The 281,796-nt window shown below is 40.0% G+C and overlaps 1 protein-coding gene, 1 non-coding gene and 1 pseudogene across 4 annotated transcripts; all 3 read left to right on the top strand.

The window, feature by feature from the left end:
* Positions 1 to 39,770: 39,770 nt before the first annotated feature.
* LOC136397216 (GTP-binding nuclear protein Ran-like) lies at positions 39,771 to 40,759 on the top strand (annotated as a pseudogene).
* An 8,367-nt stretch (positions 40,760 to 49,126) lies between these two features.
* On the top strand, positions 49,127 to 167,097 carry AKAP7 (A-kinase anchoring protein 7). Of its 3 annotated transcripts, XR_010750048.1 has the most exons (9): positions 49,127 to 49,523; positions 56,534 to 56,668; positions 65,103 to 65,242; positions 72,200 to 72,336; positions 75,823 to 75,983; positions 87,668 to 87,780; positions 113,693 to 113,840; positions 165,112 to 165,798; positions 165,959 to 166,108. XR_010750048.1 is itself a non-coding variant. In XM_066373242.1 (8 exons), exons 1-8 carry the CDS (start codon positions 49,505 to 49,507, stop codon positions 166,162 to 166,164), a joined length of 1,059 nt encoding a protein of 352 aa, XP_066229339.1. In that variant the 5' UTR covers positions 49,127 to 49,504; the 3' UTR covers positions 166,165 to 167,097. The 3 variants fall into 3 exon arrangements, 2 of the variants coding, with proteins under 2 accessions (XP_066229339.1, XP_066229340.1); XM_066373242.1 differs by lacking the exon at positions 165,112 to 165,798 and having other exon boundaries at positions 165,959 to 167,097; XM_066373243.1 differs by having other exon boundaries at positions 165,112 to 166,108.
* Positions 167,098 to 269,833: 102,736 nt separating this feature from the next.
* Positions 269,834 to 269,940, top strand: LOC136401947 (U6 spliceosomal RNA). The gene has a single exon (XR_010750869.1). It is a non-coding gene; the product is annotated as a U6 spliceosomal RNA (small nuclear RNA).
* Positions 269,941 to 281,796: the final 11,856 nt, after the last annotated feature.

Raw genomic sequence — 281,796 nt, 5'->3', positions numbered from 1 at the left:
TCTAAAAACTGGTGTGTCTTCTACAGTGGTTGTAGTTTTATTACTTGCATTTCTTGCATTTTTGCACTTGTTTATACGCCTGTTGAAGGCAATGATTCGTCATCAGACACAGATGAGGACAGCTAATGGATGAGAGTTTTGGGAGTTTTGACAGTGATGAGGAATTGTATGAATTTTATGACGAATAAAACTCGAGTTCAATAACTTTATGTAATACATTTTTTTTCCAAATATCGAACCCCAAAATTAAGGCGCGTCTTATACATGGGAGTGTCTTATACATGGGGACATATGGTATCTCTGGTAGTTTTAGGGCTTTGACTTTATTAGACCACACTAGTGGAAAGAAGGCAGTTGGATTGAAAAGCAATATACCCTTGGAAAGTAAATTAGACAAAAAAAATCTTCTCTACAGAAAGAACTTCGCACTAATTCTCGGAGAAGGAGGAAAAGAGAAAACATCTCCCTGAGAATTTCTAATACTGCTTTACTGCCAACCAGTACTCAGAATATATGCTATTTCTGTGGCCTGAGAAACTCCAACACAAAAATTTAGCAGATTAATTCTCAAAAATACTCTCACACTTAAAATTTCAGGGAATAGAAATTCTCAATCAAAATCATAAGATACACATATATAAGCCATCCATCATAAGCAAGAATCAGTAAAATTAACAATGAACAGCTTCAAAACCTCGATGATTATAGTTATAGAAATTATCAATCACAGAATATAAAACAAGTATGTTTAAATATTTGAAGAATTTTGAAATAATCAGTCATTAGTAATTAACAGTATGGTAAGGAAATAACATACATTTTAAAACTGATCACTTGGTGCCTGACCAAGCAGTGACACAGTGGATAAAGCATCGGGCTGGGACACAGAGGACCCAGGTTCAAAACCCCGAGGTAGCCAGCTTGAGCACTGGTTCATCTGGCTTGAGGGTGGGCTCACCAGTTTTAGTGAGGGATCACTGGCTTAAGTGTGGGATCATAGACCCGACCCAATGGTTGCTGGCTTGGGCCCAAGGTTGCTGGCTTGAGCAAGGAGTCACTCACTCTGCTGTAGCCCCCCCTCCACACTAGTCAAGGCACAGATGAGAAAGCAATCAATGAACAACTAAGGAGTCACAATAAAGAATTGATGATTCTCGGTCCTGGCCGCCTGGCTGCTTGGTAGAGTGCCGGCCCGCATGCAGAAGTCCCGGGTTCAATTCCTGGTCAGGGCACACAGGAGAAGCGCCCATCTGCTTCTCCACCCCTCCCCCTCTCCTTCCTCTCTGTCTCTCTCTTCCCCTCCCGCAGCTGAGGCTCCATTGGAGAAAAGATGGCCCAGGCGCTGAGGACAACTCCATGGTCTCTGCCTCAGGCACTAGAATGGCTCCGGCCACAACGGATTGTCCTCCCAGATGGACAGAGTATCGCCCCCGGTGGGTATGCCAGGTGGATCCCGGTTGGGCACACACGGGAGTCTGTCTGACTGTCTCCCCTCTTCTAACTTCAGAAAAATACAGAAAATACAAATAAAAAATTATTTTAAAAAAGAATTGATGCTTCTCATCTCTCTCCCTTCCTGTCTGTCTCTCCCTATTTGTCCCTCTGTCACAAAAAATAAACAAAAAACTGATCACCTGGCATTCTCCACATTATTCTTTAGGAATTGAGAAGTCAGGGTAAAAATAATAAAATAGAAGTAAAAAGTAAGATGGTAGAATTTAGTTCAATTATAACACAAACTTTAATCAATGTAACTGGATCATATGCTTAGTTAAGAGGTAAAACTTCACAGACCTCAGTTTCACAAACCCAGCTATATGCAGTTTATGGAAAGCACACCTAAAATCGTAAACGACTATGGTAAGATTGAAGAGATAAGCCAAGCAAACATTAATTAAAAGAAAGCTGATGTTTCTATATTAATAGTAGATAAAATAGATTTTTCAAAGTACAATTTCCATCTTATTTTTTTCCAGACTACTTTTTCTTCAGTCCTTAAGGACTGAGCTCCTTAAATAGGTTTGGTGGAGGTTGCGGGCAGCACCCACAGATCTAAACCAGGGTGGGGATGTTTGATTGTTCTAGGCTTCACGAGAACAATTCCTGACTACCTTGCTGTGAATGGTACAACTCATACAGTGATGTAGTTTCACATACAGCTTGGGAAGCACAAGGCGTTGAAGACACCTGCTTCAGAAATGTCCCTAACAGCTGTGGCCTCTACTATGTTTTGAATGATGAACTTCTTAATGGCCCTGTCCTTGGGTACGCATCAGGCGCAGCTTGTGCGGCAAATAGGCTGCACATGGCCACATCCCTTTTTAGCAAGACCATTGTTCTTTCTTTTCTTGGTTATCCCGGAAGCAAGGACCCAAGAGAGGTAGATAAAATAGACTTTTAAGGTATAAAGCAATACTAGGGGTAAGGTGGATCAATTATTATTTTTAAAAAATTCACCAGGAAGTTATAAAAATTTTAAACTTGTATACATGCACCTTAAAGCTTCAAAATGTAGAAAGCAAATATGAATAAAATTCCTGGTGAAAGTTAACAAACTGTTATCAATAAGGAAGATTAAGATAACTCTGTCAGTATCTGACAGACCATGTAGACAGAATCAGTATGGACATATAAGCATTAAAAAATACAATTAACAATTCTGATATAATTAACATATGTAGAAAATTGCACCCAACTACAGAATATGCATTCTTCTCAAGCATGGAAGGACTATTTATGAAAATTGCATACTAGGACATAAAATAGGTCTCAACTTTCAAATTTTATATTCAAGTCTCAAATTTCACATAACTGATATCATATACCATATGGTCTGATTTCATAGCTATTTGGTAACACATAAATAGGAACTAAATAACTTAAAACCCTTTATATCTGGGAGGGTACTTTTTAATGACTCAAGGGGAAAGGAGAAAATATAATAGAAGTTATGAAATATTTAAAATAATTATGACATGATTAGAATAATTGCAGAATTCAGCTGAAATGGTGCTTAAAAAGAATCATAGCCTTAAATATATGTACTGAGAAGAGGGAAGGCTGAAATTAATAAGCATCCAACATAAAAGTTAGTTTTAAAAAAAGAGAATATTCCCTAACAGAGTAATAAATATCAAAGCAGAAAATAAAGATCTAAAAAGCATTCAGAATAAAAGATCAACATAGTCAACATTTGTATAAAATATTTTAAAATTAATAATCTCTGGTAAAACCAATCTATAGAAAATGAGATGGTATTAGCAAACAATAGTAGGAATAGTAAAAGGGAAGCAGATGAAGCTTTTATTCAGTTAAAAATATTTCTTTTCATTCAAAATCTGGGAGTGTTTTACAGTATTTGATATAAAGACTTATTATAAGGTTTACAGAATGTTGCTACAAGGACAGACAAATGGAGCACTGAAACATGATGGAATGTCCCAACACACACCCACAAATATATGGTCACTTGATTTATGAGACAGGTACCACTGCAGGGAAATGGAGAAAGGATGATCATGTCAGTAAATGATACTGAGTCCATTGGATAACCATATAAGAAAAGAAATGCGTCTTGAACCATATTTCCTTTCATTCTTAAACACCAGTTGTACCCGTGTTCAGGTAGCTCAATTAGTTAGAACATCATCCCGATATGTCAAGGTTGCGGATTCAATCCCAGGTCAGGGCACACATAAGAATCAACCAATGAATGCATGAATAAGTGGAACAACAAATCAATGTTTCTAGTTCTTTCTCTCTCTCTAAAAATAAATAAATAAAAATTAAAAAATAAAACAATTGTAGCTGAATTACCATACTCATAGAATGGAGCTACCACATAACTCAGCAATCTCTCTACTGAGTATCTACTCAAAACACTCAAAAACATTTATTTGCAAAGATATATGCACTCCTATGTTTATTGCAGCATTAGTCATGGCAGACAAGACACGGCAATGATCAAAGTGTCTTTCAATAGAGGATTGGATAAAGAAGATGTGGTACACACACACACACACACACACACACACACACACACACACACTATGGCATACTACTCAGCCATAAGAAAATATAAAATTCTGCCATTTGCAACAACATGGATGGACCTTGAGAATATTATGCTAAGAGAAATAAGTCAGTTAGAAAAAGCTAAGAATGATATGATTTTACTAATATATATGATATAAAACTGAAATTCATAGACACATGCAACAGTATGGTGGTTACCAAAGAGAATGGGGGTAGGGAGGTTAAAGGGGACAAATGCATAGTGACAGAAGATAGTTTGACTTTGGGCAGTGGGCATACAATACGATATACAGATCATGTATCATAGAAATGTACAATTGAAACCTATATGATCCTATTATCCAATGTCACCCCAATTAATTTAATAAAAATAATACCTTACTGTAAAGATATATATTATAAATAAGTTATTAAAATGCTATTAAAAATAGCATTTATCCTAAGATAGGAAACATCTGAGCTCTTACTTCCTAGCATATATCATTAGTTTAGCTCAATTTAACTCTTATAAAACAGTTTTTTGATAAACCAAGGTAGGTATTCAAATGTACATAGCATTTATCATAATAGCTCATATAACAAGACTATACACAAACAACATAGTTATGATATATTTATACAATCAGTTATACTACAACAACAAAACAATGAATTATAGCTACAAGCAAACTTGGATGTATCTCAGAAATATAATGCTAAATGAAAAAAGGCGGACACAAAAATCAAGGAGTACAATTCTATTTATTTATTTATTTATTTATTTATTTATTTATTTTCTGAAGCTGGAAACGGGGAGAGACAGCCAGACAGACTCCCGCATGCGCCCGACGGGGATCCATCCGACACGCCCACCAGGGGCGAAGCTCTGCCCACCAGGGGGCGATGCTCTGCCCCTCCGGGGGGTCGCTCTGCCGGGACCAGAGCCACTCTAGCGCCTGGGGCAGAGGCCAAGGAGCCATCCCCAGCGCCCGGGCCATCTTTGCTCCAATGGAGCCTTGGCTGCGGGAGGGGAAGAGAGAGACAGAGAGGAAGGGGGGGGGGGTGGAGAAGCAAATGGGCGCCTCTCCTGTGTTCCCTGGCCGGGAATCAAACCCGGGTCCCCTGCACGCCAGGCTGACGCTCTACCGCTGAGCCAAACCGGCCAGGGCCAAGAGTACAATTCTATTTATATCAAGTTCAAAAATGGGCAATCAAGGATGATGGTTAATTTTGCCGGTAAGGTCTGACAATGATCTATTTCCTAATATGGTGTTTGGTTACACAAGTGTGTTAACATTGCAAAAGTTCAATGAGTGGAAAACTTATGATTTATGCACTTTTCTGTATGTTATACTCAAATAAAAAGTCAAATGTTTAAAAATGCTGAGAAAAAATATGTGCCTATTTGATCTCTAAGTGGTAGTGTCTCTGTTTTTCTCTTAGATCTTCTTAGCAGAAAGAATTAACCCCTCTGTGAATATTTTTCAAATGGTCTTAAAATATTAAAACAAGTTTAAAAATAGATAAATAATACCCTTAACATTTGGTTCATTCAGATTGGTCTCCTTAACCTGTTAATTACTGCTAAGTAAATAAACCAGTTTTTATTTTTGAAAAAAAATATTGAAAGGAGCATGGTTGTCAAACTTAAATATGCCTTTGTCTCTCAAAATTATTCTTTTAGGTTACTTGAATAAATATATTTATTGTATTTCCCAACTCCAGTTTTGCTTTGTTTTCAGGAAGATCAATTATTGACATTAAAATAAGTATGTGATAGAAATGTATTTCTATTTATATGCCCTTAATTGCCAAGATAAATATTTTAAAAAATTTTAAACAACATGACAAGTGAAGTAAATGTGATTATTCTTGTGAGTAATCAAGAAATAAGGACAATAGCATAATTATGTTTGTGTGCCTGTGCACATCTGAAGAAATATATCCCTACCACATATGAGTTCTAACTGGGAAGTTTTTTTTTTTTTTTGTAATCATGAAATATGGGATACATAGCTTGTGGCAGAACTTATCTAGGCAAAGGAAGGCATGTCCTATTATATTCTCCCTATTATCCATTTAAAAAAAAAAGAATAGAAGAAAAATAAAGAAAAAAGTTAATTACCTAAGAAAAGTAAACATTTATTTTTTCCAGTTAGTAGCATTGGCCCCTTTGTTGGAGCACAGAACAATTTTAGCATAGTGAATTCTCAGGGGAAAAGATGAGAAACAAGACCCAGAAAACAATGTAATAAAAACAACTGAAAACTACTTCTAAATAAATATTTAACCAATTGTTTGAAATACAATGGAATTAATTCTAAACAGGTAGAATTTTCTACTCTAATAATATTTACATTACATGCTTCCTTTAAAGTTCTTTAAGCTACATTCTAAAAGCCAGTTTGCTAGAAGAAGATTGAAGTCTTAGTTTTCAACCATTCTTACTAATTTAGTGCTATCCTCTAAGTCCTTCAGTTAAAAACAAAAGTGTGTTTTTGTACTCCCACCGATTCAGATGGAAATGAAGGTGGTGATGTTCAATAGAACAAGCAGTGCCCTAGAGCTTCCATCCACAAGTGTGGTAATAGTCCAAGTTCACCACACACCCATAGGACAATGACTACATGTAACATTCTCTACTATGTTATTAGTTATTTAAATTTCACTTTTTTTTGTTGCTGTTATTTTCTGAAACCTTAAGATATTGTCTATCTTTAAACAAAGATATCAAATTTAAAACAAAATTCTCTCTCACCTTCAGTCACAATCCTTTTTAATCCAATTTTGTTTGTTTTTATACCAAACCCCTTTCTCTAATCCTTAGACTCTTCAGGATTTGGAGAATAACCATTGTATCTGAGCAACTCATCAATATTTCTCCATCCTTTTCTCAACTGATTCCTCACCTTACTCTTTGCTTTTCATCTCTCCAACCTACAGATCTAGAATTTTTACTTTCCACTGCACAAATTCACATTATCTCAAGGTCATTTAAATTGTTTAACGCTATTGCCAGCAGTCTGTCAGTTGACAAGTCACTACACTTGACCTTTTGCACTAGAGAAAGTATTCTTTGATGTCAGTAAGACTTTTCAACATATCAAGTTTGTTGACCAATTGGTAAACATTTAAAATACAAACATGCGAAGTCATTTTGTCATTATTTGTTTCATTTCCTTTATAATCTTACAGAAAAGTGTATAATCCTGTATTTGTTATGAGACTATAACTATGTAAACTACTTTGAAGTTATGACTTCAAAAAAAGTTTTCAACATCATAAGGTCTAACAGGGCAGAGAAGACTTACTTTATTATGTCTTATTTAATCAGCAAAGAACTTTGATAATTTACAAAGTTTCTAAACAAAATTATCTAAACATCTGGAAGCTATTAAAGTACTGAGGAAGTTATGCCACAGTTACATTTAGAAAGGTATTTTTATTATAAATTCCTTAAAAGTAAGCCTGTGAAAAACAAAACTAAATTACCATTACCATTTTATTCAGATTTCTCATATTAATTAGGCTTAAACATTTAAATATGTTGTGATTTAAATATAAGATTATTTCTTGAGAGAACAATGACTTAGTACTTACCTTATGATAAGTATATAAAGGCTGAATTTAATAATGTAAAATTCTATTTATTTGTTTACTTTTTATTTATTATTATTATTTTTTTTTCTATTTTTCTGAAGTTGGAAACAGGGAGGCAGTCAGACTCCCACATGCACCTGACCAGGATCCACCCGGCATGCCCACCAGGGGGCAATGCTCTGCTCATCTGGGGTGTCGCTCTGTTGCAACCAGAGCCATTCAAGCTCCTGAGGAAGAGGTCACAGAGCCATCCTCAGAGCTCGGGCCAACTTTGCTCCAATGGAGCCTTGGCTGCAGGAGGGGAAGAGAGAGACAGAGAGGAAGGAGATGGGGAGGGGTGGAGAAGCAGATGGCGCTTCTCCTGTGTGCCCTGGCCAGGAATCGAACCCGGGTCTCCTGCACGCTAGGCAGACGCTCTACCACTGAGCCAACTGGCCAGGGCTATTTATTATTTTTAACGAGAGAGATAGAGAGGGTAACAGATAGGGATAGACAGGAAGGGAGAGATGAGAAGCATCAATTTGTTGCGGCACCTTAGTTGTTCATTGATTGCTTTCTCATATGTGCCTTGACTGGGGGCTCTAGCCAAGCCAGTGACTTTGGGCTCAAGCCAGCAACTATGGGGTCATATCTATGATACCACACTCAAGCCAGCGATCTGGGCTCAAGCTGGTGAGCCCGTGCTCAAGCCAGTGACCTTGGGGTTTCAAACCTGGGTCCTCAGTGTCCTAGACTGATGGTCTATCTGCTGTGCCACCACTTGGTCAGGCTGTAAAATACTATCTATATACATTTTGTTATGTGTTAAACATATGAAAATATTACGGACAAGAAGACACAGTTAGCTTTAAATACCAGTTCCACCACTTCCTACTTGCATGAACTTAGGTAAGATCCATCAGCTCAGCATCACAGTGTTCTCCCCTACCTACAACAGCGATATCTTCACCACAGAAGATGATTAAGTGGTGTAATGCTTGGAAGTGCCAAGCACACACCTAGCATAGAGTATATACTTAATAAACGTTTTCTTCCTTCTTTTTCTTCTCTTCCATTTAGCCTCCTCCTTTTCACTACTGGTGTTACTATGTTACAATGGCTTTCCATTTCAGGGTCTAAATGGATGGTAAATAAAAGTTTTATTTTTTTTTAAGATTTTATTTATTCATTTTGAGAGGAGAGAAAGAGAAGGGAGAGGGACAGGAAGCACCAGCTCCTATATGTGCCTTGACCAGGCAAGCCCAGGGTTTCAAACCGGTAACCTCAGCATTCCAGGTCGACGCTTTATCCACTGCACCACCACAGGTCAGGCCAATAAAAGTTTAAAAAACTTCCTATACACTTTATGTTTTTCCATTATTACCAACTGTTTAAAACAGGAGAAATCCTGAAAAGGACTGTTTATTTATTGCATGGTCTGGTCTCACAGGGGGATAGCTATGAGAGTATATTTCCTTTGGCAGCAGGTCATAGGTGATGGAAGAAAATTCATCTATTGAGCCCTATTCTGAGCCATATAATACATTAGATTTATGACATTTGCTCATTTTTATCCTAATAGTAGTCAGACCTGTCTGACTCTAGAGTACATGTTCTTTTGCTTAAAATGTTGTCACCTGCATGTCTAAACCTGAGATTTTGTACAGTGCACATAGGAAAATGCACATTGTGTTTTAAACCACTGACTTACAAATAGAGGGAGAAGGCCAGAACAGAACCAGGGATGGCGGGGCGGAGGGGGGAGTGTTTATTTAATAACAAAAACTTAAACGGAAGGAGCCAAGGTATATAAATAAACCAACAGCAGTGTTGCTGGAGAAACTGTTTACTGATTCCCTGAACTGTGGAATTGGTAAGGATAAGAGCAGAGCCTGGGACCAGGACTACCAAAATAGTAGGCAGACTGGATCCCTTCAGGCTGAGCTGTAAATGGAGGATGTATTGAGAAGAGGTTGACAGTTTATCAAAGAACAAGGTGGGGAGTGGATGAAGCCAGGTGACACAGGAAACAGTGTTGCCTTTCCAAAAGACTATCAGTCAGGCTGGACGAATTGGGCTAAAAGGAAGAGACTCTCCTACTGAACAATCATAACCCAGCCAGGCCTGACCAGGCGGTAGCGCAGTGGATATAGAGTGTCGGACTGGGATGCGGAGGACCCAGGTTCGAGACCCCGTGGTCGCCAGCTTGAGCGCGGGCTCATCTGGTTTGAGCAAAAGCTCACCAGCTTGAGCCCCAGGTCACTGGCTCAAGCAAGGGGTTACTCGGTCTGCTGAAGGCCCGCGGTCAAGGCACATATGAGAAAGCAATCAATGAACAACTAAGGTGTTGCAATGCGCAACGAAAAACTAATATTGATGCTTCTCATTTCTTCGTTCCTGTCTGTCTGTCCCTGTCTATCCCTCTCTCTTACTCTCTCTCTCTGTCTCTGTAAAAAAATAAAATAAAATAAAAAAATAAAAAATAAAAATAACCCAGCCAGGTCGATTTTCTTTAAGGAGTGTTTCTGGTCTTGTAAGCTGTATATATCACACTTTATTTTGTACTGGTTTGATGAGCAACAATAGGAACTTAGAATAAACAGATTTTGTAACTCCACTTGTAGGTCTTTTTCTCTTGGGTTTATCTTTATAATGATTCCTGCTGCATAAACATTCTTAAGGTAATTATATCTCAATAAACCTTGGAAAGTTTTTTGGGTAGGTAGAAAAGTTAAACTAAAATATTGGTCTTGCTTTAATCTAAAAAGTGTGTTGCTAAATAGTGATGATTAAAATTATAGATTCTGATCAGATAGATCCAGATTTAAGCCTTGGTTCCTTCCCTTACAAACTTTAAGCAAATTACTTAATTTCACCTGAATAACTAACCTTGTCTGACCAGTGGTGGTGCAGTGGATGAAGCGCTGACCTGGAACATTGAGGTTGCCAGTTGGAAACCTTGGACTTGCCCAGTCAAGGCTCATACGGGAAGTAACTACTACGAGTTGATGTGGGAGAGAGATGAGGAAGGAAATCTCATCACAGGAGGACAGCAGGAATCCAAAACATTTTGTATAAGTTTTTATAAGCCTGGATGTTTTAGACCATTTCTTTCTCTTCTCTTTATTCATTCATTCAAGTCTAAAATTTTTATATAGCATAAAAGCTCATCTGCAGGGAGTGGTTGGCAAACAGCCTGGAGAAGAACTTTCCAATGTCTCAACTGTTTACCTACACGCCACTGCTGTATTCCACGGATCTGAAACTGAAGAGCTGTTTGTTTGCAAAGAAAACATTGAAATCATGAATGACTTTTTTTCTCATGTGCATTCATTATACTTTTTGAAAAAATGTTGTCATGAAAAAATATTTCTTGTGAGAGAGCCACAGAAGTAGAGAGAGAGAGAGAGAGAGATGGGGAGGCACGAGCAAGAGACTAATCAGGTTAATAGCAAGCAAAGAAAGAGAGGCATTGTCCAAATTTGAAAAAGTAAAACTTTGGGTGAGTTGACAGGAAAAATAAAAGAAGCTGGTGAGAGTTAATCTACAGAAAGTTCTTTTGCCCTAGGATTATCTCACTACATACACTGCTTACTGCCACTAAAATAACTAATTATGTGATTTTCTTCATTTTGAACAAATCGTTTTTTTATACTGTATTTTATGGCAAACTATAGCCTGAGTCAGAAATTCCAAGGCTCTGGCTATTGGCTCAGTTGTAGAGCATCAGCCCAGTGTATGGATATCTCAAGTTCGAATCCTGGTCAGGGCACACAGGAGAAGTGAGCATCTGCTTCTCCACCCTGCTCCTCCCTCATTCTTCCCCTCCCACAGCCATGGCTCGATTGGTTCCAGCAAGTTCGCCTTGGGTGCTGAGGATGGCTCCATGGCCTCCATCTCAGGCACTAAAAAATGGCTCAGTTGCTGAGGAACGGAGCAACAGCCTTAGATGGGCAGAGCATTGTCTCAAGTAGGTTTGCTAGGTGGATCCCAGTTGGGGTGCATATGGGAGTCTTTCTGTCTCCTCTCCTCTCAATAAATAAATAAATAAATAAATAAATAAATAAAATAAGAAAAAGAAATTCCAAGAGCATGATAATCTCCATCCTTTAAAGCACCTACTCCAACATTATGCCAATGATAGGTTAATAATCTTTACAGCTGAGAACTACTTTTATATCTAAAACATCTACAGTTATATTACCAAAATAAATTGATGATATTATCAATACTTTATTTTCAATTGTTAATTTGATTCTAAATTTTCAGAAAAATAAATTCCAAACAGAGAAGCATTGATTTTCCTTTAAAAGGTCTGAACGTGCTTACTGATATTCAAAAAACTGTAAAATGGGCCCTGGCCGGTTGGCTCAGCGGTAGAGCGTCGGCCTGGCGTGCGGGGGACCCATGTTCAATTCCCGGCCAGGGCACATAGGAGAAGCACCCATTTGCTTCTCCACCCCCCTCCTCCTTCCTCTCTGTCTCTCTCTTCCCCTCCCGCAGCCGAGGCTCCATTGGAGCAAAGATGGCCCGGGCGCTGGGGATGGCTCCTTGGCCTCTGCCCCAGGCGCTAGAGTGGCTCTGGTAGCAGCAGAGCGACGCCCTGAAGGGGCGGAGCATCGCCCCCTGGTGGGCAGAGCGTCACCCCTGGTGGGTGTGCCGGGTGGATCCTGGTTGGACGCATGCAGGAGTCTGTCTGACTGTCTCTCCCTGTTTCCAACTTCAGAAAAATACAAAAAAAAAAAAAAAAACAACAAAAAAAAACCTGTAAAGTGTTCAGTAAAGAGATCACTTTAGCCTGACCAGGCAGTGGTACAGTGGATCGAGCATTGGCCTATGAAACTGAAGATCGAGGTTTGAAACCCCAAGGCTGCCAGCTTGAGCATGAGCCCACCAGTCTGAGTACAGGGTTGCTGGCTTGAACATGGAAACATAGACATGACCCTATGGAAGCCCAAGGTTGCTGGCTTGAGCAAGGAGTCACTGGCTTGGCTGGAGCCACCACCACTCCCCCACCATCAAGGCATATATGAGAAAACAATCAATGAACAACTAAGGTGCCACAACTACGAGTTGATGCTTCTCATCTCTCTCCCTTCCTATCTGTCTGTTCCTGTCACTCTCTCTTAAAAAACAAACAAACCAAAAAAAAATCCAAAAAAACATCACTTTATAGTGACTCCAGGCTGGTGGACAGTCTAAAAACCATCGTTAAATGGGATTTCTTTCTTTTTTTTTTTTTTTTTTTTTTTTAAGCTGGAAACAGGGAGAGACAGTCAGACAGACTCCCGCATGCGCCCGACCGGGATCCACCCGGCACGCCCACCAGGGGCGATGCTCTGCCCACCAGGGGGCGATGCTCTGCCCATCCTGGGCGTCGCCATGTTGCGACCAGAGCCACTCTAGCGCCTGAGGCAGAGGCCACAGAGCCATCCCCAGCACCCGGGCCATCTTTGCTCCAATGGAGCCTTGGCTGCGGGAGGGGAAGAGAGAGACAGAGAGGAAAGCGCGGCGGAGGGGTGGAGAAGCAAATGGGCGCTTCTCCTGTGTGTCCTGGCCGGGAATCGAACCCGGGTCCTCCGCACGCTAGGCCGACGCTCTACCGCTGAGCCAACCGGCCAGGGCTCTTTCTTTTTTTTTTTTTAATTTATTTATTAAATTTAATGCAGTGACATTGATAAATCAGGGTACATATGTTGAAAGAAAACATCTCTAGATTATTTTGACATTTGATTGTGCTGTGTACCCCTCCCCCAAAGTTAAATTGTCTTCTGTCACCTTCTATCTGGTTTTCTTGTGCCCCTCCCCTCCCCTAACCCCTCTCCCCCACCCCTGTTGCCATCCCATTCTTGTTCATGTCTCTGAGTCTCATTTTTATGTCCCTTCTATGTATTGATTCATATAGTTCTTAGTTTTTTTCTGATTTACTTATTTCACTCCGTATAATGTTATCAAGGTCCTTCCATGTTATTGTAAATGATCCGATGTCATCATTTCTTATGGCTGAGTAGTATTCCATAGTATATATGTACCAAAGCTTTTTAATCCACTCATCCTCTGACGGACACTTTGGCTGTTTCCAGATCTTTGCTATTGTGAACAATGCTGCCACAAACATGGCGGTGCATTTCTCCTTTTGGAGCCGTTCTATGGTGTCCTTGGGGTATATTCCTAAAAGTAGGATAGCTGGGTCAAAAGGCAGTTTGATTTTCAGTTTTTTGAGAAATCTCCATACTGTTTTCCACAATGGCTGCACCAGTCTGCATTCCCACCAGCAGTGCAGGAGGGTTCCCTTTTCTCCACATCCTCGCCAGCACTTATTCTGTGTTGTTTTGTTGATGAGCGCCATTCTGGCTGGTGTGAGGTGATATCTCATTGTGGTTTTAATTTGCATTTCTCTAATGATTAGTGATGTTGAGCATTTTTTCATATGCCTATTGGCTATCTGTATGTCCTCTTTGGAGAAGTGTCTATTCATCTCTTTTGCCCATTTTTGGATTGGATTGTTTGTCTTCCTGGTGTTGAGATTTACAAATTCTTTATAAATTTTGGTTATTAACCCCTTATCAGACGTACTGTCAAATATGTTCTCCCATTGTGTAGTTTGTCTTTTTATTCTGTTCTTGTTGTCTTTAGCTGTGCAAAAGCTTTTTAGTTTGATATAGTCCCATTTGTTTATCCTGTCTTTTATTTCACTTCCCTGTGGAGATAAATCAGCAAATATATTGCTCCGAGAGATGTCGGATAGCTTACTGCCTATGTTTTCTTCTAAGATGTTTATGGTTTCACGGCCTACATTTAAGTCTTTTATCCATTTTGAGTTTATTTTTGTGAGTGGTGTAAGCTGGTGATCTAGTTTCATTTTTTTGCAGGTAGCTGTCCAATTTTCCCAACACCATTTGTTAAAGAGGCTGTCTTTACTCCATTGTATTTCCTTACCTCCTTTGTCAAATATCAGTTGTCCATAGAACTGTGGGTTTATTTCTGGGTTCTCTGTTCTGTTCCATTGATCTATATGCCTGTTCTTATGCCAGTACCAGGCTGTTTTGAGTACAATGCCTTGTAGTATAACTTGATATCAGGAAGTGTGATACCTCCCACTTATTTCTTCCTTTTCAAGATTGCTGGGGCTATTTATGTTCTCTTTTGGTTCCATATAAATTTTTGGAATATGTGTTCTATATCTTTGAAGTATGTCATTGGTATTTTAATTGGTCTTGCATTGAATTTATAGATTGCTTTGGGTAAAATAGCCATTTTAATGATGTTTATTCTTCCTAACCATGAGCACGGTATATGCTTCCATTTGTTTGTATCTTCCTTGATTTCTTTTATCAATGCTTTGTAATTTTCCGAGTACAAGTCTTTAGTCTCCTTGGTTAAGTTTACTCCTAGGTACTTTATTTTTTTGGTTGTAATTGTAAAGGGGATTGTTTCCTTAATTTCTCCCTCTGACTGTTCATTGTTGGTGTACAAAAATGCCTCTGATTTCTGAGCATTGACCCTACATCCTGCCACCTTGCTGAATTCATTTATCAGGTCCAGTAGCTTCTTGACTGAGACTTTAGGGTTTTCTATATACAATACCATATCATCCGCAAATAATGATATTTTTACTTCTTCCTTTCCAACTTGAATGCCTTTTATTTCTTCTTCTTGTCTGATTGCTGTGGCTAGGACTTCCAGGACTATGTTAAATAAGAGTGGTGAAGGGGGCACCCCTGCCCTGTTCCTGATCTCAAGGGTATTGCTCTTAATTTTTGCCCATTGAGTATGATGTTGGCCGTGGGCTTCTCATAGATGGCTTTTATCATGTTGAGGCATGCTCCCTGTATTCCCACTTTGCTGAGAGTTTTGATCACGAATGGGCACTGGACTTTATCAAATGCTCCTTCTGCATCTATTGAAATTATCATATGGTTTTTCTCCTTCTTTCTGTTTATGTGATGAATCACATTGATTGATTTACAAATATTGTACCATCCTTGCCTCCCCAGAATAAATCCCACTTGATCATGGTGTATGATTTTTTCCATATATTGTTGGATCCAGTTTGCTAATATTTTGTTGAGGATTTTAGCATCTATATTCATCAGAGATATTGGCCTATAATTTTCTTTCTTTGTGTTGTCTGCCTGGTTTTGGAATCAGAATTATGCTCACCTCATAAAAGGAGCTTGGAAGTCTTCCTTCCTCTTGAATTTTTTGAAATAGTTTGAGAAGGATAGGAGTTAGTTCTTCTTTGAATATTTGGTAGAATTCCGTTGTGAAGCCATCGGGCCCTGGACTTTTCTTTGTTGGGAGTTTTTTGATAACTGTTTCGATCTCATTTGTTGTAATCGGTCTGTTTAGGTTTTCTGATTCTTCCAGATTGATTTTTTGGAAGATTGTATGCTTCAAGGAATTTGTCCATTTCATCTAGGTTGTCTAGTTTTTTGGCATACAGTTCTTCAAAGTATTTTCTTACAATATTTTGTATTTCTGTTGTGTCAGTTGTTATTTCTCCTCTCTCATTTCTAATTTTATTTATTTGAGTCCTCTCTCTCTTTTTCTTGGTGAGTCTAGTTAAAGGTTCATCAATCTTGTTTACCTTTTTAAAGAACCAGCTCCTAGTTTCATTGATCCTCTGTATTGTTTCTTTAGCCTCTATGTCATTTATTTCTGCTCTGACCTTTATTATTTCCTTCCTTCTACTACATTTGGGCTTTACTTGCTGTTCTTTTTCTAATTCTTTTAGATGCAGGGTTAAGTTGTTTATTTGAGCTTTTTCTAGCTTCTGAAGGTGTGCCTGTAGTGCTATGAACTTCCCTCTCAGTACTGCTTTTGCTGTGTCCCATAAATTTTGAGTTGTTGTATGCTCATTGGCATTCGTTTCTAGGAATTTTTTTATTTCTTCTTTGATCTCATTCTTAATCCATTCATTATTTAACAACCTGCTATTTAGTTTCCATGTGTTTGAGAATTTTTGAGCTTTTCTGTTGTGGTTCATTTCTAGTTTCATGCCATTGTGATCAAAGAAAGTGCTTTATATGATTTCAGTCTTCTTAAATTTGTTGAGAGCACTTTTGTGCCCTAACATGTGGTCTATCCTAGAGAATGTACCATGAGCACTTGAAAAGAATGTATATTCTGCTGCTTTAGGGTGAAAGGTTCTGAAGATATCTATTAAATCGAGTTGATCTAGTGTTTCCAATAAGTCTGCTGTTTCTTTGTTAATTTTCTTTCTTGAGGATCTATCTAGTGATGTTAGTGGGGTATTGAAATCCCCTACTATTATAGTATTGCTGTTGATCTCACCCTTTAAATCCATCAAAGTCTGCTTTATATATTTAGGTGCTCCTATATTAGGTGCATAGATATTTATAATAATTATATCTTCCTGTTGGATTACTCCCTTTATCATTATGTAGTGTCTTTCTTTATCTCTTACTATATCCTTTCTTTTAAAGTCCAATTTGTCTGATATAAGTATTGCTACCCCAGCTTTTTTTTCATTTCCATTTGCATGAAATGTTTTTTTCCATCCTTTTACCTTCAATCTATATGTATCTTTTGTTCTAAGGTGTGTCTCTTGCAGACAGCATATGTATGGGTTCTGTTTTCTTATCCACGCAGCTACCCTATGTCTTTTGATTGGATCATTTAATCCATTTACGTTTAAGGTTATTATTGATATGAAGTTGTTTATTGCCATTTTCTTCTTTAAAGTTGTATTCCTTTTTTGCTATATTCTTTTCCCATTTTGATCTGTTTACAACAGGCCCCTTAACATTTCCTGCAGCATTGGTTTGGTTGTAATGAATTCCTTGAGTTGTTTTTTGTCTGGGAAGCTTTTTATTTCTCCTTCGATTTTAAACGATAGCCTTGCTGGATAAAGTAGTCTTGCTTGTAGGTTCTTGTTCTGCATTACTTTGAATATTTCTTGCCATTCCCTTCTGGCCTCAAGTGTTTCTGTTGAGAAGTCAGATGTCATCCTTATGGGGGCTCCTTTGTAGGTGATAACTTTTTTTTCTCTTGCAGCTTTTAATATTTTCTCTTTATCGCTTAGCTTTGGTATTTTAATTATGATGTGTCTTGGTGTAAGTTTCTTTGGCTTTTTCTTTAATGGAGTCCTCTATGCTTCTTGGACTTGTGAGAGTTTCTCTTGCATTAATTTAGGGAAGTTTTCAGTTATGATATGATTGAACAAAGTCTCTATCCCTTGTTCTTTTTCTTCTTCTTCAGGAACCCCTATGATGCGGATGTTATTTCTCTTCATGTTGTCACAGAGCTCTCTAAGGGTTTCCTCTGACTTTTTGAGTCTCTTTTCTCTTTTCTTCTCTGCTTTCATGCCTTCATTCCAGTTGTCCTCCAACTCGCTGATTCAATCCTCAGCTCTATCTATCCTGTTTTTAATTCCTTCCATTGTGGTCTTTATTTCTGATATTGTATTTGTCATCTCTGACTGATTCTTTTTTATACTTGCTATTTCTTTATTTAGGTGTTCATAATGACCATCCATTCTTGTTCTAAGATCCCTAAGCATCCTTACAATCATTATTTTGAACTCCGCATCTGGAAGTTTGATTATTTCCATATCACTCAGTTCATCTTTTGAAGGTGTCTCTTGTGGTTTCATTTGGATTGTACTTCTTTGTTTTCTCATTGTCTGTTTTTGGTTTTTTTATTTGTAGAGTTGGTTGAGTCTAGGCTTGGTGTTGTCTGCCTCCAGTTTTCAGTTATTTCTAGGTCTTCTTGGGTTGGTAACAGCTGTTATCTGTAATCCACTTTCGGATTTGGGCAGCTTTGATGTCTTGATTTGTTTGTTTTCTTAACAGGTGATAGTCTTTTTACTGATCTCAGCAGGAGACTTCCTTGAAACTGTATCCAGGAATGTGGTGGGTGCAACCTTGAGACTCTGAAGGCCTCTTTAGCCAATTAATCTCTCTGGGGGCAGGGTGTTTTTCTCAGTTTCAGTAAGGGGAGGTGTATCTCAGATCTCCATGGAGACCTGAGTTACTGCCCCTCCTCCCCACTTCTTGTTTTCAGCTGTGTCTTGTTGCGCTGATTGGAGCTGGATAGATGCCCGGAGATCTCTGATCCGGAAGCAATTCAGCTCTGTTTTGTGAAAGGTTCAGTCCCTCCCCCAGCTATGGCTGCTTCCAGCACAGAGGAGTCAGCTTTTCTAGTTCGTCTCCTGCATTCCTTAGCCCCTCACAGTCTGTCCCTCTCCCTGTCCTTTCCACTTGGGAGATAAGCTGGTCTTTTCAACACACCTCGCTCTCTGGTCGCCAGGCAAGTGGCTGTGAGCAGTAGTTTCTGCCCTTTTCCCTTGTGTGAGATCCTCTCTGGGCGCTCAGCCTAACCCCCCCCCCCTCCGTTCCTGTAAGCAGGGGAGATTCAGGCACTCTCTACCAGGTTTGTTGTGGCTTCTTCTTTGCTCCTTGGTTTTTGAGAGCTGTTCTTGTAGTTCAGAGTTGGTTTTTTATGCTGATTTTTCCTAACTTGATTTGTATTCCAGTTTGGTGGTGAGAGCTGGGCGTCTGTGCGTCTGCCTACTCTGCTGCCATCTTTTCAGTCCAAATGGGATTTATTTTTCACCTTTGCCAATCTACTCATTTCTTCCTGGTAGAATGGTAGCTCTTACAACTACAGAGAAGCTTAAATCTTCATTCAGAAGCATTCAGCTATAAAGAGGAGATTTTGTTTTGCTTTGCTTTATTGTGGTAAATATACATCACATAAAGTTAACCATTTTAACCATTTTAAAGCACACAATTCAGTGGCATTAAGTACATTCACTATGTTGTGCAACCATCAACCACCATCTGTTTCCAGAACTTTTCCATCATCTCTCACATAAACATTGTACCCATTAAGTACCAATTCTCCATTCCCCACCTCCCACCAGTTCCTGCTAACCTCTAATCTACTTTCTGTCCATACGAATTTGCCTATCCTGGGTATCCCACAAAAGTGGAATCATACAATAGGTAGTCTTTTATAAACTGTCTTTCACTTAACATAATGTTTACAGGATTCATCCATATTATAGATGTAGTAGAATTACATTCTTTTTTAAGGCTAAATAATATTCTACTGTATATATATACCACAATTTGTTTATCTATTCATTTGTTGATAGACATTTGGCCAGTCTCCACCTTTTGGCTATTATGGAAAATGCTGTGAACATTGATGTACAATTTTTTTTTTTACTTTGATGGATGGTGTTTATTACCTCCTGAGTAGTTCAAAGAGCTTTTCAAATTAACTGCTGCTATGCCTATTGGGAAATACAGGCTCACATTAAACCTTCAGTTAAGATTATTTAGTAAATCTGTGTTTGTCAAGTGTCAAAGCTCACAGTGACAACAGGCAATTTTGAAGGGGCTCACATAGGGCCTTGGCCTGTACCTCTGAGGCTGCACATTAGAATTAAAAATACTGAAGCTTCAATCCCTGCACCAGAACAGCCAAACTAAGCTCTGGAGAGGCCATGTGAGGACATAGCAAGAAGGTGACCATCTACAAGCCAAGAAGAGAGCTCACACCAGGAACTGACCCTACTAGACTTTGATCTGGGACTTCAGACCTTAAGAAAATAAATTCTGTTGTTTAAACCACTCAGTCTATGGTATTTTTCAGTCACCAGCCCCCACTCCGCCCCCAGTGTTCCTATAGTTCTATTGTGCATCCAAGGTTGAGAACCTCTGATCTAGGGCGATCCAGTATCAATCCTCAAAGCTGCCAGTCTAAACTAGGTTCTCATGGCACTCTCAGAAAACTCAAAGGGAATCTTATTATGCAGCCAATGTCTTCTAGAAAAATATCAGTCAGATCCTACAAAGGTGTCAAGAAATGGAATCATTTCACTAATTATGTACCAGTATCAGGCTTGGACCAGAGCACTAGTGAATGAATAGTGGCCTCTGAGGCCGGGATAGTTGTGCCATCAAAAATGAGACAGCAATTCACCAAAGGGAATGTGAATGTCTTGCCCTGTGTTATAGACTGAATGTCTGTGTCCTCCTTAAATTCCTATATTGAAATCCAGCCTACTGGTATTTGATGATGGGCCTTTGGGAGATAATTAGGATTATATGAAATTATGAGGATGAGACCGTAGTGGGAAAAGGTTAATGCTCTTTTAAAAGGTAGCCAAAAGCTTGCTCTCCCTCTCTGAACACATGCTGAGGAGAGGCCATGTGAGGACATAGCAAGAAGGTGACCATCTACAAGCCAAGAAGAGAGCTCACACCAGGAACTGACCCTACTAGACTTTGATCTGGGACTTCAGACCTTAAGAAAATAAATTCTGTTGTTTAAACCACTCAGTCTATGATATTTTGTTATGGTAGCCCAAACAGAATAAGACTCTAAACACCCTACTCTCCATCAAAGCAGGGCCTGAGTAAAATATAATGGAGAGAAAGCCAATAAAAGCACATTATCTTGCCAAGACTTTCCAAGGAGTCTGAGTTGCCCATTAAGGGAAGGAAGAGGGGAGCATTTTATAGCCTGGCTCCTGTCCCACACCAGCCAAGGCTGTCCCATGAGACCAATGCCTTCACAGTATGCACTTCCTGGAATGCCAGGTAGGACCCCAGCAGACATGCCACCCCGTGCCATCTGGGAAACCTCAGGGTAAAAAATGAGTATTAAATAATGCAATTGAGGCAAGATCCTGTTGGGTTAGATAAGTGGGAAAGCTATCTCTACAGCAGATGGAGTGAAGAATGAACACAATGATGTGAACCAGGGACTAAGAGATGTTCAGCGCAAGGGATTTCTGGAGACCATTTGCCTGTGGTTCCAGCTCCCACCTCAAGGTCCAGTCACAGTCTAAACTTGAAGATCCTCTCTCCAGTCCAACCCTTGGGTGGTTAGAATTTGATTTTATTAAAAGACCCAATAAGTGTTCTTACAATATACCATTTATTTACTTCGTATCTCACTAGCCACAAGTGACACATAATTTTGGAAATACTGATGGGATGGTTAATTTCATGTGTCAAGTTGACAAGGCCACAGGGTGCCCAGATATTTGGTTAAACATTTCTGGGTATGCCCATGGGGTGTTACTGAATGAGATTAGCATTTGAATTGGAAGGCTGAATGAAGCAGACTGCCCTTCCCAAAGCCCGTGGGCATCATATAATTCCGTTAAGGGCCTAGACAGAATAAAAAGGCAAAGAAAAAAAGAATTTGCTTTTCCTGCCTGACTGTTGAGCTGGGACATGGGTTGGGTTACTCTCTTCTTCTCAGATTGAGGCTCCTATCACTGGCACTCATATCTTTAAACATGGACCAAAACCATACCATTAGCTCTCCTGAGTCTCCGCTTGCTGACTGCAGAACATGGGACTTGTCAGTCTCCAGAACTTGTCAGCTAATTCCTTATTAAAAAAACCTCACATACATAATATATATCTTATTCTATTTTTCCAAATAACCCTGACTAATGCACAAGGTCAATTATTTAAGAAACAGAAAACAAAAATAGGAGCCAAGTTCAGAGAGTTGCATGGGAAGCAATTCAACATCCAGACAATGTAAGGCTAAGAACTGTGACAAATCTAAAAGTAGCAAATCTTTATTTTTCATTTTTTAGAATACAATCATTCATATGCCTTTTCTACCAGTTGCTAAAATTACTCATCCAAGGAGAGCTAGGCCTGACCTGTCCATATAACTCTTTGCCATCTTTCCAACTCTTAGTATGGAAAATATTTTATATATTTTACTTAGTTTTACATTTATTTTAATATTTTAGTGTCTTCCCTGAATCCTTCATAGTCATCTATATTTATATTTTCTTTCATAAATGGTCATTTCATTGATCAAGGACTAATAAATTATGGTCTACCACCTATTTTTGTATGGCATGTACGCTAAGAATGGTTTTTACATTTTAAATGAGTTTTAACAAATCAAAAGATTATTATTTTGTGACACATAAAAATTATATGAAATTCAAATGTCAGTGTCCATGAATAAAATTTTATTGGAATGCAGCCATGTCCATTCATTTCTGCATTATCCATGGCAAGACGATAGAGAATTAAGTAGCTGCAACAAAGAGCATACGGCCCTACGAAGCTTAAATATTCACAACAACCATATGGCCCCGCAAAGCCTAAAATATTTACAGTCTGGCTGTTTACAGGAAACATGTGCTGACCTTTGTCCTCAATGGCAAAAGGATGCTTGCTTAGTTTCCTTTGTGTATTATCTAGCTTTTCTAATGAAGATAATTTATATGTGCCACTAGCATTGTTTTTTGACTAAGCTAGTCAAAATCTATTAGATAAAAAAGTTTTTACTAACTTATTGTTTTGGGGTTTTTGACAGAGATAGAGAGTCAGAGAGAGGGACAGACAAGAAGGGAGAGACATAAGAAGCATCAATTCTTTGTTGCGGCACCTTAGTTGTTCATTGATTGCTTTCTCATATATGCCTTGATGTGGGGGGGGGGGAGCTACAGCAGAGTGAGTGACCCCTTGCTCAAGCCAGCAACCTTGGGCTCAAGCCAGCAAACTTGGCTCAAGCCAGCGACCATGAGGTCATGTCTATGATCTCACACTCTGGCCAGCAATCCTGCACTCAAGCTGGTGAGCCCATGCTCTCAAGTCGGCAACCTCAGGGTTTGGAACCTGGGTTCTTTGCTTCCCATTCCGACCCTGTATTCACTGCACCACCATCTGGTCAGGGTTTACTAATTTGTTTTATATTCTTCACAGTCTTATACATAGGGTGAATATATATAATAAATGTTTATCAGATAAATTAGTAAGTGAATAAATCTGGTGAATCTGATGGCATGTAGCATTTGCAAGAAGCCAAAAACATACCTATTCCTGGTCCTGATGTGTGCAGAGCTTGATCACACATACCTCAGAAAACATATCCATATCTGATAGTATAAACTCTTCTCCAACAGATTTATAGGATGCTAAAGTGTGTGGATGAGGAACACCCTGACACTAGAGATAGTATCATAGAATAATAGAACCAGAAGGGAAACATTTCCTACAGCTGCTAACTTTGAAGACTGTATGTGAATCATTCTCAAAAGATGTTTGCTCTTTATTAATAATTATCCATAGATACTTTATATATTCCTGTAGTTATATATTTTAGAATGTCACAGTAATATAAATATAAACATATAAGCTATCCACTCAATAACTTTATAAGCAGTATTTACCTTGAAGTTTTGTAGTTGTGTTTCCTTTCTCCTCGTGTAATCTTATTTGTAGTAGACTACAAGTGGCAAAAAGCCTTTGTAGATTCGCGGCTTAGCAAAAAGTTAAGTTCTCCCTTTCACCACCACCTCCATATTGGCTATGAAGCTGAGTATTTGCACCCACTTCACTTGCTTGCTTAAGTTGCTGGAAGCAATTTACATGCCCTTCCTCTCACTCTTTGTTTGTTTAGATGTTGGTTGATTTCACTTATGCATGGTGGGGGGATTCCTGTTTATACCTTGGGAGAGTTCCTGTTTTTGCCTCAGATATGTAACTTTGTATCAAGGACTTCCTTGTTTGCATATGGCTATATAATAAAGCAAACTGGGGCTATGGGGCCCTCGGATATTGCCATCAGCATTGAAGAGGCCTCCCAATCCCATCCTTTATTCTCAATGAGTCTGTGTTCTTAATTCCACACCGTTCTCCCTCAAGACCCAGAATTACTGAGCCATGCTGGTTCATGGCACTTCTTCTCAGTTTGGGGACAGTGCTTGTTATATTTTTATGTGTTTAAAAGTTACCACCATCATCAGTGCCATCCCAGTACTCACTGTGTTGAGGGTTAAAACTTGTGATAGTAGGAATATTCGACTTGGAGTCTACAAACCAAAGTGTGAGTTCTAGTTCTGGCTTAAGATGGTACCTGTAATATAGTGGATGCTTGGTGAATCTTCTCTTTGGTCCTTTTCTCTATGAAGCTAAATGTCTACTGACTTTCTCTGTGCCTCAGTTTCCTTATCTATGAATGTAAAAAGAAAATACTTTCTGGGTTGATATGGAGATCAAATGAGATTTTTTTTTTTTTTTGTATTTTTCTGAAGCTGGAAATGGGGAGAGACAGTCAGACAGACTCCCATATGCGCCCGACCGGGATCCACCCGGCACGCCCACCAGGGGCGACGCTCTGCCCACCAGGGCGCGATGCTCTGCCCCTCCGGGGCATCGCTCCGCAGTGACCAGAGCCACTCTAGTGCCTGGGGCAGAGGCCAAGGAGCCATCCCCAGCACCCGGGCCATCTCCGCCCCAATGGAGCCCTGGCTGCGGGACGGGAAGGGAGAGACAGAGAGGAAGGAGGGGGGGGGGGTGGAGAAGCAAATGGGCGCCTCTCCTATGTGCCCTGGCCGGGAATCGAACCCGGGTCCCCCGCACACCAGGCCGACACTCTACCGCTGAGCCAACCGGCCAGGGCCTCAAATGAGATTTTTAAAAAAGATTTTATTATTGATTTTAAAGAGAGAGAGAGAAAGGGGAACGAGGAGTAGGAGCATCAACTTGTGGTAGTTGCTTCCCATATGTGCCTTGACCGGGCAAGTCCAGAGTTTCAAACTGGCAACCTCAGCATTCCAGGTCTATGCTTTGTCTACTGCGCCACCACAGGTCAGGCCCAAATGAAATCTTTTTGAAAACATTTACTAATCCTATGAAAGGTTCTATAATTTAAGAGTATAAGAAAAACTTATGCAAGTGGCAGTATAAATTAAAAGGTCATAGAATCAATATTTACTATTGTGTTCTCCTCACCCACCACGGGATTTTGGAGCAAAAGTGTTGATTTTATTTGATAAACACAGACCTCTGGGTCTATACTATAGGCCAATCTTTTCATTCAGGTCGATTGCACTTGAGCAAGTGACTCCAAATGAATTTCAAATGAGGACCCTGACTTGTGCTGAAATTTGCATTGAAGTTTTTTAAGAAAAGGTAAACAGCCTGACCGGGTGGTGGCGCAGTGGATAGAGCATCGGACTGGGATGCAGAAGACCCAGGTTCAAGACCCTGAGGTCGCCAGCTTGAGCACAGGCTCATCTGGTTTGAGCAAAAGCTCACCAGCTTGAGCCAAGGTCTCTGGCTCCAGCAAGGTGTTACTCAGTCTGCTGAAGGCCTGTGGTCAAGGCACATATAAGAAAGCAATTAATGAACAATTAAGGTGTTTAATGCACAACGAAAAACTAATGATTGATGCTTCTCATCTCTCCGTTCCTGTCTGTCTGTCCTTGTCTATCCCTCTCTCTGTCTCTGTAAAAAATAAATAAATAAATAAATGAACAAAGTTTATTTTTTTAATGTGCTTCTTTAGAAATAATAACAGATTATTAATTAAATATAGCAAATTACTTTGCCCTTTAGTATATTTAGAATACATATAAATTTTTCTAAACCGGTTTTTATTTTCCTTTTAAATCAGAGGTTAAGAGAGCAGCATAGATAGCTCTGGTTATTTTATACTACAACAAGAAAACTGAGAGGGAAAATTTCACTTACATAGGTACTGTTTCTGTTAAGTCTCAGAAAAAAGTATTTGGTTTTAACTGTTATAAATATATTTTAGTGTTTACTTTCATTAAAAGGCGGTGGTTTTGTTTTGGAAATAAATTTAAAACTTTTATTTTTATTTTTCTTCAGTTTGAGGGCAATATTTTGGCTGGTTAGTAAGATCTTTGTTCCAAATAATCGATTTGTAGTTATAATGTGGAAACAGCCATAGACAATAAGTAAATGAATGGTCATGCCTATGATTCCAAAAAATCTATGTATTTAAAACAAATGGCCAGCTTACAATATCTAGTATTCTTGTTCTATAGTAATAACTAAAGACCACCAGAAACGGCTTACGTTTTCCCCAGGAAAGTAAGCGGTACACAGGAGTCCTGTCCCAGGGCTATATCAGATCTCCAACTCTCTGTCATAATTTAATCCACATAAAATCTGATATTCTTGCCATCCATAGGACTTCACACTTGTCCATTATGTCACAAATTATGTGACATTATGATGACTGGACCAAATGAGAAAAGTTCACAAATACTCTTTATGTTTCTTAAGACATGTGCCAGAGGGTAGGAGATAAATTTCCAACAAACTTCAGGGCCTGCCAACTTGGTGAAGTGCCTAGGAGTCCAATATTCAAGAGATGTCAAGTTACTGTTAGATTCAGGGAGTACTGATATACTGGGGCTGCCAAAGAGTGTAACTATTAAAGGAACAGGGAGTACTGATATGGCCTGTGAGGCTGAGAACAAAGAAGGTCAGAGACTCTTATCAGAAGTTTATGTTTGAAATTCGCCACTAAGCTAAAACTGGCCCCTGTTGCTGCGTGAGACCTCCCTAGCCAATAGCTAAACCGCCCCATTTGCTTCTGTATTATGCTTGCTCACTTAGGATATATAAGGACCTGGCTGTAAGCGCCAGGCGCGGCTTCCGTTTGCAGCTCCTCGTGAGCACGGTGTCTCTGGACATCTTGGGAGTTCGCCCCTGTGCAGGTTAAACTGGCCAATAAAGTAACATCTAAACTCCTGAAAGTCTCCGTTTGTTCTCGTACCCGGTGGATGCTACAGTTACCTGAGCGAAAGATTAAATTTCTGCAATTTGCATCCCCTGGCACTAAGAAACAATCCTTAACCCATACTATGTACATCTCAGAAATCTACCTTACCACCCTTGAGAGTAATGAGTCATATATTATTTGTTGGTCTTAGCACCATTTTCGTTCCCTTTAATATTCTTCACTTCATTGCAGGGGCTGGATGAATGAGAACTACATTTTTCCATTGTCTTTTGCGAGAAGGTTCCAAATACAGTTTTGATTCTGCCAATGAGAGGTACATATGCATGAATTAGAAAGCAAAAGAGAGGAAGTCATTTCTCTTCCTCCAGCAGCGGTTGTGGCCAGAGAACCTGAGATGTAACTTTGTGTGAGTTGACCAGAGTTACACACTAGCTGGCAGGAGTGTGGTGCACTCTCTACTCCTGCTTTAGTAGAACAGACCTTCTACTAGGGTAAGTGTCTCACAAGAGAAAAAGCCTAATTTTTTTAAATTTATTTTTATTTTTTTATTTTTCTGAAGCTGGAAACAGGGAGAGACAGTCAGACAGACTCCCGCATGCGCCCGACTGGGATCCACCCGGCACGCCCGCCAGGGGCACGCTCTGCTCACCAGGGGGCAATGCTCTGCCCCTCCGGGGCTTCGCTCTGCCGAGACCAGAGCCACTCTAGCACCTGGGGCAGAGGCCAAGGAGCCATCCCCAGCGCCTGGGCCATCTTTGCTCCAATGGAGCCTTGGCTGCGGGAGGGGAAGAGAGAGACAGAGAGGAAGGAGGGGGGCTGGTGGAGAAGCAAATGGGCGCTTCTCCTATGTGCCCTGGCCGGGAATCGAACCCGGGTCCCCCGCACGCCAGGCCGACGCTCTACCGCTGAGCCAAACGGCCAGGGCCGAAAAAGCCTAATTTTATTTTTAGTTTTACCTCTCATGTTTTTAATAGAAATAACATGTCTATAACAGTAAATTCAATTTTAAGATACTGAAAGACACTTTGGACATGTTGAACTAATGTCATGATGTCCGCAAATAGCAGTGTTCTGGTCTATCCTAGAATGCCAGGTGGCGGGCCAGTACTGCAGGAAGGTGCAGGGTTACTCTGAGGGGCCTCCAAGTCTACTGTGGAGGGCCAAACTGTGATTAACCCCACAGGAAAGAGATCTTGATCAAGAACACTTTGGCTGAATCAGGAGAGGAGCCCTCAGTTATCTTTGAGAATATTTAGAATCTCCAGGACTATCCAAGTGGTGGGAGAACTTCCTGACCTAGACCAAGAGACAGACAGCTTCACTGGCACAAGCAATGCATCTAAGGCAGAAAAACGAACTGTTCCTTGAGGTTGCCTTAAAGATGGTACTAGAGACTGTTTTATGAGGAACACATAATGCTCTTCTGGGGGGGGGTAAGATTTCTTTTTTTATATATATACTTTTACATTTTATTTAGAAAATTAACTTCAACAGGGTGATATTGATCAATAAGAGTACATAGGTATCAGGTAAACATTTCTATAGCATTTGAAACTGTTGATTATGTTATATACCCCTCACCCAAAGTCAAATCATTTTTCATCACCTTATATTTTGTCCCTCTTTACACCCTTTACCCCACCCCCTCCCCCACATCCCTTTTCCCCTGGTAACCACTTCACTTTTAAGATTTCTTTTTTTTAAATCCAAGGATTAAAGTGCTGTTGGGAAGTATTCTTTATAAAGCTTCTAATGGTAGAATTTACATTGCAGTAATTTGCTTACTACAGAGGAAAAAAAAAAAGAGAAAGATTTGACTTTGTTCAGTAACTTCCACATTCCCCTGTCAACCTTTCACCCCAGGGCTGCAGGGCAACCATGATTATTGATTTATGTCTCTTCTTCTTCCTGACTTCTGCATTGAAAAAAGAGTTTCAGATTCAGTTTTAGTGAATTTGAAAACTGATGGCAGCTTCCCTGCTTTCACTACTTAAGCCCTTTCAAACGTTTTTAAGTACCCACTTCTGTGTATTAAATGCTTTTAGCTTTATTTTTTTATTTTTATTTTATTTTTTTGTGGGACAGACAGAGAGAGAGGGACAGATAAACAGGAAGGGAGAGAGATGAGAAATATCAAGTCTTCGTTGTGGTTCTTTAGTTGTTCATTGACTGATTTCTCGTATGTGCCTTGACGGGGGGTGGGGGCTATAGCAGACCTAGTGGCCCCTTGCTTGAGCCAGCGACCTTGGGCTCAAGCTGGTGAGCTTTGCTCAAACCAGATCAGCTTGCGCTTAAGCTGGCGACCTCAGGGTCTCAAACCTGGGTCCTCTACATCCCAGTCCGATGCTCTATCCACTGTGCCGCTGCCTGGTCAGGCGAATGCTTTTAGCTTTAAATATTTAAATTACTTTCTATTTTCTTGATTGAGCCTTGACTGCATTCAGAAACAAGGTCTAATTTGTTTTTGCATTTTTCTGTAATACTCAACAAACATTTATTAATGGAGTGCAGCAGAATGACTGACTAGATCTTTGTATACCATATTCTAATCATTTTATTTGTCATGAAGCTCTTGGTGGCATTGTTATATTTCTTATAATGGGGAAGATTATTGTTGTCTGTGTCTAAACCTCAAGCAAACTAGTCTTCCTAAGGGATTAATACAGAGTATTATCACTCACTGCCATCTGGCTGATGGAAAGAAAGAAAATAGTCCTTGCTCTTTTAACATTGTACACAATTTGACCATATGTTTTGGGGCCACTTGAGTATCATCTCTCAGTAAATAACCTCAAGAGATAAATAATAGTAAAATGTTGTAAAAGAATTAGTGACATGTTCTGAATATTTGTCTTATTTTATTAATAGCTCATTGAGATACAATTCACATACCAGACAGTTTACCTATTTAAAGTATACAATTCAATGGTTTTCAGTGTATTTATAGATTTGTGCAACCATAACCCACAATGTAATTTTAGAACATTTTGATCATTCAAAAAAGAAACCTTGTAACCATTAGCAGTCAATCCACCCTCATGACCCCCACTAACCCCACTGTCCCCAGGTCACCCAGCTGTAGGCAACCATTCATCTATTTTATCTATGTTTATGCTATTCTTGGCATTTCTAATTTCTCCATGGCCTCATCAACATTTGTTATAGGCTGTTTTTCTTATTATAGCCATCTTTGTGAGTGTAAAGTGGTATTTCATTGTGGTTTTGATTTGCATTTCTTTAATGACTAATGCTGTTGAGGAAATTTTTATTTACCATTTATATATGTTTTTTGGTAAAATGTATCTATTCAAATAATTTATCCATCCTTTAATTGGGTTATTATTAATTTTATTGAGTATGAGAGTTAACATAATCTAGATACAAGTTCCTAACCAAATATATGGATTACGAATATTTTGTCATATTGTGTGGGTTGCATTTTCACTCTCTTAGTAATGTCATTTGAAGAATGAAACTTTCAATATTTGATGCAGTTTATTTTTTTTTCTTTTGTATTTTTGGTATCATATTTAAGAAACCCTTGTCTAAACCAAAGCACAAAAATTGACTCCTATGTGTTTCTCTCTTTTAATAGCTTTACACTTATCATTGTTTCAAATATACTATTTAATTATGTTTCTATAATTTAATTTTTGTAAATAGCTGGACTTAATCACCAGCTCTCAAAATTCCTGAAGTTTAACAATTGGCTTTTACATCTGGTATGAGTCAGCTCCTGAATACCATTGGTACTAAGAGTATCAGTGCTGAAAGGGTCTAGAAGAGGGAAGGCAAGCTAAAATTCTGATGCTGGGGGTGATAGGGTGGAGAAAGAAGCTGCTGATCACTCACCCAGGAAGGCAGAGGTGTTCAGGGGGACTTAGCCCTGCTTTGAAAACTGGTCTTCCTAAAGGCAACTAGAAAACTAATCTAAGGCTAATCCCATAAGAAATCTCAGGTGTAGTTTCAGAAACTGAGTATAGACATATTCGTAAGAATGGTATTCCTGTGGACTAACTTAGAAGACAAGTTAGGGTGATGATGGTGGCAGCATTTAATTGTCCTATATTTGATAAAACTCCTCAAGAGATAAGAACACTGGGTAGCGGATTCTAGTCTCAGAGAGAGTACTGGTAGGAAACAAATGTGATAGTGGGCCCAAGTCATTAAATAAAGCTCAAAGCAAGGTACCCTGCTCTGTCACTAATCAGATAACCAGTCTTTGCAGAGTATGAAAGCAATGTCAAATGATACTAACTGGCCCTGGCCAGCTGGCTCAGTGGTAGAGCATCGGCCAGTGTGTGAAGTTCTGGGTTCAATTCCCAGTCAGGGCACACAGGAGAAGCAACCACATGCTTCTCTACCCCTCCCCCTCCCCCTCCCTCTTCTCTCTCTCTCTCTCTCTCTCTCTCTCTCTCACTCACTCTCTCTCTCTTCTCTTTCTGCAGCCTTGGCTTGAATGGTTCAAGCAAGTTGATCTTGGGCACTGAGAATGGCTCCATAGCCTCACATCAGGCACTGAAATAGCTTGGTTGCTGAGCAATAGGCAGCAGCCCCAGATGGGCAGAGCATCACCCTTGCCAGGGGGATCCCTATTGGGGGCGCATGCAGGAGTCGTCTCTTTGCCTCTCTGCCTCCCTACTTCTCACTTAATTAAAAAAAATGATACTAACTACTCTGAACTAGACCCATGACATGGTAAGAAATATTAAAACTTGAAGGAGATACCACAAAGAATACTAGATATCAGAATTAGCAGAAACAAAGGATTGAAGGATATCAGGGTCTGATAGAATACCATTTGATATATTCTGAATCACTAAGCCTTCTCAACACATTTTCTCTGACCTCATGCTTCCAAAAACAGCTGGAAATACTGGATAAACAATGCAAAAACATTTTAAATTTATTTTTTTATTTTAGTGAAAGTAGGAGAGGCAGAGAGACAGACTCCTGCATATGTCCCCACTGGGATCCACCTGGCAAGCCCACTAGGGGGCAATGCTCTGCCCATCTGGGGCTCTTGCTCTGTTGCAATCGGAGTAAGTTTTTAGCATCTGATGGAGCCATCATCAGCGCCTGGGGCCAACTCTCGCCAATCAAGCCATGGCTGCTGCAGGAGGGGAGGAGAAAAGAGAGAGAGATAGAGAGAGAAGCAAGAGGGGCTAAGGTGAAGAAACAGAAGGGTGTTTCACTTGTGTGCGCTAGCCAGGAATCAAACCCGGACATCTACACACCAGGGTGACGTTCTACCACTGAGCCAACTGGCCAGGGCCTGAAAAAACATTTTAAATGCTTTATAGAACAGGCAAAAATGTAAGTGATCTGTAAGAAAAACAACAAAGAAGAAGGAAAAGAAAATACTCCTGAAAGGTATGAACTGAATAAGGGGGGTCTTAGGGAAAGTAGCCCACAGAGTGATCTGAGCATAAGTTTCTAACTGAGCAGGTGATGGTGGGTAGTCATAGCTCAGGCATATTACTTCTTTTTTTTTTTTTTTGCATTTTTTTTTTTTTGCATTTTTCTGAAGTTGGAAACTGGGAGGCAGTCAGACAGACTCCCGCATGCACATGACCAGATCCACCCGGCACACCCACGGGGGCGATGCTCTGCCCATCTGGGGTGTCGCTTTGTTGCAACCAGAGCCATTCTAGCACCTGAGGCAGAGGCCACAGAACCATCCTCAGAGCCCCGGCTAACTTTGCTCCAATGGAGCCTCGGCTGCGGGAGGGGAAGAGAGACAGAGAGGAAGCAGAGGGGGAGGGGTGGAGAAGCAGATGGGCACTTCTCCTGTGTGCCCTGGTCGGGAATCAAACCCGGGACTCCTGCACACCAGGCCGACGCTCTACCACTGACCCAACCGGCCAGGGCATATTACTTCTTTTTTGCATTTTTCTGAAGCTGGAAACAGGGAGAGACAGTCAGACAGACTCCCGTATGCGCCCGACCGGGATCCACCCGGCACGCCCACCATAGGGCGACGCTCTGCCCACCAGGGGGCGATACTCTGCCCATCCTGGGCGTCGCCATGTTGCGACCATCCTGGGCGTCGCCATGTTGCGACCAGAGCCACTCTAGCGCCTGGGGCAGAGGCCACAGAGCCATCCCCAGCGCCCGGGCCATCTTTGCTCCAATGGAGCCTTGGCTGCGGGAGGGGAAGAGAGAGACAGAGAGGAAGGCGCGGCGGAGGGGTGGAGAAGCAAATGGGCGCTTCTCCTATGTGCCCTGGCTGGGAATCGAACCCGGGTCCTCCGCACGCTAGGCCGACGCTCTACCGCTGAGCCAACTGGCCAGGGCCATATTACTTCTTTAGTAAAAGGTTGATATTGTGTACAGTAAGTATTGTCTATTGCTTCTAGGTTAACACACCTCTGAAATGCTCCCTTTCAGACCCCTCCTCAGGTAACGACCCCTGCCTTGCTTTTTCTCACCTTCATAGAATCTTCCTTATGTCCTCTTCTTAATTTCAAATGCATATAAAAACTGTAAAAATTATTTTCAGGAGCATTTGAGATCTTGCTCTCAGATGAATATCATCAGTTTGGCTCAAATAAACTCTTATAAAAATTCTCTACGGGCCCTGGCTGGTTGGCTCAGCGGTAGAGTGTTGACCTGGTGTGCGGAAGTCCCGGGTTCGATTCCCAGCCAGGGCACACAGGAGAAGCGCCCATCTGCTTCTCCACCCCTCCCTCTCTCCTTCTTCTCTGTCTCTCTCTTCCCCTCCCGCAGCTGAGGTTCCATTGGAGCAAAAGATGGCCCGGGCGCTGGGGATGGCTCTTTGGCCTCTGCCCCAGGCGCTAGAGTGGCTCTGGTCGCGACAGATCGACGCCCCGAATGGGCAGAGCATTGCCCCCTGGTGGGCGTGCCGGGTGGATCCTGGTTGGGCGCATGTGGGAGTCTGTCTGACTGCCTCCTTGTTTCCAGCTTCAGAAAAATACAAAAAAAAAAATCTCTACAGGTTTGGGCCCTGGCCGGTTGGCTCAGTGGTAGAGCGTCGGCCTGGCGTGCAGGAGTCCCAGGTTCGATTCCTGGCCAGGGCACACAGAAGAGGCGCCCATCTGCTTTTCCACCCCTCCCCCTCTCCTTCCTCTCTGTCTCTCTCTTTCCCTCCTGCAGCAGAGGCTCCATTGGAGCAAAGTTGGCCCAGGCACTGAGGATGGCTCTGTGGCCTCTGCCTCAGGTGCTAGAATGGCCCTGGTTGCAACAGAGCAACGCCCCAGATGGGCAGAGCATCGCCCCCTGGTGGGCATGCCGGGTGGATCCCAGTTGGGCGCATGCGGGAGTCTGTCTGACTGCCTCCCCATTTCCAACTTCAGAAAAATACAAAAAAAAAATAATTCTCTACAGGTTTGGACATTTCTTACATCAACCAAGGTTAATAATCTGTGGAGCTGATTTTCATCATAAGGGTCAAGCTAAGCTATCTGAAGTTTATATTTTGAAAAACACCTGTTGTGCAGATAATAGATGATAAAGCTAAGGATTTATGTGAATTCACTGCGTAGATCTGAAATTCTAATGAGCAACACTCTCAGTATAAGAGTGAGCAAGAAATATATTTTTATTTATTGATTGCAGGGAGAGAGGAAGGGGGAGAGAGAGAGAGAGAGAGAGAGAGAGAGGGAAAGAGATACATGGATGTTTCTGTATGTGCCTTGAGCGGGGATAGAACTGGCAACTTTGTGCCTCGGGACAATGCTCTAACCAACCAAACTATTCAGCCAGGGCAATAGTGAACAAGAAAAAAACCTGCCGTAAAGAAGATGATGTTACCCTGGGAGAATGGTGGAAAAATTCCCTGAGACTTCATAACCTTAAGCAAACACTTATGTGGTTTAAAGCCCAATTCAAGCTATGTGTAAGGTTGCCAGATTTAGCAAATAAAAATAGAGAATGCCTTGTTAAACTTAAATAACAATCTGTCCAGGCTGTGTTGCAGTGGATAGAGCATCGCCTGGGATGCCGAGGACCCAGGTTCAAAGCTCCAAGGTCACCAGCCTGAGTGTTGGCTTATCTGGCTTGAGTGTGGGATCATAGACATGACTCTACAGTCTCTGGCTTGAGCCCAAAGGTCGCTGGCTTGAAGCCCAGGGTTGTTAGCTTGAGTCCAAGGTTGCTGGCTTAAACAAGGGGTCACTGGCTTTGCTGGAGCCCCCAGGTCAAGGCACATATGAGAAAAGAATCAATGAACAACTAAGATGCCACAACAAAGAATTGATGGTTTTCATCTCCCTTCTAGCTTAGCTGTCCTTATATGTCCTCTTTCTCGCAAAAAAAAGAACCCCAACCCCCCCCAAAAAACAAAAAAATAAAACAAACCTAAAAAACAACAAAACAACAATAAACAAAACCTTAAATAACATTTTGGTATATGTCCTAAATGTTGCACTACAATTACCCACTTTGCGGAGGTCTCATGTTCAATCCTTCCTCAAGGCACATATGAGAAGCAACTAATGAGTGCACAACTAAATGGAACTAAATGAAACAATGAGTTGATGTTTCTCTCTCTCCTTTTCTCTCTTTTCCCTTTCAACCCCGCTCTCTCAAATCAATGGAAAAATTAAAAATAAATAAATAAGTAAAATTTAACTGGGTGTCCTGTACTTTATTTGACAACCCTACCTATAAAGTATAAAACATTAAGTAGGGAATTTAATTAAAAATTTCCGTGTTAATAGTGCCCCCTAGTGACACAGAAACAAGACTGTCTTTTTTGGAGGAATGTAACTTCAAACCAGGCTTCAAAGAATTTCCAATACAAGCTTACAATAAGAAAAGTCAAAAAAAATATATAAGAAATAAAATAAATATAAGTAGAAACCTGGAAAAAAACCCAGAAAGTATAATCAAATCCACAAAGACTTTAGCTATTAGCATTATCAGATATGGAATATAAAATAACATGGTTAATGTGTTTGAAAAAAAACAAAACAAAACACAAGCAATAGTCTAGAGGAAAATACAAGATGTGAAAAAGAACCAAATAGAGGCCCATGAATGAATAAAAATATTATATAATACCTAAAATTCAAAACTCAGTAGCTAAGTAAACAACATATTAGATAAAGCTGAAAGAAGGATTAGTGAACTGGATAAAATATTTGAAGAACTTACACAAAATGAAGCGCAGAGAGACCAAGCAATAAAGAATATAGAGAGGCCCTGGCCGGTTGGCTCAGCGGTAGAGCGTCGGCCTAGCGTGCAGAGGACCCGGGTTCGATTCCTGGCCAGGGCACACAGGAGAAGCGCCCATTTGCTTCTCCACCCCTCCGCCGCGCTTTCCTCTCTGTCTCTCTCTTCCCCTCCCGCAGCCAAGGCTCCATTGGATCAAAGATGGCCCGGGCGCTGGGGATGGCTCTGTGGCCTCTGCCTCAGGCGCTAGAGTGGCTCTGGTCGCAACATGGCGACGCCCAGGATGGGCAGAGCATCGCCCCCTGGTGGGCAGAGCGTCGCCCCTGGTGGGCGTGCCGGGTGGATCCCGGTCGGGCGCATGCGGGAGTCTGTCTGACTGTCTCTCCCTGTTTCCAGCTTCAGAAAAATGGAAAAGAAAAAAAAAAGAATATAGAGAGGTCAAAAAGAATTGAGAACAAAGTAAGGATTTCTAATGTAATTCAATTAGAGTTCTAGAAGAGAAAAAAAACCAGATTCTAAATATAGCCCAAACAAACAATAGTTGAGTATTTTCTTGAATTTTTGAGAGATACCAATTCTCAGATTCAGGAAACCAAATATTTTGTAGCAGGTAAGTAAAATAAATCCATGCCTAGATTCATAAAGGTAAAACTGTATTGTTCCAAAGACAATGAGATGATTTAAAAAAATTGTCAGAGAGAAGAGAGATGATTTGACAATAATAGCATATAATAGTTTAAGTTAAAACTTTCTACGTCTCTTTGTTCTCTAGGAAAGGGTAAAGATACTAACTTTATATTTTCATAAGTATTCCTGTTAACTATTTAGGAGAACCCCTTAAAACTCAGCATAGAGAATGTCATTTCCATACTACTAGAGGAGCAAAAAGTGGAATGGAGAGGTTATAGTGGGTCTCAATCAATCAAAAAGCAAGTCAATTGGAGAGGGTTAACAAAAAACATGAGTCCAGCTATAGAGGACCAGGGCTGAAAAAGATAAAACTCTAAGCCTTTCCAGACAGTGAAATAAACCTACTGAGAAATTTCTTACCTCTGTCAGGATTAGCTCAAGGTTTTGGGATCAAATACATTGAGATACAATCTTGGATTATGAAAATCAAATGTCTACATAAAAATAGGACAAAGATTGAATTTAAAAAACTATAGTCGGCCCTGGCCGGTTGGTTCAGTGGTAGAGTGTTGGCCTGGCGTGCAGGAGTCCCAGGTTCGATTCCCGGTCAGGGCACACAGGAGAGGCGCCCATCTGCTTCTCCACCCCTCCCCCTCTCCTTCCTCTCTGTCTCTCTCTTCCCCTCCTGCAGCCAAGGCTCCATTGGAGCAAAGTTGGCCCAGGTGCTGAGGATGGCTCCATGGCCTCTGTCTCAGGCACTAGAATGGCTCTGGTTGCAGCGGAGCAATGCCTCAGATGGGCAGAGCATCGCCCCCTGGTGAGCATGCCGGGTGGATCCCAGTCGGGCGCATGTGGGAGTCTGTCTGACTGCCTCCCCATTTCCAGCTTCGGAAAAATACAAAAAAAAAAAAAAAAAGTATAGTCACTCAAAGGCTTTGATCAAGAAATTGCTAGATCTTGCCCTGGCCGGTTGGCTCAGTGGTAGAGCGTTGGCCTGGCGTGCGGGATTCCTGGGTTTGATTCCCAGCCAAGGAACACAGGAGAAGCGCCCATTTGCTTCTCCACCCCTCCCCCTCTCCTTCTTCTCTGTCTCTCTCTTCCCCTCCCGCAGCCAAGGCTCCATTGGAGCAGTGTTTGCCCGGGCGCTGAGGATGGCTCTGTGCCTCTGCCTCAGGTGCTGGAATGGCTTTGACTGTGGCAGAGCGACGCCCCAATATGGGCAGAGCATCACCCCCTGGTGGGCATGCAGGAGTCTGTCTGACTGCCTCCCCGTTTTCAACTTCAGAGAAATACAAAAAAAAAAAAAAAAAAAAAAAAAAAAAAAGAAATTGCTAGATCTTCAACTCAAAAATATTATTTAAAAGTGTTCGAAAGACTCCTAGATTTCCCATTTAACTTACATATCATATGAGATGAGACCTTGGTTCGTAGGCGTGGATCAGTCAACTCATCATTTATTTCAGAAAAAAAAAAAAAGTCAAGTACTAAGTACTAAACAGAATGCTGGCTCCCTTAATGTATTAACTATTCAACAAGAGGATTACCTATAATAAAAGGTAAAATATTTTAAGTACCCCAACAGAGATAAAAATAAAGCACAGGAGAATTTCAGAGTATAGAATATTCTCATTTGAGAAAATCAGATAACAAAGACACATGAGATGAATATTAAAGATAGAATGGAATTTTTTTTCTACTGGGAATGAAGAAGACATTTTAGGTGAAGTGAACATCATGCATTAGAATATAATTGCTGGAAGTCTTCAACGATGCTTTGGGAATAGCAAATTATTAGTTTGCTTAATGTATTTGAAAAGTGTTAGGGAATAATAACAATCTACCCTCCAAAAAAGAGCATATAGCGCAGGGGTCGGGAATCTTTTTGGCTGACAGAGCCATGAATGCCACATATTTTAAAATGTAATTCCGTGAGAGCCATACAACGGCCTGTGTACGTTATGCATTATCCAATAAAAATTTGATGTTGTCCTGGAGGACAGCTGTGATTGGCTCCAGCCACCCTCAACCATGAATATGATCGGTAGGAAATGAATGGATTGTAATACATGAGAATGTTTTATATTTTTAACATTATTATTATTATTTTTTTTTTTTATTTTTCTGAAGCTGGAAACGGGGAGGCAGTCAGACAGACTCCCGCATGCGCCCGACCGGGATCCACCCGGCATGCCCACCAGGGGGCGATGCTCTGCCCCTCTGGGGCGTCGCTCTATTGCATCCAGAGCTATCGTAGCGCCCGAGGCAGAGGCCAGAGAGCCATCCTCAGAGTTCGGGTCATCTTTGCTCCAATGGAGCCTCTGCTGCGGGAGGGGAAGAGAGAGAGAGAGAGGAAGGAAAAGGGGGAGGGGTGGAGAAGCAGATGGGCGCTTCTCCTGTGTGCCCTGGCCGGAATCAAACCCGGGACTCCTGCACGCCAGGCCGATGCTCTACCACTGAGCCAACCGGCCAGGGCCATTATTTTTTTTTATTAAAGATTTGTCTGCGAGCCAGATGCAGCCATCCAAAGAGCCACATCTGACTTGCGAGCCATAGGTTCCCAACCCCTGGTGTAGAGATAGATATGTTTGGGGGCGGCCTTGACTTCATAGCTGAAGAACTCATACTTGATTTGGTAGGCAATTGTAATCGCCAGCCTCAAACGCTTATTACAGATGGCAATCTGGCTTTCCGAGTCCATGCTCTTCAGCACTCCACTGTGCTGCCTATGGACAAAGATGCTTATTTATAAGACCCAGTGAGTTATCGCCAATATATTAAGTACTTGATACACACTTGACCATTAGAAACACTTCAGCACTCCTGATGATTTAAGAACTATAGAGATCTCATCTCAGTCAGATGGGCCCAGAGATGCTTCTGAAAGTAATATGACAATGGCTGCCCAAGGAGAACCCCAAGTTCAGTTCAAACTTGTATTGGTTGGTGATGGTGGGACTGGAAAAACAACATTCATTAAATGTCATCTGACTAGTGAATTTGAGAAGTATGCAGTTACCTTGGACGTTGAGGTCCACCCCCTCATGTCCCACACCAACAGAGGACCTGTTAAGTTTGATGTATGAAATACAGCTGGTCAGGAGACATTTTGTGGACTGGGAGATGGTTATAAGCCCAGTGTGGCATTTTAATGTTTGATGTTACTAGAGTTATTTACAAGAATGTGCTTAATTGGCATAGAGATCTGGCATGAGTGCGAAAAAACTTCCCCATCGTGTTGTGTGGCAACAAAGTGGATATTAAGGACAGGAAAGTTAAAGTCATTGTGTTCCACAGAAAGAAGAATCTTCAGTATTACGGCATTTCTGCCACAAGTAACTACAACTTTGAAAAGCCCTTCCCCCGGCATGCTGGAAAACTAACTGAAGATCCTCACTTGGAGTTTGATGCCATGCCGGTTCTTGCCCCACCTGAGGTTGTCACAGATCCAGCTTTGGCAACACAATATGAACACGATCTAGCGCAGTGGTAGTCAACCTGGTCCCTACCCCCCACTGGTGGGCATTCCAGCTTTCATGGTGGGCGGTAGTGGAGCAACAAAGTATAAATAAAAAGATAAATTTAACTATAGTAAGTTGTTTTATAAAGACTTATTCTGCCAAACAACGAAAATCCGACCTAAAGTACTTGGTAAGTAATTATTATTATATGCTTTAATCTGCTGTAACTCTGCTTTGTAAATTTTATAAAGTAAAGTTACTTCCCTACTTTATAAATCACCATTACTGTGGAACCGGTGGGCGGTTAGAAAATTTTACTACTTACAGAGATACAAAAGTGGGCGGTAGGTATAAAAAGGTTGACTACCCCTGATCTAGCGGATGCTCAGACCACCACTCTCCCAGATGAGGATGGTGACCTGTGAGCAAGGGAAGCTGGAGCCCAGCGTCAGGCTGCAGCACGTTCACCATTCTGTTATCAAGCTAAGCGGAACATGTGCTTGATTTTGGGGATGCTGAAGAAGACGAATGGGCTTTGGGGTAAATATGGCGGTTAAAAATATACCTTCTTCTTTTTTTTTTTTTTACAGAGACAGGGAGTGAGTCAGAGAGAGGGATAGACAGGGACAGACAGACAGGAATGGAGAGAGATGAGAAGCATCAATCATTAGTTATCCATTGCACGTTGCAATACCTTAGTTGTTCATTGATTGCTTTCTCATATGTGCCTTGACCGTGGGCCTTCAGCAGACCAAGTAACCCCTTGCTGGAGCCAGTGACCTTGGTTGGGTTCAAGCTGGTGGGTTCTTGCTCAAACCAGATGAGCCTGTGCTCAAGCTCGTGACCTCGGGGTCTCAAACCTGGGTCCTCTGCATCCCAGTCCGACGCTCTATCCACTGCGCCACCGCCTGGTCAGGCTATACCTTCATATTTTGAACTCCATATTCAGTTGTTTTGGAACACAGTTGTTTCCTTACTAAGTTTCAAATACAAGACTGCTACAGTCACATCACAATATTCAGTGGTAAAACCTTATTTGTTACTGTCATTCCCATTCCTTTTCATTTAGAATCAGAATTGAGTTATATTTAAAATATCTAAAAAATTCCCACAAATAAGTACAACCATAAACAATTAGGAAGTACCAGGTGAAAAACAAATCCAATGTAGAGAGGGTATTTGGGGAGCAGAAGCCTTTTATACTGTATTTTTTTTTCTGTAGATCAATCTGATATACTAATAAAAAAAAGACATAATATCAAACAAGTTTCTCTTACCTTGGTGAATTTACTTTTGATATTTGTATAAAAAATAGTATAAAAAATCCAAGGCTATTTGAAAGTATTGAATATTTTCCACTGAAAAGCCAAACATAACCAAAATGATCAAGATTTAGGGACTGCTTAGACAACGATGGTATGATAAAACAAAACATGAAGGCCCTGGCTGGTTAGCTCAGTCAGTTAGAACGGCATGCATCATCCTGAAACACCAAGGTTGTAGGTTTGATCCTTGGTCAGGGCACATAGAGAAAGCAACCAGTCAATGCATAAATAAGTGGAACAAAAAAATGAATGCTTTTCTCTTTCTCTTTCTCCCTTCCTCTGTCTTTCTAAATCAATAGCAGCTTCCTGTTTCTCTCCCTCCCTCTCTCGCTAAAAATCAATAAAAAATGATAATATAGTGTAAATTATACTATATAAAAATAACTATTTGAAATAGTTATTTAGAAAATATTAAATAAAAAAGTGGCATAAACTATTATGTGCTGTTTATATGTAGAAAGTATGTCTATAAAATATACTAGGTTTCCATAAAGTGATAAAGATTGAAAGAGTCAAAGGATCTGAGACAGTTGATACTTTATGGTGATGAGATTTTTGCAGTTTTGGATATTATAATTATTTTGCATTTTTTTCCATTATATAGCTAAATCAATAGACAATGAAAAATATTCTTTGAATTGAAAGTACACATTATTTAGGCAAAGAGCTCTTAGGTAGTGAATGTATTCAAATAGATGACTATCAGTAAGGAAATCCTTTGCTGTGTAAGGGAGAATAGACCCAAGTTTCCTTCCATTCTGATTCTATTCCCTTCTGGAACTTCTAAACTTGTTCTAATTATTTCCCATTTCTTTTACTGTCAAAGAAAAGCTCATGATATAGTAATCGTCAGTTATACTCCTGTTGGCATATAAATAAGGTAAGTCTTGCCAATAAAGTCTTATATGGTATTGTTTGCAGTATCAATTACACAACTAAAAAAATTAACCCAAATATGCAATAAAATGACTCAATTTGAAAATATGAAATCTACTAACCCAGACATTAATACCTGATTAATATAATCTATGTTAATATCTCCCCCCAAAAAGAATTATAACATATTTAAAATGTACAATAAGAAGCTTAAAGATTACCTGTATCAATACTTTCTAGCACATCAAAAAGACAACGAAACTAACAAATAATATACAGCCCCAATTACCCAGAAACTGGAATTTGACCTCACTCTTATACTTTCCTTTCAGTACTCAGAAAATCTTATCAGAGAGGAACAACAAAACAACAACAAATCATTAATGTAGAATGGTCTATTACAAAGTATATTGATGGTATACATGATATATGATACAAAAAATAACCAAGAAAACATACAGTTTAAGCTTAGAAATCTTGTAAGATAAACTCTCAAATGAGAAACTAATCCCCTGCACTAATCAAATTCAGGAAGCCTAATTAGAGCTGGTAAGCCTAATCTTCCAATATGGCATTTGCCTAAAATGTAGTCAAGAGCACTAACTACTTTAGTGTATAAGAACAGAGATTATCCAGAAACAATATAAGGACATCATTATCTTCTGAATAATAATACAAACTAGCATATACCTCATAAGAAGTTAATAACCCCCCCTTTTTTTTGAAGAAAATGAATCATGTTGTTGATGAAAATGTTCTTTTAGTGATTATTTCTTATTCTTACCCAGAATGAAAGAAAGTTAATAAGAATGTATTAGTTTGAGCAACTGATAAAATGTATCAACAAAAATTCAGATTTTAATCACAAAGATGGTGGAAGCCTTCCATTCAGAGTTGCCTAATTTTCTACCTTCAACATTATCCCTGGGTGACTTCATCCAAATGCATAATTTTAGTGACCATATGTTCATCAATAAAACTTCTAAATTACCAAGATCATGACTTGACCACCTATTTTCATCAAGAAAACTGACACCTTTAGAAAATAGCTCCTTTAACCAAGACCCCATGCAAATACTTATCAGGATCCATCTATTCTAACTTGTTTCTTTCCTATCTCTCCTAAGATCATGCCTTCATCTTGTTCTGACCTCCAATATTACTCAATCAGTTTTCCTCTTTTACTGTCTCTCTCTCTCTTGCTAGTTTCTTTCCATTGGCATTTAAGTGGAATCCAGTTGATTGCTGCTCCTCTCCCTCAATATCTAGCAAAACTGGCTCAAATTCTGTGTGAGAGTCTAGGCCTTCTCCCTAGTATTTCTGCAAATCCTTACATGTTTATAATCATAGGTCCCTCCCAGTCCTTGTGTGCTCTCCTGTCTTTGGTTTTCACAACAAAATCATTCACACTTCAGACTATTGAATTATTGATGCATTTGAGAGATCAGGGAAGGGTCCTATTACCTAGCACACAATTTCTGGTTCCTTGCTCTCTCAACACGAATCTGTTTCTCCATCTTCTCATTTCTCATCCTCTTCATTCTGGATTGTTCAAGGATCCCTTAACACAGTGGTCCCCAACCCCCGGGCTGCAGACTGATACTGGTCCGTGGGCCATTTGGTACCTGTTGGGCAGATAAAATGTATTATGCTCACTTTGTAAAAGATGACGCTGCCCACGTGGAGGCCGTTGCCCAGGTCATATTAATGTGTGTTGGGGGCAGGCAGGATCGTTGTAGCCTGGGGCTTGGTTTTGGGATTAAGCCTTTCCCACCCTTTTTGGTGTGGGGTGGTACAATCCCATCTTGACTCAGATAGGTGACTTTGTATTAGAGACTTCCCTATTGTGTATATTGGTTTGGATTTCTACACTATAAAATAGGGGCAGAATAGGAGCTTGCTCTCTTGGTTCCTGAGATTAGCACTAGAGAGCAGGGAGCAGAGAAAGGCCACGTGGAAGAGGCCAGGAGAAGCAGCCAAGATGGCCGAGTGTTGAGTGAGAAGCCAGTTTGTGCAGTTTGTGCAGGGAGAAGGAAGGAGATGGGGAACAGAGGTGAATAAGTCTGGTGAGCTAGAAACCTTTGATTCTAGGAAACTCGGATAAGTCAGTAGCTTTGTGAGCACTGAATGTGAGTGGGCTTTGGAGCCCAGTGTGTGTTTTTTACTTGCCTGCTGGGTGCAAGCTAGGATTAAAGAAGATGGCCCATCAGTTTTTGTCTTCGTTGTTTCTTTACCGACTGTCCGAATCCAATGCGAACCTGCATGGGCCGGGCTGCTGTGTTGCTAGCCCCGGCTCCTGGTTATACAGTACCAGTCTACAGAGAAAGAATAAATAACTTACATTATTTCTGTTTCATTTATATTTAAGTCTGAACGATGTTTTATTTTTAAAAAATGACCAGATTCCCTCTGTTACATTCATCTAAGACTCACTCTTGACTCTTGTCTCAGTCACGTGATACATTTATCCGCCCCACCCTAAAGGCTGGTCCGTGAAAATATTTTCGGACATTAAACCGGTCCGTGGCCCAAAAAAGGTTGGGGACCACTGCCTTAATACACTTTACTTCTAGTGTCTTGGTGCCAGCCAACCCATTTTCTTCTTCTACATATTATCAATTGTTAAGTCTCACCAACTATTGTCTTGAAATCACTTAAATCTACCACTTTTTATCTTATTTCTAGGCCAACACATTAGTTTAAGTATCTGCCCCTCACACTTGGATGACTGCAGTACCGTGAACTAACTAGACGCAGGCCTTTGACTCTCTGCCCTCTTCGATAAATCCTGCAGAGACCTGAAAGATGTGTCTTGACCGTGTCAGCTCCAAGGTCAGAATTCTTTAACAAATCTTAATTCTTATGGAATAAAGTCCCAATTGCTTAGCCTGACATTTAAGACCTTCTATAATCTGGTCCCAACCTAATTTGCCAGTCCTCTGACATCAGAACCAGTCAGACTTGTAGACCCACTCTCTTTTGCATCTATTTGCACGGTCTCCCCTCCTCTGGAATGTGTTATCCCCCATGTTCCAGCTCTCATAATCCACTCGTTTTCACATCTGATCTCAAATATTATTACCCAGTCTTTCAAGCCTTTCCTAGCTCTCTAAGCCCACAGAAATCTTTATCCTTTGGACACAGTATCTCATTTCTCTTTATTCATATTAGGATGATAATCGTCTCTACTTGCCAGGGACTGAAGGGGTTTCCTGGAGCATAGGACTTTCAGTGCTAAAACGGAATGATCCCAGTTAAACTAGGACAGCTGGTCACCTTACCTGTAATATATGTGGTGAAGGTTCTGGGGAAGGAATGGAAGGTGGTAATTTTTGTGGATGGCTCCTGTTGTGCAACTTCAGATGCTCACCAAAAACTCCATGGAGGGGAAAGAAAGGTGAGTGAGGACACACGGTGGACCTAGTGACAGGCCTGAGGCTGAGACCTTCTGATGAACACGTAGCTAAAAGGAGCACATTTCTGCAGTTACCTACATTTTCCTATTATTTTATTTCTCAAGGAATTAAGAAAAGCAAAGACAATTAAAAAAAAAATCAGGTAAGGGGACTAAGTGTGTGGGAAAATTAAAAATCTTAGAACCAGGAGGAAAATCTAGACAGGTAAACAACCTTTTTCTTTTATTGTTACCTTGGAAACAATCAGAATCAGAGCTATTTACTAGGAGAATTAAATGAAACCCACAAGTTCAGGTCAAACTTTCTGGAGGTTTTCTGATGCCAAGTTGAAATCCAAGGTAAATTATAAAGGTTTAGTAAAATGGCAGCAGATAAACCATTCAGAGAATTGTGTGAGATTTGTAACATCCTGAGTCACCTTGAGTTACTATGGGTCCCTCTTGGCTTTCTACTGATATTTGACCATGTCCTATAGAACTGCATGACTTCATTTCCCTTAATAACCATTTATAGCTGTAGTTCATTGGGAGGATCAAAGAATCTCTGATAAAGTTAATTTGTATATTAAAATGGAGGACATACCAGTAACCCAGCCCGTCATAAATCTAAAGCTAAGTTAGCCATCACTCCTGGGAAATGGTTCACTGTCAAGGAAACGTAACTCCAATCACAGTCTGCCAACTTGGTTTTAGACAGTTTACCTAATTTTAGAGAATAGGACCTACTAGCTTTATAAGGAAATCCCTGATGTCCAGCAAACCATGTCCTGTTTCTGTGTTGCCTCTTCTAAAGTTCTATAAAACTTGCTCTTGCCCAAAGTTCCCCAGGAAGCATTCTCTTCTGCTTTTGAGGCGCTGTACTTCTCCAATCCATAGATTGTTCTCCCTTGAATGAAGGACATCAAACTCTTTACTAAAGTGTTTTAGCTTTGTCGTTTGACACTGCCTAGACCAAAAATTAAAATAGCCTCAACTGTTTGGTAGAAATGCATGGGGACAGAACCATATCACAAGCTAGAAATGAGGGACTTGAGAGAACTCACCATAGAGAAAGAAGTCTGGCAAGATTAGCAATAGGCCCTGAAGGTCAGAGAGGGTTCATGGAACTAAAGAAGTTTGGTAGCTTGAACCTGACTCCTTCTGTTAAAAAAAAGACAACAGGCCCAAAGTGAAGTTGCTTATGCTAAGTACTAAGTCACCAAACTGAGACTTGATTACAGTTTCAGCTCTCTCTGACGTGGAATCTTAAACCAGTCAATCAGGAATAGGTTACCCCAACACTATCAGGTAATCTGCCCGATAGACCCCTTCCACCTCCTAAAGAAAAATGATCTTGCCATAACCATTCTGCTCCCTAGTACAACTTCTTTGTTCCTGCTCCTTTCTGCCTATAAAGGTCTTTTATTTTGTATCATTTCCTTGGAGCTCCTTTTTCTTTCTTTCTTTCCTTTCTTTTCTTTTCTCTCTCTCTCTCTCTTAATTGAGAGGCGAGGATTCAGAAAGACAGACTTCCGCATGTACCCCTGCTGGGATCCACCTGGCAAGCCCCCTACAGGGCAATGCTCTGCTCATCTGGACTGCTGCTCTGTTGCTCGGCAACCAAGCTATTTTAGCCCCTGAGGCAAAGTCATGGAGCCATGCTCAGCACCCAAGGCCAACTCGAAACATTTGAGCCATGGCTGTGGCAAAGGAAAAGAGAGAGATGGGGGGGGGGTGGAGAAGCAGATGGTCACTTCTCCTGTGTGCCCTGACCAGGAATTGAACCCAGGACTTGACATGCCAGGCTGATGTTCTACCACTGAACTGATTAGGGCCTACTTGGAGCTCCTTTCAATAAGATCTTTAAAATTTCCTCAGTTGGATTTTGTTTTTTAAAATTTCCAATCCAGTGATCTTGGCAGTGCACATTGACCTCTGGTGAGAAAAAGTGCTGTAGTGTATAAAGGAGCATGCTATCTATCTCAGTGAGCTTCAGAGTCCAAATAATCTGTGGCATCATCCATCCTGCTCTATCCCTTAAGCAGAGTGTGATCTATAAGGGAGGAATTGGTCTTCTAATTGGCAAGAGAACATCACCCTGAGGACTGAGATTATCCACCATGGCAAGGTAAATCACCAGTCAGCTGATGTCTGGAGAGGGCAGAGGACTTTCTGGGGAAAAAACAACAATAAACCAACCAGGGGAGCTCAGTGGGGCAAGGGCTGGGGCTAGGTGCCAACCTGGAATGTTAAGCAGTGATGTCAGGCAGTGTTTGGAATCCCAGAAGTAGCATGTTTGGGGGTGGAATATTCTGATCCTTTTCCATATTAACATGAATTAACCTCTTAACTTACTACTTATTGCAGTTACTCATGTTTTTTTTTAATAGGTAGGTGATCAACTCCTTAAGAAAAAGACCTGTCTTATTCACCTATTTAACCTCAGGAGGGAGCTCAGGTATTAAACATTAGGGGAATCTATTGTATCTTTCTAACTAGCCTATAATCGCTATGAGTAGGTGAACCAAATACTCAACTTGCTAGAATTATTTTAATGAGAGTAAAGCTTTATGACTTATTTTGTATGACCTATTGTTGTGCTGAGGTCTTCCCTTCCTTTCCCATTCTAGGATGCATTCAAATACAAGACAAGTGTTACTCAAAAAAGAGGCTAGATTAACTTATTGAGAGATGCATCCATCTAATTTTCTTAGTACATGGTTTCTTTCTACTAACCAGAAAAATTCAGTAGAATTCTGTACCAAGGTCAAAAAAAATTTTTTTTAATAATTAAATTGCTTTTTATTCCACTTTACTCACACCAGTGCTTTAACCTTCCATAACTTGTAGCTATTTCCCATTTATTTTGTAGGCTTAAGCCATTGTTAAAAATTTGAGACTTTGCCATAATTTCGCTTTTAAAGAAAGCAAAATAAAATATCTAACTATGCAGATAGCCAAGCAGTCGTTCCTGTTCAACTTGCTCTTTCCAATATTTTGTAATCAGAGCTCTGTGTTTTGAAAGCTCTTTGCAAATCTAAACACAAGCATCCTCAGGAGACCCCAGGGCAGGAAATGCTTTCAGCTGGGTCCCAATGTCACCCCTCAAAGCGTGGGACGGGACAGGACCGGCCCGGGGAAGCGTTCGAGGGCAGCCAAGAGCCGCAGGGGCGGGGCCGCCCCGGGGAGGGCGGGGACTGGCCCTCGCGGGGCTGAAGGGGCCCCGCTCACTGCGCTCGGGTCGCGGCTCTCCGCCCCTCCCACCCCGCGCAGCCCGAATCCGGGTACCGCCGGCGCGTCGGGCGGCCCCTTCCGCTTCTTCCGGGCGCCCGGCCTGGGCATGCAGCTCCTGCGGAGCCTGCGGCTCCCGGGGCTCGGCGCCTACGCAGGCCCGCTCGCCGCGGCCCGAGCCCCGGCCGCCCGCCGCGGCCCCCGCCCCGTCGCGCCGCCCACTGGGGCCCCGCCCCGCCTCCGCCTCCGCCTCCGCTCCTGCCTCGCGCCGGGCCCGGGGCCGTGGGGGCCCGGCCGCCGCCGCTGCTGCCTGCGGAGACGCGGGGCCCGCTGGCGCCGCCACCATGGAGCGCCCCGAAGCGGGTGAGCCGGGGCTGCCCAGCGGGCCGAGGGGGGCGACCGGAGCCTGGGACCGGGGGCCCCGCGCTGCGCTCGGCCTCGGGAGGGGCCCGGCCTCGGCCCCGGCCCGCGACCCTCGGCCACGCCGCGCGGAGGCTCTGCGCTCCCGCCGAGCAGGGGTGTGCGCAGCACGGAGGAGCCCGGTCAGCCGCGCGTGATCTGTGCTGCTCGAAACCCATCCCGTCCTGGTGCGCGCGGTGTTGTGCACGCAGTGTGGTGCGGCGGGCGAGGCGTGGGAACCCTCCCCACGTTCCCGTTTTGTTTACCCCTGTCTGATACTGTCCCAGACTTAGCCAGACTCCATGCCACCCCTTCGAAATACGAGGTCAACAACACCGGGAGAATCTCGACTTTTATCCCGTATCACAAACATGGAAGACCTGACCCATCACAGTGTGTCGTTGAGATTTTATTCTAGGCGTTTGAAAAGGACCTTTTTTAAACTGGCGCCAAATCTGGAGTAGGGTCGAGAATTTATTTCCAGCTTTAGTTAGCGTTTACTGTGAAACTGAGCTTGGTGCCTAGAGCGAGTTAGGGGTGGGCTTTGGGTGAAAGGGACCGAAAGCCAATTAGATATAAATTGCTGGTGTTCTTCTGCGATCTCTTTGTCGTGTAAACGCTTCTAAAGACACAGCATTAAAATGTTAATTGTATTATAAAATCGCTGTTAACTAGTGTAAACGTGTTTACATTTGTTATGGAAAGGAAATGATTAAGGCCTGTGGCTGTGTTTGAGGATTTGATTTTTTTGAGATAGCATATCTGGGACTTTTCTGTACTCACATGAACAAGTTGAAGATGTTTTTGGAGGTTACTCTTCCCTGCATTCCTTTATTCCTTTTCAGATATTATCTTATGTGTCCATTTTTCTTTAGCAATTGGATTGCACTTTAAAATTTTTTATTAATTTAAAAATTATTGACTTTAAGAAGAGGGAGAGAGAGAGAGAGGGAGAGAGAGAGAGAGAGAAACATCATTTATTGTTCTACTTACTTATGCACCCATTGGTTGATTCTTGTATGTGCCCTGAGGGGGAGAGGGGGTGGGGATCGAACCTGCAATTTTGGCATATTGGAACTGTGCTCTAACCAACTGAGCTACTGGGCCAGGACGTTGGTTTTTTTTATCATGAGGAAACCAAAGTATGAAGGTAAAGTGACTTGATTATTACAACTCTCAGCATTTATCCAGTTGTAAGATGCTACCATTTTTAGTAGCTAAGCCAGGAGTAGTATGAATGGCATGTACCCTTTTTATTGGTTTTTGGGCAATATACCAAATATATATACCTAGTACAGTAAATAGAAAGTCTTGCTTAATGAAGTCACACTTTATTATTCAAATAGAAAGCTTGCATTTTGTGTGACAAAGGGCAAATGCCCCCCCCCCATCCATCTATGATGAACTCATTTGCTAGAGTGCACATGCATTTGACTAATAGTGTATACTTAATGTATGGATTTAGAATATATTTTAAATGTATTCATTGTTTTGTTACAAAAGTAATATTCTGTTTAAAACATTGAATAGCAGGAAGTGGGGAAATGTAAATTATTAAAGACAGCTAGGTCAGCATTTATATATATATATAAATATATATATCCTTTAGCTTTTTCCTACCTAATTGTAATCATAGTATTATATTTGCTTTTTAAAAAGTCAGTATTTCAGCCTGGGCTGTGGTGGCACAGTGGATAAAGTGTCAACCTGGAATGCTGAGGTCGCCGGTTTCAAACCCTGTCCTTGCCTGGTCAAGACACGTACAACAATCAGTGAACAACTGAAGTGAAGCAACTATGGGTTGATACTTCTTGTTATCCCCTCCTCCCTCTGTAAAATCAATAAATAAAATCTTTTTTAAAAAGTCAATATTTGTTATAAACTTTTTTTGGTTGTTGCAGTCTTCATAGGTATTATTCTTCGTTGTCATTAGAGTGAGTATGCTTTGTGTAGCCATATCCCTGTTAAGCATTTAAGCTGTTCCACTTTTTCTTTTTTATTTAAACAGAGCTGTGGTGAGTCTATGTCAGCATACAGGAGTGGGCAAAAGTAGATTTATGGTTGTATGGAAAAGAATACAATAATTAATAAGTAATCCAGAAATAAAGTGTGTTTCGCATACTCACAACTGTAAACCTACTTTTGCCCGGCTCTGTATATGATAGATACCCAGATATATCAGTAAGAACGTTTTCATGGCTCCTGATCTTTTGCCAGACTGCTTTCTGAAAGGATTATCTCAATTTACAGTACTATAAACTGTGTATGTTAAGAGGCAGTAGGACATGTTGCTGGAAGGGGCAAGTTTGGCAGCAGAGTGATTGAACTTAAATTCCAGCCCCAACACCTACCTACCTGTAACCTTGGGTAAGTTACATAATTGGCTAGTCTGTAAAATCAATAAAATAATCATACTTCCATGATAGCATGGTTGTGTGGTGAAAGTTTACTAGCTGTGCTTGGCATCTAGTACAGTCTCATGTTAGCTGTTTGTAGTAGTGGTTTGCCAGTTTCACCTTTATGTTACTAGTGCTCTTAGAAGCATTGCTCTTATTTGGATTTGTACAACAGATAGAATTTTAACTATGGTTAGACCAAATTTTAAGTACTCAAAACAATCACTTTATAGGTGAAGTGCTTTATTTAAGGTCAGTTATTATAAGACAGTTTTCCAAAAGCAAAATATTTATACTGTCTGTCAAAGAAAGTGTAGTTATGATGGATGTGTTTAATTCACGTCTGTCAGCCTTTGCCTAACACTGAAGCTTAGAGAACTGGAGGAAGGTTTAGATTTGAACCCTGTTGAGGAACATTGCTCTGTAGAATGACCAGCAGTTCTTTCAAGAGTTATTTGGAAGTGGTATTCTCTTTTTACTGAGTTAATAATTTGTATCTACAAAAATGATTTCAAGTATTCTGTGGTTTATAGGACAAAGTTTATATTTCACATTCTAGACTCTTGATTTTAGAATAGCATTGCATTGAAGAGTTTATATATGCTTTATTTAAAAAGATGGAGAACGATGTTGAGCAAGTCATGCTATGCTTCAATATTTATTTTTATGTCATATGGGATGATATTACCTTTCCTTCATTCATCCTGTGAAAATGAGAATCTGTGATGTGCTGAAGTTGCCTTTAAACACCAGGGGTTGTTTTTTCTTGAGCATTGAGATAGCTATACTGCAGTGTAGCTTGAGTAATTTATTAATCACTTATTAATCACTCCCAGTGTGTACTTTGTTCAGTCATTTAGTACAAATGATCACCTACTGTGAACAGAACATTGTTCTACCAGGCGTCCCCAAACTATGGCCTGTGGGCCACATGCGGCCCCCAGAGGCCATTTATCCGGCCCCCTGCCGCACTTCCGGAAGGGGCACCTCTTTCATTGGTGGTCAGTGAGAGGAGCACTGAATGTGGCGGCCCTCCAACGGTCTGAGGGACAGTGAACTGGCCCCCTGTGTAAAAAGTTTGGGGGCATTGAGGAATCAAAGGAGAACAAGACACAGCACTTCAAGAATTTAGAGTCAGGTGAGCATACTTACTGAGAGGGGTGTAATTATGAAAAGCACCCTCTTCCACTTTCAAAAGTGTTCCGGTTTCGGCGGTAAACTATGTGGTCCCTTTAGCTTAGAGTTTAAGGGGAAAGACAGACTTGGGGGCATATATAACCTGATGTATTTGTGCTGTGATGGGAGGAAGCACTAGGTGCCTGGAAGGAGACGAGACTAACTCAGACCTGAGCTGAAGATCAGGAAGGTTTTTTCTGATAGCCAGTCTGATTTGAGTTTTTACCTTTAAATTGATTGTTCTCAACTGTTAACACAATCTCTGAGTCTGGTGTAGAAACAAAGTATAGAAGAGGTGGAAGGGGACTTTCTGGGGCGATGTTTTTCAAACTTTCATAGCACATTAGAGAATCACCCTGTGAGGCTTTATTTATTTTATTTTATTTTTTTTACAGAGACAGAGAGAGAGTCAGAGAGAGGGACAGATAGGGACAGACAGACGGGAACGGAGAGATGAGAAGCATCAATCATCAGTTTTTCGTTGTGACACCTTAGTTGTTCATTGATTGCTTTCTCATATGTGCCTTGACCACGGGCCTTCAGCAGACCGAGTAACCCCTTGCTCGAGCCAGCGACCTTGGGTCCAAGCTGGTGAGCTTTGCTCAAACCAGATGAGCCCGCGCTCAAGCTGGTGACCTCCGAGTCTTGAACCCGGGTCCTCCACATCCCAGTCCGACGCTTCACCCACTGCGCCACCGCCTGGCTAGGCTACCCGGTGAGGCTTTAAAAAAAGAAATTTATTGATTGATTTTTAGACATAGGGGGAGAGAGGAGAGAAACTGATCTGTTATTCCACTTACTTATACATTCATTGGTTGATTCCTGTATATGCGCTAACCAGATACTGAACCTATAACCTTGACATATTGGGACAATGCTCCAACCAACTGAGCTACCTGGCCAGCGTGCTGTGAGGCTTTAAAGAAATACTGGAGACCTGCCTGATCCCCAGAGATTGTGATTTAGTTGGCCTGGGGTGGGACCAGATGCAGTTTTCTTATTTATTTATTTATTTATTTTATTTATTTATTTTGTTGAGTGGGAGGGAGAGAGAGACAGGAACATTGATCTCCTGTATGTGCCCTGACCGGGGATTGAACTGGTAACTTCTGTATTTTGGAGCGATGCTCTAACCAATCGAGCTTTCTGGCCCGGTCAGATGCTGGTAATTTTAAAAACCTCACTAGATGATTCTAATGGGCAGGCAGGATTTAGAATTTTTCAACTAGGACAACCTTGTCATCTAAGAAGTGAGGTAACTACTGGGACCTAAGAGTTCACATGACTTGCCCAGGATCACACAACTAGGGGAAGCCAGGGCCGGCGCTAGACTATATGTCTCCTGGTTTTTAGTCCCAACCCTTTCCGTCACAGCAGATCCAGTATATTTCCAAATGGCACTGTTAAATGAGCCAATTTCATATTACTAAGCTCTTTTCCTCCCTAGTTTATTGAGGTATAATTGACAGATAAAATTGTATCAATTTAAAGTGTACAGCCTGATGATCTGATATAAGCATACACTGTGAGATGATTGCCACAATCAAGTTATCAAAACATCCATCACCCCACAGAGCTTTTCTTGTGTGTGTGAGAATACAGTATTAACTCTAGTCAGTACGCTATACATTAGATTCTTAAAACTTATTACTAATTACTTAGATTAAGAATAAAATAGAGAAAAACAAATGCTGGGTTTATTTCATTTTGTTTTCATTCAGCCTTGTTCATATTTAGTTGCACAAATACTACTCTTTGTTGCTAGCTTTTCAGTTGTAAGCTACACGGTCAGTGATGATCCTTTCTGTGTAGCTGCATGTGCCCAAAGGTAAAAGAAAAAGTTTATCACAACTTTTGTACTGCTCTATTAAAATTTTTGTTTATGAGCCCTGGCCGGTTGGCTCAGTGGTAGAGCGTCGGCCTGGTGTGCAGGAGTCCTGGGTTCGATTCCCGGCCAGGGCACACAGGAGAAGTGCCCATCTGCTTCTCCACCCCTCCCCCTCTCCTTCCTCTCTGTCTCTCTCTTCCCCTCCCGCAGCCAAGGTTCCATTGGAGCAAAGATGACCCGGGTGCTGAGGATGGCTCTATGGCCTCTGCCTCAGGCGCTAGAATGGCTCTGGTTGCAACAGAGCAATGCCCCGGATGGGCGGAGCATCGCCCCCTGGTGGGCGTGCCAGGTGGATCCCAGTCGGGCGCATGCAGGAGTCTGACTGCCTCCCCGTTTCCAACTTCAGAAAAATACAAAAGAAATAAAAATAAATAAATAAAAATTTTGTTTATGTACTGCAGTTTTCTATGTAAGCATAAAACGAGAAAGGAAAGGAAACCGTTTCTTGTTTTTACATATTTCAAATAGTTGTGAGTTTATGATTAGATTCACAGTAAACTGTAAGATCTTTTGCTTTTTTTTTTTTTTTAAGACTATTGATTTTTGCATAAGTGGTGGGGGGTCAGGAAAGGAGTAGTAGTTGCTTCATTCTAGCTGTTCATTGGTTCCTTGTCCTATGTGCCTTGACCCAGCAAGCCCAGGGTTTTGAACTGGCGACCTTAGTGTTCCAGGTTGACGTTCTATCCAGTGCACCCTCACAGGTCAGGCAGATCTTTTGCTTTTTTTTTTTTACAATTTATTTATTTTTTACATTTTATTTATTCATTTTTTTAGAGAGAGGAGACACAGAGAGAGAAAGAGACAGAGAGAGGAAAGAGATAGAAAGAGCAGAGGGAGAAGCAGGAAGCATCAACTCCCACATGTGCCTTGACCAGGCATGCCTGGGGTCCCAAACGAGTGACTTCAGTGTTCCAGGTCAATACTTTTATCCACTGCGCCACCACAGGTCAGGCAGATCTTTTGCTTTTTAATCATTGGCTTTCCAGACAAGCATATTTGGAGCCATGTATTTTTGACTGAATTTCCAATGTTACTGTAATGATGGAGAGAAAAGATTTAAAGGTCTTTATTGAAGAATAAAATAAAGGTCAGAACTTATACAAATGAGAATACATAGTGATAGCATTCAAAAATAAACATGAAAAAGACCAACAAAAACTTGTTGGTTTGTTTTTAAAAGGTATGTGAAAAAAATACAGGTTTTGAATTAAGAAAATATAGCTATAAAAGGTCTTGAGGATTATTGATTAACTTAGTCTTCATATAGCCCTGATTTGAGTACAATGTTTCAGAAAACTATTAAAGTTGTTTAGTATAAAATGCACTTATAAAAATGTAGCTATGATATACATAATATTAACATAAGTAGCTTTATAATATATTTGAATACAAGTATTATAGTATTATTTCTTAACATGTTAATTTATATTGAATTCAGTTCGTTGAGTTGTTTTAGCATAGGATATGTTAATTAAGTTAAATAATAATTTTTTTCTTTTTTGTGATATATTAAGGAATAAATTTCAATGAGTGTGAAAATATGTTAAGAAAAAAGGCATTCTCCCAAGAATTTGAAGCCAATACTATGGATTCTCCAGTGGATATGCCATTTGCTACTATAGATATTAAAGATGATTGTGAAAGTAAAAGTAAGTACTTTATTAAATAAATATGAATAGCAAATTTAGTGACATATATACTTTTTCTTAATAAATTCATCTTAAATTTTGTTATGTTTTTGAGTTTGGATTAATTAGTGGTTATCTGTTGATACTCTATTGTCAAAACTATCACAGATAATATTAAGACATGTCTCACGAAATTTTGGGCCAGATCATTCTGTAGTTTATAAGGAACTTTAGAAAAGAATGGGGCAGGACGTTAGATGGTTTATAGGCTCCTCTTCCGTTATTCTGGAGCCAGTGCTGATTTCAGCAGTACCCATTCATCTAACAAATGTTACTGGTCCTTTGATTCAAGCCAGGCACTTTGCTGCGCATTTGGAGGGTCACCACAGAACAAGGCAGATATTATCCCTGCTTTCACGGAGCTTAACAGGCTAGTGTTGAAAACACTTAAACTTTTAATCAGTTATGCATTTATTAGATTGATTAGTCCTTAAGTGCTCTGTCCACAGACTCTGGAGAACCAATATTTACTTGATTAAAATACTGCTAGAACTACATAACTTTCCAAATCTGAATTCTTGTCATTGTAAAAACAATACATGGTATTTGGGGCTACCCCCCTAGAAATATGACAGATTTACCTATTATCCAGGTTACTTGTGAGTAGGAAGAACCACCAATGTATTCCACAAATATTTGACTACAAACTCTGTACCACTCATTGTTTGTAACCTTACTTAGAACCTTGCTATGATTTGGTATAGTTTTATCTTGACTGGGTGGGTCTATAATGGGGGAGGTACTCCATAAGAAATTATCTAGTTTATTCTCTTCAATTTTGAGAAGAGAAAATGAGACCCAGAGAGGGTAAGTAAATTAACTAAAATCACACAGTTGAAAAGAACTAGTATGGAATCTGTGATTTCTGATGCATTAGTCATTTTTTTGATGAACATTTAGTGGATGCCTGACAAATGCCAGATATTTGCACCAGATATTGGGAATGTGGAAGCACGTAACAATATTGAGACATATCACCATCATGAAACTCATAGCTTCCATGGGCAGCCAATACAATAACAACTCTAATTCCGTAAGATGAATGCCATAAAGCGGGAATACATGGGGTGAGGATGTGTGTGGGGAAGCATATAACCTGGATGTTGGGTAAAAGGTGTCATGGAAAGCTTCCCAGAGATTTGGAAACAGTAGAGGAGGCTTGGAAGATATGTATGAGCTATCCAGGGTTCTTTCCTCTATGCTAACTGGCCTTGACCTTAACTGATCATCAGAATTTTCTGTGTAGTGATATAAAATTACAGATTCCTCTTTTCCACTATTATGTCAGGTGGAACCATTCTGTTTTATTATTTTTTTTACACATCCCGTATGATTTTGATGCTCAGCCAGTCTCAGAAACCACATTGTTCTCTATCATACTGTCTTTTGATATAAGAATCTCGTTTACATTTTTGGGACATATAAGGAGAGAGGGATGCTTAAAATGTATGAAATCTCTGGTACCTTATTAGTCAGTTTTTCCTATTCCATAATCCAAGGAATATGGAAGAAAAGGATGAAGAGGTGTTTGTTCAGTCAGGGCACGGGTTTTCTGTCTTTTCATTTACAGCCGGCCTATGGAGAATAGCTTTTGTGTTTTTCACGACTGTTAGCAAAACCTTCATTGGAGAATTAGTGTGCCAGTTAAGTAGGAGAAGATATTCTTTGGAAATGAGAGGCAAAAATAGCAATGCTTTAATCATGGTTTCCTCTACTTCCCTACTTTTTGAGCAAATAAAATGAATATCTCTAAAAAATACAATCACTTCTTTCGATTTCATTACTCTCTCTAATTTGGTTATAAAATAAAGGAGAAAGCTCCTCAATAATCATGTCTACAAGCCCATGGTGGGCACCTCCCATCCATTCTTCTTCCCTCTCATCCCCGTTGCAGTCCCTGAATCACTCCCACCAGAATGCTCTCAAGTTAGACTGGAATAGAGAAGTGAAACGTGTTCACCATTCCAGCTATTGGTACTTCTGACTTACACATATTTAATATATCTGAAACAAACTGTTTCTACTAGGGTTTGAGAGTGATAACCTCCAGAATCCCAGAAAGCAACTAGTATTTTGTAGCTACTCTATTCTTTTGTTTGTTTGTTTTTGTGTAGCTACTCTATTCTTATATCTCCACTGGTGAGAAACAGTGGCCATTGGGACCAGAAAGAAGGAAAGGGAATGGACCAGAAAGCAGTCCATTTCTGCTCTGAAAGGTACAGCTGCTTTTTTCAAGGATGGGCATTGTGAGGACTGGCCAATCCTTCACGCAAATAGGGATCTTTTCTCTGCAGTAGATGGTGTATTTTTTACCAAAGAAATGATCTTATCCATGTAAGTTAGGGGCTTGCTCACCTACACAAATCCATTTTTAGGCATGTATATAGTATTGGACCACTTTTTGATAGTTCAGACTTTCTGAATTAGAGGTCTTTGTGGCTTAGTCTAGACTCCAAACCACCATGTGTGATATTACCTTTGTGGGAAGATCGATTTCAAATACCAAGTTCCAGCTCACACAGTCAGTGTGGTATGATGAAACAGAAAACATACTTTAAGTTTTGGTTATTTCATTTCTATTTTGTGACCTTGGACACTTAAACTGTGTGAGCTGGGCTTCTTCAACTGTGAAATGTGGATAATATCCTCCTGTTTACCTCACATGGTGCTGCTATACAGATCAAAGGAGGTAAAGTGTGGAAAAGGCAATAATAACTGATGTTTAAAAGAATGTACTACTTATTAAACCTTTGAAACATAAGCGTTAATTATTTGGGAACAACTTGTTCTCTCATTTTTATAATAGCATTTACTAAAATGCTAAGGAACAAATAGTAAAATTTTTTGCGAACCAGAAACTGCTAACTAGTTTTTGTGAAGAGATTTGTATAGAAATATACAGGCCCTGGCTAGTTGGTTCAGTGGTTGAGTGTGGGCCTAGTGTGTTGATGTCCTGGGTTCGATTCCCTGTCAGGGCACATAGGAGAAGTGACCACCTGCTTTTCCCCCCTCCCCCCTCCCTGCTCTCTTTCTATCTCTCTTCCTCTTGGTTGGAGCACGTTGGCCATGGGCACTGAGGATGGTTCCATGGCCTTGCCCCAGGTGCTAAAATGGCTCAGTTGCTGAGCAACAGAGCAAGGGCTTCAGATGGGCAGAGCATTGCCCCATAGGGGGCTTGCAGGGTAGATCCTGGTCCGGATGCATGTGGGAGTCTATCTCTCTCTCTCCCCACTTATCACTTAAGAAAAAAATAAATATACAAAAAAAAAGGATTTTTGTTGTCAACCCTTAAACCTTGAGATAAATATAGTGATGGTGTTTGTGTCCAAAACACAGGACAATTAGTTGGTAGCTTGAATAGATTTGGGGCTTTCTCTTACATTTAGTAACATGGAAATTTAATCAGTTGAATGGCTCCGTGGTAGACAACAACCTTAAAATTCTCAAGTGGCTGGTTGCCTTTGGTTCTTTCAGTTTCCTTTGGTGGGTGGAAATTGTGAGGTAACTGCCAAGAAATTCTTGCTGATTGAAACCCTGGCAGAGCGATGGGGAAAGTAGTGCTAACAAGAACACCGTGGGAAGGGGAATCCTTGCCAGTAGGAAAACTCCCTGAATGTTTGCTTCTGAGAGCCTGCGCTGTCCACTGTGTTACCATCAGTGTGGGAGCAGGATCATTAGATATCATGCACTCTAGTTGGCTGAAATGAGTCCTTACATTTTCTTTTTGTTTGTTTTTTTGAGAAGAGACTATTTTATTAGAATTATATGTTAGGATATAAAATGTATCAGTGTGTTAGAATGAAATGTAAAATATATTAGTTATACATATTAGAATATAAATATATATTAGAAATAAAATATTCAAATGTATATACAAAAGAAAATCTTTTAGAAATATTGAAGAAGCCATACACCTTGAGCCATACCTCTGGCTTTATAGAAAATCCTGTATTACTGAGTTGTTGGTCCGGAACTGGATGAGTCTGTTCTTTTCTTTTCTTTCTTTTCTTTTCTTTCCTCCCTCCCTCCCTCCCTTCCTCCCTCCCTCCCTTCCTTTCTTTCTTTCTTTTAAACAGGGACAGAGAGAGAGTCAGAGAGAGGGATAGATAGGGACAGACAGACAGGAACGGAGAGAGATGAGAAGCATCAATCATCAGTTTTTTGTTGCAACACCTTAGTTGTTCATTGATTGCTTTCTCATATGTGCCTTGACCGTGGGCTTTCAGCAGTCCGAGTAACCCCTTGCTGGAGCCAGCAACCTTGGGTCCAGGCTGGTAAGCTTTTTGTTCAAGCCAGATGAGCCCATGCTCAAGCTGGCGACCTTGGGGTCTTGACCCTGGGTCCTCCTCATCCTAGTCCGACGCTTTATCCACTGTGCCACCACCTGGTCAGGCTCTGTTCTCTTTCTTTACATAGGGTGGAGTCATTGATCAATAGGGTAGAAACTCAGTAAACCAGCCAGAAAATGGGGTTGCTGTTAGTTGTCTCTGAAAGTTGAATGGGAGTGTGCAAGGAAAAGTCATTTTATTGCTGATACGAATAGCTCAGTGTGTTTCCCATAAAGTATAAATTTGTGGAGAGTTTTCATTTATTTGACTTTAAATTTTCTTTAAAAAAATCACATCCTTTAACTATCAAGCCATATTTAGTCAAGATTCAAAATAAAATATTTGAGTTATTTATTTATTTATTTATTTGGCAACATGTCTTTCCTAAGTGTGGAATTCAGTTCTTCTCATTTTGAAATTATAATCCTTCCTTTACCTCATACAGAATTCTAACCTTGTAGTTATTGGAGATTTCAGAGATGTGGGAAATTATCATTTTATTACTTATTTATTATCTAATACTATTAAGTTATATTTAAAACAAGTACTTCAACTCTTAAGTATTGTAAAATATCAAAATTGTTCAAGATATCACTGCCCCAGCTTCCTGTGCTGTTTTGCACTAGCCTTGTGTCCTGATTTGGACAATGAGACATAAGGGGATGAATGCTGGGAACTTATTTGAAATTTGTTTATAATTTTACTTTAAAAAATGGGTAATTTGCTTTAAATTTTTTTCAATATTATATTTAATTTGCAAAAAAACTGTTCAAGACCACTTTTAATTTTCCAAGTGGTCTGGATGATGAAAAACATTGGCTAGTTTATAAAGCATCTCAGTTTCTTTTTGGAGTCTCTCAAATGATCTTAGCAGATACAGATTTATCTTCCTAATTATGTTTAGTTCTGGGGAATATCTAATAATGATAATAACGAATAATAACGCTGATTTTGCACCAGGAAGCAGTCTCAAAGCTTTCATGTAGTAACTCACTTAATCCTCAAAATGATCCTGTTATTATTATCCTCAAATTATACGGTAGGAAACTGAGGTAAAGAGAGTTCGTGTGACTGATTTAAGATCACACTAATAAGTGGGGGGGGTCCTGGATTCCCACCCAGACACTCTGGGTGTAGACTATATTAAGATTGGTTTCCATTTTCAGAGTACCAGTTTACTAAAAGCAGATGGAGTTGGGCTAGAAATGTATTTAGAAATGGATCAATACTGTATGTATTGCTTCATTAGCATATTTTGTGGCATCTGTTTAAAATTTGTGTATTTAGTTTATGTTACTCCAATCAGATGTGGGTCCTTTTCTTGGATATCTAAAATTATAAGTACCTCATCAACATATTGATTTTCCATATTAAAAAAAATTACATGGAATTAAAACCCAGTGGCATCATATGAGGCAATGCAGATCATGTTTATAATACAGATGAGAATGTTGCAAACTATTCCTTTTTTTTTTTTTTTTGTATTTTTCTGAAGCTGGAAACGGGGAGAGACAGTCAGACAGACACCCCCATGCGCCCGACCGGGATCCACCCGGCATGCCCACCAGGGGCAACGCTCTGCCCACCAGGGGGCGATGCTCTGCCCCTCCGGGGCGTCACTCTGCTGCGACCAGAGCCACTCTAGCGCCTGGGGTAGAGGCCAAGAAGCCATCCCCAGTGCCCAGGCCATCTTTGCTCCAATGGAGCCTTGGCTGCGGGAGGGGAAGAGAGAGACAGAGAGGAAGGAGGCGGGGGGGGGGTGGAGAAGCAAATGGGCGCTTCTCCTATGTGCCCTGGCCGGAAATTGAACCCGGGTCCACTGCACGCCAGGCCGATGCTCTACCGCTGAGCTAACCGGCCAGGGCCTGCAAACTATTTCTTAGCAATAGAATTTTTAAAGTTCCGACAAGCTTATAGGTATAAAAGAAGCTAATAATAATTTATATTACAAATATGTGTTCTTTGTGAAGATATATCATTTTAACCATATTAATCACTAGGCAAATTGATATCATTTTAACCATATTAATCACTAGGCATATTGTTGAGAAATGTAGTTGTGAAATGGATATGCAAACATGCTAGGTAATTTTGCCTTTATTCAAAATGATACAGTTAGACCTATCACTCAGGTCACCTTGCTCTTATTTACCCCTATCTCTCTCTCTCTCTTTTTTTTTTTTTTGTATTTTTCTGAAGTTGGAAACGGGGAGGCAGTCAGACAGACTCCCGCATGCGCCCGACTGGGATCCACCCGATACGCCCACCGAGGGGCAATGCTCTGCCCATCTGGGGTGTCACTCTGTTGCAACCAGAGCCATTCTAGCACCTGAGGTAGAGGCCACAGAGCCATCCTCACTGCCCAGGCCAACTTTGCTCTAATGGAGCCTTGGCTGCGGGAGGGGAAGAGAGAGACAGAGAAGAAGGAGGGGGGAGGGGTGGAGAAGCAGTTGGGCGCTTCTCCTGTGTGCCCTGGCCGGGAATCGAATCTTGGACTCCTGCACGCCAGGCCGACGCTCTACCACTGAGCCAACCAGCCAGGGCCTTATTTACTCCTATCTCTAGGTCTTACATATATGTTAGTCCTAGAAAGAAAGAACTATTTCCACGAAACCTTAGTTTAAAAATTTTAAGCATACTCTATTATTTTTCTTAGAAGTTACTATTAAAATACTATTTGTGACATTCATTTAAAATTGTTTACTGTTACTATTTCAAAGAGCAGCATAATAAGGACAATCATTTCTCTTTGATTTTGTGTGTAACATTACACAGACAGAACTGTAATAGAAAAGTAGTTTGATCCAGTAGAAACTGTATTAGGAGAATTGAGGTCTAAGTACCAGACTCAACTCTGTGATACCAAACAGTTTAAAAAAGTTTCTCTGCTCTTCTGTTTCATCACATGTAAAATAAGAGGCTCAGTAAGGTCAGGGTGGCATATGCACATAGGCATCAGCTCAGACTTTTGCCACAGTCTCAAGGCATTGGGGGCAGGTGGTCACTGTGGTTGATTAGACTTGATCCAAAGATGAAACTAACCTATGGGATTAAATGTAAGGTAAGGTGGTCCCTCCCTCCCACCGCTGTCCAAAGTCATACCTTAGAAAATATATTTGTATTTCTACATAGTCTTTATGAGGCATTCCCATTTTGAACAGTAAGCTACTGTTCAAGAAGACACAGCCTAAAAACTCAATTAACAATAGTCTTGCATGTATATGGACCCTGATAGAAGCTGTAAAAAAGCAGACAATTCACACGGATTTGGTGGTTATTTCTGGGAGCATAGCTTCATAATTAGAATTGTTGGGTATTATAAATGAGTCTTTACAACTTTAAAAAGAAGTACGCTCAGTGCTTCTCAAATTATCTGTGGTCAAGGACTAGTTTTGTTTTTGGAAAATTTTCTATTTGTTGCCAACTGAAACTTTTGTAAAAGAAAATAAAAAGTGAATTATTAGAAAGATGTTTTTAAAATGACCAAGAGAATAGAAACCAAAATTCAATACTCAAAATTGCTTTGCCTAATTGCCATGAAAATTTCTGAAGCGGCCTCTTAATTTTTACAACAAATAGTTTGTAGCGTGACATTGGCCACCAACCAAACTTTGAGTGGCACTGCTGTAAGTGGTTATATTGTAGGAGTCACAGATATACATATGCAGAATGGGTGAAAAAACAATATTTCTCAGTGTCATGAAAATGCTTAGTGGCATGGAGTTGAGAGTGGTTGTTTGTCATGGGCTAGCTCAGAGGTTAGTAAACGATGGCCCACTGGCTATCTGCTTTGTACAAGTTTTACTAGGACACAGATATCCCTAGTTATCTGTGTTTTGTCTACAACAGACTTGGGTAGTTTTGACTGAGACCATAGGAGATATGCAACGTCTAAAATATATATTTAGTATGAGGTCCTTTGCAAAAGAGTTTGCCAATACCTGCTTTAGATTTGAAAATGACACTTGTGAATGATTGTGACTGATATAGTGTTTCCTTTTTTTCTGACTATATTATCTTTGTTTTAATGCATTAGCTATATTATTGTTTGACGTTTTTTCTTCTAGTCACTGATGTACTTCAGATGAATTTGGAGAGAAGTGAAGAAAATAAATGGATCAGTAAAGATCAAATAAAGAAGAGGAAGAAAAAACACAAAGACTATCAACCCAACTATTTCCTCTCCATTCCAATCACCAACAAAGAGGTGCTATTTTCTAAAAAACTATTTTTATTATAAAGTTCTAAACTATATTTAAAGTACACTAAATACTTACTTGTAAACCCCTTTGCTCTTTGCTTTTAAGAGTCCTTGGTGGCATGTTAGCTTGCCCGTGCAAGGAATATTCCTATTTAAATGGAATTTATTTTTAAAATAATTTTATTTCATTTATTTATTTTTTCAATAAAAATAAATTTATTAATTTTAATGGGGTGACATTGATAAATCAGGGTACATATGTTCAGAGAAAACAATTAAAATTAAATAATTAAAAAATATTATTTAAATAATTGTATTTAAACAGTGCTACAAAAGCCACTTGTAAAAGCATTGCCAGATGGCATGTCAAGGTCCCTCCTAAGCATTTGTCATGAGTGGAAATGTTTAGAAGCTGAGAGCAGGCCCAGGTAGGAAGAGAGGATTCTGATGTCTTTGCTGGGAAAGTAAACTGGGACTTCTTGCTGCTTAATCCTGTTTATGGTAATGATGATTGCACCATAGTTTCTTTTAAAAATACTCATGGTCATATCAACTTGATATTATATGATAGACATGGTAGGAAACTATTACAAATCTGAAAAATTAGTGTGGTATGAATAATAGGAAATCAAATCATCCAAATAGCCCACAGTAAAAAACCCTCATGTGTGTCTGAGAAAGAAAACTGCAGTATCTAAAGAGGTAGGAATTGAAATGCCTTACAGAAGAGCGCCTCACGTGGAGACTGACTGCTCCTACCTCTTGGCCCAGGTTCAGAGCCAGATCTGAATTTCTGTGTGATTGGGGGTCCTAATCTAGGCACATTTTCAGGTTGCTTCTCTCCTTATTTAATGAAAATGTTTCTAGGGAATGCTAATGAATTTTTAAAAATCAAAGAAAACGGGAAAGATGACCCTTCATGCCTGCCCCAGCCCCCACCAGGCGAGTTCTGGTGTCTCACCAGATGTGGTGGGGAAAGGCGGGTGGGGAAGGGGACTGGGAGGCAAGCGGGTAGATAAATGCTTTCCTTCCCCCACTTAGTTCAGGGTCTGGGCCACAAAGTGAAGGGAGGAAGGGGGATGGGAGAACTGTCTGCAAGTCATGGTTTTCCCCAAGCAGCCTTTGTTTCTGCTTGTCCACTTCTGGGAAGTTGTATAGAAAGTGGCAGGAATGTAAGCTTTGGAGTCGGACAGGCCTTGTTGGAATAGCAGCTGGTCATAAACTACTGTGGATACAGGTCGGGTTACTAAATTTCTGTAGTTTCAGTTTATTTCGTTATAAAATGGAGGTGACAATGATTCTATGTTCTGAACCCAAATCTGGACATGCCACCTCCCTGCCTCTACAGTTCAGCATTTTCCCATTGACATTAGGATCAAGACAAAGTCTTGATGGTATTCTGTAGGGTTCTGACCTCCACTTCAGCCTTCCTTCCTCGTGCTCGAGCTTCCTCCGGCTCTCCTTGAACTTGCCAGGTCCCTTGGCCCCAGAGGAAGTCTCCTCTGCCTGGACTTGCCTTTCCTCTCTTGGTCTTGTTAATACCAAAATCTTACCTTAGGCCTCTCAGCTGTGGCCACCCTGACTAGGTCAATCTTCCCCTTCCCCAAAAGACTTTCATAGCTTTCCTTTTGTCATTTGTCATCCTTGCAGTTTGACACTTGTTAGTCTTCCTCACAAAGTTTTTCAGCTCATTCCCAGCACCTAGAATAATGCTTGGCCAAGAGTAAACACAAAATAATGCCATTTCAAGGGAAAAAGATATGTTTTTGGCATACTAAATTAGGACAGAACATTATAAATAATAAATACAGTGTTACAGATGCTGGTTTGATAACATAGGCTCAACAGTAGTTATCTTTGAAGGGCTAGGGTAACTTGTCATAGTGAGGAATACAGGTTTCAAGTGACCTCAAAACCAGATAATTTAATGTTTCTCTCTCAAGGGACTTATTGGTAGTCAACAGAAAGTTTACATATAAATATGGAGTTGAGAGGTAAGAATGAGACTTTAGGAAATACATTTTATATCTTTTGCATGAGCACCTTTTTTGTTTGTTGTTTTCAAGTATCTAACGTTAATTTTCTTTTTAAACTACTTATGAGCTTTTGTGGGAAGGCCTGGGAAAAGGAGCAGCATTTATAACATTGTTTCAATGGGAGACTGTATTCCAAATTACAATGAAGTGACCTGCAAACAAACTTTTGGAAGCTAGCACATTCACAATGAGTTGCTCTACTTTTGGCCTCTACTTGTTGGCATCTAGTTTTAAAGAAAAAAGTGTTCAGACTTACATGGATCTTTGATTTTTAAACATGTTCTGAGACGTTTCAAATTCTTTATTAATGGAAAACTATGATTTCACATTTTTAAAAAATGAATTGGAAAATGAATTAGAAGGACAGCATAAAAATACCCTAATTTCAAATATACAAATGTATGAGTTTCTCTATTACCTGCTGTTTCACATTAGTTCAAATATAAAAATAAGCAAAAAATTTAATGGAGTTACAATAAATCTTCAATATTTCTTATTTGACTAGATTTTTATATGCTCTCTTATGAGAAGTAATAGTATAGGGTAAGTCAACATTGAATAATGTAAGGGAACAATCAGAAGGTGATTGAAATTAGGAGTGTATTATTTTTTGTAAGATAATTTTTTATATTAATGAAAAATATGGTTTTCTTTAGAAGTTTAAAAAAGGTATTTGTTACATGTAGTTCTATATTTCCTCATTTTGTAATGGGAAAATTGCTAGTCCTAGGAAAATATGAACGCAGATTTATACATTCAGTTTCTTTATTGGAAATGTAATTGTGAAAGTATTTGATACCATCATGTATGTTAAGCACTTTGTAGATACAGAAAATTCTTCTATTTGAGGATAATTTTTTACTTTACTTCAGTTATTACTGTCTCATCAAATTTTTAACATCTTTTCATGGTTGTAGTCAAGCAAGAAAATGAGAATATTCAGCTTTGAAGAACAGATAGGCTATAAAATGTTGAAAGATGATATCAGACATTCTGTTGTGTGGTAGAATAGAACACACCATACTCCCTCATGCACACTAACTTTAAGGCATTTTCTTTAAACTCATATATGCTTTGACTCAATTAGAAAGCTTAAAAGATAATAAAAATGAACCTTATTGCATTGTTTTTAGACATGTAGAGTATGGCTTAGTGGTGAGATTTAGCAGATGGATGTCTGCTTTATTTTCTAAACAGAAATTAGTGAATGAAATATTTAAGAATTTAATCAAGACTTTTAAGAAGTTTCTTTCAATGTCATAATTTAGTATGGCTGTATAGGATTAGATTTTTAAAATGTGCGTTGTGCAATACTGCCAGTGGCCGAGGGCTGTGGTGGAAGATGCGCATTAATGTATTTAAAGAATTTTAAACAGTGATATAAAAATTAGTTTCCTTTGGCCTTTAATGACATTGATATGTATATTTTTAAATGGCATACAAACAAAACTGAAGTATTTTTTTTCTTTTTATCTTTTAAGACTGTAATTAGGAATAAAATACATTTAAAATGTTAAAATGATATTAAGGAATATATGTTTATCTGGCCCATTAATGCATGATTAGATATACCTTATTTGATTAGATTAACTTTAGATCTTTTCCTAGGTTTGAGGTTGATCCTGTGTTATAAGTACTGTGTGGCTTCAGAGAAATAGTCTTCAAGTATTTTACAGTTTTTAACTAGCAGTTTTACAAGCTGCTGGTTAATTCACAGATATGAATGGTATAAAACCATTTTACTGTGTAGGACATTGCACTAAAATGTTGAATATACAAATGAATGGATTTTTTTGAGTGTTGTCCTGAACTTATTTATAATTGGTATTTGAGCTTAGAATGAAAACAAAGTTTTTAAAACCTAAGAAAATGCAAATACTGTACCTACCAGATGCAGGTAGCAAACCTTGTCACAGTTTGTGACAACCAAACTGTGGCCAGACATTACTGAATGTCCCCTGGCAGACAAAATTGCCCAAGGTAGAAAACAACTGATTTAAATAATATTGGCAAGGCCCTGGCCAGTTAGCTCAGTGGTAGAGCGCTGGCCTGGTGTGCAAGAGTCCTGGGTTCGATTCCTGGCCAGGGCACACAGGAGAAGCGCCCATCTGCTTATCTACCCCTCCCCCTCTCCTTTCTCTCTGTCTCTCTCTTCCCCTCCCACAGCCAAGGCTCCATTGGAGCAAAGTTGACCCTGGTGCTGAGGATGGCTCCATGGCCTCTGCCTCAGGTGCTAGAATGGCCCTGGTTGCAACAGAGCAACGCCCCAGATGGGCAGAGCATCGCCCCCTGGTGGGCATGCTGGGTGGATCCCGGTCGGGCGCATATTGGAGTCTGTCTGACTGCCTCCCCGTTTCCAACTTCAGAAAAAAAAATTGGCAATGTTGCATATCTTATATTAGGCAAATGGGATAGAGTTTACAAAGTAGGTCTTCTACTGTGATCTTTAACATAACTTTATAAGTTTGGCAATGCACATTTTATTATTCCTATTTTGCAATGGGAGAAACCAAGACTCAGGGAGACTTGATGGCATTGGATGGGATCACACCTGTGGCAGACTGGCATTAAAATCCAGGATTTCTGAGGCGGCTCCAGCACCCTTCATTGGCATCACTGTATTAGATAACAAAGTTCTCATCCTAAGCCACTTTTTCATTATCAGGCAAACCAGAAGGACCATTTATACCAGCTAGGCTTAGAAGACGTGAATATATTGTTCTGAGGTCTGACATCTTTGAGCACCTATTTTGGCCCTTTCCATATGGACCTGGACCTTCTTGAGCTGCTTGTTAGTCCTGAAAGCCAGTTTCAGTTCTTCACTGCACTGGAAAAAATTCTCAAAACTCAAATTTAAAGTTGAATATAGACTAACACTAATAGGCTTTTTATTTTTTTGAGAGGGACAATGGGTTCCATTACACAGCATCCAGTAAGATTTCCTAAAAATCTCCTTTAAATGTCTTGTCTCCTTAACTCTTACTCCATTGCTGTCTATCCTTCTCCTCCTCACCCCTGCTGGGTCTTTTCCGCTTAGTGCCTCCTTCCTCCTTCCTCCCTCCTCCCTCCTCCCTCCTCCCTCCTCCCTCTTCCCTCCTCCCTCCTCAGGCACTGCAATTATCCTTTTCCAGAGTTCCTTTGCTGCTTTGGGTATATGATCTTAAAGGGACTTTTTAATCTTCTGTGTATCAACTTATGTTAATAGAGATAATACCAGTATCTGCCTCATAGGATCATAGAGGGCTTCAGTGGACTGTTATGTGTAAAAAGCTCCGTGTAGTGCCTAGAACCCAGTGGCCCCACAATACAGGTTAGTTCCTGCTGTGGTTGGTTAAGTATTGTTCTTCTTATTACCAGGCACTGTGGTAAGGTGTCAGGGTAGAAGACAGAGATATTGCCCTTGAGGAGTTTATAATTTTGTTTTATCCATATAGAGTAGAGGACACTGGCTCATAAGAACTCTGTGTACTATTACGTTATGTACATTTTATTAATTGGACCATCAATATTCTTTTATCAGGTGTCACAGAAGTGACATCTTGCTTAGGAGGATATTATGTGAGGTGTTACTGTGTGAATTCCTACCAGGAAAAAGCTGTATCCCGTGTTACTGTCTTCCAGATTGCAGGGAGTAGAGAAACGTTGAGGTTCTTTTGGGCGTCGTGGGCTTATTGTGAAGATGCACGGGCAGTCAGATCCTAGGACAGCGTCCCAGGATTTTTCCAATTGCATTCCGCAGATAATGGGAGCATTGTTCAGGATAAAACCGCTACTCTAGTATCAGAAGAGTCTGCTGCGCTCATGACTCAGTTTTTCCTTATCGCTGCTGACTTTTTACTGGCCCCTACTGCCTGCCCCCTCTCCCCTCCTCCTGGCTCCCTGACCGGCTCTGCTGCCTCCGGGCTTCTGAGTGCTCTCCTTTCTCACAGTGTGGCTCAGAGTGCAGTTTCAGAGCTAAACTGTTTTCCAGGACATTCACACTCAGCAGTTGACTAGAATTGGACCTAACTGGAAATGAGGGAAGAGACCTCATTCCTTTCCTTGTTTCCGAGTAGGTAGTGGGAGGGGAAGGCTGAAAAGGGACCTGAAGTTCCCCTGGGTGCAGATTGTAATGGCTTGTCTGACATGTGCGTTTGGACTTCTTCGCCATTCTCCCTTCTCGTGTCTGGAAAAATGACAGTAGTTGTTCCTGTTGAAATTATTGCTGTTTAAAAAAAAATCATCAAGTCCGTAACGAATGGGTTTCTTAGACACATTCACTAGGGGACAAATAAATATGACTTCCAACAGAAATGGACAGTTGTCTGCTGGTTTGACCTTTTTGTGGCAAGAATAAAACTTTTTTTTAGAAGATATCATAATTATAGTAAGCCTTACAGTAAGTCATACTGTATATTCAAGGAAGATGCACAGCCATTGAAAGAGTTCTGCTCAACTCGTGATGCAATTTATAAAATTAGGGTGTTAGGCTCGATGTTCTTAATGTGGACAAGCATTATATGATTTTGTTCAATTTACACATCTTGTTACACTTTCTAAGTCATCTATTAAGATATTTGAAAACAAGTAGACCAGTGGTTCTCAACCTTTCTAATGCCTTGACCCCGCAATACAGTTCCTCATGTTGCGGTGACCCCAAACCAAAAAATAATTTTGGTGGCTACTTCATAACTGTAATTTTTCTACAATTATGATTTGGAATGTAAATACCTGATATGCATTATGTATTTTCCGATGGCTTTAGGCGACCCCACCGGGGTCGCAACCCACAGGTTGAGAACCGCTAAAGTAGACAATTAAATATTGTTTGGTTGAAGAATTTTGACATTTCTAGTTTTAGTTTTGCCTGATTTTCTTCTTGATTTACATTTTGCCATAAGGAAATTTTCTTTACCTGACCTCTCATTTGTGTGTATGTGTGGATTAGATTACAGAAGGAATTAAGATCGTGCAAAATGCAATAATAGAACAAGATAAACGACTGGCCAGAGCAATGTCCAGTGATGGTTCCTTTCATATTACCCTGCTAGTGATGCAGTTGCTAAATGAAGATGAAGTAAACACGTGAGTAATACATCTTTCTTGAATATTGTTTTTCAGATTATTACTTTAATATGAATAAACATAGCAGAACTCAAAAGTCATTTAAATTTTAAAGAAGTATTTATTATAATTTATTCCAATGAATAGTCAATGTACAAAATTAGCTGTGTAAATATTTTTTCTAGTCTAGACTGTTAAGCTGTTTTTGTTATAAAAGGTAGCCCGTGATTATGCAGTTGTTTTGCCCATGTTATTATTTATGTAAGCACTCTGAAGTCTGACCATTTAGGTTAGGATCTAGGCGAAGACTCTAGAACACACCATGGCTCTACCACCTAGATGCCTAATTTTTGGAAAAAATTATTTACTTTTTAAGGAAATGAAGAAAATAATAGTACCAATACATGTACAAGTGTTTAGTATAGGGCCTGGCATGTGGTAGGCATTCGATGATATTATGTATTGGAGCTGTTGTTCTACTAGGTCAGTGTACAATTTCAGTTTTACCTCACTCATTCTTAGAGTACCTGTCCTTCCCCCACCCCCAGGTCCAGAGTTCTATCATAAAGGTTGAGTATAACTCACTGACTGTTGCTATCCAACTGGGGTGGTGAAACCTTTCTCTTCCCCCAGTGATTCTCTGGGATACTCTATCTATACGTATGATCACCCCTTTCCTGTTACCTCAGGAATAAGCTCAGACTTAAACTCTGTGGAAGACCAAAGCCAGAATAGATTAAAGTTTACTTTTGTTTTCTACTCTGACATGTAGACTCCTGAGGGAATGAAGAACAAAGCTTGAATTAGGAAGAAAGTGGGGGAAAGAACAAATAAAACAGAGAAAACAACAAATTAATAACTGAAAATAAACAGCCATATTCTAATTCTTGCAGTTATATCTTTTAAACAGTACAATCTCAAGTGTTTAGAGATCAGTCTTCTGATCTACCCCAACCTGATCTACCCAAGAGCAACTCTTGAGTATCTTTTTTTTTTTTTTTTTTTGCATTTTTCTGAAGCTGGAAACAGGTAGAGACAGTCAGACAGACTCCCGCATGCGCCCGACCGGGCTCCACCCGGCACGCCCACCAGGGGCGATGCTCTGCCCACCAGGGGGCGATGCTCTGCCCATCCTGGGCGTCGTCATATTGCGACCAGAGCCACTCTAGCGCCTGAGGCAAAGGCCACAGAGCCATCCCCAGCGCCCGGGCCATCTTTGCTCCAATGGAGCCTTGGCTGCAGGAGGGGAAGAGAGAGACAGAGAGGAAGGTGCGGCGGAGGGGTGGAGAAGCAAATGGGCGCTTCTCCTGTGTGCCCTGGCCGGGAATCGAACCCGGGTCCTCCGCACGCTAGGCCGACGCTCTACCGCTGAGCCAACCGGCCAGGGCCAACTCTTGAGTATCTTGCAATGACAGAGAGGACTAGAAGGTTTCACTTGACTCAGTTTAGCTGTTTACTTTGCCAGTTAGAAAAAAATAAAAATAAATACTCTGACGTGCTTAAAAGGAAAGAAGTCAAAGAAGATGGTGTCACAAGCTGCAAGCCCATGAGAAAGAGTACCACCCTGTGTGTGTTAGAATGGCATATCAGTCAGGGTTCTGCAGAGGAACAGAGCCAATGGGATGGATATCTATATGGAGATCTAGATATATTGGTATCTATCTGTATCTATAGCTACATCTATTTATATGCCTATATCTAGATTTATTTTAAGGAATTAGCTCATGTAACTGTGGCAGCTGGCAAGTCGAAAACCTGCAGGGCAGTGTGACAGGCTGGAGACCCAGGGAAGAGTTGATGTTGCGGTCTCAAGTTTGCAGGCAGGCTGGAGGCAGAATTCCTTTTTCCTTGGACAATGGCTGTTCAGTTTTAACTTCATATACAATCTGTGGGTCCTGAACTCCACTTTCAGAATTCTGTGTCCTATATGTGTATACTTTTTACTAATGTTACCATACAGAAGTTTTTCTCATAAACTGCTCTTTAAAAGATATTTTATTTAAGAGAATTTGAAAGTTAGTAATACTTACCATAGATACTATAATGCCTTCTCACTCTGTAATTAATGACATCTCATTATGTCAGATTTATTGATTTGTTCAACTAGAGAACTGAAAAATTGGACTGAGTTTATCATCTATATTTCTTTAAAGAAAAACGGAGTATAGAATTCACTGTCTCCGAAAAGCCCTAACCTTTAGCATGGCTTGCTTTAGTATATAGTTGCATTTAAAATGAGTATCCTGAATAACCCCTCTACCAGAAGTGATACTCTAAACCAAAAGTGATGCTCTATTAAATTACATGCTTCAGTTCATAGCACACATGGGGGACAGTACTGCAGTAGAAATGTGTGCACTGTTTCCTTTTTTTCTTTAGATGAACATAAATACTTAGGAAAGATTGGATGTAGAATGTGGGTTTAGAGGTATAATAAGAAATGTTGACATTTCCAGGGCTGTTTTAAGTAGTGTACATATGTTATGACAGAAACGAGTCATAGTATGGAAGCTATAGATGATGATCAGTTAAAAACTAAATGAAAACCAGTTTGGAAATATGGAAGATCTGGAAAAATACCTACATTTCTTTGTATATATTTAACATGTAATTAATGTAAACAAATCACTGGTCAAGATAATTTAAGCTAATGGTTAACACCAGAAGGGTGTTTTAAGGTTCTCTTCATAATAGAATATACTTACTTCTTTTTTGAGTAATTGCTGCCCTCTAGTGAGATTTTATTTTTTTTCTCATAATAAAGTACTTCTACCAAAATTTTCTTCAAGATGGACATAATTGATCCTAATTTATAAAATATTCTAAACCTAATAATGTCTAATTTATCCATGTAGTAAATAGATGTTCTTTTATTTTATTTAGAAAATTAAATTTAATTGGATGACATTAATTGTAAATAGCTGTTTTTATAAAGAAAAATTGAGGACTTGAAATAGCATAGACTGCAATGACATAGGCAAAACAGATACAACAAACTCATGTGGTTGGTTGTATTTGGCAAATATAAACATGTTTTTCTTTTTAACCCAAGTTTAGTAGAGTGCCTTGCAAATAGGAAATAGTGTATTGAAGTACTTTAAACAGGAATCTAGAACTTTCTCCACAATCTAATGTAAGCTCTTGTAGGTGTTAGGATTCTTGCAATATATTATCAGCAATTTTTTTCTAAAAGATGCATGTGGTACCTCGGTTAAAAAATTCTTAGTGAACTGTAAAATAATATTTTCCTTCATGTCTTTAATATAATGTAAATTATAATTAGGTAAAGATTTAATTTACTTCTTCCATAGTTTTTGTTTAAAAATTAACATTAGTTTTATTTTAATTATATAGATTAGATTTTGAAGGTATTTTTGTGCTTTAAAATAATTGATACAGATATCAAATTTTAATTCTTTTTTTTTAAACCTATTATTTTGTTTCTGGTTTGGTTTTGTATATCTTATCACTTACTATGTTACTGCAAAATATATTCTCTCTTGCCAGTGGTATTGATGCTCTTTTGGCATTAAAACCGTTCATAGAAGAAATCCTTCAAGGCAAACGTTTGAATCTGCCTTTCCAAGGGATTGACACTTTTGGAAATCAGGTGGGATTTGTGAAGCTGGCGGAAGGAGATCACATAAACACACTGTTGGAAATTGCAGGTAAAACAAACAGCAACACACTCATAAGAAGTTTCATCTGTTGAAGAGCAATTTCGCCCCCTGCCCCCAATTCTGGTGATAGGGATTTGATATCCTTTAATTTTGGGAAGCCAGTACAACCATACCTGCTAAGTGAGCTGCTTCAGCCATTTTCTTACGTGGGTAAGAAGCTAAATAAAAGGCCTGAAAAGTCATCTTGATTCTTTGACCTGAGGAATATGTTGGTTCTGGGGCTGTCTGGAAGGGAATGGAATGGATTCAAATATTAGGAGTGTCCTAATCCTAAATGTGAAGGATCTCAGGTATAACATTGGCACTTGACATGTAGTTGGCATTTAATAAGTGTTGAATGAATAAGTAAGAATCACCAGTTGCCCATTCAGAGGCTTTTGGGGATTGCCATCCCTAGTCCACAGAGTGAGTAGACGAATCAGTAGCATTTTCCTCTGTGCTACTCCCCCGCCCCTTACCTGCGTAGATACTACCCCTGAGCAGGTCCATTGGTGATTGGTCACCTGCATTAGAGAACGTGCTACTTTGTATAGCACAGTTGAAAATTGTTAGGGAAGTAGAGGCAGAAAATGACAGAACGTGGATGCGTGACTTTTGAGTTGATCCAGAGATCGTAGGTTAGGTGTTAGTTTACAAACTGTAAGCCATTTTTATTTTCCTTTCCTTTCATATCAAGTCATTTCATTTTATCTTATTTCAGGTTTAGTCATCCTCTCATTATTGGTCTATGCTTTGTTTGCTTTTATCTGTTTGTTTATCTATCTATCTATCTATCTATCTATCTATCTATCTATCTATCTAAATACCATAATCACCTGGGAACCCACAACCCAAAACGAAAGCTGTGTAATCTACGATATTGTCCTTGATAGTAATCTAACCTTTTTGTTCTTTTCATTAATCCATTCTTTAGCCTTCTTTCATGTAAGCTGTCATCCCAAAATCAGTGTTTATTTTCTAATATTCTCCAGAAATATGTTTTTAATTTATTTTAATCTTTTTTTTTTTTCCAGAGACAGAGAGAGTCAGAGAGAGGGATAGATAGGGACAGACAGACAGGAACGGAGAGAGATGAGAAACATCAATCATCAGTTTTTCGTTACGACACCTTAGTTGTTCATTGATTGCTTTCTCATATGTGCCTTGACCGCGGGCCTTCAGCAGACCAAGTAACCCCTTGCTCGAGCCAGCGACCTTGGGTCCAAGCTAGTGAGTTTTTTGCTCAAGTCAGATGAGCCCACGCTCAAGCTGGCGACCTCAGTGTCTTGAACCTGGGTTCTCCACATCCCAGTTCAACGCTCTATTCATTGTGCCACCACCTGGTTAGGCTGATTTTTTTTTTTTTTTTGTATTTTTCTGAAGTTGGAAACGGGGAGGCAGTCAGATAGACTCCCGCATGCACCCGACTGAGATCCACCCGGCATGCCCACCAAGGGGCGATGCTCTGCCCATCTGGGGCATTGCTCTGTTGCAACCAGAGCCATTCTAGCGCCTGAGGCAGAGGCCATAGAGCTGTCCTCAGCGCCCGGGCCAACTTTGCTCCAATGGAGCCTTGGCTGAGGGAGGGGAAGAGAGAGACAGAGAGGAAGGAGAGGGGGAGGGGTGGAGAAGCAGATGGGTAATTCTCCTGTGCACCCTGGCCAGGAATCGAACCCGGGACTCCTGCACGCCAGGCCAATGCTCTACCACTGAGCCAACCGGCCAGGGCCTGGGTAGGCTGATTTTAATCTTAAAAAGGGTATCATGTGTTATCTTTTGCAATGTATTTTTTTACTTACTATTATATTGTATTTTTATTTATTTATTAATTTTTATTATGTTGTATATATAGTTGTCTGTTCAAAAGTGCACCTCTTTTTGGGGTGAAGTGAACATGAAGATTAGATTTTATTTCATTATTGATTAATTTCTTCTTTTGTGGAGCAAAGTATTATAAATATATAAACAAACAAACATGCAACCAATTAAATGATATTTATGAGTCAGGTAGGACTTAACATCATTAGTTGGCCAAGGAGGAGGCAGGTCTAACAGATTTGATGGCAGAGCATTTGAGCATGCATGTCCCCAGTTAGCAAACTCAATCTGCTCTTCCTGACTGTGCTGGAGAAATTTAAATATCTCTGAATTCAAGAAAAATTTTTATTTAGTCATTAATTTTTTGTACTTTTAAATAATTAAATGACTGCTTGCAACATTGAGAATTCCATGCATTCTTAGCAAATTTTCTCACAAAGGCAGTATTGGTAGAAGATCCATTGTGTGCTGAGGAATGTGAAATTTCTCCAGCTTTAGTATGACTATGAACCCAAGAGTGTTTGGCTTGTCATTTTAGGAAAGGCTACTTACTGCTCCTATAATTTCTTTCTTGATGCTAGAGATTGTTGCTTCAAGATATATATACTTTTCCATAAATTTAAACAAAATATTACTAAAAAATGGAAAATGGAGAATAGCATTCTGTCCCCCTCATGTAATCACTATTATATACTTGCTTGTAATCTTTTATATGTATATTGTACTGTTGCTTTTATGAACTTTTATAAGAAATATAAATATTTGAATATGTATTATGCAAAGTTTTCATTGAAGTCTAGTTGGAGCCTCTGTTTATACAGTGTTGAGCTAGCCAGAATGTTCAGTACATGGACTTTTTGTCAATATTTTACTTCATTAGGTTTATTTTTAAAAGAATACCTCAGGTTTAGTATTGCTTTAGTTCAAAAGTATCAGTAAAATAGTGTAGTTTTGTTTTTGCATCATATCTTATAAACTGTTCAAATGATATAGTCCAACTTTTCGAAGAATATATCCATTGACCATGGTACAAGACTTTGTAATAAACTATATATATGCATATGCCTATAGGAATATTAAAATCTTATTTGTTCAAAGTAATCGAGGCAGAGCTAGTTTGACTTGATGGAAAGCAAAATAAGTTCCAAAGAAAATAAATTTAATTATTAAAGTATTGATAACTTAAGTTTAAGTACATACTTTTATTATGAAGTGAAACTAACTTGAAAAGTAGTTGAAAATTATAATTCATGAATAATCTTATTTGCCTAATTTTTAGTTTTAAAATTTACAAGTTAAAAAAAAGCAAATTCTTAAAATATGACATATTGTTTTAAAAAAAGGACTAAATTTTAGATGCTCTTTGCACTCAGTACTGAAAATTTGCAAGTTAATGAGAATTTAGAAATTTTAATGTGTAAAATTGAAGAAAATTATTATGCATTTTGAACTGATAGAGTCTGAATTGATGAACTTTTACATCAATACTTGGGTTATGCAACCAGATAGGCTGCAAATAACTGATTTTGGGGGATGCTGGCAGGAAGAGACCAAGGTCGTCTTTGTATACCACGTGCATGTAGGTTTATGGTGGGAGCTGCTTGAGGGAGCTGGGAAGGTCGATGGCGTCAGAGGCTCTGTGTCTCAGCTTCCTCCTTTGATGTTTTTCCAGAATAAAACAGCACCTTCTTCTTTATAGCATTACACAGTAGCTTATAGAGCTAAGAAGATACTGAAAATTATACATTTATATGGCATTTCTCCACATTTTACAATGGTGAAATTGCAGTAGAAAGCTTTTTGCATAGAAATGAATATGTGATTTCATTCACTTTTTTCAGTAAACAGTAATTTTGTTAAGATGTATATTAGATTGAGAGATTGCCAGAAATTTCGCCTACTGGAATTATAATAGTCCTTGCAAATTTTTTAAAAAATGAGAAACGTGTGCGTGGTTAGCATGACAAAAGATTACAAGTACATTTATTTCACAAAAGGAAAATTTAGGATATTCATTTGAACATTACACTTTCTTTTATGTTGACTGTCATTTTCCTCAAGAAGATGGCAAGAATATGCACTATGTTTTCTACTCTTCGTGGGAAATCGATTTGGTTGCTGGGTATCTTAGGGCCTTTCTAGGTTGCTCTGTAATTAAATAAAAAATATTTGAATGCATTTTATTAGCTTAATAATTATGAGTCTTACAGTAAATGGTCCATTTGAAAACATTCAGAATTTACAGTATCACTTATTTCAATGTAGCATATTTCTTTTTTTTAAATTTTATTTGTGACAGAGACTGAGAGAGACAGAGGGAGGGACAGATAGGGACAGACAGACAGGAAATTGTGTCACTTTCAGTTGTTCATTGATTGCTTTCTCACATGTGCCTTGATGGGGGTCTCCAACCGAGCCAGTGACCCATTGCTTAAGACAGTGGCCTTGGGCTTCAAGCCAGCGATCTTTTGGCTTAAGCTAGTGACCATGGGGTTATGTCTATGATCCCATACTCAAGCTGGCGACTCGCTGCTCAATCCAGATGAACCTGTGCTCAAGCTGGTGACTTCGAGGTCTCAAACTTGTGTCTTCTGTGTCCCATACCGATGCTCTACCCACTGTGCCACTGCCAGGTCAGGCAATATGTATTTTTTAACAGATATATAAACCAATGAAAAAAAATTAGGTATAAACATAAAAGTAATTGAAAGAACATTTAGCTTTAGATAGTCTCTTTTCCCTCATTGACAGTTATGTCTAAATCTTGGCATGAGAATAAAATCCAGTCCTGGTAACTCTGGTTGTTAGGATAAGAAGGGACCTCGTCATTTTTATTGTCAAGTTTAAATGAACTGTCCAAGAGCACATGTTGAATAATAGGAGAATTGGGCCAATGTTATTAGAATGCTCAATCTGGTTTTATTTTTTTTGGTCAACAGTGGTGGAATGAAGATGATTCCTCTGCCATCAAAGTATAATTTTAAAGACTTGCTTTGAATGTTTTAAAGTTCTATTTGATAGTTTTACATAGCAATTGATTGGAAATATCTACTTAAAATGATGAGTATAAAAATTTTAAATTGAAGTTGATTTCAACATTATGTCAGCCTTTATGTGGAAACATATAGTTCAAATGAGTTACTAAAACCATTTAAAATGAAACTGTTTAAGCAGCATATGGAAATAAGAATCCTTTAAATAGTAATAAAATAGAAACGACATGAACAGTTGTAGGATTCTAATTTCTTTAAAGTTTTAGAAGGCTAAAATGTGATTCTAAAATTTTATTGAGATTTTTAACATTACACGTGACATAATTTTACTATATCTTACAATGATATTAGAAAGTATCTCCCAGTTGGAATAGATGGAAAGGACTTACTACCTTCCATTGTATGGGGTTTTGCTTAAGCACAGATCAGTTTTTTTTAAAAACTAAAATCTAACTTGTTACATCTGTTGGCTCCACATACTGAAATACAGTCCTGTATATAGTTAAGAATGTATTAGGACCACCTAATTTACATTAGCATTCTAGACTATTCTTATTAATAAAACTCTTTGTATACCTCAATAAAAAAGAAAAGTCTTTGTGATTATTCTTAAATTATGGATCATGCCATATATAAACCAATTTTAGAAAAGGTAAGAAAATGGCAAAAGGGGGAAAAAGGAGAAAAAATATTTGCTTTGTGAGGCATAGATAATTCTTTATTTTTTTAAGCTAGAGAGAGAGAGAGAGACAGAGAAAGACAGAGATAGAGGGATAGGCAGGGACAGACAGACAGGAAGGGAGAGAGATGAGAAGCATCAACTTGTGTTTCAGCACTTTAGTTGTTCATTGACTGACTTCTTATATGTGCCTTGACCAGGGGCTTCAGCTGAGCCAGTGACACTTTGCTCAAGCCAGCAACCCTTCGCACAAGCCAGTGACCTTGGGCTTCAAGCCAGTGGCCTTTGGGCTCAAACCAGAGACCATAGAATCACTTCTGTGATCTCATGCTCATGTTTGTGAGCCATCAAGCCAGATGAACGCAAGGAGTATATAATTAAAAATATATGATTTCCTTAAAATTAGTATGTTATAGTTTACTTTGAGACAACTTTTAGCAACTTCTTTACATTTTAGGTATAAATTTATTGTTGTTACATATTTGAAAGAGTTCCTCTGAAGAAATTTTCTATATAAAAATATATATCTTGGCCCTGGCCAGTTGGCTCAGTGGTAGAGTGTTGGCCCGATGTGTGGATGTCCTGGGTTTGATTTCCGGCCAGGGCACACAGGAGAAGTGCTCATCTGCTTTTCCACCCTTCCCACTTTGTTTTCTCTCTCATCTCTTTCTTCTCCTCCCACAGCCAAGGCTCCATTGGAGCAAAATTGGCCCAGGTGCTGAGGATGGCTCCATGCCCTCTGCCTCAAGTGCTAGAATGGCTTTGGTTGCAACGAAGCAACACCCCAGATGGGCGGAACATCGCTCCCTAGTAAGCATGCGGGGTGGATCCCAGTCAGGCACATGGGGTTGTCAGTCTTTCTGCCTCCCCACTTCTCACTTCAGAAAAATACAAAAAAAATAAAAATAAAATAAAATAAAAATATCTTAAAAAAAGAGGAGACTTCTCAATACTTGGCATGTTCAATAAATATTTGTTGAATAGATGGAAAAAAACAACAACATAAAAACTCCTCAGATAAAACTGTATTTGTTAAGATAACAAAAGTGGCCCTGGCTGGTTGGCTCAGTGGTAGAGTGTCAGCCTGGCGTGCAGAAGTCCCGGGTTCGATTCCTGGCCAGGGCACACAGGAGAAGCGCCCATCTGCCTCTCCACCCCTCCCCCTCTCCTTCCTCTCTGTCTCTCTCTTCCCCTTCCTCAGTGAGGCTCCATTGGAGCAAAGATGGCCCGGGCGCTGGGGATGGCTCCTTGGCCTCTGCCCCAGGCGCTAGAGTGGCTCTGGTTGCAACAGAGCGACGCCCCGGAAGGGCAGAGCATTGCCCCCTGGTGGGCAGAGCATCGCCCCCTGGTGGGCAGAGCGTCGCCCCCTGGTGGGCATGCCGGGTGGATCCCGGTTGGGCGCATGCGGGAGTCTGTCTGACTGTCTCTCCCCGTTTCCAGCTTCAGAAAAATAAAAAAAAATAACAAAAGTATTGTTTCTTTACAAAATTATTCATTTCAGTGTTCTTTATATAGCAAAGTCAACTACTGTTAAAATATATTTTAAGAAATTGTTCTTCAGACAATTTTCGTCTTTAGCTATCTATCAGGTAAATTATACTATTTAGGAAGCAATCTTAGCTGACTTACAAAGGATATATGATGTATTTGCTGTGTGATTTTCTATTTAGTGCTTGAAGGAATGTCTGCGGTACTAGAAGGAATTGAACAATCTCTTAAATATTCATAGCTTCTCTTTCAGAATATAAGTTAACATAGATGAAGAATGACTTGTGGTTTTCACATTAGCAAAAACTCTTCTTATCTCAAGAATTATATTTTTACAACTGTTACCCAGTACTCTGCCTAAGCAATAGATTATATTGTTTTCAGGAATATAAAATCAATGCTAAGAAGTACTTTTCAAAAAAGAAGGCAGCATTTTCATTTTTCCTATTCCTGTGTACCTAGTGAATGTACTGTACTGGAAACATACATTAATAAAAATTAAATGTACTTTGTGACAAATATTATTTAAAACAGTATTGTGGTATCTGTTATCAGTGAGAGAACTCTTGGGTCTAAATTTGACCAATAAATTGAAAAATGTTGTTTGTTTAGAATCAAATAATATGTAAAAACTAACATAGATAGTAATGAATAATAAATATATATATATGCTTACTATACTGATATTTTAGTTTCTGTTAACAAGCCTCCTGTCATTATATCTCTTATATGTTTTGATAATCTTATTGGTTTTTTTTTGTATTTTTATGAAGTGAGAAGCAGGAGGAGAGGCAGACAGACTCCTGCATGCGCCCAACCGATATCCACCTGGCATGCCCACCAGGGGGCGATGCTCTGCCCATCTGGGGCTTTACTCCCGCTGCAATTGGAGCCATTCTAGCGCCTGAGGCTGAGGCCATGAAGCCGTTCTCAGCGCCTGGGCCAACTTTGCTCCAATGGAGCCTTGGCTGCAGGAGGGGAAGAGAGAGACAGAGAGGAAGGAGAGGGGGAGGAGTGGAGAAGCAGATGGGCGCTTCTCCTGTGTGCCCTGGCTGGGAATTGAACCTGGGACTTCCACACGCCAGGCTGACACTCTACCGCTGAGCCAACCGTGTTTTGATAATTTTGAACATTTTTTAGGCCTTCTCTTTATTGGGTTAAAATCTGTCCCATGAGACTATAAGCTCCATGAAAGTGGGGATATGTTTGCTGTTTTTAGCAGGTGGTGTGCCTGGCCCATACGGGAAGAGCTCAGTACCTAACTGAACAAATAAATTTTTGCTTATGTACCTTCATGCTATTTCTGTTTTCTGGGCCGGTATAAACATATTGGTAAGTTTATATCAGAAGCTTGCCTATGTGATAATTCCACAAATACCTGAAAACAGAATATACAACCAGATATTAGAAATGTAATAAGTTAATTTACCACCATAAATAATATGCCATCAGGCATTGCCAATGTTTGAATGTTGTTGACTCATAAAAATGACAGTTTTGTATGAATAAACCTAATATTTTTACTCTAGATCTATTTAAAACAGTTGAGAATATGCCAAAATAGGGTCAAAGCTGGCTTATGATAGGGTAGTTGAGAAAAGATGTACCTATTTGTAGTTTAGATGAGCAAAAAGTGATAAGTTAATTATAATAGTACTTGTTACAAATATACTCTTCCTGTTTTAAAACACGTGCATGCTTGACTATTACATTTTAAAAAATACGAATTTATTTGAGCCAAACTGATGTCAATTGCTGGAAAGAAAAATCTCAATGGATTGAGAAATGCTATGGAAAAGGCAGTTTCACCACTTATTTTATACATCAGAATCAAAGGGGAAGACAGAAGTGGGTCACATGAAAACCACTGGATATAGATAAGATGGGTGGGAGAAAGCAAAGTGGGGATATCTTTTGGGAATGGATAAAAAGTAACAGACACTTACTTCTTTTCCATACTGGCTGTCCAACGTCTAAACTCTCCCCATCCTCTCCCATGTCAGGTGCATTCTTTCTCAGATCCCTTTGGTGCTAGGAACACGATGGTGCTTTGGCCCAGATTTTGAATCAGAAGCTGGTAACTTGAACAAAAAGACTGTGCAGAGTCCATTCTTGGGGTGGTTTGTATCATCAGTGGTAGCTGTCATCAGTGTAAGGCCATGGCAGCATTCTAGCCCTTTGCTGTGCACGCTCAGTGGTGCCAGCTGAAGACCTTCGGGTGTCATTGAACCTGTTCTCCTCCGGAACTTTGGGCATCTGGGTTTCATAGCCCTTCAGCCTAGTACTCAAGTCCCTCTCATGTTCTTTCTTCCTTCCCTTCCCCTTCCCCTTCCCCTTCCCCTTCCCCTTCCCCTTCCCCTTCCCCTTCCCCTTCCCCTTCCCCTTCCCCTTCCCCTTCCCCTTCCCCTTCCCCTCCCTTCTTTCTTTCTTTTCTTTCTTTCTTTCTTTTCTTTCTTTCGTATTTTTCTGAAATGAGAAGTGGGGAGGCAGACAGACAAACTCCCGCATGTGCCCGACTGGGATCCACCCAGCATGTCCACCCGAGGGCAATGCTCTGCCTATCTGGGGTATTGCTCTGTTGCAGCTGAAGCCATTCTAGCGCCTGAGATGGAGGCCATGGAGCCATCCTCAACGCCCAGGCTAACTTTGCTCCAATGGAGCCTTGGCTGCTGGAGGGGAAGAGAGAGATAAAGAGAAAGGAGAGGGGGAAAAGTGGAGAAGCAGATGGGCACTTCTTCTGTATGCCCTGGCTGGGAATTGAACCCAGGACTTTCACATGCCAGGCCGATGCTCTACCACTGAGCCAGCTGGCCAGGGCCCCATGTTCTTCTATAAATTCTTTTCCTGCTTAATTCAGCCGAAGTTGTCATCTGTTGCCTGCAGCTGAGACTAGTGTTTTTTCTTGACATTTTAATGGTTTATTGCTTAACCTTTATTGCCATAGAAGAGAGAAGAAAATCATTTGGAGGCAGTGACTTACAGTGAAGAGTATTTTAACACAGGTCCCATGGGCTGCTCTATGCTCAACTGAATACTCAAGGGCAGCCGTCCCCAAACTATGGCCCACGGGCTGCATGCGGCCCCCTGAGGCCATTTATCTGGCCCCTGCCGCACTTCCGGAAGGGGCACCTCTTTCATTGGTGGTCAGTGAGAGGAGCACTGTATGTGGCGGCCCTCCAACGGTCTGAGGGACAGTGAACTGGCCCCTGTGTAAAAAGTTTGGGGACCCCTGCTCAAGGGGGACCCTTTGTAGATCCCTGGAGTTTTTGCTGTGCGCAGGGCTCGCCTCTCCAGTACTCTGTCCTGCAAGCTCCAGGTGTCTTGGTCTTTCCTACTCTCAACTCTTCTTCCTGAACGCAGTGAGCTGTCTGGGCTCCATCTGGGTTTCTCCTTGCACAGGGGCCTAGACACTCAAGGATGTAAGCTGGGCAATCAAAAGGCTTATCTTGGCTCTGGCCGGTTGGCTCAGCGGTAGAGTGTCTGCCTGGTGTGCGGGGGACCCAGGTTCGATTCCTGGCCGGGGCACATAGGAGAAGTGCCCATTTGCCCCCTCCTTCCTCTCTGTCTCTCTCTTCCCCTCCCACAGCCGAGGCTCCATTGGAGCAAAGATGGCCCGGGCGCTGGGGATGGCTCCTTGGCCCCTGCCCCAGGTGCTAGAGCAGTTCTGGTCACGGCAGAGTGACCCCCCGGAGGGGCATAGCATCGCCCCCTGGTGGGCGTGCCGGGTGGGTCCCGGTCGGGCGCATGCGGGAGTCTGTCTGACTGTCTCTCCCCGTTTCCAGCTTCAGAAAAATACAAAAAAAAAAAAAAAAAAAAAAAAGGCTTATCTTGTTTGCATCTCATCTCGTAGGGATCACTGGCCTTCATTACTTGGTGTGTACAGTGTCTTGAAAACCATTGTTTCATATACTTTGTCCTTTTATTGGTTGTTTCAAATAGGAGGGCAGATCTGATTCCTATTTTTCCATTTTGATCAGAAGCAGAAGTTTTAGATATGAAAGGTTATAGATTAGCTAGTCTATTTTTATACATAGGGACACCCCTGGTATAATCAGTGAAAGTCAGCATCTTATCAAACAGTTATTTTATTAAATGTTTCTCTTTCAAATTGCTGCTTTTGTGTGCTTACCCAAAATTTGAAATCACTGAGATTTAACTGTCATAAATGTTTATTATGCATATTGTTGCTCTCTCTCTCTGTCTTTTTTTTTTTTTTCCAAAGTTAGAAGTAGGGAGGTAGACAAACTCCCACATGCGCCTGACTGGGATCCACCTGGCATGCCCACTAGGGGGCGATGCTCTGCCCCTCTGGGGCATTGCTCCATTGCAACCGGAGCCATTCTGGCACCTGAGGTGGAGGCCATATGAAGCCATCCTCAGTGCCCGGGCCACTTTGCTGCAGTGGAGCCTTGGCTGCAGGAGGGGAAGGGAGAGACAGAGAGAAAGGAGAGGGGGAGGGGTGGAGAAGCAGATGGGTGCTTCTCCTGTGTGCCCTGACCAGGAATCGAACCTGGGACTTCTACATACCGGGGCTGATGCTCTACTGCTGAGCCAACCAGCCAGGGTTGTTATTCTGTCTTTTTTTTTTAAAAACTTTCAAACAGGTATATAAAATAATCTTCATTATAAGATAACTCATTATTTTTTGAATTGCTCTTTTTATAAAGACAACCATGTTGCAGTAATATTTTTGTGTTTCTTTTTATTTACTTCAGAGGTTGCAAAAAGGACTTTTCAAGAAAAAGGCCTCTTGGCAGGAGAAAGCAGACGTTTTCAGCCTCATTTGACCTTCATGAAATTGCACAAAGTACCATGGCTCCGGAAGATGGTAAGTGGATATTTTTATTGCAAGCCTTGCTTTACCAGCTACGCACCAGCCTTAAGCATGGTTGGGAGCATGAGTGACATATGTAGTAGGTTTTAACACCCTACTTACTATTGCTTCTGGGTCCAATTCCCAAGGATGCTGAGTTAGCCCACGAGTGTCCATGGAGGTTGTTCCACCTGTTCCCTCCTTTGTCCCTGTGGCTGTTAGTTGTGTACTCTGACCAGTACTCACTGCTCCTTCATCTATTGTCAATCTGCTTTGTTCCTCAAAGAGCCCTGAGGGGGCACCAGGGTTTTCTTTCCTGCTTTCTTTGGTGATGGTGGTTTGCAGCCTGCTGCTATCAGAGCTTCCTCCACTGCCCTGCATACATTGGTGCTGCTCACTGCAGCTGGGTCACACACGGTGGGACGAGCTTTCACCCCTCTTTTTTTTTTTTAAATTCTGAAGCTGGAAACGGGGAGGCAGTCAGACAGACTCCCGCATGCGCCCTACAGGGATCCACCCAGCACGCCCACCAGGGGGCGATGCTCTGCCCATCTGGGGCGTTGCTCTGTTGTGACCAGAGTCACTCTAGTGCTTGAGGCAGAGGCGATGGAGCCATCCCCAGTGCCCGGGCCATCTTTACTCCAATGGAGCCTTGGCTGCGGGAGGGGAAGAGAGAGACAGAGAGGAAGGAGAGGGGGAGGGGTGGAGAAGCAGATGGGCGCTTCTCCTATGTGCCCTGGCTGGGAATCGAACCCGGGACTTCCGCACGCCAGGCCGACGCTCTACCACTGAGCCAAACGGCCAGGGCCTCACCCCTCTTTACGTAGCTCTTCCAAGGTGTCCAAAGGACTGCTTGCTCCTCCAGAGCTTGTCTCCATGGCGGGCTGGGAGCAAGTGTTCCTGGGACTGGGTGAGCGAGGGAACCCTTGCACTTAAAAGTACTTTTCCCTGAGGATGGTCAGCAGTGACACAAGCCAAGTGACATGTCTCCTGACTTCCCATATCTCAGGGTGACTGCCTTAAGAGTAATTCCTCTCCTTCAGAGGCTGGGATAATCTTTGACTTTCTCCTGGATCCCTGAGCATTGCTCCTGGAATCTTCAGAGCACCCTCCATTGTTTTCCCCTTTCAGCCTAGAGAGTTCTCAGGCAAGGTAGGCCCCCTGCTGACCTGCTCTGATACACCCGGCTTTCGGAGGCGGCCATGCAGAGGAGTACTCGCTCCTGCTCTCCGTGAGCTGGGGCTGCAGTTAAGACCTATTTGCAGCAATAAACATGAAGGTCATGTTTATTAGCAAGTAGATATTTTTTCTAAATTAGGCATAATTTGTATTTATTGTCTCTGTGCTCAGAGAGTCTTTTTGGTCCTTTAAAACATGTTTTAGTGATTGACCATCCTGTGGTTATGAAATATCTATGAACTATTGTAAAATTCTTCTCAAAAAAAGATATTGCTCCTTTTTTGTTTTTTTTTTGCTAACTACATCCCACATTCGATAATAACTATATTAGATGCCATTCTAGAATATTTAGGTAAAAATAATTTGTGTAAATAATAGATTTTGCAATTTGGAATGATAACAACTGATACAATCTGTAGACTGAGAGTTTATTTTTTGACTCATTATCTTTCTTATTTTGCTTTCAAATGGATTGCCCTCTTGCAAATGGTTTCACTTAATCAGAGAATGACAAATCAGTGGTGAAGGTAATAATCCACTTTATCTTTACAATATTCACTTTTTATTTTGTTTTATTTTATTTTTTTATATTTTTCTGAAGTTAGAAGTGGGGAGGCAGACAGACAAGACTCCCACATGTGCCCAAACGGGATCCACCTGACATGTCTACCAGGAGGTGATGCTCTGCCCATCTGGGGCGTTGCTCTGTTGCAACCAGAGCCATTTTAGCACCTGAGGTGGAGGCAATGGAGCCATCCTCAGCATCCAGGCCAACTTTTGCTCCAGTGGAGCCTTGGCTGCAGGAGGGGAAGAGAGAGATAGAGAAGAAGGAGAGGGGGAGGGGTGGAGAAGCAGAGGGGCGCTTCTCCTGTGTACCCTGGCCGGGAATCAAACCCGGGACTTACACATGCTGGGCCAATGCTCTACCAGTGAGCCAACCGGCCAGGGCCATACAACATTAACTTTTTGAAATGATAGCACCCAAGGACATTTATCAAAGGAATATTCAGACTCCTCTAGAATCTCAATTTCAGGGTTTCAGACTGAAGTGAACGGGTTCGTTGGCAGTTCATTTCACAGCCTGCTCCCTTGCTTTACAGAAAGGGTATGAGACGTAGAAAGGATATGTGGCAGAAACGAGAGCCCATTCTCCTCAGCTGCAGAGCCCTGTGTAGAATCCATCGTACCCCATTCTCAGTCTCATATTCTCCCCTCCCACTGGCCCTGCCCAGTTTATCCAGATTAATTTCTATTTGTGAGGAGCAATCTGGTTCAGATCATATTAACTTAACAAATCTTTATCAAGTACCTAGTATGCGCCAGATCCTGGGTGCTGGGCCTAGAGTTATGATCAAATAGAAGTGGCCCCTGCCTGTGTGGTACATAAACTCTAAGTCAGTTTGGATTTTGTTTAGGTTAGAATGCTTTCATCTTTAGAAAATAAATTATGACCATACTGATTTGCTGAAAGCCAGATAAAGTTTTTTCCTATTAATTTATGGAATGATTCTGTTTCTGTTTACTTCTATGATATTCAGTGTTTCTGAATGCTTAAGAAAGTGTATATTATATTTTGGGATTCATGAGTCACCTGGAGTGCTCGGTGAAGCTACACATTTCCACCCTCTAAATCTAGAGTTAGATATACCTAAAGATCTTGGCTTTTGATGTTTATTAAGTGCCATAGGTGATTCTGACCCAAATGGTCTGCAGAGTAAGTCCCCACTTCTTGTGGTCAGCAGGTTCCTGGACCTTCAGCCAAAGGAAGTATAATGAATCCAATGCAACCTAACTGGTAAAAGCAAGAGTTAAGTTCCTGGGGTATCTCATCAACATTTTAGCAAAATGTTGTCACTGAGGGCCTGCTGTACACTCTGAGACCTGCCGGCTTAAGTAAATAGCCAGCATTTCCTTTATGCAGCAGATCATTGGCTCCCTGTAAAAGTTAAAAGCAATATGAAAAGGTGGCATACATAAATGTAGGTTTATATTATGCATTGTCATTTAGAATACAAAGTATTGGAAAATATGAGGCTCTTTGGTCTTTCTCCTTACCGTTTTTACATTTCCCACTGTCTGTTCTCCTCTCTGAGCACTGTACCTCCTCTGCTTTCAGTCTGGTCCACTCATGTACAAGAGAGTGGCCATTGATTAAGTCAGTTATAGAATGTATTGCTGGCATTCAGTGTTGTTTAGATTTATAATGAAATAAAAGAAGAGAGAGAAAGAAGTGTGTGAAGTAATTGATATCTTTTCACTCAAATGTTAAGAAGTTTGTTTCATTTCAAGTACTTTGTTACTATAAAAGTTATTTTAGTTATAAAAGATTAGGTGAATATATGCTCACTGTAAACAATCCAAATACATGCAAACCAACAGAGTGAAAGGTACAATGTTTTCCTCATCACCACCGCCATCCGCTTTCTCCCAATATCATCTCTCTCTCTAGGTTACCACTACTGGTATATCCTCCTGACCTTCCCCTATATACTGCAAATATGCATATATAGGTGCATATACATGCATATCGTTTATTTAAAACAGAAATTAATATATAGTTGACCCCTGAACAACACGGGTGTGAACTGTGTGGGTAGATTTATACAGAGATTTTTCCCCCCAATAATTACTATAAATGTATTTTTTCTTTCTTACAATTTTCTTAATAACATTTTCTTTTCTCTAGTTTACTTCATTGTAAAAATACAGTATATAATACATATAACATACAAAACGTGTTAATCAGCGGTTTCTGTTATCAGCAAGGTTGTCAAAAGTAGATTATTATTCGTTGTTAAATTTTGGGGATTCCAAAGTTATATGCAGATTTTGGCTGTGTGGTGATGGGTCAGCACTCCTAGCTCCTATGTTGTTCAAGGGTCAACTGTATATTATTTTGATACAGTATATCAATTTATCTTCCATTTGATGAATAATTATATTGATTTTTGTTTCTTTGCTACCATAAAGGATACTGAAGTGAATATTCTTGTCAATTTTTCTTTGAGTAGCTATGCCAGTATTTCAGAGAAGCAAATTCTTCAAGTGGCATTGCAGGATCAAAGGGCAGTATATATTTTAACTTTCAAAACATTACAAATTGCTTTTTAAATCAATGGTGCAGGTTATACTTTGAACCACAGTGTATGGGGGGGGGACATTTGTGAGGATAAACTTGAGGTAGAACAACTATCAAAGGTTATGGTGGCCTGACCAGGTGGTGGTGCAGTGGATAGAGCGTTGGACTGGGATGCAGAGGACCCAGGTTCAAGACCCCAAGGTCGCCAGCTTGAGCGCAAGCTCATCTGGTTTGAGCAAAGCTCACCAGCTTGGACCAAGGTTGCTGGCTCGAGCAAGGGGTTACTCGGTCTGCTGAAGGTGCATGGTCAAGGCACATATGAGAAAGCAAACAATGTACAACTAAGGTGTCACAACGAAAAACTGATGATTGATGCTTCTCATCTCTCTCCTTCTTATCGGTCTGTCCTTATCTATCCCTCTCTCTGTCTGTCTCTGTAAAAAAAAAAAAGGTTATAGTGGTGGCTTATAATTGGTATGGTCCTTTGAGCTGTAATTAAACAGTTCCCTTAAAAAAAAAAACACATGAAAATACAAAGTACTTATTTTTTTTAATTTTAATTTTTTTTAGTTTTATTTAGACAATTAATTTTAACGGGGTGACATTGATCAATTAGAGTACATAGATTCAGAGAAAACATCTCCAGATAATTTTGACATTTGATTATGTTGTATACCCATCACCCAAAGTCAGATTGTCTTCCGTCACCTTCTATTTGGTTTTCTTTGGCTGAGTAGTATTCCATAGTATATATGTACCACATCTTCTTTATCCAATCATTTACTGAAGAGCTTTTTGGTTGTTTTCATGCCTTGACCACTGTGAACAGTGCTGCGATGAACATGGGGCTGCATGTGTCTTTACGTACCAAAGCTTTTGAGTTTTTGGGGTATATACCCAGTAGAGGGATTGCTGGGTCATATGGTAGTTCTAGAAAATACTTATTTTTTAACTAAGAAGTTCATGCTGCTGAAATTATCTCATGAAATAATTTTCAAATGAGGTATAATTGACATATAACATTATATAATTTTAAGGCATGCAGTATAATAATTTAATATATGTCTGTATTGTAAAATGATCGCCTCAATAAATACAGTGTGTCTGAAAAGTCATGGTGTGCTTTTGACCGGTCACAGGAAAGCAACAAAAGACGATAGAAATGTGAAATCTGCACCAAATAAAAGGAAAATCCTCCCAGTTTCTGTAGGATGATGTGGCAGCATGTGCTCATGCGCAGATGATGACGTAACACCATGTGTACAGCGGAGCAGCCCACGGCCATGCCAGTCGAGATGTGGACGGTACAGAGGAAAGTTCAGTGTGTTCTGTGGCTCACTAAATTCGAATCCATGACCAAAGTGCAATGTGAATATCGGCGTATTTATAACGAAGCACCGCCACATAGGAATAACATTACCCAATGGGCTAAGCAGTTGAAGGAAACCGGCAGTTTGGTGGAGAAACCCCGTTCTGGTAGGGCATCAGTCAGTGACAAGTCTGTAGAGGCTATATGGGATAGCTACCTAAGGAGCTCTAAAAAATCTGTGCATGAGTCCAAATCGAACTGTACTGAATAGGTATGAAACTGGGAGAGTTTTCCTTTTATTTGGTGCAGATTTCACATTTCTATCATCTTTTGTTGCTTTCCTATGACCGGTCAAAAGTGCACCATGACTTTACAGACACACTGTATAGTTAACACATCCATCTCCTCACATAACTTCCATTTTTTTTATAGTGAGAGGTTTTTTTTGTTTTGTTTTGTTGTTTTTTTTTTTGTATTTTTCTGAAGTGAGAAGCAGGGAGGCAGACAGACATACTCCTGCATGCGCCCGACCGGGGATCCGCCTGACATGCCCACCAGGGGGTGATGTTCGGCCCCTCTGGGGCACTGCTCCGCTGCAATAGGAGCAATTCTAGCTCCTGAGGCAGAGGCTATGGAGCCATCCTCAGTGTCCAGTCCAGCTTTGCTCCAGTGGAGCGTTGGCTGCGGGAGGGGAAGAGAGAAATAGAGAGAAGGAGAGGAGGGATGGGTGGAGAAGCAGAAGGATGCTTCTCCTGTGTGCCCTGGCCCAGAATCAAACCTGGGACATCTACACACCAGGCCGAAGCTCTACCACTGAGGCAACTGGCCAGGGCTATAGTGAGAACTTTTAAGATTGACTCTCTTTGAAACTCTTAAATATATAATACAGTATTTTGAACTATAGTAATTATATTGTACATTAGACCCCAAGGACTTATTTATAACTAAGATATAATTTAAAAGAAGACATTTTTTATGTATAAAGATGTTTAGTGAAACATGATCTATAATAGAGAAAGATTAGAGAACTTTTATAACAATAGGGGAATGTTTAAGACAATTATAGTAAATCACATTGATTAAGAAGCTATTAAAATGTATTTTAATCTACTTATAAAAACTGTATAATAGTATAAAAAGGTAAATAAAATGTAGAATTATACTTTCTTTCATTTCTTTATTTATTTATTTATTTATTTATTTATTTATTTATTTATTTATATATTTATTGTCAAGTGAGAAGCAGGGAGGTGGAGAGACAGACTCCCACATGTGCCCCAACCGGAACCAGAATCCACCTGGCAACCCTGTCTGGGGCTGATGTTTTGCTCTTTTTAGGTTGCTGCTCTGTTGCTTGGCAACCAAGCTATTCTAGTGCCTAAGGTGAGGCTATGGAGCCATCCTCAGCACCTGGGGCCAACTTGCTCATTTGAGCCATGGCTGTGGCAGGAGAAGAGAGAGAGAGAGAGAGAGAAGTGGGAGGGGAGGGGAAGCAGATGGTTGCTTCTCCTATGTGCCCTGACCAAAATCGAACCTGGGACTTCTACATGCCAGGCTGATGTTCTACCTCTGGGCCAACCAGCCAAGGCTCATACTATATTTAAAGTTGTATAAACTAGTTTCCTTGGGTTTGCCTTGAGCACATCTTGATGTGCTTTCATGCATTTCGGAGATAAAAAGTGGGGTCCCACAATTACTCTTTAAGTTCATGAATTTTCCAGTTGATGAGTGAATAGAGCTGACCTTAATGTCACCTGGAGTATATATAGTATATCCTTTTTACATATTCAGGATTCCTGTCTTGGTTGGTTGGGGTTTGCTAGGGTCCTGAGGAAGAGTGGAGCCTTAGTGGGCTGAGCATAGAAGGAAGTGGTGATGGGCAAATTCAGTGTCCCATGACAATTCAGGGTAAGGGTTAGCCACTAGATGCAGAAAACTTGAAAGTTTTCCATTATCTTTGACTTGTGTTCCTTCAGTTTCTGGTATAGATGAGGGTGGTACATAGTGAGAGTGTCTAGAAAAGCACTAATGATATCTGCCCACTAAGACACTCTGATTTGAAGGTTGATGCCAGTTGGTATACTTTTTTGTATTTGATTTGCCCTGCTAGAAGGTCATCTCAAAATCATTTTGTGTAGAAAGTTGTCTTGGTACACTCCCAGGACACTGGTGGTGGTACTACTGTCAGCGTAGACATGGTATAAAGGGGTGTTCTAGGTAGTGAAGTGCTCTAGATCATTAGAAGCAGATTTTGAGATTGTAAGATAGATGATCCATTCATTATTATCTATAGGAGGTATAATCAATTAGTCTGTAATAGTACTTCAGTTGGTCTTTTTCACCATATAATGTGTCATTTTTTAATGACCTTAAAAGCTGGTACCCATACTGATATAACAAAAAAAGGATTCAAAGTGGGAGCTATAATTGGTTTGTTCCTGACAGTAAAACATCTCATTGACATAAAAGATGTGGATAGATGTTTGGTACAAAGGACGAGTGTTCGCCACCATTGGGATGGTCATAAAGATTATTATGAAAATTTCCCAGTTGTGTTCAGTATTGGCTGCAGATTCCCAGGGCTTCTGGGGAACCATCCACTTGTAGGAATCTGTTTTCAGGTAATAATACCATTCAGTAGAAGTAATCCAAAGCCCATTAGGCTAACCGAAAGTCCTATAGATTGTGTTCAGAATTTTGAAAATATAGAAACTCTACTTTAGATTTCCTGAGTGGTTACTTCTTCTGTTACACATGATATTTTGATTCCCAAGCCAGAGCAATGAGTATAAGACTTTTCTTGGCAATTAAATAATTTTTGAATGTCAGGAGGCATTTTAGTCAATGTGTTGGTTTGCATATTCTTAGTTTCATAAAATGCTAATGAGTATATCATATAAGAGAGTATTTAAAGTAGTTGTGTATTTTAAAGCTATTTTGATTACCACTGATTTTTCAGTTATAGTTTTTTCATCTAATTAATGACAACTCAGAAAATCTTATTAAATTACTGTGTCTCTGACATAGTAATCAAAATTGAAGTCATTGGCATAGTTTCCTCAGAAATTAGTCTGCTACTTGTTCAGCCCCATGCTTTTTTATAGTGCATTCTATTGTACTTATTTTTCTCAGTGAGTGGCCTTGTATTTCTCTGATTTAAGCATTGCAGACACTGGCAGGAGAGAATTGTTGCTAACACTTGGTGGCAGAAGAAGAACAGTTTCAAATGAAACAAGCATCTTAATGCAGATCTAGATTCCTCAAGAAATAAATGTGATCTTTTCAAGAATAAATCAGTTGTTTTAAAGCATAAATTATTTTCTGAGCTTCTTAGATATCTTTTCTGATTTATGACTCTTTCAAATAATAAATGTAGTGCTTAAACTATCAAAGTGATAGTTCATGAATTGGCAGTTCCTTGTAGTATCTTTTTTTTGTGTGTGTGGCAGAGACAAGAGAGTCAGAGAGAGGGACAGATAGGGACAGACGGACAGGAAGGGAGAGAGAAACATCAATTCTTCATTGCAGTTCCTTAGTTGTTCATTGATTGATTTCTCATATGTACCTTGACTGGGGGCTACAGCTGACCGAGTGACCCCTTGCTCGAGCCAGTGACCTTGGGCTCAAGCTGGAGAGCCTTGCTCAAACCAGATGAGCCCGCACTCAAGCTGGCGACCTCTGGGTCTTGAACTTGGGTCCTCCACATCCCAGTCCGACACTCTGTCTACTGTGCCACCACCTGGTCAGGCTCCTTGTAGCATCTTTTCATAGAGCCAGACAATTAGAGAACTTCAGAATGAAAGAAATGATTTTTTGGGGGGGAGGGGGACTACCACCATTAGCTGCTATTGTCACTTGGAGTGGTTTGTTTTGAGTGCAGAATTTGATATGCACAAAGTAAGGGTGGAGGGGTGGCTATTGGACCATATGATGAGAGGAAGAAGAGATCATAGGTCAGTCATCATTAGGAATAGCAGTGGGGAGTGGAACAGGACATCGTATGGATGAAAATTCTGTTTTGAAGCTACAATTAAGGTGGAGACCTTGTCCCCGCATTGTTTGGTGACTGAATATACAGGACCAAGATGGTAAGAAATTCTATGGCATTTCAACCAATTAATGGAAACAAGAAGAACATACATTTGCCTTTTTTAAATGTTGCTTTACACATTTTTAAAATAAATCGATTATAGTCTGGATGGTCAGGAGGCACGAGGACGTATATGAACGTTCGTACTACTCAAAGGGTTAAAAGTGGGGAAGACTGTTGGTGACAGATCTCAGAAATCGTCAGCAAGGCTTTACTCCCAGAAGGTGAGGGCTGCACTGTCAGAAAGCACAGAAAGCGAAAGGGGGCCCAGGAGAGATGAATTGGGAGCACCACCCTCAGAAGGGGAGGGACACACGCCGGGTGCAGTGAAGGAGCGGAGGGCTGCTGGTGGAGAGGAGGTGGCTGGCCTTCGCAGGGCCCCGCATTGGTAAGAGTCTATCCAGGTAACAAAAGGGGAGGAAGCCTTGAGCAGAGAAGCTTTTAAGACTGCCCCGCCACTTCTGTAAGCCTGTCCCTGAAAGAAGGCACTTTAGGTGCCCTTGGATCAGTGGGCCTTCATTATTACCGACAAAAGCTTGTCTTGAGTGTATCCGTGACACAAGATAAAGCAGATTATTTTAGCAACCTACTCCTGAATCTCTCAATAGCAAATGGCTTACAATTTTTAGTTGGTTCGAGTCTTTCTATATTACCAGTGCCCTTAGATCTGAGGATATAGTATGGAATTCTCTTTGGATTTTTCTTATTTAAAAATCAGTAAATAAATTAAGACATATTTTGTTTTGTTTTAATGGTTTTTTAAATATAAAAATTCAGAGAAATCTGCTGGAAGATGGAATTATAATTTCTTCTGAGATATTTTAGGTGCTGTAGTCAACTGTCACCTATTGTGTCAAAGAGTTCTATTTATAGTGACTTCACTTATGTTTTTAATGCATATTTCAACTTCATACTTTTGTGTTATTTATTTCTATATATTAAAAAAGACTAAATGAGTTTACTATAACCTAAAAATTGGAAATGATATCTGCGAAGACAAACTGTCTGTTCATTTGAAGCCTTTCAGTACTATACATCTTTAAAAATTGAAACATGGTAAATAAATAAACAGAAAGCTGAATTATTTTAACAGGGAATTCTAGGAATTGACTAATGTCAGAATGACAAATGACCCCCAGTTAACCCTGATTCTATTAGAGATTTTGAAAACCTTAACCCTGGAAGAAAAGGCACAGCCAGCTTAATATTAAATATGGGCAAAATGGACTGGAGACCTGAAGCAGGTATTTTCATTGGCATTCCCTGAAATTTTACTCTCAGAACATCTCTCAGGTTTATATGTGAGGCAAGGAATCTTGTGATCAAATGAATGTTAACAATGATGAGTTAAATAAAGTTAATATGATTCTTTCAGGACTTCTTAGGATTTATGAAATGCTAATGTTTACTATGAATCTCAAAAGCTTAGCCTGACCAGGAGGTGGCGCAGTGGATAGAGCGTCAGACTGGGATGCCTGGGATGCGGAGGACCCAGGTCAAGACCTCGAGGTCACCAGCTTGAGCGAGGGCTCATTTGGTTTGAGCAAAGCTCACCATCTTTGACCCAAGGTCGCTGGCTCGAGCAAGGGGTTACTCGATCTGCTGTAGCCCCACGGTCAAGGTACATATGAAAAAGCAATCAATGAACAATTAAGGTGTCACAACAAAAAACTAATGATTGATGCTTCTCATCTTTTTTCATTCCTGTCTGTCTGTCCTTGTCTATCCCTCTCTCTGACTCTCTGACTCTCTGTCTCTGTTAAAAAAAAACTTACAGCAACAAAGGTTTATATTTTCACTTATGGACATGGGTCACCTGTACCTCTGCTCCACATTGCCTTTACTCAGGACCTTTGCTGAGAAACTTCCAGAGAGACAGTAATCCACAAGCTGATTCTTAAAGCTTCTGCTGGGCAGTGACACACATCATTTCTGCTCACATCCTATTGGCCAAAGCAGGTCACATGGTTCCTTCTGAGTTCAACAGAGTGGGATATGTAATCCACCTGCAGAAAGGGACACCACGAGGAGGGGCAGTAAATATTTTGAATAGTTATATTGTCTAAGCATTGTTTTCCAAATATACTTGACCAGCAAGTCCTTTTTACATTGACTGTCTTGTAGCACTAGTGTCTGGCAGAACATGGTTTAGGAAAAGTTGATCTTTATAATTCAGGCTTAAATGTTTTTTTTTGCTTTAAACATTCAGATTCAATGGACTTTTTAAACTTATTTTCTAGCATTCATATACAGAGAGAAAATTTTGATTTAAGCATAATGTAAGAAATAGTTTTAGAACTGGTATTAAAAGATTAACAAAATATTCAGGGTAATTAGAATTGCATAGTTTTGCCTTAACTATATTAAAATATAAATGTTCTATTTATCTCAACTGTTACTATTAGTGATGGGAAGTTTTTTTCTCAACAAGTCAGTTTTAGATATTTAGGAACCTCATTAATTTCATTTTCCCAGTCAAGGACAGAGTGGAGCATAATGATCTAAGAAATTGGCAAGCCCACAGTGGACTGATTACAGCTAAAGGCAAAATAGAACATATGGTCAAGCAAATTTAAATTTTGTTCCAAAATCGTGTTAATACAGAATTAACTTCTCTCCTAGGTGATAGTGGCTAATTTCTGACCCAACTGAATAGTCATATATCAATAGAAGTAAATCAGCCTGATCAGGTGGTAGAGCAGTGGATAGAGCAGGGGTCAGGAAACTTTTTGGCTGAGAGAGCCATGAACACCACATATTTTAAAATGTAATTTCATGAGAGCCATACAACGACCCATGTACATTATACATTATTCAATAAAAATTTGGTGTTGTCCCGGAGGACAGCTGTGATTGGCTCCAGCCACCCACAACCATGAACATGAGCGATAGGAAATGAATGGATTGTAAAACACGAGAATGTTTTATATTTTTAACATTATTATTTTTTTTATTAAAGATTTGTCTGCGAGCCAGATGCAGCCATCAAAAATCCACATCTGACTCACGAGCCATAGGTTCCCGACCTCTGGGATAGAGTGTCAGCCTGGGACACAAGAGGACCCAGGTTTGAAACCTGCAGTTCCTGCTTGAGCACAGGCTTATCTGGCTTGAGCAGGAACTCACCAGCTTGAGTGTGGCATCGCTGTCTTGAGCATGGGATCATAGGCATGACCCCATGGTGGCTGGCTTGAGCCCAAAGGTCACTGGCTTGAGCACCGGGTCACTTGCTCTGCGGTAGCCCCCTGTCAAGGCACATACGAGACAGCAATCAAAGAACAACTAAGATGCCACAATGAAGAATTGGTGCTTCTCATCTCTCCCTTCCTCTCTGTCTGTCCTTATCTGTCCCCCTTTCTCTGTCTCTTGCAAAAAAAAAAAAAAAAAGGAAAAAATAAAGAAAAAGAAACAGAAGTAAACCAGCTAAAATTATATGGACGACAGTGAGTTTTCTCTACCACTGGAAAGAGTGGCCATGCTCACTGGCCAACAACCTCTTGTTAATTGTAGTTAACTGCATAATAAAGGAGAGTAAAACTATAGTTTTCTTGAGAGACGCACTTAGATCGGAGGGGAAACTAAGATTGCAGTCCAAAACAAAAACTAGTTTACTTTGGAATTATAGTTCTACTCCTAACTATGAGCTGAGAATTTTATTCTCCCAAAGAGAATATACCTTAAAATTCTTCCAAAGAGAAATACCTTAAAACATCCTAATATTAATTATTTGAATTACTTAATTGCTCAGTTCTCTTTCGATTGGTTACTCTTATAAACTAAAGGATTTTTAAAATCTCTGTAAGAGAGGGCTGTGTGAAAGTTACTGGTTGGTCTGATATCTTGTTTACCTGTACATGTTTGAAACAATATGTAATCTAATATTCATATAGTATATAGATTTTCAATATATTAGAAAAAGCATGTAATCTTTATAATTCTGTATTTTCGGAATATACCAGGGAGCCCTGGCCAGATAGCTCAGTTGGTTAGAGCATCGCTCTGAAATGCAGAGGTTGCTGGTTCAACTGTGGGTCAGTACATACAGGAATAGATTGATGCTCCTGTCTCTCGCTCTCTCTTTTCCTCTCTCTCTAATATCAATTTAAAAAAAAGATATACCAGAAGACATTTTACAATTAAATGTTTTAAATTTAAATTGTGGGGGGGAGGGAGGGGCATAAGAAAAACCAGATAGAAGGTGACAAAGGACAATTTGACTTTGGGTGACGGGTATGCAACATAACTGAATGACAAGATAACCTGGAGATGTTTTCTTTGAACATATGTACCCTGATTTATTAATGTCATCCCATTAAAATTAATAAAAATTTATAAAATAAAAAAATTTGAAATGTGGACAGAAGAAAGATTCCAGTTGCATTATGTATAAAGTTACTTTATATAGCCACATGTATCACATTAAAAAAGAAAATCTTTAGACACATTTCTTGTTAGGTGGGGTCTTCCGTCCTAAGTGGTGTGCAGGGAATATGCCTGGGCAGTTGAAAGAGGTTGAGTTAGGTAAGGTAAGGTGTTCTATTGGGGGTGGGAGATGGGGGTTAGGGGAGTGAGGAGGGAGGAGCATCAAGGAACTTCATTGTTCCTAAGAGAGTGGGAAATGAAACAAGCACTGGATGCACAGGAGCAGATGAGCCACAAGAACTCTCTAGGTCGTCCTTGCTTAACAGCGTAAGACTACAATTAGTGATGTTTATGAAGGAATTGAACATATTTTGCCAGTTCCCTCTATACTGCCTAGGTGCAGTTAGGTCTGAAGTTCTCCCTATGGATAACTGACCAATTTAGGTAAATGGTTTTATACTTTTTACCGTTAGACTATAAAAGCACAACACATTCAACCACAGTATGAGTATTTTGCAGTATATAGGTTAGTGTTACAGAACGAGTTAAAATTATTTCTTAAGATTTTTCTATGAACTTATTTCTGATGGATCTTCTATAGAACAGCTTCATTGTCCTGTTTCATTGTTGAGATCCCAAGAATTTTTTTTACACCAATGGCTTGCTGGCATTATTTAAAGTTAGCAAGTACAAATATTGATCAACTTACGACCTATGCAATTTATGACCATTTGACTTTATGACCACAATCACTAGCCACGACTGCTCCGCATCTGGCAGCGCAAGCACTGCCCAGCTGGGCGTATGACAGTGTGGACCAGCTTCCGGCAGCACTACCATCTCTGTGTGCACAATTTCAACTGTTACCCCAGACTCGGTACAGCAATTTGTGTTTTGTGTCTTGGATATTTTTCATCAAACCCCTCCCAAGATATCTACCAAGAGGAAATTGTCTTTGCAAATATTAAACCAGTTGTACTGGTAATGCAGTTTTACTTAAACCTGACAAATGTAAAAATAAGAAACAAAATGGTGTAGAGATGATACAAATGGCATAAAATGAACAAAGAAAATTATGATATATAACAATAATGAAAGAAAATTATGATAAAATAATGACTTAAAGATTTTTATAACATCATTTCACAGTACTGTACATATAGCATACTCAACTTACGACCAAATCATGTTATGACCGGTCTGTTGGATCCAATCATGGTTGTAAGTCGAGCACTAGCTATATCGATTTAGAAGGGAAGATACAGCATTGAAGGAGGAAGACATCTTAGACTGAGCTGTAAGGTCATATTTGGTGAGAAATTTTGAGGTGGGGGATATTTTGTATTTATAGACCATAAATTCTTAGTTTACATAAATAAATGGTTAAGTTGGTGAATTCGGGAGAGTATGTCATTTTTGCTCCAAAGAGCAAACTGTTAGGAAAGCAGATGTGATAGGGAGGAGTAAGCTGTAGCTTGTTTACATCTGAGTAACCACAAGACTGGAGAGGGAAGACCACAGCTGGAGTTTGAACAGGGGGAGTTGAGAGCTGCTGAGATTGAGCTGTATGCAAGCATTCTTGGATGCCTTAGTTATGAGCCTCTTCCTTTGTTTCATTGTGATGAGGGAAGCCACATGCAAACATAATAACTTCTGTGGCCCAGTAGCATGTGATCTGTCATGCTGTACCTGAGAAGGCTTGCAAGGGGATTTGAGGAGAATTTAGCTAAGTAGACAAAGAATGATCTTCATTGGGAACTGCCTGTGCTGTAAATGAGGGTGTGGTGTTCCAGTGAGCCTGCAACCTTGAGAACTTCTTGGGTACCATCGACCTGTTATCTCTCTGGTTCACATGTCATCAGTCAGTATAAATAAACTAACTGCTTCTGAACCAAACCCATGTTCTTTCTCTATCCTGTTTGATACCAGCATCTCATGGAAAGAAACTCCAGGTCCAGAAGCAATACAGCTTATTCTGTTGGTGGCTTTTGTGAAGTGGCTTGTAGATCACCTGCCCTCTGTGACTGCTTTCTTTTCCACTTGATGCCAAGGAGCATCCAGCTCCTCTCAAAGTGTTAGTATAGGTTGAAGGAGGTGTCAATAATAGATTAAAAACATATAACTCTAGCACTTAGGTTTCTACCTATTATTTGCTGAAAGATGTAATATTATAAATGCTAGATACGATGCTAGGATAAAGAATCTCTACTCTTTATTCCCATAAAGCCTCATATTTTATAAGGCAGTAGGGCTGAAAGCAAATTATAGTAAAGGGACTAAGGAGGTGGCATACCTAAAAACCCCCATGGTGCTCTGCATACGTGCTCCAGAATAAAGTAAAATGAAGAATTGAGAAATACTGTATACTTAAGGAAACAGCTGGTTTAGAAAGTGCAGACAGCCTCTGCCAGTATTTTACTCAATTATTTCTGTATTAGAAGTATATGAAGCCCTGGCCGGTTGGCTCAGCGGTAGAGCGTCGGCCTAGCGTGCGGAGGACCCGGGTTCGATTCCCGGCCAGGGCACACAGGAGAAGCGCACATTTGCTTCTCCACCCCTCCGCCGCGCTTTCCTCTCTGTCTCTCTCTTCCCCTCCCGCAGCCAAGGCTCCATTGGAACAAAAATGGCCCGGGCGCTGGGGATGGCTCTGTGGCCTCTGCCTCAGGCGCTAGAGTGGCTCTGGTCGCAACATGGCGACGCCCAGGATGGGCAGAGCATCGCCCCCTGGTGGGCAGAGCGTCGCCCCCTGGTGGGGGCGTGCTGGGTGGATCCCGGTCGGGCGCATGCGGGAGTCTGTCTGACTGTCTCTCCCCGTTTCCAGCTTCAGAAAAATGAAAAAAAAAAAAAAAAAAAAAAAGAAGTATATGAAGAGATCTTTTTACAAGATATATTGTTTGGATAATTGTTATGTATAAGTAGCATCTCTGAATTCTTTCTCTTTTCCCTCTATGAAATTCATTTACCATGGACATGTAATTATCACTTGACTTATTAATATTTTTGACAGGTATTTTAGAATACTAGAGATTCCTAAAGTAACTTTCACATTGGTTTTAGAAATATGATAATATGTATGATTATATATTAAGCATGATTAATTTTATTAGAATTTTAATATTTTAAAGTAAATAGTGAAGAGCTTGAATACAATCATTTTGATCTTTTCAATTTATCTGTGTTCTCCACTTATTCTGAATCCGAATCCGTACTCTGCCTCTTACTAGCTTGTGTGTCCTTTGGTAAGTGACCTAATTTCTCTGTGAGTCAGTTTCCTTATCTGGGAAAATAATGGCACCATCTCATAGAAATATTGTGATTATTAAATTAGTTAATAAAAGTTTAGACCACTATCTGTACACGGTAAAAATTATCTATTTCCTATTATTGTGATACAGATGATAGAAAGCATCATTTTTTCCTAGATTGGTTTAAAACAGGAGCACATGAGCAAAGTACCATTGTCTTGTCAGTTTTCATCACTGCCTATTGTTTTTGTTTTTTTTTTCTTCTTGAAGTGAGAAGCAGGGAGGAGGCAGACAGACTCCCACATGCTCCTGACCAGGATACTGCCACCCCCCCCCGGCATTCCCACTAGGGGACAGTGGTCTGCCCATCTGGGGCATTGCTCCACTGAAATTGGAGCCATTCTAGTGCCTGAGGCAGAGGCCATGGAGCCATCCTCAGTACCCGGGCCAACTTTGCTTCAATGGAGCCTTGGCTGCGGGAGGGGAAGAGAGAGACAGAGAGGAAGGAGAGGGGGAGGGGTGGAGAAGCAGATGGGCGCCTCTCCTGTGTGCCCTGGCCAGGAATCGAACCTGGGACTTCCACACGCCAGGCCGACGCTCTACCGTTGAGCCAACCAGCCAGGGACTGTTTTTTATCTTTAAACCTACTGACAGGCACTAGGTAGGGTGTCAGGGCCTCAGCCAGGCTGAAAACTGGCAAGCTGAACAAGGACCAGACAGAACCCAGCCCTGTGAGCTGGCCCAGAATGGCGTGAGAGGGATGGGAAGATTACAAGGCAGTTCTCACCGGGGGTGCTGGACAATGGATCTGAAACTGCTATGCTATTCCAGAGCCCACTGTGTGGCAGAGACTCCTCTCTCCATCCCTGTCGAGAACAAGTGTGAGTGGAAAGGAGTCTCGGAGAGTCTGCGTGAAGACTGCAGCTGACAGGGGGCACTCAGGGATCTGTATCAGGAGGAAGACGAAATGAAACAGTACAAGTAATAGCGAAAATAGAGTTAAAGCGAGAGGTGAAGGGCTCATTAAGAACTGTAAAGTGGGAGCTTCTTGGTTGGTTAACACATCGGGAAGAGCAGTGTGCCTGGAGAGAAAACGGAAGCTTGGAGCCCTTTCCACATACCTAGCCTTTGCAGCTCTTTTATCGAGCTGTTCCTCAATATCCTTTATAATAACCAGAGATCTAGCACTTGCTTTGGTCCCCAGAGCCTGGAGGGAATTGGCAGACACCTGGAGGTGAAGGGAAGGAAATGCTCTCTTATATTACTCTGAGACAAAGTACAGGTATTGATCGACTTACGACCTATGCAACTTATGACCATTTGACTTTATAACCACAATCGCTAGCCACGACTGTTCCGAGTCTGGCAGCGCAAGTGTTGCCCAGCTGGGCGTAGGCCAGTGTGGACCAGCTTCCAGCAGCAGTACCATCTCCACTTGCACCATTTCAACTGTTATCCCAGACTCAGTACAGCAATTTGTGTTTTGTGTCTTGGATATTTTTCATCAAACCCCTCCCAAGATGTCTACCAAGAGGAAATTGTCTTTGTCTTTGACTTAAAGATTTTTATAACATCATTTCACAGTACTGTACATATAGCCTACACAACTTACGACCAAATCGTGTTACGACTGGTCTGTCGGAACCAATCATGGTTGTAAGTTGAGCACTAGCTGTATAGGCAGCTCTTTCACAAGACAGAGGGAATGACTTAGAGCAGTGGTCCCCAACCCTGGGCCGCGGACCGGTACCGGTCCATAGGCCATTTGGTACCGGTCCACAGAGAAAGAATAAATAACTTACATTATTTCTGTTTTATTTATATTTAAGTCTGAACGATGTTTTATTTTTTAAAAATGACCAGATTCCCTCTGTTACATCTGTCTAAGACTCACTCTTGACACTTGTCTCATAAGTTCGACAATTATATTTAAAAATACCACAGTTTTTACGCCGGTCGCATAATTTTATTTTGTGCATTTATCCGTCCCACCCTAAAGGCTAGTCCATGAAAATATTTTCTGACATTAAACCGGTGTGTGGCCCAAAAAAGGTTGGGGACCACTGACTTGGATGTTATGGAAACACTCTGGTGGTAGGCACATTGAGAAGGGCTGCTGAGGTCACAGTACCCTTTTAACCCCTCCTCTCCCTAACAAGGTTATTCCAATAGAAGCTACTTTTGGAGTTCATGGCCATCCAGGATATATATTCAACTGCTACCAGGACAGCTGCATCAGTGGTTAGAATACTTGCACATCTGTACTGGGTGATTACTAGCCACTGCACTGAGCCCCTAAGGGCCCCTGTCCTAGGCCTCTCCATGCCCAGCCGCTAAAGGAGCTTAACTCCGGGCACTACAGGGTCCGTAGGGTCCCTGCCATGGCAACTGGTTGCTGAGCCCTTGCACAAAGTTGTTAAAGTGTCACTATCACCCTAGTCTCGATCCCTTTCCTGTGTTGGATTAAAGCATGGCCCGACATCAGAGTGGAGCTGGACTGTTAGGTTCTCTCTCCCAGGAAGCTGGAATCTGCACCCAGAGATACAAATCACTCTCTCTGGACAAATCTGTAGCAAGTAAATCAGAAGCCTGTGTGAGCCCCTTAAATGACAGTGGACTAGGGAGAGAAATCAGAGAGATCCAATTCTTCAGGCAGAGGAGATAGATAGATAGATAGATAGATAGAATGATAGATAAAATGAATAGAGCATTCTGAATGTGTTACAATTACCCACATGGACTGAATTGTGTGCCTCCCCAATCAAATTAACTGGTTAAAACCCTAACTTCCTATGTTACTTATTTGGAGTCAGAGCCTTTAAAGTAGGGGTCAGGAACCATTTTGGCTGAGAGAGCCATGAATGCCACATCTTTTAAAATGTAATTCTGTGAGAGCCATACAATGACCCATGTACGTTATGCATTATCCAATAAAAATTTGGTGTTGTCCCAGAGGACAGCTGTGATTGGCTCCAGCCACCTGCAACCATGAACATGAGCGGTAGGAAATGAATGGATTATAATACATGAGAATGTTTTATATTTTTAACGTTATTATTTTTTTATTAAAGATTTGTCTGCGAGCCAGATGTAGCCATCAAAAGAGCCACATCTGGCTTGTGAGCCATAGGTTCCCGACCCCAGCTTTAAAGAGTCATTTGAGGTTAAATGAGGTCATAAAGATGGTGCCCAAATTCAGTATGACTGAAATCTTTATAAGAAGTGTAAGAGACCCAAGGGGTTTGATGCAGAGGAGAGGCCATGTAAGTGCACAGCTAGGAGGTGGCCATCTGTACGCCAAGGGAGAGCCTCTGGAGAAGGCAAGCGTGCTGGCACTTGGGTCTTAAACTTCCTGTATCCAGATCCGTGAGAAAAAATTCCAGTTGTTTAAAATAAAATGAATTGTAAACTAAGATTTGCTTTAGAGAAGCCCCATGTCAATATATAGTCATTTCATAACTTTAAATCACTAATATGTAACTTTTCATTAGAAGCAGTGATCATTACAAAGAATTTTAGTTTTGTAACCAACATCACACCACTAAAGATATGTAACCTTTTTCTACTCATGAAAATGAGTGTAAAAAATTACCATTCCCCTTTAACTAGTTGATGCCCAAAATGACAAGCCAGTTTGATGTGGCTCTTAATTTACCTTCTGAACTTTGGTTTCCAGTCCTTAATATAGGAAATATACTCATTTCTTTTATAGCCACCGCATGACTGGGACAAACTATTAGAACACAGAGTAGAGCTCTAGGAATGTCAAGCTTACCATCAGTAGGACCCGTAATTTCTTTGTCTGATATACAGCCTGTTTGTATTTTCATCAGGAAGCTGTGATTACTATGAGAGACTATAAGAAATCATCTTCTATTATATAAAAAGCCTTAATCTTCTTAATAAAACTGACATTTCATCGTTCTTTTGATCACAAGAACTTTTTCATAGAAATTGAAAACGAATAAGTAGTTTATCTTTCAGAATCTAAAATGAATGATTTTCACATTTAAATTGTTAACTAATGTGAATTTTCGTATTTCATGGTGCTTTACTTTCTATATTGAAAATATAGTTGGCTGCAGAGTTATATAAGTCTGAGCCCTCTTTTGTACATATTAAATTATACACACCATTTAGCTAAATATAAATGATACAGTGAGTGCTTCCTGGATAAATAATTTTCATTACTTGTCAGATGCAGCCATTAGATGATTCTAAAAATATTCACCATGCTCTCAATGGCATTTTTTCTCTACTGGCTGTTTGGGTACCAAGTTACAATTAAGAGGGAAGTTCCTTGGGGTTTCATGGTACACTGTAGCAAAGGTTATCAAATGCTTTGAATATCACTGAGAATTTTCCCTAAACTGTGACTGATACTAGGCTAAAAGGGTGTAAAACTTTAGTCGTTTCTAATGATTAATTAAGGTAGTCTTGAAAAGCTTTTCTGTTTAATGTTTTTTGTCACTAATTTATTGTTTCAAAGTCTGAAATCCTATATTTAACTCCTTGTTTTCTCTTCCAATGTTATGTTGTATAATTGTTATGTTATATTGGGTATAATTATAAATGTGAGAACTATACCTTATTGATGCTAGGTCCAAGGCAAAACAATTTTCAGAGTGCTAGACAGTCAGGCATATTCAGAATTCCTGGGTTGAAGCACCCTTATCTTGGTTTGATTGATGATACTGTACATACTGTTTTTCTACATTTGGAATAACCCCAACTCTCTGCCTTTGCCTAGGTCGAATTTTCCTGCCTTTAACTATTTTTGTGATTTTCTTTGAGCCCTCCTAACATGTTGTACCTCTATCAATCTTAAGTGACAAGGTACTCTTGCCTACTATGAAAAGGGGAAGCATAGAGTAAATTTGGGGTTTGAAACCTGATAATAATGCCACCACCCTTCCTTTTGAGCTTTAAAATATAACCTTTGCAGGGTGATGTGTTTGGGGCTCTTTAAGCAGCCCAATGATATATTCAGAAAACAGGAGACTTTTACCCTTACTCTGAGTTATAGCCAATTTTGATGTGCTCATTTATTTTCTTAGAATGCTAGTCCTTTCTTTTATTATGAAAGAGAAATGCCACCTGCTACAGCTGGATGAAGAGACTAATTCAGATAGATTTTACTAGAAAAGAAATATATTGACATGAGACAAAGAGCCTGATAAAAAAAAAGAAATATATTGCCATCCAAAAAATTTCCTGGAGACTAAGGAGCGTGCTAGTATTATATATATCAGCTAAAGCAGACTCCATTTCTGTGGCCTTCATTATTATATATCAGCTAAAGCAGACTCCGTTTCTGTGGCCTTCATTATTATATATCAGCTAAAGCAGACTCCGTTTCTGTGGCCTTCATTATTATATATCAGCTAAAGCAGACTCCGTTTCTGTGGCCTTCATTATTATATATCAGCTAAAGCAGACTCCGTTTCTGTGGCCTTCATTATTATATATCAGCTAAAGCAGACTCCGTTTCTGTGGCCTTCATTATTATATATCAGCTAAAGCAGACTCCGTTTCTGTGGCCTTTATTATTATATATCAGCTAAAGCAGACTCCGTTTCTGTGGCCTTCATTATTATATATCAGCTAAAGCAGACTCCGTTTCTGTGGCCTTCATTATTATATATCAGCTAAAGCAGACTCCGTTTCTGTGGCCTTCATTATTATATATCAGCTAAAGCAGACTCCGTTTCTGTGGCCTTCATTATTATATATCAGCTAAAGCAGACTCCGTTTCTGTGGCCTTCATTATTATATATCAGCTAAAGCAGACTCCGTTTCTGTGGCCTTTATTATTATATATCAGCTAAAGCAGACTCTGTTTCTGTGGCCTTCATTATTGAAGGTGTCTTCTGATAAGCACTTATAACTTCATTGCCTCCGAGGACGCACATCTCTGAACCACAGCTCTCTCTCTAAATCGAGTTAAAGAAATAATTCCATTTTACTCTCTAGTAAAAATTTACACCTTTAAGGTTCATCTGTGAACAATTCTTGCAAAATAGTTGGTACCTACATTTTACTAAAATTAAATTAATTCGCCTAACAGATTAGAGTCGGTCTCATGTTGCTCTTATCTCTGACCTTAAAAAAATAGTGCTATCTCATGAAACTGAAATGGAGATTGTAGTGGTCAGCCAGTGTTGCTGGTCTAAGGGTCTCACCCCCACCTCACAACCAACACACACACACACACACACTTAAAAGAGAAAGAAGAACGGTAGTTTCTATTTACTCAGAATTTTTATTTCTCAAATCTTACCTCTGCTAATGTTATTCCCTAAAGTTTACTAGTGATACACACACACACACACACACACACACACAGTGGCATTTGCTGTATTTCACTGCTGTAAGAACTTTCATAAATTCACCTATTTAGTCCATATAACACTTTGAGGTGGGTACTACTGCTGTTAAGCTCATTTTACAGTGGAGGCAAGTGAAGTGAAGCCCCATGGCTGAAAAAATGGCAGAGCCTGGAGTTGAACTTGTGTTCTGATGCTCCCTCGCATTACTCAGCACCACTCAGCATCACTCAGCATCATGCTCTGCTGTGGCATTCTACTCACCAAACCCAGAGAAATCCACTCACTTTCATTTTCACTGAACCTGAACGGTTAGCCTTTGATATCGTCAACAATTCTCTTCTTGAAACTTGATCTGCCTTTCATTTGTGAAAAGTACTATTGAGCACTCTTCTAGGCACTGGGGATATTTCAGTGACTAAAAATCAGACAAAAATCCTTTTCTTTGTGAAGCTTACATTCTAATGGGAAGGGATAGATAGTGACAATGAAAAATAAGCATAATAAAGTAAACTATACAATATGTTATGTAGTGGTAAGTGCTATAGAAAAATATACATAAATATGTATAAAGAAAGAAGAATAGAGCGGATTTGGGAGTGCATCTTGGGGTGGGAGCACAATTAAATGGATGGTTAGGTGAGGCTCTTTTAGGCAAGGAATTAAAGGAGTTGAGAGCTGGGCTGTGAGGTTATCTGGGGAACATTCCAGGGAGAGGGGACAGGCAGGACAGGGCTTTGAGGGAGCTATGTGTGGCATGTTCACGAGTAAGGAGGCCAGTCGGCTGGAGGGGCACAGGAAAGAGCGGAGGAGACCAGCCCAGGAGGTTCGGATGGGGCAGACCAGGACGTCATAGGCTGTTCTGGGAATTGATTGAGAGAAATGGGGACCCTTTGGATAATTATCAAAATAGCTGGTTATTAAATAGTTCTCACGACACAATCACATTCCTATAAAAAATAATACATATTTTGTTTTGCATAGAAACATAAAATACATAATAAAATTATAGTAGCAGTTTGGGTGATTTAATTTTGTTTTTATATCTATCTAAAATTTTTTGCAATAAATTTTTGTGACTAAAAGGGCAAATGTGTATTCTAATTACACTTCTTAATAAGATTTGTATAAATATAATCTGAAAAACAATATCTATGCTTAAAAATAACTTGAAAGATATATACTCTAGGGTAAACAATGTATTTTATATAAATAGAGGCATGAATGATTTATTTTCTTGATTCTTCATAGTTTCTACTTTTTAACACATGACAAGTATTGCCAAGATAATATTTTAAAATTATGAATTAAAAGGAAGAGTTCACACATGGACAGCCAGTAAACTTACCCTGTAAAGCAGTGGTCCCCAACTTTTTCTGGGCCACGGACTGGTTTAATGTCAGAAAATATTTTCACAGACCGGCCTTTAGGGTAGGATGGATAAATGTATCACGTGACCGAGACAAGCGTCAAGAGTGAGTCTTGGGCGGATGTAACAGAGGGAATCTGGTCATTTTTTAAAAATAAAACATCATTCAGACTTAAGTATAAATAAAACGGAAATAATGTAAGTTATTTATTCTTTCTCTGCGGACTGGTACCAAATGGCCCACGGACTGGTACCAGTCTGCAGCCCAGAGGTTGGGGACCACTGCTGTAAAGTATTGTGATTTCATCTTATGGATTGTGTTTTGGGACTATGAGACCGGGTGCAGGACCATTGGTATAGTAAGGGGAGGGAATATATTCTTTCCTGTTTGGGGAAACTACAGAGGTATCAAGAGCATCTCACTGTAATTTTTCAACCAGCCCTCTTTCTGCTATGATCGATACTGAAAATAAGGAGGGGTGGGTACGGGAGAACGTGGAGGTGCTTAAAACTGATATACCCCAACTCAAATAATCTCTAAGGGTCTTTCATGTGATTCTTATATAGAAGTTTAAAAATCCCATTGATCTTATTAAAACTTTTGTGTACTATAAAATGTTATGATCTGTATTGCTTTTCAAAATTCATTCATTTCTCCACTGTTAGAGACATTACTCTTTATATTTCAAATTTTAACTTGATATACTTCATTTCTGAAGCTCAAAGTATGTGAGGTTTTGAATGTTGCCAAATTTAAACACAACACTTTTCATGATTTTTTAAATACAATCATCCTAGACAAAGAGAATTTAAAAACAACTTTATAACAGTTTTGTGGGCTCCATTTTCAAATGCCCATAGGAAGTATTGTGTACCAAGATGTAATGTCAGATTCTAAGAAAGTGATACAAATATGAACTGGCTGCCTCGGTGAAATGATTGATGTGATTTTATTTTGTCATTTCAAGGGAGTGAAAAAAATAAACCCCCAATTCTATGAAAAATTTATCAGTCACAGATTTGGAGAAGAAACGGTATACCGCATTGATCTTTGCTCCATGCTGAAGAAAAAGCAAAGTAATGGTTATTATCACTGTGAGTCTTCCATTGTGATTGGTGAGTGCCTTTTCAAAATTACTGGCCGTATTACTTTTGATTTTTTTAGCTGTTTTACTTTTGATTTCTTTTACTTTATTTTATTTTGGGAAACAAAATAAGGCAAATAAAAATTATTTAGGACTAATTGTGCACATTTTCCTCAATCATATGTTTTTGTAAAGATGTTTTGGGCATGCTACACTGAAAAACTTTAGAACATATTTAGTCTTCATATTTGTCAGTCAGGATTTTAGGACAGTTTTTTTTTTTTTTTTTTTTACCCGTGTGCTTTAGATAAAATTTTAATGAAGTCTTGAAATGTTGATTCAAAATGCATTTCAGTTGAATTTTATTTCACGAATATGAGGAAAGCATTTCCTCCAGAGAAGGCCTACACGACCACATCATTCTACGTCAGGCATTTCATGTTTGCTGCCTTTAGTTAGGAATGGAATGTTCCAGCACATAAAGTTTCTCTCTGGGAAAGCCTTTATAGGTGGCTTGTAAAGATTGAAATCTCATCCTCCAATTTCTTTCCTAAAGGAGATATGTTTTGAGGGGCAACAAAGATTCATACCCAAATGCTCTTGCATCTTATCAGGGCCATGGCATGCGATGACAGACTCATGTTTTCAAGTGGAACATGTGTACACCAACTGAACATGAAAACAAAATTAAAAAGGCCTTTTCTCATTGTTTATAACACGAATGTATTTTAAAGGAGTCTGATCTGTTGTGATTCAAATTTACTATGTGAAACGGGCCCTGTTTTTGTAAAGCTGTGACCTCAAGACAACCTGACATGAAATCACTCAAAGAAGATAAATACTTGATTTAAAATATTTCAAGATCTTCAACCAATCTAATTTCTCTACACTTCAGCTTGAAGAAAGCCTATGGAAATGTATGCCATAAAAGAATCTTAATACTGAAGTTTATTATTTTTATATATTTTATGGATATTAGCTTATATTTATTTTTTTTGTAAATTTATTTATTTATTTATTTATTTATTTATTTATTTTAGAGAGGAGAGGGGGAGAGAGAGAGAAAGAGAGAGAGAGAAAGGGGGGGGGAGGAGCAGGAAGCATCAACTCCCATATGTGTCTTGACCAGACAAGTACAGGGTTTCGAACCGGCAACCTCAGCATTCCAGGTCGACGCTTTATCCACTGCGCCACCACAGGTCAGGCTTAATACTGAAGTTTATTAAAACACCTTTAAAAATGTTCAAGAGACACAATTTTATTTCTGAATTTTCACTAGAGAGCTTCAGAGAAGTTATCATTTTACCTTCCCAAGATTTTAGCTTCCTTAAACAGAAGATACACAGTATGTCATTTGAATTTTATGTTCTTTTTTTTTTTTTTTTTTCTTTCATTTTTCTGAAGCTGGAAACAGGGAGAGACAGTCAGACAGACTCCCGCATGCGCCTGACCGGGATCCACCCGGCACGCCCACCAGGGGCGACGCTCTGCCCACCAGGGGGCGATGCTCTGCCCATCCTGGGCGTCGCCATGTTGCGACCAGAGCCACTCTAGCGCCTGAGGCAGAGGCCACAGAGCCATCCCCAGCGCCCGGGCCACCCTTGCTCCAATGGAGCCTTGGCTGCGGGAGGGGAAGAGAGAGACAGAGAGGAAAGTGCAGCGGAGGGGTGGAGAAGCAAATGGGCGCTTCTCCTGTGTGCCCTGGCCGGGAATCGAACCCGGGTCCTCCGCACGCTAGGCCGACGCTCTACCGCTGAGCCAACCGGCCAGGGCTGAATTTTACGTTCTAAAATATTTCAAATCCATTTTAAGGAATATTATTTTGGTTTCAGAATCTCGTGTTTTCAGAGCTGCCTTCCACTGTTTTTATTTTGAGAGAGGAGAGAGAGAGAGAGAGAGAGAGAGAGAGAGAGAGAGAATTATTAACTCATTGTGCCACCTAGCTGTACACCCACTGATTGCTTCCCATACTTCCCTGACTGGGACTCCAACCAGTGACTTGTGTTGGAGCTGGTGCCCTCGGGATTCAGCCGGCAATCTCGGGCCTCCTGGACAATGTTCTATCCACTGCCCCACTGGCCAGGGCTAAGGACAGTTTGATGAGAACCAAACGTTTCTGTTTCATTTCACTGTTAAAGGCAAATTTAAATCCTTTTGTGTAATATAGATTTTGACTAGCTTTCCTTGTCTTGTCTGTAGTTACTTTAGGCCAGCCTTTAAGGAGAACTATGTACTTCACTGCCTTTTCTAGTCCCATTCTCCTTTAAAAAAAAAATCAACAAAAAAAGCAATGTGTAGATTTTATTGAAGATATTGCATTATACAGTTTATAGCATGCTTCACCTGTATTTCCAACAGACCGCTCTGTTCAGCTCTCCCTAAATCGCTATGTTTTGGGCACTGAATTTTTTCTTTTATTGCTCTTCCCAACTTAGTTTCTAAAATTCCCCCAATACAGGCCATTCTCTAGTCCCCTCCCTTAACCTTCTTTACATCTGAGCCTTTTCTGATTCAGAGCAATTTAGCTTCTTTCAAACTCCACCAATCTTGTATCCCCATACAGATCATCTAACATTTTAAAAAATGGTTTTTTTGCCCATTGTAAACACTTTTTTTAAGTCACATTTTGTGATGCTAGTATGAACTTGAAAATAATATCTGCATCTAAAATGATAATTATTATGTTAAAATTAAGTTTAATACACACTACAGTTCTTTTCTTTGCTATAAATAATTATTGATTTTCTTAATATTTCTTGAGCTTTGAAACAGTATTTACCAGGATTTGGGACACTTTCTTTGTGAATTTTTATTCTTGATTCAGTTTAACTGGTTTGGCTGCTCTTTGACTTGATCTTAACACAAATCTACATATCTGTTTCCAGAACCTTGAACTAGTATTTTGTTGTATATGTTAATAAAGTGGAACAGATTTCTAATCTTAAGATATTTTGTATTCAGAATTCTAGGGTAGAAGTTGGGTTTCAAGGATTCTGGGAACCTCCTGAAATTGTTTGTAAAACTGTGTATATGGGTATATATGTGACTTTTCTGGGGAAAGAATTTATTAGATTTGCATATTTCCTACCTCTTAATTTGTTAATGGTGCATTCTTGGAGAGTGATTCCAAATCACCTCAATTTTCTTTTCAACTGTCTCTATATCATTGGGCATTTTTTTCTTTCTTTCTTTTTTGTAATATCAATGACTATATGCTTCACTCCCAATTAATTCTTTTCATGTTTTCTTGTTCTGTTCTTTGTTTCATGGATGTTATTCCTTAATTTTTTCCCTTGGAAGATTTCAGGATAGCTTATTTTTAATGTTCTTTTCATATTTTTAAAATCTCTAGTTCCTTGGCTATAAATTCTTCTATTTGTTGGGTCTTTGTGGTACTTTATGTGCGCTGGTGCTTTTAAAGGTTTTTCGAGGGCTCATGGCATGTTTATCTCCCATAGCCCCATGTGTGGTTTGGAGCTGTCACCCGAGTCCTGCAGGGCACACTGCTCTGAGCTGGGTTAGGAGCTCGCAACAGCACGTCCTTGTCCATGGAGTTGGAATTCATTCTTATGTCTCACCAATTCGTAAGGTTTTTAAAAGAGTAAAGATAATTAGCCCTTTGCTATATTGGCTGCAGATATTTTTCCAGATTTCATTTTGCATTTAATTTTGGTCATATTATTTTTCATATTAGTTGTAAATTTTTGTTAAATTATAGATTCAAAAATTCTCTTGTGATTTAATTATTAGGACTGGAGTCATCTCCAAATCAAAGTTTTGATGTGGCAACGTAAGAATCGTCCAAATCTGTAGACATTTTTATGAATTTACTAGAGCCGAACTGATGATGGATGTTGGGAAACAAAATCTTAAAGTATTGAGAAAATGCTCCAGAGAGAGGCAGTTTTACGGCTTTTTTTATATATTGGAGTCAGAGGAAGGTTGCATGAAATCCAATGGTGGTAGATTAAGAATGCAGGAGAAAGCAAAGCAGGGAAATCTCTGTGATTGGATAAAAAGCACCTGGAGAAATACATACTTCTTCCACTTTGGGTGGAGGGGGGGGGTATAGAGGATAGTTACTAATTAACATTTATAGCACTTAGAGATGGTATGTGGGAAATAGTGAGGGGTTCTGTGGTCTCTACTTAGCTGTGGTTGTGCCCTGAGGGTTCTAGAAGAGGAGATTACTCTGACATTTGAAAGGTATGTTATCTTAGATGCAAAAACACAAGAGAGGCTCACTTAAGGTAAAGGTTGCCTTTTGTCAAGGAAGCTGCAGGCCTAAGACATCGCTACCCACCATGACTCGCTTTTAGTTTGCACTTTCTATGTGCAGACCATCCTGTGTGGTTACCTGGGTCTCTGAGTTTGTATGGCCGGCCATGCAGGCCTCCCTGAGAGTGTCAGGTTAGTATCTCTGTCCATAGATAAGTGATATGTATTTATTTATACTTTCTTCTAATAATATTTTTTATTTGAGCTTTTTATTGACCTGTTATGATCATTAATATAAGTGCTCAGATACAGAGGATTAACACAGAAATCCAGTTACTAAAAGTGGCTGTGTAGTAAGGATTTCGTTTTAGGAATATATTTTTATAATATTTTTCATACCTCTCCAATCGTACTCTGTTCCAGACATCACAAATTAGCAGCCTTTCATGTTGTCCTTGTTTAGAACAGATTTTTTTTCTTACTAATTTGAATAACTTGCTAATATTGGGGTGATTTTATGTAAAAAACCCGAGTTTCTGCTACCTTCTGGACAGTCTGGGCCCACATTCTTGCCCGGCAGTGACTTCCTGGATAGGGTAGTAGGCACAGTGACCTTGAAAGTAATTGCCTTTTATGGTTCCCCTTTCCTCTGGTTTCTCTTACAACATTTGCTTCACTGTTCACACTCCGTGGCTCCTGCAGGCACCGGAGTTTGGACCCCTGCCTGCTGTTGTTGTTCCCTCTGCCTGCTTTACATGTCCATGCTGAGCGTTCCCCTCATCTTCTGCCATTTGTACCTTTATGTGGGATGCTGGGGGGTCTGCTAGCATGTGGAGGTAACATTCATCGTTTCAAATACAAGGAATGGTACTACTACGTTATGATGCTCCCATAATCAAAACTTTGGGTGATATCACGCCCTCTTAATATCAGCCTACAACTCTTTGCAAACCTAACTGTACTAACCAGCTGTAATTCAAATCAGCACTCCTCCACTCGCCGCCCCCAAAGGGGAAGAAAACCAGGAATGAAATATGGTTCAGATCTCCTAGGGTGGTGAAAGCTGTTCTCTGAGCTGCTCACTGGAGTTGGGTGAATTAATTTTTCTCAGGCAGCTATGCTCCATCTATATTTCCTTAGGGAAGGTAATTGACTAAATGACATCTTTTGTAAGATTGATGAGCAATTTAGTGCTTACAAAGACTAGTTTACTTTCAGCTGTCAGACATATCCTTTAGGGGGCATTGGGGAATTTGGAAAGGTCAGGAAGGTATTTCTTTTGCAGGCCAGTGTATTTATTTATAATTTCTGCAAGCAGACATGGGAACAATGATTTTCTGGGAACACCATCCTTTTTTGTTTAATAATTCATTATTAATGTCATTGAGCATGTGCAGTGTTACTCTCTAGGGTATCATGAAATACAGAGAAGTATAAGACATAGTCCTTAAGAGTGATACAGAGTCATTGGGCTGCTAAGGTTACATCTGAGAAATGGAGAGGGAAGAAAAGTAGATGAATAGGGCTTTGTCCGTAACAATAATGGGCTTTCATATAGGAGACAGTGGAAAAAGCTTATGTTTTACCTTCTGAGGGATTGTGGGGATGGTGTGTGCCAGATTTTGGATAAATAGGATGAGATTGAGGAGCAGACAGGTGGATATAGAGAAAGGACACTTTTTAGGAGCAGTAGGTATGATTTACAGGGGTAGAGAACAATGGACCGGGAGGCAAAGGCAGTATTAGTGGTAGGAAGCACACTCTACAAAGATTATAGTAATGGAGTCTACTGTCTAGTTAGCTGAGGAAGCTACACAAGAGGAGGTTGCTTAGTTTGTGTGTTTAAAGAGTTGGTGAGGGAGGTAGAAAAGGAGATGGGCATGATCACAGATGAGACCGTGAATATGTAATAAAGGAGACTGAGTAGGTAAGTATGGGATAAAAGGGGAGTGAAGTTTAATATTCAACATAATAATACAGGATTGAACCCTAGAGATTAGACCTTCAAGACTGTAGGACAGAGGCAATGAGGGGGGTAGGGTGTGTCCATCATAGACTTAAATAGAAGCAAACAGGCCTGCACAGATGTGACAGAAGAGAGGAAGTTTCATGCATAGTCAGGAAAATTAGAGTCATCATAGCTATGGTTTGTTTGGTCTTTATCCAAAGTCAAACCAAGATACCAGACTTTATAGGTTGAAACTCTATGGAGAATTCTGAGTGAGTTGAGTCAATGAATTTATTCTATCCAGATGTTCCTACTTTTTGGGAATCTACCTTAAGAGACCTGGGCAGCTTAGACCAATGCTGTCAGTGTTAGATGCTTTTTCATGGTTCCTCCAGTGATTTCCAGTAGTTATATCTAGGTAGTGTTTCAGCCAAAAGAAAAGGACATTTGAGGTTGCATCTGGGGAGACTCTCAGCTCTGATTTGGTGTCCTAATCTTCGGTGTTCCACTAACCCTTAGCAGCGAGGGCAGAGCTCCAAGAGCTCTAGATCTTGCCTAATTTTAGTGTATAGTCATGGGGGTCTCCTTTGTAGAAGAGAATACTGTCAGAGTAATTGACCTAGTGGTTGATATGACAGGATGTGTTGGATGGAGAAAGAAGTCAACAGTTTTTCTTCATTGGATGAAAGGCATAGCTAGGACAAAAACCTTTGAATTTTCTAGAATCTTTAAATCTTAACCTGTGTCCAATCAATGATAAAAAGTAAAATTTTAAAATGTTTAATTTGAAAATGTTTGTATTACTTGAATGCCATATGCTCACGTAAAGGTCTACTTAATGGATAGCAGTATTGGCAGTAAATATGTGCTTGAATGTCAAATTTTTTCATGTGAGTCATTTACTTTTGGCTATAGAAAAATGTAATTCACTGAATAATTTAATATTCTAAGAATTTATCAGGATACACTTTTGTTGGGTTTTAAATTCTTTTAAAATATCTTTTGTTCATTAATTCTCAAAGATTAGTCCATGTGGCCCTGGCCGGTTGGCTCAGTGGTAGAGCATCGGCCTGGCATGCAGAAGTCCCGGGTTCGATTCCCGGCCAGGGCACACAGGAGAAGCGCCCATCTGCTTCTCCACCCCTCCCCCTCTCCTTCCTCTCTGTCTCTCTCTTCCCCTCCTGCAGCTGAGGCTCCATTGGAGCAAAGATGGCCCGGGTGCTGGGGATGGCTCCTTGGCCACTGCCCCAGGCGCTAGAGTGGCTCTGGTTGCAACAGATCGACGCCCCGGAGGGGCAGAGCATTGCCCCTTGGTGGGCAGAGCATCGCCCCCTGGTGGGCGTGCCGGGTGGATCCCGGTCGGGCACATGCGGGAGTCTATCTAACTGTCTCTTCCCGTTTCCAGCTTCAGAAAAATACAAAAAAAAAAAAAAAAAAAAGATTAGTCCATGTATTCCTGCTAGTCCCTAAGATACTTTTAGGGATCTGTAAGGGCAAACAATTTCTATAATATTGAGACATTATTTACTTTTCCACTGGGTTAACATTTACACTGGTGATGCAGAAGCCTGGGTGGGTAAAACTTTGGTGGCCAGTGTGAATCGAGGCAGTTGTAGTTAAACAACTTTTTAAGTGAATTTTATATAAGATTGTCCTTGCTGAGTAGTAAAAATTATTATTTGTGTTTAATCTTAACCTTTGAGAATCTGTCTTTTTAGTATCCCTTGTAATAAAAATGGGAAATGAGCATAAACATTTTCACTGCATATTGAAGTAGAAGGTTGACTCAAGGAAGAGCATTTGTGTGATTGGTTAAGATGCAAGGTAAAGTAGCCACTTCCTTTCATGGAAGACCCTGTTTTTTTTCTTGAACAATGAATGACAAACTATCATTTTTCACACTTGGGTCTGACAGAATTTCTTGAAAAAACAAACCTGTCACATCAGGACAACTGACATTATTTGCTATTAATGATAAAATCCAAGCTTTCAGCCCAAAGTAAGAATTTTGGAAAACTCTATTATCATGAGTTTGACAGTTTCCAAAAACCTAACAACTTTTTCTTTTTATTATAGAAAATTTTATACACAAAAGTAGAGCGCCATAGCGTTGAAAAATGAACTCAATTTTCCATTTTTTAATCTCTCTATTATTTTTACTCCATTGAGGTATAACATATAAAAAAAACCTGTACATATTTAAAGTGTACAGCTTGATGAGTTTTTAATATATGTATACACCTGTGAAGCCATTATCACTATCTAGATGCTGAACATTTTCATCACCCCTGGAAGTATACTCGTGCCTTTGTTTTTTACAGTTCATACTTAAAGACTGTCCTAATGAAATGGGGTGATATTATGGGCCCAGCACGCTTCTGCTGTGCCACTCTGCTAGCGGCAAAATGGGGTGATATTAATGAATGTGCGGTTTTTTTTATGTTGTATAATGAAATGTGTCAAAATATGGAAGATCTGCATAGCTCAGTGCCTCATTATTTTTAAAATGACCAGTGCATGTTGTTACAAAGACATGCATGGATAAAAGTTCCATTAAAAGTTTAAGATAAGCCTGGCCAGGTGATGGTGCAGTGGATAGAGTGTCGACTGGGACGTGGAGGACCTGGGTTCGAGACCCCAGTGTTGCTAGCTTGAGCGTAGGCTCATCTGGTTTGAGCAAGGCTCACCAGCTTGAGCCCAAGGTCGCTGGCTCGAGCAAGGGGTCACTCGGTCTGCTGTAGCCCCATGGTCAAGGCACATATAAGAAATCAATCAATGCATAACTAAGGAACCGCAACAAAGAATTGATGTTTCTCATCTCTCTCCCTGTCTCTCTGTCCCTCTCTCTGACTCTCTCTGTCTCTGCCCAAAAAAAAAAAAAAAAAAAAAAAGCTCAAGATAGACCAAAAGATTTGACTAAAGAGTATGAAAATTTCATTGAATAGTTTTAAGCTTCTACATTGTAACTAAACTTTAAGGAACTGTAATTTGTTGAGCTTTGGTATAGTATGAAAGAAGAATATTCACAATTTTATCTAAATAGGCTATATTCTCTTCCCTCTTTTAACTATACATTTATGGGAGGCAGGATTTTTCTTATACTTTAAATAAGACAACATATTGAATGTAATGGATTGAGTGGAGAATCAGATATGAAGGTAAAACTGCCCTTGATTATGCCAGACATAAGAGAAAATTACAAAATGAAATTAATACCATTCTTCTTACTATAAAATTCTTTATTAAAAATAGTTCTTTAATAAAACCATTATTTATGACAATATTTTACTTATCATAATGAGCTTATTGATATTTTGAAGTAAATTAATAAATTTAAAAAATTTAAATTTCTAATACAATAAATATTAATAAATATAACCCACATAAGCGAAAGTTCTTTTTTTTTTCTGAAGTTGGAAACGGGGAGAGACAGACAGACTCCTGCATGCTCCCGACCGGGATCCACCCGGCACGCCCACCAGGGGGCGATGCTCTGCACCTCCGGGACGTCGCTCTGTCGCGACCAGAGCTACTCTAGCGCCTGGGGCAGAGGCCAAGGAGCCATCCCCAGTGCCCGGGCCATCTTTGCTCCAATGGAGCCTCGCTGCAGGAGGGGAAGAGAGAGACAGAGAGGAAGGAGAGGGGAGGGGTGGAGAAGCAGATGGGCGCTTCTCCTGTGTGCCCTGGCCAGGAATCGAACCCGGGACCTCCGCACGCCAGGCCGATGCTTTACCACTGAGCCAACTGGCCAGGGCCCGAAAGTTCTTATTGGAGAAGGAGATTGTCAGTAATTTTTAAGAGTATAAAGAGATCCTGAGGCCAAAATATTTAAGAATTCCTGCTTTAATTAAGAAAAGGGGTGAAAAACTATAGACACAGACAACAGAGTGCGATGGCAAGAGGGAAAAGGAGGTGGGGTGAAGGATGGTAGAGGGGGTAGATGGTGATGGACGGAGACTTGACTTGGGGTGAGCATACAATGCAATGCACAGGTGATGTAAAATTGTGCACCTGTAACCTGTATAATTGTATGAACCAATGTCACCCCAATAAATTCAACAAAAAATAAAAGAATTGCTGCTTTAGTTCATGGTTCAGGGAAACTATGAAACAATATAATCCTCAGACAGTTCTCCAAAATTAATTTTGATCTGTATTTCCAGCCCTTTTCTTCCAACAGATTAATTTTGAAGTCAACTCTGCTATCTCTCTATAAACTATAAACTGGTGTGTTTTTTCCTTAATATTTTTCTGTATCCCTCTTGAATTACTACTATTCAAGCATTCATTCTGTGGTATAAATGTAACAAGTGCAAAAATATCCCAGAATGACAGTAGCATATCTATATGAAATGGCTTAAAAAAATTATTATGTGAAATTGATATTATATACAAACACCTTTTTTTTTGTGGTGAGCAGGATCACAATTTTTTTTTTTTTTTTTACACAGGCTATAGGGAGATGATTAAGAAAATTTCATCTCTACTTAGACTACTTAGACCAGGGGTCGGGAATCTTTTTGGCTGACAGAGCCATGAACTCCACATATTTTAAAATGTAATTTCATGAGAGCCATACAACGATCTGTGTACGTTACGCATTATCCAATAAAAATTTGGTGTTGTCCCAGAGGACAGCTGTGATTGGCTCCAGCCACCTGCAACCATGAACATGAGCGGTAGGAAATCAATGGATTGTAATACATGAGAATGTTTTATATTTTTAACGTTATTATTATTTTTATTAAAGATTTGTCTGCGAGCCAGATGCAGCCATCAAAAGAGCCACATCTGGCTTGCGAGCCATAGGTTCCCAACCCCTGACTCAGACCGATGAAGGTGAATCTATTTCAAGCATGTTAGAAGAGGGAAATAGTTTATTATCTGAGGAAACTATACACTTTTTTTTTTTTACTTGAAATCTTTAGTGTTTGGAAATTTTCTCTGTTCAAAATTATCAGGTAGTTTAAGAAGAACTCAGTAGAGGGTGTTTTATTATTTCCTTTATGACACAGAAATTGAGTGACCACATAATTTATCATTCAAATGGTACACTGATAAATGTAGTATGCCGAGATAAAAGAAGAAAAGCAAGTCTGTCGTGGTTTAACTGGGACTTATGTCATCCTACTAGAAAGCATAATGCTCTTTAAAAAGCAGAACCTTTGACATGTTAAAATATATTTCAAATTCCAGTCTGGTTCTTTTCTGTAATCTCATTGTCTTCTTGTTTTCTTTTTTTGATGAAACGTTTTCTAAGAAGAAAATGTTTGAAATTTCATCATTATATGGCCCTTAAAAAATGAAAAGTAATTCATCATCGGAACTCTCAGCTTATTTCTTATATCTACTTGAATTAGAGGGAGCTGGAAGCTTCAGGTTAATTAATTGAGAAAATTAATCTTAGTGATGGCTCACTGTGTTTTAACTGGTTTATCAGCTATTAATCTGGATGCTAACACAAAGTGGCAGCTGTGGTTTGTGCTATTTTGAAAATTCAACCATCTGTTGGCCTGGTTTCAAACCTTATGATTTGTGTTAGATGCCTTAGAAATTCTGTGTATTAAAGGGGCAGTGCTGTGTCGTAAATTTAGTTCTCTGACAAATTAAGCACCACTGTTAGACTGATTCAGTAGTAATTTGTTATTTTATGACTTATGTGTACAGCCTTCAATTTTAAGTATATTTTGGAAAACATAAAAGTAAAATTTTTTCTTGTGCATACTTATTTTAATTAAAAACAATTTTTTTTTTATTGCTCTGACCAGGATCGAACCAGCAACCATTGTGCTTCGAGATGATGCTCTAACTAGATGAGCTATCCAGCCAGGGCCTTATTTTAATTTTTAAATTTATTTTTCAATTACAGTTGACATACAGTATATATTAGCTTCAGGTGAACAACATAGTGATTAGACATTTATATACCTTACAGAGTGATCACCCCATAAACCTAGTACTCATCTGACACCTTATATAGTTATTATAATATTATTGACTATGTAGTCAATATTGAACTCCAAATAGAAAGAAAAATGAACTACATGAATGAAGTGATTGGATGCAGTGTCTGTGGTCAAACAAACCCATTGAGATATAGCTGATTAGTGTTAGGAGATCCTTTCATTTGCCATAGATATGGCTACCTAGTCCATCATACTGCCTTATTGCCTCTGTATACATTTTTCACTACACTAAAAATGTCTATTAATTTTTTAAAAGTGCTAAACATAGTGTCTGACAAATGGCATTATAAAACTGTTAGTTCTTAATACAGTGTGTCCGTAAAGTCATGGTGCACTTTTGACCGGTCACAGGAAAGCAACAAAAGATGATAGAAATGTGAAATCTGCACCAAATAAAAGGAAAACTCTCCCAGTTTCATATCTATTCAGTGCAGTTCGATATGGGCTCACGCACAGATTTTTTAGGGCTCCTTAGGTAGCTATCCCGTATAGCCTCTACAGACTTGTCACTGACTGATGGCCTACCAGAACGGGGTTTTTCCTCCACCAAACTGCCGGTTTCCTTCAACTGCTTATCCCACCATGTAATGTTATTCCTATGTGGTGGCGCTTTGTTATAAATGCACTGATATTGATATTCACATTGCACTTTGGTCACGGATTCGAATTTAGCGAGCCACAGAACACACTGAACTTTCCTCTGTACCATCCACATCTCGACTGGCATGGCCGTGGGCTGCTCCGCTGTATACACGGTGTTATGTCATCATCTGCGCGTGCGCACCTGCTGCCACATCATCCTACAGAAACTGGGAGGGTTTTCCTTTTATTTGGTGCAGATTTCACATTTCTATCATCTTTTGTTGCTTTCCTGTGACTGGTCAAAAGTGCACCATGACTTTACAGACACACCGTATTAATAGCAGTACTATTTGTATTAGAATACTTGTTGCAAGAGTATTCTTACTTTACCAATGTCAGAATGCCCATTTCAGGATATGTAAGTTTGCATTATTCTTAATGTGTTCCTTAAACTGGCATGTGATTAACATTGGTACATTTCACGGTGGACAAAAGTAGGGTTACAGTTGTGAGTACACAAAACAGCTTATTCTTGTATTATTGCTTATTAATTTTTGTATTATTTATTTGTATTGAAATTTTAAACCTAATTTTTCCCACCCCTGTATATATTAGGTACTATATTCATGTATTTAAGCAATATTTTATATTGCGTATACATATTTATACAGGATAAGGCAAAAGTAGGTTTACAGTTGTGAGAATGCAAACCAGTGTACTCTTGAATTATTCTTTATTATTGCATTGTTTTCCATATGAAAAACTGTAAACCTACTTTTTTCCTGCCTTGTATATAATTTATGTATATAAATATAATGGTGAAGATAAAATTTTGAATTCTGGGGGGGGAGAATAAATTTGGCAAATCTAGTCTGTTCAATGTAGTATTAGCTAATGGGTTAATTTGATAACGTGGTGAAATCATGAGAGGCTAGCACCTGACACTCATTGAATTCTTCATTTGAGTGAAGCATGGAGGACTTGGAGAGGATGTAGAATAGTGGAGAGAGAATGTATAAGAGAGAGAAAAGCAGAGTGAGCCAGAAGTTCCCAGAGTCAGACAGACCTTGTTCTAACGTAGTTGCCAATTCCCAACTACGCAACTGTGTGCACATTACTTAATGACCCTAAACCCATAAGATAAGGCTAATAATAATAGTTACCTTGTAAGAATATGAGAACTGAATGAGATAATGTACAAAAAGCATTTAGCATCATGCCTGACACATACTACTCTGTGTTCACTCACTATTACCCATGATTTTTGCTGTTTTTATTTCAAATTGTATGTAGAATTCTTAACACCAGGCCAGACCAGGCCAGAGAATGACTTATACAAGGGTTAGTATTTTTAAAAAAGTCAATTTCTTCTTAATCTTTACTAGTAGTATTCTATTGTAGGAACTGGGAAAAACTTTGGACCCTGAAAGATGGTTAAACACTGGGATACGGTGTTAAAGGATTTGCTAAATGTCTTTACTTTTAAGGGGGCAAAGGTAGTACCATTTATGAGACCATCTAACCTGGAGGCCTGAGTGGCCTCATGGAGTTTCTTCCATCATTGTAATTCACAAGTTCTCTATTTTGTTATATATTAGTTTTTGCCAGAGATAGACTTTCTGATTAATTGGAAGAGAATAAAATTCCCATTGTCCTGTTCTGTCTGAAAATCCATTCCACTGTATTCTTCTTTTGTTATATATTTACTCTTAAAATAGGAATTGAAGTGAGAGTACGATTGTAGTGAGTAAATGGCTCGTGGTTGTCACACCCAGCAGAGTGAACTTGGGCTTCATGGATCAATGTTCCTGAGCTATCAGTTCATTCCTAGCTCCCTCGGGGCATTTGAAGAGCTGCTAGCTGTGCACATAAAGACTCGTCTTTCACTGTCAAACTTCTCTAGTCTCTTTATGGTTGTTATAATTTATTTGTGCAATTTATTGAACAGATATTTATTGAACCCACCAAGTGCCATGCATTATGCTGTCTGTATATTGAAGATCAAAGATGGGCCAGCATAGCCCATACTCTCGAAGCATTTAATTTCTAGTGGGAAATCATTCAAACAATTGCAATCTAAGCTGATAATGACTGTAATGAAGAACTTCTAATTTGGCCTGGGATGTCAGGGAAGGCTGCACAGGAAAGGTAAGGTTTGAGCTGAAAGTGAGACTGAGGGGAGAGAGACCGGGGAAAGGGAGGTCTTTTCCAGATTGAGTTGCTACTCAGAGGAGTGTAAGTAACTCACTCTGCACATGCATTACTTGTCAGTCAGGTCTGATCTTAATTCAGATCTGATTTGTGGGGAATGGGAACCATCAACAGTTCTGGAGCTTGAAATGCCGCAGTCAGATTTGTGTTTTAGAAAAATCACTCTACCAGTAGTATAAACACATGGTGGTCGAGAGGCGGGAACAGGACACTCAATCAGCAAGGGGAGTAAGAAGGCTGTGTGCTAGTCTTGGCAGGTTTTGATAATTGCCTTCAGTTTGCATTTGTAGTGGAGATGAGAAGGGCTGCACTGCAGATCTAGGTGGGCAGGAGAGTCCCTGTTCGCAGGTGTAGGGTGGATTATGAAAGGGCGGGGAGGAGTCTAGGATAGTGTGCAGGTGTGGAGTTTAGACAGCTAGTGGGTGGTGGTTTCCTATGCCAGGGCAGAGGATTAAAGAGAAAATGGATTTTGGTAACAAGAAGATGAGTTCTATTTTAGACATAGTAAAACACCTGTAGCCCCATCAAGTGATGGGCACAGGTGGGAGGTCTCGGATATAGATGATGTGTCCAAGAGATAGATGTGGGATTCAGTGACATCAGATTAAAGCTGTGTGAATGAGTGAAGTAGCTGAGGGGTACCCGGGCAACCTGGGCTTCAGACTAGTTTTGTAGCTAGTTACTTAAGATAATTCTTGTAGAGGAGGGAAGGAGACCTTCAACATAGGGGCTGGATAGAGACAAAAGGTGTGGAAATTATTCAAGTAAATGTGACATCCATTCGTTGTTTCTTGTTGGTATATGGGATCTGGACAGCAGTGACATAAAAATCGCTCTTCACTTTTCAGGTTGACTTCCTCTATGGAGAAACTGGTTCTGGTGGAAACAAGGGATGACGAGTTAAAGAAACACAGAGTATACATTATTTCCCTTTATGAAGTTTAAACTATTGGTCTTTTTTCATCAACCTGTAAAGATCCTTTGATATTTTATCTGACTTTAATGTATACGTGTGTGTGTGTGTGTGTGTGTGTGTGTGTGTGTGTGTATTAGTGTACGTGAGAGAGAGGGGGACAGAAAGGGACAGGCAGGGAGGGAGACAGATGAGAAGCATCAACTCATAGTTGCAGCACCTTAGTTCTTCATTGATTGCTTCTCATATGTGCCTTGACCCTGGGGCTCCAGTCAAGCCAGTTACTCCTGGTCAAACCAGTGACCTTGGGCTCAAGCCAGTGACCATGGGATCATGTCTATTATCCCATGCTCAAACTGGCAACCCCACACGGTGAACCTGCGCTCAATCAGGACAAGCCCGTGCTCAAGCCGGCAACCTTGGGGTTTTGAACCTGGGTCCTCAGAGTCCCACCCTGATGCTCTATCCACTGTGCCACTGCCTGGTTAGGCTTTAATATGTTTTATATTAAATTCCTAAGGCACTAATTGTAGTTACCTAAGAAAATAACACTTTGTCAAGTCATGAATTGTGGTTTTATTTGATCTGTGGACTAAGGTACTTAGGTGAATATTTTGTCATGATTCTGACTGGCTAATAGTAAAGGAAACTACATTACACCTTTCTAAATTTTATCTTTCACACCAGGGAACCACAGCTGCTAAATTATATTTTCAGTGCTAACAGCCCTTATCAAAGCAAAGCTTTTGCTTAAGAAGTCAGTCTTAACATACTGAGGTGCAGAAAGAGGCAGTTCGCAGTTTTGCTGCTGGTTCTGTAGCTATGCATTTAGCAACAAAGTAGTTTGTTAAGTGTGGCATTCATTTATCTATATACAATAGGTTTTTAAATTAGCATGATACTCTTTTTCAATGATTTACTCTTTAGGGCTTTTTTTTTCTTTTCTTTTTTCTTTTTTTTTTTTTTTGCTATCTATACAAAATTATTTATATACCCTTTCAATCACTTTTGTAATTTTAATTGACCAAACAGTGGATACCATGTTTTTATTACAGGAAAGGTAAATACAAAATTCCAGTTGACCCTAGTATTTTGCCTGCTCTGAGTCCATTCTCCTCCCTACTTTCCTGTTGGCAGAGCCTCCTCTCCTGCCTGTGAGGTGGTGGGCTTCCAGGCATGTGGGCCCTGCTGTAGCCCGCAGGTGATCGGGTCCATTCTTCTTGCCAGTGATTAGTTCAGGAAGTGGCATACGACCCCATTCTGATTTTGAAGGGAGGTCTGCTTGGGATCTCAGAATACAATGTTTTGCTGATAAATAGGGATTTGTAAAGAAGAGAATCTCATATTTTACTTGAAAATTTCTGGGTATACATATGTCCCTCGACCTAGTAACCACCGTGGGGACAATAGGAGGGCATAGTTGCTGAGTGTGGGGGACTAAAAAGGTGAATCTTGATGAGATTGTTAAACCACTGAATTAACCAACTCTAGAGCCACTCTACCTTAGATTATAGACATGACTTTTTTAACCATTTGACTCAAGATTTTTTTGTTTCCTGCAGCTGAATGCATCCTAAACAGATACACATTTCAGACATGAAGTAATAAATATATTAACAGAAAATAGACTCAGTACTTTGGTTCTATGGGTATTGAAACAACAGTTCTGACAGTTACCAAATGCTGTTAGAAGTATCCATAAACAGAATGGGCACTGACAGTGTATCAGACGAATGTCAGCCTGGGTCACGGTGTATCATGACAGTTCCTGAGACCTGCCAAAACCAATCTGATTTAATTGCATTTCATTTAGTATAAGTGAGTTTTATTTTTATTATCTTGGGGATTCACTCTTACTCCTCCTTAGCCCTTTAAGTGTTATTACAGTGAAAAGCTTTAACAATAATGCAATTAGTTATTAAAGCACCTTTTATTTGAAGTCTTCAAATCCTTTACCTAACAGGAAATGTGACTGACTTTTGTCTTGCTCAAGGGCAAATAGTGGACCACTTTCAGGGCTAAATGTATACTGAGGATATTCCACATAATGAATAATTAGGACCTGTGAAAAAAGCCAATAAATCAGGAACTGTAGAACCACATTTTATGTTGTTTATATTGTGAAACTTTAAATAAAATCTAATTGCGTCCTATTGGTTTTTCTGAAGTACAGCTAGTGCTCGATTTACGACCACGATCGGTTCCGACAGACCGGTCGTAACACGATTTGGTCGTAAGTTGAGTAGGCTATATGTACAGTACTGTGAAATGATGTTATAAAAATCTTTAAGTCATATTTTATCATAATTTTCTTTCATTATTGTTATATATCAATTTTCTTTGTTCATTTTATGCCATTTGTATCATCTCTACACCATTTTGTTTCTTATTTTTACATTTGTCAGGTTTAAGAAAAACACTGCATTACCAGTACAACTGGTTTAATATTTGCAAAGACAATTTCCTCTTGGTAGATATCTTGGGAGGGGTTTGATGAAAAATATCCAAGACACAAAACACAAATTGCTGTACCGAGTCTGGGATAACAGTTGAAATTGTGCACGCGGAGATGGTAGTGCTGCTGGAAGCTGGTCTGCACTGTCATACACCCAGCTGGGCAATGCTTGCGCTGCCAGACTCGGAGCAGTCGTGCCTAGCGATTGTGGGATTGTGGTCGTAAAGTCGAATGGTCGTAAGTTGCATAGGTCGTAAATCGATCAGTATTTGTTTATTGTTTTCTTTCTGTGAAGGATGTTGCTTTCTCTCGAAAGGCTCTGGAGGGAATTAAGGGATTAAAGGCACTTGAATAAGAAAGCCGCCATGTCAGGTAGAACAAACACTGGCCAGCAGATTAATGTATTCTTTGCTTTTTTTTTTTTTAATAGCTTTTAACATCCAGATGTTGAACTTGTCCTTCAGTAACTCTTGTCAGTTTTTGTGATTTTCTTGTTAATGCTTGAAAAGAGAGACACACTGTAAAAAGCAGGACCGAACAGTATCTGTCTGGAAGGTGACTGTCACTGGCCTTTGTTCTCCTGTGTCTGCATTCCTTTTCATCTTTCTTTCTCACTCACTCACTTTTTTTCTTTCTTTTTTTCTTTTTTGCAACAGAGAGAGAGAGAGGGACAGATAGACAGGAAGGGAGAGAGATGAGAAACATCAAGTCTTCATTGTGGCACCTTAGTTGTTCATTGATTGCTTTCTCATATGTGCCTTGACCGGGGGGCAACAGCAGAGTCAGTGACCCCTTGCTCAAGCCAGTGACCATGGGGTCATACCTGTGATCCCATGCTCAAGCCAGTGACCCCATGCTCAAACTGTTGAGCCTGTGTGCAAGCCAGATGAACCTACACTCAAGCCGGCGACCTCAGAGTTTCAAACCTGTATCCTCGCGTCCTAGTCCGATGCTCTCTCCACTGTGCCACCTCCTGGTCAGGCTGCATTTCCTTACTAAGTCTGCCCAGTGGGAGTTACCACAGTGTGAGTGCTGAGTGATGGTTAAGCAAACGCTCTTGCTCCTGCAGGGACATGCCTACAACTGCCCCTCCCTCCCCTCCTTTGGCTCTGCCTTCCTCCCCTCCTCTGTCTGCACATTTCGACTCAAGAGTTAACTTCACCCCAGGAGCCAATGTAATTATCACATACGCACATACTAAATGTCTAATAAATTGTTCCTTGAATCAAATTGAATTGATACACTGGTATGATATAAATTTGGGGTGTCCAAAGATACAATATAACTTGTGGGCCCTTTTTCTAGCTTTCAGTCTCAAGAGCCCCAGTGCTTTCTGTTCTCCAAGTAGGGTTGTAAATTCTCTTCTCTAATTTATTTCGCACCAATTTTGCAAATGTCTTCAACTCCAACATTGGTTAAAATTGGTCCACACACGCCCTGGCCGGTTGGCTCAGCGGTAGAGCGTCGGCCTAGCGTGCGGAGGACCCGGGTTCGATTCCCGGCCAGGGCACATAGGAGAAGCGCCCATTTGCTTCTCCACCCCTCCGCCGCGCTTTCCTCTCTGTCTCTCTCTTCCCCTCCCGCAGCCAAGGCTCCATTGGAGCAAAGATGGCCCGGGCGCTGGGCATGGCTCTGTGGCCTCTGCCTCAGGCGCTAGAGTGGCTCTGGTCGCAATATGGCGATGCCCAGGATGGGCAGAGCATCGCCCCCTGGGGGGCAGAGCACCGCCCCTGGTGGGCGTGCCGGGTGGATCCCGGTCGGGCGCATGCGGGAGTCTGTCTGACTGTCTATCCCGGTTTCCAGCTTCAGAAAAATGAAAAAAAAAAAAAAAAAAAAAAAAAAAAAAAAATTGGTCCACACACAGAAAATAACTCACGAAATGATAAGTATGGAGGAGGCATTGGAAATTGACGCTAAGCAGGACTGCATCGAGATTTAGGGGTAACCATTATGGATTGGTAAAGGACTTCCTTTTGAGCTCTGGTTATCTGCCTGTTTCATCCCCTATTCTAAATGTACATATGCTGTACGTGGTAAGTTAGGTTTTTCTCCATGTGTTTCATAGGAAAAAACACAAGTCTCTTTCCAATTACTTACTGAAATTATATAGCATATGGCAATTTCAAACACAAATACATATAACTTTCAGTTTTAGAAAAAATAAAGTACTTACTGTAAAGAGAAGTAAAAAGTCTTTGTTGAAAATATGACTAAGTGGGAATAATGGTAAAAAAAAAAATAGAATAGATTCTTGGCTCCCTAATTTCACAGACTAAGATTCTTCCCCCTGGGCCCTGGCTGGTTGGCTCAGTGGTAGAGCATCGGCCTGGCGTGCGGGGGACCTGGGTTCGATTCCCAGCCAGGGCACATAGGAGAAGCGCCTATTTGCTTCTCCACCCCACCCCCCTTCCTCTCTGTCTCTCTCTTCCCCTCCCGCAGCCGAGGCTCCATTGGAGCAAAGATGGCCCGGGCGCTGGGGATGGCTCCTTGGCCTCTGCCCCAGGTGCTAGAGTGGCTCTGGTCGCGGCAGAGCGACGCCCTGGAGGGGCAGAGCATCACCCCCTGGTGGGCAGAGCGTCGCCCCCTGGTGGGCGTGCCTGGTGGATCCCGGTCGGGCGCATGCGGGAGTCTGTCTGTCTCTCCCTGTTTCCAGCTTCAGAAAAATACAAAAATACAAAAAAAAAAAAAAAAAAAAAAAGATTCTTCTCCCTGGTAATTAAAAATGGGACTGTAATGGTAAGATTTACAGAGAATTCTTACAGTTTTAAGTTATGATTTCTTTTCAGCCTCTTTTCTTACAGACACTCATAAGAACAGCTTTCAAAAATCAGTGTTTTATAGTGTAGTTTCAGAGCCTCGCCGTTTGGTTATCAAATGGCATGAAGGCGCAGCATGGCTAAACACTGGAGGGACATCTAGTGGGTCTGGGTGATGGGTACATGCTTATTGGGACTGATTATTGAGACTTGACATTTGGTTTTAAAAGAACATACTTAAACAGAATACATGATTGGGTATGTCTATCTGGCCTTATTCAGGACAGAATAATTGTCTTTTGGTAACCCAATGTCAACATAAAAAATTGGGATATATTCTAAAGCATCTCAATTTTCATATGTTTCCATAAAGTGTTAAGCACTTCTTGAACTTATGTACATTTTCACTGAAACTATGATGTTTCCTGGCCTAACAACTTCCATTAAGTGTGTATCTCACCATAGAATGAAATCTTCCTGAAGTATCTCTTTTGTGCTTAAATGCATATCTCCTGAGGCTTGGTTCCAGAATTTAGAGGGATAAAGCAATCTTTTTCTCTCTTTTTCACACTTCATGATTTCAAGCCCTTTTTTTCCTACTCTTTTAAATAAAAGAACATTAATTTTTTTTTCTTTCTCACATGTTTCCATAGTTGTCAAACTCAGATTTCCTTTAAATAATGAATTAGGGGGTCTCAGTAGAGTTGGTACAGTTTTGTAAAATCAGAATCTTGCAGTGGGACTTGTTTTTTAATCTTGAATCAGACTTTTATGGCAAGTTTACACAGAAATGCAAGTATGTTTATGTATTTAATTATAGGTAGAAAATAATGCCAACCAATGACACAGGCTAGGTTTTGGTCATAGTAAAGAATTCTTTTTGCCACTAGAGACAATAGTCAGAGCTGTTATTTCAAAGTATGTGGAGAAGAGGCAGCTGCCACACCTGCATGCTTTTTGTTTTATTCCTGCCATATTAACCATTATAATAAAAATTCGAACTGCCATAGTAGATATAGGCAACTGTCCTAACCACGATTTGTCCGTAGCCAGGCCTATGAGAAAAGAAACATGCAAAGTTATGCTTTTAAGTTTATGAACATGCCGTCATATCAGATATTTTTCTCATTTAGGTTAACCTTTTTAAAATCTTCTTTAAGTCATGGTAGATCTGATATATTATTGAAAGGAGCCTGTTAATTCTCTAGTGAGATCCCATCAGCATCCTCGGGGATTACTTGTGATGGTGCACGTTGCTATTTTCCTGGAAGGCGAATGCCTCAGCGGCCGTGCTGGTGCCTGTGTGCTCTGAATCAGGTCCCTCCCCGGCATCGGGCAGCACGGCCAGTCCTGCTCTGGGAAGGATCGTGTCTTTGTGGCCTTTGTTTTAAAATTGGAGCATATTACTCTAGGAGCATTCTCAAGCACATCAAACTTGAGAAATCAACACAGTTAAAACATATTACCCTTGAGCTTGGTTAAATAACTATTTTTTTGACACATTATTCTGCAACTGTAGTAAGCTGTTTCATACAGCATGTAGCTGATAACATACATGCATTCTGTTTGATAATACAGCACTCTGGGATCAGGCACTCAGGGTTTATGCGGCCAGACAAACTGAGTTCAAATTCTACCACTGTCATAGTCTCACTGAGAGATTTTGGCCAGGCGACTTTTCTGAGCTCAGACTCATTCAGCTGTAAAATGAGGATAGCAATAGTACCTACCTCATAACGGAAAGTAGTGATGAAATGAATGGGTTAATGTAGAAGCACTTAGCCAGTGCCTAGCATATAATATAATAAGCGTCCAGAAGGTTTTAGTGTTTACTCTTTTTTAAATTTATTTATTTATTTATTCATTTTAGAGAGGAGAGAGAGAGGGAGAGAGAGAGACAGAGAGGAGAGAGAGACAGGGGGGAGGAGCTGGAAGCATCAACTCCCATATGTGCCTTGACCAGGCAAGCCCGGGGTTTTGAACCGGCGACCTCAGCATTTCCAGGTCGACGCTTTATCCACTGCGCCACCACAGGTCAGTAGTGTTTACTCTTATTCAGCTCACTTCTTGATTTTTGTGAGATGGGGAAAAGTGAAGAGGGGCTTATATATTTTACTATTTAAGTAAATTATATATTGTGTTCCCAAATTATTGGGTAAGTGATGGCTACTTTCTAAGTCCTTCTGAATGCAGCCATTCAGATTTGAGGGGGAGTGTGGACTGGCAGAGGAAAAAAAAATCAACTTTTTCACCAGTATTCCTAATAGTATATATATATATAGTCTGTTTTTAAATTGAATTTAAAAAATACAGACACATGATTGTCTCAGTTATTTTGAGTTGAGAATTTATTTATATGAAATCTATTGAAATAAAATCACAATTATATATTTAATAAATCATTTTTAAAATTATATATTTAATAAATAATCTTTTTAAAATAAATTCAGAATTATCTCATATGAAGACCATTTTTGGAAATCCTGGGCTAGGAGTAGCCATAAAGCTACAGTATTAAATTATAACCTTTCAGAACTGAGAGAAACGGTGATCATAAAATCAGATTCCTTTCTCTTACAGTTAAAAGCCAGTTTTAAAATTCTGTTTTGAATTTCTCAATTGTTTTCTAATCTTCTATTATGTTTAATTCATTTTTAATGCTTGTGAAAAAACTCTTTAACATGAGATAGCCCCCTTAGGTTGCAGAATATCTTCAGGTACGTAGATACTGTTACTTAATGACACAACTTATATATTTTATTCTTAAATGCACATTTTCAGAAGTAGTACCAACAGGGGCTAATTGATAAAGTTGGTAAGGTTTATCGCAGTTCCTGGGCACTGCCTTTGGGTGAGAAGCTCTCTTGCTTGGAGGCCACATGCATCATATAAGAAGTAACTCAAGATGGCCACCAGCAAGGCAGGAAGTTGGAAGAGGAGAAGACAGGATTGCTAGCTGATGCTGAAAACACTGAGATGCATATGGATGTAGCATTCAAACAGTTTGTTCTAGGCTCTTCCCCTCCTCCCGAGCACTACCTACTTTGCAACAACAAATTAAAACTTTATAATGAATTTACCTGATTTACAAACAAAAAGCTCCAAGTTTCACAACTGACAAATTTGGGATTTATATCTCTGGCTTTCTAATTGAGAATGCCAGGAGTTACTCATTTTCCTCGATGAAGAGTATTTACTGCCAATATTTCTTTCTTTAATACAAAAAAGTAGTTGGTTAGGATAAAATTGACAATTTTTATTCTTTCAGACCATGCACTTTCTTTGTTCAGATGAGTGTGAAAGTAGACATACTGAATTCAGAACTTTGGAAGTTTTCATTATCGCCGATCGTCCTCTTCTTCCTACTCCTGGTAGATAGGTGTGTGTGCCTAGCTAGGAAGGAGAGGACTAAAGCAGGAATCTGGATGCTGCTTCTGGCACTAAGGACAGTATTTCATTACTAGAGTGTCATAAAGTAAGGCTGTTCCCTATACAAGACAACAGATTTTGAACAATTCCATGAAATCAATGATCTCATGTCATGGAGTACAGAATATGTCATGTCTTGAAACTAGTTGTTTTACTGCCCTTGAATTTGCTTAACCACCTTGTAATTTAAATGAGAACGATTATACTATTCCTGATCTTTTTCTCAGTGATGGGTCTCAATTTAGGGAATTTTCTGGGCTATTGACATAGTTGATGCTACAATTTCAAAATTCATAGTATTGATTAATGCTATCATAGGAGAACAAGGCAGTGGTTCAGAAAGCAGATATTTAACTTGGAAAGGTGCCTTAAAGTACAGATAGCATTCCGTGTTCCCCTCCCCCGCAGTTTCCCTGTCGTTTCTACTGTTGGAGCTGTTTGTTAAGTAATTAGTGGTGCTTCATTCAAGTTGTGTTTTCAGTGTTCTGCAATGTCAGTTTCCCTATTATAAAACAAACAAAGAAACTAAAATCTTCTGGGGAAAAAGAAAGCCCTTCCTCTTTAAATAGCAGACAGAAAATGTTTTATTTTTTCTGTTTAAATTTCCCTGTGTGATTACTGTATTTGTCTGTAGGGGAAGGGCTCGTGGTGGTCTGTTCTGCGTTCCCTTTCCTACAGAGGCTTACAGAGGGCCACACAGCACACGTGGAACTTGCCTGAGGCCGGGAGCTCACAGTTTTGTGAGGATTAGTCAAGCATATGGCCACTTTTTTCACTGAATGCCAATCCTGGAGCAGCGGAGCAGTTACATTGGGCTGGAGGACTGGGAGGTGGAGCCTTTCTCCTCACTGCAGCTAGTTCCCCTCTCCTCTCTCTCCCGGCTGTGCACTGGCGTACACGTCCGAGCACTGTTCCTCAGAGTGGAATAGGCAGGGTGTGCTCACAGACCCGGGTGTGAACTGCATTATCTGTCTGGGGCGCCCGGGGGGAAGACACGAGGAAGGAAGCACGGCACCAGTGCCATGGGCCAGCTCTGCTGCTTTCCTTTCTCCAGAGATGAGGAAAAAACCAGTAAGTGTGATCTGTGCTGTGCAGAATCCTAAGTGCTTGACTATTTTGTGTAGCTGTCTTCTAGGAGTAGTTTTGGATTTTTCTTAGAGGAGAGATAGCAGAATAATCATCTATGCTTTTTCATGCACTTTTCTTAAAAGGATTGGAGGGTGTATAATTAATAATTAACTGTAAAAGTACACAAACTCAAATAAATAGGCTAGGTTAAATGTAAAATATGGAAAACTCATTTTTTATATTCGTCTTTCGATAATCTTACAGCTCATTTTTATCTCACTGTCTAGACTAGAGTTTAGTTGGGAGTTTGTTTCAATCACTGCCTACCATTTGACATATTGTACAAGCCAGGCTTCATTTTGCTTATCTAAAATTGGGTTATTTTCAAAGCAGTGTTCAATAGTAACATATAAGGAAGTAAAGCTGGCTCTTAAGTGACACGCATTATACATTTGCAGATACTGTCATGTGGCCTCTGCTTTGTTCATGTGTAACTGTATGGCCACTCCAAACAAGTGATGCCACTTGGCTTCCTTCAAGACCTCACCAAATATTTTTAAATGAATGTCAGGCAGATTCCACGTTAGCTTATGGCCCAGAAAACAGAACTTAAAGTGATAACATTTGCATTGAAATGTTTTTCCTCGCTGGCTTACGTGTATTCACTTACATATTAGGTTTGTTAAATACAGTATTGGCCTTTTAATTACTGTGCTGACTCGAATTTGCCTTACACTGGTTGCCCCAAAGAGTATTGAATTAATTTTTTACTTCTTTTTAAATAAAATGTTTATAGTCATACACTAAATCTGCAGCCACATTCTGTCATGTCAGTGCTTTATTTAAATACATTCAAATAGGTCTGCAGAATCTCATGATATCTCTCTGGTTCAGATACTCATAGGTTCACATCTGGCTTATATTTCTGCTGCTTGTACCTCAGAAAACTAACCAGGGATAGGTTTTAAAAATTTAATATATATCCTGTACCTATTCATTTGGGAAATAAGCCAGTTTTTGCAAGAAATCTGGTAATGCTTGGAATAAATTTTGGGAGACTTTGGAGCATCTGATTATCAACAAGAGCCAATAGCTGGGCTCTAAATTTTACTTGTGAAAATGACACTGTGCAGTATGTGATGATACTGATCTTACAACCTGAGATGACTTTAAGAGAAAAATTTTCATTTTCTAACAGTGAGCATCGGCATTCATTTGGCAGCCTGTAACTTTTTAGGTATTTGTCAGAATGATTTATTTATAGTTCCTGAGAGTTTTGGTTGATTGATTCCTTCCTTAAGGAATAGGTATATAAGAACCTTGGCATGGACAGATGTAGGGATAGTGAACTCTTTCCTGTCCTTCTCCACTTCCTGTTCCCTGCTCCAGGTTTTCACTCGGAACATCTGCTTTCCTGCTATTGTTCCAGTTCTCCCGTCTGTGAGCATCTTCTTGGCTCTAACTGAAGTCTAGTTCACCTCAGTGAAGAATTTACTCTTTTTTGTTTTATTTGGGATCACTGGAGTGCAGAGTCTAGTGTTTTACAAGTGATCGTTAATATTGGATGACAGGAAGTGGTATATACTGCTTTTTGGGTCTGCTTTCTCAAGTTCCAAAATTTTAAAAAGAAAATGAAGACAGTACACTGGGTCTGAATGAAGTTCTAGTCCAGAAGTGCAAATTCTGGCTAGAAATCAATGCATTTGCTCCCCTTTCCTCTCATTCACCCCACTGGCCCCCGATCCTCCCTTTTCTGTCCCTATCATCTGTGAAATTAGATTGATAACATGTACATGAATCCATAGTAGACATTTGGGAGTACCTCACAATTTTCTGAGTATGTCAAATGGATGTCCATTAACCTCCTGGGTCTTATTTGTCTTTGTGTCTCTATCTAGTAGCCTCTTCAGCCTGCTCTGAGCCACACGCTCAGTTTGGATCTACTAGAGACAGAGCACAAAAATGCCAAGGGCTATATACCCTTCCAAATCTGCAGTAGAGAGTGATGGGCCCTCAAATTGTACAGAATTAAATGAGTCTGTGATGAAAGTTTAAATTTGTGGATGTCATTCTCAAAACACAGGCGAGTCCTCTACAGTCCTGCAGAGCTACAGAAAGGATAGACCCAGCTGGCCGAGTGGTAAGGACCTAGTGACCCTCCCCTTCCCGTTGCTGTTTTGGTCTGCTTTTGCCCTTGGTGGTGGTAGATAGAAAGTATTCTCATTTAATAATTAGTGCTACTGTTTTCATCTTTTGATTACAAACAAAATGATTTTTTAAAAAATCAACTAGTTGTGCAGGGGCCTATATTTATGTGGAAAGTTAACTAGGTGCATAGCCAGAAATCTTGATAGTGGGGTGAATAGTCAAATACAGAAGAACACATTAGGCCTTCGTTTTCAGTTAATGCAGCACCAAGCAGCTAGACCATTTTCATTTAAATCCACAGTCAAACATTTTTTCAAACTATGTGTTTTGGCCATAATAAGTTGAATATACTGATAATACATGTGTGTTTCTTGGAAGATTAAGTTCTTTATTGATACATATTGGAACATCTTTAACATTAAATATTACTGTATATATTGTAGGATTCACAAATGTTGTAGATCTTCTCCAATGTAGTTTTTTGCTGAATTCTTTTATAGCCCTTGTTTTTTTTTAATTACCTAATTTCTCACAGTGTACTTCCTGGTGGAAACTCTTCGAATAGGGATGTTGTTACATCCCTATTTAGGGACAGTCAGATTAGGCTTTAGTGACCATTGAGCTGATCAACCCTATCAAGTAAACCTCTGAAGAAAACTTAATAACTAGACAGACACCTCTGTAACTAATTAGAAAACATTTTTACTTTTTTCCTGTTACAAATCTCCCTGTTTTGGTGTACCTTGCTTTTACGTAGGATAAAATAGGTAAATGTCCAAGCATGGCCCATACAGCCTCATGAGACAGTCAACGTCTAGCCACTGGGAGTATTTAAGCATTGGGTGAGAAGTCCCTGCCAGGGATGTTGTAAGGAAGAATGGACAGCTAATGAATGGATACCCTGACCACTCAGTGATATTGAAAATAAAATGACAGTATGTATTTTAATGTTATATTTTTATTTTATGCTTGTGTTTTAACAAGCTTACATATTTTACTCTCATATGTGAAATATGTTCCAATATAATTTTTTTGTGTAAGATGTTACCATGACCATTTATAGCATTCATTTAATAAATTTGAATAAAATCTCAAGAGAGTTTGTTTCTGATGATTTGGAATCTGTTGATATAACACTAATATATAAATTGGAGTAAGCAGTGTTGATTTCATGTCTGGTGAATACTAAAACTGTTGAACCTTAATTACCATGGTAGTTATTGTTCAGTTTTATTCAAGAAACTCTGTAGTTAGATTTTCCAATTCTCCTGAAAGCTTCCTAGAAATCCTATAGCCTTATACTTTGCTCTTCTCATTTGCTGACTTTGAGGTTATTTTTTATATGTGTGCTCTGTCTCATGATATAGATTTCAAGCACACCAGTGAAAGACCCCTGTTGTATATATCTCTTTCATAGCACCAGACCCTAACACAGTGTCTTACCCAGAGGAGGCATGTTCTAAATGTTTGTTAATGAAGAGAATGATACCCTTTCCTGTATGTTGAGTATGAGAGAACTTTCAGTATAAATCAGCATACCAGAGGACAGAATTTGGAATGATGCTATTTAATATTGTAATCTATAGACAGTTTTGGTTACTGAACGTACCAGACGAACATTTTTACAGGTTCTCACTGAGACGCCACAGCATGGGCCTCAGGAAATGTGTGATAGGGAACCTCCCATCAGTGGGCGACATCATTCGCTTTCCTTCCTTGTCTATAGAAATGTGTTTGCACAGGGGATGCAGCATGACTCTGGCTCTGCTGCTGCCTGTCAAGAGATGTCCAGCCTGGCCGGGCGGTGGAACAGTGGATAGACTGTAGGCCTGGGATGCTAAGGACCCAGGTTCAAAACCCCGAGCTTGCCAGCTTGAGTGCAGCCTCTCCAGTTTGAGCATGGGGGTCTCTGGCTTGAGTGTGGGATCATAGATAAGACTCCGTGGTTGCTGGCTTGAGCCCAAGGTCACTGGCTTGAGCAAAAGGTCACTCACTCTGCTGGAGCCCCCTGGTCAAGGCACATATAAGAAAGCAATCAATGAACAACTAAGGTGCTGCAACTATGAGTTGATTCTTCTCATCTCTCTCCCTTCCTGTCTGTCTACTATCTATCTGTCTCTCTGCCACCTCCCCCTTCTCTATCTTAAAAAAATAAATGGGATCTATCCCTTAGCCTGCAGTTTTAACTGTAGGGAGACAGGCCTGGGAGTTAGGAGACCTGGGTGGTAAACTCAGGTCTGCTATATCCTAGCTGACACTGTGCCAGCTGCTAACAACTCTGAGTCTCAGTTCTTCATATTTAAGAAGTGGGGGTTAAATTACCATCGTCTTGTAAGTTTATTCATTCTTCCCCATTTTCCCTCAGAGTTAGGAGTCTAGGAAATAAACTTATAGATATGATGTGGTCGTTTCTTCTTTCTACTACTGCTTCTCTTCCTCTGCCGTCTCTTCCAGGATGGTCTAAAGACCTCCTCCTCTTCCTTTTAATTTATTGAATGCTGACTGTGTGCCAGGTACAGTGCCAAGATCATTTGGAAAACTGTTTCTGAAGTGAAACTATTAGAAAATGGATGCATACCAATGTCCCATTTAGAAGGAGAAGGGGCTGAAAGCTCATAGTTTGAGGCAGTTGTCAGTTACAGTCCTCCAGGGGTGCTGTGGGCCCAGGAGCAGGGAGGCGGCCAGGACCCAGGCTGCTGGTGATGTGCTGCCCCCTTTCAGAAGCAGTGAGCAGAGCGAGGCCAGCGCTGCTGTGCAACCTGACTGCATTTTGCATCTGATTTTTTGTGGGTAACGTTGTGCAGTAGCAGCAGCAGTGATGTACGATATAAAATATTTAACCATTGTCACTAAAGGTTAGATTTTTCCTTTATTAACTAATGTACACCCAGAGGCTTATGTTTCTAATATTAAGTCTAGGAACATTAGAGCAAATGCTCATAGTTACTATTCTATCTTACCTCCCTGATTCCTTTGATTTACTCATAGGCTGTATGGTAACTGTATTTCCTTTTGTTGATCTGTATTAAAATGTTAAAAACGCATTTGAAAATATCTCAGACCTTCTTCAAGTTGTCTGGGTTCTGTAATAAAATGCTGAGTGATTTCCACTGGGAGCATGAAAGTTGTAGAATTTTCCCCAGCCTCTAGTGTAGTCACTGGCTGCTGTGAGCTCTACCAGGAAGCTCTGTCAAGCAATGTGATGTGACCTGTCCTCGTGTCTTATTTCTGGGGACAATGCAACAGGCATCCCCAAACTACGGCCCCCGCCGCATTTCCGGAAGGGGCACCTCTTTCATTGGTGGTCAGTGAGAGGAGCACTGTATGTGACGGCCCCCCAACGGTCTGAGGGACAGACCTGTGTAAAAAGTTTTGGGACCCCTGAAAAAAAGGTGTGGGAAATCATGTATATAAAGATTTTGGTTAATATTAAAAAAAAAAAGCTTTGTATACTACTGCTTCCAGGAACATTTGCATTTTAACAAAACTAAATTATCCCTTGTGCTTTTCGAAAGTATAAATATTTGTAGTAAAATAACAAAAGAGATTAAGCATAGGTAATGATTTAGTTCAAAATAATCTCTGAGGGGGAGGAATTTCAGGCAACTAGTAAAACTCTTTCAGGGCATCTGATAAATCACTTCCTATGGATAATTGCCTTCTGTTTAATTAAGTTGGTCCTAGAGCGTCGGCCTGGCGTGCGGGGGACCCGGGTTCGATTCCCGGCCAGGGCACACAGGAGAAGCGCCCATTTGCTTCTCAACCCCTCCCCCTCTCCTTCCTCTCTGTCTCTCTCTTCCCCTCCCGCAGCCAAGGCTCCATTGGAGCAAAGATGGCCCCGGCGCTGGGGATGGCTCCTTGGCCTCTGCCCCAGGCGCTAGAGTGGCTCTGGTCGTGGCAGAGCGAAGCCCGGAGGGGCAGAGCATCGCCCCCTGGTGGGCAGAGCATCGCCCCTGGTGGGCGTGCCGGGTGGATCCAGGTCGGGCGCATGCGGGAGTCTGTCTGACTGTCTCTCCCTGTTTCCAGCTTCAGAAAAAAAAATACAAAAAAAAAAATAATAATAATAATTAAGTTGGTCCTGCCTAATATAGTAGGTCTTTGAGCTTTTATCCATAAATTTCTGATACTTACTGTAAAGAAACTATGTAAAAAGAGCCCTAAATTCTCAGTGCTGAAAGGGGGTTTTGATATAAATGGACCCAGCTTACATTTTTGGTTCTGATATTTACTATTTAACTTCTTGAAGCCTCTGTACCCTCATCTTAAGTGTCTATTTATTTTGAGAATTAAATAAGCTAATGTCTATAAAATGCCTGACACCATGTTTGGCATATGATAGATCCAGTAAATATATATAATTTCTCTGGAACAAACAGTATATTGTATTAACTGTAGTTACTTAGAAGTCAGCTGAACTATAGTTTTATTTTCATTATGACCAGGAAGGGACAAAGGGGACTTAGAATGTCAGACCTTGAATTGTTGAATAAACTTCCAAAAATTATTTGTATAGCATTCTTTCCTTTGGGGAATATTGTTTTCCTTCTCCTTGAAGTTCTATCATAATGCCTTGCTTCCCTGCGCTAGGAGAGACACATGACCTAAGCAGAGTCAACCAGATTCTTCTCTGACATTTGAGAGAGGGTCGGTCTTCCTTTTGTACTGTGAGTGGAAAGGATGCAAACATCAGATTGGTACTTGGTAGGGAGCGAGTATGAAGCCAGCAGAGAATAAAGAGGCTAGAGGAAACAGACAGTCCTGATGATATTTATGAGCCTCTGATTTCAGCCATGACCAAGACCTTCTCTATTACAAGAAGCACTTTTTATGCTTAAACTTGAGTTAAATTTCTTGTCACCTGCAACCAGAAGACTTCAGATACCATTTTAGATAACACTCAGTGTATGTAAGAGTAGACCCATTCTGGAACAAGTATTTACACCTGCAACCAGAAGACTTCAGATACCATTTTAGATAACACTCAGTGTATGTAAGAGTAGACCCATTCTGGAACAAGTATTTACAAACGTAGTGAAGAAGTGAAAACTCTGATTTCTTCTGAATTTCCATGTGCCATTTTCAGTGGCAATGAAATTTCGCCCTTGTGAGAGCCGTTATGAAGAATAATTCAGTTCACTTCAACTAATATTGTTCACAGCACATTTTGAGAAATCTGAGTGTTACGGAAAATACAACGATGATACATGATCCCTGTTGTTGGAGGGTTACTTTTCAAATGTACACCTCTTTCTTAAAAGATATGTATTATGTCCCAGTGTGTATTCTACCCTCAACTGAAAAAGCTAAGATAAAAGATCTTGATGCTCTCGGTGTAACAAGTGAAGACACATCTGTTCCATCCCAGTCAAGCGATAGCTGAGTCAGCCAAGCCCAGTGAGAAGGAGTTCATTACCACCAAAAGTGGCGCTTACCTCAAGCTCCTATCATAGCAGCAGTTACAGCTTATATGAACAAATGCAGTTTCTACAACATATGTCTTAACAAATAGAGTTTCCTAAAGCAAATATTTACAATGTCAAAGTACAAGTGGACAGACTTTGGAACTATTAAAACTAATCTTTCAGTCATATAGTAAACTTCTTTGCCTTTAGCGAATAGTCATAGACAGGCATGGAGCTATATGGTGAAAGTATAAAAAGTAAGTATAGTTTTAACTCAAAGTCTATCCTTACTAGGATATAAATGATGTTAATTTTAAAGACTGAGTCAAAGATATTTGAAAAACACGATTTTTTATTTCTACAAACTGCCCCTAAAACTAATACATATAGTTAAGAACATTGGTAAACCTAAGATAAAACATTGGTAAACCTAAGATATCTATACAGAAGAACTATAGTGCCAGGGAGAAAATGATATAAAAACAGGATGCTTGGAGTAGACGGAGAGGGAGTTTCACAGTCCCAAGAGAGACAGAGCTCACCAGTTTAATGCTGGTGGAGAGGGAAGAGGGATCTGATAAGAAGGGGGGGTCATTTTTTCTTTTTTACATGTCTCATCAGCCCCTGCTCCCCATTTCCTCTAACTTTGTGCTTAGATAGTTGGTGTTGGTATTTTCCATGTAAACTACATCACATTTCAATTTTATGTCTTACACCTGACTGTTAGAGCAAAAGTAAAATTCACACTTTCTAAGCCTTTAAAATACTCAGCTAACATCAGCCGTGAAGCTCTGCTTTTTTTTTTTTTTTCAGAGTTTTGAGTGATAGATGATAGCTAATAAACCAGCAAGCAGATCATGTTAATCTAGACTTTCTATCTAGATCTATAGAGGTCAGTCCTATTGAGAATTCTGACAAGAGGGGGTGTGCCTGAGGAGAGAGGTCGGGATGGTGAGGGACCTGGACACCCGATCGTAAGAGAAAGGCAGAAAGGCTGCTTAATTAGGAGAAGAAAAGACAAATGGGTTAGTTGTCTTAAAATATTTGGAGGCTTCTTTAATGTGGAAGGGAAAAAAGAGTTACTCCCTATGGCTCCAAAAGGCAGAATTAGGAGAGTGAGTGTTCGATTTAACACATTTTCTCTTGGTGATTTTAGAAGCCAAATGATAAGGCTGCGTTAAACCCAGTAGTGTTCTAATCATGTTTGCCATAACTCATTTTAAATAATGAAAATACTGAAATGGAGTCCAAAAACACAGAGAAGAATCACAGCCAAATTTTGCGTGGGTAAGTCTCAATACATTGGCTAACAGGATATTTTAAGACAGTTTTCAAGCTGTTTTAAGCACCGAATTCTTTCTTTAAATGAAGACCACAATTTTTATGAAAAAAAAATACACATTTATTTCATAATAACTATTAAATGACTATTTTATTTTTTAATTTTATTGGGGTGACATTGGTTAATAGGATCTGCTAGGTTTCAAGTGTACATTTCTGTGGTACATGATCGGTTTACTGCACTGTGTGCCCATCAGCTAAAGTCAAACCATCTTCCATCACTGTAAATGACTATTTTAAATTAGTAACTTCAGGATCAATAAACTTGCCTTAAAACAGAAAAATATAACAGAACTTTGGGCTCTTATCTAGGAACACTGTTGTATTATCTATACACCACATACAACTGATTCTTGAACTTGGTAGAAACGGTTGGCAGTTGGTATCAATAAGTTCTAGCAATAAACAGCTCAGGTATATTGCCTATAAAATAATTATCTTTATTAATGAAATTTTTATGAAAATACTTTTTCCAAACTTAGATTTTTAAAAAAATTAATTTTCTGCAATTTATTACATTTAAGATAAAAATTTATTGTGGTGCTATTGTGTACCTACCTACTACTCTATACTGTGCACTATACTTAATTTTCATTGTAAAATTAGATTTACAGGTTTCTAGGTTTTATAGGAACTAAAACTATATGTAAAACCATGAAATTTGAACATTAAATTAAAAGGCAAAATAAATTGTTCTGTGGGGAAGCAAGTTCATGAAATACACAGGTTTTCTAAGAAAAATAAGCCTCATACAACCTAACTTTATACCCTTTGCTTTTGTCATTCATGTCTCAGTCCACTGTAAAAACAACAAGGTGAGGGAGAAATACAGAAATAGTTTGTGTCAGTTAGGAGCCAGTCAAGAAAATAGGAATTACAGCAGTTATTTTAACACAGGGAATTTAACACAGGGAATTAGTTCAACACGTTTTGGTGGAAAAGCAATGCTAAGGAGACACAAAGGTAGTGACTTTCGGTCTGCGGCATGTGGGGAAGGCCCCGTGGAGCTGAGACCCAGACCTTTCAGGAAGGGTTGCTGTCTCCCAGGAGGAGCCCCAAGACAGAGCAGAGGGACCTGCCAAAGCCGGGATCTGGCCTCTGTGCGGGAGTTATGACAGCTTTGCTGTTGTCTCCCTGGAATTGCAGTAAGGCCGATTCCGGGAGTGAGGAAAACAGTGAACACTGGAACTAGCTGCTCCTGGAGTCTGGAGCCAGTGGGGCAATCCCGATGGGAATAATGGGCAAGTAGCAAAGGGCTGTTCCCTTCATGCAGCTGTCCAGCTTTCCTGTGGAGCCCTTTCTTGGAAGAACCTCACAGATGTCTAGTAGGCAAAGAGGTATGCTTGCTGAACCCCAGCTACAGCAGTAAGGCTGAGCGAGGAAGGGTGGGTTCAGAGCTCCCAGGTAATAGTTTAATGCCAGTACACAGTGTTGGCTATGTTTTAACAATAACTTTCTTTTTCCATTGTTCCAAGATATATATTTAGTTTATATCAATTTGTGTTCCTTATTTCTTTTGGGACAAAAATAATGACCATATTAAAAAATGTATAAATTTCCACAAATTTTTATAAATTATGTAGGAATGTGACTATTTCTAAAGAAATAGTTCTTTTTTCTTTTTCTTTTCTTTTTTGAGAGAGAGAGAGAGAGAGAGAGAGAGTGAGATACAGGCAGGAAGGAGGAGAGATGGGAACTTCTTGTTGCGTCACCTTTATTGTTCATTGATTGGTTTCTCATATGTGCCTTGACCCAGGGGCTTCAGCTGAGCCAGTGACCTTGGGCTCAAGCCAGTGGCTGTGGGCTTCAAGCCAGCACTGTGACTGAAAGTTATGTAATGGCTCCACTAGGAAAACAGGAGCAGAGCTGGGGCCATGAAGGACTGTGACATATACCACATGTGCATAATATGTTCTGAAGAGTTATTTTCTTCAAAAGTTGTATGTAAACGAAACCTGATGTGATTATTTTTATACATTCAAATACAGAAAATCAATGTTTTCGATGCTCAGTTTTTAGTTTGCTATATCTAGAAACCTGAAAGCATCTGAATCTCACTGTTTCAGCTGGGATCTCTTCATATGTGTGCTGGCAAGCCTTTGCAAGACTAATTATGGGTAGTGCTTCTCTTTACCTATGAAGGAACATTATTTAGTTGCAAATAAATGTAAATGCAAACTATATAGACCAATGCATAAAATTCTTATTTGTAGTTATGCCAACATTGTTTCAGTTTCTTACAGTGACTTATAGCAGGAAAATCATAAGTCACTGTTTTCTTACAGTGACTTACAGTAGGCAAATCATAATAAACAAATAGTCTTACAACCTTATAAGTTGAAATAGTCACAGTATCCCTTTCATTTAAATGAAAACAGTAATAATAGTAGCTTATTTTATTGAATACTTACTGTAAGCAGAGCACTATGCTAAATGCTTGGTATTATTATCTTATCTTATTTAACTTTACAGTAGCACTGCCTGGTTTACAAGTAAAGACAGGGAGCCATAGAGGGGTTTAGCATATTTCACAGGAATATACACAGCTTTGTGAATGGGGAGCTACAATTCTAGTCTGACTGTTCTGACTCTATAACTTAAGAGGAAGCATTATAAATATTTTTGGTTGGAAGCCTAATTTTAGAGCCCAAAATATTTGTATCAGGTCTAGAGTAGCATCATGGTATCATGGCAAACATGCAATGTTTTAGATCCAGATTGATCTACATTTGAGTCCCAACTTTTCCATTTTTTTAGTTGTGTAGACCTGGGTGTATGGCCAGTAGTTGCACCATCACAGCAGGCACGTGCAGGTTCCCATCATATTCATTCAGACGGTAAAGAAACTGTGGAGCCAAAAACTGGTGGGCCGTACCTTTATTCTAGCCTCTCACCGGCAGGCGAGTAAACACAAACACACAGGGCTCCAAATCCCACTCACACATTCTCCGGTTCCACAACCGGGAGAATCTTCTCCGAGTTTCCCTAGAATCAAAGGCCCCCACCAGCTCAGTGGAGCTCCCAAAGCCCCTCGCCCCCTGGTTCCCATCTGCCAACATGGCTTCTTTCTCTCCAGCACTCTTCCTCCCTGCTCTCGCTCTGCAAAAACATGGTCTTCTTCCTCCTCCTTCTTCTCTTCTCTTAAAACTTTTTGGTCCGAAAAACCCTCCTCCGGCAACATTAGCATAACAATTGCCCTTCCCAAGCAGGAAGGTAATTACAGATCACATACCTGGGCAGCCGTTTTTAACAGTAAAAGTGAGCAAATGTAAATATTACATTTTACAAACTTATTTGCCCAACATTGGGTAAGTCTCCTGGCTTTTCTGACTGTTGATTTTCTCATAAGTAAAATAAAACAGTGATAATAATGGTAAGCTTTTGATTTAAATGTGTGGGAAAAATCCAGGTACATAATATGTGGTTAATATTTAGGTAGGTTTTTCATTAAAAGGACCCATAAATTAATTATTTCAACTAAGTTAAGTAATACTATATGATATGTGTTATGAGAATGTAAGTATGCAGAGTCTTGGGGCTCTAACTAGGTTAGGGGGTAAAGGAACATGGCTCTCCAACCTTCAGAGCTCCTGGGGGAGGGCCCTGAGCAGATGCAGGTTCAGGTTTGTTGTCCAGAGCGAAACAGTGGACATGATGGGGGACAAGACTGGGCTCATCTCTTTTTTTTTTTTTTGTATTTTTCTGAAGCTGGAAACAGGGAGGCAGTCAGACAGACTCCCGCATGCACCCGACCAGGATCCACCCGGCATGCCCACCAGGGGGCGATGCTCTGCCCATCTGGGGCGTCGCTCTGTTGCGACCAGAGCCACTCTAGCACCTGAGGCAGAGGCCATGGAGCCATCCCCAGCGCCCGGACTATCTTTGCTCCAATGGAGCCTTAGCTGCGGGAGGGGAAGAGAGAGACAGAGAGGAAGGAGAGGGGGAGGGGTGGAGAAGCAGATGGGCGCTTCTCCTGTGTGCCCTGGCCGGGAATCGAACCGGGACTTCCGCACCACCTGACGCTCCACCACTGAGCCAATCGGCCAGGGCCTCTTATTCTTCTTTTCTAACCATCTTTTCTGTGTCCTGTTTTCCCCAAGGACATCAATCTTGTCCTTCGGATGGTTTGGTCTGGAGGGGAAGCCCAGTGTGACTGTGATTGCTGTTGGCTCCCCTGGTACCAAATGTGCATGTTTCTTAGTGATTCCTGAAATGCCTTTAAGTGGGAGGTTCTTCCATACTTAGAGATCAAGGCTTGAGAAGCAAATGAATTTACATCTACATATATCAGCATATCATTCAACAAGTTTAAGTGTTGGTTTAATTTCCTATAGTAAGAATTCACATATTCAAAGAATTTTAATGAACAGTAGCTCTCACCAAAGAGAATTTTAAAACCATTTTATTTTCGTATGAACACTTTCTGGAAGTCTCTAGTAAATTGAGAGTGTTAGGCCATTGAGAAAAGAAAAGTTTATACTAAATTATTTTGTTGAGCATTCCTTCTAAAGCTAAAGCAGTACATTTATGAATTTATGAGTTCACCAAGCTTCAGTTTCTTGAAAGTGTGCTCAGTTTCTTTCTTTTCTTTTTAAGAGGAGGGGAGGCAGAAAGACTCTGGCATGCGCCCGGACCAGGATCCACCCAGCAAGCCCACTAGGGGGCGTTGCTCCACTGCTCAGCAACAGAGCTCTCTTTGTGCCTGAGGTGGAGGCCAACTGGCTCTAATCAGGCCATGGCTGCAGGAGGGTAGGGGGAGAGAAAGAGAAAGAGAGAAGTGAGAGGGGGAGGGGGAGGGAAGCAGATGGGTGCTTCTCCTATGTGCCCTGACAAGGACTCAAACTTGGAACATTCACATGCTGGGGCAATGCTCTACTACTGATCCTACTGGCCAGGGCCAGTTTCTTTCTTTCTTTTTTTTTTTTTTTTTGTATTTTTCTGAAGTTGGAAACGGGGAGGCAATCAGACAGACTCCCGCATGCACCCGACCGGGATCCACCTGGCACGCCCACCAGGGGGTGATGCTCTGCCCATCTGGGGCGTTGCTCTGTTGCAACCAGAGCCTGAGGCAGAGGACATGGAGCCATCCTCAGTGCCTGGGCAAACTTTGCTCCAATGGAGCCTTGGCTGCAGGAGGGGAAGAGAGAGACAGAGAGGAAGGAGAGGGGGAGGGGTGGAGAAGCAGATGGGCGCTTCTCCTGTGTGCTCTGGCCAGGAATCAAACCCAGGACTCCTGCACGCCAGGCCGATGCTCTATCACTGAGCCAACTGGCCAGGGCCTCTTTATTCATTTTTATTATGTGCCTGGTAGAATGGCTATGGATGACTTCATTATTTATTTATTTATTTAAATTTTGCTTTCTATCACAATTTACATTCATGGACATGGATGACTTTAAATTTTGTTTTCTATTGCCTTCATTTTAATTATTAATCATCAAGTTTTCTCTAACATTATACATACTTTATACTCGATCTTGATCAAAAGGCCAAGAAGTGATCACACTACACACACTTTATTTGACCCATTATTATGGCTTTTATAAAACTCAGTAGATTTGGTCCACAGATTGCTCATCATTCACAATGAAAATACACTGACCAAATAGTTCTGTGCATCCTAATTTTTATGGTCAGGCTTTAAATATTAGGTTTTGAAAGTCATCAAAGAAAATGAACAGTGGCAGTTTAACCAATTTTATGTGTTGGCTAGTGAAGAAATAGAGTGAAATCTATGTGGTATAAAATACATTCTGTGTGCTTATCCAAAAAGGGTTTGGTTTAGAACTAGGCAGCTGAGTTAAAGAGAGCTATGTTTTGAATAATTTTTGAAAATACAATTTCTTTCATCTTGTGATATTTAAAGCATTTATGATGCTCTTGATTACACTGTAGTTATGCATATATTTTGGAGTCCCTCACTTAGCCTAATGACTGGTTATTTGCATCAAACCTAAAGCAAAGTGAAGCAAAATCACTGGTTAGTAGCACGGCTGATGTTTTCCTAAAAATCTAATAGCAATGTTCTGAGACCCAAGCTTACATTTTAAAATGTTAGCTGTGTTCTGAAAATCTAATTTTCTTTAACATTATACCTCATGGGTTGAAATAAATAGTTCCTTGAGGACAAACCTTAAAATCTGTGTATATCCCAGAACTCAGAAGTGTAATTTGATCGTAGTAGGTGCTCTAGAGAAATAAATGATGTGCAGGATCCTCTGTATGGCTTATAGGAACTTTTATTGTCTCTCCCCTGAGTACATTTTCAGCCTCCTCATTTTCCTTCCCTCTCACCTCATCCGTCCCTTTAGAGTAGCCTGAATTCTGCAGTTATCCAGACAAGCCACTGCTCAATTGCAGGTGTCCTGAAGGCTGGGCCCACGTGGACTTCATTTCTGTATTCATTGCAACAATGCTTATCACACATAGAGGGTACTCAATGGATGTGTGTGGAGGGAGAGATGGAAGGAAAGAATAAAGATGGAAGAAAGGGATTGTACTGCATTAATCAATATCCCTTTAGTATAAATATTTCAATCTGAGAATGAAACCTTCTGGACTTTTTTGTTTCCAGGTAACCATTGTGGTATTAAATTATTTAATGACACCATGTGGTGTCATTAAATCATGTGGTGTTTCTCACATGCATACCTCATTTCCCCAGGATAAGGGCGCACCGGACAGCTGTGACTATCTGCTTGGGGGTGGGTGTCCTAGATGAACTAATTTTCCCGATTTTGAGTGAGAGCTATTGATCCCCATTGCTTTTGTGTCAAAGATCCCCATTGTGATCTTTGACAGTGTATGTATTGTAACTCCGTGTGTTTCATTGTTCTCACTTGTAATAGGGGGGAGGAATAACACTTATTTTACCTCATAAGGTTTCATTGAGGAGCAAATGAGATAATGTTTCTGAAAGCACATTGGAAAGCGTGAAGGGTTATCTAAGTAAATGGAAGGATTTCTGTTATTGTTGTTAGTGACCTGACCTGGTTCATGGAGGTTTTCTGAGCCCGTGGATCCTTCTGATCTGGGTGTGTGTGTGTGTGTGTGTGTGTGTCTCCTATTGCTTATATAAGTGGTAGAGCAGGGGTCGGGAACCTATGGCTCACAAGCCAGATGTGGCTCTTTTGATGGCTGCATCTGGCTCACAGACAAATCTTTAATAAAAAAAATAATAACATTAAAAATATAAAACATTCTCATGTATTACAATCCATTCATTTCCTACCTCTCCTGTTCATGGTTGCGGGTGGCTGCAGCCAATCACAGCTGTCCTTCCGGGACAACACCAAATTTTTATTGGATAATGCATAATGTACACGGTCGTATGGTTCTCATGGAATTACATTTTAAAATATGTGGCATTTATGGCTCTCTCAGCCAAAAAGGTTCCCGACCCCTGTGGTAGAGTGATATCTACAATTATGATTTATTTAACCAGATATTAGATTGCTGGCAACATTTAGGCTGCTGTTCTTACCTTGGTGAACATTGCCTTCAGAACAGGAACATGACCTTTATTTCTACTTGAACCAACTCCTACCCTGGAATATCAGCCTAGACAGAAAAGTATATATTATCATAAGTAGGAGTGTTGTCCAAACAAGTGAAAATAATTCCAGCTAGTAATGCTTTCAAGTTTTATGTAAAATAATCTTCATTCTCTTCATAGATGATAATAAATTACATGAATAAATAATTTTAAGACTCAAAGCAGAGCTCATTTTCCAGCCTTTTCTGCCAAAAAGCGTGGTTGTTTCAAAATTGATGCTTTTGACATGTTTGAAACTTTCTTTTTTGTCATAAGAATAACTTCCCAATGAGAGCTATACTTCTGTTGATACTCCTCTGCGCTAGGACTTGTGTTTGGAATGTCTGCTTCTTTTATCCCTGTTCAAATTGTACCTCTCAATCAGTTTTGCACAAAACGACACTTAGTGGTCCTGAGCAAAAAGCCAGCGATATTGAGAACTCCTTACATTCCAGCCTGAACAATGGTAGGAATCAAAAGTCAGAGAGGCAACTACTATGGTTTATATAGATAATTTATGATGTGGAACAGTAGGTAATCTATAACAGTACAAGGCAAAACAAGTGAACAAAACCAACTATTGGGAGCACAATGCCCCATGGAATAGATTTCAACTGCAGAGAGACATTTATTAAAGTGAATAAATTAATGATAGACATTTAATAGGTATTGAGCACATCTTCTTAATCTTTACACATGTAAAAAATCTACTAGTAAAATGACTACCATATTTTGAAAGCCTACTGTGTTCCAGGCAATGTTAGGTACTTTTTATAACTTGCCTCTAGTGTTTATAGCAGCAATATAGGGTATATTATCCTCATTAGTGGTCCATTGAAGGTATACTTAGGTTTAGAGAGCTTGTGAACAGGGTTGTGCAGGTAGAAAATAGAAGAGTTGGATTTAGAGCATATATATCATATATATCAATATATATATATACATATATATTTCATTCATTTCCTTTCTTATACACATATCACCATCAATAGTTCTATTACATCACCAAGGTAAGATTTTCAATAAAAAATGGTAAAAATTTTATAAGGAACAATGTGGATCACAGTTTGGACTAAGAATTGATATTACAGACTAAAAAAGAGAAGTCCTCAAGTTAATTGATGAACCTACATCAACACATTTTAATGACTCAAAGTCTATAGTTGACATGCTAGTTCACTCCTGATGTCGTGTCTTCTATGGGTTTGAGCAAATGTATAGCGACATATATCCATCATTATGGCAGCATACAGAATATTTTCACTGCTCTAAAAATTCTCTGTGCTCTGTTTACTTATTTCTATCCCGCTTCCCCAAAGCCCCTGGCAATCACTGATCTTCTACTGTCTTCGTCGGTTTGCCTTTTCTAGAATTTCATATAGTTGGAATCATACAGTATATAGCCTTCTCAGATTGGTTTCTCTCACAGTATAGTATTCTCTGTTCTGTCCATGCTGGTGCAAAAAATAAGATTTCATTCTTTTTTTACAGCTGAGTAATAGTCCATGGTGTAAATGTTCACAGCTTTTTTATCTACTCCTCTGTTGATGGGCGCTTGGGTTGCTTCCATATCTTCAGTATTGTAACTAATGCTGCAATGAACATATGGACGTATATATTCTTTTGAATTCGTGTTTTGGGTTTCTTTGGATATATACTCAGAAGTGGAATTGCAGAGTTATAAGGTAGTTCTATTTTTAATTTATTGAGGAAACTTCACAGTGTTTTCCATAGTGGCTGCACCAATGTGCAATCCTATGCCAGGGTTCCCTTTCCTCTAAATCCTCCCCAACACTTCTTATTTGTTGATTTATTGATGATAGCCATTCTGACAGGTATGAGGTGGTGTTTCATTGTAGTTTTGATTTGCATTTCTCTGATAATTAATAATGTTGAGCAACTTTTCATATGTCTAATGGCCATCTGTCTTTCCTCTTTGGTCTTTTGTCCGCCTTTTGATTGGGTTGTCTGATTTTATAGTGTTGGTTGTCTGCATTTATGAATTTTGAATATTAACCCCTTATCAAATGTATCTTCTTCCTTTGAGTAGGCTGTCTTTTCTTTTGGTTAATCGTTTCCCTTGCTGTGCAAAAACTTTTTAGTTTGGTATAAATTTGTTTTTGTTTTTTTTTTTAATTTTTTAAAAAATATATTTATTTTTTACAGAGACAGAGAGTAGGTAGAGAGAGGGATAGACAGGTACAGACAGACAGGAACAGAGAGAGATGAGAAGCATCAAGCATCAGTTTTTCATTGCGCGTTGCAACACCTTAGTTGTTCATTGATTGCTTTCTCATATGTGCCTTGACCGCAGGCCTTCAGCAGACCGAGTAACCCCTTGCTGGAGCCAGCGACCTTGGGTTCAAGCTGGTGGGCTTTTTGCTCAAACCAGATGAGCCCGCGCTCAAGTTAGCAACCTCGGAGTCTCGAACCTGGGTCCTCTGCATCCCAGTCCAATGCTCTATCCACTGCGCCACCGCCTGGTCAGGCTAAATTTATTTGTTTATTTTAATTTTGTTTCATTTGCCCAAGGTGATATGTCAGGAAAAATATTTCTAAGAGAAATGTCTGAGATTTTATTGCCTATGTTTTCTTCTAGGAGTTTTATGGTTTTGGGTCTTACATTTAAGTCTTTAAACCATTTTGAGTTTATTCTTGTATATGGTGAAATAAGGTGGTCTTGTTTCATTTTTTTTTTTTTTTTTTTTTTGCATTTTTCTGAAGCTGGAAACGGGGAGAGACAGTCAGACAGACTCCCACATGCGCCCAACCGGGATCCACCCGGCACGCCCACCAGGGGCGACGCTCTGCCCACCATTGGGCGATGCTCTGCCCTTCCAGGGCGTCGCTCTACCACGACCAGAGCCACTCTAGTGCCTGGGGCAGAGGCCAAGGAGCCATCCCCAGCGCCCGGGCCATCTTTTGCTCAAATGGAGCCTTGGCTGCGGGAGGGGAAGAGAGAGACAGGAAGGGGGGGGGTGGAGAAGCAGATGGGCGCTTCTCCTATGTGCCCTGGCCGGGAATCGAACCCAGGTCCCCCGCACGCCAGGCCGGCGCTCTACCGCTGAGCCAACCGGCCAGGGCCTTGTTTCATTTTTTGCATGTATCTGTCCAATTTTCCCAACACCATTTATTGAATAGACTGTCTTTAGCCCATCTTATGTTCTTGCCTCCTTTGTCATAGCTTAGTTGACCATATAACAGTAGGTTTATTTCTGGGCTGTCTATTCTGTTCTTTTGAAGATCTTTGGCTTATATTTTGATCAGGAATTTTTGTTTTCTGATTGTTGAAAACAGATATAGTTGTCTGCCTATTTTGATAACAATTCTTTATCTTATTTATCTTTTTGCAGTCTGTGGCTTGTATTCTTGTATTCTTATCATTGTCTTTAACAGAGCAGAAGGTTTTAATTTTAGCAAAGTCCAGCTACTCAATTTTTTGTTTCATGGATCATGTCTTTGGTGTTGCATCTAAGAAGTCATTGCCATACCCAAGGTCATCTAGGTTTTCTCCTGTTATCTCCTAGGAGTTTTATAGTTTTACATTGTATATTTAGATATGTTGTCCACTTTGAGTTAATTTTTGTGAAGTGTGTAAGGACTGTGTCCAGATTGATTTTTCACAAGAGGCTGTCCAGTTGTTTCAATACCATTTGTTGAAGTGACTATCTTTACTCCATTGTATTGCTTTTGCTTTTTTCAATGGTATGTTGACTATATTTGTGTGGGTCTATTTCTTGGCCTTCTATTTTGTTTCAGAGATATATTTGCCTATTATTTCTCTAATACCAATCTGTCCTAATTACTGTAGCTGTAACTATACAGTTAATTTTGAAGTCAGCTTGTGTCAGTCTCCCAGCTTTGTTGTTCTTCAATATTATCTTGGCTATTATGTTTGTTTGTTCTTTTTTGTTTGTGTTTTGGAGATGCCATATAAACTTTAGAATCAGTTTGCTGATATTCACAAAATAATTTGCTGGGATTTTGATTGGGACAAGTGCAAACTTATTGTGGTGTCACTTTCCTTTTTGGTCTGACACAGTATTATAATGGCCTTGATTTTTGTTGTTGTTGTTATTGTTGTTCTCTTTTAAAAAGTATTAGCATGATTTACTCTTGTCAGGACTATTAGGCACCTAGATATTGGTGTTAGTTGGAGGAAGCAATGATTTCTGGAGCCCTTCAATTATTTGGTTAGTTCACACATAAGAACAGCTGACCCACATTAATGTTGACCTTAATATTTGAGTAGGTAGAAAGTATTTTTTTCTACCACAAAGGAGTTTACTCAGTTTTTTGTTTATTTTATTACAAAAATAAATTTTATTCTTATACTGGATTGGTATCAGAGATTTCTGGTAATAGAGACAAAAACAGAATTATGTATAATACTGTGGATTAATGATATTTTTACTCTTAAGAGGGAGGAATTCAATTAAATTTGTTGAAAAGTTTGTCTCTTATTTTTTTAGAGACAATGCTGTGTTAAGCAAGTTTAACAGAATTTTTACATTACCTTTTAAAAAATATTTTTAGTATTCTCCTAAGAAATTGATTGAAGATATTCTGGGTATTCTGGAGAGATTTCTAAAATAACAGTGTCAAAGACAAAGGTTAATTTGTCATTTTAAGTAGGTTTGATGTTAAATAAGCTAAGTAGACCAAAAAAGAATGTTTTTTATCAAGAGTTTGTTGTATACATTGGGAATATTTTCATGTATACTTTTGCTGGAACAATAAAAAGTAGTTTATGTACCTTGCAGTGGAATATTGAACTACTGTTGTTAAGTAGGTTTCAGTTATGAAAGTAAGTAATCATTTATCTTAGAGTTTACTGTGGGAGATAGATACCTTTGTTCAAGTAGTGAGCAGGAGAAAAATACAGTGTAACTTTAACTTAAGGTGCCTCTTTTTAATTAAGTTGAATTAAGTTTGCTAACACCCTGGAATGAAGTTGCATGTTTCTTGAATTGCATTCTTGCAGGGCTCTGTGATGAGCCTTCCGACAGGCGCTTCCCTAGGCTACCATTGATAGTCTGAGAATGTTTTATGGAAATCATAAGGTGAGGTGGGAGTTTAGTACAGATCTGGAAGATTCATTAATAAGTTTCTTTATTTTATTTATTATTTTGTTATCTCATATAGTTAATATTTGTCCCATTGGCTGGATATTTTGGCATACTGACCAGGTTCATCAAGCAAAGTAGATGAAGATTTTTCACATGTATATTTGGATTATTCTGGAATTCTTTGCTCTTGATTTAAGTTTAATATTGAATCTAAATTGCTGGCCATGGTGTGCTATCCTTAGAGGAAGATAGGAACACTTTAAAATGTTGTACTACCTATAAGGACTTTAATCAACAGTTCACTTGACTGACTAATGTTGAGCCCTTACTGTGTTCTGTAAACTGTACCATGCATTAGCAGAATGGGAGATAATTTAGAACCCTAGGACATGATTTTTGTACTGAAGACTTGTCTTTATAAGTGCAGATACTGAACTAGTTGTTGAATAAATGCATTAAGAAATAATGCTTATGGCCCTGGCCAGTTGGCTCAGTGGTAGAGTGTTGGCCTGGTGTGTGGATATCCCAGGCTCAATTACCAGTCAGGCACACAGGAAAAGTGACTGTCTGCTTCACCCCTCCCCCACTTCTGTCTCTGTTTCTCTTCTCCTTCTGTAGCCCTGGCTGGATTGGTTTGAGCGTATTGGCCTGGATGCTGAGGATAGCTCCATGGAGCCTCTGCCTCAGGTGCTAAAAATAACTCGATTGCAAGTATAGCCCAGATGGGCAGAGCATCGGCCCCAGATGGAGGTTGCCGGGTAAATCCTGGTCGGGGTGTATGCAGAAGCCTGTCTCTCTATCTTCTTTCCTCTCACTTAGAAAAGAAGAAAAAAAAATAATGCTTATAATTTGTAAAGAAATTAAGAAAGGAAAACCAGTTGGATTTTTGTTGTCATTCTCTGTGGTATCCCTAAAGGCTAGAATAACCACAAATATTAGGTCCTAAGTGCATACTTGAATGAATTATCAAATGACCATGTACTGTACATGCAGTCAGAGCTATTGGAATTAAGTGAAAGCTCATCACTTTTAGCTGGTTAGTCAGGGAAGGCTTCATAAAGTAGGTGGGATTTTAACTGGTGTGAGAAGGAGGGTCGTCTAGAAATAGGGAATGGTGTAGAGGCTCCTGAAGAGATGTTGGAAGCTGACAATTTAAATGTGGCAATAGTGGGTGATAACCAGAGGTAAATTTGGGGAAGCATTGGAAGACAAATTTAAATTTTCCAGTGGCGACAATGGAGAGTAAAAGGAATATTTTAGAGCTATTAATCTAAAAGGGTTATACCAGATGCATCAAAGAAGGGAGAAACTGTGAAGGGCACATCAATAAGAATTGATGACTGCCTGACCTGTGGTGGTGCAGTGGATAAAGTGTCCACCTGAAATGCTGAAGTTGCCAGTTCAAATCCCTGAGCTTGCCTGGTCAAGGCACATATGGAAAGTAACTACTATGCATTAATGCTTCCTGTTTCTCCCTTCTCTCTCTGACTTTCTTCCTCCTCCCTCTTTCTCAAAATCAATAAATCTAAAAAAAAGAAAAGAATTGATGACTGGGTTGATGAGGGAAAGGAAGGAGTCAAAGGTGGCTACAATCTTGTTTTGAGCTTGGTTGACTTGGATAATAGTAAAAGCATAAAAATAAATAAGAAAAGTCAGAAGGAAAAATTAACGTGTGGAAAGATTTTTGTCTTTTAAATCTTTTAATGTTTGAAGTAATAGAGACACCTCATTGCAGACTAAGAGAAATCACAGAAGCACTGATTATTTGACTAGAAAGGCATTTTGGATATTGAATAGGATTAGTTTCAAATACAATCCTCCTATTTTGCTGGAGTTAATGTAGTATATCACATTGATTTATATATGTTGAACCATCCTTGCATACCAGGAATAATTTTCTTTGATCTTCGTGTTGAATGACCCTTTTACTCTGCTGTTGAATTTGGTTTGCTAGTATTTTGTTGACAATTTTTGAATCTAAATTCATGAGGGCATTAGCCTGGAATTTTTTTTTCTTATGGTATCCTTATCTGACTTTGGCATCAGGGTAATGCTGACCTCATAAAATGAGTTTAGGAGTATTCTCTCCTCTTCAGTTTTTTTTGGAAGAGTTTGAAAAGAATTGGCATTAATTCTCTAAATATTTGGTAAAATTCATCTGTGAAACCATCTTGTCCTGGACTTTTCTTTGTTGGGAGGTTTTTGATTACTGACTCAATCTTGCTTGTTATTGGTTTGTCCATATTTTCTATTTCTCCATGATTCAGACTTGGAATGTGTATGTTCTAGGAATTTATTTATTTCTTCTAAGTTGTTTGATTTGTTGGCATATAATTGTTCATACTGGTTTCTTATGATCCCTTGTATTTTGGTGGTATCAGTTGTAATGTCTCCTCTTTTCTTTATAATTTTATTATGTTAGTCTTCAATCTTTTTCCTTGGTAAGTCTAGGTAAAAGTGTATCTATTTTCTGTATCTTTTCAAAAAACCCCACAAGTCTTAGTTTAATTGATTTTCTTCTATTGCTTTTATACCACTATTTATTTCTGCTCTGATCTTGGTTATCTTTGTTACTTTCTTCCTTCGAGAACTAGGGATAACTTTGGCCCTAGTTCTTGTTTTTCTAGTTCACTGACATGTAAAATTAGGTTGTTAACTTGAGATATTTTTCTTTAATTTGTTTACTAAAGTATAGTTGACATATAATATTATGTTATTTTCAGGTGTACAATATAGTAATTTAACATTTATATACCTTATGATGTGATCACCACAGTAAATCTAATTATATCTGTAATGCAAAGTTATTACAATATTATCAACTATGGTCCTCTTTTTTCTTATTATAGCCATTTTTTGCTCTAAACTTTCCTTTAACCACTGCTTTTGCTGTATCCTATAAGTTTTGGTATGTTGTGTTTCTGTTATTATTTCAAGACTTTTTTATTTCACCTTTAATTTCAATTTTGACTCACTTATTGTTTAGAAGTGTGTTTTTTAATTCTTATGTATTTGTTGATGTTGCAGTTTTCATCTTATTGATGTCAAGTTTCATACCATTGTTGTCAGAAAAGACACTTGGTATAGATTTCAATCTTTTAAAATTTGCTGAGACTTGTTTTTGTCCTGGAGAATATTTCATATGCACTTGAGAAGATTATGTATTCTGGTGCTGTTGGATGGAATGTTCTGAATATGTCTGTTTAGTCCATTTGGTCTAAAGTATAGTTCAAGTCCAGTGTTTCTTTATTGGTTTTCTGTCTGGATGATCTATCCATTGTTGAAAGTGGAGTATTAATGTCCTCTACTATTACTGTATTGCTGTCTATAACTCCCCTGATATCTGTTCGTATTTGCTCAGTATATTTAGGTGCTCAAATATCTTTGCTTCCAATTATCTGCCTTCCTGAGTCAGTGGAAGGAGATGAGGGACACAATGGACAAGTGATGAGCTCCCATGTGCTTTTTCCCAGTTAAGGGAGACAAGGAAGAGAGTGAGTGGGAAATGGGTAGCATGAAAATAGATGAGAAACAGCCCTTTTACAGTAAAATGAAAGACTAGTTAAACCTTGATGATCACTAGTAGGGAAGCAAAGTGGCCATAAAATGTTAATATCTAGTAGTTATTACCATAAGCCTAAATCTTCCTTGAAGAGTTTCTTATTTTTTAAATTCAGTGATAGCACTGCGATAAAAAGAATATTAGTTTTACAAGCTTATTTTATACCAGTTCCTAGCAGCAGTAACTGCCTTTGTCTTCATGAGAGTGTTAAGAGTTTATTAACCACCAACCTCCAGGACAAAGATTTTAAATTAGTGATCCTAAGTAGTTAGCTGATAAATAAGTCTTGATTACCTGGCATTAGGTAGTGGAGAAGAAGCAGGCATAGATCTAGTTGGTAAATTCACCTCTGAGGCTCCAGGTGGTAGGCACATGAATTTCTATAGTAGCAATCGGACTTGGTTAGGAAAAAAACAAAAACTCCATGTAGAAATGGGGAAATTCCAGCATTATAGGTAGGATATTTTTAGATGGGGGCTTATGAACTACTTTGTAACCTGAAATCTTCAGGAATAGACAGTCTACTGTTTCTACAGATACCAAATGAAAAGCCAAGCCAGTATTCTTGGATTCGTAGATTTAGCTTACCAGATTGAAGAATACCTGTTCTTTTTAACTAACTGAACTAGCTGGCCCCTGCATGCTGAGTTTCTGTGGCAATGTGATCTCAGTGACCTCTCTTCTCTATTGTGGAATGTAGGTGATAAGAATGGAGGTGAGCCTGATGATGCTGAACTGGTAAAGCTCAGTAAGAGGCTGGTGGAGAATGCAGTGCTCAAGGCTGTCCAGCAGTATCTGGAAGAAACACAGAACAAAAACAAGCCAGGGGATGGGAGCTCTGTGAAAACTGAAGAGGCTGATAGGAATGGCACTGACAATGACAACAACAGGAAATGAGACCCAGATGCAGGCAGGCCCCGCTGCTCAGTGAGAAGCATCCCTGCTCCCCTCTGCTGAGTCAATGGACTGATTTGCAATGTGCTGTCTAAGTCTCTTGTCCAGCCTATGGAGGTTGCCTAGTACTCTCATGATTAATGTGTTTGCATTTCTGAAATACAACAGAAGAAAAATGGAGTGCTGGAACTAGCAGAGAAAATTAGTTTATGAAAGAATGGCCTAACTTTCATTTGCCCTCAGCCGTGGCCAAGGGAGAGGGGACTTTGGGTTATGCCTCATGGATTCAAAGGCCATGAATACTGCCATTTGTATTGCTCAGCAGGGCATTTGACTACTGTATCTGAGGCCAAAACACACACACTGCTAACAAGTGCTCAGATTAAAATAATCACTGTTGAAATGATTATCCATACAGTTCATAATGATATATGTTCGTCCTGCGTATGCTGTCGCTATGCTGTGATCTTTATTTACGGTAAATTTGTTTCAGGTAAATAATATATTTTTGTCAAAATGCAACCTTTTCTATAAAATGTGGGCAACATTTTAAAGGTTTCTTTTTAATCCTCTTTTGATAAGTCAGTGTGCCATATTTCATGTTTTTCATTGGCATTTGTATGTAAAATGTATTATAAATTCTTTTTCTGTAGGCAAGAGACCTGTTGGAATCCAGGACTTAATTAATGAAGCTTTGCATCGAGAAAGGATGGGTCTGAAGTCCAAAGTGAAACAGATAAAAGAACTTTTATTAAAGCCTGAGACTCAGGCCAAAATTAGGAAGGAGCTTTTTGAAGGAAGATCCATTAACAACAATAATCAAGAAAACGATGTTGATTTCAGCACAACTTTGACATGAGCTCCATATTACTATCATGGTACCATAGTTTATGAAACCTTTTCCATTGATTACATAGGTCTTCAGTAAATACCAGTGAAGTGTTATGATAGTGTCTTTACTATAGCAAACCAACATTTGGTAAGGAATTAACCTCTTGCCAAAGAAAACTGATTCTGCCCTGTTATTTTTATTTTTAAAGCCAAACTTGTGTTTGGGAATGTTTGTTTCTATAATATTGAGAATTATTTTATAAAAGGACTTCTTAATTAGCTGTTGTAAAATGTTCCAGTGTCCTTGCAGATAAAATATGCAGACTGTGTAAAATCATTTCTAGAAAAAAACCCCCACAGTATTTTTCGCTTGCTTCCTGTTGACATGATCTTTGTTATTGAAGTAAATCAAAAGAAGTATTGTCCACATGTGACTATATCTAGTGTTACTCTTAATGGGAAATTGAATGTTTATTGAACACTAGTACTTGAATGAACATTTATAAATGTAATTATTGCAATCACTGCTTTAAAATGTTTTATAATATCCAGATGTATTCTTTTTCAGCAATCAAAATGTAGTTTGCCTTTTCGTTTATTAATGAAGAAATGTTTGGGATTTTTATTTTCTACTTTTCTGAAGATAAGCCCAGGTCTTACTGTATCCCTTATAATCTGAATTTATTTGCACTGGTTTATTTTTTAAAAGAATTCTTGAAAAATTTCTCCTTGTATGATAATCATTGGTAACAGCTTTTCCACTGGTCATTGTGAAATTGCTGCTACTAAAAGATCATGATGGAGGGGAAATTTTTGGAGATCAACTATGTAATCATTTCAAATATAAAATCCAGTTTTCTCTTGGATTTTAACTATTTTTTCACTGGGTAATTATACTACATTTATTTACAAATGAGTTTTTGCATTTTCATGCTTCTTAATAAACATATCATTTTCCCTTGTTGCCTTTCCTCATTTTCTCTCCCTCTGGGAAGTTGCGGGGTCCGCGCCGGTGCCCTGGAATCATGCGCAGAGCTCTGACAGCTCCAGTGTGCCTTTTCCTGGGTGGGCTTCTCCTTCATGCTCAGGCAGCACCACTGTCAGAGCACCTTCAACCACGGACTGTCAGTCACTTCGAACCAGTCAGCTTTGCAAAGAATTAACAACACAACATTAAATGCAGGGAAAATCTAAACAGCATCTCATAAGCTGCTAATGATGTGTCACTGACGTTGCATGAGTAACGAAGATGAAAGGAGCAAGTCCATCCAGAAGCCAAGGCCTGGGAGCTGCTTTCCATGAGCCCTCTTTCAGTGGTAGAGGCTTTCCCGTTTATAAGCAGAGATATTTTGGGACTTGCCTTGTTTTTCAAATGAGGAAACAAACTCAAGGAGGTCGATGCCTTATCCAACTAACACTGCTATTAGGGAACTGAACCTGAACTACACCCCAGCGCTCCCTCTCAAATTTCCAGAGCTATTTTCACTGTCCCGTACCCAAATTAACTTCAGAAAGAGCATTTCTCAGCATAAATCTATAAATACCTTTATCCTCAACAAGCTATTCCAGTCCTTTCAAACAATCTGAAAGGCCAAGAGAGGGTTGTTGTTGTTTTTTCAATCTAGGGTTACATGTCTTACTTTACTTAAGAATTATAGCTTTCATTAGTTAAACACCTGGCTGTGTGCCAGGTGATTTAGGCATATTACTACATTTCTTTCCTTTAAATGACCGTGCTAGGAAGTTACTGTTTTACAGATGGGAAACTAAGAAACTGGGCCCCTTACGGGTGAAATGACTATAATGACAAATGGCTATTTATAAAGCCAGTGAAAGGTAGACGTAATTTAAACTTGGATCTGTTCTACTCCAAAGTCATCCTCTTTCTACAATGCACTTCCTCTCTTTCTCAGGGACAGGATATTCACAACTTTAAGGTGTGTAGCAAAGGGAAAGACTCTTTTGACTAAGCTAGCTCCCCTGTAGCCCTAAATTTCTATGAACATATTTGAGAGCAGTCAGTTGATACAATAGAATTGGCGGAAAAAAAACCCTCAATTATCTAATTTAGAGATTAAAGATTCTAATCCTTACCAATGAAATCTTCACTAAGCAGGCTTACAAAGACAATGAAAAGTACACAATAAAACAAATTTTGCTCATGGTTCCATTAAAAAAATACTAATAAAAACATTAACTTCCAAAAATCTAAGTTTAGGATCTGAACTAGTCAAAATGACCTTTTCCCCGTTAATCAGAGTCATAGAATAATTGCTGGGTGAGTCATGTAGTCAGGACATGTCCTGAATTGAACTATATGTTGTGAAGCTTTGTCTTCTGATAGAGAGGCTGCACGGTTGGGGTTGGAGCACTGGTTTGGTCCAGAAGACAGACTGCAGCTTCTAGACCTGGGTCTACCTCTGACAAGTGATCTTAAGTAAACCAATTTACTTTTTTGAGCCTCAGTTCCCAATCTGTTACTTGAAACTGTTTGGCCAGGTGAGATCCAGGGATCCTAGACTCTGTGACTATTCCAGGCTGCTTCTAGTGCTGATGCCACCGTCTTAGCTAGCTACTCCGGTGTGAGGCCATCTTGGTGTCGAGTGAGGCGTTGACTGGGCCACTCTTAAGTACATCTATTGTCAACAACAGGGAAGGAATTTTAGAAGACTTTACATAGTTACACTTGGGTTGGTGGTCACCTTCATGTAGGGAAATCCCAGTGGCACATATCCACATTTACAACCAGATTCCAACATTTTTAGTCACTGGAAAAGTGGTAGAGCCTATATGAATATTTTAAGGGATATCAAAAAGTATTTTGGATAACAAGATTCTGTCAGCATTGAACATGGTTCTACTTGTTGAATCTTTGACAATTATTGCATTGATCTACTTCTCAGTATAAGCTACTATAGGCCTTGGAGATATACTAGATTGATATCTAGAACATACTTAGCATTCAAACTATTCAAACCCACAAATGTGCCAGTCAGTCCAGGAGCCAGATGTTTCCATAAGGAGGTAATTAAAGCAGTTTGACTCCATATTCTAGATGTTATAATCAGATATATGACCAATAAGAAATGTTTGCAACTCTGCACTTGATCACGGATGTATGAACTAGGTACCACATTATGTAACAAATTAATATTTTATTTTATAATTAAATACAATAAACCTATAGTATCTTCAAAACATAAATTGGTGAGTGGATAATCTATCATCATCCAATTATTATATTAAACCATTGTTTTCATCCTTTTCAAATCTCATCTCTAATAATTTTATCTTGAACAAATCATGCATGCATTACTGAATTCTAATCTTTTTAGATAGAGAGAATTCATATAAAAAAAGAAATAAACCCAGTGTACTTAAAAAAAGTTTCTAAGTCCCTATGTGAATTTGATAGCAGTGCACATGTTAATAAGACAAACCCTTGGATTATTTTATTCATAATAAAAATGAATATTAGAGCAATTCATTCTGAGCCAGTGAATTAAAAATTCTGACACTGTCTATAGTACTTCTGTTCTGCATCACTGTTTTGGGGATAATGTAATCTGAGAGTTGAAGGTGCTAATATCTTTTCTAGTGTAATATGCTCAAAACTAATTTGCATCACTGAATATAACTGATAAATTCAGGCAATTTAGGATCATTTTAAGATGTAAACTGCAATATTTATTCCTCTACATATCCCATCATTAGTCACTCGTTGGAAAGCCTTGAAACTCTATTACAGCATTAAAGATAGGAGCAATAAAACTGAGAAGCCCATTCATTGTTTCCAGTCAACTAATGGTTCTTTCCCTTCAGTGGTTCAAATTATGTTTGGAAAGCCATTATCCTGTGACACTGTCCTGTATATTTATGTTTTATATTGTTTGACCCATCTGCTGTAGTCCTTTCAGCTTAAGTGTCTGTATGTTATATGGAGCTCTAGTTCTTAAGTAACTGTAGAGCAAACCGGTACAACACTTCAGATTACTCCCCATACTTCCTGCCAAAACATATGTGGGCACAATGTTGTCATGCTTATGTCTTTGGACCAAAGTGCACTGTAGTTTCTCATGTTTTTAAAACACATAGATTTTACCTTAACTAAATATAATTTTTTTTTAGGTGAGAGGAGGGGAGACAGTGAGGCAGACTCCCACATGCACCCCAACTGGGATCCACCTGGCAACCTGGTTTGGGGCCAGTGCTTGAATCAACTGAGTTATTTTTAGCACCTTAGGCTGATGCGCTCAGAACAACCCAGCCACTGGCTACAGGTGGGGAAGAGGGCGAGAAGAGGGAGAGGAAGGGAAAAAAAGCAGATAGCAGATGGTTGCTTCTCCTGTGTGCCCTGACCAGAAATCCATAAGCTGGCAGATATGCTATCCACTGAACCACTGGCAGGGCTAACCATAATTTTTAAAAATAAATTTTTTATATGCTAATGTGGGATATATAAAATTGTAGATGCTGAGAGGACAAAGAAATGAGCCTTATACCTGAACAGGCATTATAAGGCCGAGGAAAGAAACAGAAGCAGTATGTATGCACTGGTCCAAAAAAATATGGTAATGGAGGTAGAGAAAATAGAATGAATATGCAAAGTGGGGAGAGACTAAATATATTTTTTTCAGACTCTGGAAGGCAGTTTTGGAAGCTATTTATATCAGGTCTGCATTTGGAAAGTGTCTTTATGGAGGGGGATGTGATGAGGCTTTTAATGATTTCCTGGACATTTGTCACACTTAGTGACCTCCCAGCGTCTTTGGAACAGCCTTCCTGTGTTTGAGGAACTTCCTACCTCGTAAGCCCTGCTTCCCCATGGTAGAGGTCCTGAGATAGAGGGCAGGAACTCACCTTCTCATCCTTTGTCACTGGGGTTCAGACATGTGACCTGGGCTCCACCAACCAAGAGGGAGACCCTGCATGGAATCCCTTCACTGTGGGGAAGGTGCTCTCCGGAAGCCCCACCCCCTCTGGAGGTAGAGCACGCTGTCGGAAGGTAGTGCCCGCAAGGTTCCTTGGGAGCAGCTGGCAGAGTAGCGGGCATTGTACTTGCTGCCTGCTCACCCGGGCTGATTCTCTGGACAGCTAGGGATGCTGTGAGCTACTGACAACCCTTTACTGTAAAGTTCCCTTTTCACTTAAACTAGCTAAAGTTGGTTCTGTTCTTTAGTGCAGTATTTATAGCCTGACTAATACAAGCTCTACTGCCCTCAATCACTGTTGCAACAAAGGGTGCGTTTGGCATTTTGAATTGGACGCTTCTCTGTAGTGCAGGATGGTCCTGTGCATTGGGGAGGTGACCATTCTTCATCTCCAGGCACCAAATTCCAGTGGCAGACAGACTCCAGGTACTGTGAGAACTACATATGCTCTCGCCCGTTTCCCACATCTCCTCCAGATGGGGCAACATAACCCCCAAAGGAGGAACACACTATTAAATAGTGCTCTCCTAGCACATAAAAGCACCAAAAATTCTCCTTCTCATGCCCATTGTGTCAAGATATATTGAAGTCTTAAAAGAGGACATGCTCATGGGTACACTAGCAGGTACCAAGATAGAAACAGGAAAATGGAACCACCTGCATATGTATGTGATATGGCTCAAAGCACCTCGTTAGTGCACGTGGAAAATGGCCGAAAAGAGCCATTGTGTTGGTCGTGATGTCACTGTTGAAAAAATTTTCTTTGCTTATAGGATTCTTTGGGCAGACTTAGAGATTGAAAAAAAGATGGCCTCCAAATGCTAAAACAATGTGACACATTGACATATGATTATTGGGTAATATAATAACAGAGCTGTTTCTTGTTCATTTCATAAAAACCTAAGTTAAATATTTTACATCATATGCTCAAGAAATATGGTTTAAAATAAATAGATATAAGGGTATTTTAATATAAGAAATATTAGAGATCTATTAGAAACATAGAAATGTCTTAATATAAAAAGAGTATTAATTTTTTCTAAGAGGCATTGTAGGAAGATCTCAGCTATAGGAATGGGAAAGAGCTGTTCCCTAGGGTCCTATTACAACCTGGAGAAAGGTGCCTGCCTGAATTATTTTTATTTTTTTTTAATTTTTTATTTTTATTTTTTTGTATTTTTCTGAAGCTGGAAATGGGGAGAGACAGTCAGACAGACTCCCGCATGCGCCCAACTGGGATCCATCTGGCACGCCCACCAGGGGTGACGCTCTGCCCCTCCGGGGCGTTGCTCTGTCGTGAACAGAGCCACTCTAGCGCCTGGGGCAGAGGCCAAGGAGCCATCCCCAGCGCCCGGGCCATCCTTGCTCCAATGGAGCCTCGCTGCGGGCGGGGAAGAGAGAGACAGAGAGGAAAGAGAGGGGGAGGGGTGGAGAAGCAGATGGGCGCTTCTCCTGTGTGCCCTGGCCAGGAATCGAACCTGGGACTTCCGCACGCCAGGCCGATGCTCTACCACTGAGCCAACTGGCCAGGGCCAGTGCCTGCCTGAATTAAGTGACACAGGAAAACACAGAGAAAAGTTCAACAGATCATTCAAATCAAAGGGTTGTAATGAATAAAGGAAAATGAGTACATCATGTTAATTATAGGTTGTGGAGAATTTACTCAAGAATAGTTCAGAATCTGGTGTAGGGCAAAATGGAGTTGCTATGATGGACAAGGACAAGAGAGCAGGGGATGGAGGTCAAACTGGAAAGAGGGAGGAATACTCTTGTCAAGGGTAGAGATGTAATATTAAACTCTAAGAGCCAGTAGTGAAAAACGTGGAGAGAACCTTAGTGAGAGACCCTGAGATTGTCCTGGTGAAGGAGAAGATTCCCCTCATAGGATAGTGTTTAAAGAGATGGGAAACCAAAACAAAGCTGTATTTAGGGAATGTCACCAGTCCTGTTTGTCCAATAAACTGGCCGCAGCAAGGTGACCGAATGAATTAGACTCCCTTGCTTCTGCCCAGGCCAGACAAGAGCCTCAAAGCTGGGCATGGGGCGGGGAAGAAAGAAGCTGGGTACCCAGGAGGCGGGTGGGCAGGACCATGTCCTCCATGCCTCTGTGGCCTTGCTCTGGTTAGAGTGATGCTAGGACTCTTCCCCCTTGAAGTCTGGGGGATCTGAGCGCAGAGCAATCCTTTGCCAGTTTCTGGGGGAAGTGCCAGAGAGGTGGCCAGTCTCAGTTAGAAGTAACCCTTCGCTGCTGTCCTGGTCGTCATCTACAGGAGTAGAAATGGTGGTGGGGCTCGTTCAGGCTTGAGGAGGCAGGAGGGAGCCCGGGCCCACTGCCTGAGGGGTTTCTGAACACTCAGAGTAACGTCAGAAAGATCTGAATCCCAGAATGGGCAAAAAAGACATAGTTTACAGGAAAAGATAGAAATTGGCCAAAATAATATAATTTACACAAAGATACAAACCTCACTAATAATTAAACAAGTTAAAACAATTTTAAGATACTTTTATTTTTATTTTTACCTATCCCAGAATAAAGATTTAACTTAAAATTTAAGTTTGATAATCTATGAACTTTCTGGTTTTTTGTTTTTTTTTTTTACAGAGAGAGTGAGAGTCAGAGAGAGGGATAGATAGGGACAGACAGACAGGAAAGGAGAAAGATGAGAAGCATCAATCATTAATTTTTTGTTGTGACACCTTAGTTGTTCATTGATTGCTTTCTCATATGTGCCTTGACTGTGGGGCTACAGCAGACTAAGTAACCCCTTGCTCAAGCCAGCGACCTTGGGTCCAAGCTGGTGAGCTTTGCTCAAACCAGATGAGCCCGCGCTCAAGCTGGTGACCTCAGGGTCTCGAACCTGGGTCTTCTGCATCCCAGTCTGACACTCTATCTACTGCGCCACCGCCTGGTCAGGCTGTTTATTGTTTTAAAGAAGGAAGAATGGAGGAACAATTAAGTGAATTTGTGGTGAGACATACCTTTTTGGTATATAACCAAAAATCCTTATATAACCAAAAAATCTTGTTATTTATAGTGTTTTTCTGGCTATATATCTTGCTAGTTGTGTATTTAAAAACAGTGGCCAAAAAAGCTAAAGTGACAAATTGAAAGTCAGGGAAATGGGAAAAGTGGATTCTTCACACTAACCATCAATTACTTTAGTTTGAGTTATACAGTATTACTTAACAGGCTTCGGACATAGACGACCCTGAAGTCATGATGTTGTAATGATGCTAGAAACAACGACACTGCAACAAGTTCTAGAGGGGCTGAGGTCTGACTGCTGTAATGATGCTGATTAAGATTAGGCGAGCAGCTGCAAGGCCAGCCGCGTGATGGCCGGGAGAATCTCATTGTCGTATTGCTACAGAACAGGCACTTGACTTCTAAACTGGTGAAAACATTTCTATTCAGCAAACGTTACTTTTTTGATATACAGTTTTGTAAATTTATTACCATGCATGGTTTCTGGTAACCACCATAGACAAGTTGCAGAATGATTTTAATATCCTGAAGAATACCTTCAAGCTGCCCTTTTGCATTCAGACCCTCCCTCTACCCCGAAACCTGGCAACCAGTTATCTGTCCTCTGTGCCTATATTCTGACCTTTTCCAAAATATCACATACATGGAATCTTACAGTATGTACCCATTCAAGACTGAGTTCTTTCACTTATAATACATAGTTGTTGTTTTTTTATTTTTAAAAGAATATTTATCTTTGCTGAATACCAGATGAAGAAAGAAGACAGAAAACACTGTTACTGCAGAACTTACGTGGATAGCATCTTGACGTGCTAAAGAAACGGAGAAGTCACTGAGACATTGCCGAAACACTGTTTGCCTTCATATACAAGAACCTCATCTATTTAAAGCATTTGTATTCTGATTTGCGTTTTCTATTTTGGAATATTCAAATATGTGTTCTCTAGAGGCACGATGTGAAGAAAGCTCACCTCGCTACAGACTTCCCTCAGTCTCTACGTCTGGGGACATAATGATTCTGTTTTTAATTAATTTTATTAGTTAGTTGGGCACTTGAGTTTATTCTGTGGCTGGTGAGATAATCCTTAGCAGCATATTCCCTTGTTCCCTGGAAAACTGCTGACCTTTCAAGCTGTCACGGGTTTATTCAGCACGGGTGGTGTGCACAGCACAATTATGTGCACCACAGCACTGAGTTGGATCTTTAAGAGGTGAGAAGAGCCATGACTGGTATTTTACTGCCTGAAGGGAATTTCCAGCTTCCATCACTGTGCTCCCACTTCCATTATAAGCAGTACATTCTCTTTGCTGCTGAGTTTTACTCTTTCATATGATAGAAACCATTATTTGGAGAGGGAATTAATATTGTGCTCTGGAATTCCCACTGAGATGAACATATTTAGCAGATAGAGAATTTAATACCTGCTGAGTAAAGAGAAGCAGCAACCTCCATTTCTTTCTCTGTGACACACACACACATACACATACACCCCTTCCCATTATAAGTGTTGCAGGGGTGGGGAGAGGAGGCTTTTAAGAAACAGTCTACATTGTAAACTGGTTTGCTGCTACATTTCGAGTGGTATGTTTCTATAAAGAATAAGATCTAGTGTAGAATTTATAAGATGTTCTAGAGCCTAGAGAATGGCTATGTGAAAACTTGCTTGACTTATTCAGATTGTTAAGATCAGGCCATTTGAATTGATCAAGTTTGACAAGGGCTCAATTCTGTATACTGCCTAAGGTTTTCTTTAAAATCTGCTACAATTGCAAATGAATTTGCTGCAGTTTTAATTTTCTGTTGCATTTCCTTTGAGGCTGACCGTGTTCTCTATTGGCTTATTAAAAACTTCACGTTTGAAATTACAGATAGTTTGTGTTCAAGAAGCTGGGTAATTCAATAACCAAGCAGAACATTGAAATATGATTCCCAATTATCTCACCCTTGCTGTGCTGAGCAGACTGGGAACCCCTTCACTGGTTTGTGTTTCACACTGGAGAAAGAGAGAGTCCTGGATTTAGGATGAAAAACTGAGTAGACCATGGCCTATACCTCATCAGGAAAATTAAATTGACCGTATTTCTTCTGGCTGGGCTACCTTCCTTTGAATTCAGGAAGTTTATAATGAGAACCTGTTTAGAATTGGCTGTCACCCAAGCAGGGTGAATGTTTCCCCTTGTACCGCCATTACACCCTGAGAGCACTCTTATAATCATTTGTTTCATGTAAGTGTCTCTCCCTCAGGTGTCTTGGAGGTCTTCAATGACAGGAACATTTTCTTTGTGCTTGTGGGATCCCAACAAATGTTTTTGAATAAATGTTTACTTATTGAGAATTATAGTTTTACTGAGCTCAATCTTACTTAGTCTTCTCTTGCTCTTTCTGTTACACCATAGTTAGAAATATCTCCTGGATCACTCTCAGTCACAACACCAACATGACCCAGTCCTTAAGAGTCACCCGTCATCCAGGACGAATACATTCCAGTGAGTAGTTTTTCTTTCTTTCTTAGGATTTCCCCTCTCCATGTCTCCCTCCCTCTTTTTTTTTTTTTTGTATTTTTCTGAAGCTGGAAACGGGGAGAGACAGTCAGACAGACTCCCGCATGCACCCAACCGGGATCCACCCGGCACGCCCACCAGGGGGCGACGCTCTGCCCACCAGGGGGCGATGCTCTGCCCCTCCGGGGCGTCGCTCTGCCACGACCAGAGCCACTCTAGCACCTGGGGCAGAGGCCAAGGAGCCATCCCCAGCGCCCGGGCCATCTTTGCTCTAATGGAGCCTTGGCTGTGGGAGGGGAAGAGAGAGACAGAGAGGAAGGACGGGGAGGGGGTGGAGAAGCAAATGGGTGCTTCTCCTATGTGCCCTGGCTGGGAATCGAACCTGGGTCCCCCACACGCCAGGCCGACGCTCTACCGCTGAGCCAACCAGCCAGGGCCTCTCCCTCCCTCTTTTCCTGCAGATCTTTGGATTCCATGCCTATTTAGATCCGGAAGTATACAATTGCCTTTTCCTCTTCCGTTTATTTTCTAAGTTTGTTGAGGACTAGACACATCTCACACATCATCAGATCCGCCATATCACCCAACACGATGTCCTGCAAATACAGAGTGCTCAAAAAAGGGCTAAGTGAGCAAATGAGTGAAAGAATGACTGGGAGAATGAACATCTTAGTGATATGTGGAAGGTCACACAGAGAGACCAGAGTGAAGACAAACCAATGCTACTCAGCTTAATTCCCAAAATCTTGAGGTGAAAACTTCCAAAGAATGGTAACAAAGAACCAAATTTAGACCTCTTGTCTAGATCTTGTTTTGTGGATGACACCTCAATGATTCCATATTTGGAATTCCATTTCCATACAGAATTGAAGTTTGATCGTGTTTTAAATCAAAGCAGCCAAGGGGAAAATGCACAGTGACTACAGATGCAGTGCTTGTGCCAGTGTCCAGCCCCAGCGGTTCGTTATCAAAATGTCATCAGCACATTCAAACCAACCCTGGGTGGGCAGCTGGATCCTAGCTTTAACGCGGCCCTCAGTATCTATTAGACCCTAAGTAATCATTTCCAGACTTCAGTATTCTCAATAGCAGACCGATAGACAGTGTTTGGAGTGTGGGTGGTATTAGATGACCTTCAGGGATTTTTTTTTTTTTTTAGCTCTAGGGTTTTTTACTTTATTCTGCCATGTATAATCACCATTCTCTTTTCAATTGCTCAAAGGCCATTTTATTTTCAGGTTTCATGTGTAATTAAGGTGGTGGGTTTGCCGAAAATAAAGAGTTGTGAACAAAGAGGGCGCTTAAAGAAATACTGCTAGAATAATGACTCCTGTTAAAAGTGCTATAACTTGAAATATTTGTTCATAAAATAGTGAATGCCTTTTGTGTGCTAGCTCCTGGGGGTTGGGATGAACAAAGCAGTTATGCATGAACATTTACCATGAGTTAGTAATAAGTCCCTTCACTTTGGGGCTTCATTCAAGGAAAGACAGCAAGTATGAAATCTAGACCTTGAGAAACAGAAAGGCCAGTGTGATTAAAATGTGGAGAGTGAGTGTCATGTAGGATGAGCTGATCACTGCTGGTCAGGTAGGGTGCAGTCTGAAACTGTCCCCTGGGTGTAGCAACATTGTTGAACTTGAGTGAGGCCTTTTGGAAGGGGTAGTGTGGTGGCAGATACAGCAGAGTAGATGGAAGACCATCCAGAGATGTGGCCACAGAGGTGGTGAAAACGGGCACCATTTTGAGAAATTTGCTGGTGAAAACAAAAAAAGAGAGGGAAATAGGTGAGGAGGAAATTGTTTGTTTTGTTGTTGCTTTTTAATAAGAAAAAACAAGAATGAAGAAGCAGCAGTTGAAGACCTCAGAGAGAGAAGGGTTGGCATTCTCACTGGTTGAGGTACTACTAGTTGAGGTACGGGATATGGATGGAGCTCCTCCGGGGGCGGGGGCACGCTCTTCTGTTGCAAACCCTGGCCACCAGATCACGGGCAGGAGGATTCCTAGGTTTTCCTAGCAGATCCCTGAAGAAATGGGTTCCCCAGTTGTCTAAGTGATGAACTGCATGACTCGCCAAACTGACTGAGAGCTGTGAGATTATGCCCGAGGCCCTCTGAGTCTGCGGTACTGCAAGGAATGTTGGGAAATATCCATGTGATACTCAGAGAAGCTAGAATCTTTGTTAACATGATGTGTCTTCTGAAGAACATGTAATGTTTCATTAGTTATTAGTCTTCACTAGTTTGGAGACTAATACACTTCAGGCAGAGTTTGCAGTAGTCTCTATAGTAAGACGCAGATGTTGATTATATAGTCTCAGGCCAACAGGACTGTCAAAATTCAGATAATTTGTAACAGGACTCTCTATCTCAGGTATTACAGATTTATATCTTGTGATGAGTTGAAGAAGTTGTACTGAGATTCTCAACAATTTTCACTATTTCTAACACATGCTCCCTTTCTGAACAACACCCGATTTTTCCTTTTTCAGAAATGGTCTTTCCTGCTACCTTTGGGTACATGTCTCTGGTGGGCCCTGCTTGCTTTATTCTAGGGCCAGTAAGTTTGATCTTAATTCATCTGAATATCAGACCTAGCCAAGTCTGTGCTTGGCATAAAAAGGCCCTTCAGTGAACTAGATACTCTTGTTTTCTATTACTATTAGTTATTACATTTTAGGGAGGTAGGATTTTCTTTGTTAAGAGAGAACCTGCCAAAATATATCACAAGGCTTTTGCAAACTCGACATCTGTTATAGAGTATATGTTTTTTATAATGATTCAGTTACCAAGATTGAATTGGCAGCAAGATTTCCTCAGTGACTGGACAAAGTTTAAGATGATCTCTAACCAGTTCTCAGAAGGCTCCAAAGATCTAAATGTTTTCTTAAGTTTCTCCACTGACACCTTAATTCATGTCTGAGGTCTGGATTCTATTATATTGAGCAGGGACTAGATATAAAATACTGCACCAGGACAGTTAATATAATTTCTTTTATTCAGAATTCTACTATCCAATCTGATTATCAATCTTTTTTTTTTTTTTTTTTTTAGATTTGGCACTAACACTGGAAAGAATAAGTTAGGATGTCCCTTTTCTCTGAGTAATTCAGTGTTTAGCAAGGAAAGCAATGAGTTTTTCTTTTTCCTTTGACAACGTCTGAATATTTTGACAGTAGGTTCCTCCATCAGACACTACAATTATGAGAATAATTGAATGGAATCCACAATTGCTGAGCACATACTATCTACCATAGGTTTTTTTTTTGTTTTGTTTTTTTGTATTTTTCTGAAGCTGGAAACGGGGAGAGACAGTCAGACAGACTCCCGCATGCACCCGACCGGGATCCACCCGGCACGCCCACCAGGGGCGACGCTCTGCCCACCAGGGGGAGATGCTCTGCCCCTCTGGGGTGTCGCTCTGTTGCGACCAGAGCCACTCTAGTGCCTGGGGCAGAGGCCACAGAGCCATCCCCAGCGCCCGGGCCATCTTTGCTCCAATGGAGCCTTGGCTGCGGGAGGGGAAGAGAGAGACAGAGAGGAAGGAGGGGGTGGGGGTGGAGAAGCAAATGGGTGCTTCTCCTGTGTGCCCTGGCCAGGAATCGAACCCGGGTCCCCCGCACGCCAGGCCGACGCTCTACCGCTGAGCCAACAGGCCAGGGCCTATCTACCATAGGTTTTAATATAATATATGCTAGCACAGACTCAAAAGCATTAGCACTAGGACGTGGCATCAAATTGAGGATTTCTTCCATGCTACGGTAATTAACAGGTGACAGTTTGGGCCACCCATATATCCTGATCTCCACATTGTTTTCATTATCACAGCACAACATGGCTTTGGATATTTATAGCAGAATTCATTACAACTAGTTTAAATAACTGTCATCCTTCCCAGTTGTTTCTTCTTATAATTATACAAGAAAACTAAAATGTCTGTAAACCCATCAAACTACATTTAAATATAAAAGCTTAAAATATTTTAAACATTAGGAAATCCATAGGTTCTGATGTTTCCTTCTATGCCCCTCCTCCCTTTTATTTGACTTCTTAAATTGAAACATAATTTATACACTATAAAATTCACCCACTTAAAGGCATAGTTTAGATCTTTACAATTTAAATAATCAATTTAACAAAATAAAACTAACTTAGAAAGTAAAACTATTTATTAAGACTTTTAAAAATATTTTCACAAAATCCAAATATGAGTGTGAAATAAATTGAGAAAGCTATCCATATTTCTCCAAAGACTTTAAACTTGGATTAATTTTTAAGTGTACTGCTTCCTACTTTCAAGGATTAGATCATTCTCACACTGTAGAAAGGAATTTGGATAGAGAAAAAGATTAAATAATTTTCATTTCACTTTATAAAATAAACCCCAATGTCAAACAGGCACAAATAAGATGACATGGATCAATTTCACTTATCGATATATTTGTGAAAAATTATAAACAAAAGATCAAATAAAATTTAGTAGTATGTGCAATAATACAATAATAACCTATCATGTGCAATGAGGTTTGTTCTAGGGACATAACAATGGTTAAATCTAATATTAGGAAACTTACTGAAATAACATAACATTAATGAATAATTTAAGAGTGGACTATGTTCATCTCAAAATAAGGCAAATAAAGTGAGAGAATTCCCTCATTATTTATTTATTTATTTATTATATCTTTTTGGTGAGAGGAAGGGAGATAGTGAGGCAGACTCCCACGTGCAACAGCAATCCCCATCTGGGGCTGATGCTGGAGTACTGAGCTATTTTTAGCATCTCAAGCTGATGCACTCTGACAAACTGAGCCATCCTCAGCACCTGGGGCCACACTCAGCTAATCAAGCCACTGGCTGCAGGAGGGGAAAAGGGAGAGGAGGGGGAAGGTGAGGGGGAGAGAACTGAACCCAGAATGTCCACACTTCGGGCTGACACCGGTCAGGGCTCGCTCATTTTTTATTTAAATAAAGTAAAACAAATGTCTTTGTGAGATACAAATGGAAGGAACATTCCTTAATGTGACAAAGCATATTAACTTGAAATCGAAACCTAGAGTCCATTTAATAGTGAAACTCAAAAACTTTCCTGTTAAAATAAAAAATCATTCGGATGATCTTTTATCAATATTATTATTTAATAACACTCTGGAATTTCAAGTCAATGCTATGAGATATGAAACTAGATTAATAGAAAGATATATTAGAAAGGAAGGGTCAATGTTATTATATTGGGATGACATTATCACACACATCATACATTATCATATGTAGACAACTCAAAAGATGCAACAGGAAAAGTCTAGGAATTAATTTGAAAGTTCAATGAAATGGCAAAACACATGATAATCTTACCAAAATAAACCTTTATCCCAGAAATGAGTTTTACTGTAATTAAACAAAAGTGGTACTCACAATTGCAACCAATATTTAAACTACCAATAAAAAAGTTTAATGAAAAATGATTAACTATAGTATTCATAGTATTTATAAAATAATCCCAATGAAGGAGTTTAAGAGAAGTGCAGATGTCCCAGTAATGAGCTTTAGGGAGGGGGCAAAGTGGTGTGAAGGGGATAACTTTCAATAAGAATTTACAGGGGATATAAAAGTAAAGTTTTTCTAGGGGTCACTTCAGGTATTCATCAAAGCATTCCTAAGTTATAATCATGCATAAGGGTAATTCGGTGAAAGCCTTCCAAGGGCTAGTAATATATTTTAGCTGTATGGTTGTCTGATGATCCAGCTTGCTATAAGGACAGGTGAAGATAGTAACTGCATAGAACTGGCCTGGGACAAATGGCTGTGGGGAGGAGTGATGTTACAAGGGGGTTCATTATACTATGTCTATTCTTGTCTCCTCTTGGGTCTCTGAAATTCTCTATAACAAAATATTAAACAAATAAACTTAAAGCAGCAGTGTTTTATTAAAATTATTAAGGTGACATTGGTTAATAAGATCACATGGATTTTAAGTATACGCTTCTATGATACATGATCTGTGTATTATATTGTATGCCCATCACCCTAATTCAAACCATCTTCTGTCACTATATATTTGGCCTCTTTTAGCCGAACAGTTCCCCACCCCTTTCCCTTTCTTAACCTCCTTACTGTTGTCTGTGTCTGTGAGTTTCAGTTTTATATTCCACATGAGTGAAATCATATAATTCTTTCCTTTTCTCATGAGTTATTTTGCTTAGCATAATATTCGCAAGGTTCAACCATGTTGTTGCAAAAGGCAGTATTTCATCTTTTCTTATGGCTGAGTAGTATTCCACTGTATATATGTACCACATCTTCTTTATCCAATCCTCTATTAAAGGACACTTTGGTTGTCTCTATGTCTTGACCACCATGAATAATGCTGGCCAATAGTAGACATGTTCTTAATATATAGGTTCAAAAACTGACCCATAGAGAGATTTCAGTGGTTCAAATACTCTCCTGAAATTATGTACAAAATGTTATATGTATGAGCATATGTTTATTTCTTTTTCTGTGGGGGAGCTCCAAAACTCTGATCAGATGCTTAGGAGTCAATTTTGCTAAAGTAAGAGCAATTAAATAGCTTTCCTAACTTTTAGCCAACCCTTCATGAGGATTATTTCTTGCAACTGATGTTTATAATAGAAATTGGGAAATAGAGATTTTAAGATTATGCTCTGTCGCACAGACCCTGAAGTACAAATGAGACTTGCCAAACCACCAGGGTTCTTGAAATCATTGTGATAGAAAAAGTTGTGAAGTTTTATGGGAAAACATCATTGGGAGAATTGAAGATACAAATTAGACATTGAAAGCTGTTATAATATGCTGTACACATATTAAAACAACATTAAACAAAGCAAGGGAAAGTGACAATTTATAAATCTTTAAAGAGTAAGTATGGGTATTATAAAATTTATTTCCATTTCCTGTTTCTAACTGGAGAATCTAATTCCTGATCCCCCATTGAGATGCTTTCAAATTCATTTGCTTTGCAGCTGATAAACAGCATTCTTAAAAGCTCTCCCCCTCTCTGCCTCCCACTGCCTAGTTTGTCTCATTCTTGGTCCAAATGTTCAAAACTTTTTACATTTTGTCACTGGAAGTTGTTGATTCTTACCTCCCAAACCCACAATGTTTCAGAGACAAATAGAGTGAAATAACGCGTCTTAAGAATGTTTCAATACCTCTCTTAGAAAAGACTTGTCTTGTGACAATTTTTTCTTTCTGAACTGCCCATATAACACAGATGGTTTCATTAGAAAACTTCTACTCTGTCATATGCTTTGTCTCCTTTCCTTTTATAAGTAAATGGTTTTTAATTAATAAACAAAAATCCAAAAGCACAGCTTTATGATGACGCTGCTGCTGCTAGGTAATGATTGTTCTGTATCAAGCTCTTTTCTGTGTGCTTTGCATGTACAATATTAACACATGCAATTCTCACATCAATTCTAGGAGGTAGTATCAGAAAATTATCTGAAATTTAGAAATAGGTAAAAGAGGTAAGTGGGTATCTTTCCAGAACATTTCTGGGTTTGCCACTTTAATTGATTTTCTATTGCCTGATAGAAAATCAGGCCTACTTTATTGCCTCAGTAGAGGCAGAAGTTAACTTGTAGATTTATGTTGAGATACAAATAATTTCTATTGGTTTGGTGAGCAGAGGGAGAGGTAGTGATAATCCCAAAGGTTATGATTCATTGTCGTCTTGGACATTAAGCAGTTTTGTTTCTAATCCAGAAAGTTTATCTAGTCATTCACTTATTAAATTTACCATACATGCCTACCTTCTCAAATGCCCTTTGGACCAGTTTTAATGTCTTACAGTTTTCTCATTAACTAATAATAAATTGATTAATAAAAATACCTTTGACACATTCTTATTTTAACCCTTTGAAAATCACACTCTAACACTAGATGTATTGCTTCATAACTTTCAATGGTTGTATATTATTCTATTGTGTGAACTAAAATCAATTTATTCAACTGACTCTCCTGTTGTAGGATATTGAAGTGGCTTCCAACATTTTTCTTTTTAGGAAAAAAATGTTATATTAAATATTTTATGGCTAAACATTTGTATTGTCTTCAATTATAACTGTACAAATGAAATTTCTGGGTCAAAACTATTCACATTTTAAAGACATTTTGTGGATGTTGCTCACTCGCCCTTCAGAAAGTTTATTCAGATTATACTTCAACATAATATAAAAATACTCACTTTCATTCTTCAGATCCCTTTTATCCCTAATGATTGCCAGCAGGAGTGACTCACACATCTAACAGAAAAAGAAGAATTGATGAAGATACAGAACAAAATTTTGAGGAAAGGGAATTTAGGGTTGGGAATAATTCACTGCATTTGCATATTAACAGCAGATTATATGATTTGTGAATCAACTGAAAAGGGTTGACAATATTTAAGTTATTTCTTAACTAATCTAACAAATATGCCTGGATTGCTTGCTGCCTAGTTCTGCTTTGTGTAAAGATAGGATAATGGATAATTTGCAAATAGAACCTATCTCTTCCTTCCCTTTCTCCCACTCTTTCTTCCTTCTTCCCTCCCTCCCTTCCTCCCTCCCTCCCTCCCTTCTTTCCTTCCTGTTTTTCCAGAAAACATATCTGAATGCTCTATAAAACATAAATGGCTAATTAAAACTACACATTTTATGTCATAAAATGTGACAATACCAGTTTCAGTGTGAAAAATATTCATATTTATTACAACACCTACCTATGGCCACCACAACAAATAACCAAGAGAACACCTAATCTTTTTTTTTGTATTTTTCCGAAGTTAAAAGTGGGGAGGCAGTCAGACAGACTCCCACGTGTGCCCAACTGGGATCTACCTGGCATGCCCACCAGAGGGAGATGCTCTGCCCATCTGGGGCGCCGCTTCATTGCAGCCGGAGCCATTCCAGCTCCTGAGGCAGAGGCCATAGAGCTGACCTCAGTGCCTGGGCCAACTTTGTTCCAATAGAGCCCTCGCTGCCAGAGGGGAAGAGAGAGATAGGAAGGAGAGGGGGAAGGGTGGAGAAGCAGATGGGTGATTCTCCTGTGTGCCCTGGCCAGGAATCAAAGCTGGGACTTCCACACACTGGGCCGATGCTCTACCACTGAGCCAACTGGCTAGGGCCAAGAACATCTAATTTTAAGTAATATTCTTTCTATTAACCATATCTATTTTTTATAATGAAAGCTGCAGCTTATTTTCTGAAGTTAAATAAAAAAGAGCTAAGTGAAAGATTTAAAAAAGATTTTAATAAATACATGTTTTGAAGTATATATGTGACAATTCCTTCATCGTGTCCACCAAGAACTTTTCAAAGCATCAAAAAGTAAATTATTTAAAACTTGTAAGGGTAAATTTCATGACATTGCTGTGACCACTAATAGTTTCACAAACTTTCAGTGCTTTCTGAGTATTTATTATAATGTTTAAAGAGATATCACTAAGTCCAGACAAAGAGTGGGTTGCTAGAAATCTATTTAAGGCTCAGAGAACTAAGAGGTTTTAAACCCAAGAGTCTGCTGGTAAATGAGCTTTTACCCCAGTCTCTGGGATGCCCCGTGTAAGTGAGAAGCAGGCAGAGAGAGAGAAGAGGGGCAGAGGACCCACGGCTGAAGAATCCTAGAATCCATCTCACCAAATCTCTAACCTGATAATCAGGCCTGGGTTGGAAAGAAAAAAAACACTCTTGTTATGCTATTCTGGGAACTGCATGTTATTCTTCTTTTGTGTGTTTACTGACTTTCTGTTTAAAGCACTTAGGTTTTTCTAGTCCTTAAACATGTTCCAGGTTTTCATAGCCATTAAGGTGAACAACAAAAAAGTTCCCAAAGGCGTTGACCTCAATGCTCAAGTATCCAGATGTCAGGGGCTGTTTACCAGAAAATCTCCCTAATGAGCCAGACTACTTTGGCACAGGTTATGGGTGTTAGAAAAGCTTTCTTGGAAATTAGTTCAATAATATCCTCTTTGGCCAAATGACCAGACCTCAGGTCCAAGATATTAAAAATTTATTTCTAATTGAGATATTTTCAAGACAAAAAAGACAAGACTGGTCAAAATTTTAAATTGAATTCAGAACAAGGCCTATACAGTAACAAGAGTTTGAAGGGATAGCTCTCCAGTTTTAGGACACATGAGTGTAGCTTAAATGCAACTAACCAATTAGGTCAGTGGTTATACATGGATTGATCTTTAGAACTCATACTTCCCCAACTACTATAATTACAAGTACCCTGCATACTTAAACTCCGATGAAAAACATTTTAGCTAAACAAAGGAGGGCAAGGTAGAATGATTTCTCAAGGTTCTCTGTCTAATTTCCTCCAGGAAATGAACTTTCCTTGAGAAGCTCAGTGTTCACAGGAATCCGCCTGCTGTGGCCCGTCCCACTTCTCTGCTTCCAGAGACCAGCTGGTTGTTCCAGCGCTCGGGTAATGACAATATGTCAGTCAGGACAGGTCCTGGGGAGCCCAGAGGAATCCTGGAGCTGCCACGGTTCGGGGTCTCTGGGATGTGCTCTTGTAGCACCGGGCTGAAGCAGAACTGTAGGGTAGTCACAGGCAGAGAGACTCTGGAGAAGACAAGAGACCAACCCAGACTCCGAAGTCCGTCTCCAAATGGGATTATATACTTACACCAAGTGTGTGTACCCTTGGGGCTTTTTGAATACAGTTATTCATCCTAGGATTAGGTCAGAGTGGAATTTGTCTCTGTGAGACAGGTGATAAAAGTTGAGACAGTTTGTCTCAAAACAAGATTCTGAGTATGTTTTCTCTTAGGTCAGACATCAGATTTTACTTGACCCCTAGATAATTGGACCACTACTTAATTTCATGGCTGCCTCAGACTCTACTGCCTTTCTGGTAATAAACGGGTGGGAGAGATGGAAAGTGGAAGTTATATGGCACTTTTCAGATTGCAATGGTGAAGAAGTGGCTGAGAGGGTGTGGTTAAGAGTCCTTGGGAGTCACAGAAAAGTGTTCCAGATCAGTGACAGCAGGGGAGGAGTGTCCCCAGATGAAGATCTGTGGAGGCAGCAAAGCATCTTGGGTAACATGACTGAAAATCAGACCATCATTTCTAGGCCCTCCTCCAAATGTCTTCTCTTCAACCTTTTATGATCTCATGTGACAATCAGCAAGAAATGCCTAAGATGTTTTGTGAGCGATGGGTTAGATCCACAGGACATTCAGGGAGCTCTTTAGAAAACTGTAATTATAAAAAGACGCGTTGTTTACAAATCATGTTCCTTTAGATACTGCAAGTTGTGGTTCTGAAATAATGACTCAGGGTAGGAGTGGTTTTCTGAATAGATGTACCCTGCCTTTTGATAAGCCCTTCACCAAACCTAATTTGATTTTTCTACATGTTCCCTAGTTTCTTGTCATTTCTCAGAAACCAATTTTAGAGGTAAGCAGTTATCTGTCAACTTCACTAGAAATAAATGTAATATACTTGTATAATTCTTCACTATTTCCCAATCACTATTCTTACGCCTTAGATGGCTGAAGGAGCACATTTACCCACGACATCAACTTGCTGATCTAATCCTAGGCAAATCAGTGTCCAAGTAAACTAACATTTATATTCTTTTAATGTGGTACTGCAGTGTAAGGCTAACATTTATCACGGAAAGAAGTATTTTAAGCACATGGGTTTATTTCCAATTTTCTTTGTTCTCATTACTTCTTAGGCTATTTTATTCTGATAGCTTTCAAATTATTGTGCACTCTCTAAGGAAACTCTTTTAAGATTTATGTTTTTAATATTAATTTTAAATCTTGATCAGAAATACCAGATTATGTAATACATAGATTTCAAGCTTTGTTTGGCATCCATATGAATGTGAAAACCAATGGATATATCTTTCATATCAGTTCAAAACAAATACAAATAAAGTTAGCTTTAAAAGGTATATTATTAGGTATAAACTCCTTCGGTCTGAAAAAAAGCTGTTAAAATTGTTTGGTGGATTGCACAGCTGAATATAACAATAACAACAGTTCTGTGCTCCAGGAGTTGAAATAAGCTCTGCGTGCATTTTTTTTCATTCAATTCTCACATTGTGAGGTGGAGATCACAGATAAAGGAACTGAAGTTTAGAACGCCAGGGATTTATCTAAATCACACAGTTAGGAAGAAGCAGCTTCCAAGTTTAAAACTCGGTTTCTGATACCAATGCCTTACATCCCCAGGAAGTCTCTTCAGCCAGCTTTAGAATAATAAACATATAAATGTAGTCATAACTTTTCTTAAGCTTCATTTGATTTGAATTTTTGATTTTCAGAATATCCTGATTTCCTAAATAAAAATTTCATCCGTATGGGCCCTGGCCAGTTGGCTCAGCGGTAGAGCGTAGGTCTGGCGTGTAAAAGTCCTGGGTTTGATTTCTGATCAGGGCACACAGGAGAAGTAACCATCTCCTTCTTCACCCCTCCTCCCATCTCACTCTCTCTTCCCCTACTGCAGCCATGGCTCAATTGGTTCGAGCAATGTTGGCCCTGGGCAGGGGCTGAGGACGGCTCCCTGTCCCCTCCTCAGGCACTAAGATGGCTTAGTTGCTGAGCAACAGAGCAGCAGCCCAAATGGGCAGAGCATCACCTGGTAGGAGGCTTGCTGGGTGGATCCTGGTCGGGGTGTATGCGGGAGTCTGTCTCTGCCTCCCCACTTTCATATAAAAAGATTTGTCTATATGAATTGTCATATATGATGTTTAGCATCAGGAAAGTGGGCTGATAAATGGTGCAAGTACTTGACTTGATATCAGTAACTATTTTTTCTTTGATATTTACAACTTTTTAAAAAGTTTTTGCAATATACCTAAATTCTAATTTGTGGTTGTAACAACATGGTCAGAAACTGAAACTATACTTCTGTCTACTTACCACTTAATTTTTTCCATCTAATTCCTAGGGTTTCCAGATGGTGTCAAGGTCTTTGTCTTATGCCTAAGTCCTTCCTGGGTAATGACATGCAAATTAACAGGCATTTTTGACATGTCTTTGAAATAAAATCTAGTTCAGAGTCTCCTTGGCCTTGGTGGTTTGTTCTATGCATGCCACACCCAACCACTTGCAGAAACATACTCTCTAGGTAGCAGGCCTCCTGAATTCATTAGCAACACAACTCTGTGATGATCATTTCTTCCTGTTTGTTTTTTTTTTTAAATCCCATTGTATTATTTCATCTTGGACATCTATCTATCCAGAGTCTTTGGGGTTAAAAGGTTGACTGTGTCATTATTTAGTTTGACTTATCAGCAGTCATGTGGATTTGAATAGTCCCATTTGCAATGAATCAGGGCTCTAATTGGTTAATGGGATGATATCATATTCCAAATGTATAAATGTTTATTCCTAATTTTGATCCAGAAATAGAAGCTAATGTTCAGAAGAATAAAGTTACCTCAGCCAGTGTTCAGCACAGAACAGTCACCATTAGGGTTTCTTAGGCTGCTTTAAAATTCTGTGGGTTTGATGTTACATTCAAGTCTCCCACCAAGACCTGTTCTCATAATACTGAATCCAGTAGCCATTGAGGAAATTCAAAAGATGACCCCTTGACTTTTTGTTTTATATTATTGTCTTGCAATAAAGTGTATTTTAAAGAAAAAGCTAATATAGAAAAGAAAATCCGTGGGGAAGTCTATCAGAATTGAATCTCGCGTTTGTTGTAACTTCCCCAAGGCCCGATTTCAACCTTTATTGTTTTCATAATAAAGCTGATTTCACATAACATCAGGTCGCTATGGTGACAATAGGACAATGGTAGCTGGGAAAAGGAGTTTCTGACTTGCCTCCTGGAAAGTGAAGCCAATGTGGCAGGGGCAGCGCAGCGATACTGCTGGGAGAGGTGGGCGAGCCTATCCGGGAGGCACTGTCCCAATCCAGAGGGACGAGGGCCGCGGCCCACCATTCCTCTTGAGTTCCTCATCAAGTGTCAGGCCTTTCCCTGGCTTCAGTGCCTGAATTCCTTGAGGAGAAATCCAAAGAATAGCAACAAACATTGCTAGGAAGAACATGGTGGAAGGAAAAGAAGAAGGATGGAGAGATGAAACCGTAAGGGGCACTGTTATGATTTCAAACAATCTGAATTAAGGTAAGCACTGTGAGAGGGGAGAGGAAGAGGGTGGGGACTGCATCAAGGTGGGAATGGGAGGAAGAGAAGACGGCTGCAGGTGCAGCTTCTATCAGCTGGGCGGTTCACCCACCTGTGGGATTAACAAGTTTAGAAGCCCTAGTTTATTTACAGGGTTCGGCAAGGGATGATAAATAGGTTTCAAACCATGACAACTCCTTTCCACTGGTTGTCACTATCTAGTGTGCTGTTCCAATTGTTTACTGCTGTCTATTAAAGCATCACAGAACTTAATGACTTAAAACAATAATAAACATTTTATATGATCCTTGGTTTCCGTAAGTCAGGAATTCAGGAAGGGCTCAGCTTGGTGATTCTGGCTTGGTGTCTCCTGTGTGGAACAGTCAGATAGTGACCGGTACGGTGGGGGTCTGGAGCAGCTGGGGCCTGACAGAGCATCTCTCTCTCTCTCTCTATATATATATATATATATATATATATGTGTGTGTGTGTGTGTGTGTGTGTGTCAGCTTGGTGATTCTGGCTCGGTGTCTCCTCTGTGGGACAGCCAGATAGTGACTGGGACGGTGGGGGTCTGGAGCAGCTGGGGCCTGACAGCATCTCTCTCTCTCTCTCTCTCTCTCTCTCTCTCTCTCTCTCTCTATATATATATATATATATATATATATATATATATATGGTGTGTGTGTGTATGCATGTTCGTGTTCATGTTTACACACATTCTATATCATTATATAGAAGTATACAGACATACATATCACTCAGCATATATAAATGATCACTCTTGAAGGTGTATATATGTACATGATAAATGTATGTGTATATGCATGTACCAATGTACCATCAAAAGTGATCATTTCAGCTAAGAAGGCAGAAGCTGCATCTTCTTTTATAACCCAACCTGGGTGGTCCAGCAGAGTTGCTTCTGCTACATCCTATTGGTTATAAGTGAGCTACAAATCTGTCCAGACTCAAGAGGAGGGGAGTTAGACACCACTTCTTAGTGCAAGAGCAATAGGTTCTAGAAAACATCTAAGATGGAAAATGTCGATGTGACCATCTTTGAGAAATGCCATCTGCTACAGGTGTGTTACTGCAAAAGATTTAAAGACGCACGTGGTGTGTGGGCATGCTGTAGATGTGTGTGGTGGGAGGTGACGTGTGATGGAGCCCTGTGTCATATATTTGCTCTTCCTACATTATATACTTTTTTTCCCAACCCTTTTATAAAATGCAAATACTACTGCTAATAATAATCACATTATTTTCTTCTTTGACAGAACAGATAAAGTCTGCAAGAAAACACAAAATGAAACAAACAACCCCTCCTCAAAAAAATCCAGGGTGATGTAGAGAATGGAATATAGAAGGAGTATGTGGAAAAGTGTTTGGAAAAATATAGTCAAAGGCTGGCTCTGAAAGATGTCGTAGATACTTGTATATTTTTTTGGGTGGAGATTGTAGTAGAGGTAAACTCCCTAGATGAAAAACAAAACAAATAATATAATTTGGCAAAATGTTTTAAAAAAAAATTAAAAGCCTCAGTTCGTCTAAAGAAAACATTTTTAAAATGTCAGAAGACAAAACAATCAAATGGGGGGGGGGGTAAATGTTTGCAATACACATTACAAAGGATTGCATTTCAAAGAGCTTCTAGCAAATGTGCCAGCAAATTATAAATAATCCAATAGAAAATTGCCCAAGAATGTCAACAAACAGTCTACAGAAAAGGAAGGAAAAATGCTCAATAAATATTAACCTTCGTCATCTGGGAAATATAAACTAAAACAAAAAAAGCTATCATTTTTAACCATTGGATTCCAAAACGAAAAATAATAATAATGTCAAGTGCTGGGTAGAGTATAAGAAAATCACATGCATTGTTGGTGTGGCTGTAAATTGCCATAATTTATGCAAAAGTAAAATAGCATTTTTATTAAAACTGAAAATGCATATATCTTTATCATAGCAGTATATACCTTTGAAAATATATTCAAAGGAAAAATTATATATGACTGTATATTAAATGTATATATTTTGGGTTTTTTTTTTTTGTATTTTTCTGAAGCTGGAAACGGGGAGAGACAGTCAGACTCCCGCATGCGCGGACCGGGACCGGGATCCACCCGGCACGCCCACCAGGGGCAACGCTCTGCTCACCAGGGGGCGATGCTCTGCCCCTCCGGGGCGTCGCTCTGCCGCGACCAGAGCCACTCTAGCGCCTGGGGCAGAGGCCAAGGAGCCATCCCCAGCGCCCGGGCCATCTTTGCTCCAATGGAGCCTTGGCTGCGGGAGGGGAAGAGAGAGACAGAGAGGAAGGGGGGGGGAGTGGAGAAGCAAATGGGCGCTTCTCCTAGCCCTGGCCGGGAATCGAACCCAGGTCCCCCGCATGCCAGGCCGACGCTCTCCCGCTGAGCCATCCAGCCAGGGCCTATATTTTCTTATAAAAGTATATATTAAAGAATGTTCATTATAGCATTTTTTTAGGAAAAAATTAAAGGTCTATCAATAAGGTAGTGATTGAATTTTTTAAGTTTTGAAATTTTAGTCTATAGAATACTATCTAATCAAGTAAAATAATGAGGCTTATTTCTACAGATTATCATGGACATGTATCAGTACATAACAAAGAATAATATGTATATAGAGAAAATAATGTTTATAAATACTCTAATTGATGATATAAGGTATAGAGAAAATGATAAATATATGACATATGCTTTTTAAATAAAGGAAGTGGGGAATCATTTGAAATTGTTAGTAGTATTAACAAAGGGTCATTAATGCCCATATGAGGCATGGTGGGAAGCAAAACAATATTGTATTACTTTATCTTTGGAAATATTGTTAGCCCATACTGCTGTTTGATCCAGAAGACTAAATAAAAAGGAAAGTCCATTACTATGTTGGCTGGCCGAGCTCCTGGTATAAATAAATATCTGTTGAGTGAATAAATATATGTTTTGCATTCATCATTCCACTTCTCCAAGTCTGTTTGCTGCTTACAGCGGTCCTGGGGTTGCTACAGTTAAATCCTTTTCTTTTACAGCCAGAGGGATTAACACTCTTTGTTCTGCCCATAAGGGAGGCTATTCCAGCAAATCAAGTTTCTATTTTGATCATTCAGGCCTACATAGTATCATCAAAATCGTTCCAGGAGAAAAGCCCACCAAACGAATATAAATGTCTCTTGCACTACTTCATTTAGAGAGAGAATCAAAGATTCGCGGCTCAGATTTCCTAACTGAATTCAGTTCTCTGCCCAAATTAACTAGAAAGTTCTCATTTTGTACAATTATGGATCTTTATTGTTTTTCATTATAGAATGTTTTCCTTAAGGAATAGAGCTTTTTTTTTTTTTGAGAAAGACTACTTCTCTGAAGTAATTAAAAAACTTATATAGCACCTCAACCTTTTGAAAATTGAATTTGAACAAAATCTAACAACAGTCTAAAATTCAATTTCCTGCTTTGGAGGACTTCATGATAAGGCCTACAATGTACCGAACAAGATTCTATATTATTTTTACTACCTGGTACAACAATAGCTTTATTTTTGATGAACTAAAATTCACGTGATTATCTCTATTTGAACCTGAGTGGTCGCTAATTACATGCATTCTCAAGGGAGAAGGGGAGCGACAATTTCTTCAGCATTGTCGCCTCTCCATTATGCATCCAAAGCTATTACTAATACCTCCAGATTATCACTCACACAGGACACAGGAACAGGGTCTTCTCTGCGGACAAGGTATGAACTCGGGCTTCACCTCCCAGGCTGCTCTGTGAAGGCAGCACACCCACTAGACAAAGAAAAGTTCCACGACATCAGCTTTCACAACTCCTAGGTACCTGCCCTAGTCTGGATACCACGCAGGAAGGCCACACCCTTTAGGAAGACAGCGTTCATCTTACCGTCCATCTGCACCTGCAGACAGGTTGGGAGGGTTTGCAGGCAAGGTAGGCGAGTCTACACAATAGAAGCAGGAACATCTCCGTGGCTCTGAGAGTGTTTGGTAACAAGAAACATGATAAAATGAGAAGGTTTTGTGGAGATAGGAAAAGTTCTCAGGGGACAGGGGCACAATTCAGAAAGTCTTGTCCTCTGCCAGAACGAGGATACACACAGGGTTCCTGTGACAGTGATGGGCAGCCTGTTCGCGGCTCTGAGCTGAGGGAGGGACAGATGCAAACAGCACGTTTCTTTTTGTGAACAGACATTTCTCAGAAAGGGCGGGACTCAAAGGGAACTACTTCAATTCTGTGTAATTAGGGACCACAGAAATCCAGCTGATGCAGATTCCGTGTATAGGATCCAGACTTTGGATAATGACAAGAAGCCTAGAAATGTTGGGGTGTGGCATTCACTGTCACACAAGGAGAAAATGACCATTCCAGTGAGACCAGCCTAAAATGGGAGCGGCACAGGGCGCAAGGCAGGTGACAGAGAAAGGGGAAAAACAAAAGCAGACCTGATCAGGTAATAGACAATTCCTTTAACCAAAGTTGGCTAATGCCTAATGAGGAGGGATTGAAAGTTAATAGAAAAACCACAGGATATTTAATTTGCAGTTTCAATATAGTAATATATTCACGCTCCAGTTCCTTTTTAAATAAGCTTTATGTCATTCTCGTTTTTGTGTGTGGGGGATTATGCATTTGTATCTCTCTCCTCAGGCATAGCTCTAATGGAGGCTCTCAGTAACGAGGGTCCTGCAGGGACTGAACCCATCCTAGAGAAATCGCAGGCTTACACTCGCGTGGGTGCTGTGGCAGAACGCTGGCCGCACCCAGCACGGCTCCTCCGCCCGCCCCGTGATCCTCCCTGATGTGGTCACGACAGGGCTCCCCTGGCCATTCTCCACCCAGGTGCTTGGGCCAAAGAAGGCATGTGCTGAAGTCACAACTGGTTTTAGCTAGAGCATAGTAGCTGACAATTGAGGAAGTATGTTATAAAGTTCAATTCAAATAGCATTTCTATGTTCTCTAAAGCAAAATTTAAGACACTTGTTATTAATCACAGATTCTGATTCGTGAGTCGGTCTGCATCGGGACCCAGATATAGGCCTTTTATATAAAAACCTCAGGTAAATCTGAGGCAGATGGTCCACGGCCCACAATTTGAGAAACACTGCTTAAAGGAACCTCTGATTCCTGAGCTAAGGGATTCACAGATGTATTAGAGAGAAAGCCATTGAAATGTCAGGCAGGCATTTCCAGACTGTGTCAAAATGAGCTGAGATCCCGGTGATGTCAAAAGCAGGTTTTCCGGCCCAGTAGGCCTGTCAGTCTTCCGGCTGCCGTAAGCATTTTCCATAACTTACAGCAATTTCCATGTTGGAGATGACAGATCAGACTGCTATAAATATGGAAAGGGGGAAAAGGAGACTTTCTCATGCAGATTAAAAATAATACCCTAAGTTCCGCTTCTCCAGCAAATTAAGTAAATCAATAAAAATAAAAGCTACAATAGGCAGAAAAAGGTACTGCTGTACAGTAAAAAGAGGCAATGGAAATAGTGAAAAAGTCAGCAACATGCACCGTAGAAAAGAGTGGTAATCTTCAAGATGCAGCAGTCATCTGAGGGCCCATGGGACTCGGTGCCCTGTGTGTCGAGTTCTTATTTTAGCCACTTGGGTTAACACCATAGATATGTCCCAGTATTAATTTGTTTTTCTGAGTCTATACTTACAATAGAAAAAAAAAATTGTTTGCTGTGCTTATAGAAATAAGAAATCGAAGTTCTTCTGAAACAACCATTAAAGGACCCGAAGCAGGATACTTTCTGGAGATCACACTTCTCTGGGAGTTTCACTACGATGAGAATCAAGATTTTTCCTTCTAGCCCTGGCTGGTTAGCTCAGTGGTAGAGTGATGACTCAATGTGTGGAAGTTCCAGGTTTGATTCCTGGTCAGGGCACACAGGAGAAATGACCATCTGCTTCTCCATCCCTCCCCCTCTCCCTTCTCTCTCTGTCGCTCTTCCTCTCCTGCAGCCAGGGCTCAACTGAATCAAGCACGTCATCCTTGGGTGCTGAGGATGGCTTTATAGAGCTTCCACCTCAGGTGCTTAAAATAGCTTGGTTGCGAGCATGGTCTCAGATGGACAGGGCATCGGCCCCAGATGGGCAGAGCATCAGCCCCAGAGAGGGGGTTGCTAGGTGGATCCCAGTTGGGGTGCATGCAAGAGTCTGTCTCTGCATCTCCACTACTCACACACACACACAAAAAGATTTCCTCTTCTTGCCCTCTAGGTCTATGATGGTTGTTTTTAAGTAGGGGTGTCCCCAAAAGAAGGTTATTCAAAGCTGATTTTCAAGTTCTTTCTCCCACCTCCTTCTAATATCATTAATGGCAAGGGCATCTCTTGATGATTATTATAACTGACTTGGCTTAGTGAAATCTCACAGACAGCCTAACCTCAGCTGTAATGACTTAACAGTCAATACTTATCTGAATTTATTTCCTCTAGTCACTCTTTGATGAAGAAGTTGATAAGGAACAAGACATAGCTAAAACACTGTAGATTGAGGGTAGGTGGAAAAGATACAAAACTCCAGAAAAATATTCTGGTTCCTGACCTTAAGGATCTCAATGACCTGTTGATGAGACCTCCCTGTCCCACTGCCTCAGATATACACTGAGTTAGCTCATTGCTGGGGACACACAGTAGACTCTGAAGTCAACATGTACTCTATCAGTATTAAGTAATAATAATATTACTACCTGTAATGCTGGTGGGCAAGGTCAGGCAGGTTCCCATTGACTTCGGGCAGACGGTAGAACTGTGGAGCCGGAAAGCATCGGGCCGTACCCATTTATTGGAGGCTTGCAAAGACAGGTGAGCAAATTGAAGGGCAAGGGAGCAGGGAAAACCGCACCTCACGGTGGCAGGAGAGTGATCTGAGAGAATCACCACCCAGGGGAAGCACCCACAGCTTTACATAGACCCCACACACGTGGCGCTCCCACACACCCACTCACCAATCAGGCAAAGTGCTTGCTGCCAGTTAACCAGCGAGCAAACCTAACACAGCTGTTTTCCTCACACTACCCATCTTTCTTTTTAATTAATCTCATCTCAATCCATGTGTTTAGTGTCAATTCCCCTTATACTTACTTAACTTAGTTCATGTCAACAGTCCATGCATGAAGCATCTATGTTTAGGTGACTGTGAAAAGCACTTTGGCAGTGAGATGAGGGTAAAGAGAAAGGAAAGAAATAGAGACTAAAAAGCATTCTATTTGAGAGGGGAAAATCCTGTGTTAAAACAGTTTCTATCACTTAATGCATTTTGATCATTTTACATCACTTACTTTCTTTTTTCTTTCTTTTTTTTTTTAGGTGAGAGGAGGGGAGATAGTGAGGCAGACTTTCACATGTGCCCCTCAACCAGGATCCACCCAGCAGCCCCCATCTTGGGCCAATGCTTGAATCAACTGAGCTATTTTTAGCACCTGAGGCCAATGCTCGGACCAAATGAGCTATCCTCAGTGCCCGGGGCCACACTTTAAGCAATTGAGCCACTGGTTATGGGAGGGGAAGAGGAAGAGAAGGGGAACAAGGAGTGACAGAGAAGCAGATGGTTCCTTCTTCTGTGTGCCCTGACCAGGAATCAAACTTGGAACGTCCATACACTGGGTTGACACTCTACCCATTGAGCCACCGGCCAGGAATGCTTACTTTCTGGAATTTCAGTTCCTTCATCTTTAAAATGAGAATAATATTTACTTTGATGCTTGTCCTAAGGATCAAATGAAATAATTACAGTTGCCAGATTTAGCAAATAAAAATAATGTTAATACAAGTATAGCCATGCTATATTTGGAAAATACTAATGCTAAAAAATATTTGTTACTTATCTGAAATTCAAATTTACCTGCTGTCCTAGAAACAATATGTGATAACAGCAGCCATTTGTTGAGTTCCTTTTATGTGCCAGGCACTGCTAGGTACTTCAATTAGATTGGTCATCATTCTAACAGTGCCTGAAGGCAGTTATTACTAATCTCATTTTGCATCAAGGATGTGGAAAATTTCCAAAATGTGATAGCCGGGAAATAGCAGTCAAGATACAGATCCTCTCTATCATGCTGTTCTTTAGTTGACGAAAGCACTTTGAATTTGGAAAGTACCCAAGTGTTTATTATGACAAATTGTCTCTCTGTTTATTACTCCTATCCTGGGTACAGCAAAGGGACTGTTGAAAGAGAATGGAAATATGGAGATTAAAAGGTGCCATCAAGTGTAGGAAAAAGTCTATATTTGCTCTTCAACTTACAGGATAATGAATGGTCTCTTGCCAGGAAATCCGTATTTCTAGGGATACCAAGGAAAGGGCACAAGGGCTCTACAACAACCTCACAGCGTGTATGTTATATGTGGGATTATCGACTGCTAAACCCATGCCAGAGCAGAGATTATTGACTAACTGGGTCTTAAAAAATAAATTAGTTATGTAAGCAACTGTATGCACATTTTTACCTTTTCTGTACCTTTTCAAATAACCAGAAACCCAACTGAGATTGACAACACACACACTCACACACACACATACACAGGCACACACATACACCCCCCCCCCACACACACATACCACATACCCTGATGAACATTTTGTAGCACACATTGAACACAAAAAGATATACACATATACATCAGAATAGCTTTCTATAGGGAGCAGTGGAAAGGGAACTGGCTATGAGAATAAGACAATAAATAAACAGCTAAATAAATTATCTCATTAATTTGTTAACACAAAAAAGAAAACCTTGTGTAAGTTGATGATGTGCTTATGAACTGAATACAAGTAATTCAACAACCTGCATGTGAATTCAAAAGTAAATACACACCAGTTATTTCTGATCTATTTCTCTAATTTAAAATACTAGATTGCTTGTTTCCCAGACGTTTCTGTTGGCAGTGGTAAGTCACCAGTCACCGCTTGAGGACAAGGACTGCAGGGAGAGGGCAGTGGAGGCCTGCTCTGCGTGGAAGGGGCAGGGATTCTCACAGGGACTAAGGTCAAGTTAAGGGGCAGTGGTTGCCAACACATCCCGAGGGCTAGAGGGAGAGCCAGGTTAAGCCTAAAGCAAGCTAGAGGACAGATGGGGTAATGCCAAGCCAAGGAGAGAGTCAGGAAGGAGGACCAGGCCCTGGCAGGCCAGATCAGAGGGCAAGATGTACGGAGTTCTAGGGCAGTTAGATGCGAGACACCTAAAATGCAACTTTATAAGTTTTTATTTGTCACTGAGAGACAATGGGAAAGACTTTTCCCTTTGCATTCCTCTCTAAAGCAACTCTTAGAAGTGTTAATATTTATATAATATACTAAATGCAATTTAAAGGTGCTTACTAAAAACAGTTTATAATTTGATTTTAATATGGTCTGTGTACAAACAGTGGGCTTAAGTTCCAAATGGGGAATAATTATATTTCCCTCTATTTGTTATCTTTAAATCTTAATGTTTTTTAAATACTTTAAAAATGTATTTGTGCTAGTCAAGAACAACAAGGTTGACTTTTGTGATTTCCAGCAAACAGTGTAAATACTTCTTCACAACTAAATACTGTGGAGTAGATTATTTTGAACAGCGTGTGTGAGAGCATTGTGGATTTAAATTTAATTTGAAACCATAATGAATTCAAGGTACTGCTTTCAAGACAGTTCTATAGATGAAGATAAAAAAAAGTCATTGTCTATTTGATAGTGTTAAGGGTATATTATATAATCAAAACTCTCTAGAAAAAGACTAACAAAATTTTCAGTAAATAAGGTGGGTACTTCTTTATATTATACTTACAGAGAAATTTAGAAGTAGGAAAGAAATTATTTGACCAAGGGCTAAGAACAATAAAGTGTTTTATTTGGTACAGAGGTCTTAGTGTCGATCACAGCCTGCTTAGCCCTCTTTCATTATCTTTATAAAGCATTCTGCCTTATCTTCTAGCTAGGTGGATGATTAGATTATTTCTGCCTCTGAGCCACGTGATAGTAGACTTCCATCGATTGAAATGGCTCACTGTGGCAGAATGCCTTCTTGTTGCCAGTGCAAACAATTCTATTGAATGGCAAATTATGAAATCTCTGGGTAACTCCTCACTGAAATTGTTTGATTTCTCTATATAAACTCTTCTTTTGAAGCAATCTGCTATTCCAGAGATCACGGGCATTGAAAAAATCTGGGTCACTCCTCATGCATAACAGAAAGAAATCTGAGCTAGACAAGGCCTTAGAACCCATCTGTAGCTATGTGGAAACTGTGAGAAGTTGTAAATAAAGCAGGTGGGGGGCCCACAGCAGCTTGCAAACCCTGACCCTCAGCATCAACACTACAAAATACTGAAAACTTGGATGGGAATATGCTGGAAAAAAAATAGGGTCTTTATGTAACTATATTATTGAAATGCTAATATATTCAAACTAATAACGAGGATTATAATATTGATGAAAAGATGACAAAGGAATTGGGTTACATGGGCTGATCATTGAAGTTCAGCAAATAATGATTTTTTTTTCTGTCGACTATTCTTAAAGGAACAATCAAATTAACCACTTTTTTTTTTTTTCCTGAAGCTGGAAACGGGGAGAGACAGTCAGACAGACTCCCGCATGCGCCCGACCGGGATCCACCCGGCACACCCACCAGGGGGCGACGCTCTGCCCACCAGGGGGCGATGCTCTGCCCCTCTGGGGCGTCGCTCTGTTGCGACCAGAGCCACTCCAGCGCCTGGGGCAGAGGCCAAGGAGCCATCCCCAGCGCCCAGGCCATCTTTGCTCCAATGGAGCCTCAGCTGCGGGAGGGGAAGAGAGAGACAGAGAGGAAGGAGAGGGGGAGGGGTGGAGAAGCAGATGGGCGCTTCTCCTGTGTGCCCTGGCCGGGAATCGAACCCGGGACTTCTGCATGCCAGGCCAACGCTCTACCACTGAGCCAACCGGCCAGGGCCAAATTAACCACTTTTTGGTTAAAAAAAAAGTGTCATTGATATTTATCAGGCAAAATGTTATTAACAATAGTTACTTTGGTGATGGGTATACAATATAATCAAATGTCAAAATAACCTGGAGATGTTTTCTCTGAACATATGTACTCTGATTTATCAATGTTACCCCATTAAAATTAATAAAAAAAAGTTACTTCTGATTGGTCAAAGATTCAAGTGGCAGAAGGGAGGAGGTTTACTTCCCAGTTTATCAAGGTCACCCTCAAACTTGGAAACTCTCTTGATATTTCTACTTTATGTGTTTTTATATTTTCTAAATATTTTTAAATAAACATATTGTATGATGAAGAAGCATAGGATGATGGGTAAGAGTGCAGATGCTAGAGCTACAGTTGTAGTTTTAAATCTTGACCGGTCAAATGAATGATCTAGATCATTTTACTCAATCCCTCAATTCCTTTGGACAAATCCCATCTGTCAGAATCTGCAGCCCTGCTCTTGCCTGTGGCAGGCCTGGATGATATCCTAACCAATGACTTTTGAACATTAGTCTTTAGTATACTTTAAATGGTGACAAGGGAACTCTGGGGAAAAGTACATTATGTTTTGTACTTTTTCCCAGAGTTTCCTTGTCACCACCCACTTTGGTAATTGGCTTAATGCTCCCTCTTTAAGGGACTACTTTCTCTTTCTTGAACCACTTTCTACTTTCCCTGCTGGTGCTTCCTGCACTTCCCAAAATACTCTATTTGTATCCAAATGCTTGTCTCAGGGCCTGTTTCTGGGAGCACCTACACTAATACAAATAGCGACTATATATCCACGTTTCTAATAGATGTCTCCAGACCGGACTACTCCCCTGATTCAGACTCTAACATCCGGGTTGAATTTCCATCCAAGTGCTTACAAACAGTTACAGCTTAACAGGGGGTAACAGAATGCTTGCAATCTCTGTGCCCTGTTTCTCTCCACGTTCTTCCCAGTGAATTCCCACGGTGCCGAGTATGAAATCCAAAGAGGGCACTACGGTGTGAAGAGTCACAGTGATCTCACTTGCTCACCTCTCTGGGCTTCTCCTTCATTATCGCTTTGCTCTCTGGCCTCTAACCGGGTGTCTTTCAGATTCCCAAACATGTCAGGCTTGTTTGCTTCAAAAGCCCTGTGCTTGCATTGTTGTCACAACCTTCAGGATTCAGCTTAGACGTTTCCTCCTCCAAGAGATCTTTCGGGCCACGCTCTACGAAGGGGGCCCCTTTTTACCATCGTACTCCAGAATATCATCTCTTTTATTTTCCTCGCTGCTCTTAGCACCCCCTGAAATGACTTTGCCTATTTGTTTATAAACGTATCCCCAGCCTCTCCCACTAAAATACAAAGCAGGAGCTGTCGTCTTGTCACTAGTTACTCCCAGTGGTAACACGGTGCTGGCACTGGGTAGACAGTCCAGGGATGTTTGTGTGCATACCTTGGAATGAGATTTGTAAACATATTATATACCATTTGCAATTTCTGAACGTATATCCCAATTCTTATTACATGTCCCTCTCTTTCAAAATTAACCTATCTTTATGGAAAATTTAATTGGGATTTTAAAATATTTTCACCTCAACTGTTTAAGAATATTTCATAATCTATTTTTTTTTATAATTCTCACGTTTCTTTTTTTTTTTTTTTTTGTGGCAGAGACAGAGACAGGGACAGATAGGAAGAGAGAGAGATGAGAAGCATCAATTCTTTGTTGCGGCACCTTAGTTGTTCATTGCTTTCTTATATGTGCCTTGACTGGGGGACTACAGCAGACTGAGTAACCTCTTGCTCAAGCCAGTGACCTTGGGTTTAAGCTGGTGAGCTTTGCTAAAACCAGATGAGCCCGTGCTCAAGCTGGCAACTTCAGGGTTTCAAACCTGGGTCCTCTGCATCCCAGTCTGATGCTCTATCCACTGCGCCACCATCTGGTCAGGCCCTCACGTTTCTTTTATGTAAACATCTGAAATGTCTTTCTTATTAAATGCCTTAAATATGAAGACTTGTGTGTAGATTTTTGAATTTCACCAAGCACATTTTTCTAGATTTGTTACTCTTAAAATAATCTAACCTTCATGGTACATAGGGAATGACTCAGAATTATTATGTAATTAATTATTATGTAATCCATAGAGAGTATTTAGAAGATTAGTTTATAGATATACTCACTCTTATGCTAGATTTCTACTTATTTTAGAATTAAAAAAAAATATATCCAAAGAAATTAAAAAGTACCAATGGCCATTATTTTCGGTTTACTCCATTAGCTCAATTATATCACTTAAGCAAAGAAGGCGCTGAGCACTAATCTGGAGCCCTTTATCTCATTCTGTTGCTACTTTTCTAAAGATGTTTTTGAGTGGCTGATCTCTTAGAACACTCAGTGGCTTCTTCTAAAATGGAAATATTTTAGAAGATAATGTGAATTGAATTTGAAACAATCATTATCTGTGACTTAGTTGGGAAACTAGTCAGGCTCATGTAATACACAGCAGGGTAAAAATCGGCAGATTCCTCTCTGCCCAGGGTGAAGGAAGACTTCAGCTGGGCACATTCTGCAGAACTGGGCACCTGGCAGACACTCGACAAACTTCTCTAACGTTTTGGAGAAGAGTGGTCAAGATAATTTGTTGAATTTGCTCTAAATGGGAAAGATTAGTGAGGGGAAACAAGGAAAGAAAGAGACATTCAAAAGGATGGTGGTAGACTGGCATTAAATTAGGGGAAAATGCCCACCAAAGGGTTGGGAAACATTTTTGAGACTTATAGTGAGTACTTTTCCACCTAAAGCTATCTGTAAAATGGTTTTACAAATTGACTTTTTAGATGCTCAAAAATAGGTAAAACTTTTGGCTTCCAGGATGATGGAGTAAACATATTTCCCCTGTTCCTTCTGCTAAGTACAACTAAAAGCCTGGACATTAATGTATGAAACAAGCATAAGCAGACTCTGAAAGGTGGAGAGACGAAAGCAAACTGCTTACGGACCTCAGGACACCAGGAATGATATAGATACACTGGTGAGTTCTTTGAGTTTTCTTTTAGCTTCATATATCCCAAATTAGAAGCTGAAGATGATAGCACCCCAGAAACACCCATGAGTGTAGACCCCCCCAAAGCCCTGACAAAAGCCTGCTCTCTCTAGCCAAAGAAGCTACTAAAACACAGAGAAAGTGACTGCTGCCTGAAGGTTGGTGTGTTCTTTTTCTGAAGTTGAGTCATACCTGATCCAGTTCACACCCATCTAAACTGAGGACCTTAGGCTCCTAGCATGGGCAGGGGGAAATGCTTTAGACAATTTAGAAGGAGACTCTGAGAAAAACAACACTTTATCCACCCCCCCAAGATATAGAAAAACTTTTAATAAATATTAAGTGCATAATTTTAGTGAAAATTTATAGTGATAAAAATTATTAAGAAACCAAATCACAAAATAGTACTATATAGTGATCAGTTTTATGTGGAACACATCAGAGTATTTTCATAGTAAATTAATAAAGTTGGAAGGGGGTTAGAGTCACCTAGCCCAGATCCTTTGTTCTTAGATAATGAAGCCAAGCCTAGAAAGGTGTTGTGTTTGCCAGTTAATTCATTAATTGCTAGACATTAATTAGCCAGCAAACTTAATAATTGCCAAACCAAGACAAAACTGAGCATTTTGGCTTCCAGACCAGTACTCTTTCTACCACATTCCATGTGAAGTTATCCTTCAATATTTTTAGCTTTTTTCTTTACTATTTTAAGAAATACCTTGATAAAAATGCAGATTTGCTTCAGACTATTATACAGCAAAATAGAGATATGAAGCATTTACTAACGTCACACGATAATAAACTCAGATGGTGAAACTGTTGTGTGAATAAATATTGAGCACACTCTTGAGCATCCATAGCATTTTGAGAGCTAACCCTTAAGATATTTCCAGCAGATTCTGTGGGTACATGACAACGAATACTTCATTGGTGCTTCTCTTAAAACTGACTTAACTAAACCTTTGGCGGAGGGCAGGAACACAAACAGAACTGGCTGGCTGTGTTTGCACGTCACCGCTCTTCTCCAAACATGTTTATTCTGCAACAATTCTGGAGCTTCCCTTGTACCCCTAGATGACATCAGCAGACACTGGGGATCTGAGGCCCTGTCCCCAAACTCATCCATTCAACAAAGCAGCCACTGTGCACCAGGCAGCATGGATAACAGCTACTAGGATAACAGATAAATAAATGATTTTACCCCAAAGGTGCTGTTTAGTTGGATAAAAAATCACGTGTAATCAGATATACTGCAGAGATGGTAAACACTATAATGGTAGAACAATGACTAGAGGGCCCTAGACTCTAAATGAAAAACTTGCGCTTTCTAGAGAGCCTTTTGCAAAAGTACACTTTGAAATAATCAAAGAGGGCGGGAGTAGTTTACCAGGCAAGGGATGAAGAGGACTCAAGGCATGGGAGGAACCACCTGGAGGCGTGCAGAGCATGGTGGGTCAGGAGACAAGAAGAAGCTGATAGGGGGACAGGAGCTTGGGGCCCACTTGGGAAGCACCATAGGCCACATGCTGAGCAGTGCTTTACCATGGAGGGCTTAACCATGAAAATAAAAATACATGTAATACGATGTTCCACCACAGAGAATGTTCAAACAGAGAGGACAGGATTTAATATAGATTTATTTTTCTGAAAGATAATGCTGAATCTCAGTTGCTTCACCTAGAAATAAGATAAAATATTCTTGCTATGATATTTGTTGTTGGAATCAAATAGTGCATATGACCGTGCCGGGTAAATTATACAGCAAAATGGAGATATGAAGCATTTACTAACGTCACACGATAATAAACTAGATGGTGAAACTGTTGTGTGAATAAATATTGAGCAGAAAGCACACTCTTGAGCATCCATAGCATTTTGAGAGCTAACCCTTAAGATACTTCCAGCAGATTCTGCAGGTACATGACAAAAAATACTTCATTGGCGCTTCTCTCAAAACTGACTTAACTAAACTGCACATTTGACTTTAAATTAGTGGCTTTATAAAAAATTAGTCTAGAAACTATTTCTGCATTTGCTGTACAAACCTTTTCAAAAACTACAGATATGGAGATTTCAATTAGGCAGCGTAACTTCTGAAAACAATAGAAGAACGCCAGTATCACCAGTTTCTGAGAGCGAGTTCTCTTATCACCAATATGGTAAGGTACAGAGTATCACAATAATTCCTCCTGACATTTGTCTCATGGTTTACACTGTCATTTATTAACTTTGTTAATCTTTATAGCATTCCCAGGAAGCAGACATTATTATAATCATCTACATGTTATAGATAAGAACGCAAACATAGAGAGGCCACACAGCTAAAGTGACTTCAAGAGGTCGACTTGAATTCTCCCGCTGGTGGTTTTTTATACATGTAACAAGACACAAGTTTGGTGAGAGAGAACTGACTTTGAATCCTGTCTTCATCACCTACTAACTGTGTCACTATGGCCTTTTGATCCTCCTTCTCAAAGGTAAAAAGTGATAATCATGCATCATGTAATGTGTATAATACTAAAAACTGTCTCTCATCTTAAGTCTTCTTACGAGTTCTCTCTCATGACCTCCATGTCATTAAATTTAACCTGGAGGCTGAAGTGGAGAAGGAAGGGCCACATCCTGTCCTCCTGGTGCGAGCCTAGTAGAGGCAGATCCACTGATAGGAAAGAGAAGTAAAAGCAGAACCTGTACCTTCTGGCTGGAGGGGTAAAACAGGAAATGGAAGTGGAGGAAAAGGGCAGAAGCAAAGTTTTAGTTTTTCCCTTTCACCTCCCCCTGCATGAATTCAAAGACAAGGAATGGGGGTGAGCCCAACAACAGAAAGAAGGTCTTCTGCCTCCATTTGTGTTCAGACAGAAGAACCCACCTCCTCCATTCTGGTTCCACCTGTCTTGAGTAGTTCTATCAAAAAAGCTTGGTGTGCATGTGATCTGGGCAGAGGGAGAGAGCCAATCCAGCAATCCCGAGTGCCTGGTTGCCCATCGCGGGGTGAGGCCTGCCTGTGAACTTGGTTCCTAGAACTGAGGACTCTAGACAGACAGAAGTGCCCAGAAGACACGCAGGGGTCAGAGTCGGAGAATTAGATTTGGAAATTATAAATCTACTTGAATGCTTTTCCTTTTCCTCTGAAAATCCATTTCTGTTTTTATTAATATATTTAACAACTAGGGTTTCTTTGACAAATTCATTCTGTAGCCACCCTTTCTTCTCTGAAAGTGAGGCATTCCATAAGTGTCCTTCGGAAGCATTAACTAGCAGGAATAAATATTAATACTAGCTATAAGCCAGGGTAAAGAATACATGTTCTTAAATAAGTACTATATGATTATACTTATACACGGAATCTAAAAAGTCAAATCACAGAAACAGAGCAAAGATTGGTGGTGTCCAGAGCTGGGAGGGTGGAGAATGGCAGGGAAAACAAGTAGTAAAGGTTTACAAACTTCCAGTGATAAGATACTGGAGATATAATGTACAACATGGTGATTATAGTTAAAAATTTTGTATTAAATATTTGAAAGGTTGCTGAAAGAGTAGATCCTAAAAGTTTCCATCACAAAAAATAAATATGCAACTGTGTATGATTGATGTTAACTAAATATATTGTGGTAATCGTTTTAATATATTTATATTTTTGATATACATATGCATATATCAAGTGATTATATTCTACATCTTTAATACAATGTTATATGCCAAGTATATCTCATTAAAACTGGGAAAAAAAGAATATATGCTTTTTACAACCAGCTTTAGTGCTTATTTCCAGTCAAAATCCTTCTGGACTGCTATATATCATACTATGGCTCTGTGCTTTCCTCTCAGTGCTGATGTGCCCAGGTCCTTGTGGGCACAATTAGGGTCACTGCAATTAGACAGTCAGGGTCACTGATTCAGAGGTTTGATTACCAGCAACGCTAACTCAATATATAATATTATGTAAATGTCTATGTAAACTTGGACTCACAGAAAATATATTAAATCTGTAATAGTTTCCAGACTGGACCTTAACAGAGAATGGTCTCTTTGGCCAGATAATGTCACTCACGGAAATAAAATATTCTCCTTCTTTTGAAAATTCTCTTTCCCCTCACTATATATTCAAGGAGGGTAGAGTTTCTCAACCTTTCACGATGGCTACTTGGACTGAATAATTCTTCCTTGTGGGGAGCTGGTCTATATGTTGTAGGATGTTTAGTCTCTCTGGTCTTTACCCACTAAATACCTACTGGTACCAATCAGAATGTCTCCAGACATTGCCGAATGTCCCTTGGCTTGAAGGGTAGGGGGACAAAATCACTCCCTGCTGAGAATCACTGTAAGTGACATCTAGGTGCTCTTGATCTACATTCGGTTCATTGGCTCTATCTGTGCTGGGGGGGGGCAGCCCCAGCCCACCCTTGGCCCAGCCTGTGCCCTTGTGCAGATTCAGCCAGTAATTCAGGAGAGCCTACTGATGGGTGGTTGTGGGTGTAAATGCCTACAAAGAGGTCGGCGGGGAAGAGTCCTAACCTCTGGCAAAGTCCATATTTGCTTCTTTCTCTGCCAAACTCAGTTAATTATCAGCACAGTTACCGTGATAATCAAAGACTGTATTTTTCAGTTTACCTAGTAAACCCTTAAAAAACAACCCCATCCGTTTATTCCAGTGTGCTGTACAAAGATTGAATTATTATTATTTTGTTTGTATTTTTATGAAGTTGGAAATGGGGAGGCAGTCAGACAGACTCCTGCATGCGCCCAACCGGGATCCACCCAGCATGCCCACCAGGGGGCGATGCTATGCCCATCTGGGGCGTTGCTCTGTTGCGACCAGAGCCATTCTAGCACCTGAGGCAGAGGCCATGGAGCCATCCTCAGCACTAGGGCCATCTTTGCTCCAATGGAGCCTTGGCTGAGGGAGGGGAAGAGAGAGACAGAGAGGAAGGAGAGGGGGAGGGGTGAAGAAGCAGATGGGCGCTTCTCCTGTGTGCCCTGGCTGGAAATCGAACCCGGGACTCCTGCACGCCAGGCCGACGTTCTACCACTGAGCCAACCTGCCAGGGCCAAAGATTGGATTTTAATGTGTGATGTGACAGCAGTTTTGGGAAGTGTTGTGATAGCTCTTTAGAAGAATGGCCTTAGAGACACAGAGGTTCCCTGGGGTGGGGGGTGGGGGAGTTTCTCCATCCAGTTTCTAATGGGCCACATGCTCATAAGAAGAAAAACTGTTTCCTATTCCCTCCTCAGTCAGCTGAAAGACTTCATTATTGCTCAGTTAAAATCCAAAAAGATGGGGATTTTTAATCCAGAAATGGCATTTTTGTTATTTGACCAAATACCCCCACCCCAAGTTAATATCCTGAGTTCTATACATCTGCAGCTTTTTTCTTCTGAAAATTAATGTGCTTGGCTCAACTGGTTAAAAAATAAGAACTGAAACAAACAGCTGGAGTCATTTAAGATGTTTCCTTTTCATTTCAATTTGAAATAAACTTTTCAGCAGTTTGCCTTTGTGGTAGTTGAAGACCCATGTAAATTTAAATAGTGGGTTTCTTGCCTTTAGGAAACCAAGACTTCCTGGTACTCGAGCCAACAAAGGGCGTCATCGGGATTTGGCAGGCAGCTGTGAAGCCCTGACTCTATTAGCATCATGGACAGAGTGGCAACACCTGTTCTCTGGGAACATGTGACCAATTCAAATATTACCTGGCAGGGGGGCTCTGAGGAAGGGTTCACAAGTTGTCAACTGTGATAATTTCCTGTTTCTTACCATGGCCCCTTGCCCAGCCCCGTGTTCTCTCTCTCCATTGTATACCTCCCACTTGGGCAATAACAGATTGCTAATTTTCCGAAGTGGTATAAAAGTGAAGGCATGCTGTGAAAATCTCTGTTGATTGTGTAAAAGCAGTGTTTGTCTTCATTTCTGAGGCTTTGGCTTTCTGTCCCTTTTTATCATTTTCTCAGTGGGAACAAGGCTGTCTAGACTAGCAAAATATTTTTACCCTGAATCCAATCCAGGTATGCCAGGTATTGTATCTACGGATACCACCCAACAGAGTCAGATGAGAAAGTACAGATAGGCAAGATGATCATTTCATTTAACTTACTCAACAGATATACTTGTTGAGAATTGATTATGTGCCATACTCTGTCTGGGATGTTGTAAACACAATGGAAAACAGACTGGGTCTCCATTTTCATTGGTCTCATTGACATTATTCAGATAAACATCCAAATAGATGACAAAGCACAAATATGAGAAGGGCCATGATAGAGGGGTGCATGGATTTGTGGGAGACCTTGTTGAAGATTTGGCTAGAACCAGAACCCAGATCACAAAAGCTCATGTTTAGTGTTAGGCCTTCGCCTATGAGCAATGAGCATATTGTTGATGGGTTCACCAGGGGTGTGATATAAACAAATTGTTTGAATTCATTCTGTGCTTATGAAATGAAAACCCAGGTAGACTCCATGGCATGCTATTTGACACATGCTTGAAGGCAGAAGATATACTTGTTAGTGCTATAATTTATTGGTGGGCTAGACTTGGAGAAACTGGGATAAAAATTTCCTTTTAAAAATAAATATATTAAAAAAGATGTGGTACATATATACAATGGAATACTACTCAGCCATAAGAAATGATGGCATATTGCCACTATGACAACATAGATGGAGCTTGAGAACATTATACTAAGTGTAACTAGTAAATAATAAAAAACTAAAAACTGTATGATTTTACAACATAGGTGGGATATAAAAATGAGACTTATGGGCCCTAGCAGGTTGGCTCAGTTGTAGAGTGTCGGCCTGGTGTGTGGATGTCCTGAGTTCAATTCTCAGCCAGGGCACACAGGAGAGGTGCCCATCTTCTTCTCCACCCTTTACCCTCTCCTTTCTTTCTCTCTCTTCCCTTCCCACAGCCAAGGCTCCATTGGAGCAAAGTTGGCTGTGGTGCTGAGGATGGCTCCAGTTGCAAGAGAGCAATGCCCCAGATGGGCAGAGCATTGCTCCCTAGTGGGCATGCCAGGTGGATCCCAGTCAGGCGCATGCAGGAGTCTGTCTCTCTGCCTTCCTGTTTCTCACTTCAGAAAAATACCAAAATAGAGGAGGTGGTGGGTCTACAGGCAGACCACACCTAGGGAACACAGAGGCTACACCCATTGGACTCCAGTGGCCACACACTTCTTATACACAGACAAAATGGGAAGGCAAAGAAATGCAACCCAAATGACTCAAGAGAAATTTCCAGAAAAGGACTTGAATTAGTCAGATATAACTAAATTATCAGATGCAGAGTTTAAAATAATGATTGTTAGGATGCTCAAAGATCTTAGAAAAACAATAGATGGTCATTACGAACACCTAAATAAAGAGATAGCAAGTATTATATAAAAAAGGACATTGAAATAATAAAAAAAATCAGTCAGAAATGACAAATACAATATCAGAAATTAAGACCACAAGAGAAAGAATTAAAAGCAGAATGGATGAAGCTGAGGATCGAAACAGCAAGTTCTAGAGGACAAGATAAATAAAGGCATGGAAGCAGAACAGAAAAAAGAAGAGACTCAAAAAGTCTGAGGAAACTCTAAGAGAGCTCTGTGACAACATGAAGAGAAATAACATCCGCATCATAGGGGTTCTTAATGAAGAGAAAGAACAAGGAATAGAAACTTTGTTCAATAAAATCATAGCTAAAAACTTCCCTAAATTGATGCAGGAAAAAGTCACACAAATTCAAGAGGCACAGAGAATTCAATTAAAGAGAACCCCCCAAAAAACTACACCAAGACACATCATAATTAAAATACCAAAGCTAAGTGATAAAGAGAAAATATTAAAAGCTGCTAGAGAAAATAAAGATATCACCTACAAAGGAGCCCCCATAAGGATGACATCTGACTTCTCAACAGAAACACTTGAGGCCAGAAAGGAATGGCAAGAAATATTCAAAGTAATGCAGAACAAGAGCCTACAACCAAGACTACTTTATCCAGCAAGGCTATCATTTAAAATTGAAGGAGAAATAAAAAGCTTCCCAGACAAAAAGAAAACTCAAGGAATTCATTACAACCAAACCAATGCTGCAATAAATTTTAAGGGGCCTGTTGTAAACAGATCTAAGAGGGAAAAGAATATAGCAAAAGAGGAATGCAGCTTTAAAGAATAAAATGGCAAGAAACAACTGCATATCAATAATAACCTTAAATGTAAATAGATTAAATGATTCAATCAAAAGACATAGGGTAGCTGCATGGATAAGAAAACAGGACCCATACATATGCTGTCTACAAGAGACACACCTTAAAACAAAAGATGCACATAGACTGAAGGTAAAAAGATGGAAAAAAAATTTCATGCAAATGAAAATGAAAAAAAACCCTGGGATAGCAATACTTATATCAGACAAAATGGACTTTAAAACAAAAGCTAGAGTAAGAGATAAAGAAGGTCACTACATAATGATAAAGGGAGCAATCCAACAGTAAGATATAATTATAACCATTAAAAATATCTATGCACCTAATATAGGAGCACCTAAATATATAAAGCAGACTTTGATGGATATAAAGGGTGAGATCAACAGAAATACTATAATAGAAAAAGAATAGTAATAAAAGCCCAGAGGTAGAAGAGGAAAGGAAATAATAAAGATCAGAGTGGAAATAAATGACATAGAGGCTAAAGAAACAATACAGAAGATCAATGAAACCAGGAACTGGTTCTTTAAAAAGGTAAACAAGATCAATGAACTTTTAACCAGACTCACCAAGAAAAAAAGAGAGAGGACTCAAATAAATAAAATTAGAAATAAGAGTGGAGAAATAACAACTGACACAACAGAAATACAAAGGATTGTAAGAAAAAGCTATGAAGAACTGTATGCCAAAAAACTAGACAACCTAGATGAAATGGACAAATTCCTTGAAACATATAATCTTCCAAAAATTAACCTGGAAGAATCAGAAAACCTGAACAGACCAATTACAACAAATGAGAGTGAAACAATTATCAAAAAACTCCCCCCCTCCCAAAAGTCCTGGGCCTGATGACTTCACAAGTGAATTCTACCAAATATTCAAAGAAGATCTAACTCCTATCCTTCTCAAGCTATTTCAAAAAATTCAAGAGGAAGGAAGACTTCCAAGCTCCTTTTATGAGGCGAGTATAATTCTGATTCCAAAACCAGGGAAAGACAACACAAAGAAAGAAAATTATAGGCCAATATCCCTGATGAATTTAGGTGTTAAAATCCTCAATAAAATATTAGCAAACCGGATTCAGCAATATATGGAAAAAATCATACACCATGATTAAGTGGGATTTATTCTGGGGAGGCAAGGCTGGTATAATATTCACAAATCAATCAATATGATTCATTACATAAACAAAAGTAAGGAGAAAAACCACATGATGATTTCAATAGATGCAGAAAAAGCATTTGATAAAATCCAGCACCCATTCATGATCAAAACTCTCAGCAAAGTGGGAATACAGGGAACACACCTCAACATGATAAAAGCCATCTATGACAAACCCACAGCCAACATCATACTCAATTGGCAAAAATTAAAAGCAATCCCCTTAAGATCAGGAACAAGGCAGGGGTGCCCCCTTTCACCACTCTTATTCAACATAGTTTTGGAAGTCCTAGCCACAGCAATCAGACAAGAAAAACAAATAAAAGGCATCCAAATTGGAAAAGAAGAAGTAAAACTATCATTATTTGCAGATGATATGATATTGTATATAGAAAACCTAAAGTCTCAGTCAAAAAACTACTGGACCTGATAAATGAATTCAGCAAGGTGGCAGGATATAAAATTAATACTCAGAAATCAGAGGCATTTTTATACACTAACAATGAACTGTCAGAAAGAGAAATTAAGGAGACAATTCTTTTCACTATTGCAACCAAAAAAATAAAGTACCTAGGAGTAAATTTAACCAAGGAGATTAAAGACTTGTACTTGGAAAATTATAAAACGTTGATAATAGAAATCAAGGAAGATACAAACAAGTGGAAGCGTATACCATGCTTATGGTTAGAAAGAATAAACATCATTAAAATGTCTATGTTACCCAAAGCAATTTATAAATTCAATGCAATAACAATTAAAATACCAATGACATACTTCAAAGATATAGAACACATATTCCAAAAATGTATATGGAACCAAAAAAGAACATGAATAATCTAAGCAATCTTGAAAAGGAAGAATAAAGTGGGAGATATCACTCTTCCTGATATCAAGTTATATTAAAGGCCATTGTAATCAAAACAGCTTGGTACTGGCATAAGAACAGGCATATAGATTAATGGAACAAAACAGAGAACCCAGAAATAAACCCACACCTTTATGGACAACTGATATTTGACAAAGGAGGTAAGAGCATACAATGGAACAAAGATAGCCTCTTTAACAAATGGTGTTGGGAAAATTGGACTGCTACCTGCAAAATAATGAAACTAGACCACCAACTTACACCATTCACAAAAATAAACTCAAAATGGATAAAAGACTTAAATGTAAGCTGTGAAACTATAAGCATCTTAGAAGAAAACATGGGCAGTAAGTTCTCTGACATCTCTCGCAGCAATGTATTTGCTGATTTATCTCCACAGGCAAGGGAAATAAAAGAGAGGATAAACAAATGGGACTATATCAACCTAAAAAGCTTTTGCACAGTTAAGGACAATAAGAACAGAATAAAAAGACAAACTACACAATGGGAGAACATATTTGACAATATGTCTGATAAGGGGTTAATAACCAAAATTTATAAAGAACTTGTAAAACTCAACACCAGAAAGATAAACAATCCAATCAAGAAATGGGCGAAAGAAATGAATAGGCACTTCTCCAAAGAGGACATACAGATGGCCAATATGCATATGAAAAAATGGTCAATATCACTAATTATTAGAGAAATGCAAATTAAAACCACAATGAGATATCACTTCACACCAGTCAGAATGGCACTCATCAACAAAACAACACAGAATAAGTGCTGACGAGGATGTGGAGAAAAGGGAACCGTCCTGCACTGCTGGTGGGAATGCAGACTGGTGCAGCCTCTGTGGAAAACAGTATGGAGATTCCTCAAAAAATTAAAAATCGAACTGCCTTTTGACCCAGCTATCCCAGTTTTAGGAATATACCTCAAGAACAACATAGCACTGTTTCAAAAGTACTAATTCACCTCCATGTTTATGGCAGCATTGTTCACAATAGCGAAGATCTGGAAACAGCCCAAGTGTCAGTCAATGGATGAGTGGATTAAAACGCAATGGTACATATATTCAATGGAATACTATGGGACCATGAAAAAGAAGGATATCTTACCTTTTGCGACAACATGGATGGACCTGGAAACTATTATGTTAAGTGAAATAAGCCAGGCAGAGAAAGAAAAATATTATATGCCCTCACTCATTTGAGAAATCCAGTGAACAATGTGAACTGAGAAATGGAATTGAGACAGAGGAGAGATCAAAGGGACCAGAGGAAAAGCAGACAAAGGGAAAGGGGATGATAGGATGGGATCAACCTGAAGGGAAGGGGGGAGGGTGTTATGGGGAGGGGGCAAGGGAGACGTTGAGGGGAATATGGGGGAGGTGGGATGCATTCGGGGCAACACTAGAATCTATGTAAACATAATAAATTAAAATCAATAAAAAAAAGAAAAAGACCAAAATAAATAAATAAATAAAAAAGAGAGATTCATGGACATATAGATAAAAGTGAAATGGTTAACAGGGGAAGGGGGGTTGGGGAAAGGTGTTTGGGGGAGGGAATAAAGTGAGACAAATATATGAAGATAGAAAATGAATGACTTTGGGTGATGGGCACACAACGCAATCAACAGATCAAATGCTATAGAGATGTTATAGAGATGTTCACCTGAAGCCTATGTACTCTTATTGATCAGTGTCACCCCATTACATTTAATTTCTAAATGACAAAAATAAACATTAGCAATACTGGCAGCTAATGTGGTGAATTCTCTTGTTGACCTCAGCAGATAAAATCAAATTAACTCAGATTCAAGTATAATTACTTGGGTCTTGGTTTATGTAATTTATACTCTAATGCCAGTGACCTCCCAAAATTCATGTTCACCCAGAAACTCAGAAAGTGACTTTATTGGAAATAGGATCTTTGCAAATATAATAGTTAAGGATCTCCAGATGAAATTATCCTAGATTTAGGGTAGTTTGTAGATTCAAAGATGGCTGTCTTTTAAGAGAAAAGAGAGGGAGACTTGGACACTGAGAGACAGAGCAAAAGACAGTGTGAAGACAGAGGCAGAGAGTTATGCTGCCGCAAGCCAAGGAATGCAAGAAGGAACCGGAAACTGGAAGAAGCAAGCAAAAATTTCCCCTACAGCCTTTGAACACCTTGATTTCAAACTTATGATTCAGGCTTGATTTCAGGCTTCCAGAACTGTGAGGTAATAAATTTCTGTTGTCTTTTTTCTTTTAATTTTTTTTTATTATTCATTTTAGAGAGGAGAGGGAGAGACAGAGGGAGAGAGAGAGAGGAGATACAGAGAGAGAGAAGGTGGGGAGGAGCGGAAGCATCAACTCCCATATGTGCCTTGACCAGGCAAGCCCAGGGTTTCGAACCGGCGACCTCAGCATTTCCAGGTCGACGCTTTATCCACTGCGCCACCACAGGTCAGGCTGTTGTCTTAAGTCATTAAGTTTGTGGGTTATGACAGCCTTATGAAACTAAAACATGGGTACAAACAAGGTTCCCAACCCCAAGATTACATTGTAATTATTAAATTATTTTTTCATTAAATTTTCTTACACTAAAATATTATAAAATTGTTTATATAAGTGAGGAGACTCAGGTTCCCTGTTCAGGGAGAAGCACGGGTGAGGGTAGTGTGGGTCCTGACCACTAAGTCTGGATCCAGTGCGTGTACTTGAACAAGATCTCTATGGCTATGGCCCTGGGGAGCAGGGCTGATTCGTGTAAATGAACCAATGGGTGAGCACAGAAAACATGCCATATGGCCAAGGCAGCCTGGAGACCAGAAGGTCTTTTTCAAGCACTCTTAAGCATTCAGTGAAGAGGCGTCTTGTAACAATGATGGATATCAGGCCTCATCCTCTAGATTCGGTGCTTAATTTAGTTTAGTTGAAAAAGAAATGTGATTTGTACATATCCAATACTGTAGAGCAAAATCATCCTGTTCTTATTATCCTTCCCTCTGAAGCCCCAAGAGGAGCCTTAGCTCAGAATGCCATATATACCTCAGTTTCCCTTTTTGTCTTGGGAACCCTCATGTATGTGGGATCTCTGTCTCTCTCATGTACGTGGGGTTCCTGTGTGCATTAAGTTAAATTTGATTTTCTCTCATAAATCTGTCTTCTGTTGATTTGACTATTCAACCAATCAAAAGAACCAGAGAAAGGAAAAGGGAAACTTTCCCTTTCCCTTACAGGGCTGTGGAAAGAGGCTTCACTAGCTCAGGTACCTTTGCCTCTGCAGAAGTAGGAAGAGTCAATAATACTTACCAAGTGTATCACACATAGATTTCTCAACTTGCTTTGCTATAGCTTTTTTAAGGGACTCATTCTGAGTAATAAAACAATATAAAACAAAACATAAAGAAATTTAAGAGTTAAAGTTGCAAGCAGTGTTCTCTGCCAGAAAGCTTGGGTGTGTTGAGCAGTGTAGAGAGGATAATTAGCTTAACAGCTACCCCTGACTGAATTGTGTCCCTAACATCATCTTTCAATTGAAAGTGTAGATATACTCTGCTAAGGAGCAGATTGAAATAAAGGTCAGGCCAAAAGAAAACCAATGATGAAGTGTAAGGAGTTGGCATTGCTGGGGTCCATGCCCTACCTCCATCCCTTATCCCCTGCCCACCCCACACTAGCAACTGGAATGACTATTTATCTCACTGGTTAAACTGAAACAGCAGCTAAACTCTCTTTATTGGTGGCTAACCCAGCAAAAGTGCACAGGGCTTGATCGTTGTGACAAGGTCCAACTCATCTCACTCCTGGGAGGGTGGCAAGTCTGTGTCCATGTCTTAGAATCCAGGTCTCCTGAGGGCCTCCTAGACTATGATTTGCTTCCCTGGATTTTATTTCCTGTTCTATAAGAAATCACTGCCTAAGATGATTGACAGTAAAAAAAAAATGTCCAGTCCCTTCAGGTGAGTCCCCATCCTTTACACATAGCAAGATCTTTCTGCTCAAAAGAAAAATTACTGCAGAATACAACACTCTAATGTCAGTACATTTTGGTCATGAATAACACCATCATTCATAGGATGGGACTATCAATTCTCTTCCTGGTCATTTAGCTTGAGTTGCCATGAGCCTGCTCCAATTCATTTTGTTTCTTCTTACCTATATCAGGGGATCTTATGGACTGAATTACATCCTCCTGAAACTCATGTTTTGAAGTCCTAACCCCAAGTACCTTAGCATGTGACTATATTTGAGATGAGTTTTAAAAGAAGTAATTTAAAATGAAGTAATGAGGGTGGGCCCTAATTCCAATATGACTGGTGTCCTCATAAGAAGAGGAAAGTAGGAGACAGACACACACAGAAGGACGAACATACAAAAACAGAAAGAAAACGGCCACCTGTAGGCCAAGGCAAGAAGCCTCGGAAGAGTCCAAGCCCGTGTTGACCTTGATTTCAGGTCTTTAGCCTCCAGAATTGTAAGGAAACCAGTTTCTCTTGTTTAAACTGCCCAGTCTGTGATGTTATGTTATGACAGCCCTAGCAAACATTTGAATCTCCCCAGGAATGAACAACAATTCCACTAAAAGAAAACAAATATTTTCCTGGAGAAGCGCAAACCAAAATCTGCTGAGAATTAGCTCTGGCCACACATACACAGATTTACTTTAGCAAACAAATACTTCCTTCCAGGCTACAACATCTGTTCTTCTGGTTGTTTAACAATTTTCTTAAAGACCCATGTGTACTTGCTTGAAGTCTGTGTAACTGGAGGGGTGGGGTGTGTGTTGGAACCGGAAGGAAATGCAGCACACCAAGGGAGGAGGGGCTCCTACCTGCACTTCCGGCCTGTGAGGCCCAGGCCTTGGCAGTGGCCTCTCAAGCCCATAGACACAGTGTTTCTGGAATCCTGCAAGGCAGTGGTCCCCAACCTTTTTTGGGCCACGAACCAGTTTAATGTCAGAAAATATTTTCACGGACTGGCCTTTAGGGTGGGACGGATAAATGTATCACGTGATTGAGACAAGCGTCAAGAGTGAGTCTTAGATGGATGTAACAGAGGGAATCTGGTCATTTTTTAAAGATAAAACATCGTTCAGACTTAAAGATAAATAAAATGGAAATAATGTAAGTTATTTATTCTTTCTCTGCGGACTGGTACCAAATGGCCCACGGACTGTTACCAGTTCGTGGCCCCGGGGTTGGGGACCACTGCTCCAAGGGACCTAAAGTGTTATGCAGCCGACTGTGGGCTTGATTCATCACCATTCTTTATTTTCCCATCTAGTTCATGCTGTCTCCCACTCACACCCTCCAAGCCAGTGCTTGTGTGTGTGTGTGTGTGTGTGTGTGTGTGTGCTTATATCACTACTGACATTGAGCAAGGAGAGAGGCTGCGTACTTACGGGTTCAGAACAGGCCTGCTCCAGGAGCACAAGGAGGGAAATGGTGTACTTTCCGGAACTGCAGGGTCTTTCTGGCTGAAATATAAAGCACAGAAGTGAGAGCATGTTTAAGACCCTCTTTAACTTTAAAATATTATGTTTCTGCAAATAATTGTGGGAAGATTCACTCTGCTCTGTTTCTATCCTCTTCGGGTCTGCAGGGAGAATGAGTTAGGAGGTTGTCAGGTTAGGGAACTGGAGACCTTCTGGTTTGTGTTGTTGGAAGGGGAAGGGGTTACTAATTTACAGGCCATACACTGAGGATAAAGCCTGCCCATGCAGAAATGCAAACTTGGCTGCTCTTCTTGAACTTGAGGACTGGTGGAAGAGGCTTTTCTTCGTGAATGGAGTGGGAGGGAGGCTGCAACAGACTGGCTTTGTTAGGATTCTCTGCTTCTGTCCACTCGGGCTGCTGGGGCAATCTGAGTGCTTAAAAAGGAGGCAGCCCTAATGGTTTCTCTATAACATATTTAGACCCAGATAAAATGCTGAGTACTAAACCAGGTGTAAAACAGTTGATTTTCTTTCCAGCCCCAGAAAGTTTCTGCTACGGTTTCCTCCATTGAGCAGAAAGGAAGCATGAAACCGGAGGGTTTATTTCTAAATAACACCCCCCCCACCACACACACACAGATCTAATTTATTTATAAACGTATAGACATCATGACATCTCTGAAGAAACCTGAGTCTTTTTCTCATGCTTAAAACTGAAAGACAAGCCTGTTGTTTTTAATGTAAACACTTTGGTTTTTCATAGAATAATAAGCTTTCAGTTTGACTGCATTGATCAAAAAGCCAAACTAGCCTGACCAGGCGGTGGCGCAGTGGAAAGAGCGTTGGACTGGGATGCAGAGGACCCAGGTTCGAGACCCCGAGGTCACCAGCTTGAGCGCAGGCTCATCTGGTTTGAGCAAAAGCTCACCAGCTTGAACCCAAGGTCACTGGCTCGAGCAAGGGGTTACTCAGTCTGCTGTAGGCCCGCGGTCAAGGCACATATGAGAAAGCAATCAATGAACAACTAAGGTGTTGCAACGCGCAATGAAAAACTAATGATTGATACTTCTCATCTCTCTCCGTTCCTGTCTGTCCCTGTCTATCCCTCTCTCTGACTCTCTCTCTCTGTCTCTGTAAAAAAAATAAATAAAATAAAAGCCAAACTATTTTTACAGGGAAAAAGTATCTATATTAAAAAAAAAAAAGTGAATCTCTTTTCCAAAAAAAATCACGAATAGAAACAGAGATCTGGAATCATCCAAGTCGTTGAGGTTTGTTGGCACGGAGGATTACCATGACTCAGAACAGGTGAAATTCCACAAGCCAGGACCTCCGAGGGTGCAGCCCTGCCCTCAATACAAACAAACAGTCGCTTGTTTAGTCAACTTGGGTCTGGGACAGTTTTGTCTGTTTATACTGATACAACAGGAGGTCTGAGGCTCACATTTCAAACACTGACTCCTTAACCATGTCAAGGCACCCACGAGGGTGGAATGGGTAGCCCGCCTATGCCAGCTGCCAAAGCAATACAATCCAGCGATGGCGCCCCGCTCGTCCGCGTGGGTGCAGGGCGGCACCGCCTCTGCGAGGCAGGGCGTCGTCATGGAGCCAGGTTGCCTTTCCCCCGCGGAGTTAGCAAGCCAGACCTAAATTCCGAAGGCTTCAAGTCCCCCTGTGGAAAATGAGGGCGTTAGACCAGCTGGGCGGTTCCTAAACTACGAGCGACAAAAATAGGATTCTGTGGGTAAGTTTAGAAAAATCAGAGTTTAATAAGCAAATAGGATTCTTCCCTTCGATGTTTCTTAGGTTTAATATATTAATGATATTATGACTCCCCTGACCCCAACTAAAAATGAGGTAAATGATGATTCCAAAGGTGCTTGGACACTTCTGGAACCTGTGGGAAGTGCTGAAGGCCTCCTTCTCCATGATTCCAGGAAGAGAATGGAGCCACGAGGTACAGGAATGGGGCACCAGAGACATATTTGGCTCTTGCTTCTAGAACCCTTTTCCCGAAAACAGAGGAAGCTGGAAAGGCCCCTTGGACTCTTCGTGACAAACTCAGGGGTTATCATTTCGCAAAAGAAACAACATCAGTACTTGAATTAAGGTGAAGCTTTTGTTTAGGCAGAATACGTACTGACCTGAATGTGTTGGTTTAGGTTCTGGAAAATTAACTTCCCCTTCCCCCAAATTCTTTAGCCACTAACAGTAAATCTCTTCATTCCAGTCATGTTCTTTGTGTTATGTTAAAATGCAAATACCCCAGGAGAGAGGAGCCTTTAAACCTAATATGTTTAAATGTGTATGAAGCTGAAGATGTAAGATCCTCTGAGAGATGTCTTTGATTAAGAAAAACAAGAGCAGAAATGTAATTGATGTCAATATCCGTCGGTGGAGAGGGAAGGGAGTTGTAGAAATGGCACTGGAGTCTCAGATTTGATTGGGCTGTGTTGTTTTAGTTTGGCTTCCTTGGAAGCAGAGCCTGAGGCAGGGATTCTGTGGGAGAAGTCTGTGGAAGGAATTCTCTGCAGGAAAGGGGGTTGGGACAGCAAGATGGGACAGGCGAGGAGAACTCAGCAAGGGTGAGCTTGGCTGCAACGTGGCCTTAGCTGGGCCCTACCGCGGAGCTGTGGGTCACAGCTATCCCACAGTTTGTCTCACCCTGAGGCAAAGGCTAGCCATTTGTACCTCTGTGTCAGGCAGCCATTGGTTGCTAGCTGTCCCACCCTCCATTCTGCGGTGCGGGGAAGCCTCATTTAGCTGATGACTCTGTGCTAGGGAAGGCAGCAGGTGTGAACTATCAGGGGTCAGTGCTCACAGCAGCTGGGACATGGTCGCTGCAGCCAGATGACAGGGATCCTGCTGGGACAGCAGTTCCGCACCCGCAGCGCATATACGCAGAATTGGCTTGGTTTTCCTAACAAAATCTGAAGTAGTATCTTGAGAAATTTCTCATGCTCTTCCTTCTCTTGGAATCCTAGATGTTGATTAAAAGCCTTCTCTGGTGTGAATCTGACATTTCCTTGGGGAACTTTAACAATATTCTAAGCTCTAAAGGAATGTTGATGTTTTTCCATCTGTCTAGATTATTTTTCTATCAAAAGGACTTTTAAAAGGTCACTTGGTATTCTCATGTCCTCTTGAGTGATACTGGAGTTCCATCTTGACAAAAAAGGGGAGGGAGCATTTATATATTTTGAAAACGCTGATTTGATGGCGTTCATTTTTCTCACAAATCTGCCAACAAAAAAAGAAAGAAAGAAAGAAAGAAGAAAGAAAGAAAGAAAGCCTCTGCCTTTCAGATATTCTTTACCTAAAGCAATTATAGACTTATTTCAAGGAGATTTTGAGGTTGTCTTTTGCAGTTCCTAGTGTAAAAGAAGAGTAGTGTGTTTTTTATTGTAAAGGTAACTTAATTAATTAATTTGCCTAATTATTATTTTACTCTGTAGAATTTTAAAAAGTGTGCTTTGGAAACTGTTAGGGCTTAAGCTTTCTTTCAAAAGCCTTCAGTTCCTGTTTTTAAGTATCAAACAATGAAAGTGAATTCTGCTTAATCTATTCCTCTATTTCTCCTGGTATTTGGCAAGCTTATTTAGGCAATCTCTGCATCCTGTGTATTTTATAGTTACATTTCCAGTCCTGGAAATTCATCAAGGAAAGTGCTGTGAACATTTCTAGAAGAACTTGTCTGAGGCTGTATGCTGTCTGGAAGCCCAGTACAGAGCCAGGAATCATAGCGAAGTCTAGGTCAGTATGAAGACAGACGACACTCCTCACATGGTTCTGTTGAGAGGGTTTGCCCATCACCCTCATCAGATTATACAATTCTTTTTTTTGAAATAAAATTTTCTTTTATTCTTCATGAGCTTTGTACAAAGAGGCACTTCAAGTAAATTGTAGAAGTCCACATCCTCCTGCCTGCCAGTCAGACTGTATTACTTTTGATGGAGTGTGTATGTAAGAGGGAGGTCAGGAATGATGCCATGTGGAAAACCTGCTATTCTGTCATGTTTCCCTTCTCTGTGGCTGATTTACAAATTTTCCAGGCTTTGACTTTATATTCAAATTTAAGCCCTTAGAGCTCCAAAAATAATATCCCCCTTAAAGAATAAAAAACTTATTTTTTCTCTCAAAAAATACCTGGTTTATGTAAAAAACAAGTGTTTTGGCTTCCAAGCAATTGGGTTGGCTGTAAATTTACAAAATCCATGCAGCAGTTCATATGGCTTCAGCATCCCTGCCCTAGAAAGCAGTATATATCTAAGTGTTCGCATGAAAACCAAACTGCAGCTTGTTTTTTGTTTTTTGTATTTTTCTGAAGCTGGAAACGGGGAGAGACAGTCAGACAGACTCCTGCATGCGCCTGACCAGGATCCACCCGGCACACCCACCAGGAGCGACGCTCTGCCCACCAGGGGGCGACGCTCTGCCCCTCCGGGGCGTCGCTCTGTTGTGACCAGAGCCACTCTAGCACCTGGGGCAGAGGCCAAGGAGCCATCCCCAGCGCTCGGGCCATCTTTGCTCCAATGGAGCCTCGGCTGCGGGAGGGGAAGAGAGAGACAGAGAGGAAGGAGAGGGGGAGGGGTGGAGAAGCAGATGGGCGCTTCTCCTGTGTGCCCTGGTCGGGAATCGAACCCGGGACTTCTGCACGCCAGACTGACGCTCTACCACTGAGCCAACCGGCCAGGGCCCAAACTGCAGCTTTAATGGTGAAAATGTGCCAGGAAGAAGAGGGCACAGCAACTTCCTCAATAGCCAAACACTACCCCTACCACGTTAGTACTTGTCTGTTGAATTAAATGGAATGCCATGGACACAGCTAAAGGTTTCCAGCAGGTGCAGGAAAGCAGAAGTCACCCTCACAGGCAGCAACCCCTCCAGCCTGCTCTGGGATACTACACAGCACAGTCACTCCTCCTTTGTCCTTCCCACATGTCAGAGAGAAAACAGAGGTCCTCAGGTTGCCATCAATTTTTCCCCACTACCACCTCTAAACTAATCTCAGTCAGCACCCATCCCCCCTCCCCCTAGTTTTTCTTCTGACTTAAAAGATGAATAATTTCCATCTCATGTAGATCTTGGAAAATGTCTAATTGTCTCTTAAACACGGGGTACATATTCCTCTTTCTGTGACTCTTTGACTGATTCAGCATCGGTCATGTCTGTCACCTTCTTGTTCCTCTATTTTTGGTGCTGCTTTCCCTGCTGGGTACGTACGTCTAGACACATCTCTGTCTCTCTTACTGGATCATGATGCTTAAATGTTGAGACCATGCTTTATTTGTGTTTAACTTCAAAACATTATGCGGTGCTTGCATATGATACATGCTCCTTATAAGATTGCAAAATAAGTGACAGAGCCATGTACTCAAGTAAATTAACATGAGAGTGCCCATAAAATGGATGAAAGAATGGGAAAATTAGTGTTAGAGATACCTGTAATAAAGCTATTGTCAGAATCTAGTTGATAGGTTGTGGGCACCTGAATAGCTCGACGTGGCAGGTAGAAGGGCCATGATACAGACTAGTAAGGAGGGTATTGGGGTCAGAAAAGATTCCAGGTTTGGAAGCCATTGTCAAATCCTAATAATTTTCATTCATTCATTCATTCACTGAGTATATATGGTGCCCTTTCTCATGCCAGACACTATTCTAAGATAAACAGAGGAAACAAGCAAACAAAAAAGAATGTTAATTTAGTAAAAGAATCAAATTTAAGGGTGAATAAAACAATACATTCCATTATTTTTAGCTTGTCAAGTTGAAAGAGAGCGAGCAGTTGGAGATCTAGCACTGGAACTTTGATGAGTTCAGATATTTAGATGTATTATTTGGAATCATGCAAAGGAAATAGTTACTTTAGAATTCCAAAAGGTAAGGATTGTAGGAAGAATTAATGATAAGGTATGGTATAGTCTCATGTGATTTTTGAAATATAAATTTTTAAATAAAGAAAAATCTTATGACCATTTGAGCAAGAAAAACCGAGGTTACCTCTTTGGGTGTATATAAGTTAAGAAATATTAAGACAGGGCTGACCCGTGGTGACGCAGTGGGTAAGGCATCGACCTGGAACGCTGAGGTCTTCAGTTCAAAACCCTGGGCTTACCTGGTCAAGGCACATATGAGAGTGGATGTTTCCTGCTCCTCCTTCCTTTCTTCCCCCCGTCTCTCTGTCTCTGTCTCCTCTCTCTAAAATGAATAAATAAAATCTAAAAAAAAAATTAAAAAAAGAAATATTAAGACAAATACTGAGATAGTCATCAGGACTAGTCACAAATATTCTGATTTTCTATTTCTTCTGGGAACACAAGAGGTTTGCCCATTCTTAATTCTCTTTGAATTAGGCAATACTGTATGATTTATACTGTGACTGGATTAATGTAGCTGACTTCAAGCTGGAAATTTTAAGAGACAGAAAAATTTGCCAAGTTTTTTCTCTCTTTTGTGCTCAATAAAGAACATGTTTAGGTGAAGACCTCCATTAAGCTAAATCCCTGAGTGACCACATGAGCTGAGCTGCTCTATTGATCTGTGTTGAACCTGTAGCTTGAGTGAAAAATAAACCTTTGTTGCATTAAGCTATTAAGCTTTCAGGGGTGTTTGTTACTTCAGCATACTGCCAACTATCCTGACTGGTATATTGGCACTTCTGAGAATATGTCCTAGGAATCCTAAAACATTAATTTGAAAGAATGTGTGTACCCCTATATTCATTGCAGCATTATTTACATTAGCCAAGATCTGGAAAACAGCCCAAGTGCCCATCAATGGGCACTTTATCCAAGATGAGTGGATAAAAAGCTATGAAGCTATGGTACATTTACACAATGGAATACTGCGCAGTCCTAAAGAAGAAGGAAATCTTACCCTTTGCAACAGTATGGAGGGACCTGGGATTATTACACTAAGTGAAACAAGCCTGTCAGAGAAACAAAAGTATTATATGATTTCACTCATTTGTGGAATCTAATGAACAAAATGAACTATCAAAACAGAAAGAGACTCACACATGGAGAGCAGGCTAACAGCTGTCGAGGGGTGGGGAGAGTTGAATGGGTTAGGGATGTGGAAAGATAGAGCCAAACAACAACAAAAACAACAAACTCATAGATGTAGACAACAGTGTGGTGATTGGCGGAGTGATGGGAAGTGGAGGAGGGTATGGGGGATAAATAGTGAGAAGATGAAGACTTGATTGGAGGAGAGGATGAATGCAAAATACGATGTACAGAGATATGTTGTAGAATTGCACACCTGAAAACTGCATAATTATATTAACCAGTGTCACTCCAATAAAGTTCAATTATAAAAAACGGAATAACAACTAAAAAAAAGAAACCTAACATAAAATACCATTTTCCTAAATGTATGTTTTATGCAAACCCAGTAAAAATATAGAAAGTTTTTTTTAAAACAAAGAAAAAAAATGAAATACTATGTATCTATTAGAATGGGTAAAATCCGGAAATACTAATGATAGTGTCCCAGAAAAAACAACTTGCTTTGTTAAAGAATGCTCATTGGAACATTGTAATAGCAAAAATAAAACAAAAAACCTGGAAATAACCAAAATGCTCATCTGCAGAATAGCTCAATATATTAAGTGTATTCACACAATGTAATCTCATAGAACAGTTTAAACAAATGAGTTATTGTTATAAGAAACAACAGGGATGACTCATAGAAAAAAACGTTGAGTCATAAAAACAAGCTGTAGACAAGTACATAGTTCGTGAGACAATTTCTATAAAGCAAATGTGAACAATATGTTGTTCAGGCATGGATTCAGATGTGATTAAAAAAATCTTTTGGAAACCAAGGAAAAACTAAATTAAAAACTGGCCAGTGGATTGTTTGAGGGCCTGGGGTAGAAGGGGGGAGGAGCGTGAAGGACAGCATCATTAGCGTGTGGCCGTGTTCTAGTTCTTAGTGAGGCGGTGATTTTATTTATTCAAAATTATACTTTAGTTCTTATAAATTGCATACATTATCTTATAAATATCAAATATAACATAACTTACATTAAAAAAAGGGGTCTATACATAATCTAAGTTTGTGAAATATTGTCCCAGAGAACAACTATGATTTTTATCTTTAAAAAAGTTCAAAGCAATCTCTCTCATGCCATAAGAAAAAGTACTCTCAGAAGGCTAAAAATTAGGATAATTTCTTAGTAGATACTTTTGGTGCTTTGTTAAGTGAATACAACCTTAGTTAATGTTAAAAGTCATTTTTCCAAAAGTTATAGCTTTTACTTTGGAAACACTGAGCTTTAGCTGTTACTTCTAACAGTACTATAAATAGCAGGATCAGGTGCTGCTAAGATAATTACTGTTGTATGACAATGAGTAATGTTGCCTGTACATGGAAGAATGCTTATTGTTTTACTCTTTATGCACTCAGCTCATTGGAAAGTGATCTCAAATCGTCTGAGTCCAGGGGACCAGGGCACACCCCTCATAATCCCGGTAAACATTGTTATCAGACCCATGTGAAGAATGTTCCCATAGGCCAGTGGTTCTCAAAGTGTGCACCTTAGAAGATTTCCAGGTATACCCTATGGTATTCCAGAGAAATATATGCCTGTTAGGGACCAAAAAACTAACAGGGTTTTTGGAGTTTAGATTTTTGGGGGACAGAGGTGTGGGGAATTAGCTGTAAGATGACAGTCTGTCCAAACCCCCACCTCACTTGCCTGATTAGGTTGCAAAAGGCTGTTAAGCTGTGGTGCTGGATTGTTTACACTACCCCCTCCCCATGTTCCTTAGAAAGAGTAGAGGCAAGTTTCTTCTATCCTTTGTTTGGTGTAAAGTTAAGATGATATGTATGGTGGGGGTTTTGGATTGGTGATTAAACATAAGGAATTCTCTTTTGAAGCCTTTTGGATTTCTATAAAAGAAGAATATGTGGCAATATCTAAAAAAGCTTTGAACATTTTACTACAGTTTTCAACATCCTATTTATGTGAATTAGTATTTTCTACCCTCAACACAATTAAGAGTAAAAAGAGAGGAATTCTTCAATGTATTGATAAGGAAATGAGAATTTGCCTTTCAAATATATGCCCAAACATTGAAGAAATTGCTAGGACACATCAAGCTCATGTTTCATAAACACAAGAATGAAAGAACTTAAACCATTCATGCCTGGATCTGCCAAGTTTACTAGATCTTATTAAGAATGTATCTCTATATATAAAAAGATAACTTTTTTGTAGTATTTTTATGTTTTAACCCCTCTTTTTTATGAATTTTAAAAAGCATAACTCAAAAAATATAACATAAAAATGTTTTTTAATGTCAGAATAAATTTAATTTTGTTGTATTTATTTCATTTAATTACCATAAAACATGCTTGGACTTTATATCTTTTTTCTTTAACATTTGACTTAATAATATTATATAACATATTTCTCAGAAATTTGTTTATAGTGTGCCTACAATTATTTGTAGGATTTTAAATGCACCCCGACTTCAAAAAGTTTGAGAACCACTGCCATAGGCCCTGACACTTATACCGATAAGAAGCTAGCTCTCTATTAAAATCAATGGGTGGCTTCTATTTTGAATTCAAAGAGCTTAGTTCATATTGATGCCAGCCCACAGCATCAAAGGCTGAGTAAAGATGAAGAAAACTAAACAACCTTCCTCCCTTAGCGGATTTTCCCCATGATGTGCTACGAAAAGGAGAATAGCCACAGCTAATAGTTTAAGAAACAAGAAACCTAGATTTATAGCTTATTAAGAAGAAAATTGGTGTAGACTTTACCTGGACTGTCCAATAAGTTATTGGTTAAAATACAGAGACAGTAAAGGTTCACCTTTTATACACTTTATAAAAGGATAGATTATACTATGTGTTCAAGCAAAATAACACTGTTAGAGAGAGTAGATTCTTGTTCTTGAAAATGTATGGAGGCAGGAAACACTTCCTGGGTGCTTTAGTTTTCTAGAGGTCTTCATTCAGCCAGGGGAAAATTTCTGAATCTAGTCAGAAGGAAATCTTAGATTTTTAAAAAACGCTTTTTAACATTTCATAAATTTGAGACAATAAATACATTTATCAAATGCCATTTCCATTTTAAACCAACCTCCCTCGGTTAGTCAGCATGGGGTTTTGACCTTTAAAAAAGCTGAAAATATTTTACACACTTGAATGTGTGAACAGAGGCGGAGCAAGAACCAGCTTCATTCCCAGCCTCGTGAAGGCTGCCGCTCCCTGGTGACTGGTCACTCTCTGAGGACCTGGCACTGGGCTGAGCCCCTCGAGTACTCCTCTCAATCAATCACAGAGCAAGCACTATGAGGTCCATGCTATTAGCATCCCCATTTGACAGATGAAATTTGGAGCCTTGGAAGTTAAAGTTTATACTGCTTAGTCCGAGCTTGGTCCCTTCACAACTTCTATAAGCAAACAAATACAAAATGTCTATCTTCCATCAGTCCTATTAATAGCATAGTTGACTCCTTGCAAGGAGATCAAAGATCAAGAAATGGATTGGAAGAACTGGCACTCTTCTTTTTCTCTTCAAGGTTTCCTCTCCCCCTCTCACCATGAGCAGCCACTTGCCACCCAGTTCCCTATGGTGGACTACTCATGTTCTCATCAGTCATTCATGTTCCCATCCCTTTGTCATTCTAGCCATTGGTTTACCAAACGATTCAACAAACACATCCTGAATTCCCACTCTAGGTGAGGGATAATTAGATAAACAAGGCAGAATGCCTGTCTAGTTGGCAAAGAAGATGCCAGGTAACTGATGCATTCAAGTGTAAGCTACTGATGGTACAGTGTTTTCTCCCTCTGCACATGCTTAGTGCTCATTTGGGGCTCATATATGCCTTGGGATAGCTCTTGAAGTGTGTATGTTTTCAAGTGTGTGCATCTTGTAGTGTCTCGGATGCTGTGAACAAAGTGAGGCTTTACTCCGGGAGATGCTTCTTCAAAGCTAAGCTTTTCACAGGCCTGACTAATGTGGCATTGTATTTGTGGATATTTATAGCAAAGCCTAGAAATGAAAAGAAGTTACCTCAAGGTTTAAAAAAGTATCAGCTGTTGACACTGCAGTACTTAAAAGAACTCTATGTTACCGAAAGACAAGCACAGATCTAAAATACTACATTTAAAACAGAAAACAACATCAATTTACACTATATTTTACAAATCCCAGCCAATCTAATAATTTTGCTGAATTTGTGAGATAGTGGTTATTTTGTACATTTTTGTCTCAAGAATAACTATAAACTTATTTATGTGATATTTAAGAAATAAGTTGAATTGAAGAATTTTCACTATTAATCAGAAATTCCAGTTTTTGAGGAGTCAGAATTTCAATATCTACAAAACTTTCCTGAAGAAATGCTCAAATCGACACATAAATTTTAGTATAAGCTTTTTCAACATAGTATTATTTATATAATAAGAAAAAAAATTGGGATAAAATGAAATAGTCAAGAGGAAAATGGACTATTATGCAGACATACAAAATGTTCTCATGAAATAGTTAATGATAATGTTAAGTTAAAGGAAAAGATAAAGACTAACAGACAATTATGATCATGATCTCAACTGTGTCATAATTACGCTCCCACCCACAGGGGACGCCATCCATAAGCCGTATTTCTTTTCTGTGACTGTGACTCCTGCCCAATAAATTTAGGATTAGGATTGAGATGGAAAGATACTCTTTGTTGGCTGCACATAGAGCCATGTGCACATGGAGAAGGATGTAGAGATAGATTGGGGGGGGGTGTGGATAATAGATGTCTGAATTCCCAATAGCTCCAAGTGCTTGGTAGTACCACATCCATTATTTCCCTTTCTGCGTACACTGCCGTCATGGCATTAAAAAATTACTCACAATTAGATAAACAAATAAAATATAAATGCTTTTTATCTTAAAAATAGATCTAATCTTTCTTATGAGTTCCCTGGGTAGTGGGAAAACTTTGTTTTAGATATATCCCTCAAATGCAGTATAATCCAAATGATTTCATGAGTCTCGGCAGATCACTCATGTACTATGGATGACTTAGTATTTTATATTTTTTTATTAGCTTCCCTTCTAACTGCTTTTCTCCGAAAGGGTGTCTGGGAATTTAGAGGGCTTACATTAATTAATTCCCTGTTCTTCTGGCGTTCATTGATGAAACATGCCGCCAGCACATCTGGAGGCAGAGCTAGCCTGATGACCCCTGCCTACTGACCCATTCATTCCCCAACCTTGCTCTTGCTGTGGCTCCCTGAATTTGGCCTTATATTCTATTCTGGTGGTACAGTCCTCAGTTTCAGTGTCTGTTTGTCCTAAAGATGGTGATCTTCTCCAACAAACATCTAGTCAAATGCTGACTCATTTCTGAACACCTTTAAGGACGTTCAGGAGATTCTGAGATCCCACCCATGCCACACAGAAACTGAGGGTGGCTTGGGAGAGCTCAATTCAGGCCCACTGTGTGTCCCTTTCAGTAGGTGATACGGACCACCCGTAGGAGAGTGACCTCTCTTACACTTCCAAATGGAAAGTGAGCCATGGCCTCTGCCCTTCATGTCCCCTTCCCTGCTTCTCCCTAGACTCAGGCAGAGAGGAGCCACAGCATTGTGCCTCCTTCTCTTTTCCTTCTTTTCCCTTCTTCTGAGCCATCAGCACCAGAAATGGTGGGCTTTGTCCTCTTCGTCCTTCTTAACATCCTCCTACATCATATACTCCACTTTCCAGTGCTCGTATTCAACCTGTTCCTTTCCCTGGGGTTATGGCAGCTGATGAAGTGGGGGTGATGAGGGGTGGAGTGGAAATCAGACTCCTGAAAAAGGAGGCTTTAAGATCGAAAGCTATATATCAAAATGAACGAAATGAATTCTTTTTGCTATGAAACTGAGGCAAGATAATAAGGAGTTGTGAAAATTCCTGGCCAAGTGGAATGGTGAAACGGAGAAAAGATAAACAAAACCAAACAATCTGACCAATTTAAGGGCAGCTAATGAATCTCAAGACTTACCTTCCCCAACCAAGGACACTTGAGGACAAGAGGTTTATACTTCTCCACTCTGACCAGAGAAGAAGTAACTTAAGTCAGCCTGGTCATTTAAGGGAGATAGAAGACAGAGACCCAACTAATACCATTTGTGCCAGCCGAACACAAGGATGGTTGAAGTCAAGGGAACAAACAAACAAACAAAAATCCTGATTAGAGCCAGGCAGATGCAAGATAAAACAGTAAAGCCGACCAAGGAATAATCCCAAACTCCCCTATGTGCTCATTTTGATGCATCAGCGTATTAAAAATGCGCCTGGAAAGCTGCCTAGTATTCTGAATATTCTGCTGCAAGCCTTCCCTAGACTCTCACCTGCAAAAGAGAGATAAAAACCTTCAAAACAAAGAGCTGGGGTCAGCTCACTCTAGAGTTGCACCCATGTCCCTTCTTGGGCATGAACTTTTTACTTCCTCCTAAACTCGATGATCCCTGTGAGACTTGTAACTAGAGGAGCAGTGGGCAGTGGCTGATTGCTCTGGACTTGCTTACGCCCTGAAATTGTCTCCAAGACCCCCTCTTGCTCTGACTTTTCATTGAGTTAACAGCAGCCCATCCTAGGCTCATTTCTTTCCTAGAACATTTCTAGAGAGCCAGAGCAGCCTCGCCTGTTTTTATTTATTTATTTATTTATTCATTTATTTATTTATCTTTAAGCCCTTTCTTGATTCACTGCCCTCAGCTTTAATAAACATACTCTCAAAAATCACCTGGACTCATGTTGTGAAATATTTCTTACATGAAGTGAAGAACCCACACACTACAGGCCAGGCTGAGGCAGACTTGCTCTGGGTCCAGTCCCTGTCTGGTAACAAAACCAAAAGACAAAAGACATGAGGATACACAACTGTATGCAAAAGATTAGGTTTGCAAATACACATACACATACATGCACACACACATACACGCATACACATACATGCACACACACATGTATACACGCACATGCACACACATACATGCATACACACACGCACACATACACATACATGCACACACATACATACATGCACACACATACACATACATGCACACACACATACACATACATGCACACACACATATACATACATGTATACACAACACATACTCAAGGGCTCTCTTTTTTTTTTTGTATTTTTCTGAAGCTGGAAACGGGGGGAGACAGTCAGACAGACTCCCCCATGCGCCCGACTGGGATCCACCCGGCACACCCACCAGGGGGCGATGCTCTGCCCCTCCGGGGCGTCGCTCTGTTGCGACCAGAGCCACTCTAGCGCCTGGGGCGAGGCCAAGGAGCCATCCCCAGCGCCCGGGCCATCTTTGCTCCAATGGAGCCTCGGCTGCGGGAGGGGAAGAGAGAGACAGAGAGGAAGGAGGGGGGGTGGAGAAGCAAATGGGCGCTTCTTCTATGTGCCCTGGCCGGGAATCGAACCTGGGTCCCCCGCGCGCCAGGCCGACACTCTACCGCTGAGCCAACTGGCCAGGGCTCAAGGGCTCTTAAGCCCATTATCTCTGCCTTATTTAGAATTAAAGTGTGGCTATGTGCTCCTTGTTAATTGAAAGTTTTTGCTATAGAAAGTTCAACTAAAAAGACCATATGGTGAAGCTTCTGTATGTTTTGAAATGTGCATTTATTCTCCCTTACACATTAGTCCTGGCTAGGGTTTCTGCTGGTGTTTTGCAATTACTTGGCCCCTGTAAATTAGATAGTGACCTCAGCATTTTCACTGAAGAGAGACAAAAGATTCAGAGAGATGTTCCAAAAGATTTTTTACAGTTCTGTTGCCCTGGGATTGTACAAAGGCTAAATCTGGGGGGAAATTGGAGGAAAGAGGAAATTGTCTCTTGACATGTGCTTTCATCTTCTCCACAAAGTTTTTCCTGAACAAATCTGATCAAACTTCCTCTAACTCAGAAGAACTTTAAATGCTTTTCTTGATTTCTTTTCCTGGTCCTGTCACACGAGGCCCCTCATATGTAAGATGATGATTATAACAGTGCATTCTTCAAAGGGTTGTTGTGAAGGTTAGGCCAGAAATAGAAAAACCTTCAAAACCCCGAGGGACTTTGGTACCACTAGGTAAGTGTTCCAAGGCAGGGCTTCTTGCTGGCACTTCGAACTGGAGCTTGTAGGAGCTCTCCACTTCCCTTCTTTCTTTTTTTTTTTTTACAATCTTTTTTTTTTTTTTTTAATCCATTTTTAGAGAGGAGAGAGAGGTAGAGAGAGAGAAGGGGGGAGGAGCTGGAAGCATCAACTCCCATATGTGCCTTGACCAGGCAAGCCCAGGGTTTCGAACCGGCGACCTCAGCGTTTCCAGGTCGACGCTTTATCCACTGCGCCACCACAGGTCAGGCCTCCCTTCTTTCTTTATGAGTGTTTTAGATAAGCTGCCCAGACCAGGAAGTCAAGTACGGCGAGAGAGAAAGGGTTAAAGTGGATTGGTCAGTGTCTTGAGAAACGGAAGTGTTGGGAAAAAAAGACATGGCTTAAATTGAGATGCCGAGGTTGGATTCTCATTAACTCAATGAGTTTTGGCAGGTCACTCAATTGGCCTCTCTGTGCTTCAGTGTCCTAAGTGCAAACACTAACCCTCCTCTTTCTGGCAGGATCACTGGAAGTGAATAGACAGTTTTCAGGAAAACAAAACAAAACACCACCTGCATGGTAAGTAATCATGTGAAACAATAACCGATTGCACTAATAAATAGAAAAATGTACATTAAACAATAAGATTTGTTCAGAGTAGCAAAGATTTTGAAGTGTGACAATATTAAATATTGGTCAGATAGATAGCAATTTACAATTACTGTTAAAGAGAGTTTCATTAATGTAATTCTTGAGAAGGTAAATTTGTCTACATGTATTGAGTAAATTTAAATATGTATTTACTTTATAATCTAATAATTCTACTTTGTGTGTATTCTAGAACTATCTTTTACATATGAGCAGAAGGAGACATGCACAAGGATATTTACTTAAGTAATTCTCATAATAAAAATGTGAAACTGCCCTGGCCAGTTGGCTCAGCGGTAGAGCGTTGGCCTAGCGTGCGGAGGACCCGGGTTCGATTCCCGGCCAGGGCACACAGGAGAAGCGCCCATTTGCTTCTCCACCCCTCTGCCGCACTTTCCTCTCTGTCTCTCTCTTCCCCTCCCGCAGCCAAGGCTCCATTGGAGCAAAGATGGCCCGGGCGCTGGGGATGGCTCTGTGGCCTCTGCCCCAGGCGCTAGAGTGGCTCTGGTCGCAATATGGCGACGCCCAGGATGGGCAGAGCATCGCCCCCTGGTGGGCAGAGCGTCGCCCCATGGTGGGCGTGCCGGGTGGATCCCGGTCGGGCTCATGCGGGAGTCTGTCTGACTGTCTCTCCCTGTTTCCAGCTTCAGAAAAATGGAAAAAAAAAAAAAAATGTGAAACTAAAAATATGTCAAAGAGGAAAGATAAATATTTATATACTGAATCTATCATAGCAATTAGAAGGAATGAATGAAATTTTATATATATCATAACTTTAAAATAATACATTCTGATACAGATAAATTTTAAAGGCTCTTATTGTCTAGTTATATACATCCATCATTATTTATGTAAATTAGAAATACTCTTTCACACAAAACAATAATATATGTGTGTATATATATATATACATACACACACACAAATACATATGTACTATATATGTATATCCAAAACGGCCTGTTAATATACATACACATGAAGCAATAACATAAATGATCGTCTCTGGGAAGAAGGGGGAAAGGAGACTGAGACTCAGAGGAGATTTCAACTATATTGTTATGTTTCATTCCTTTGAAAAGAAAGACAAGCAAATATGAGCAAATGTTAACAGTTCTTCTATCTGTACTTGGCTGTATTTTTAACTTTATTAAAGATTATCATTATTCTTGACTCATACTTAACAGTCATCATTGCTGTGACTTCAAACAGATTTAGGAAATTAAAGAAAAACAATGAAATTGAACCCAGCATTTACGCAATTAATCTGTAAAAGCAATTTTCAAAATTAATTTTGAAGGTTTCCTACTCTTTGATTGTCAGGAAGGAAGCACAAGAGGAAAGGCGTAGATGAAGGTGGGAGTACTGGTCTGTCCACGTGTCGACACTGAAGAGGGTCATCCCTTCCCCATACATCTTTTAGTTAAAACAGCTTACTTTGTTTTTCTTTGTGATGTCTCTCCTTACTCTTTCTCTCCCAAGACCACTTTGGATGTTCTTGCTAAGCCAAGCCCAATTGTATAAAAATGTTGAAGTTGGAAGGAATGGCCCAGGATTGGCCTTGCTTGTCATCTCACACATCCCTGGATATAGACTGGGTAGCACCACCACCCACTCTGCCTGCCCCAGTTAAACAAGCCTTCTAGTTATTGTCCGTTCCTGTTGTGTGATCCCTAGTTTGCAAGGTTGTCATGCATTCTACAAACAATGTCAGCAGTGTTTGAACAGTGTAACTCTGAAATTTGACATTAAATAAAATTAAAATGTTGAGGCTAAGCTTTTACCAGGTCAGTCATCATACTTAGAAGGCCATGTGGTTTCCCAAAATCAATTTTAAACCGAGGTTGTCTTTTACCCAATCAATTATTAAGTGAATCAAGGAAAGAGCATTAAGAGAGAAAGATAAATGTTTTAAGACATTTCCAGTTTTTAAACATTCTACCTTCAGTTAGCAGTGATAAGAATTTGGGGAAAGAACAAACTAAAATCAATGTGACAACTATAATGACACAGGCTCCTAAACTTCACAGAAATCAGTGCAGTAACAATTCAAATTAACCTGGGCCAAAGGCAATTATCCCAGACTTAGAAGAAAGCAAATGAAAAAGGACCATAATGAATATTTACAATTGTATAGTCAGTCCCTGGGTTATGAATGAGATAGGGTGTAGGTTTGTTCTTAAGTTGAATTTGTATGTAAGTTAGAACAGATACATTTATCTATTAAATCCAACTTAGATGTTTGTCTTAACATAGTATTTATTGTTTCTTTTCTCTGCACACAAATACTTAAACTTTTTCAAATACAACCTTAAACAATCTTGGGTGATACAGAAGATGATGGACTTGCTGGAAAGGATGGGACTGGTGTTAGAGAGTCAGGTTTGATTCTGCTGCTGGAGTCTGTTCGTTGAAATAGGTAGGTATCAAGGAAGGTAGGTTTATACAGGGCTTCTCTTTTTCTCATCATAAATGGCCCTGTAGCATCTCAGGCCTTCAGTACAGTAACCTTTGGTGAACCTCTCTGTATCAGGATCTTGCTCCTCTAACCTTGCTGTTCCTGCTTCAATGAGAAAAAAAGCACCAGCTAATTCTTTTGTAGAAAACTTTGGTTCTAGAGATTTTGGGTCCCTGTTTTCATCTCGAAATGCTTTAGTTCCAGAAGGTCTTTGCTTGTTAGTTCTTTGCCATGGGAGTTGACTAACTCTATGATATCATTTTCACTGATGTCCAACTGCAGTTGATTATCAGTAGCCCTTGTGGCACTCCATTTGTAAATATGAGTTGTACGTAAGTCGGATGTTTGTGATTCAGATATTTAATGTAGTCATGTTTTCTGCGTTTGAGCCTTCCTTCCGTGAGTTACTCATTGGCCCAGTCTTGGGATACATTATGATTTAATTCATCATTTCCCCCATTACCTGTTGGGGATACATGCAAAACATGAATCTCATATGAAAAACACTACAGTATTTTGCAGTTGCCTCACCCATTGGTATTGATGGCTTGGATTTTCCTGGCTGTATCCCTAGGAAGCTAGCTGTCACTATGCTCATTGCTCTTAAGAATGAACACTGGAATGTGTGTAACAATACTACCCAAAGCTGGTATTTTATAATTTGTAACACATTATCGGTGTGATGCATCAAAACTGATGATGACAAATAAGTTTTCATCCATAGGAGATGAGTGAATGAAACCTGAGAATTTAGATTTTTGGATACCAACTTCAGGTTTTGAGATAATTAAAAGAATTTCAAGAGCCAAAAAAGAACCTTACAAAGACTTGTTCTAAACTACATCCTAGAAAGAAAATACTGCTGCCAAAATGACAAAGAATCAGTCTTTTAGTACATAATACTTTTACAGCACAAAGAGCTGAGATGGTTTGATGAGAAATACCCTAAACTTCTTGATGCACAGTTGAGGAAAAATTTTTGAGAAGACATAGTTGTATTATAATTAGTAAACAATATGGGAAAACTTTAACCTTGCTGATAGTACAAAAAAATGCAGATTAAAATAACAAGGAGCTACCGATTTGCAGCCTTGGAATTAACAATTTAAAAAGGTTAAACGATAATTTCCTGTACTTAGGCGAATGACACAAAATGACCATTTTCATAGATTACTTGAAACTTTTGGATAGAATTTGGCGCATAAATATTAAGAGCCTCAAAAATACTCATAATTTTAGGCCCAGTAATTAGTTTGCATAAAACTTGATTCATGCAGATGTTTATCGTAACATGTTATGGTAAAATTAGGAATTTATAACAAATAGACATTGGTAATAATCAATTTAGATGTGTTAAGTGATCTTTGCTACACTTATAAGATGGCCTACTAGTTAGCCATTAAGATGATATGTATTGAAGACTAGGTAATGAAATAAAAATCATAATAAAATAATATTAAGTACACAAATCAGATCCACACTTGGATATACAAAATTGCAACAACTTAGAGAAAAAGAAATAAATAGAGACCCAAAAACCTTAGGCATAGAAATAACAATAGAAGGAAACATCAGGAAAAAGGTATGATCTCAATGAAAAGGTAACATCTCTGCCCTGCCGTTTGCCAGGTGAGGATAACGGGCATAGATCAAGATGAAGCCAGCCGCTGAGTTAACAGGAAACATCATTTCTCCCAAGGCCAAATTGCAGCTATAAAGTTCCATCATGGTCCCCTTCCTTGAGGGGCTCTTGCTCCCTTACTCACTGAAAAATCTTTTCTATTATCTAGACTGTCAAAAAGTTTGCTCTTTGAAATCATAAGGTTAAGAATACAGCATATCACTCTTCCTGCTGGGAGGATTTCAGTCCTTTGACGCAGAGAAACAGCCTTGATTTCCGACCCATGTGCAAGGCTTCAGATAAGGGATTTCTAGACGCATCATTTCACATCTATCTTAACTCTGTGGTTTCCAAGGGAAAAGGACTCTGGTTCGACTTTGTAGTCCCGACTTCATGTTGGCTCTTTCATCCACAGCCCTGCTTTTGCTCTGAGCCCATCAAAGCAATGCTTCTTTTAATTCCTATAACCCTATTTCTTTCTTTTTTCTGTGAGACAACCCATGGTGGCTCTGGTTTGTGGTCCCCTTTATTGTAAAAATGTCAATAAACGTGATTTTTCAGATGACAGCTTTTCTTGCTCATGGCTGATTGGGATAGAACACATTGAAATGGTAATGGGTACTATCTTCATGTGATAGAATTGTCCTATGTATATTGTACTTTTCCTAATGTTTCTCAGTGAAAAACTGTTCTTTTCATAAAGTAGAAAGGTTAGGCACTATAATTTTTTACTGAAATTCATCATATAAGCCTCACATTACACCAACACAGCACAATAGTACCCATAATTATATCTGGACGGTAAAATTATGGGTGATGTATTCTTCTTTCCTTGAGCTTTTCTGCTTTTTTCCTCCCTAGAATCATTATACTAAAAATATGTTACTTTTTAAAATTAGAAATGCTCGTAGTTACTATTTAAATACCTTTGACAAAAATTCGGCTTATTAAAAAGATGAAATCTGTGTTTCTTGATGATTATATTGCAGTGTGAGGAGACAAACAGAGTCAGGGTCTGGCCAGGGGAGGGAGAAAGGAGCGGCGCTTCTCCCAATCAGATGGTGGGAGGAATCTCTGTCCCCACTGACAAGGGAGTTTGGCCTTGTCCTCATTTGCCTGTGGGCTCTGTGACCCAGAAGCTATGATTATGTTTCTGCCTTTTGGAAGCACAGTTTATTTTAGGGCCTTAGCAAGAACGGGCTGGAAGCCTTTGATTTAGGAATAATGAAATATAATTTGCTCTTCCTTCTACTGTCCGCAGTGTTCTAATGACTTAAGAACATCTCCAGTTTGATAACTGAGGCCTAAGAGAGGTCATTCTGGTGCTTTGAACTCACACCAGAAATGAACATTTCAGAAGTTTTACTGTCTCATTCATGGCGTGGCTTTCTTCAAGATGAGCTTGAGCACTGTGCAGTGTTTCTGAGGCTCACTTGACATCCTCAGTTAAAATGAAATTGTACACGGGGGAAGGAGATAAAGGAAAAAAAAAATTGTGGTAAAATATACAGCACATAAAATTTTCCATTTTAATCATTTAAATGTACAATTTGGTGGCATTTATTACATTTACACTATTGTACAACCATTGTGATTATGTATTTACAACACCTGTTGAGCATCCCAAACTTTGTACTTATTGAAAAATATCTCCATTTCCTTCTTCCCAAAATTTGGTAAATTATAATCTACCTGCTGTTTCTGTGAATTTGCCTATTCTAGATATTTCATGTAAGGGCAGTATTCATCTTTGTCTTTTTAATGTCTGGCTTATTCATGTTGCAACATGTATCACTGCTTCATTCCTTTTCATCAACGAATAATATTTCATTCTGTATAAATACTTCATTTTGTTTATCTATTCCTGTTGGTAGATACTTGAGGTTCTTTCCACTTTTTGGCTATTGCTAAAAATGCTGCTGTGAACATTAGCATACAAATCTCTGTTTGAATCTATGCATTCAGTTCTTTTGGAAGTATTTCTAAGAGTAGAATTCTGGAGTCATATGATAACTCTACATTTACTTTTTTGAGGAACTGCCGTACTGTTTTTCACAGTGGATGCACCATTTTACATCCTATCACCAGTTTACAAGGGTTCCAATTAAGGAATTAAGGTAAATTTGGGACCTGATTTCTTTTTTTTTATTCAATGGGAAGAGGGGAGGCAGGCAGAGAGACAGACTACCACATGTGCCCCAACTGGGGTCTACTGGCAAGCCCTGTAGGAGGCGATGCTCTGTCTATCTAGGACATTGCTCTGTTACTCAGCAACCGAGCTCTTAGTGCCTGAGGTGGAGACCATGGAGCCATCCTCAGTGCCTGGGGCCAACTTGCTCCAATTGAGCAATAGCTGCAGGAGGGGAAGAAAGAGAGAAAGAGGAACGAGAGGGGCAGGGGCAGAGAAGCAGATGGGCACCTCTCTTGTGTGCCCTGACCAGGAATTGAACTTAGGACATCCACACTCTGGGCCAATGCACTACCACTGAGCAGACCAGTCAATGCCGGGACCTAATTTCTAATCTCAATTCTTCTAAGGATTTGGTATATTGTTTAATAAATGTAATTCTTTTTTTTTTCATTTATTTTATTTTTTTTTTATTTTTCTGAAGTTGGAAATGGGGAGGCAGTTAGACAGACTCCCGCATGCGCCCAACCGGGATCCAGCTGGCATCCCCACCAGGGGGCAATGCTCTGCCCATCAGAGGTGTTGCTCTGTTGTGACCAGAGCCATTCTAGCACCTGAGGCAGAGACCATGGAGCCATCCTCAGCACCCGGGCCAACTTTGCTCCAATGGAGCCTTGGCTGCAGGAGGGGAAGAGAGAGACAGAGAGGAAGGAGAGGGGGAGAGGTGGAGAAGCAGATGGGCATTTCTCCTGTGTTCCCTGGCCGGGATTCAAACCCGGGACTCCTGCACGCCAAGCCGACGCTCTACTACTGAGCCAACCGGCCAGAGCCAAAATAAATGTAATTCTTTGTGGCATATCTCATTCTTTAATTCATTTTTTTTCTTTTTTTCCTATTAAATTATAAATGTCAACTGTCTCTGAGGACAAATGAGATTAATTAATCACTTGCCTTGGCATCTATGCTTGTAGATTACCCTTGAATAATTAATCTAGTATTTCTTTTTTAAAATATTTTATTTATTGATTTTTAGAGAGAGAGAGAGAGAAGGGGGAGGAGCAGGAAGCATCAACTCCCATATGTGCCTTGACCAGGCAAGCCCAAGGTTTCGAATTGGCAACCTCAATGTTCCAGGTAGACGCTTTATCCCACTGCGCCACCACAAGTCAGGCTTAATCTAGTGTTTCAATAGCTAAAATCTCTTGGCTTGATTTCAAGATGGACCTTTTCAATGTCCAGTTCCAAATTTATAAAGATGAATATAAAGGTATGACATATATAATATTTTATGATAAATACATAATATAAATAATTTCATTGTGTATTATTATAAATTACATATTATACAATAAGCTAAATTATTTATTATATAATGATATGTTAAATCTAGTATATATTATATGATTATATTAAATGCAATATAATTATTCTTTTATTACATTCCATTATAATAAAAATCACCTAGAAATAAAGGTGACTTTTATATTATATATAATGAGATAGTTATAACATTTTTTGGGGAAATAACCTAGAAAAGAAGTTCTTACTTTTATCATATATATATCATATATATAGTTTTTAAAGGAGAGATTATGCTTTAAGACTTACTTTGATTCCAAATGGGAGTAGAGGTCACACCCATGTTCTTAAAAAGCACATTAAATCCTTCCAGTCGGCAACTTTCTTTTTTTTTTTTATCCAGTGAGAGGAGAGGAGGTAGAGACAGACTCTTGCATGTGCCCCAACTGGGATCCACCCAGCAAGCCCACTAGGGGGTGATGCTCTGCCCATCTGGGGTGTGGCTCCATTGCTCAGCAAACCAGCTCTTCCTGGCTCCTGAGATGGAGGCCATGGAGCCATCCTCAGCACCCAGAGTCACTTCACTCCATTGAGCCATGGCTGTAGGAGGAGGACAGAGAGAGAGAGAGAGAGAGAGAGAGAGAGAGAGAAGCAAGAGGATGAAGGGTGGAGAAACAGATGGGAGCCTCTCTTGTGGGCCCTGATTGGGAATTGAACCTGGGACATCCACACGTTGGGCCAATGCTCTACCACTGAGCAAACCGGCCAGGGCCCCAAGTGGTAACTTTCTATTTTGCTCCTAATTGTCCTTGGTATGTGGCAGTGGAGTGTCTCAAGTTTTAAAATTACGAAACACAACTGTCATACAATCAAATTGGTAACAAGATGTCTAAGAAGGAAGCTATCTTTAAGTACTGAAGATATCTGCTCTTGATTTTCTTGGTTACTACTCTCTAGTCATCCTGTTTTTATGAACTTCCAGGAGATACTAGGAAAGCTGCCTGTTGCTCATGAACTGGCCTCATGGAGAATTGTCACATTTCAAACATGAATTTGCCAGGAAAAATCAACATTCACATTTTCTCACACTACCACTTCAAAAGCAGAGTGCCAAAAATCTTCCATTTCCCCTTCAGATTTCCCCTCCTCCTCTTCTCTCTGCCCTATATACAGGGCCCCAAATCCTCCGGCTACGGATAGGTTAGGTCAGTGGAGACACAACAAGGAAATCAGAAGAGTGAAGCCACAGATTTATTTCTCTTGCTCTCTTGTTGAGCACTTGCCTCAGGCTGGCTGGAACGTCATCGAAAAGTCACTCTCAAGGAATTTTATTCCAGACAATTCTCTTTCCTCTTTCTTTCTGTCTTCTAGTTTCTCTCTCTCTCTCTCTCTCTCTCGCTCTCTCTCTCGCTCTCTCTCTCTCTCTGCTACTAGACCTAGGTTCCTTCACAATTCTTTGTGGTTCTTTTACTTTTGTAATGAGTTTCTTTGTAAATAAATTCTTCAATTCGTTTAATGTGACTATCAGTTTTCTGTTGGGACCTTGGAGGATAGAGGCAAGAAGAAGATTTTGGTATTACCGCCTCTTTAAATAAAATTCAACATGGCTAAACTAACAATTTTCTCTCTTGGGTTGTGACAGTTCTGGGTGACACTATTTATTTCAATAGGTGTCATGAAATTCTCAAAATGGTTTCAACTGTAATTTAAACCTAAAACTTGACATTTAGTCCTTGTAACAGGTGTGCGCGAAGGAGTTTGATTGTTGGAATCATTGGCTCAGTCAGTCTTGAGTTGATAATTGGCCATTAAAAAAGGTCCATTCCAGGAAGCTGGGCATAAGGCCAAGAGTGTCAAACACATATGTCCAAGGATGAGACAGGGGAAAGAAGTAGGAAATATTGGAAATTGTGAATTACAGAGTGGATGCTTTGCCTAAAGGCAGTCAAATTCAAATTAATAAATAGAAAAACTAAGCTGTAATTTTTTGGATGCAAGTGCTGGTGTAATATTTTTTGGATGCAAGCACAATTGTAGTGATGGCACGTTGACCAATGATTGTTAAGTTTAGTGAGTGAGTATGTCTGAAGTAAGAGAGGGAGGGCGTTGTCATCAAGACGGGACACAAGGGTCCCTCTAGGGTGCTATATTACTTTGCTAAGGCTGCCATAACATAATCCCACAGATTGGGTGGTATAAACAACAGGAATTAATTTTCTTACAGTTCTGAAGGCTAGAGGTTCTAGATCAAGGTGTTGGAAAGTTTGACTTCTTCTAGTCCTCTCTCGCTCGCTGCAGATGGCGGTTTCTCACTATGTCCTCACATGGTCATTCCTCCATGCTTGCACATGTCTGGTATCTTCCTCTGCACACCCAAATGTTCTCTTCCTGTAAGGACACCGGGTCATACTGAATTAGGTTTCACCCTAATGATATATTTTAACCTTAATCACCCCTTTGAAAGCTCTAAATCCCAAAGCAGTCATGAACTGAGGTACAGAAGGTTAGGGTTTCACCATAGGAATTTTGGGGGAACACAGTGCAGCTCAAAACAGGGGTTGATGTTCTGTTTCTTCAACTGGAAGATGGTTGCACAGGTATTTCATTTACAATTATTTATTAAATTATATACTTATGTATTAAACAATTTTATAATTTTTATGTTGCATTTCACAACTTTTAAAGGTTAAACAAATCAGCATACCATGCTAGCCAAAAGTACAATTCTGAGCCAGCCTTTCAGACTCTTCACACAGGCTAATAACATTCATTTCTCAGAAGAGCATAAAGGATAAGGCATATAAGAGGCAAGGCAATTCATCTTAGTACTATTTTTTCTTCTTAAAGAATGTTACAATACAGAATATTTTAGGATACTTTACCTGAGCTTATTTTTGGCATCTTCTGAATATTAAAACTCTGTGTGTGTGTGTGTGTGTGTTTAATACAAATTCAAGTGCCTGTATAAACACCATTCACCCAAATCTGCAAGCATGACAAAGACTGCCCTCCTGTAAATTTATGCTTTAAATCTGCCCATTGGGTTGTGGATGACCTTGTGAAACTGGTGGCTCTGGTAATAAAGCTGTTCCATTAAAAGAGAACAGCATTTCTGAAAGGAGAAGCATATTATAATTCAGAAGAGGAGAGGTGTTTCATGTTTCTATGCTCACCGCAGAAAAGGAATGTTCAGCACAAAGAAGTGTATTATGGTGTGTTCATCTGCACACGCTGCCACCGAGATAACCTAAAATGTAATTGGATTTTGCATTATCTGCTCTTAGGATCAAAGACTAGGTTATATAGTATTATTAAAAAATTACCAAAAAGCCTTTCTACCCCAGGAGAGTTTAGTCACCAGCCTATTACAGATAAAAGATTTCCAACATTCCAATTACTTATCTATTCATTCTCCAGCAGCTTGCTGGGTAATCGATGGAAGCAAAAATGAAAGAGATACGGTTCCTATCCTGTGGTGTTACTTCTCTAGTGAGTAAATCAGGTAGTAAATTAGTAACTTTAACATGACAGGGAGAAGCAATAACAGAGGCCTATATACACAGGGGAGGATAGAACCAGGAGGGATACCCAACGCAGTTTGGAGGTTCATAGAATTCTTCCCAGAAGTGATTCTGTGCTTAAACATAAAAGAAAATTGAAAGTTAATTAGGTTACAAGTCAGTAATAATGTCTCAAGGAGATGGAGCTACATAAAAAGGTCACAGGGGCACTAATCATTTCAGGGTGTATAATTATGATCATGTTCCTAAGGCCAAAAAAAAAAAAAAGAAAGAAAGAAAGAAAAAAAAGACGTGGTTAGAAAGGTGGGAAGAAAAAAACTTGTATTTTATGTTAAAAGGGATGATGCCGTATTTCTTTTAGATGTATTGATCTGGCTGCCGTTTGAAAGGTGGACTTGAAGAATAAAGCATGTAAAACAGAATGATTATTTAGGAGCAATGATGAGAATCTGAACTAAGAGGGTAGCAGTGGGGACAGACAGGAAAGAGCAGATCTGTAGAATTGATAGGACTTGTGAGTGACGTTAAGATGCTGGAAGGGCCAAAGAGACATCGGGTCTCCAAATGTCAGCTTTGATGACTTTATGAACTAAAGTGGTACTAAGAGATAGGGAATATAGGAAGGCTTGAGGACAAAGTTGATCATATAGTTTGGGACTGAATGAGTTTGTATGGTAAGACTGTGACAGTGATAAGTAGATAGATGTATAATCAGGAAAAGTACAAAAGAAGAATCTTTCCTCACTACAGGTAATGATTCAGAAGTTGTTAACCCACTGGTGCTTTGGAATCATGAAAGTAGATGAGATTACCCTCTTTAAATTGCTAGGTAGAATAATAGCAGTGAACAAGAATGGAATCCTGCCTGACCGGGAGGTGGCACAGTAGATGGAGTGTTGGATTGGGATGCGGAAGACCCATGTTTGAAACCTTGAGGTCGCCAGCTTGAGCGCGGGCTCATCTGGTTTGAGCAAGGCTCACCAGCTTGAGTCCAAGGTCTCAGCCTTGAGGAAGGAGTCACTGGGTCTGTGGTAGCCCCCCCCCCCCCAGTCAGGGCACGTATGGGAAGGCAATCCATGAACAATTAAGGTGCCGCAACAAAGAATTGATACTTCTCATCTCTCCCTTCCTGTCTGTCTGTCCTTATCTGTTCCTCTCTCTGTCTCTCCTTGTGTGTGTCACAAAACAATAACAACAAAAAGAATGGAATCCTAGGAAATGCACAGGTTGAAGGGTAGGCAGAGGATAATAAGCCCAAAGAGTAAGCAGGCAAGAAACTAAATATAAGAGAGAGAAAAGACCAACGTAAGTGAGCCAGAAAGGTAGAGGCCTTCAAAAGGGCAGGGAAGGGGACCATCAGTATTGCCAAAATAGTGTGCTAATTCAGTACAAAATAACTGGAAAATACCCAGTGGATTTGATAATTAGGAGATTATTTATGACTGTGACTAAAGTAGTTTCAGCAGACTGCTAATGAAAGAAGCTTGACTAAGTTAGAGTTTTTGCTACTCTTTTGAGAAGTTCAATTAAGAAGAAAGTGAAAACTGATGGTACCTCCAGAAGCACATTGGGTCAGAAGAGGATACTTTTATGATGGGCAATGCTTGGTATATTCATAGGCTGAGGGGAAGGAACCAGTAGACAGAGAGGAGTGGCAGGAAGTGACGGGAACAAAAGCAGAGAGGGAGAGTGTATGAATTTCCTAAGGCTACTGTAACAACGAACCACAAAATGGGAGCCATCAAACAACAGAAATCTATTCTCTCACTCTTCTGGAGGCTAGAAATCTGAAGTCAAGGTGTCAGGAGGTGCCATGGTATCTCAGGATCTGAGTAGAATCCTCTCGCCCTTAGTCCTTACTATTTACTGGCTATATGTTTGTGTCTTCATATGGTATTCTTGTGTGTGTGTGTGTGTGTGTGTGTGTGTGTGTCTAGATTTCCTTCTTTTTATAAGAATACCAACCATATTGGATTAAGGACTCACTCTAATGATCTCACCTTAACTTGATTCCAACTGCAAAGACCCTAGTTTCAAATAAGGTCACATTCACAGGTACCAGAAGTTAGAACATTAACATTTTTTTTTTTGTGGGACACAATTAAATACTTAACAGAGGGAGCGATCTTGAGAAAAGGATATTCTCTGAGACTAGAGAAAATGATATAGGATAGGGATGGGTGTAGATAAGCTTGTAGGTAAAGAGGGACAAGAACTTACAACAGTTTGTGCCTAGTGGCCTCAATTGTCATATGCTGAGAGTAAGAACAAGGAACTAAAAAAAGTGGTGAAGATCTTTAAAAAAAATATTACAGGAAGTAGACAAGGTAAATGACTTATGACAAATGAAAAATTGATGGATGGTGGTGATGAGGGTTTACTTGAGGCAGGGAAGTGCAGAGAGTGAAAATTCTATTCCCTCCCAAAAGGAGGAAAGAGAGTTTATCAGATAAAAAATCTAGCAGAAGAAACCCTGAGCAAGAAGAGGCAGCCAGGATTAGGAGGGCGAGTGGTGAAGGAGGCTGGGCTTGCCTCTCCCTGGCTGAGGGATGAGAGGCGTAGTTGGAAGAAGCTGGCTGTATGTAACTTAATTCTGACACACATTCGAATGGACTACTCGTTCCTTAAAAACATAGCCAAGACTCAGTGGAAACAAGACAAAAAGTAATTTTTTTCTGCTTTATAATTTGCCAAGACTTTTCACAATTGCTGTTTTATTTAAAAGCAGAAACCATGTCATATACTAATTCTTACAGAACTTTTCATGGAGGGGCTCAAAATAAGCTCATTACTTATGGATCCAGATGTTTTGCTTGCGACAAAGAGCACGCTCATACATGCCACTGACAATGCATGGAGCTCTGGGGAAAGAATGAAGCATAGGGTAGATACATTTTTTTTTTTTTTTGTATTTTTCTGAAGCTGGAAACGGGGAGAGACAGTCAGATAGACTCCCGCATGCGCCAGACCGGGATCCACCCGGCACGCCCACCAGGGGCAACGCTTTGCCCACCAGGGGGCGATGCTCTGTCCCTCCCGGGCGTCGCTCTGCCACGACCAGAGCCACTCTAGCGCCTGGGGCAGAGGTCAAGGAGCCATCCCCAGTGCCTACCGCTGAGCCAACCGGCCAGGGCCGGGTAGATACATTTTAATGGGAGAAAGAGAGGTAGAGAGATCTGGTTGATAAGAGTAGCAGAAAAGAGCTTAGAATCTGGAGGTGGACACACCTCTACTGGATTTCTGGCTTTGTGGGCCTGTGGGGTAAGGTGTGATTCTGTTTGAAAGCCTCAAACATGATGACCAGGGTGGCAAAGTGCCTCCTGGGAGGCTGAATGCCACTTGAGGTGTGTCTGATTGGCCAGCTTGGAGCTTTTTTAAATGTTAATTTTGAATGTTTTTAGACGGGATCATGTCCATCAGCTGTTAAAGAAAGGAATAAGGAAAACACCACCCCTCTATGAAATCTCTGAAACTGACTGATGTGCAACAAACCATATTAAGTTCTTCACTATCTAGCAGAAGTGAACACCAAGAAGAGGTAAGTCCAATGATGGAGAATTACAGACAGTTGCATTTTTTAACACTTCAGTTTGTAGCCTATGATATCAATTCCCACTACGTTAGTAAACATTAATAATTAGCTTTGAGGAGATGGATTTTCTAAGGAACTGGGTGTTCTCAGCTCCTTAGAAAGTTATGATTGTGTGTATAATGTTTGTTTTCCTCATTATTCTTATTTTAAACAAGTGGGTTTTTATTTCCATTAATATGTCCTACTCTTTGCCACTTGTCCAGTGGCATTTGGTTTGGTCACTGAGAATGACTGACATAATGTAACTTAAAGAAGGGAAAGGAAAGAAAATAAAATTGATTTCCAAAAATATCTACTTCTGAGTTTTAATACAACTAAGGAAAGCTGAAGCATCCAAAAAAAGCTGTTCCCTATTCAAGCAATCGAAGACCGTTAGTATGGCAAAACCTCCTTTCTTCGGTCTTCAGTTTGAAGAGCTCACTTCACATCTCCCCTAAAGACTCCCAGAAGTCTTTCAGCACAGGGAACAATAATGGCGCCATTTTACCATATCAAAGAGCAGTAGAATGTAGTGTAAATGAGAGTTCGGAAGCCAGACTGCCCTGTGAAATGGACTTGCCACTTGTGAGCTGGGTAGACTTGTGTGAAACCTCAGTTCCTCATCTGTGTTGGTGGCGAAGGAGCAGTCCACTTCCCCTTCCTCCTTGCTGCAGGATCACAGGGCAGTAGGCTCCAGGAATGGGGTCCCCAGCCTCAGTGGGTGACTCTTGATCTGTTGAGGGGTAAAAGTGCTGTCCCCTTTGCTAGCATTTCCCAGTGTGTTCTGTGACACCCTAGTTCAGTGCAGTGTGCATTCATGACCTTCTTAGAGACTCAAAACATACATTTTTATGTAAATACTGAGAATGAAACCCTCACTAAGAAAGTTGTTTAATTTAATATTTCCCATTTGTACTTGATTACGGGACTCTGTGTTCACGTTCTACTTATTACCAACCATAAAACTTGTCTTTTAAGAAACACTCTTTGGGATACTTTGCATGAATATATCATTATTGCTTTCAACTGATTTATGTTAAACTTTAAAGCATGAAAAGACTGTTTTATAGTCTATTTTCATCTAAATGATTTACATCTAAAGTATGCTTTCTTAGACTAATATCAAAGTTATCTTTAGCATCTTTATCTTGGTGGAGATGATTTGGTGACATCTTATGCCAAAGGAAATTGGCTGAATTAAAAAAAATCTCTCCACGAACTATACAAAGTACAGTAAATATTCAATAGTGGTTGTACACAGATACTTAAAGGACACTTTTGAAGTGTATACAAATTTGAACTGTAATAACTTTGTATAAATATGGGCAATGCCTAACATTTTTCTAGGATAGACTTAAACATAGCTGTAACATCATATTAGCCATCTGTCGATATGATTTTTTAACCCATCATAAATACACAGCCAACCATTTTGGCTGCTGAAAGGTTTTGTAAATTGCATCCTTCGTTCAGTGAACACTGAACAAAAGTTTTATAAACAAATGCACCATCACAAACATACAAACAAATAAAACATATGTATACATGCTTGTCTGTTTTACATTTGATTCTGGTAATAAAATCCTATAATTATCACTAGAAAGGACAGTGCATGGCTTGGAATCCTCATTCTCTTGACAGGTGTTATAGCAAATATATTGCCACAGCAATTAGAGAGCTTTTTCTTGAGATGACTTGGAACTTCACATTAGGCAAACAGTTTCTAGGGTCACAAAATGGAGGCCAGAGACCAGAGACAAAGCAGTTTTACACAGGGGCCAGTTCATTGTCCCTTAGACCGTTGGAGGGCTGCCACATACAGTGCTCCTCTCACTGACCACCAATGAAAGAGGTGCCCCTTCCGGAAGTGTGGTGGGGTCGGATAAATGACCTCGGGGGGGCCACATGTGGCCTGCGGGTCGTAGTTTGGGGATGCCTGAAGTAGGGTCTCTGAATGAGTCAGTCACCTTGTAGGAACAGGACATACCTCACAGGTACTCAGTATTCCTCCCTGCCTCACATGATTTAGAGTCATGTGTTGCCTTTATAAGTGTTCTTATAAACAAGCCTTTATGAATGTCCTTACAGGAAGAGGCCAAGGGATACACACAGAGGAGAGAGAAGGGCATGTGAAGACAGAGACACAACTGGAACCTGGAAGATGCAAGGAACAGGATTTTTGCTAATGTGTCTGGAGGGAGTATAGCTCTACTGACATTTTGATTTTGACCTTCTGGCCTCCAGAACTGTGAAAGAATAGAATTGTTGTTTGAAGTCATCAAGTTGGGGAAATTTGTTGCAGAAGACATAGTAAACTAATGTATATGGGAAGGTCAAATGCTTTAAAAAATGTGCCTTTACCGTTATCAGCGATTGACTGCCTTTTCCCCTTTCCTTCTTGACTACCTACTTTCACACCTCTCTCCTTCCCCCATTTTGTCTCTTGCTCCTCTTTTTGCATTCTTTTATTTTTATCCTCTTCCTTGCCATCATCCTGTTTTTTTTGTACACACCACACACACATTTGAGCATAAACTATGTGAAAAAAACAAACAATAATTTTTTTAAAACCACAGAAAAATGTTACATAGTGTTGAGGACTTCTGGAATAATTTTCATTAGAAATTGAAACTATTGAATAATCTTGAATGGCCTGCTGAGAATGTTAAATTTGAACCAAGATCTAAGGAGTAAAAAAGGTCCAGTCATAAGAGGATTAAGGGAGAGAGCATTCTAGGTAGAATAAACAGATGATGCAGATTTTAGGGTGGGAATGACAGTAGACTGTTCATGACATTGTAAGCACCTCCGAGTGGCTACAGGATCATGATCACTCATTATTTTAACTTATGTTTATGCCAAAGGGGGACTGAGGTGTTAAGTTTTTGTTCTCCATTGTTTCCACCCCCATCTGTAACTAGCACAGTGATGGACACAGTTCTGTGGTTAAGAATGCAAGATCTAGGGATAGATTACATTTAACTCTGAGATGCTTTCTGGCTGAACTTTGGGCAACTTTATAACTCTCAAAACCCATTTACAAAATAAGGAAAGTAATCATAATAATAGCAACATCATAACATGACTGTGAGAATTAAATTCATTACAGAGGTAAACCAGTGAAGCATAGATCATGACATATAGTATATAACTCAGGAAATATATATATATATATTTTGTGGAAGGCTCTCAATAAGTACAAATTAAATGAAGGGATTCACTTCTATCAATGAAATTAGCAGGCACCCCCTGAAAACCAAGCACATAGAAACAGAGAACAGATTGGTGACTGCCAGAGGTGGGGGCTGGGGGGTGGGCACGATAGGCGAAGGGGGTCAAAGATACCAAGTTCTAGTTATAAAATAAATAAGTCATGGAGATGTAATGTGCAGCATGGTGGCTAGAGTTAAAAATACTGTATTGCCTATTGGAAAGTTGCTAAGAGTAAATCTTAAAGAAGGCCAGTCAGGAAACTCTGAAGTGAGCTGGATCTGAGTTTGTGAGCTCCAAGAGGTTTGTGAGCTCCAAGAGGTCTGTGAGCTCCAAGAGGTTTGTGAGCTCCAAGAGCAGCCCGTCTCTTCTCTTTGTATTCCCTTCTCAGGGTTGTGCATCCTAAGGTTCTAAACCTTCAGTAAGTTCCTATAGAAGTTGCGTTGTTCTCATCTCACCTGTGGGGAGAGGAGTTACGGGAGAGGGGCTAGACTTGTTGGTGTTAGAGCCAGAGCGTAACACATGGGACCTGTTCCTGGGAGCACATGCACTGGGGAGGCTCACCCAAGTCGGGCACCCTAAGGCCCGTGAACAGATGAAGGGCACAAAAGAAGTTCAGGTCTTACTGCCCAACACAGTCGTTGGCAGACAAGGGCAACAATCATGAGGGTACATGTAGGCCAGTCTCCCGTAGGGGCCTGAAGTCTACACTGGAACATGCAGTTTTCTCAAGATGGCCTGCAGAGGTGTGGGCCCAGGTCTGTGGAGCCTGACGTCTGTATACAGCAATTTGGGAATCTCTCTTTAAGAAAAAAAATGCAAAATTACCAATTTAAAAATATGTGCAAAAGTGAGTATTTAAAAGAATTTTAGAATTTCTTTCAACATTTTTTAGAAAAGAAACTACCACAAAATACAAAATTTGAAAGCTAATAAACAGCACAGACATAACAAGATTAAGAAAAATAATATATCTTCATTGTCTGTCTGACAAACTTCAAAATGCAGTTTTCTACATTTCCTTGGCTATGTTTCCTTTGACCATAAAACAATGTGTCTTCATAAGACAATGATTTTGTAATATCGTTTTAGTAGAGAAAGTAGAAAAATATTTCAGAAGACTCTTCTCTAGCATGGTAGATAATTGAAATTTATTTTTTATTATTGATTGTTTAGAAAAGTTTCCACAGACTAGTTTCTGGTTAGAAACATTTCAAACTTTATTGTTCCTTCACTTCCTACAACTTTCCGGGCTGTGTTGTAGGTCACACTCATAATGGGATTACAGTCTCGGGCCCTGAATCTTCATGTGTCTGTTGTTAATGAGTCAACACAGTGGACAGAAAAGATATTCCGAGAAGCTATTCATGCCCAGGACAACTAGCAACAATGTCACCATAACTGGAAGGGACTGTGAACCACATAAGCATATCCCACCTGTTCTAAACCAAATGTCATTCCAGGTCAATTTCCAATCAGCTGGATCTTCAAAATTCCAGTGGCCACTCCAATGCCATGTGACAAGAAGGGAGGGGATGTCAGCCTGGAAAGAGAGAGTGATTTTAAGCAATCACAGTTTAAATGGCTTAATTTTGTCAATGTTATGAAACATATGCATCGAATACGTTGGGATGGCTTCCCCCAGGAACTTAGGAAGAGTCGGTGTAAGTGAGGGATGCTGTAGCTCTTCAAGCGTCATAGCTTCCCAGTGACTCCATCTCTGCACCAAGGCAGTATCATTTTTTCTAATGCAAAGAACCGATACTTGACTGACCAACCTTCTATTATACAATGCGATCTAAGGCAGACTTCTTCATACAGAAGTGCACTCTGTAGTTGATGGTGACATAAGGATTGCTGATTCTCATTTCAAGCCATCATTTGCCCTCATTATCAGTAGACTCTAAAGGAGTATGACTTTTAGGTGATATTTTCATCTGATTCACATTTGGAAAAAGGAGATAAAGGTAGTGCCTCTATTACTCTGCACCCTCCACTGCCACCCTCCAAATTGTTTTCTTGGATCTAAAAACCACCCTCATGTGAAGTAGATAATAGTATTATTGGAAGCATTTCCAAATGGAAGCATATGCACCAAAATGCTTCACATACTAATGAAATACCTGTCATCACACTATTTTCATCTAAAAGTTTCGAAACACTTGGAGCATGAATTATGAAATGATGTGTAGGCTGAAAATATGTCATTTTAAAGGACATTTTACGTTTCTGAGAACATCCTACTGATTAAAACTAAAGAGAGAAAAGCTTTCTGCAAGTCTAAGATGCAGCTGTGGCGGTTCAGCGATCTATCTTTTTGTTTTGCTCATCGTCTTGTACTGCATTTTCCTCTTTGCTGTGTGAAGCATGCGTGAAATGGCAGTATGAAAACTGAATGCTTTCATCCTTGAATCTGACAAGAACCCAAAACCGTACTGTTGCTCACGCAATCAGTCATGCAAAACTCACAAGAAATTTTAACGACGTTGAAAAATATTGAAAAGAAAACAGACACCTTAATTTAAATTTGCACATAATACATGCTCAATAAATATTTGTTGATTTGTATTCTAAATGCTTTTCCAGTATTTTTGAAGTGAGATAATATATAGAAGCAAGTAGGAAGGAAACATCCTTTTTTGGCTACTTTGGAATTAACAATATCTCAAAAGTTATCTTGACTTAGCAATATTTAGTGGTATGAAAATTTATTCATTTGATCCCCATTATCAGATTGAAATCTCTTAAAGTTAAAAGTTTTAAGATTATCAACCCATAATTAACTCTAATTTACCATTTTTTTTCAAACAAACATTGAATCGATATATGATAGCCCATACTAAAGTATGACATGAATAAAATGGTATTAAAATATTTAGCCCTGGCCGGTTGGCTCAGCGGTAGAGCGTCGGCCTAGCGTGCGGAGGACCCGGGTTCGATTCCCGGCCAGGGCACATGGGAGAAGCGCCCATTTGCTTCTCCACCCCTCCGCCGCGCTTTCCTCTCTGTCTCTCTCTTCCCCTCCCGCAGCCAAGGCTCCATTGGAGCAGAGATGGCCCGGGCGCTGGGCATGGCTCTGTGGCCTCTGCCTCAGGCGCTAGAGTGGCTCTGGTCGCAATATGGCGACGCCCAGGATGGGCAGAGCATCACCCCCTGGGGGGCAGAGCACCGCCCCTGGTGGGCGTGCGGGGTGGATCCCGGTCGGGCGCATGCGGGAGTCTGTCTGACTGTCTCTCCCTGTTTCCAGCTTCAGAAAAATGAAAAAAAAAAAAAAAATATTTAAAAATTTTGTCTGAAAACTCTGAATGGGGAAAGAAAGCAAAATGTTCCACAGTTTAAAGGAACTTGGCTAGTCAAAGAGGTCAAATGAGAACTGAAAAGAAATATGATTGTTTTCTTTTGTTTTTCAGAACGAGGCGCTGTCTTTAGAGCCTTTGTGATTTTCCCTTTGGTCTCCCTTGAGCCTCTGGATTTTCAGTCAGTGGCACATCTACACTTATATATACTTACCTCACACCCTTTTACTTCCTTAGTGAAATAGTTTCTTTACTAGAAATAATTGTGAAAACCGTGAAAAATTAGCACGATTTCTTGGAATTGGGGACCCTTAGTTTAAGTCTTTGACTTTCAATGTGAATTTAATATGGATGCTTAGCTAAGTCATTTAATTGCTCAAAATCCTGCTTTCTTATTTCCAAAGTTAATAATAGACCACAGCTCAGTCCAAAGTGATGATGGTGGTGGTGATGATGATAAACTTCAGAATTAAATCCAGCTCTGCACAGCAGGTAACATTGCCCTTCCTCCCCCCCCCCCTCACCTCCCACCTCACCTGGCCTTGGTCCCTCCACCCTTACACGATCTCAGACATAGAATAGGCTTTGCCCAGGCAAGGAAATGCACCAATCCTTGAGTTCACCCTGAATTTTGCTAACTCTGCTACTCGAACCTCAGGTGTTCATGCAGGTCTAGACCAGATAGCCTCAATCCTTGGTACACTTTAGAAACACCAAAGGTGCCTAATTCCCACCCCCAACCACCTCTCTAGGCACCAGGATTTTCTAAAGAGCTCTCCAATTTACTTCCAAATTCTAACATGATGTGGAGGAGAAGGAGGGATTATGTGAAGGTATTGATGAGGCCTGGGCTAGTTCTGCCATGTACTTTGTAAATGTTTGAAATTTTCCATAACAAAATGTATTTTCACAAAAGCTCCCCAGGTAAATATATAATCAGAATCTGCTTCCTAGGGTTCCCAACCTCGTAATAGTAGGCACTCTAAAACTAGAATCTTTACTCTGCCTCCTTTTTATTCTTTCCATTAATTAATTAATTAGCTATGTAATTCATTAAACAAATGTTTACAAGTGTTATTCTGGGCTGGAATAGTTCAAGCCCATGGCAGGTTCTGGATTCTCCTTAAGAGGCTTAAGTATAATTAGATGAGACATAATTATAAACAAATAAACTATCATTAAGCCTGACCAGGCGGTGGTACAGTGGATAAAGCGTTGGATTGGGATGCGGAAGACCCAGGTTCGAGATCCCGAGGTCGCCAGCTTGAGCGCGGGCTCATCTGGTTTGAGCAAAAGCTCACCAGCTTGGACCCAAGGTCGCTGGCTCGAGCAAGATGTTACTCAGTTTGCTGAAGGCCCACGGTCAAGGCACATATGAGAAAGCAATCAATGAACAACTAAGGTGTCACACGAAAAACTGATGATTGATGCTTCTCCTCTCTCTCCGTTCCTGTCTGTCCCTGTCTATCCCTCTCTATGACTCTCTGTCTTTGTAAAAAAATAAATTTAAAAAAAGCTATCATTAATAGAGTAGATATGTTCAGAGAAGAGCAGGGCATAAAGGGTGTGTGTGTGTGTGTGTGTGTGTGTGTGTGTGTGTGTGTGTGTATGTGTGTGGAGAGGTCAGTTGTACCTTGGGAAAGAATCGAGAACTGTTTCATGGGAAAGTGACTCTGAAGATGAGTTTGGTAAAATCCTACCCACCTTTTAATATTCTGTTCAAGTTCCACTTCCTACATCTTTCCTTTCTGTTATTGAACAAAAAAAATCTGTTTCCATTCTGTGTTGTAACCCTTTGTTTCCTCATATTATTTCAATTACATTAGGCCTCAGGTTATTATAAATCCCTTGCGATTAAGAATTATTTTATCTTTGCATATTCATACCCTCTAGAAAAGTGATTTGAACATTATAAGGACTCAATAAAAGTATGTAAATTCAATAACACTGATTATCCTTGTACTTTATTGCCATGTTAAACAATTTTGTCATGTCACTTGACATTTGAATTTACGCACGTGCCTTAATTGGCAATCAATATTAACTTAGGAAAGAACTGGTTTCCAAGAAAAATATGTGAAGTTGGAAAGAGAACCCCCTTTTGTTGGTCAAAAATGGACACTGCTCTTTTCAAAGAGCTATAAATAAGCACCCTAATTTTTCTGCTCACTGAAAGAGGCACACTATCTAGCCAAGTGCAGCCTTGAATGTTAATTTTGTTCTATTGAGAGCACCTGGAATTCAAAGGCTTTCCCTTCTCTGGCTTGTACAAGAGCTGTTTTATCTGCTGCATAGAATTTGGAATGACCCAATTCTGTCACATTGGTGAGAACAAATAATTAAAAGAAAGTTGGTTGACAGAGATAAAAAAGTACAGAAAAAGAAGAAAGCAAAGCACAGAAAAAAATATCAGTGAGGTGCTTTCTTGGCACTTTTGTTTCGAATGAAGTCCTGTTTTTGCTTTGAACTTGATAAATACAAGGCCATTTCTAGTGCGTAGCTAGTAGAGTGCCTGAAGGCACACACCAGAGAGGTTGCTAGTCAAGCCACCGATCAAGAATGGAACAAGCAGTGACTTGCTTCAGTAATGACAGTGGCACAAGCAGCACAAGGAAGGACATCTCGCCTGCCTGTTGCGAGACTGACTAGCTCCTTAGCCCCGACGTTCCTTGAACACGGAAGCCTAATCATTTTCAGTCATTGCACTGAAGCAAGTAAGTTGGAAATGAACTCTCTGATGAGAAATAAAAAGAAATTCCCAAATAAGTGTTTCTGCTCTCAGTTACCTAATTTTCCTTTTTATTTTTCCATCTCCACTGAGGACAGAGCCTTGACATGATGGGTCAGGTTCAATTTAAGTACATTTAATGTGGAAAAACTGTTTCAAACAGTAGACACCTTTAATTTTAGGAAAATCTTGAGATTCCACAAACAGCCACAAGCATTTAAACAACATACCTTTGTCATCTTTTTGTTGATGTATGCTCCTGCCAAGAGCAATTAGAAATATTAGATAAAATATTACAAGATATCTACTTGAAAGCAGCAGAGACTTACCAAGGTAGGTATGGCTTGGGAGCCAAAATCCCAGACAGAGAAAATATGTGAGCCCAACATTGAGCCAACAGAGATAATGTGAGCCCAATATTGAGCCAGCTCTGCCGCTCACAGTGTTGGCCAATTCAAGGCAGCGCTGGTGAGCTGTGGGACAGAACTTCTACTAGTCTTAGGACGCTGATGTTTTAAAAAACAATGGATTCAGAATCTACGAGGGAAGACAAACCCAAATGACCAGCAGGGAGCTAAGAAACACAGACTCGAGGAGCAGGAGAAACTGGAGGTGGCGACGCCCTGACAATGGAACTCAGCTTTGAACTAGTTCCATCTGCGGAGAGATGAAGGCGATTTGTCCTCGCCTTAATTGGTTGCCGAAAGGAAAAGCACCATGGAGAATCTTGCATTTTATTCAGATATATATATATATATTTTTTGATAATAAAAGTTACTTTTTATTTGTGTATTTCTGTTGTCTAAATTTTTTTTTTTATATAATTTTATTTTTTTAATGGGGTGACATCAATAAATCAGGATACATATATTCAAAGATAACAAGTCCAGGTTATCTTGTCGTTCAATTATGTTGCATACCCACCACCCAAGGTCAGATTGTCCTCTGTCACCTTCTATCTTGTTTTCTTTGTGCCCCTCCCCACCCCCTATCCCTCTCCCATTCCCCCCTCCCCCCCCCGTAACCACCACACTCTTATAAATGTCTCTTAGTTTCACTATTATGTCTCACCTACGTATGGAATAATACAGTTCCTGTTTTTTTCTGATTTACTTATTTCGCTTCGTATCATGTTATCAAGATCCCACCATTTTGCTGTAAATGTTCCGATGTCATCATTTCTTATGGCTGAGTAGTATTCCATAGTGTATATGTGCCACATCTTCTTTATCCAGTCATCTATTGATGGGCTTTTTGGTTGTTTCCATGTCCTGGCCACTGTGAACAATGCTGCAATAAACATGGGGCTGCATGTGTCTTTACGTATCAATGTTTCTGAGTTTTTGGGATATATACCCAGTAGAGGGATTGCTGGGTCATAAGGTAGTTCTATTTTCAGTTTTTTGAGGAACCACCATACTTTCTTCCATAATGGTTGTACTACTTTACATTCCCACCAACAGTGTATGAGGGTTCCTTTTTCTCCACAGCCTCTCCAACATTTGCTGTTACCTGACTTGCTAATAACAGCTAATCGAACAGGTGTGAGGTGGTATCTCATTGCCGTTTTGATTTGCATTTCTCTAATAGCTAAAGAAGATGAGCATCTTTTCATATATCTGTTGGCCATTTGTATTTCTTCCTGGGAGAAGTGTCTATTCATATCCTCTTCCCATTTTTTTATTGGATTGTTTGTTTGTTTGTTGTTGAGTTTTATGAGTTCTTTGTATATTTTGGATATTAGGCCCTTATCTGAGCTGTCGTTTGAAAAAATCATTTCCCATTTAGTTGGCTTTCTGTTTATTTTGTTATCAGTTTCTCTTGCTGAGCAAAAACTTCTTAGTCTGATGTAGTCCCATTCATTAATTTTTGCCTTCACTTCTCTTGCCATTGGAGTCAAATTCATAAAATGCTCTTTAAAACCCAGGTCCCTGAGTTGAGTACCTATGTCTTCTTCTATGTACTTAATTGTTTCAGGTCTTATGTTTAGATCTTTGATCCATTTTGAGTTAATTTTTGTACAGGGGGAGAGACTGTAGTCCAGTTTCATTCTTTTGCATGTGGCTTTCCAGTTTTCCCAGCACCATTTATTGAAGAGGCTTTCTTTTCTCCATTGTGTGTTGTTGGCCCCTTTATCAAAAATTATTTGACTATATATATGTGGTTTTATTTCTGGACTTTCTATTCTGTTCCATTGGTCTGAGTGTCTATTTTTCTGCCAATACCATGCTGTTTTGATTGTCGTGGCCCTATAATAGAGTTTGAAGTCAGGTATTGAAATGCCCCCAGCTTCATTCTTTTTCTTTAGGATTGCTTTGGCTATTCGGGGTTTTTTATAGTTCCATATAAATCTGATGATTTTTTGCTCTATTTCTTTAAAAAATGTCATTGGAAGTTTGATGGGAATTGCATTAAATTTGTATATTGCTTTGGGTAATATAGCCATCTTGATTATATTTATTCTTCCTAGCCAAGAACAAGGTATATTCTTCCATCTCATTATATCTTTTTCGATTTCCCTTAACAATGGTTTATAGTTTTCATTATATAAGTCCTTTACATTCTTTGTTATGTTTATTCCTAAGTATTTTATTTTTTTTGTTGCAATCGTGAAGGGGATTGTTCTTTTGAGTTCCTTCTCAGTTGTTTCATTGTTGGCATATAGAAAGGCTATTGACTTCTGTATGTTAATTTTGTATCCTGCGACCTTACTGTATTGGCTTATTGTTTCTAGTAGTCTTTTTGTGGATTCTTTGGGTTTTCGATGTATAGTATCATATCATCTGCAAAAAGTGATACCTTTACTTCTTCTTTTCCGATATGGATGCCTTTTATTTCTTTGTCTTGTCTGATTGCTCTGGCTAGAACCTCTAGTACCACATTAAATAAGAGTGGAGAGAGTGGACAACCCTGTCTTGTTCCTGATTTAAGGGGGAAAGCCTTCAGTTTAGTGCCATTTAATATGATGTTAGCTGATGGTTTATCATATATGGCCTTTATCATGTTGAGATATTTTCCTTCTATACCCATTTTGTTGAGAGTCTTAAACATAAAATTGTGTTGTATTTTATCAAAAGCCTTTTCTGCGTCTATTGATAAGATCATGTGGTTTTTGTTCTTTGTTTTGTTGATATGGTGTATTACATTAACCGTTTTACGTATGTTGAACCATCCTTGAGATTCTGGGATGAATCCCACTTGATCATGATGTATTATTTTTTTAATATGTTGTTGTATTCGATTTGCTAGTATTTTGTTTAGTATTTTAGCATCTGTATTCATTAGAGATATTGGTCTGTAGTTTTCTTTTTTTGTGCCATCCTTGCCTGGTTTTGGTATGAGGGTTATGTTGGCTTCGTAAAATGTGTTTGGAAGTATTGCTTCTTCTTCAATTTTTTGGAAGACTTTGAGTAGAATAGGAACCAAGTCTTCTTTGAATGTTTGATAAAATTCGCTGGTATAGCCGTCTGGGCCTGGACTTTTATTTTTGGGGAGGTTTTTAATGGTTTTTTCTATTTCTTCTCTACTGATAGGTCTGTTTAGGCTTTCTGCTTCTTCTTGACTCAGTCTAGGAAGGTTGTATTTTTCTAGGAATATATCCATTTCTTCTAGGTTGTTGAATTTAGTGGCATAAAGTTTTTCATAGTATTCTACAATAATTCTTTGTATATCTACGGTGTCCGTGGTGATTTCTCCTCTTTCATTTTGGATTTTGTTTATATGAGTTCTTTCTCTTTTTTCCTTGGTAAGTCTTGCCAAGGGTTTGTCAATTTTGTTGATCTTTTCAAAGAACCAGCTCCTTGTTCTATTAATTTTTTCTATAGTTTTTCTGTTCTCTAATTCATTTATTTCTGCTCTGATTTTTATTATCTCCTTTCTTCGGCTGGTTTTGGGTTGTCTTTGTTCTTCTTTTTCTAGTTCCTTAAGGTGGGAAGTTAAGTGGTTCACTTGGGCTCTCTCTTGTTTGTTCATATATGCCTGAAGTGATATGAACTTCCCTCTTATCACTGCTTTTGCTGCATCCCATAGATTCTGATATGTCGTATTGTCATTTTCATTAGTCTGTATATATCTTTTGATCTCTGTACTTATTTCTTCTTTGACCCATTCATTTTTTAAAAGTATGTTGTTTAGTTTCCACATTTTTGTGGGATTTTTTTCCTCTTTTTTGCAGTTGAATTCTAGTTTCAAGGCTTTATGATCAGAAAATATGCTTGGTACAACTTCAATTTTTCTGAATTTGCTGATGTTGTGTTTGTGGCCCAAGATATGGTCAATTCTTGAGAATGATCCATGTACACTGGAGAAAAATGTATACTCAGTCACTTTGGGATGAAATGTCCTGTAGATGTCTATCATATCCAGGTGCTCTAGTGTTTTGTTTAAGGCCACTATGTCTTTGTTGATTCTCTGTTTGGATGACCGATCTAGAGCCGTCAGCGGTGTATTGAGGTCTCCAAGTATGATTGTGTTTTTGTCAGTTTTTGTTTTAAGATCAATAAGTAGCTGTCTTATATATTTTGGTGCTCCTTGGTTTGGTGCATATATATTAAGAATTGTTATGTCTTCTTGATTCAGTGTCCCCTTAGCCATTATGAAATGGCCATTTTTGTCTCTGAGTACTTTTCCTGCCTTGTAGTCAGCATTATCCGATATGAGTATTGCTACACCTGCTTTTTTTTGGATGTTATTTGCTTGGAGTATTGTTTTCCAGCCTTTCACTTTGAATTTGTTTTTATCCTTGTTACTTAGATGAGTTTCCTGTAGGCAGCATACAGTTGGATTTTCTTTTTTAATCCATTCTGCTACTCTGTGCCTTTTTATTGGTGAGTTTAATCCGTTTACATTTAGTGTAATTATTGATACTTGTGGGTTCCCTATTGCCATTTTATATCTTGCTTTCTGTTAGTTTTGTGTCTTGTTTGATCCTTCTCTTTTGTTTTTCTATCTTTTGTTTTTATTTGGTTGTATTCCATACATCTTTCCACTGTTGCTATCTTTTTTATCTCATGTGCTTCTGTGGTGGTTTTTTCAATGGTGGTTACCTTTGAATAATGAAAAGGGTCCCTACCCTGTTCATTGTAGCGAACTATTTTGTGAGTACTTTTGCACTCCATCGTCCTTTGCTACTGTTAATCTCCATCTTCTCCCCCTCTTTCTTTTTGTTGTTGTCACAGTTTAAATTTGGTTTTATTGTGTTCTTCTTGGAGCTTTTACTTGTGGCTCTGTTTTTTTTTGTTCTTTGTATCTGATTGGAGAACCCCCTTTAGTAATTCCTGGAGTGGGGGTTTTCTGATGATAAATTCCCTCATCTTTTCTGTATCTGTGAATGTTTTTATTTCTCCTTCATATTTGAAGGATAGCTTTGATGGGTATAGTATTCGTGGCTGAAAGTTCCTCTCTTTCAGGACTTTAAATATTGGGGTCCATTCTCTTCTAGCTTGTAGAGTTTCTGCTGAGAAATCTGATGATAATCTAATGGGCCTTCCTTTATATGTTGTATTCTTCTTTTCCCTGGCTGCCTTGAGAATTTTTTCTTTGCTGTTGGTTTGTGTCAATTTCATTATGATATGCCTTGGAGTAGGTTTGTTGGGGTTAAGAAAACTTGGAGTTCTGTTTGCTTCTTGAACTTGAGGCTTTAGTTCTTTCCACAGGCTTGGGAAGTTCTCATCTATTATTTGTTTGAGTATGTTCTCCATTCCATTTTCTCTCTCTTCTCCCTCTGATATACCTATTATTCTTATGTTATTCTTTTTGATGGAGTCAGATAATTCTTGTAGGGCTATCTCATTTTTTTTAATTTTTGAGTCTCTTTCTTCTTCTCTCTGTTGTGCCTCAAGTTGCTTGTCTTCTATTTCACTAATCCTCTCTTCTATCTGACCTGTTCTATTAGCTAAGCTTGTTACTTCGTTTTTCAGCTCGTGAATTGAGTTTTTCATCTCTGTTTGATTTGTTTTTATAGTTTCAATTTCCTTGGACATATATTCTTTGTGTTCATTGAGTTGTTTTCTGAGCTCCCTAAATTGCCTTTCTGTGTTTTCTTGTATATCTTGGAGGATTTTTAGGATTTCTATCTTGAATTCTCTGTCATTTAGCTCCAAGGTTTCCAATATATTAAATTTTTTCTCCATAGATTTTTCCTCATCTAGCTGTGTTACCTCTCTTTCTTTTGTATCCATGATATTCGATTTTCTCTTCCTTAATGGCATCTGAGGGTAGTTTTGTTGATAGTATTAATGAGATTTAATAAAGAATAAAAAGTTTAAAAAAAAATAATAAAAAAAATCGAAAAAAATTGTTTTTTTTTAAAAAAATTAAGAATGAAATAAAGAAAAATAAAATAAAATAAAAATTAAAAAAAAAAAAAAAAAGGAAATTATTCCCCCCCTCCTTTTTTCCTCTCCTCTCCTCTCCCCTCTTTCTTGTTAAAATCTTGTGGTGGACTGTGAATTATAACAAACAATGCCTGTGATGGAGGGCCTGAATTGGGGAAAAGTAATAAAGGGGCAAACAAAACAAAACAAAACAAAAAAAAAAAAAAAAAAAAAAAAAGAGCGTATGGACCCACAAAAAGCAAATAAGGAAAAAATTTGGGTCAAGAATAAAATGATTTGCTTTTAGGTGTTGGTTGTCTAAGAGTTATGATGAGAGGATTAAGAGGAAAACAGAAAAATGGGGGGACAAATTAAAAAATTACTATTGTATTTAGTGGAACAAGAACTAGATAATATGGAGAGCCAGGGATGGGAGCACTGCTCGTGAGTTAAAAAGGTGAAGTAAAAAACCCCCAGAATGCCACAAACATAAGTTTGAGTCCCAGATAAGATAATTTGTTTGTTATTGAGGTTTGAGTGAGAGGAGATGTAAAGGAGAAAGGAAGAAACTAATATAGAGGGAGAAAAGAAAGAGAGAGAGAGAGAAAAAAAAGAGGGAACCACTAAAAGAAGAAAAAAGAAAGGGGAGAGAGAGAGAGAGTTAAGGGTTTTGGAGTGCAACCCTCATAGAGAGAAAGGAAGAGAAGAGAAAAGATAATGGGAGATGTAACACTTATGGGTAGTGTAGTTCAAGGAGAGGAGAGAGTAAGACCGGTAGAGAGTTAATCGGCCAAATTGGAGGAGGAAAAAAAAAGTATCAAGAATGAAGATAAGAGAAACAAACGAACAAATATAATAAAATGGGATAGGTTATAAAGTCTGCAGATTATTCTTGATTTTGAGAGGTTATCTTCTTGCTTTTTCTTTTCTCTCCCTCTTCCTGGTCGGTGACTCTGTACCCCGGGTTTTGCCCCTTTGCCACGCTCAGGTGGAGGTTTGCAGTTGATAAGTCTCTATGGCAATGTCATGTATTGTGCTTTAGTCTCGTTGGCAGTCTAGGCTATTAGCATTTATAGGCTCCGACAGTGAGAGAGTCCGTGTTCCTAGAGCCTTTCTCCTAGTCTTTCCTTCCTCAATTAGTAGCCTGATAATCCAGCTGTGGGGTTGCTGCTGCCTCTGCCTGGATAGTAAGAGGCTCAAAGAGCTGGCAACTCCCCACTCTATTTCCACTCAGCACAGGGCTCTGGGTAAGGCTCAGTCAGTCAGAGCTGCTAGCATAATCAGGCGGGCTTTCCGGCCATTCAAAGACCTCTGGCTCTGCCACTCTGTCCGGTAACACAAGCGGGTGCCCACTTCTGGGGCGCTTGGATGAAACTCTCACTCACTGGCTGCCCGCGCAGACCAGGATATCCAGCCAGCAGTCTCACGCTCTGAGTGAAACCCCCAACCGCAGGGAAAAGTTGCAGCGTTGGTATTGAGTCTCGCTCCGTCCCCGTGCGCGGCTTTTGCAAGGCGCTGGGGCGGCCCGAGATTCCGCTTTGGCCCACACAAAGGCCCCTGACTCTGCCCCTCTGTGCGATAACACGAGCGCGCACTGCCGAGGCACTCGGAGGAATCGCTCACTCCCTATCTGCGCGCGCAAACCCGGATATGAGGCCAGCCGCTTTCCCTCTGAGTGAAACACCCTCAGGCACGGAAAATCTCCACCATTGGAATTAGTTCTCACTCCCTCCCGTGCGTGGCTTTCCCAGGGCGCTGGGGCTGCCCAGAGACTCTGCCCTCGGCCCACAGAAAGGCCTCTGACCCTGCCTCTCCGTGGGGCAACACGGGCACTGACTCCCGGGGCCTAGGAAGAAATCTCTCGCCCACTAACTGCGCACCAGCCAGGAGACCGGGTAAAATGGCCGCGCCGCTTGTCTTTCTTTGTTTGGGTTTGGCGCGAGTGTTAGCTTGTATTGCCCGGGTTGCCACAGGATCAGATTTTCCTCGGCTTGGATCTCCGTGCCACAGCCTGGTTCGGCCGTTTGTTTCACGGCCTGGATGTATTCACCCCCTTTGCCCGCCTCAGTTTCTATATTCACAGTTACCAGAGAAAGCCGCCCTGTTTAGGTTAGTGAGGAAGGCGGAGCATTTCTTACTCCCTATTTCCTTCGGGGTTTGGTTATATATTTAGCCAATTTTTCACTCAATCATACCTTTGGGTGTATTGCGAAGCATCTGGAAGCTCCAAGTATAGGTTTTTCTGTTTCTGGTTGAAGATCTTGTTGAGTTTTGGGGGAGATTTATCGGTATCGCTTCTTACCCCGCCATTACTCTGACGTCATCTTCCAGATATATTTTTTAAAAGCCCAATATCTGACATTCAGTAACAAGAAAGATGAAATGGCTAAATGTCAAGAGAAAAAAAAAACAAAAAATACAAACTGACTCCTAGAAGATCTAGGTTTTGGAGTCCTTCCCATACAGAATTTAAAATATCTATGATTAATGAGTTCAAAGATTTTAGTAGAGGCGTAGAAGACGATATTTAAAAAATAGAAAGAGGCCCTGGCTGGTTGGCTCAGCGGTAGAGTGTCAGCCAGACGTGTGCAAATCCCAGATTTGATTCCCAGCCAGGGCACACAGGAGAGGCGCCCATCTGCTTCTCCACCCCTCCCCCTCTCCTTCCTCTCTGTCTCTCTCTTCCCCTCCCGCAGCCAAGGCTCCACCGGAGCAAAGTTGGCCTGGGCACTGAGGATGGCTCTATGGCCTCTGCCTCAGGCACCAGAATGGCTCCTGTGGAAACGGAGCAATGCCCCCAATGGGAAGAGCATCGCCCCCTAGTGGGCATACCGGGTGAATCCCTCCCAGTTGGGCACATGTAGTCTGTCTGACTGCCTCCCGGCTTCTAACTTCAGAAAAATACACACACACAAAAAAAAAAAAAAAAAAAAAAAAAGAAATTTGATAAACTGAAAATTTTAGTAACTTAAATTAAGAACTCCATATATAGATGAATAATAGGTAAACTAAAAGGAATAGTGCCTACCTCCGGGAACTAGGGAGGGGGTGTTGATGTAAAGTACAGGGAATCTTCTAGGGTGTCAGTAATATTTCGTTCCTTTTATCTGGTTACATGGATGTGTTTACTCCATAATAAACTCTCAAGCTATAGATACATGATTTGTGTTTTTGTTGTGTATGTGTGTTAACTGATGAAACTTCTTCATTAAAACATGAAATACCCCATAGAGACTCTGAAATTCTGGGAGGGATGTGGTGTTTCAAGAAGCCAAACCCCTGCAGGTGGAGCAAACAAAGAAAATAAATGAGTCTCTCATTTATGTGAGACTCATAAATGACTTCTCTGAACTGGCTTGCTGGATTAACTGACAGTACCCCCCATGCCACCCCAGTCAGCCTTCTGATAGATATCCACAGAGTGCCCAACACCCAACCAGGAAGTTCGCATACTCACTCCATTTGTTAGGCTGTCTCTCTGATCGTAAGAGCCCATTGTGCTTGCCACTAAGCCTGAAACTAAAATTATTGTACTTGTCCCTTTATAACAAGATTTAGATAAATATGTTAAACTGATGATATTTGAGTGCAAAAAGCAACTGTTTCTATGAAAAGTTGACTGCTTCCTGTGCTCGTTCCGGCAGCACATATACTAAAATTGGAAGGATACGGAGAAGATTTGCATGATCCCTGCGCAAGGATGACATGCAAATTCATGAAGCACTCCATATTAAGAGAGAGAGAGAAAAGTTGAATGCTTCCCCAGTAAGGGTGAGTAAGTAGAGAAGAAAACTAGACTGCACATGAATAAGGAGGTCGTTGAGGAACACCTTTCTGTGTGCACACATTGAGAAGGACGTATCACCCACACACAGATACGTACATGATAGAGCCAGTCTGATGATTGGATCGCCATGGAGTTGTTCTGAGAACCGAAGTAGGAGAAGAAACAAATTCAGTGATATATCTAAATGGCTTCAGAAACAGACTAAATAGTAGTTATTATTATTAGTCATTAATACAAAAAAAGAGCCAGAATTCAGATTCAAGCCCTTAAACAGAAATAGCTGCATTTCATGAGGATTCTTTCTTTAAATTCTACTGCTCAATAATTTGCTGACTTAGGTGAAAACTTGGCCTCTCCCCAAAATGGCCCTACTCTGGCCATCCTGAAATTAAATGGCTTCATAGAAATAATTGGAAATGTATGCAGATTAAACAGATTAACAATATTTAAACTCATTTTCTGCTCTGAATAGAAATAGTCATAGAAAATTAAAAGACTGTTCGAAAGTTGACCACTGATTTAACCATAAACTGAACAATTAAAAATAATGTATCTTTAAAAAATTAATTTATCTTTTAACCCAAATGAGACAACATAAATAATTTTTTCCCCTCAAGGAAGTTTTTTGTACAACTAGAATTGCAACAGGAGCCTACCTAATTGATTGATTTGTGTCTGAGTGTGTTAAGTGCTTACTAAACATTGACTGAATGCTGAATAAATGCGCTAATGCAAGTTTTCTATTTGTAGACATAATTTGATTAAAGGGTTAGAGGAAAGATGGGAAGTTTTTCCTCTGAGACCTGTCGGATTGGGTTAAGTTGCCATGTCAGAAGGGGTTTGGACTACCCGCCGTGAGACCAGTAGTGGGGACTAGCATTGCGTGTTGCAGCCTTTCCACTCTTATGCCTCTAGAACTAACAGTGCTGAACTTGTGAAAAACATCAAAGCTTCATGTTCCAGATGTAATCTGTTTTATCTTACTCTCTCTTGAGTTCCATAAAGCATTCATTTAGAGCATTTTAGGTTCTAAGAAAATGGATTCAAAGCCTGACTCGTCATTTTTGTTCTGGCTCCCAGCTGCTAAATAACCCTCCAATCAGTAGATAAAAAGGAATTGCACTTAACAATTGGGCTTCTTCAGACCCCTGCTGAAAATAAATGAGCCTCTTGAAAGGTTTCTGAGACATGGGACCCAAGGGCACCGCGTCACGTCCAGGTGCGGCAGGCGCACAGACTTGGGAACTGGTAACTCACCGCTGTCTCCACAGTTGGGTGGAGGCGAGCTTCTGGGCAAGAAGGAATAATTATCTGTGAATGACTCGTGCTGCAGAGACAGAGACTGACTCCCCACCCCACCACACTGAGAATAGATCCAAAGCCCTTATTGTGCTTAAAATCCTATCACTGTCACCTCTGACCCCTCCCCTTGGCTTGGGCCACTCTAGCCACAGGAGCCTCGGTATTTCTCACATGAGATCATTCATATCTGCCTCTGCCTTCTCACTTGCTGTTCTCTTTACCTGGCAACGACTTTCTCTAGCATTGTTCATGGCCTTCTGTGACCATCCAACTTAAAGTAGCTCCTAGCATCCTACCTCCATCACTCTATTCCCTTATCCCACTCTTCCAATGCATCTATCTCTGCCGATGTATATGTTTTTGCATGTCTATTTGCTTATTTTCTGGGGCCCCCAACTTGAGACTAAGCTTCATGAAGACAGAGACTGTATTCATGGCTGTCCTTAGCACCTTGAAAAGTTAGTAGGTGTTCCATAAATATTTCTAGAATGAATGAATCTTATTGTATTAGCCTTTAATTTGTGTTTGTTTGCAACAGGTAACATATCTCATATGCACAGGAGTCTGATTATGCGATTTTAAAAAGCTGAATTGTGGGAAAGTCTTTAAACCTAATCTTGGGCCATCAGAACTGACACTACAGAATTTGAACCTCTGCTTCTTTCAAAACCACACAAGGAAATGACTGTGTATTAGTTTCCTGTGGCTGTCACAATAAATCACCATAAACTACGTGGGTTATGTAACAGAAATTTATTCCCACACAGTTTTGGAGCCAAGAAATCCAAGCCCAAGGATGATCACCTCATCTCAAACCCCCAAATTTAATGACAACTGCCAAGAGTCTTTTTCCAATAAGGTAACATTGACAGGTTCAGGGGAGTAAGACCCGGGCATATCTTTTTAGAGGCCCACAACCAATAATAAAGCTAAAATTTTAGTGCAGTGTTTCTGATTTCTAGTTAAACTTACTAAGTCTGTGACTTCCATTTAGATGTCAACATTTCAAAAATTTACTTTCAAAAGGAAACATAAAGTGCCTTAATCTAAAAGACATGGCACAAATATAATTTGGTATTTGACCAGCTGGGGATAAACTTAAACTGACTTTTCACTATGCATGCTAAACAATCCTTCCAGACCAAACCAGGATTTCTGACAACCACCATAACCTGGGACGAGGCAAGGGAGGATCCTACCCTGCAGGTTTCAGGGAAAGCATGGCCCTGCTGACACCTTGATCTCAGACTTCTAGCCCCCAGAACTGTGAGACAACACATATCTGTTTGTTTTTTTTTTTTGGGGGGGGTTGTATTTTTCTGAAGCTGGAAACAGGGAGAGACAGTCAGACAGACTCCCGCATGCGCCCGACCGAGATCCACCTGGCACGCCCACCAGGGGGCGATGCTCTGCCCCTCTGGGACGTGGCTCTGTTGCGACCAGAGCCACTCTAGCGCCTGGGGCAGAGGCCAAGGAGCCATCCCCAGCGCCCGGGCCATCTTTGCTCCAATGGAGCCTTGGCTGCGGGAGGGGAAGAGAGAGACAGAGAGGAAGGAGAGGGGGAGGGGTGGAGAAGCAGATGGGCGCTTCTCCTGTGTGCCCTGGCTGGGAATCGAACCTGGGACTTCTGCACGCCAGGCCGACGCTCTACCACTGAGCCAACCAGCCAGGGCAATATCTGTTGTTTTAAGCCCCCAGTTTGTAGTTATACAAACTTAGCAAACAAATACAAGCCCTAAACTAAACCATCTCCTTTCCGTTAGCCCAGAGACTTCACTCTCATTGTGCCTCTGCCCTCCTTGTTATCTGGACTCCAGCATCAGGACTTTGGTGAGTCTTAGAATAATGCGACAAGAGGCTAATTATTTGTTTGAAGCTCCAAAGAAACCTTTAGGAGAATCGCTCCAAAATTTGAGTGAAGGCATGAATAATATAGCTCAAGATAAGGGCTTATTTGTAGAATCTCAAATTTGGCAAGGCAATATGTTAATCCGCATCAAGAAGCTGTACGGTTATTTATGTAAACATTAAGATATAAGATGATTTATGACGGGAGACAGGAGTTCTGACTGGAGAATAATTGGACACGGGGTGAAGTCTGAAGTAAGAGCCTCATGTGACTTTTCCCATCTTCCTTATCCTCTTCCCTCTCCATTCGTGTGCACCCAGTTTCTCAAAATGGCTCCTTTATTTTGCTCCTGCGGGGGTGTTATGTTTCATCTCCAGGGACAGAGACAGAGGAACCATTGTAATCCGCATTGCTGTGGTAAGCTGGGCCCCATCTTAGAGGTTGGGAGGCTTCCTGTGTCTCTAGCTGAGAACGGTGCCTTTTAGTGGGTGGTACTGCCGTGGGACCTCCTCACCATTTTAGTATTGTTTAGATGGGAAAGAGATGTTTTCTGTATGGAATGTAATTGGCAGTTTTATAATATTTTTAACTACAGGAAGAAAATTCTCCCTCTGTAACACATTGGTATTTGGTCATAAAACTTATGCATATTTTCTGATTTTCATTCTATGTGAAAATAAGATAATAAGTCATATCCTTAAAAAGGAATTACCCGTCCCTGAAAATATATGCATTCTGCCACGGACCTTGATCCAAAGACATTAATACTTGTATCTCTTATACTCTGTATAACTGGTGGGGGTGGGTTTTTTTTTTTGGCAGGGGACTTGCCTAAAGTGTCTCTTAGCCAGATGGTTGCCCACTTACCCTGAAAGCTTAACCAGGTGGAAGTTCAGCGCTGGGTACAGTCTCCAGTGGTAAAACAGTATGTGGCATCTCAGCGCATGTGACTAAAATAGGTCATACAAAGTTCCCAAGAGGAGGGCATGACAAGTCCTGTGCAGGACACAGGATGGGCACTGCTTCTCGCCCCCGAGACAAGCGCTCCGTCATACCTGCCACAGACGTCGCTTCTGCGACCTTCATGATGTAGCGGCCAAACAGCATCAGGCCAATGTCACCATCTGGTGACTTAGCTGCAGAACACCTAACCTGAAAGTTGTTCACTACCTTCTTGAGCAAATTAGACGTAACAAACCCAACTCCTAACTACCTGCTTCTCGTCAAGTGCCAGCACTCACAATAGAGAAAAAAAGTAAGGTTCACTCCAACTTTTTTCTTTTATTTATCATATTGTTATAATATTTTCCATTGTCAATATATAATATTATAGGTTTATGATAATTTTAATGTTAGATTAAATGAAATCTTTGAAGACCATTCTGATTATCTACTTTCTATGCATAATATTGTTCTATAAGGGAATGTGTTCATAGTTTCAAACTATTGAGTTATTAGAATTGGACTTTTGGTTTGTAATCTGATAATTTGGAATGGAACACACACACACACACACACACACACAGACAGAGAGAGATAAGTATTTTATTTCAATATTAGGATACAAAATGTGACATTTTTTTTCAGCCTTTAAATAAAATGTAATATTTTTCAAATTTCCATCTTGCTGTAATGGTGGGAAATTCAATCTCACTCATTTCTAGATTCCTTCCCCTGCCACCAGTCTCACCAGCGCCATTCAGAGGTCCATGCAGTGTAATTCAGGCCTGGTCTTAAATGACGAGTGCCCTTGTCCTTGGTCATCCTGGTCACTGCTGATTCTAATGGCAGCATATAGAAGCCAGATGGTTCTGCTGGTCTTATCAACAGAGGGGCAGAGAGGTTTCTGCTAAAGTTTGAGGGTCCCTGCCCAGGGCCTAGCCTGCCTAGGTTTACCAGATGAATATTCCCTTTCCAGGAGTCCTGCCCTCTCCCCAGAATGCTGAGGAAATGGTTCTTTTCCTGTTCTCCCTCCACTCAAGGCCACCTGCCCAGGTAGGAAGGGTCCCTGCTCCTCCAGCAGACCTTATCTGCTTTTCTGGTCAGAGAAAGCTCAGTTTGGGTCATTCTTCACCCCCACCCCAAACCACATAGACCTCCATTCCTCACCCACCAGCTCTAGAAAGCAGACATTCAAAAATATTTTAATTCTTTGCAGGGAGTAAAGGAAGTCACAGATTTTTTGGACTTATATCCTTGTTTCTCACCAAGGTCAGGATTGTAGGAGAAAGGTAGATACTTCTCATTCTCTCTGATTCTTACTTAGGCAAAAAAACCCAAAACAAAACAAAAAAACAAAAAACAACAACAACAACAAAAAAAAACAGAAAATAAGCAAACATAGCAAAGAAAACAGACAAAAAATGCACAGAATTAATATTTTAATGAACTGCCCCTTGATAAATGTGTATTTGTGATTCCAATCTAAGTTTCTTATTCTTGTAAGGTGTTTTGCATACTCTGAGCTTGTGTCTTTGAAAGGCTGCTAGTTGATACTGTGTAGATTGTATTTTGTGACTTTAAAGATATATATCATTCTGATTTTTCAAGTTGTAATTATTCCTGAAAGACTTCACCTTTGTGTAATATGCACAATCAACTTCAAAATGTTTGGAAATAATTTTTGAGGCGAGAGACAACGTTCACCGGCCCAGTGGCAGTGTGCTGCCCCCCCCAGAAAGGGACCGGAAAGGGACAGACCCAGGACTCACTCTTCCCTGCTCTCCTCTCCATGGGGTGCTGCTTTCTGAGGTCATTAACATATCAGAGAGATTTAAATATCCATGAGAAAAAAATCTATTATTTATTCTCCTCCAAGGAAAATTATTTCAGGATAAAGCTACCAATGTTAAATAATATAGTTCAGATTTGAATAAATGTTTACAATGCCTTTTTCCTTTTCTTTTTTTTTTAAATGGAATATCAGACATTTTACCAGTTGCAGCTGGTGGAGCAGTGAGTGAGTGTGGGTCTGAACAAGGGTGGGGATGAGGTGACCCTGTGCCTGAAGCACCCCATCTCTTCACAAGGGTTACCTGAACCCTCCTTAACCCTCAGAGCAGCTCTGAGTGGTCAGAGCTAATCACGTGAGACAAAGGAGGAGGTGGAAGCCCAGGGCCCTTCATTCATTCACCACCCTTGTCCAGGACCCACACTTGAGCCATTCCGTGGAGCTGCACAAAGTCCATGGCTCCTCCACAGCCTCTGGGGACTGAAGAGGCACCTAAAGAGTGTGACACACTGGGACCCAAAACATTAGTGGGAGTAGGAATGAGCGTGTGGACCAATGAGCAAGGTTATGTGAGTCTCAGCATTGTTTAAAAATAACTAAAGTAGAACAGAGAAGAGACAGAGCTATACTGTGTCCATCTGGTGTAGTAAGCATAGGAATTATTTTAAGAAACTCTGTGTCATCCATTCACACAGATACAAAAGCATTCAAAGGCCTTTGTTAAGTTCTAAAAACCAAATGCCTTTCTCTCATTTTCCTAGCTTTGATAACAAATAATAAAATTCATAATGAAGAATATAACCTTTAAGAACTTATTTTTTCAGTTTTTCAATTTCTACTTGGACCCTGAGTCATTTGAGAAAAAATGAATCAGGGTATATTCAGAACGTGATGGAAAAAGTTAAAAAAATGAGGAACCTGTAATGTACTTTGTCCTGGGTCACCTAGAAAACAGAACAATGCACATCATGAGAGAGCTGTAGGTGCATTTTTCCAGTAAGTCATGATGTCTTCAGGTTACAATGTTATACAAGCAACAATTATGCTGCAATTGTTGCTATTGATGCAAGTACTTCAGTTGCTGGAACCAAAATATATTTGAGGACTTGGCTGTTTGGTTCAGTGGTAGAGTGTTGGCCCAGACTGTGGATGTCCAGGGTTCAATTCCTGGTCAGGGCACACAGGAGAAGCAACCATCTGCTTCTCCACCCTCCCCCTCCTTTTCTCTCTCTCTCTCTCTCCCTCTCCTCAGCTATGGCTCAATTGATTTGAACATGCTGGCCCAGGGTGCTATGGAACCTCTGCCTCAGGTGCTAAAAACAGCTTGGTTGCCAAGCAATGGCCTTAGATGAGCAGAGCATCCCCAGTAGGGGGTTTGCCAGGTGGATACTGGTTGGGGAAGATGCGAGAGTCTGTCTCTCTGTCTCCCTTCCTCTCACTTAAGATATGTATATTTGAAATCTACCCATCATTAGTAAATCTTGGGTAAAATTCCTTCTTGAGAATATGTTACCAAAAACTATGTTCTGGATTTTACTGCCCTGGAAATGCAATCAGTAATTTCATTCAATGAATCTATTGACAGGATCCATTTCCCAAGCAATTTGGTGACCCAAGGAAAGGGGTCCCTGGGCAGCTGTCTAGAAGAACTACTGATCTGCCCAGTGAATTCAAACTTTAAAAATGACTACTACTAATCATCATCATAATTATAATGTACAATATTTACACTAAATTACCTGGTAGACTTTAATATTTGTTCTCTTATATAAGTGTATTCCATGGTGGTGGTGGTCAGCTTCAGTCAGTGTGCTGACAATAGAGATTTTAATTCTCAGGAATTTTAACACTGATCCAAAATTTCTGTATGGTGGGTGGGGTGAGGGAAGTGCAGCTGGTAAAGCAGACAGACTTGAAATGATAAAGGGAGAGGAAAGAGAAGTCGGTGAGGAGTCAGTGCATTAAAGGAGACAGATTTGGGGATGGAGTTCAGTAGAGGAGATAGGAATGGAGTTCAGAAAGAGCAGACAACTGGGAGTTGGTAGTTTATGTGGACACAGGCTAGGGACAGAGAGCAAAGGGGCAATGGCAGCAGATGTGGAGTTAGTAGGGGATCCGAGCAGACAGAACACTAGATAGAGGAAAGATCCTATTGGCTTGAGAGAGACGAGATGATTGACTTACAACAGGAGCAGAGCCAATAGGAAAGAAAGCTGGGTGCAGAGATAAAAGTCAAGGTATGGTTGGATAAAGGCCAAAGACAGGCAGATGGAGGACCAGGGTGAATATAAGCAAGGGGGAGGGCATAATGATATGTGTGGGTAGGGGGAAGGCTAAGAGTCACGGGCTGCAGGGAGGGATTCCTATTACGCAACAACGTGGATGAGCCTTGAGGACATTATGCTAAGTGAAAAAAGCCAGTCATAGAAAGACAAATAAGGCATGTTTTTACTTACCGTGAGGCATCTTACATGGTCAAATTCACAGAATCAAAGACTGTGATGTTGGTTGTCAGGAGCGGGAGGGTGAGGGTGGGGCGTGGGGGTTACTAATCAGTGGGCATAAAGTTTCAGTTAATCACCATGTATACTGAGTTGTAAAGATCAGCTGTACAACATGGTATCTGTGGTTAACAGTACTGTATTACACACTCACACATTTGTTCAGAGGGTAAATCTGGTGAATGTTTTTATGAGAATAAAATAAAAGTGAGGAAAAATAACAAAGGGGAATGGAGAGGAGATGGACACAGAGGGAAAGCTGGAGAAGTGAGGAGGGAGTGGCAAAGGGGGTTCAACAGAGTCCAGTCTGCAGTCCCTTCTTTAGGAAAGCCTGGCCCCCAGGAACAGAGGCAGTGAGGGAAGACATCGGAGAGAGGCGGAAGCAGGGAGAGGGCAGAACAGGGACGGCAGGGACGGGGGGGGGGGGGGGGGGGGGGCGGGCGGGGGGGGGGGGCGGGCGGGGGGGGTAGCGGAAATCAGGGCAGGGAAGACATCGGAGAGAGGCGGAAGCAGGGAGAGGGCAGAACAGGGACGGCAGGGACGGGGGGGGGGGGGGGGGGGGGGGGTAGCGGAAATCAGGGCAGGGAAGACATCGGAGAGAGGCAGGAGAGAGGCGGAAGCAGGGAGAGGGCAGAACAGGGACAGAGGGGGCAGCGGAAATCAGGGCAGGGGCACTGGTGGTTTGAAGTTGTGCGAGGCGGATGCGGATGGGATTACAGGCGGTGTGAAGGGAGAGGCAGCTGGCCCATCACCACCCATCCAAGCCCCTGCGCTAAGACGTTCAACCCAACTTCAGCATGACCTCCAGCGCAGAAGGCTAGGTCCTCGGATGGCCCTCCCCCTCCCGCCACGTTAGAAAGCTCCGTGCTGCCAGGGTAATTTACTATTTTCTCTGGTCAACACCTGATGACAGGGCCCTGACCTCTCCTTCTTAAAGCAAAATACTTTTTTTTTCCTTTGAGAACCATCTCCCTTCAGTTTTGTTTTTTTTAAACCCTGCAAAGCTGGTGATGATAAATGCAGCCTTTGGCCAGCTTTGCCTGTGTTGGAGGCACTGATGTATTTCCTTTTTTAAGTTATTTCAGGGAATTGAGCTCATTTAAATTTTATTATTTTAAAAAGAAACCCACCCTCAAGCAGTGCTGTTTCATGTTGGTTGAATAATTCATGAACCGGCAGATGGAAGTGCACATATAGCTACAAACTGAGTGTCCCTTCGTATAAGCATCCTTCTGTGAAACGTTCCCTATTCAGTTCCATCACGGGTGAAGCACTCCATGGGAGGAATCGGCACCGTCAGCTTCTCCACTAAAATACCACATTTACGCGGATTTATTAGAAACTTCCTCGCAAAGCACTTCGCTTCTGATAGCTTATAAAACAAGGACAGAGTCATTAGAACCCAGGCATTGTACTACAAAATAAACATCCTGTCAAAGAATTGTGCTTCTGAGTTTCTTTATTTAAAAAAGAATTTTTGAGAAAATTACACTTACTACTTTACCTGTTTAAAAGCATCCATACTCTTAGCCCAGGCTTGGGCAGGGCAGCGGTGGGGGCTTGTGGCTGGGGAATTCAGCATGTGCTCAGTCCCAGAGGCTTTATCTATTTTGCAGTGACCTTGTGAAAATTACTTTATGTGTCTGTGTTTCTGCTTGCTTTTAAGGTCAGGAGAATATTAGCCTCCTACTAGGAAAGTGTGGGGTTGACATAATTGCAAATGCGTTGCTAATACTATGTGGAGAGCCGCAGTGGAGCGTCAAATGACAACCCTACTTAGTCAGGGTGACTGGAAGGTGTGATGATGAATAGGCTGCTGTATTTCTTTTGTGTGTGTGTGTGTGTGTGTGTGAGACAGAGAGAGTCAGAGAGAGGGACAGACAGACAGGAAGGGAGAGAGATGAGAAGCATCAATTCTTCATTATGACACCTTAGTTGTTCATTGATTGCTTTCTCATATGTGCCTTGACCAGGGGGCTACAGCAGACGGAGTGACCTCTTGTTGGAGCCAGTGACCTTGGGCTCAAGCTGGTGAGCTTTGCTCAAACCAGATGAGCTCGCACTCAGGCTGGCTACCTCGGGGGTCTCGAACCTGGGTCCTCCGCATCCCAGTCCGAGGCTCTATCCATTGTGCCACCACCTGGTCAGGCTGCCTGCTGTATTTTTATATCTACAGTTCAGCTACGCTATAGCTGAGAAATTGTTTAAAGATTTGGTCATGGTCGAAAGGGCATGAATAACTCGTTTTAGTCCTAAACAAATGGAACATTAACATTTGCATAATTGGGCATTTCAACAAGAATTTGGAAGAAATGTGTCTACTTCTAGTTTAGTCTAAGGTCCTAGAGCCCTAAGAAGTCATTCCCCCGCCCCAGTGGTCTAGGAACCACATCTCTGGAAAGGGCCATTTCCCATGGGAAGACACTCACCATTGCCCATGGCTTTGTGAGGCAGCAATTCTTCCTGAGACTGATTTGAATTCTGCCTCCCTATCATATCTGTATATTGGCTTTAGCTCTACTCTCTGAAGCAACAAAACCAGTCTATTCTTCCATGTGACAGACTATCAAATTTTTGAAGTCAGAACTCTTATTTTTCTTGAGTTCTTATTTTCAGCTAAAATACTTGCCATTTGATTCGTTACGTGATATGGTACTGATAGTTACTCATCATCAAGGCCATCTTCTTGTGATCCAGTCTAGCTTGTTCTTGTTTCTCTTAAAATGTTGGGTCACTACTATAAGAAGTAATAATTTAAAGCACAATGGGTACCCTTGAATTTTCATCTAAGAGACATTTATTGAGTTTGGCACTATGGATATAATAATAAACAAGAGATATGATTCTCATTTTTACTATGTTTGGAAATGGTAGTGGTGCAGAGAGGAGTTGCCCTTCCCAAGAGAAAGTTAATAAAATAATAAAAATAATTACAAAGTCAATAAAAATAATTCTAAGTCTAGATATGTGTTGTGGTAGAAGGTATGGTTGGTTGGTGCTCAGCATTATTCTTCTTTCCTTCCAGTTTGCCTTTCTTTTCTGCATAGCCTGGAAAGCCAACACAACCCTTTTCAGACTGCCTTTCAGATAGGATTCTGCATGAGAATTAGGTTGCACCAAATAAATACAACTCAGGTGAGTCCTTGTTGAAGAATTGTATAATAAATGTACTGAAAAGGCACTAAAAATTTTTTAGCAATATTCTAACATTTATAGCTTTAATATTTTTACATATTTTATAAAGTTAATCTTCCCTTATTTCTTTTTATTGTTGAAAATTTTAAGCTATTTTTTTCTCATTCTTCTAAATGAATTTTAGAATAATTTTATCACTTAAAAGATGCATTGCGTTGAGTTAAGCCTAAAAATTAATTCAAGAAGTGACTTAAATTTTTATCCTTGACATATTTTCTTCACCTAT

This window comes from Saccopteryx leptura, chromosome 3 (assembly GCF_036850995.1).
Source record: "Saccopteryx leptura isolate mSacLep1 chromosome 3, mSacLep1_pri_phased_curated, whole genome shotgun sequence".
Lineage (NCBI taxonomy): Eukaryota > Metazoa > Chordata > Mammalia > Chiroptera > Emballonuridae > Saccopteryx > Saccopteryx leptura.
The sequence above is the reverse complement of the archived record's forward strand: the minus strand, read 5'-3'. Positions and strand labels throughout refer to the sequence as shown.

What these genes read in the sequence shown, in the direction of transcription:
- AKAP7 (XM_066373242.1), top strand. An exon ending in AGATGATTGTGAAAGTAAAA is followed by an intron (nt 56,669 to 65,102) that starts GTAAGTACTTTA and finishes TTTTTCTTCTAG; the next exon opens with TCACTGATGTACTTCAGATG. An exon ending in TACCATGGCTCCGGAAGATG is followed by an intron (nt 87,781 to 113,692) that starts GTAAGTGGATAT and finishes TGTCATTTCAAG; the next exon opens with GGAGTGAAAAAAATAAACCC.